The sequence below is a fragment of the Oncorhynchus kisutch genome, linkage group LG28 (genome assembly GCF_002021735.2).
Source record: "Oncorhynchus kisutch isolate 150728-3 linkage group LG28, Okis_V2, whole genome shotgun sequence".
Taxonomy (NCBI): Eukaryota; Metazoa; Chordata; class Actinopteri; order Salmoniformes; family Salmonidae; genus Oncorhynchus; species Oncorhynchus kisutch.
The window spans coordinates 9471537-9709170 of NC_034201.2; the positions used below are offsets into that span (position 1 = coordinate 9471537).

At 41.9% G+C, this 237634-nt stretch overlaps 7 protein-coding genes across 8 annotated transcripts; 6 read left to right on the plus strand and 1 right to left on the minus strand.

Moving 5' to 3' along the window:
- The first annotated feature begins 11892 nt into the window (after positions 1-11892).
- LOC109872694 (neuronal PAS domain-containing protein 4A) lies at positions 11893-16901 on the plus strand. Its single transcript, XM_031808597.1, has 8 exons — positions 11893-12667; positions 13087-13238; positions 13362-13470; positions 13572-13863; positions 13960-14069; positions 14401-14536; positions 14811-16402; positions 16602-16901. Exons 1-8 carry the CDS (start codon positions 12493-12495, stop codon positions 16628-16630), a joined length of 2595 nt encoding a protein of 864 aa, XP_031664457.1. The 5' UTR covers positions 11893-12492; the 3' UTR covers positions 16631-16901.
- A 2414-nt stretch (positions 16902-19315) lies between these two features.
- Positions 19316-20737, plus strand: LOC109872770 (28S ribosomal protein S12, mitochondrial-like). The gene is made up of 3 exons (XM_020464091.2): positions 19316-19453; positions 19570-19620; positions 20279-20737. The coding sequence occupies exons 2-3, from the start codon at positions 19572-19574 to the stop codon at positions 20662-20664; spliced, it is 435 nt and encodes a 144-aa protein (XP_020319680.1). The 5' UTR covers positions 19316-19453; positions 19570-19571; the 3' UTR covers positions 20665-20737.
- A 332-nt stretch (positions 20738-21069) lies between these two features.
- Positions 21070-36860, plus strand: LOC109872769 (chromosome-associated kinesin KIF4). 2 transcript variants are annotated; one of them, XM_020464089.2, is made up of 30 exons: positions 21070-21361; positions 22029-22152; positions 22770-22884; positions 23008-23198; positions 23442-23540; positions 25450-25616; positions 25823-25917; positions 26455-26574; positions 27280-27455; positions 27553-27614; positions 29354-29486; positions 29630-29688; positions 29790-29895; positions 30510-30632; positions 30870-31043; positions 31221-31324; positions 31555-31699; positions 31873-31983; positions 32099-32182; positions 32328-32441; positions 32671-32826; positions 32994-33091; positions 33803-33932; positions 34308-34592; positions 34805-34882; positions 35096-35194; positions 35344-35514; positions 35633-35758; positions 35871-35993; positions 36243-36860. In XM_020464089.2, the coding sequence occupies exons 2-30, from the start codon at positions 22030-22032 to the stop codon at positions 36411-36413; spliced, it is 3738 nt and encodes a 1245-aa protein (XP_020319678.1). In that variant the 5' UTR covers positions 21070-21361; position 22029; the 3' UTR covers positions 36414-36860. The 2 variants fall into 2 exon arrangements, with proteins under 2 accessions (XP_020319678.1, XP_020319679.1); XM_020464090.2 differs by having other exon boundaries at positions 21071-21361; positions 35874-35993.
- Positions 36861-42380: 5520 nt separating this feature from the next.
- LOC109873242 (AMME syndrome candidate gene 1 protein) lies at positions 42381-80446 on the plus strand. The gene is made up of 6 exons (XM_020464865.2): positions 42381-44024; positions 54827-54937; positions 72877-72991; positions 73799-73889; positions 74016-74112; positions 75790-80446. The coding sequence occupies exons 1-6, from the start codon at positions 43579-43581 to the stop codon at positions 75902-75904; spliced, it is 975 nt and encodes a 324-aa protein (XP_020320454.1). The 5' UTR covers positions 42381-43578; the 3' UTR covers positions 75905-80446.
- Positions 80447-80500: 54 nt separating this feature from the next.
- LOC109873403 (transmembrane protein 164) lies at positions 80501-134880 on the minus strand. Its single transcript, XM_020465059.2, has 6 exons — positions 133698-134880; positions 107004-107053; positions 103777-103843; positions 91715-91793; positions 88608-88708; positions 80501-84390 (listed from the first exon to the last, which is right to left on the minus strand). Exons 1-6 carry the CDS (start codon positions 134133-134135, stop codon positions 84187-84189), a joined length of 939 nt encoding a protein of 312 aa, XP_020320648.1. The 5' UTR covers positions 134136-134880; the 3' UTR covers positions 80501-84186.
- A 12503-nt stretch (positions 134881-147383) lies between these two features.
- Positions 147384-166258, plus strand: LOC109873274 (FUN14 domain-containing protein 1A). Its single transcript, XM_020464913.2, has 11 exons — positions 147384-147513; positions 150975-151125; positions 151247-151322; positions 157020-157148; positions 157353-160623; positions 163301-163682; positions 163793-163881; positions 163973-164028; positions 164221-164352; positions 165301-165344; positions 165478-166258. Exons 1-5 carry the CDS (start codon positions 147495-147497, stop codon positions 157428-157430), a joined length of 453 nt encoding a protein of 150 aa, XP_020320502.1. The 5' UTR covers positions 147384-147494; the 3' UTR covers positions 157431-160623; positions 163301-163682; positions 163793-163881; positions 163973-164028; positions 164221-164352; positions 165301-165344; positions 165478-166258.
- Positions 160492-166944, plus strand: LOC109873273 (lys-63-specific deubiquitinase BRCC36). The gene is made up of 8 exons (XM_020464912.2): positions 160492-160623; positions 163301-163420; positions 163595-163682; positions 163793-163881; positions 163973-164028; positions 164221-164352; positions 165301-165344; positions 165478-166944. Exons 1-8 carry the CDS (start codon positions 160519-160521, stop codon positions 165624-165626), a joined length of 783 nt encoding a protein of 260 aa, XP_020320501.1. The 5' UTR covers positions 160492-160518; the 3' UTR covers positions 165627-166944.
- The last annotated feature ends 70690 nt before the right edge of the window (positions 166945-237634 follow it).

Sequence of the window (237634 nt, forward strand, 5' to 3'; positions counted from 1 at the left end):
TCCACAGATTTGTGGAACACTAAGTCACCTACGAAATATATCCGTACTCGGTGTTGAGGTTATGCAAATATAATCGCAAACTATAGTCTACATAGGTCTATTGGTCTAGGCTATCTTATATCTCCCATGCAGCAAAAATACAAATGTTGCTGATTTCAGCACCGTGGTTAGCTCCAGAATTGTGCTATCTTCAGTACCACGGACGTTCCAGAATGATGTTCGTTATAGTACCAGGGACAGTGTCCTGCGTGCCCTTGCGCGCTTAAAAAAAACTCGCCCAGTGATACAGTATTTTGCTAGAAAACTAGAAATATTGTAACTTTTTTTTCGTTGTACAAATTAAAAATATGCGATTGTCTTGTAATTAAATGCTATGGAGGTACCGGTCATCTCATGGCTTGACCTGCTGACAACAAAAATCGGGTAAACACTTCGCCACTGCAGTAGAGGGCAGTAAGTGCTTAGTATCAAATGCACTATTCTCTAGAGATATCCATTGAAGGGAGACAAAGTTGCCTTTTCTGTTGATTTTGAGGAGACAAATTGACTTGTCAGCGACACCTTTGGACATAGGTCGATGTAATAACTTTATATTTTACAATAAGTGTTTCTATACATTTTTTTGTGTAATGTTGAATGCAGGTCTATGCAGATTTGATCATTTGTTTTCCCTAATTATAACTTCAGATGTTTACCCTAACTTACTGTGCCTGCTGTAATATTTTTGCTGGCTACCGTTTCCCCTCGACTTCACAGTTGCATAACTAATTAAAGGTAGTGTCATTATTGTTCATTCCTTATTTGGCTATGCTACTTAATAATCGTTGTGTGAATACCCTTTTAAATGCGTCATCAATCACTGACTTAATGCCAGCTTCACCAAGAAACATGACACTCAGTGGATCTTTGCAGTCTATCAGTAGTGAATGCCTCTGTAAGGCCTCATGTAAATAGGCTATCATTCTGATTGTGTATACACTCTTAGAAAAAAAGGTTCTGAATATAACCAGAAAGGGTTACCCCTAAAGGTTCTATATAGACCCCTTTTGTAGGGTTATTTGATAAGAATGCCAGGGGTTCTTCACTGAAACAAAATTGGTTCCATATAAAAAAACCTTAAAACCCATATAGGGTTCTATATGGAACACATTTCGGTTCTATATAGAACCTTAAAGAGTGCCATATATGAAGCAAGCACAGAACCCTTTTTGGTTCCATCCAGAACCTTTTCTTCTCAACTCCGCTGTCTTTTTTTGTTCCTCATTAGCTTACAAGATCTGTACGTGGGAAACCAACTATTATGGATATGGATGTCGAGCAGCTTTGGTTGGACCGTCAAATGATTTAGGTTACATCCTATTGTCTCTCTCCCATCTCTGCCTTGATTACTTTTTCTATCTCTACACACAATCTTTCTTGAGTGCTGAAAACCTTGCATCTAAACTCACACAAACCAAAGATGTCAGATGTATTCATTGACCTTGTGAAGGTAAAACCCTAATATCAATGTAACTTTTTTTGTGACATTTCTCTTTTCAACATGTTTCAAAAACGTGTCGTATTGAGTTCCACTTTTTGGCATTACTGACTGTATAAACAAATTAGACATGATCTTAGGCATGTATGTGAATAAACTGCTTAATCTCTATATTCTGGCACCAGATGATTTGAGACAGATACCACAAACAAGCAGATCCCTGCAGGCTGGTCTGGACCGCCACTTTATTGATCTTACTGTGAATCTGAGTCTTCCCTCAAGCATTTACGTAACTACCTCTCCCTGATATTACCTAGTTCTCTCGGTCTCTTTCTGGCTCTTCAATCCCCCCTGTAAATATATTGAATAATACTTTTCTGATGTGTAAATTGTGACCTAAGACAATGTTTCAACTGTTTGGTAAATGTTTTTGAAGATGTGAGGGTCTGTTTGGTGTGTGTTTTTAAGGGGGTGGTTAGCAGCAGGTAGCAACAGTTGGTCAGGGTTGTCTGGGAGGGGGTTTGGGCCTGAACTGAGACTTTACCAGTGTTGGGGAGAAGTGAACTACATGTAGTTCAACTAGTCATTTAACTACATTTTGCACTAACTTGGTGATAGTTAAATTAAATTCAAATCTAGGTCGTTTTCAGTCGTTTGTTTCTGCCATGTAGTGGTGTAGCTAACTACGGGAACTACACGTTTCTTGCAAAAATAAAATATGGCTGGTTGGAGTAATTGATTAATTGCTAAATATTTGGTTGGAGTAATTGATCAATTGCTAAATATCACCTCGTCTTAACCACTAAAATCCTCCTGAAAGATGAGGCATGTCTGTTAATCTTATCTGTCCGGCTTTAGGGCCAAGAATGGCCACAAGAGGTTTACATTTCCACATTTGATTGTAATATTATCCACAAGTCTGTTTTACATTATTGCACAATGAGACCTAAGGAATCCAGTTATGCATAGCTTCAAGTGTTGTCTGTATACCTGCACCTGTGCCCTCTGAGGCCTTTGAGGTCATATCTGTGGCACCATTAGACTGGGGTAGTGTGGAATTTTGGAAAGGAGGTCACAGCCCTCTTGGAGCCAGCCTAATTACTTTAATCTCTCAGAGAATGGTGATGTAGTTATTTGCCAATATCTGCAAGTTTCTCTCTGGATATATTTGTTCTGTCTCATTATACTGAAAACAGAGGACTTCATGCTATGTGGCAAGCTATAAAATACACATTCAAACTATTATAATGGTGTGACAAATTTGATTTGATACGCTTATTTGGCCAGCACATACTGTACAGAAATCACGCATGAGACCATGTGGCAGTCGACTCTTCCAGTGTGACCATTAGTTTAAGTATGGGCCTAAATCTATCTATTTTACATAATGCAGTTCTGTTCAGGTCACCTCATGGGAGAAATGGAACACGATAAGCAATTCACCCACAGTCTGAATTGGGATACATGCACATAGAACGAGTATTACTGTATGTGCCATTTATCAAGTCACATTTTATTGGTCACATACACGTGATTAGCAGATGTTATTGCGGGTGTAGCGAACTGCTTGTGCTTCTAGCTCCGACAGTGCGGTAATATCTAACAAATTACACAACATATACCCAATACACACACATCTAAGTAGGAATGAATTAAGACTATATCCATATATGGACGAGTGATGTCAGAGTGGAACGGACTAAGATACAGTGACTAGTCTTCCATTCCTTAAAGTGGCCAGTGATTTCTAGTCTATGCCTTTTGGCAGCAGCCTCTAATGTGCTAGTGATGGCTGTTTAACAGCCTGATGGCTTTGAGATAGAAGCTGTTTTTCAGCCTCTCGGGCCCAGCTTTGATGCACCAATACTGACTGGATGATAGCGGGGTGAAGAGGCAGTGGCTCGGGTGGTTGATGTCCTTGATGATCTTTTTGGCCTTCCTTTGACATTAGGTGCTGTAGGTGTCCTGGAGGGTGGGTAGTTTGCCCCCTGTAATGCGTTGGGCAGACCGCACCACCCTCTGGAGAGCCTTGCGGTTGAAGGTGGTGCAGTGTTGAGGATCAGCAGAGTGGAGGTGATGTTTCCTACCTTCACCACCTTGGGGCGGCCCGTCAGTAAGTCCAGGACCCAGTTGCACAGGGCAGGGTTCAGACCCTGGGCTCAAGCTTAATGATGAGCTTGGAGGGTACTATGGTGTTGAATGCTGAGCTATTGTTAATAAACAGCATTCTTACATAGGTATTCCTCTTGTCCAAATGGGATAGGGCAGTGTGCAGAGTGATGGCGATTGCATCGTCTGTGGATCTATTGGGGCGGTAAGCAAATTGAAGTGGGTCTAGGGTGGTAGGTAAGGTAGAGCTGATATGATCCTCTCAAAGCACTTCATGATGACAGAGGTGAGTGTTACAGGGCGATAGTCATTAAGTTCAGTTACCGTTGCCTTCTTGGGTACAGGAACAATGGGGGCCATCTTGAAGCATGTGGGGACAGCAGACTGGGACAGGGAGAGATTGAATGCCCGTAAACACACCAGACAGCTGGTCTGCGCATGCTCTGAGGACGCTGCTAGGGATGATGTCTGGGTCGGCAGCCTTGACTTCTCTCTCTCTTTTTGTCTCTCACAGATTCTAGAATAGCACTCCGCTTCCTCCGTGTTGTTGGGGTTTGCCTGTACATTTATGTATGACTGACAGAGGGGTTTGTGTGTTATTGTGATCGAGTGCAGCATTTGTTTGTGTGTCTGCTACCTGTTCTCTGCTTGTTTGCTTGTGTGTAGGAGTGAGTATGCAAGGAACATTTGTTATGTGTGTGAGTTTGTCTCCTCCACCATACAATGTCTGTCACCTCCAGAAGGCATCACGGTAAGACGGCCTCACGGTAAGAAACGTCAATCTTCACTTCTCTTCCTTCTCAGTACTTTTTCCTTGCTTCTTTTTTTCACTATCCCTTCTGAAAGCCAGCTCATGCCCCTCTCTCGATAACAATGCCCAGTCATTCCATATATACCGGAGTCCCTCTTGTATTCTTATGTGCATGCAGGCTATGGCACTTTAGCATTGACACACTTTACTTCAGAGAAAGCATACAGTCAACACTGCAACCTCTTTCTCTCTCTCTCTCTCTCTCTCTCTCTCTCTCTCTCTCTCAGGAGTGCACAGATGGTTATGAGTGGGCTGTTCAGAGTCAGCACTGTAAAGGTGGGTGGTTTATTTTTGTTGTAATGTTACAGCGAGAGGTGTGTATGAAAAAGTTCTGTCACTGTGCATATGATCTGATGGTGTCACACTGTACTGGCTTTTTCACTTGTCTTCTGTCTCATTTATCTTTCGCCTATCAATGTGTGAGACCAGAAGGCTGCCGGTGGGAGATGAAGTGTTTTAACCACTATAGCGGCTACCTGTCTCCCACGCTCTGCCTCTGTCATCACCGCTCCTGAACCCTCCAGCCGGTCAGTGGCCACCTTGCCTGTGGAGTCCTTCGAGGCCTTGAGATTGAGTCATCTGTGGATCTGTTGGGGCAGTATGCAAATTGGAGTGGGTCCAGGCTGTCTGAGATGATGGTGTTGATGTGAGCTATGATCATCCTTTCAAAGCATTTCATGGCAACAGATGTGTGTACTACGGGCCGATAGTAATTTAGACAGGTTACCTTGGCATTCTTGGGCATATGGTGGTCTGCTTGAAACATGTAGGTATTACAGACTGGGTCAGGGAGAGGTTGAAAATGTAATTGAAGACACTTGTCAGCTGGTCAGCGCATGCACTGAGTACATGCCCTATTAGTCTGTCTGTCCCTGCAGCCTTGTGAATGTTACAGAGAGCATGATCACACAGTCGCCTGGAACAGCTGGTGCTCTCACGCATGGTTCAGTGTTGCTTGCTTTGAAGCGAGTATAGATGGCATTTAGCTCATCTAGAAAGCTTGGAGTCACTGGGCAGCTCGCAGCTGGGTTTCCCTTTGTAATTTGTGATAGTTTGCAAGCCCTGCCATATCCGACGAGCGTCAAAGCCAGGATAGTAGTATTGACGGTTTCGGAAGGATAGAGTTATGGTTAGATTTGCCAAATAGAGGGTGAGGGAAAACTTTGAATGCGTCTGTGTGTGCAGTAAACACAATCTAGATTTTTGTCAGCATCTAGTTGCACAGGTGACATGCCGGTAGAAATGTGAATATCTAGATTGTCTAAATGTCTGCATGTTACACAAAAAGACCTATCAAGGCCTAACATCTAATACTGCCTACTACAGTAGTAGGGGAACAAATATGACTGCTTTTGAAGACAGAATACTGAGTTAAAATGATTCAGTCCTGCACATACAGTGCCTTGCGAAAGTATTCGGCCCCCTTGAACTTTGCGACCTTTTGCCACATTTCAGGCTTCAAACATAAAGATATAAAACTGTATTTTTTTGTGAAGAATCAACAACAAGTGGGACACAATCATGAAGTGGAACGACATTTATTGGATATTTCAAACTTTTTGAACAAATCAAAAACGGAAAAATGGGCGTGCAAAATTATTCAGCCCCTTTACTTTCAGTGCAGCAAACTCTCTCCAGAAGTTCAGTGAGGATCTCTGAATGATCCAATGTTGACCTAAATGACTAATGATGATAAATACAATCCACCTGTGAGTAATCAAGTCTCAGTATAAATGCACCTGCACTGTGATAGTCTCAGAGGTCCGTTAAAAGTGCAGAGAGCATCATGAAGAACAAGGAACACACCAGGCAGGTCCGAGATACTGTTGTGAAGAAGTTTAAAGCCGGATTTGGATACAAAAAGATTTCCCAAGCTTTAAACATCCCAAGGAGCACTGTGCAAGCGATAATATTGAAATGGAAGGAGTATCAGACCACTGCAAATCTACCAAGACCTGGCCGTCCCTCTAAACTTTCAGCTCATACAAGGAGAAGACTGATCAGAGATGCAGCCAAGAGGCCCATGATCACTCTGGATGAACTGCAGAGATCTACAGCTGAGGTGGGAGACTCTGTCCATAGGACAACAATCAGTAGTATATTGCACAAATCTGGCCTTTATGGAAGAGTGGCAAGAAGAAAGCCATTTCTTAAAGATATCCATAAAAAGTGTTGTTTAAAGTTTGCCACAAGCCACCTGGGAGACACACTAGACATGTGGAAGAAGGTGCTCTGGTCAGATGAAACCAAAATTGAACTTTTTGGCAACAATGCAAAACATTATGTTTGGCGTAAAAGCAACACAGCTCATCACCCTGAACACACAATCCCCACTGTCAAACATGGTGGTGTCAGTATCATGGTTTGGGCCTGCTTTTCTTCAGCACAGGGAAGATGGTTAAAATTGATGGGAAGATGGATGGAGCCAAATACAGGACCATTCTGGAAGAAAACCTGATGGAGTCTGCAAAAGACCTGAGTCTGGGACGGAGATTTGTCTTCCAACAAGACAATGATCCAAAACATAAAGCAAAATCTACAATGGAATGGTTCAAAAATAAACATATCCAGGTGTTAGAATGGCCAAGTCAAAGTCCAGACCTGAATCCAATCGAGAATCTGTGGAAAGAACTGAAAATTGCTGTTCACAAATGCTCTCCATCCAACCTCACTGAGCTCGAGCTGTTTTGCAAGGAGGAATGGGAAAAAATGTCAGTCTCTCGATGTGCAAAACTGATAGAGACATACCCCAAGCGACTTACAGCTGTAATCGCAGCAAAAGGTGGAAAAAAATTATTTTGCACGCCCAATTTTTCAGTTTTTGATTTGTTAAAAAAGTTTGAAATATCCAATAAATGTCGTTCCACTTCATGATTGTGTCCCACTTGTTGTTGATTCTTCACAAAAAAATACAGTTTTATATCTTTATGTTTGAAGCCTGAAATGTGGCAAAAGGTCGCAAAGTTCAAGGGGGCCGAATACTTTCGCAAGGCACTGTACATATACTACCACTACACCTCCCACTATCCTTTCACAGGAAACTAACAACATCAGTGTGATGATGGTCCAGGCCCATGCTGTGACTGGCCCCGAAGAGTACAACCTGGAGCTGGTGTCTGTCAACCCCCTCATGATGGCCTTCTATCAGACCAGCTCTGCCCTACGACTGTCTGTCTTTGTAGGACCATCTGAGGAGACAGATGGAGCAAAGAGAAGGAAACGGAAATGGAGAGTGGGAGACAGATGTGAGATGAGAATAACTGTTAAGGGGATGAGATGTGAACATTTCTCAGACACGTTACTACTAGACATGCATCTTAAAGAAATCTGCCCGGGGCAAAGCAAGTTGTAAAACCATTCTTCCATAATTCTGTGAGTCACCACAAACACACATGCTCATGCACACGCATGCAGACCGGTGGTGGCTGGTGACGCTTTAAATCGGAGGACGGGCTCATTTGTAATGGCTGGAATGGAATAAATGGAACATACCAAACACGTTTTAATACTGATCGATTTATTCCGTGCCAGACATTACTATATGTTGTCCTCGTTCGCCAGCCTCCTCTGACACACGCACGCATGGTACACTGGCCCACACTGGAATCTAGCCTCTGCAGTGTGCATCATATTTTCAATAGTTTCTTGCTGCACAAAAGACTAGCCAAGAGGGTCCATTATCTTGTTACCAAGGCAACTGATAAAAACATCCATTCAAAGCTACCATTTCAACCCATGTCACACTGTATGTTATTTTTCTCTCATTCAGGGTTGTTCTCCTGCTCTCCTCTCATCCTAACTGTTCTCAAGATAGTTCACTCTTAACTGTAAAGAATTAACATTGCTTGTTCCTATTCTGTAGTTTTTTTAAACATTTTTTTTTTTAACAACTTATGGTTGTTTTGTCATGTTACTAAAATTCAAAGAGATGAAACCAACATTTGGATGAATGATATTCCTTTTAGTTGCTGTTCCTCTTCCACCTCCCTGCTCATGCACACGCTTATCCTTTCTCTTACCTCTTCTGCTTAATTAAGGCCCAATAATGGGTTCTCTTGCTGACCATCTTCTCTCTTTCATTCACTCTGTCACGTTTGCTTATTTCCTTCTCAGTACAAACGCAGATAAATGCACTCTTTCAAATCAATTGACACTGCTAATTACACTACAGTATGTGCAGTTAACATAGATTAGCATCTTACTTTAAATTGCCAAATGACCCTAACAACAGGTTTAAACATCACCCTAGCTACATATTTAAACATCTTTTAAATGAATAGCCTAACTTAAAAGTTGGTAACAATTGGTTTAGTCAACAAAGTCCCCTTGTTATTTCAACTTTCTTTATCAATATAATTATGTTGCATCGATGTGGCTAGTTGGTTGAATTTGCATGAGGTCATCAACATGCACAGGCGTTTGTCTCATTTGAATCAAGATGTCAACCAAAAATGAACAATCGGGTTCAAATGAACAATTCAGTCACAAATCAACCAAATGGTTGATCTGACGTCTTGGTGAGTCATGTAGCTGTGTAAGGGTTCAAATGAATCTAAAAGTGGTTGACATTATAGCCCTGTTCATACCTGGTTCTAACATGCAGCCTTTTTCTTGATCTTATCCACATTCTGATAGTGCCCACATTTTTGGACAAATGTAGACGATTAAAAGATGCATCGTGATCTGATTGTGATCAGATCTTATAAGTGTAAACAGACAAGATCAGGTCAAGATCTGGACGATGGACACATGTTAACGGAAAGTATAAACAGGATTTATGTGAATCCTCCGCTATAGAATTGACTCTTACCTAAGACATGAATCACAGTTATCTGTAACCTAAAAAAATATTTGGAGAAATGTATGTTATTGTCGTGTCATCATATTCATGTTCAAAAGGTTGACATTTTGTAAATGTTCCACCTTAGAATGGACCCTTACCTAAGACATAATTCACAGTTCTCATCTGTTACCTAAATAATTATTTTGACAAATGGATGTTTTTCTCGCTTGATCAGGCTATTTTCCACACAAACAGTTTTTTTTTCAGCTTTTCCCCACACACACACGGCCATTGGACTGAAATAGCAGTATGTCGCCACATAAATGTACATTTAGCTGATAGCCTTATCCAGTGACAAGGGTTAAGTGCCTTGCTCAAGGGCAAAAATAGATTTTTCACTTAGTCTACTTACGGACCTTTTAGTTACTTGCCCAACACTCTTAAATGCTAGGCTACCTCCTGCCCACATAGTGGCAGAAACATAGAAAGCTGAATCTGATTCCCTTGAGTAAAAAAAGGAATAGTTAAAGTATTTCAGAAGAAATCCTAGTTCACTCAAACCTTACGTAAGAATGCGCAGCAAAAATTGTGTTTTTGTGTTTCAAGTTTCATTCGTTGTATGTATAGGATACATATGGCATACACCGTCCAACCAAAATGGTTACTTGCAGATTCTTTCTCGACAATGCAACAACAATAAGAAATGATAAAAGATAAGAATATGAGAATGCGCATATGAGATAATGTGTGAGTATGTTTTGGTATGTTTGTGCCAGAGTGTTGGGCATTCCTCTGTGGCATCGGCAGTGTAGGAGCTGAGAGACAGGGAGTCCAGGCACAGACGGTATGTAGGTGGGCAGGAGAAGCAGATGGGTGTGGGTGGTGAGTAGTACAGGGGGTCATGTTGTCAGGGCACACCTGGGATTGGTAGGATTTCATCACAGGGTGCCATGCCATGGGTGACAGGGGTCACACAGCAGACTCAGTCTGAGGTAGAGGGAGAGTCAATGTACATTAAGATTTAGTCTGAACGTGAATTAGCCTACCAGAAAGCACTTAAAAAGGTTATTATGAATCTTGTTGACCCTGAACAATGACTCATTTGTATATGGAGCATAATAATAACAACATATTTACAATAAATGGCTAAATCCTCACAACATATTCCAGTGATATACTGTAGATTCACCGCCAATGTCTTTTATTAACATATCCGACGTGACATAGTTTCTAGGCTTATTTATTCCTGTGAATAAATACAGGTTTTATATTCCCTGTCCAGAGAGGAGGAAATTGAGCTGGGTCAGGTGGAGAGTAATTTTCTCTCCACCCCTCATGAGTCCCTACTAATCATCATTCCATTAAGAGAAGGGCTTTGACATAACTTAACAAATGCATGAAAGCAAATATGAATAATCTTTCTATTCACATGTAAAAAGTGTAGGACAGTGTGTACGAGTGAAAAACTGATTGTATATTTATTTTCATTTAGCTTGTACATAAAACATGTAATATCATGAGAGAAAATGTAATCACATTAATACTAGAGACAAATGTGCCATCTTTACCTGACAAAACTCTACAGAGGAGTTTTATATCATTCCTCTGTACTGGAAAGATCATACTGTGCTCTTCCTAAACTGATCTTATGACGAAGAGATGACAGTGGTCCATGTAATCATATCGCTCTACATTCAATTGCGTTCGATTTTCAAAAATCGCATTTTACATCTCTGACAACATACTTTTTATCTGTGATCCGCCTCTAAATAATAAAGTCTGGTTATCATCTAACGGCTTAAATGGTGTCTGAGAATAATTAATTTCCTTACATCTCTATTTGTGGACCAATGTGGTTACTAAGTAACCGCAGTGTTGTTGCCATGGGCACATAGATGGAGACAAGCAAGTGACAAGTACCATGTGCTTGATGAATGAATTAATACAGAAAGAGTTGGAAATAAATGCTGAGTTAAAGAAATAAAAACTTGCCAAAACATCTACAGATGCAATAACATGTGGAAATGTCTCTATATACAAAATAGCAAAAAAATAGCAATTCAAGAGTTGGGTGAATCAAAAAGCCCCTCAGTGAGTAATATCTGTACCATATCTCAACACCAGTGTGGTTTCAACAGATGGCCACACCAACCATGATAAAAACATCAACTTCCACAGGGAACTCAGGGTGTCAAACAGTGGACCAAACGGAAGCCAAGAAAATCTCAATCTGTCTGACGTTATCTAATTATTCCTGTTTTTATCATTTCAGGAGAATCCAGTCGGTCAGACACACAGTACATGACTCAACACAGTACAGTACACTTCGGTGTTGAGTCGGCCGTGTCAGTAAAGAAAATGTGTGTGGCTGTAGTCTTATTGGTGGTTGTAGTTCAACAGTATACTGCATTTCTAAACAGAGCATACTGTTTGACTTCAACACTGATATATATTATCTTCACTCGAATGTGCTGTAAACTCCAACTCGATGAACAACTATCATCTTGACCCTTTGCAATTTAGCTGTAATTTGGGCTGACCTCGACCTCAGTATGAAAAGTGAGGGAGCTAAAAGAAACCGAGTATCATTATAATCAAAACATTCTATTCAAATCCATTTTCTAAAAATAAACTGAACAACCAAGGCAAGAATAAAGCAAGGAACATGTACAAGGCTGAAATCTCGCCAGAGAGAGAAGGGAGGAGTGTGTAGGCGTTTGCTTAGTTCACCTGGAAACAACAATGTGTTTTTGTCAACACTCACTCACTCACCCACAGTACACATACAGTACACATACAGTGCACGCAGGCTGTTAGGTTAAGTACATGCAGAAAAACATGATGAAACATACAGATGGATGCTTTCTATGACACCTGATAGAGCGAGCGAGAGAGAGAGAGAGAGACAAGAGAGCATGCGGTCCTCAATGCTAATCAAACCCTCCCCATCTCCTTTCAAATTATATTCATACTTATGGTTGCTCAACCACCTCTCCACCCCACCATCAGCCTATATAAAGAATATCCTCGTTCATGGACTTTATTATCACGACACAACTAGTCAACATAGACAGTAACCCTAACAGCCGTCTGCCCCCGGGGAGAGCAACCGGATAATAAAAACGGACAGAGGCTAATTACAATTAATTGACAATGCAAACGCAGCTATTAAACTAGTCATTCTCATTTTAACAATTCAGATGTCAAGTTATAACGTTCTAATGAAGATGAAGTGAAGAGGCAGAACAACTCCCCGTCTCTACAAACCTTCCAAACTCTGAGCAGACACCTGTTTCAGACAGGCACGCGACAATGTATCGGTCCACAAAAGGAGCATCGAAGGCTCGGAGGGACCAAATCAACGCAGAGATTCGGAACCTACAGGAACTGTTGCCAATCTCCGATACTGACAAAGCTCGACTCTCCTACCTACACGTCATGTCACTTGCCTGCATGTACACCAGAAAGTCTGTATTCTTCGTTCAAGGTAGGTTCAACCTTTTTGTTCTTTGAAATATGTTCACATGAAGTTTGATTGATTGGTTTTGCTCGTGTTTTTTTTGTCACCAGGTGCACTTCAGTTTAACGTGAATGGTCGACAACTACTGCCGCATATCATGCACTGTAAATCAGAAGTTGCTCTATTTAATGTATTATTTGGCTATAGTTCTATTTTTTACATAATGGCCTTACAAGTCTTTTGCTGTCCGAAGTGTTGAAAATGTTTGGCGCTGTCCGTTGTAGTCTTGTTGCTGTGAGTAGAGAGTGCGTGTGACTCCAACCAGTTTGAGGCATAATATTTGAGTATGAACACGATCCCAAGTGAATAAAATGTAAATACTAGAATGTGTTAGTGACGATATTCACAACTAACGTTAGACCTCTTCTTTTCGCTGCCAAAACCAGACGCTCTTCAAGACGAGACCATGGACTTCATGTCTTTTCACGAGCTCTCGGGGCTGATGCACGAATTGTCAGGTTTCATGCTACTCCTAACAAGCGACGGAAAACTTCTGTATCTATCAGACAACGTCGCAGACCACCTCGGGCATTGTATGGTGAGTAGCCTAAGCTACAAACTGGTGGCTGTTGTTACTTTGACAAACCATACACTGAAAGTATTTGTACATAGGCCTATGAAAGTCTCATTCAATATCACTCAACTTGTTTTTCTCATTCAGGTGGACCTGGTTGCCCAGAGTGACAGTGTGTATGATATCATCAATCCTATGGACCACTACGTCATGAGGAGCAACATTGCAGGTCTACCAATGACCACTACTGATACAGGTAGACATACCATTATTACTCAAATGTTTACCCATTCTTATAATTACAACAGATCACATCAATCTACATCAATTTACACCTCTATTTTTATCCTCCTCTAGACAGGTTATTTCGATGTCGCTTCAATACCACAAAGTTCATCCGGCGGCAAGGTGCAGGGAACAAGTTGATGCTGGTCAGAGCTCGCTGCCTCACCCCACCTTGCCCTGTCTCTAATTACTGGACCTCCAACCCAGTATGGGTGTGTTTCTGTACCCCTCTGAAGACAAAAACGTCGAACCTCACAATCGCCAAGAGTGCCCCCTTCACCCCACCCCCTGAGCACACCTTCCTGCTTGCTTGTTTTCACTCTCAACACAACAGGGACATGAGGCTTTGGGACGCGCAGGACAGGTAAGAATTAGCCTGGTTCATTCTAACACTTTGAATTGTGTATAGGCATGAGAACATGGGGTATGTAATCAACTCTGTCATCCCCTTTCCCTCCAGTGTGAGTGTGTACCTGGGCTATGATGTGGAATCTCTACGCTCTCGCTCCTGGTACAGCCTGGTTCATCCCAGGGACCTCTCCCATGCCTCTGAACAGCACCATATCATATGTGAGTACAGCCACAATAACACAACTACCCAACCAGACTATAGCACCACAGCCACTTAACATACACTCCAGCACAACCAATAATACAAACCACAGGAGGTCGTGGCACCTTAATTGCGGAGGACGGGCTCGTGGTAATGGCTGGAGCGTAATCAGTGGAATGGTATCAAATACATCAAACATATGGTTTCCCTGTGTTTGATGCCGTTCCATCCGCACCGTTCCGGACATTATCATGAGCCGTCCTCCGCTCAGCAGCCTCCACTGGTACACACATGAGGAAGACAGACAAGTAAGCAGATGTGAACATGGGAATGTTTCTGTCTCTGCAGTAAATGAAGGAGGGGAGCGGCAGGTGGAGATGGTGTTGCAGGTGGAAACAGCAGACCACTCCTGGGTCTGGCTCTATATGGTCCTCCAGCTGAACAATGGAGAACACCCCATCAGCTGCCACAACTACATCATCAGGTACCACAATTACACTTGTCATATGCCGTTTGTGTACTCTCCAACCTTTAACAATTATATTATACAATAGATACCATACAATAGATACAATACTATATATACCATACAATGGATACCATACAATATATACCATACAATAGATACAATACAATATATATTATACAATATATACCATACAATAGATACAATACAATATATATTATACAATATATACCATACAATACAATATCTGTGAGATCCAAATAATGATAGTCTCTTTTTCTCTCTCTCTCAGTGAGTCAGAGGCGTGGTCAATACGCCAGCAGCTGTGTTTGGAGCAGAACCAGTTCCCTGGGTATTTGGGTTCTGGCCAGAGCCTGTCTAGTCCAGACCAGGTCTTCAGCAGCAGTGGCCTGTCTGCACATTCTTTAGACTTCAGCCATGCCATGTCTGGTGTGAGCGCTTGTGAGGAGCCAATGCAGCCAGTTGGTTATGGTCCTCGGTCCAGCCTGTCATCTCTGGATGAGGAGAACTTCCTGCAGACACATAGAGGACAACACCAGTGGAAACCAAAGTCCAGCCATCTCTCTGTTGGGCCAACCACTGTGTACCCTCCTGCCTCACTGACTGATCCTGAGTCTGATATTCTGTCTCAGAGAATAACCTCTCAATCTCTAACCAATATTTCAGACTCTCTCCCCTCCTCCCTCACTGAGCCCCTTGCCCCTCTTACTATGCCCCACCCTCAACAGATTGGGGAGCTTGCATGCACTCCCCCGTATACCCCTCATCTTGAAAGTGGCAGTTTTCCTTTTGGGGAGCAACTGCCACTCAGTTTAGTTCACATCAATGCAGCTGTGTCATGCCCAATGGCCCATGAAATTATTACCTCAGCACTCAGAGCACCAGCCTTCTCCCAGGCCTTCTCCTCTGATCATCCTGAGCTGTTTTTCCCAGCAGAGCCTCATAGAAAGCTGCCCCCCACCACTGATAGTTTTGGGGGAGATGAATGCTCCATCATGAGCCTGCCACAGATTATGGGGCCTTTGTATGTGGATGTTTCCCACAAGCCCTTCTGTGGCCCTCTGAATGAGCTCCTCCTTACCCCAGCGGCATCACCCACACACCCGCCCTGCTCCTTCCTCTCCATAGACAGAGAGCAGGAGAGGGAAAATGAAGAAATTTCTCTCTTGGCTAAATATATTAGCTCTTTAGCTGAGGGATTTTGCTGTGACCCGCTTCTACCCGGAGTGACCCCATCCACCTTGACTTCACCCAGCCTTCATGCCACATCCCAGAGTTTCTCTCCTCCTTACGGAGGTGAGTGCCAGCCCTGGAGGGGGCTAGACCCGCCCCGTAGCCGAGAGGATATCTCTCTGTATGAGGAGAGTATGTTACTTGAGAGCCTAATTGAGGCGCTCTCATCGTTCCCTTGGTCCCGCTCTTCATGCTCCTCTTCCTCCTCTTTGAACTCCTCCCCCCCTTGCTCACCACTCACTCCAGTGAGCAGGTGTAACCCCAGCCTCATCGAGGGTGAGTCTTCAATCGGTGTCAACCATTTCTGTAGCGTCCAGTCAACGCAATGTAACTGCTTGGCAGTGGGTGGAGCTTTGATGGTCATCAGGGTGATGGATATGGAGGTGTCAGAGGAGCCTCCATCTTCACTACCATCATCAGCCATCGTTCTCACAACCTTCCAGGAGGGTGCCTCTGCCTTGGTCCATCCGGCCCCCACCATTGGTTTGCCCAATGCCCAGTCCTTTCTGGAGGAACTGGGTGACATGGGACCTCTGTTTGAAGCAGATGCCTCTTTCACCCCGTCTTGGGGTAACAACCTGAGTTGTATCAACTCCCACTCAACCATGCATTCACAAAGTTTTCACCAAGGTAAGGGGCCATATTTGTCATGCTCATATGTTTATATAAGATAGCAGGCTATATTACTGGCACATACATTTGTTTTCATTGTCTCATCAGATCTTTCAATGTTACAGTATAAGATGCATGAGACTACTAAGAATTCAGTGTGAATAATACTGGTTGCTGAACTAAATGAACTAACGCTTCTCTGTTGTTTTCATTTCAGATGGAAGCCTGCGTGACCCTGCGTTTTAAAATAAGTCTGTGACTTACTTCATTCTGTATGGCATATTGTCATATTTTAAGATGCAGCTTTTCCTGTGAAAGCTGAATGTGCAAAATGTATTTTAAAAAAATCTTCAGAAAGGTGAAATTGTAAAATCTCCTATCCATATTTCAGATACTTAAAATCCAATACTGTATAATAATGTTTTCTGATGATTCAGTTGTACATGCATTACTTTGAATTGTTTTATTGTTAAGTAACCTCATGAGAGGTAGTTTAAAGTGCCATATTTAAATTCACTCATGGTGAGGAAGAAGACATATTTGAGCACACAAGATCACATCGCACAAATGTATCATACCACAATTTTGTTTGGTTTTATCTATAAAGATGCAGTGCTTGTTTATACACTGATTTACATGTTGGTTGACTAGGGTCTTATTTTGTTGAAAGGATTCATTTAGGTTTGAAAATTATGATGGGTTGTCTTTCAGCATATGTGCTCTTCACATACTGTGTTTGTCTGATTATATTTAATATATATTTTTTATATGACAAAGTGGAGTGAAAAGTGTGTATTACCAGTGTACCGATAATATGTGCTGTACATTCATATATTATATCACTTTCTGATTTATTTATTTCATCAGAAAATGTACATCTAGTACATTAGCTAGTATATTTAATATAAGTGATGGACATTGTTTATAGTTGCCAATGCATTTGGATACCAATCAAAAGCAAATTAAAATCTCTATTTTTTAAAGTCTTTGTGTCTTACTGAGGAATTAGACACTGTATTTCTGTAAATAACCCATCTGCCAGACTTTCCTCTCTCCACCATTCTCTGGTCTCTATTGTGTGATGAGAGTCAGGGACACTTCTGAGGTACATTGTGACACCTGTCACACAATCTTGACTATGGGGAACAATCAGCATCCCATACTGTGCAACAGGCTTGAATGTGCATGCATTACACACAAACAGACAGAAATCAGTATGCTACCATGAACAGCCACATATTTAGCTTATGTTGATTGGACTAAATTGTTTTTGATATCTTTTAGATGACACTATTAGACTAAGCATAGGTAATTAGATGAAGTTGAAATGTTGCTGGTAGAGTGGAGACAGTGCCTGTTATCTTTGCAGCTTGCGGTAACTCTCTGTGGTTCTGAATCAATAGTGGTTTAGTGGTCTGAAAATGTAAACATTAACTTGCTTGACCATGCTGTAGGTCATATAACTGTTTGTTACATGCAATGTTTTGTGGACTTCACAGGACAGATGTTGCTCTCCGGTTTTGTGATGAAACAAAGGTGTGGTTGAATCTATTCTGCCACTGTGTATTCTTATTGTCTCAGCCTTAGGCCTATATATCACAGTGGCAAGGCATATGAACTAACAGGTTATAGAGCAAAATACAATTATCACAACACACACACTGACCAAAAGTACGTGGAAACCTGCTTGTTGAACATCTCATTCCAAAATCGTGGGCATCAACATGGAGAAGGGGCCCCCATTCCTGTTATAACAACTTCCACTCTTCTGGGAAGGCAGATGCACCCTTTAATATATTAAATTAACCTCATTCTCAAATACCATCCACCCTCCTGGCCCTTTGCACCCACTTGGTCTTGTAGCGCTGCTGAGTTCTATGAAAGAGGTTCATACTTCTAATGCTCTCTCATTCGCGGCAGGGTAGCCTAGTGGTTAGAGCGTTGGACTAGTAACCGGAAGGTTGCAAGTTCAAACCCCTGAGCTGACAAGGTACAAATCTGTCGTTCTGCCCCTGAACAGGCAGTTAACCCACTGTTCCTAGGCCGTCATTGAAAATAAGAATTTGTTCTTAACTGACTTGCCTAGTTAAATAAAGGTTAAATAAATAAATAAAAATTCTATCCTTCCTGCCCATCCATTCTTGTGAAAATTGAAGAGGGATGAAAATAGACTGAACCTAAATTAGAGAAAAACAGGAGAGTGATAAAAGGATAGGAAGAGATACAAGGACGGACTTGCATTTTTTTCCCTCCCACCCTCTCACTTATCTCTCTACCTCTCCCTTCCCTCCCACTCATCCATTCAAGCCATTCGCTTTTTCCTTTCATCTTCCCTCTTTCACACATCTGTGTTCTCTTGTTCATTCAGTCGTACCTCACTCATGGAAACCATCTCCTTATGAGTCATTTACCTCATACTCATCTATCCCCCTGTTCTCTTCTCTCTCGCTTTGCATCCGCTTGCTACTTCATCTGCTCTACACAGAACCACATACACAGACATTCACACACAAACAACGCCTCCCCTCTCTTTCTCGTAGATGGATGTGAAGAAATTATATCCACCTGGCAAAAAAACGTATACAATAGGCTACCTGTGGTGGTTCTCAACTGTTAGATTATTTTCTTCCTGTCAATTATAAACATGGACAAAGAATTATATCAAATATAAGGAACTAGTGAGATGCCTGATCTGTCATCGTTGGTTTACCCTCCAGCTCCAGCACACCCCTATTTCAGGGATTCTAAAATATAGGATACCTTGGGGCTTGTTTAGAAAATGTTCGACATCAGATCCAAAATCATAGTCTTATCCTCTGGCCAACTCATGTGCATGGTGTTTTTTTTGTTTTTTGTGTTTGTAATCGGCCAGTAGGTGGCAGTAGTGCTCTTACAAAAATCTGCAACGGAAGCCGTCGCACTCAATACGGAAGAAAATGTAAAATACTTCCTGCGGTCATACGCGTGAGAGCAGTTCCGCTTTCTTATTTTCCCTATTATAATTTTTTATATATATTTTAAAGACACACGTCGGTGGTTTGACCTTGGACAGGAACTGAAAATAAACAAGTACGGTTTGAAAATACTGTAGAGCATGGCTTTGGACTAAATGGTAGGGTTAGCTGCAAGGTTAACAATGTGACACAGACAGGTTCCCCTCAATCCTATATATGCCTATTTTGCAGGGATGGCGTCATTGGGGAGTCTGAGACCAATGTTGACATCACTAATGCAAGGTAACTTCACCATGCCTGCCTATTTTGCACACGCACTGAAAAATGTATGCACGCACGACTAAGTTGCTTTGGGTATATGCGTCAGTTTTATGGCACATAATACAATATAGTCATATTACACACGTTTGTTTTACTATCGTGGGGACCAGACGATTGATTCCCGTTCAAAGTCATATTTCCTTAACCTCAAACTCTAAACCATAAAATAACGTTTTTTTCTTGTGGGGACTGGTGAAATGCCCACACTTGTCTGAATCTGTCTTGTTTTACTATCCTTGTGAGGACTTCTGGTCGCCACAAGGATAGTGAAACCAAAAAGACACGCAAGCACAGAGGCTTGACATCCATGCTCTTGACTTCAGACCTGCAGAGGTAGGGAATCTTACCTTGTGAGGGCCAGTGTGTGGAAGCACAGCTGATTAGACTAAAACGTATTTTTTATTGAGGACCAGATTATAAACTTCTAAATTGAATTGTACTGCTTTGGATGCAGCAAAATTATGCACACTCACTGCTCCTTTGCAATGAAGATTGACTATCCCTACTTCAGAATATCCTCAGCATCTTGTTTAGGCCCACACGAGCTGTTATGTTTACAGTTTACTCTCAACATTAGAAGTTGGAGCAGATCTCTTACTCACTCTTTGTAACCTACTAGTGTCTCAGTCTGTCTCCCAATGGTCCGGACCTGTCCTCTCCAGAACTATGGCTACTCTGAATCAGATGCATCGCCGGGGGAAGCCGTCCCCCCCTCCCCCGAGCGTCAGCGCCATGTTCGGCCGCCCCCAGCTGAAGGCAGTGATCCTGAAGACAATGATCCGGAAACCCAAGAAGCCAAACTCGGCCAACCGTAAATGTGCCAGAGTCCGCCTGAGTAACGGCAAGGAGGCAGTGGTCTTCATCCCCGGGGAGGGACACAACCTCCAAGAGCACAATGTAGTGCTGGTGCAGGGGGGCAGGACACAGGACCTGCCAGGAGTCAAGCTGACTGTGGTCAGGGGAAAATATGACTGCGCTCATGTTGTGAAGAAGAAAAATAACTGAGAGGGATAGGGAATGTTTTTTGTTGTATATGTGTAATAAATGTCTTAGTTCAAACTTGGCTTGGACCCAGTGATTGATCTCTTGTGATTTATCCCATGTTTCATTAATTCCCTATTCACTTTTGCCTAGTTAAATAAAGGTTAAATAAATAATAAATTGCGGACTTCAGCAATGCTATATCCAGAGATGAGCACATTGAGCAGAATCACTGAGCAAATCTAATTTGAACCTTTATTTAACTAGATGGTCTACCCCCTGGCCAGACCAACCCCTAACCCGGATGACGCTGGTTCGATTTCTGAAATAAATACCTGCAGTTTTAACAGTTTAGATTCATAGCATATGTCAGACTTTTATTTTGAAACATGAAACAGGCACATGACAACAGCAGACGCGTGTTGGTGGAGGCGGAGCTGAATATTTGAAAGTGGCGGGCAAGACGAGATCCATGACAACCACCGACTGAAGTTCTTTTAACGGGAAAAAAAAAACGTTCAGTCAACTACATTTATTACGACAACTGATGCGTGGTTACATGTGGGTCTTATTCTAGCCTCTGAAAAAAATATATCGTTTTAAGAAACATTTATCTAACGTTCGTGGTGACTAGTTACCAAGCTAGAGGCAAACTCATTTTAGCGAACGTTAGCTAGTTCATTGCAGGGGTCAAGACAAACGTCTTGCCAGCCCAAAAAAGGTAAGTGACCGTCCTTAGATAAGTTACTAAACGTGTTTGGCATGGCAGTGTAGTGGTATGATCAACGATGGTTCAGCTATCGGCAAGATGGCTAGCTAGTTAGGTAACCAAATACAATCAAGCTAGCTAGCTACATGCTGGCTAGAATTCACCGTCCGCACTATCAGCAAAGATGGTGGTGGATAAATTAAAGAGTTCACTCACACGCCGTTTACCATTGAACACAAATAGTAAGTTCCGGTCTACCTAACGGGGTGGGTCGGTCTACCAGCGAGGGCGTGTCTCTCTTCCTGTTTTGTGTGATATCAGGTGTTTTTGAATTAATTACAATGAGGCAAAAGTAGCTTTCAGAAAATACAATTTTCTGATCTGCACCGTTTCAAGATTTCCTTTTGCTTCAAATGTTTTATTTAACTAGGCAAGTGCATTAAGAACAAATTATTATTTACAATTATGGCCTAGGAACTTGTTCGAGGGTAGAAAGACAGATTTCTTTTACCTTGTCAGGTATGGGATTTGATCTAGAAACCTTTTGGGTACTGATCCAATGCTCTAACCACTAGCCTACCTGACGCTCCTAATGACAACATTGCTTTGATATTTGATATTGGCCACACTGTCCGTTACATCATTTTATGCATCTGTCACCTATTACCTGATTTCGCAGCATGACAAAGGAAGATGATAAGTCCATCCCCGTGCGGGTTGCCCTGCGGTGTCGACCTTTGGTTACTAAAGAAATCAACGAGGGTTGCCAGACCTGTCTCACCTTCGTGCCAGGGGATCCACAGGTCAACAATCGATTCTACAAGACATAACACAGCACTTGGCATTGCTTCGTCCCGCAACGAGACATTGTTTACAGATTGCTTGTTGCGTAACTTCCATAGCCTGGCATTGTTAATCAACCAAACCTAAACTATTTGGTTTCACCAAAGTAATGTTTCCCGTTGAGACATTTTCCAATATCTCTAGAAACAATACTTACGATTTGTCTGGTTGAATGTGTCCTTCACTGTCAAATAAGTGTTTAAAACACGTTTTTATCCAGGGTCTTCCATTTTCAGCCTGTAGAAGTAGAGCTTATACGCGGTAGTTTACTCTCGCGTGACAATCGCAGCCCACAGGCAGAAAATGGAACACCCTGGATAAAAACGTGTTTTAAACACTTATTTGATAACAAAAGACACATACAACCCGAAAAAAGTAAGTATTGTTCCTACATATTTGCATATGCTTCTGTTTACGGGAAACGTATTTTGGTGAAACCAACTAGTTTAGGTGTGGTTGATTAACAACGCCAGGCTATGGAAGTTCCGCAACAGGCCATCTGCAACACTTAGCCTGATGACTTATGGATTCAATTCCATAAGGACAGTTGTTGTCTTCTAATTCTTCTCTCTTGCAGGTGATTGTTGGCATTGAAAAGGCGTTCACGTACGATTATGTTTTTGATCCTACAACTGAACAAGAGGAAGTCTTCAACAGTGCCGTTTCACCGTTGTTGTGTGGTCTTTTCAAAGGTACAGGGGGAAAAATATGTTTACTTTCACACAGGATTGCCTGTAGAACCAGTACTGGTTCTATGGGAAAAATGGAATAGAATCAATAAGCTGTATGTATAATGTTTCTACTCTTCTTTTCAGGCTATCATGCTACTGTGCTTGCATATGGTCAGACGGGTTCGGGGAAGACCTTTTCTATGGGAGGAACCTATACGTCGGCCCAAGAGAATGAGCCCACCGTCGGAGTCATCCCCAGGGTGGTCAGAATGATCTTCCAGGAAAGGGAGAAGCATACGGATTGTGAATTCTCTCTGGCAGTGTCTTACCTGGAGGTGTGTGGGAACCTCTGTGCATTATTCATCATGATTGTCACAACACAATGCATGTTTTTACTGTGATAATGGACAAAACAATCATTGTTACCGGTACATTCCTCTTCTCAGAAACTCAAAACAGGGAGTCATGATGCTTAAAAAGACAGGATTCAGATTATTGAAGAAATACATTTCTTTGTGTCTGGAAGTATCCTGGCCATGTTTTTCTGTAACGTTTTGTCTTCATTTTGTGTGCCACAGATATACAATGAAGACATCCTGGACTTGCTCTGTCCATCGGTATCCAAAGATAAACCATCAACCATCAACATTCGGGAGGACCCCAAGGAAGGCATAAAGGTGTGTGTCTTTTACAGTTGAAAATGTTGCTAAATATGTCTGAAACGAGTCAAATGTACTTGTTTAAAAGGACTGTTTGGGGGAATGTACTAGAGGTCGACCGATTGATTTTTCAACGGCGATTTCCACTGGTCTAATGTCCATTGCTCGTGTTTCTTGGCCCAAGCAAGCCTCTTCTTCTTATTGGTGTCCTTTAGTTGGGGTTTCTTTGCAGCAATTCGACCATGAATGCCTGATTCGCACAGCCTCCTCTGAACAGTTGATGTTGAGATGTGTCTGTTTCTTGAACTCTGTGAAGGCATTTATTTGTGCTGCAATCTGAGGTGCCGTTAACTCTGAACTTGCAGCAGAGGTAACTCTGGATCTTCCTTTCCTGTAGCAGTCGTCACGAGAGCCAGTTTCATTATAGCGCTTGATGGTTTTGCGACTGCACTTGAAGAAACTTTCGAAGTTCTTAATTTTACGAATTGACTGACCTTCATGACTTAGGGCTAGGCGTCCCACTAGCGGGACAACTTCTGGGTTCTGAATTCAAATAAATAATTATAAAAAATGATGGATATTAAACATTTAGGTACATATGTCTTTTATTGGTTGAAAGCTTAAGTTCTTGTTAATCTAACTGCACTGTCCGATTTACTGTAGCTATTACAGTGAAAACATACCATGTGATTGTTTGAATACGGTGCCCCACATTAAAATATTTTTCCACCGGCACATGTTTTATAAATTCACAAATGGCAATTAAATATTCACTTACTTTTTGAAAATCGTCCTCTGATTTGTCATCCAAAGGGTCCCAGCTATAACATGTAATGTTGTTTTGTTAGATAAAATCCTTCTTTATATCCCAAAAAGTCGGTTTAGTTGGCGCCATCGATTTGAGTAATCCACTCCTTCCAACATGCAGAGAAAGGAATCTGAAAATATACCCCTAAACTTTGTTTTAACAAGTCAAAATATGTTTCTATTTACTCCTCAGATACCCTAAAATATAATCAAACTATAATATTTCTTATGGAAAGAAGTATGTTCAATAGGAAACCGATTTTTAGCAGGTGCGTCCTGTCTTCATGGCACGGGCAAACACCAATTTCCCTTTACTAAAACTGATATTTCTTATTTGTTTTTGAAGTTACAATCCTGAAACCTTGAACATAGACTGCTGACACCCTGTGGAAACCATAGGAATTGCATCCAGGGAGCAAATTTTTAATATGACCTTATTACTTGCCATTCTAAGAGGATGGATTTTCTTTGTATTTTCTCCTACCATATCTATTGTGTTGTATTCTCCTACATTATTTTAACATTTCTACAAACTTAAGTGTTTTATTTCCAATGGTACCAATTATTTGCATATCCTGGCTTCAGGGCCTGAGCAACAGGCAGTTTTACTTTGGGCACGTCATTCAGGCGGATATAGAGAAAAAAGGGTTAAATGATAGGCTGTAATTTCTCTTTGATTATTTGAGCGGTTCTTACCATAATATGGACTTGGTCTTTTACCAAATAGGGCTATCTTCTGTATACCCCCTCCCCCTACCTTGTCACAACACAACTGATTGGTTCAAATGCATTAAGAAGGAAAGAAATTCCACAATTTAACTTTTAACAAGGCATGCCTGTTAATTGAAATGCATTCCAGGTGACTACCTCATGAAGCTGGTTGAGAGAATGCCAAGAGTGTGCAAATCTGTCATCAAAGGCAAAGGGTGGCTAAGGATCTCAAATATATTTTGATTTAACGCTATTGCTTACTACATGATCCCATAGGTGCTATAATCATAGTTTGATGTCTTCACTATTTTTCTACAATGTAGAAAGTAGTAAAAATAAAAACCCTTGAATGAGTAGGTTTGTCCAAACTTTTGACTACTGTATGTTTAACCCATTCTCCCTATCTTAGATCGTGGGCCTGACTGAGAGGGAGGTGTTCTCTGCCAATGAGATGGTGGGCTGCTTGGAGCTGGGGAACTCAGCCCGTACTGTAGGCTCCACTGCCATGAATGCTGCCTCGTCTCGCTCCCATGCCATCTTCACCATCACCCTGGAGCAGCGCAGAGGGGCAGACAAGTCAGTCTTCTCTCTAGCTTTCTCCCATAGATCTGTCTCACTTTCTAATTTTCATCCCAAAGAAATGTTGCAGTCCATGAATGTATTAACATTTTCTTATATGCAAATCTCTGTTGATATAGTTAATTCAACTAATTTGTTTTAAGTGTGTTGTAAGTTGATTTGTTCTCATTTCTTCTGTTCTGTTTCTAAATGTGTGTTTGTAGATCTGACAATGTGGTGTCAAAGCTACACCTGGTGGATCTGGCTGGCTCTGAGAGACAAAAGAAAACCAAAGCTGAGGGCGATCGTCTGAAGGAAGGTGAGTCAACTACCAGAAGCTAACACTTTGGAAAACAGCAGTAAGCTGTGTGCTTTGAAGCCAATTATTGCTTGATTGGAAAATGTGGTCAGAGGCTTCATATGGAGGGTGTGACACAATTGCGGAGCCTCCGGAGGCATGCAGAGACCAAATCAAGCTCTGAACTGCATCACCGTGGGCCTCAAATTTTGTAACAATGTGGATGGCTCCGTATAGCTCCACATTGACAAGATTGGTTGACAGTAGGTGTGGGGTGGTACATCCTGTATAAACACAAACTCACTTCCTTGACAACTTCCTTCACTATCTCTGCTCCGCTAAGCGCAAGAAGTATGAAAGCAGAGGCTGCATCACAGTAAATGCTGTACGGCCATTTCAGATGTTGGATTGACAAAGCTTTGCCTTTTCAGTATTGTTACGGCCCATTATTAGCACAATCTACATGTTTTAAATGACAGTCCCAGTTCTAATTCATTGTGTTGTTAGTTTGGTATCAGAACCTTATTTGACTCTCTGCTGTCTTCCTGTCTGCTCTAGGCATCAGCATCAACCGAGGCCTGCTCTCCCTTGGCAACGTGATCAGCGCTCTGGGTGACGAGAGCAAGAAAGGCACCTTTGTCCCCTACAGAGACTCCAAACTAACCCGCCTGCTGCAGGGTGAGAGTTCGATGGGTTCAGGGGGATGTGGTAGTTGAGCAGTCTAAATCCGGGCATTGTCGCCCATGTATGTTCTTCCTGGGTCTAGTGGTATCAATTCAGGATTAGCTTTTAAGCACAATGAACATAATAAAGATGTTACAAGGCCTTGTGGTAGTCGGATGACTGAGAACAGTCGAGATGCATACGTTGTATACCCTAAGGCAGAGGTAGGCAATTAGATTCAACCACAGGCTGATTTTTGTTGGAGCGGATGTTCGGGGGGCCGGAACATAATTTGTACAATGATAATTGACCCAAAAGGGGAATGTGTTTTCTAATACAATCATTTTATACCTTGATTAGATTGAGACACGATCACATGTTTTTTTGTTGTCGTGTGGGAATACTTGGGAACAGATTGTCGAAATTAAATTAATTTGAGCTGAATTCTGGTGATTTTTATTCTTTAAAAAAAATATATATATATATTTATATATATATATATATATATATATATATATATATATATATATATATATATATATATATATATACCCCTAAAACTCACTCGCTGGACGCCTGTTGCCGACTCCTGCCCTAAGGCATTCAACGCAACACAAAGACATTCATCAAAAACCTGAATGTTTCTTAGATTTAGAGACTGAATAGCACTCCATGTTTAAAAGTGTGCATTGAAGAATCAATTCCTGCTTTCTCCAACAGATTCTTTGGGAGGTAACAGCCACACCTTGATGATAGCGTGTGTCAGCCCTGCAGACTCCAACATTGAGGAGACCATCAACACGTTGCGTTACGCTGACAGAGCTCGCAAGATAAAAAACAAGCCTGTGGTCAACGTGGACCCTCGAGCTGCTGAAATGAAACGTCTGAAGCAGCAGGTAGGTAGTGACCACTGACCACCGTGCTAAGTGACCCTACATTTACACGATTAAAGTGTTCATTGTTTTGATGGAATATTTCCTCTTTTGGACACAGGTCCAGGAGCTACAGGTGATGCTTCTGCATGCACGTGGTGGTGTGGCACCAGTGCTTTCTGGGTAATTACTACTAAATCATTTCCCCAACTGACATACAGTTGAAGTCGGTAGTTTACATACACTTAGCTTAGAGTCATTAAAACTCGTTTTTAAACCACTCCACAAATGTCTTGTTAACAAACTATAGTCTTGATAAGTTGGTTTGGACATCTACTATGTGCATGACACAAGTAGTTTTTCCAACAATTGATTACAGACAGATTATTTCACTTATAATTCACTGTATCACAATTCCAGTGGGTCAGAAGTTTACATACACTAAGTTGACTGTGCCTTTAAACAGCTTGGAAAATTCCAGAAAATTATGTCATGGCTTTAGAAGCTTCTGATAGGCTAATTGACATCATTTGAGTCAATTGGAGGTGAACCTGTGGATGTATTTCAAGGCCTACCAAGTCTCTGGTTCATCCTTGGGAGCAATTTCCAAACACCTGAAGGTACCATGTTCATCTGTGCAAACAATAGTATGCAAGTATAAACACCATGGGTCCACGCAGCCGTCATACCGCTCAGAAAGGAGACGCGTTCTGTCTCCTAGAAAGGAACGTACTTTGGTGCGAAAAGTGCAAATCAATCCCAGAACAACAGCAAAGGACCATGTGAAGATGAGGGAGGAAACCGGTACATAAGTATCTATATCCACAGTAAAACAAGTCTTATATCGACATAGCCTGAAAGGACACTCAGCAAGGAAGAAGGTACTGCTCCAAAACAGCCATAAAAAAGCCAGACTACGGTTTGCAACTGCACATGGGGACAAAGATCGTACCTTTTGGAGAAATGTCCTCTGGTCTGATGAAACCAAAATAGAACTGTTTGGCCATGATGACCATTGTTATGTTTGGAGGAAAAAGGGGGAGGCTTGCAAGCCGAAAAACACCATCCCAACTGTGAAGCACGGGGGTGGCAGATCATGTTGTGGTGGTGCTTTGCTGTAGGAGGGACTGATGTACTTCACAAAATAGAAGGCATCATGAGGAGGGAAAATTATGTGGATATAATGACGCAACATCTCAGGACATCAGTCAGGAAGTTAAAGCTTGGTGCAAGCAAGGAGGCTGACAAACCTGACTCGGTTACACCAGCTCTTGTCAGGAGGAATGGGCCAAAATTCACTCAACTTATTGTGAGAAGCTTGTGGAAGGCTACCCGAAACGTTTGACCCAAGTTAAACCATTTAAAGGCAATGCTACCAAATACTAATTGAGTGTATGTAAACTTCTGACCCAATGGGAATGTGGTGAAAGAAATCAAAGCTGAAAGAAATCATTCTCTTCTATTATTCTGACATTTCACATTCTTAAAATAAAGTGGGAATCCTAACTGACCTAAGACATGGAATTTTTACTAGGATTAAATGTCAGGAATTGTGAAACTGAGTTTAAATGTATTTGGCTAAGGTGTATGTAAACTTCCGACTACAACTGTATGTCCTTAGTTCTCTATCCGTCTATTCAGCCAAAGACTCTTTAAACCTTAGATGACTGGCAGAATGAACATCCACTGGTCCTTGCTATCTGGGATCCTTGGGACATATCTACCCCATTTGATAGTGAATTTTAAAATGGTTAAGGTTAGATGAGGGGTATGTTTAGGGCAAGGATGTCTCAAGGGTCTCGGATAGCACTAAACGAACTTCAATTCTGGGAGCTTAAAAAAGGTAATTTCCTTGTTAAAGAAATATAAAAATACTACCAAAAAGTATCTCACTGACTCCTTCCATCCCTTCTTTGTAAAAGGACTGAGCCAGCAGAGAACGTGTCGAAGATCCTGGAGAGGACCCGTGCCCTGCAGGTTGAGAACAACAATCTGAGCCGTGCTCTGAGTGAGGCAGCAGGCCAGACTGCCCTGATGTTTGAGAGGATCATCATGGTAAGGATCTGCACTGGTCTTGCACTAGGTCTGTCTTGTCACAGGCCATACCAACATTACACAGCAACGCTGACTCACCGTTTAGAATAGTTGGAGATATTACCATGATCTTCACGTGCCATACTTTGTCACTCTACACACAGACCGAGCAAGCAAATGAAAAACTGCAAAGCAAACTGCAAGAGTTGAAACAGCATGCAGCGTAAGTCTGAACTCATATGTGTTTCGCCCATTGTCTTCATTGTCGTTATAAGTCATTGGCACCAGAATTATCTGTGTTAAAACGTAATGCTTTTCTTTTAGGTGTAAAGTGGACCTGCAGAAGGTGATGGAGACTCTGGAGGACCAGGAGCTGAAGGAGAATGTGGAAGTGATCCAGAATCTGCAGCACGTCATCCTGCAGCTCCAGGTACTACCGGACGAGGGAGCTCTCATAAACCACAAGGATCTACTGCTGCGTGACTGACTGCATTCAGTCCCCTTTTATATGTTTAGCGAGCACATGAGACAATTGTCTGCAGTCCATTGTAGCTAAGCTGTTGCTGTTCAATGCCGTGACTTTATATGCTATGAAAGTGATGCAGAATTTTCCAGGAAGTGGCCTGGTAGATTTTATTTTATTTTGTAATTCTTTTTGAATGGTCTTCAATAGGCAAAAATGTTGCGCAATTGTCTTCAGGGCAAAAATGGCATAAGACATCTGGCAGAAGTAAATTCCCCACAAACACGAATATTATTTTTCACAAATTTTTTGACTTAATCGTCAAGCTCATTCCAAATATCAGGAGACTGACCCCAGAAGTATGACATAAGGTAATGGCACTTTCACAGTGTATTGATCATGCTAATCATAAAGATAATGGACACTTGATTTATTTTCCATTCAATTACACACATTGCATGTGTAACACCGTCCATTTGATGGCTGGATATTTTAGTTCCCTACACCATATTTCAGTCCATTAATAAGAAGCTGCTTTGTATCGTGTCTGGGTAATAATGTCTGTGCTCTTGTCCCTCCAGGATGAGAGTGCTGGCCTTGCTGCCACCATTGAGGCGTTGGCTGCAGACTGTGGGGCTGAAGGAGATGACAGCCCTCATGTGTCTGGCAGCTGCAACGAAATCCCAACTGATGGTTCACCTTCTGTAAGTTTCTGGTCGTCTAATGCAGAATCCTGTCTGTGCTACAGATCTGCTTCTGCAAGGCTGTTGTTTCCTGAAGACATCCAGATGTGTTTTGGGGTCGTTGCATTTTCACATTTTCAGTCTTTTTTGAATTGTTGTACATGGTGTTTGTGGGTTTTGTACAACTGGTATGTTGTACAAAACGTGTGTGTTTTTGTTATCATAGAAGCATACATCCTCTTCCCCCACCCTACACAGGCTGCTGTTGACAAAGACTCTACAGAGGGCTTCACTACCCAGCATGCCTTGCGCCAGGCCCAAATGTCCAAGGAGCTGATTGAGCTCAACAACATTCTGGCTCTAAAGGAGGAGTTTGTCCGGAAGATGTGCCAGAACGACAGCCACCTGGAGCCTATGCAGACTGAACACCAGGTAGGGCTGGAGATGAGACTGGAGAAAAAATATGGGTTGGCTGTAATGGAGGTTGAGAGGGCTGCAACAGGTGAGGCAGCACCAGCACAGCAGTTTGATTCTTATCCACTGGGAATGTTTTTGACTGTCTGCTTCAAACTGAACTGATGGAGCTCCTCATTGACTGTTCCTCTTCAGAATAACATCAAGAGTCTGCAGACATCAGTGGGCTCTCTGCAGAAGGAGAAGGAGGACCTCATCCAGGTTCTCCACTCTGCCAAGAAGGACGTTAATCAGGCTAAGTAAGGCAGCTGGCCTCATTGGTGGGGTTCAAACGATGATTTTACAGCATCTTTATGTTCAGGCTGCATATTGAATTGATATGATAGTTATCTGTTGTGGGAGTCTCTTTCATAAGAGCCACGAGCTTGGTGTGTATTCACAACTGTATGTTTAGTATAAACATTCCTCTGCATTTACAATGGAGTCATCAGTAATTTCCCTGTCTCTATTCCCTCCATCTGTCCACCAGGCTGAGCGAGCAGCGTAGGAAGCGTCTGCAGGAGCTGGAGGGTCAGATCACAGACATGAAGAAGAAGCTCCAGGAGCAGTCCAAGCTCCTCAAGCTCAAAGAGTCCTCTGTCCGCAGCGTGGCCAAGCTCAACCATGAGATCCAGGTATGACCGGGTGCTTGCCAGTGGCTGACCTAATCAGCAGGATTTCAGGACAATGAGAGGTTTTCAGTCGACGGTCATCGGAATCTAAAAAACTTGAATTTGGGCCTTGCGATGGCAATCCAAGACGGGGTTGTTCATGGCGTCTCTTGTTTGTCTGCTCTCTTTCCCTGTAGGCTATGAAGAGTCAGCGTGTACAGCTGATGAGGCAGATGAAGGAGGACTCTGAGAAGTTCAGAGTGTGGAAGAATAAGAAGGACAAGGAGGTGCTTCAGCTCAAGGAGAAGGTGTGTGTCCATAATCCATACATAAGACACACTGTTCACCATATTCATTTCCATGTGGTTACGATTGATTGTTGTTTAAAAAAATAAAATACAAAAATTCTCACCTTTCTCTCAGGACCGTAAACGTCAGTTTCAGATGGTGAAGCTTGAGAGTGACTTCCAGAAGCAGGCTAATGTCCTGCGCCGTAAAACTGAGGAGGTGAGGCCTGGGTCTTGTGCACCTTTCTTCTGTTTTCGTCTGCAGACCTAATCGACCAGGAGAAAGTGTTTCGTGTCAATTCTTCAATGGTTGTTAGCTGGAAGTGCAGAGAGATATTTCAAATTGTGCCGGTGATCACCTTCAGGCTGCAGCAGCCAATAAGCGTCTGAAGGATGCCCTGCAGAAGAGGAGTGAGGTGGCCGAGAAACGAAAGGACGTCCATTACAGAGGGCTGGAGGGAGCAGCCGGGAGAGTGAAGGTCTAGTCACCTTTGTTTGATTCTGTGTGCGTCGGTGTAAACTGTTTTGTGTGAGGGGTCCTGGTTTTCAAGGAAGGAAACGATTACCATAATGTGTTAAATTAATCTGCGTTGTGTTGTCTGAGTGGTTGTGTGGTTTCAATGAGTGCTGTGACTGTATATGCATGTATCAATGACCGAGTGACTAATGTATGCTGTGACCTGTGTGTGTGTGTGTGTGTGAGAGCAGACCTGGCTCCTGAACGAAGTGGAGGTGCTGGTGAGCACAGGGGAGGCGCGGCGCCACCTGCAGGACCTGCTGGAGGACAGGAAGATCCTGGCAGAGGAGATCTCCCAGCTCAAACAGCAGATGGAGGCAGGGGAGCGGCCCGCTGCCAAAGTCAGGGTGAGTGAAGTTGCTCTACTAAAGAGATCAATGAGAATCTGAGCTTTTACTAAATCAGGATTCAGTGGAATTTCCACCGCTAGGCTACATGAGGAAATTATGCCTCTGTTTCTCTACAGAAGTTAAACTGTTGTTATTGTGCGTTCTCTCTCCTAACACTTTCACAGCGTCGGACCCTCATCATCTCCGAGCTGGAGAGCCAGGGAGAGCTGGAGGCATCTCTCAGTAAACAGGTGGACAACCTGGAGACGGAGATAAACCTCAGGTGAGTCTGACTAGTACCGCCCTTACCCATTACCTCCCACGGCTGATGGATTCCTTCAGTTCCACTCACATTGACCTCCCCTTACTGCTAATGCATTTGTGTTTTTCATAGACAAGGGTACCCAGATCATTTGTCTTTTTAGTTGCATTGCTAAGCATTTTTTGCACTCATTGGGTATTCCCGACCCTTTTCTCCTTTGCTTGCCTGGAGAAATGTTGTCATAGGAAGGCATTGCTCCAAAGCTTTTCACACCTTCCAAAGCCTACGCCTTCCCATCTGTTCATTGTTAGTTCCTGTTGATAGGATATTGTGACTGCTGCCAGAAGCAAGTCCTTAAGAACTCGGTTAATTTAATGAGGACAGGAGAGTAATGATATGTGATTGGCATAAAATGTGATTAAGTATTTACATTTGGTCAAGTGAATCACATCCATGTGCATTTATCGATACACATTCACATCAATCAAATGTATTTATAAAGCCCTTTTTTACATCAGCGGATGTCACAAAGTGCTGTACAGAAACCCAGCCTAAAACCCCAAACGGCAAGCAATGCAGATGTAGAAGCACGGTGGCTAGGAAAAACTCTCATAAAAGTCAGAAACCTAGAGAGGAACCAGGCTCTGAGGAGTGGCCAGTCCTCTTCTGGCTGTGCCGGATGGAGATTATAACAGTACATGGCCACGTGCTGTTCCATGGATTTCCTCCTAGGAGTGCCCAGATAGCTGACCTACAACAGAAGGTCCTGGACGCAGACAATGAGGGGCGCTTGAAGCAACGTTGGGACAACATCACTACTATAGTGGAGGCCAAGTGTGCCCTCAAGGTCCTCATGTCAGAGGTGAGACACATTCGCATATCGTTGAACTGCATGCTTTTTAGTCTCACAAATCAAATTCGAAATGTCTTGAAAAGCATGTTACTAGCCTACCTTGTAACCGGCAGGGTAGCCTAGTGGTTAGAGCGTTGTACTAGTAACCGGAAGGTTGCAAGTTCAAACCCCCGAGCTGACAAGGTACAAATCTGTCGTTCTGGCCCTGAACATGCAGTTAACCCATTGTTCCTAGGCCGTCATTGAAAATAAGAATTTGTTCTTAACTGACTTGCCTGGTTAAATAAAAGTGTAGATATAAAATAAAAAATTTGGAAATCAACGCCCAAAAATAATGTTTACTGACAAAATGCATGACCACCAAAAATGTTACCGCCTCCACAGTTGGTGTCTGCCAAAACGGCCAGTTCTAAGCTGGAGAGTGACCTGAAGCAGGAGAAGGGCAACATGCTGGACCTGCAGAAGACTATGTGTGATGAGAGGAAAGTGATGTCCACCATGGAAATGGAGAACCAGCACCACCTGGTGGAGCTGGAGCAGATGCACCAGGAGAAGGTCCTGTACCTCCTGGGTCAGCTGCAGAGCAAAGAGAGACCGTCTGTGGAGAAAAAGCAGGAGGAGGAGACTTCCAAACGGGAGAGGGAGCTTCTGCAGCGCCTCAAGTTCCAGGTCTGTCACACTGTCCTCTCAGCTACTGTGCTCACTGACATGTTATAGGAATGGTCATACAGTCAGTAAGGTCACATGCATGTGTTTCTACTATTAATCCTAATTGTCCATGTAGGTTGACTGCACTCAAAGATCAGCTCAGAGTGTTGAGGGTGAAGCCAAAACTGAATAAAGGTTCTAACCCCCTCCAAATATAATTCTCGTCTCTACAGGAGGATGAGATTGAAAAGATGCAGAAATTGAATGAGCAAAACCAGAGGCTGTTGGATGACAATGAACAATACAAAAAGGTAAATACACAGCTGGGCATATACAAGGACAATATAACACTCAAAGCTATATACAAGAACAATGGTCTATAGGTAACATTGTTATTATTTTAATTTGTAAATGGCTTTTCTCACACCCATTGCTCTAAAAGGACAGGTTATAACAATTTGAAACATTAAGGTCTACTATTTGTTGAAACTGTCCATGTTCTCAGAAACTGTCCATGTTCTCAGAAACTAACACTGCTCCAGTTGGCCAGTGGGAAAAAGATGAACGTCCTGTCAGCATCCACTCAGTCCCCAGATGACTCCTTTGAGTACATCCCGCCAAAGGTAGGCCACTGACATCCTTCCTTACCACTGTCTGTTTCATATCCAACTGTTAGAGGAAAGATTACCCCTATATGAGTCTAGGGGAAGCTGACCCAGGCAGTGCTGGGAGGTTGCACCATCTCACTGGTGGTGTTCTTTACCTCCTGCAGCCTAAAGGTCACCGTTTCACTACAACCAAGGCTCCCCTGAATATGGCTATCGACATTGAGGAGCTGGAGTCTGTCTCTGAGTCAGAGGAGGAGGATGAGTGGTGCCCTGAGAAGAATGAGAGAGGCCGTAACAGAAAGAACTCCAATGTCAAGAAACCCAAGTCAACAGGGGTGAGAACTTAGTCTTTATTCAATTATTTTGTGAGACAGGCAACACTGTCGGTTTAGAGATGGTCAGATCACTATTATCATTGCATTTGCAGTGTTAACAGTTTGCATTTTTGTTAAGTGTGCCTGTAAGGGTCGCTGTGGCAACAAGCTGTGCCGGTGCCGTAAGGGAAAGATGACCTGTGGGGAAAACTGCAAATGTGACCATGAGAAGTGTCGTAACATCGGCAACCAGAGGTCCAGTACAGTAAGTTCAAAAATTCCCTATGTTGTATTCTACATAGGCTCCCTACATTGAATAGAATGTATCATTGTTTGTGCATATATTATTCAGAATCATTTCCCTCTCTTCCTAAAAGCAGGACTCTAGCGAAGTCACAGATGATGGGTCCAAAGATTCGGTTTCTATTCTTCAAGACCCCACAGCCATTAGCTCTGGGGATACCACGTTCTTTAAACCACCCTGTGCCACTCCCACCAAGGTAGGCTGCTCTATACCATCAACAATGGGCTCAATAGTTGTATCATCATACCCTCAACAGACTCATCACACTCTCTCTACTGTTTAAGGGTCAAGGTGCCTTGGGTAGTGTTATGGTTGAGTTGGTAGTGAATCTGGTGTGGTGATATTATTTTACACTGAGCTGCACCTAAAGTGGGTATTGGGTATTTCAGATCATGTCCTTATTTAAAGTGCTAAAAATAGATTTTTCCTTGCTTTATTCTTATAGCTTGTGAGGAAGACTGTCTCTGTTTCTGCTGAAGAGGAGGAGGAAGAAGATGATGATGATGATGATGAAGAGAGGAACACAGCCAGCTTCTTGAAGAAGAAGAAACGAGGCCTTACTAGCTTCCAGAACAGCTTTTTCTCTGGATGTACGCCCATCAGGGAAGAGTCTTGAGGTGGGCAAAGGAAGCTAGTATAGACAAATCACGCAAGGACTTAGCCCCTGCTATAGGATAGTCCTTTCATCTGTTTTTGTCAGTGTTTTGTTATTCTTTTTTAATTTTTTATGTCTTAAATGTCCACTCCTACGTTCCTTGTAATAAAGTGTAGCAATTGATTCTAAATTAGACATCACTCTTTTATCTGTTTTGAATCTGAGGGCATTGGAAAATTCACTTACTCTGAACTGACTTAAATGTCTTAATTATGAGGGCTGAAATGCACTAACAAGCTGATTTATTTCGATGTTGATCATACAAGGGAATTATTTTGTCACTTGAAATGTAAATGTTTAATAGGTTGTATGTAATGGATTTTCTATCAATAGAAATTGATAATTTTTTAATACTCATTTTTATTGTTATCCATAATAAATGAATAATTCATGATTATTTGTCCTATAGTTAATAAATCTCATTCTTTAATCAGTTGTCTAACAAAAAAAACATCTGTCCAATCCAATTATCACCCTTTCAGTATGAAGAATTCTGGATCAGCGTTGTAATATTGTCGTTAGCGTTCCCATTTGAAGACTATTGCAGTGTTTTCACTCAGCTCCCAACCTTTTTAATGCTATAGTCAACATGACATCTACTCTGAACTGCTGCCATTTTAAGACTCAGTCAAAGCAATGTGGTTTTATAGAGGGGCAGCTTTGGTCCAAATTCAAAATGGTGTCTGAGAGCACTTTAAAACCAAATACCTTACGCTGAAATAGATAATGGCCCAGGGTGATTTGGATGATCGAGGTCTGGAAACATTTTAAAGCAACAACAAAAATAACTGTCCTGGTTATACACAGCCCAAATAGTCTTACATTTTATTTGGCTGTATTTTGCATTTAGTTTCTTTCTGGTCATCCAATATTGCAGTGTGTTATGACTGTTTATGCCTACCTAGCCTTATGTTCTATCTGATAGGTGACCGAAGGCAATTTATATTGAGGTTTGTGTTGCATCTGTACATGGCTCTTGGTTGAGCGAATGAGGGAGAGGTGATTTTATTATGCAGTCAGTGTTTGCAGAAAATTCAAACCAGTTCTAAGTTCAGGTGTGATTACTTCCCTGACCTGAATATATGAATGGCGATGAGGCTGTGCAGCCAGTCAACCATTGGATTTATCTGGAAATGGCAGGAAGGCATTCCTCTACTGAAGGTTGCCAACAGTGCGAACTGCTGAGGCACATAATTTAGCATCAGACGGTGTACTTGGAATACTATTGGTTGGTAGTGTCCATCTAACTGCCGAGCATGCTTGAATTGTGATCTAAATATTTTCATACATGCTATTTTATCCTGTTTTGTATACACATCAGTATTAATGGAGCTCAATTGAAATATGGAGATAGTTGTCACACTGATAAGTCTGAATTGGTTGACAGGGTGCCTCTGAGGCTGCGTTTACACAGGCAGCCCAAATTCTGATCTTTTTCCAATAATTGGTCTTTACACCAATCAGAACAGCTGTTTTGCCCATAATGGGGCAGCATGTGTAAATGCTGCCAGAGCTCGCCAGATATGGACATGTTGTAGCCTACATGTTGATGAGTAAAACGCTTTAATTTAGTCAGGTGTGTGGGGGGGGGGGGAATTAAAATCTAATGAACCCGACTGTCTGGGTCTCTATTGTTATTGAGGACCGTGCCCCTCTGCCTTTGAAGAGATTAGAAGTATGACTCATCTGTGGGGGCATATGCCTAATGGGGGAAATTTGTTGCAAATTAAGAGTACCTGGAGGCCTGTTGCTTACATTTCCTAGACAGAATCTAGTCAGCTAACATTTCTTGCTGCCTTGTCTTACCCTTTTAATTTTAGTAATGTTCACCATTACAACCATATTTGAGCCTGTTCCATAGATCACAAGTGCATATTGTAATGTTATTGGAAGTAATCAACAGCTTACTTTATCTACACTTCTACAAGTATAATGTATGACAAGTAATGTAGAACAAATAATTGTTTACTATCAGGTAATCATCTTTCCAATTTGAGGACAACGCATGAAATCTGAATGCTATCTGACACATTCACAATCTGGTGTTTGTCAAACTACCTCTGTGCAGCTGTCTAACTGTTAAAAGATGCCTCAGGCAGGCACCAGAGAATCACATGTACCTTCCTGGAATGTGGAGAATGCTGCCTTTTCAACTGCATGCAAGAGACCGACAATGCCTACAGGAGAATAATTTTAACTGTTTAAATACCTAAAAATGTTGAACCTATGTCTCCTGGGAAAATCATTGTTTTTCGTGATGACATGCGTCACATTAAATCAATATCTGAGAGATGGACCATTTTGGCCACCCTCTAAATCGGTGGTATTCAAAGTCTGGGTCACCAAATTAATTTATATATGGGGGAAATTTTGTTTTGAATGCAGCCTAGTACTGTTGCAAGTCACCTATCTTCCACATAGGGAAGAAATTCTAGGTGTAGTACAGATTATTTTATGGGACAATATAAGGTGCCTTTGGAAAATATTCAGACCCCTTGACTTTTTCCATATTTTGTTACGTTACAGCCTTATTCTAAAATGTATATATTTTTTAATCTTCAAATCGACAATACCCCATAATGACAAAGCAAAAACAGGTTATTAGAAAAGTTTGCAAATGTATTCAAAATAACATACTATATTTACTTAAGTACCTTTGACTCGAAATTGAGTTCAGGTGCATCCTGTTTCCATTGAACATCCTTGAGATGTTGCTGCAACTTGATTGGAGTCCACCTGTGGTAAATTAAATTGGACATGATTTGGAAAGGAGCACACCTGTCTATATAAGGACCCACAGTTGACAGTGCATGTTAGCAAAAACCAAGCCTTAAGGTCGAAGGAATTGTCCGTAGAGCTCCAAGACAGGACTTTGGGGAAGGGTACAAAAAAAATGTATGCAGCATTGAAGGTCCTCAAGAACAATGGCCTCTATCATTCTTAAATGGAAGAAGTTTGGAACCACCAAAATTTCCTAGAGCTGGCCGCGTCCAAACTGAGGAATCAGGGGAGAAGGACCTTAGTCAGGTTAGTGACCAAGATCCCGATGGTTACTCTGACAGAGCTCCAGAGTTCCTCTTTGGAGATGGTTGTCCTTCTGGAAGGTTCTCCCATCTCTGCAGCACTTCACCAATCAGGCCTTTATGGTAGAGTTACCAGACTGAAGCCACTCTTCATTAAAAGACCCATGTCAGCCCGCTTGGTGTTTGCCAAAAGGCACCTAAAGATTCTACCACCATGAGAAACAAGATTCTCTGGTCTGATGAAACCAAGATTAAACTATTTGGCCTGAATTCCAAGTGTCACATCTGGAGGAAACCTTGCACGGTAAAGCATGGTGGTGGCATCATGCTGTGGGGATGTTTTTCAGTGGCAGGATCGAGGGAAAGATGAACGAAGCAAAGTACTGAGAGATCCTTGATGAAAACATGCTCAGGACGTCAGAATGGGGCGAGGGTTAACCTTCCAAATGTGTATATACAGTTTAAGTTGGAAGTTTACATACACTTTAGAAATACATTTACATTGTTTTTCACAATTCCTGACATTTAATCCAAGTAAAAATCCCTTGTTTTAGGTCAGTTAGGCTCATCACTTTATTTTCAGAATGTGAAATGTCAGAATAATAGTAGAGAATTATTTCAGCTTTCATTTATTTCATCACATTCCCAGTGGGTCAGAAGTTTACATACACTCAACTAGTACTTGGTAGCATTGCCTTTTAAGTTGTTTAACTTGGGTCAAATGTTTCGGGTAGCCTTCCACTAGCCTCCCACAATAAGTTGGGTGAGTTTTGGCCCATCCTCCTGACAGCTAGTGTAACTGAGTCAGGTTTGTAGGCCTCCTTGCTCGCACACGCTTTTAGTTCTGCCCACAACTTTTCTATGGGATTGAGGTTTTGTAGGGCTTTGTGATGGCCACTGCAATACCTTGACTTTGTTGTCCTTAAGCCATTTTGCAACAACTTTAGAAGTATGCTTGGGGCCATTGTCCATCTGCGACTAAACTTTAACTTCCTGACTGATGTCTTGAGATGTTGCTTCAATATATCCATGTAATTTACCTCATGATGCCATTTATTTTGAAGTGCACCAGTCCCTCCTGCAGCAAAGCACCCCTCACAACATGACGCTACCACCCCGTGCTTCACGTTTGGGATGGTGTTCTTCGGCTTGCAAGCTTCCCCCTTTTAGGTGTTCTTTGGGTGGTGGACCATTCTTGATACAGACGGGAAACTGTCAGGTGTGAAACCCAGCAGCGTTGCAGTACTTGACACAAACCGGTGTGCCTAACCCGTTCAAAGGCACTTCAATATTTTGTCTTGCCCATTCACGCTCTAAATGAAACACACACAATCCATGTCTCAATTGTATCAAGGCTTAAATTCCTTCTTTAACCTGTCTCCTCCCCTTCATCGCCACTGATTGAAGTAGATTTAAAAAATTACATCAATAAGGGATCATAGCTTTCACATGGATTCACCTGGTCAGTCTGTCATGGAATGACATGTTTTGTAAACTCAGTGTATACTTCATTGAGTACAATTCTACACCAATCATCTTGCTAATTTAACACTTGTGTATGTAGAAACATTTCATTGGGCTATCTCCCTGTCATATCAGGATTCTAACCTGACTACAGATGAGACAAACTTCCAAAAATACCGTTAACTTCTCAATCAATGATTTGTTCTGGGACCAAGGGGTGGCCAGCTCATTGTAGCAAGTATAGTTTGCTGCTCTCGCAAATAACCATTTGCAATATACAGTAGTTCAAATGAAGATGAGCAGTACGGAGCAAAATAATTGGGGGCTTCAAGCTGATGTTAATTAATTCAGCCTAGCAGTTTAGAGGGCACTGCATGTGTTCTTTCCAAACCTGCTGCGTCTTTATCTGCTGAGCGCTGAGAAACCTCAGTCATCCTCCATTTTAAGGACTGACTCAAGCAGCTAGCCATCTGCAGTGATGTAACCTACACTTTTAGGGCAAGCATGTCTGACTTTGATATCACTCTCACTTACACTATGATAGAAGGGGTCTTGGGTGTTGTGATCTTACTGTTGTCATCTGTTGGGTAAATTATAAGGACACTTTCCCAATATAAAGCTGATCCGTCCCTGTCCCGCAAACTCTCGTTCGTAACAACAACACGACTGACGGGCTAGAACTCATTAGATAACTAGTTCACACCTGCTGCTGTGCTGCAACCCCAACAACTGGCAGAGCGAAAGTATGTTTTTCGGCACAACTGTAACGCTTTATAGCCTAAAACCAGGCAGGTATGTCTATGTACCACCTTACGTTACACTAAGTATCACACTGTACCTGCCTATAACACCAATGTAATAAAGAGGCACTGACATTTTGGTTGGTTACTTGAACAGCATGGAGCGGACCAAGCAATATTTGGAGTAGCCTACATTGGTATTTTGATATTGGTCATTTTTCACGCAACTTCGATACAAAGTGACTTTCGTAGCAGGTTGGGATATAATTTTCGCTAAACCTAACCTTTTCCTAACCTTAACCTCAGTCTACTATCCAACCTGCCACGTTAATTATTCTAACCTGCTGCGTAAATTCTCCGAACCCTCTACTAAAAAGACACTTCGATATCGAAGTGGCATGAAAAGAGTGTTTCCCATTTTGATATGGTATTGTGAGAGCAATCGAATCCATTTACCAAGTCTACTATTCCAAAATCCCTGGCGTGGCAAGTCGATTCTGGAGTAGCAGAGACATTAACTGCAGCTGATGTGACTTCATGGCAGGCAAGAAGGGCTGACAGCACATTATCCGACTACAACGAAATGTATTTAAAGGGATGCATGTTTTCTTTCTCTGAGAGAAGATGGATACAAATTGTCTAAAGAAGCATACATTGTAAAATATTTATCCTTACGCGGTTGAGGCCGAGCTGATTAGAAGCTGAGGTGGATAGCACACGCAGCAATTTTCTTTGCGTAATTCGCAGCAAGAATTCAGATGTGACAGACAGAAGATACTGTGAGACTATACGCATTATGCGTAGGACACCATTTCAAAACATTTCCTGGATCTTATTTCGGCGTTGAGAATACGAAAGATATTTATTACTAACCCGTGTTCTATCGCTGTGAATATCAGTGACGACAGATGATCACATCCCCCCCGAACATCACAGAGGCTATCAGGCTAATGGTAGCCGCTGTGAAGAGCTAGAGTAACCAAACCCCGAGGATTTCAGAGTTGGAATAGAATGCTGCTCTATCAAAATGTATTACATTCAACGGATGACAAGGTCCAAAACAAATCTACAGCTAACTTTCAGCGCTGATATGACGCTGGGGTTTAAATAAGATTTTTGAAACTGTCCGAGAACTGACACAAAATACAGGTGCAAACTGATCAGCTGGTTTGTTGAAATGACTTGGTCAGCGCTGACGCTGTCTGATGATGGATCAAACTGCATAGCCAAATGCCATTTTACTTTGCGTCGACTTGACGTTTGGAGCTGCAACACATTGGGTCAGTTGTCTAGCAAGAAGTTCGGATGAAAGTAAACATCTGGTGCAATGTTAAGCTACATGGTGCGAAGCGTAATGTACTATTCGTGCTAAAGCGTATGGGTCCTGCGTACTCAAGCTCCCGACTCCCACACAAAAAGGATTCTCTGTGCTGCTGGGGGTGCAGTGCAGTCAGTAGCTGTCACAGCTCCACATCTGGCTACTGGCTGTCTAGTTAACCAGCTAATTAGCTAGCTAACTGTATCAAAGTCTGTGGTCTCTCTGTTGGGTAGCTAGTGAATTAGTTCCTGTATCATTCGAGAGAAAGATTGCTTTGTGAAATCACTTCGGTGGTTATCGTGTTCCGAAGAAGAGGCCTGTATTTTGGACACTATCTGAGATCAATCGAAACATTTGAAGTGGTCCAGTGCTGTCTTCTAAAAGAAAACACTTAAGGATTTTGCGTAAGGCACGTATTTTTTTAAAGGCAGAGTTAGGGTGACATTGCGGTCTCTTTATATCGAATATAACGTCGCCCGACAAAAAAAGGGAAAGTGGGGCATTGTCCATCGTACGTATTAACGCAGTGGGATTTTTACGTCTGGTCCGCGTTTCCACCCACCCCTCCCGCGTTGACGGTGATGGGTCGGAAGCGGTGTGTCGGTGCAGATTGTTCCAAGATGGCGGCTGGGTGCTGCGGGGTGAAGAAGCAGAAGCTGTCGGGATCCCCCGGGTCGGGGGGTCCTGGCGGGGTGGGGGCGGGTAACGGGGTGGTAGGGACCGGACATTGTGGCTCGGACTTGGGGATTGGTTCCTCCTCGACTGTGGTGGCAGGGAACATGAATCGAGTGAACGGCCTGGGGGGTCCTGGGGGTAGTAGTAGTAGCACCAACGCATTGTCCCCAGCCCCAGGAGGCTACAACTCAACTGGCATCTCCCCGAATCTTAGCCCGGGATGTGGTTCGGGAAGTGGAGGCAGGAAGATGGTTGTTTCAGCGGAGATGTGCTGCTTCTGTTTCGACGTGCTTTATTGCCACCTGTATGGATACCAACCTCCCCGAACACCCAGGTTTACAAACGATCCCTAGTAAGTTCTATTATCATGTTGTTAGCCAGCTAGCTTGGTAGTTAACTACCGGTGTGCTATTATGAACATTATCATCGACTGTCTAAGTTAAGATAGCTAGTAGTGTATCTAATGTTCTTAGCTAGCCAGCCAGTTACATCCGATAACGAAACAATTACAATGTGGCAGTTTAATAACACAGTCTGTTTTTTGAATTATGCAACGTTGGGAAGTTAATATATTACTGCTGCTACTTGGATAAGTTATTTTCACTAGGTGGTGTGGTGCTCATGGATGCTAGCTAACGTCTGCTAGCTAGCTCAACAAAGAAAAAAAAGTAGCTAGTTAGCATTAATGGATAAGTTAGCTTGGTAGACAGGAAGGGCGAACGTTGCAACTTCCCAGTTGAGAAAGTTTGGAAAACCCCACGCAGCGCGTGGTGTGTTTGTCACTTTATCAATTATTTTGAAAATGAAGCTGCTAGATTCTATTCCGTCATTTAACATGGAGCTCTGGAACGCTGATAGCGAACTTGTTTGTTAGCTATATGGCTAGCGCGCTAGTTGCCGCTGTCTGAGTAGCCAGCATTCAGGTTAGCCAGCTAGCACACCTCAGCCAGGGAAACGTTAAAGGGGCCATCTGCAGTTGCTTTGTACATTTTTGGACTAATAAAATAATTATGTACCCACTGATTCCTGAAGAATATAACTTAGAAATGCCGTATGAGCTTAGTTCAACTGTCATACCTCACCAGAACCCAAAATATAAGTTGTTTTACGGCAATGTTTGTAAACAAAGTCAATCTAAACTAACACTGTATGGCCACAAAACATGGTTAAACCTATAAATGTGTTATCATTGATGGTCAGACCTTTTATCAATCGCTGTCTATGAATTTGAGTGGTTATATTCCTCCAGCCCCATCCCTCATCTTTTATTAACCCTATCAGTCCCGAGACCCCAGCAAATATTTGATTTTCATTTATCTCTATGTCCAGCCCATGTTTTACATTTTTCTTCCTTCAGGACAACAAGTATAACACACTAATTGTTGCATTCATGAGTTTTAGTGAGAAATGTCAATAAAAAAATATGTTCCCGAAAACCTGATAAAAATGTATTTATAAGAATGCTGTAAGTACATAAATTGTTTGTTCACAGGGACATGAATATAAAACTAGTCAGTGACAACTGTGTGGAGTTTGCGACAGCAACTATGTTGGTTTATAGAGCTCGCCAGCTTGCAGTTATAAAACCCGGAAATGAGTTACCTCTGGTTCGTACAGCCATCCCTAATGGCATAAATGAATAGGGTTTTGTAATAACCTCAAACCTTATTTTCGATATTTAACACAGGCTTAGGAGGTCTCATACGTATTGCTCTGAGACAATAGCACTTTTTCCTGTGATTTCCTTTGATCTTCTATGTAGAATAACCCCTAACCTTCTAACGACTGTTGTGTAGCTCGTAGAGCAAAACATTTGCGTGTTTGTGGCAGTCTCTGCTTTTCATAGATATCTTTTAATAGTTTATAGTTCAAATCATTTGAACTTTACAGCCGTTTTTGTAAAAAGACCCGGCACAGGGCCCCTTTCGGGATCTGCCCTTTTCTCACTAACACAGCTCTAGCTCAGCCCCTGTTAATCACACAGGCTAATGGTTGGTATCTATGGATGCAGACGAAATTGACTAATCCAATGTTACCCATAAGTCTTTAGCTTAAACACACAATGTTTAAAAGGGGTTAGAATTCCAACACTTTGCGGTGGGACTCATTGGGTTAAACGAAACGGGCGGGGAGTATGGTTGGTTTGTTATCGTTTAAACTGCAGATTTCCGCTTTAAGAAATTGGCTTGCTAGCTAGTTCAACTGGACACTAGCTGTGGTAGTTTGCTTAAAGCGAGTAACCAAGCCAGTAACTCATGCCAACAGATGTTTTATTTTGTTAGATTGGGCATACCGTTACTTTATTTGTGAAACTGCTGACACTGAACCCTGGAGCAAGCTGTTGTACTCTCACGCAAAACATAATTATTTTCTAAAAGGTCTTTTTCCACATATGTTTTAAGTTAAAACCTCAAAGTACAAATTGACTGTAGGTAGATTTGGGAACCCCAGAGATTTTATTCAAAACTCATAGAAAATGTGAACCACGTGCATGCACTAGGGCTGGGAATTGCCAGGGACCTCAAGATATCACAATACCTAGGTGCCGATAGGATGTGTATTGCAATTTGTTATTTTTTATTGTGTTGATAAAATGTGTTTTATAGTGATATTTTATCAATACTGTACATTGCTTGTTTACAAAGACATAACACAATCAATGGATTAATAGCCTACAACCTTTGTTTTGGGTTATGATAGTGCAATACAGTTGTCCTAAACTCAAGGCATAAGGTAGGCTAGCTATTTAAAAATACTGCCTAGTCAGAACATTATTACTGTTCCAGCTAGCCGATAAGCATTTTATTAGGTAGGTACTATTAACCGTAGCACAGAGAATTTTCAACCAAACTTTTTACTTGGTAATACTTTCTCAGCTTTCGAACAAAACCCCAAATGGCCCCCAAATCATTGATGCATTGCAGCATTGTTGCTACCATATACATTTCACGGTGATTCTGTCTAGACTCTGTTAACTAGAATATTAGCGCTGCTGTTCCGTCATTTGAAAGTATCCTATGCATTTCTAGATGTTTGAAACTTCATAAATGGGGAGGCCTGGAGACAAACTATCGATGCCATTTATTTCAACATTGTTTTCTTCTTTATAGAACATCCAGACATCAACATGCAGCTCAAAACATTGTTATGCGTCAAGTCTGTTTTACATATTTGTTTTATTATGGCAAATGCTGTGCACCTACACTGCCTTCAGAAAGTATTCAGACCCCTGGACTTTTCCCACATTTTGTTACGTTACAGCCTTATTCGAAAATGTATTACATTGTTTTTCCTTTCCTCTACACATAATACTTTCCAAATGCACTGTAGATACAGGTTTCTGCATCCCACCTTTTATCATCATACCTTTTGGAAATTGCCTGGCGTTTCTATAGATATGCAAGGAAAGAGTGCATAGAACATATTTATCTCTCCTCTCCCTCTCACACATGCATACACCGGATCACATGAAAGTATATGTCATTTTTGTCATGTTAGATCGAGGAGTAGAGTAATTGGTTGACAGTTGGACACGTGATCCCATTTCTCAGTTTACAAGCACAGGGATTTATTGAGAGGTCAAATGTGTGTGTGTGTGTGTATACATACATACATACATACATACATACATGCATATTAGTGAGAGTATCCAGGTTGCTATTGGTCTATTGAATTGAAGGGTATTTTCCCTTGATTCTGAAGTCCAGTTTTCAGCTCGTGTGTAACGCTATAACCAACATCTTGTGTATGTTGTCATACTCTGTATTCACCCAAGCACGATGAAGAATAGTCTGAATCAGTATGTTCTTTGAGTGTGACATGAAGCAGCTAATGCTCAGGGCCATGGGGATAATGCACTGTAATCCGTTGATCTGTCGGATGCCCACTGTCTCTGGATTTCGAGGTCAAAGGAAAGTTCTGCCTGATGTCAGGAAATGGGACTGAAAATCCAAGCATGGAGTGGTAGATGGTTGGGGTTGGAGGAGGTTGGAAACCCAGCTTTTTATTGTATTTTCCTTCAAAGGGAAATTCCCCCGTGAAATGATGATTTTATATCCAGTTCCACTGTTCTGGAAAGACTTAACAAAACCCGAACAAAAATCCACTTGAGTATATAGCATTAGGAACGGTTCTTTCCATGACAGACTGACCAGGTGAACGCTATGATCCTTTATTGATGTCACTTGTTAAATCCACATCGAATCAGTGTAGATGAAGCGGAGGAGACTGGTTAAAGAAGGATGTTCAAGCCTTGAGACAATTGAGACATGGATTGTGTATGTGTTCCATTCAGAGGGTAGTTGGGCAAGACAAAAGATTTAAATTAACTTTGAACGGGCTATGGTAGTAGGTGCAGGCATACCGGTTTGTGTCAAGAACGACAACGCAGCTGGGTTTTTCACGCGCAACAGTTTCCCGTTTGTATCAAAAATGGTCCACCACCCAAAGGACATCCAGCGAACTGTTGGAAGCATGGGAGTCGACATTGGCCAGCATCCCAGTGGAACGCTTTAAACAACTTGTAGAATCTGTGTCGCTGTACTGGGGGCAAAAGGGGGTGGAACTCAATATCAGGAAGGTGTTCCTAATGTTCCTTCCACTCGGTGCATGCTGGGCTGTTTTACTTCAGTAGAAGGCATCTCATACATTCATATTTTTTTAAGGTTATATATTCTTAAATGGGGAATTGATCACCCAGAGGTGGTTGTTTGCAGGAGGCAACAGAATACACACGGTTCCAGCCCCTCTACTCGGTTCTGACATTAGTATGGTACTAATATAGAGTGCTCTCTGCAATCTCTGTCCATCTATGAAGACAATGAACTGAAAGCCCCACTGTTTCTATCTATTTTAACGCAGTTGACATCTTTATGCTAATGTTTGTATTGAATAGCAAGGGATTTTGCTTTGTTGAGACTGCACTCAGGTCCTCTCCAAATTTACCCCCACTTGCGTTAGCCCATAAGTCCAGAACGGAGACGCGAGTAGTCTGATCCACCCAGGCGAGTGCGTTTACCACCAGGAGGATTCACATGATCAGGTGGGCGGGATCAACTCCAGGAGGAAGAGGGTTATTGCTGTCTTCTGGGCATGGCTCATAACCATGGTTGTATAATAAAGCTGCTCTACCGGGGCTTAAATGAACGTTAAACTTACCCTTGTACCTCAAGCCTCCAGCTTGATTTATTCTAGACAACTATAATGTGTTAGATGTACTGGGCCTGGTTGTTTCTGCTTGAGGAAGTGATGTGAGGAATATGACACCAGTCCCTCCCATCCCCCATCTGATCTCTGCACACACTCCTGCCCACAACACCAGCTCCACTTGTGACCCATACATTAGTAGCCAAGGGAGTGTAATAGTGTAATATGTCCATGCATGTGACTTACACCTATTTTCTCAACTTGGTAGATACTTAGCCAATACTACAATATTGAATCTCCTGAGTAGTCGCCTCCCCCCCACACAGTGTGAAAGCTGGCACTGGGCCCGGGGATTGTAATGTGCAATTGTGACGGGTGGGACTGACGTCATCATGACTGATTAGTAGTCGGTCTGCAGTGTGAAGGTGGCTGTGTGAACTGGGCTCCAGATGTAGCAATGCGCATGAAAACGCCCCTGCAGCTTTTTCTACTGTTTCTACTGTTTGGAATGGCACGGGCCTTCTTTTTATGGGCTGATTGGTATAGAGCAAATGTTTTGAAGCAACTCTTAAAACAGGATGTGATGACATAAATAGGTTTTATCTGAACTAATGTGTAGACTTTCCCTTTGTTTGACTTACTGCCTTAAATTAAGACCGAGTGACTAACTGGGCACAGTTAAGTATGCTTGACAAAGCTTTTTAAAAGCATCCTTTGTTTGATGTACTTCGCAGAGACATGGTGTGTCCTCAGAGTTTGACCTCTGCAGTGCAGAAAGTTGGTTCTCCGACTGGATTCCATCCCAATGTGTTTGTGTGCCCGAGTTGGCAATGGATGAATACCAAATGGGAAGTGATGGATCACCCTTTAACACATGTCATTTAATTGAAAACATTGAGGATGTCTGCTCTTCACTCTTCAGACATACAGAACAGTCGGGGTGGGGGTTGGTATGGTATGTGAGGATAGCGTTGGCTGTGGGTGGGGAATGGATGATGAGTGGAACCGTCAAGGTCACAGTATGGCACGTGATGCGATAGGACTACCCTTTAGCATGTGGCCGTCAGGCTGGGATTACTGTTCAGAATTGGCACACTGAACCGAGTGGGACATCTGGGAGAGTAGAGAGAGGAAAAGGAGCCTGAATAGCACGATGAGCACCTTTTTTATAGGTGCCCAGAGAATAGTGTTACAGCATCTGAATGTACATCTTCAATGGACAGAAAGACCGTCATGCTGCTCTGTTGATACCTGCCTGAACAGTGAAGACGATTTTCTGGTTTCTAGCTGATTAAACACAGGCCTACTTCGCAGTCTCCCTTTCATATTTGCCCTATTGTCCTTTTTAAAAACAATTTATCACTCCACCATGGGGTTTTGGACAGATTTTCATTTGCTTAGACCTCATGGTATGATTTGATTCATCAGCAGTTTATTAATAGAAATCAATGTTTACTTGCATGAGTCTGGCTTTTTTTTTTATCACACTGAACCCATCAACCCTGGCTGCATGTCAAAAATGTACTCTGTCGACCCATCCCTCCAGAACACACACCATAGAAGAAGGTTTACTTAGCAGGCCCAACTGACCGCTCACTCACGAGACCCGTCATGGATTCTTGTCAGGAAAATATCTGAGACAAATGTTGTAACTGAAAAAATTTCTGTTTTGAAATTAAACTCCTGCTTTTGTCAGACCAGTGGAAGACTATTGATGAATGTGTTCTTTCACCCCTCAGAGTGGTGCCTGGGGCAACAACTGAAGCTCTTGTTGGCTGTCCTTGCCTCTGCCTTTGTTTTCCCATTTGGCTCACACCATGGCCTCTCTCAGGCTGCTGCTCACCTTTTTTGCCAAGGGGTTCCTCGGCCAGATTAAAAGCGATTAATCTTGAGGGAGCTGCAGGCTGGCCTGACTGACTCACTGACTGGCTGTCTGGAGGAACTTGTCTCTCTGAACTCATCCCATTACATCAGAGCTAAAGTTGTCTGCCTCTCCAGAGATCACTTCTTATTAGGATCGACTGACATCAATCTGTCTTTCGTTTCCCCCTCTCTCAAGCATGTTTATGCGATGCATCCGTCTCTCACACACACTCACTCTGACAGATTTTTCTGTTGTGCAGTCTCTCTCTCCTACCTATCTCCAGTCTTCTTTCAGACTGAAGGTCACTGTGAAGTGGTTGTCCACCATTCTGTTCTTTTCAGACACTTATCGAGTGCCGCCTGTGTAGTCCAGAGAGGAGTGGATTTAAATGTAGATTGGCTGCTCCTCAGTTTTGATTATTCGGATCCCCGTTAGCTGACGCCAATGGCAACAGCTAGTCCTCTCTCTAAACAAATCTTGCTGATAAAAATGTTGATTAGCAAGCAACAGCTCCTTTCCTCACTCTGTATCATTTTCTCTCCCAAGACCATCTTTCCTCCCTCCCCCATGCATTGCCCTGGCTTTTAAATATACACTATATATACACAAGTATGTGGACACCCTTTCAAATTAGTGGATTCGGCTTTTTCAGACACACCTGTTGCTGACAGGTGTTTAAAATCGAGCACATAGCCATGCAATCTCCATAGACAATACATTGTCAGTAGAATGGCCTTACTGACTCTGACTTTCAACGTGGCAACCATCACAGGATGCCACCATTCCAACAAGTCAGTTTGTCAAATGTCTGCCCTGCTAGAGCTTCCCCGATCAACTGTAAGGGCTGTTATTGTGAAGTGGAAAAGTGTAGAAGCAACAACAGCTCAGCTGCGAAGTGGTAAGCCATACAAGCTCACAGAACAGGACCAACGAGAGCTGAAGCTTGTAGTGCGTAAAAATCATCTGTTCTTGTTCTCTGGAGTGATAAATCACGCTTCACCATTTGGCAGTCCAACGGACGAATCTGGGTATGGCAAATGCAAGGAAAACGCTACCTGCCCCAATGCATAGTGCCAACTGTAAAGTTTGGTGGAAGAGGAATAATGGTCTGGGGTTGTTTTTCATGGTTCGGGTAGGCCCCTTAGTTCAATTGAAGTGAAATCTTAACGCTACCGCATACATTTTAGACGATTCTGTGGTTCCAACGACAATGCCCCTGTGCACAAAGCAAGGTCCATACAGAAATGGTTTGTTGAGATCAGTGTGGAATAACTTGACTGGCCTGCTCTTGTGGCTAAATGAAAGCAAGTCCCTCAGCAATGTTCCAACATCTAGTAGAAAGCCTTCCCATAAGAGTGGAGGCTGTTATAGCAGTAAAGGGGGGGGGGGGGCAACTCCATTTTAATGCCCATGATTTTGGAATAAGATGTTTGACGAGCAGGTGTCAACATACTTCTGGTAATGTACATGAAGTCATGAACCTCAAAGGCGTTGATATTAAGAATAGTTCTATTTAATTTTTATGGCCCTCTCTTTACAATGGTCATCATAAAATGTATATCTACCGCTACGAGTTGCTCTGTTCAACAGCTGTATCTTCTGGAGAACTAAGTTGATACTGTAGACTGGAGATGTCTATGCTCAGAGCTGAGTATAAATAGGCATCTGCTTAGATGTGAATGAGGCTGAAACACTTTCATCGTCTTCCTTATCTGCCCACATTGTGACTTAGTGATGTCTGTACTAACAACGTGTATTAACCTAGGCAAGGATCTGCCTTTTGTGTTGTGCTATATATACAGTTTGATATGCTGTGTGTGTATATATACTTAGCTAGCGACAGTAATCCTGGGGGTTATTGAGAAAAGGTCTCGTGATTTTAGGGCAAAGGGGTGGAGTGACTGCCAGGCTTTTAGTGGATTAGTTGGACACCCTAAGCTGCAATATGTCCTGCATATGAGGATCTTGTGTCGGTGTTTTAAACATGTGTTTTGTTGGCAAGAGAGTAACCATGACAAGGCGATCAGTTTTACAGAGAAGGCAAAGTAGTATATCGGTTGGTTTAAGGAAATGTTACTGACTTCTGCCTTCGTCTGTCTGTCTGTCTCTCAAATGGATTTAGTCTCCCAATGGGCAGTCGAGCTCAAAATGTGGTGCTGACTACGTCCAAATGGGCGTAATTAGAGGACAGAGTAAACTGGACAGGTTTTCACAGCCACAGAGCTGCTTTGAAGGAAATTTGTATCTTTTATTTTATTCAGAGAACACCTGAATGTAAAACAGAGATGATCTCTCTAACAGCAAAATACACTGAAGAAAAATGAAATACAACACGTGTTGGTACCATGTTTCATGAGCTGAAATAAAAGATCCCAGAGCTGTTCCATACACACACAAAGTGTATTCCTCAAAAATGTGGTACACAAATGTGTTTATATCCCTGTTTGTGAGCATTTATCCTTTGCCAAGAGAATCCATCCACCTGAAAGGTGTGGCATATCAAGAAGCTGATGAAACAGCATGGTCATTAGACAGGTGCACCTTGCGCTGGGGACAATAAAAGTCCACTCTAAAATGTGCCGTTTTGTCACACAACACAATGCCACAGATGTCGCAAGTTGAGGGAGCACGCAATTGGCATGCGGACAGCAAAGGAATGTACACCAGAGCTGTTGCCCGAGAATTGAATGTTAATTTCTTTACCATAAGCCGCCTCCGTCATTTTAGAGAATTTGGCAGTACGTCCAACCGGCCTCAAACACAGACCACGTGTATGGCTAGTGGTTTGCTGATGTCAACGTTGTGAACACAGTGCTCCATGGTGGCGGTGGGGTTATGGTGTGGACAGGCATTAGCTACGGAAAAACGAACACAATTGCATTTCATCTTTTGCAATTTGAATGCACAGAGATATTGGCAAGAGATCCCAAGGCCCATTGTCCTGCCATTCATCCACCACCATGACCTCATGTTTAAGCAGGATAATGCACCGCCCCATGTCGCAAGGATCTGTATATAATTCCTGGAAGCTGAAAATATCCCAGTTCTTCCATGGCCTGCATACTCACCAGACATGTCACCCATTGTGCATTTTTAGGATGCTCTGGATCGACGTGTACAACAGCGTGTTCCAGTTCCTGCAAATATCCAGGAACTTCGCACAGCCATTGAAGAGGAGTGGGACAACATTAACATTCCACAGGCCGCAATCAACAGCCTGATCAACTCTATGTAGAGGAGATGTGTCACGCTGCATGAGGCAATTAGAAATAGGCCATAGAAACCCAGTTCATGAAGCTCCCGACGAACAGTTCTTGTGCAGACTTTGCTTCTAGAGGTAGTTTGGAACTTGGTAGTGAGTGTTGCAACCGAGGACAAATGATTTTTACACACTTCAGCACTCGGTGGTCCTGTTCTCTGAGCTTGTGTGGACTACCACTTTGCGGCTGAGCTGTTGTTGCTCCTAGACGTTTCCACTTTACAATAACAGCACATACAATTGACCAGGCAGCTCTAGCAGGGCAGACATTTGAACGGACTTGTAAAGGAGGTGGCATCCTATGACATTGCCACGTTGAAAGCCACTGAGCTCTTCAGTAAGGCCATTCTACTGCCAGTGTTTGTGTATGGAGATTGCATGGCGGTGTGCTCGGGTGTGGCTGAAAAAGCTGAATCCACTCATTTGAAGGGGTGTCCATATACTTTTGTATGTATAGTGTATCTGTGACCAACAGATGCATATTTGTATTGCCGGTCATGTGAAAGCCATAGATTTCGGCCTAATACATTTATTTCAATTGACCGATTTCCTAAAATGAATTGTAACTCAGTAAAATCTTTGGATTTGTTCCATGTTGCGTTTATTTTTGCTCAGTATATAACAGAATGTAGCCATCTTATTTTTAGTACTCGCTACACAGTGTCAGTGAAATGTTAGGTGAGAAAAACCCTTTGTCGGTGTCCAATATCACCCCTAGGAATGTGAGAAATCAATGTAAATATTGCCTCAATTGTTTTTCTCAACCCTAAGTGGGGTCCTGAATCTTCAAATAAACACACAAGAGGGTAGGCCTAGTTTTTACATGATGTTCTAATGTGTTAAACTCTAAAGGTCCCAACATTGTCTTCCCTTCTTTCTATTTCAGCCCGCTGTTCGTCACATGGAAAATAGGCAGAGACAAGCGGTTGAGGGGATGTATAGGTACATTTTCTGCCATGAACCTGCACTCAGGACTCAGGGAGTACACCCTTACCAGGTAAGCCTCTCTTAATTTGATCATCATGCCCAGAGGTCCGAGCATGTACTGCGCTTTCCTTTAGGCTAAACCACTGCAGTCAGGCTTTTTCTCCAAACAAAAGTCTCCCTCAGTGGAAGATAAAAGTACAGCGGCTGGTTCCGACCCGTCAAGCGCTATGAGGCGGAGGGTGGTGAGCAGTGATGGGGGAGACGAGTGTATGCGCTAGCAGACGCACCGTGTCTGTGTTATCTCCCTGTAGTCTGCTGGGATATCTCCGGAGGGACTGGCTGACTGTCACACTTTTGCCTCATAGGCATGAACAACACAATAGAGGAGGGAATGAGGGATGGTGACATCCTTTTTGTGGTATTGAAGTAAAAAAATATAATAATCTGGGTGTGAAGTGGATTTATCTTTTGTGTCTGTTCTTATTATTCAGTCACTGAAAGAGACCCCTGCCATCAGAGCAACAATTCTGCTTTGTTGGATTATGTAAGGAAAGGGCTCATTGAACGGGGACAAACTGCGTACCAGCTGGACAGGAAAAAATTACTGTGTTTGAATGGGCAGGGGGTGCACATTAGGCTGAGCTGTAGCTCTCTATTGCTTTCCCACACACATATCGTGACATACATACACACTCACTCACAGACACACTGACATATGGAACTGGGATCCTATTGGCTCCAAGTTAAGACTCCTGCCAGCCTCCTATTGGCCAGCGCTGTTGCTAGGATGATTCCACACTGAGGCCTACAGAGGAGGTGATGCACTGCAACAGAGAGATCAATCTTTCTGCTGTTACAGCAAATGTCAAGTTGGACTCGACTAAATCAATTCATTTATTTGATCTGATAACATAGAAGCCCTTACAATAGCATTTCAGCAAAAAATGTTTTATTTAATTGACATGCATATTTTTAAAGAGCCTCAAACAGAGTTTCCTGTAGCTTTTGTTTTTAAGTTCACCGTAGGTAGTCAAGGTTCAAGGATAATGCTTTTGAAAGTTTCTTCTGTGGACTGAACTCTACCACAAATTTCCTCCCCTTTTTTTAGAGGGGGAGAGCAGCGTGTTGTCAGGGGGAACCAAAAAACAGGGCGAAGCGTCCAGATGAGGATGCCAGTAAAGCTGAGGGTTTTCTTCACTCAATATGAATGCCTTTGTGAGCACGAATGTCATTAGTGAGGCCTGGGTTTCTTCTGGGGAAAAAGGGGACTTTTTGTATTCAACTCTAACAGTAATGTTATCAATATTACTGTCTTTGATCAAAAGAAGGATAATCCTTCATGTTTTACATGCAAAAGTAATTATGCTATGATTTTCTAGCTTGTTTGTCTGAAAATAGCTGTATCTGATCATGTATTTTGCTGAGCCGAACAGACAGGGCAGCTTTAGTTTTTGTCTCAGGGCTCGTGCTAACTTAACCCATGGTCGTCTTTTTGTTTTCAGACACTTTTTCCTCCAGCTGCATTCCAATCTCCCTGGTTCTAATTATTCAACTTTGAAGATCTCATAATGCCACAATCTCACCAGGCAGAACAGAATGCATGCTTAGGAAGATGTTATTGTGTCAAACACACAGTTAGTTTCTGACTGTGCCTGTTCAGTCCTCCCAACAAACAATTGTGGTTCGCCTCTGCTGCTGTTCCCTTTTTGAAACCAATGTTTTCAAAGAGCAGGATGTTCATGGCTGAGGGAGACGATGATTATTATACAGTTTCCTGGAAGCCGCTATTGTACCAAGTAAGCCATGTCCTATAATTATCCAGTTAATGTTATGGGAATTTAGGCTATACCTCAGCAATTCTACAGAACACCCCTCCCACTCTTACCAAATACAAAAATATAACAAGGAGCTTGTGCCTTGGAGCTTGTGTGTGTGTTTTCAGTTATGTGTACGTCAAAGGACATTTGGTGCTGAATAAATCATGCAACACATGCACATCCAGAGGAGGAACGGCCCCAGGGACTTACAGGAAGGTTTTTACCTCCCTGAGAGATGTTGCTCAGTGCTCAGCCTGGCTCTCAGACATGTATGTAACCAATTTACACTGTCATGGCCAGTTCAGATGCAGCTTTGTCTGTTTAAAGGGCCCCAACAGTCATTCTGATTCACATGTAAAATAGCCTTTTGTGTGACTAAAACATCACACACACAATTTGTCTGATTTTAAGATGTTAAAATGTTTAGAAAAAGTACTTATTCGCTCATGTCAAACTACCAGGAAGTCTGAAAAGACCGACTGGGCTAATAGGCCGAGTGATGGGGGAGATCACCTTGACTTGGTTATTTGAAAATGCCTATATCAAGTAGAGGTCGACCGATTCATCGGAATGGCCGATTAATTAGAGCCGATTTCATAACAATCGGAAATCTGTATTTTGGACACCGATTTGGGCGATATATAAAAATATATATATATTTTTTACACCTTTATTTAACTAGGCAAGTCCGTTAAGAACACATTCTTATTTTCAATGACGGGCTAGGAACGGTGGGTTAACTGCTCTGTTCAGGGGCAGAACGACAGATTTTTACCCTATCAGCTCCGGGATTCAATCTAGCAACCTTACAGTTAACTAGTCCAACGCTCTAAACCACCTGCCTCTCATTGCACTCCTCGAGGAGCCTGCCTGTTACGCGAATGCAGTAGAAGCCAAGGTAAGTTGCTAGCTAGCATTAAACTTATCTTATAAAAAACGATCAATCATAATCACTAGTTAACTACACATGGTTGATGATATTACTAGTTTATCTTGTGTGTCCTGCGTTGCATATAACTTATGCAAAGCAGGGGGATGATTTAACAAAAGCGCATTTGCAAAAAAAATCACAATCGTTGCACGACTGTACCTAACCATAAACACCAATGCCTTTCTTAAAATCAATACACAGAAGTATATATTTTTAAACCTGCATATTTAGCTAAAAGAAATCCAGGTTAGCAGGCAATATTAACCAGGGGAAATTGTGTCACTTCTCTTGCGTTCATTGCATGCAGAGTCAGGGTATATGCAACAGTTTGGGCAGCCTGGCTTGTTGCGAACTAATTTGCCAGAATTTTACGTAATTATGACATAACATTAAAGGTTGTGCAATGTAACAGCAATATTTAGACTTAGGGATGCCACCCGTTAGATAAAATACCAAACAACAGTTCCGTATTTCACTGAAAGAATAAACGTTTTGTTTTCGAAATGATCGTTTCCGGATTCGACCATATTAATGACCAAAGGCTCGTATTTCTGTGTGTTATTATGTTATAATTAAGTCTATGGTTTGATAGAGCAGTCTGACTGAGCTGTGGTAGGCACCAGCAGGCTCGTAAGCATTCATTCAAACAGCACTGTTGTGCGTTTTGCCAGCAGCTCTTCGCTGTGCTTCAAGCGTTGCGCTGTTTGACTTCAAGCCTATTAAGTCCCGAGATTAGGCTGGTGTAACCGATGTGAAATGGCTAGCTAGTTAGCGGGCTGCGCGCTAATAGCGTTTCAATCGGTGACGTCACTCGCTTTGAGACTTGGAGTAGTTGTTCCCCTTGCTCAGCAAGGGCCGCAGCTTTTGTGGAGCGATGGGTAACGATGCTTCGAGTGTAGCTGTTGTCGATGTGTTCCTGGTTCGAGCCCAGGTAGGGGCGAGAAGAGGGACAGAAGCTATACTGTTACACTGGCAATACTAAAGTGCCTATAAGAACATCCAATAGTCAAAGGTATATGAAATACAAATGGTATAGAAAGAAATAGTCCTATAAATTATTATTAACTACAACCTAAAACCTCTTACCTTGGAATATTGAAGACTCATGTTAAAAGGAACCACCAGCTTTCATATGTTCTCATGGTTCTGAGCAAGGAACTTAAACGTTAGCTTTTTTACATGGCACATATTGCACTTTTACTTTCTTCTCCAACACTTTGTTTTTGCGTTATTTAAACCAAATTGAACATGTTTCATTATTTATTTGAGGCTAAATTGATTTAATTGATGTATTATATTAAGTTAAAATAAGTGTTCATTCAGTACTGTTGTAATTGTCAATTTTACAAATAAATAAAAACAATCTGCCGATTTAATCGGTGTCTGCTTTTTTTGGCCCTCCAATAATCGGTATCGGTATCGACGTTGGAAAATCATAATCGGCCGACCTCTATCAAGCAACATGGACCCAGTGTTGTTGCGAGATTATCTCAAGGAAATCTGCTGATACACAAAGCAGCTCACATTGTTTTGCAAATTATTAGTTTATCGTGTTTGGTTATTGTAACAGCATCCATATAGACAATGGTGGCCATATAATTTAGCTAACTAGCCCAAATAGAATTGTCAGCAGTGTTTATCAAGCTAACTAGGTAGTTCATCTTGGACAATTTTACTTTAAAATAATTTGTCACATGCTTTGTGAAAGAAAGGTGTAGACTTAAAGTGAAATGCTTACTATTCAACAACGCAAAAAAGTTAATGTTAAAAAATAATAATAACACAAGGAATAAATACACAATAAGTAATGATATCTTGGCTATATACGCAGGGGTACGAGGTAGCGGTAGATATGTACATATAGGTAGGGATAAAGTGACTAGGCACCGGGATAGATAATAATCAGTAACAGCAGCTTATGTGATGAGTCAAAAGTCTTAGTGCAGATATTCCGGGTAGCTAATAGTTTGCTAAATAAATCTAAAACTAATAGTTTGTCTTATAGCTTGGGGATAGAAGCTGTTCAGGGTCCTGTTAGTTCCCGGAACAGCTTGCTGTACATGTGAGCGTCTGGGTACATTTCCAGGATGGAGCTCCCGACCAACAGTTATTGTGCTGACGTTGCTTCCAGAGGCAGTTTGGAACTCGGTAGTGAGTGTTGCAACCGAGGACAGATGACTTTACACGCTTCAGCACTTGTCAGTCCTATTCTGCGCGCTTGTGTGGGCCTACCACACAATCGGCAGAAATTTGACGAACTGACTTGTCATCCTATGACAGTGCCACGTTGAAAGCTACTGAGCTCTTCAGTAAGGCCATTCTACTGCCTGTGTTCATCTATGGACTTTTCATGGCGGTGTGCGCAATTTTTATTCAGCTCTCAGCAACGGGTGTGACTGAAATAGCCGAATCCACTCATTTGAAGGGGTGTCCACATACTTTCACATATACAGTACCAGTCAAAAGTTCAGACACACCTACTCATTTAAGGTTTTTTCTTTATTTTTACTAAACTCAGCAAAAAAAAGTAACTTCCCTTTTTCAGGACCCTGTCTTTCAAAGATAATTTGTAAAAATCCAAATAACTTCACAGATCTTCATTGTAAAGGGTTTAACACTGTTTCCATGCTTGTTCAATGAACCATAAACAATTAATGAACATGCACCTGTGGAACGGTCGTTAAGACACTAACAGCTTACAGACAGTAGGCAATTGAGGTCACAGTTATGAAAACAGGACACTGAAGAGGCCTTTCTAGTGACTTTGATAAACAACAAAAGAAAGATGCCCAGGGTCCCTACTCATCTGCGTGAATGTGCCTTAGTCATGCTACAAGGAGGCATGAGGACTGCAGATGTGGCCATGGCAATAAATTGCAATGTCCGTACTGTGAGACGCCTAAGATAGCGCTACAGGGAGACAGGACGGACAGCTGTTTATCCTCGCAGTGGGCAGACCACGTGTAACAACACATGCACAGGATCGGTACATCCGAACATCAGGATGGAAACAACTGCCTGAGTTACACACAATCCCTCCATCAGTGCACAGACTGTCCGCAATAGGCTGAGAGAAGCTGGACTGAGGACTGTAGGCCTGTTGTAAGGCAGGTCCTCACCAGACATCACCGGCAACAACGTCCCCTATGGGCACAAACCCACCGTCGCTGGACCAGACAGGACTGGCAAAAAGTGCTCTTCACTGACAAGTCGCGGTTTTGTCTCACCGGGGGAGATGATTGGATTCGCATTTATCGTCGAAGGAAAGAGCGTTACACCGAGGCCTGTACTCTGGAGTGGGATCGATTTGGAGGTGGAGGGTCCGTCATGGTCTTGGGCGGTGTGTCACAGTATCATTGGACTGAGCTTGTTGTCATTGCAGGCAATCTCATCATTGTGCGTTACAGGGAAGACATCCTCCTCCCTCATGTGGTACCCTTCCTGCAGGTTCATCCTGACATGACCCTCCAGCATGACAATGCCACCAGCCATACTGCTCCTTCTGTGTGTGATTTCTTGCAAGACAGGAATGTCAGTGCCCGGATCTCAATCCTATTGAGCACATCTGGGACCGGTTGGATCTGGGACCTGTTGGACTGGTAGGGCCATTCCCCCAAGAAATGTCTGGGAACTTGCAGGTGCCTTGGTGGAAGAGTGGGGTAACATCTCACAGCAAGAACGGGCAAATCTGGTGCAGTCCATGAGGAGATGCACTGCAGCACTTAATGCAGCTGGTGGCCACACCAGATACTGACTGACTTTTGATTTTGAACCCCCCCCCCATTATTCAATTTCTGTTAGTCACACGTCTGTGGAACCTGTCCAGTTTATGTCTCAGTTGATGAATCTTATGTTCATACAAATATTTACACAATATATTCAATATTTACGCAGTTGACAGTGCGAGGATTTTTTTTTGCTGAGTTTATTTTCTGCATTGTAAAATAATAGTGAAGACATCAAAACTATGAAACAACAGACATGGAATCATGTAGTAACCAAAAAAGTGTTAAACAAATCTAAATGCATTTGAGATTCTTAAAAGTAGTCATCCTTTGCCTTGATGATAGCTCTGCACACTCTTGGCATTCTTTCAACCAGCTTCTTGGGGTTGTTGAGAGAATTCCAAGAGTGTGCAAAGCTGTCATCAATGCAAAGAGTGGCTACTTTGAACAATCAAAAATAAACAAATCCAAATGTTTTTTTTCTAACACTTTTTGGTTACTACATGATTCCATGTGTTATTCCATAGTTTTGATGTCTTCACTATTATTCTACAATGTAGAAAATAGTACAAATAAAGAAAAACCCTTGAATGAGTAGGTTGGTCTGAACTTTTGACTTGTAGTGTGTGTGTGTGACAATCAATGATGTCAAGAAGTTTGTAGGATTCTCCCGTTTGGCATGTCTCTTGATGTAATGACACTACAACAGTGTCAGAGTTTCGGGCAACTTTCCCCCATGCTTTTGTTCCATGCTGGCTAAAGACCTAGCTACCCAATAACTAGCTTACAGCAGGGGGAGGGGAGAACCAGTAACTTTATGATCAAACTTTATCGTTGTAAAAGGAAAAGAGGTCGGTATCTAATTTCCTGGTGCTTATCGTAAGGAGCCAAGGATGGAACCAGAGCCGGTCAGGGTTATTGTTTTAGCCATATTATTTCTTAAACATCTTTCTCAGGGTTAGTGAGCGTTAACCAACCTGATAGCCTCGCTGGCTCACAGTGGGGGAGAGAGGATGCAGTTGATTACGGTGTTGTTTTTGTGTGTGTTTATACATCTGTGGCTGGGATGAGACAGAGGAGCAAACAATTCATTAAAGAATGCATTCATTTTATAGTGGCTGGATACAAGCGGTTTCAATGTTTCTCTGTCTATCTCTGTGTTCCTCACGTGATCTGCGCTCGTGTCAAAAGGCCCTTGCTGCAAACCTTCACCCGCCCAATAATCTGTCATTCACCGTAGGAATGTCATACATTAGTGTGTGTTCGCTGTACTGTTTTATATATATACTATGAGGTAACTGACCACGTTTGGGAGGTCAAGCTCATCACTTCCGCCATTTATCTTTGGGACCATAGATCCATTTATTGTAGCCCCTCTACAACTGGTATTAATAAATATATTAAAATATTTAGTTGATAGATGACAATCGGATCACTGTTTGGCGTCCATCTGGTATTATACTGCGTTTTATGGATAGGCCTACCTCGTCAGCGTTGGTCTGTAGAGAATAAACAGCTTAGCATCCTGCTCCACCTCTCACTCTTAGAGGATCTTACAAAGCATGCTGTGTCTCTGTAATGTGTTATGCGTGCTGTCCAGAGCAGCCATTTTGTAGAGGGTTAGATCATCGGTTTGTTTTAGTAGACGGCCCTCGTGCTCTGAAACTACCAGCCAGGCAGACTTGTCACGTCCCTGTTGTACTCCCCTCTGCTAGAACTGGAACTGATGATGACTGCACCAGCAAAGGAATGTGGACACATCAACTTAGTGGATGCAGTGTTTGTATTCAGCTATAGGCCTAAGTGGAGCTTATAAACGTGAACACGTGTGAAACACAGGCTTGGCTTAATAATATTTGGATGAAAGGGTCAGCTCAGGAAAACTACAGGTTTATTTGTATAATGACTCATCTGATACTGAGGGTAAGCCTCACTACTCTCCTGTATTTCCAGAGGTATGTGGGCAATGTTTGTGCATCCATATTGAGTCTACTGTCTGAGGAATATTTGCCAACCCTGCCCCTCTAATCAATCAGTTTGATCTGCTGCTCTGCCACCAGCAGCATGAAGCATTCCCCTCTCTCTCCCATGGAATCTTTTAAGGGAGCTGCAGAGAATGCAACACGGGCATTATAATAATTTCTCCAGCCATGGCTGTTGTTTAGCCACTGAGACTCTTAGAGCCGATGTCATAGCTGGTCAGGACATTATAGAATGTGGGCGGACTGTCTAATCCTGTTTATCGTGATGAAAATGATCATGTTTTCCACCCACCTCGCCATTGACCATGTTGTTAACACAGGAAATGGAGGGGCCAGTGAAACACGAGAAATGACAGACATTGGGAGGTCCTGACTCATAGGGGATGTGTAATTTGTTGCTAAGGGCGTCTGTGAAATGAAGGATGACCAGCTGAAAGCTCTTGAGTCTAGGTTGTAGCCTCAAGTGTTTTAGTTGAGGCTTAGCTGTTTGTTCTGTAGAAGGGTGCTGTGTTGTCTTACTCAATAGACGAAAAGATAGTCACATATACACAGAAATGGGTTCCCTGCACTCCGCCTTAGCTGACTCTGTAATCGAATCAAATTGTATTTGTCACACGCGCCGAATGCCACAGTTACTACCATGAAATGCTTACGAGCCCTTAACCAAGAATACAGAGTTTTTAAAAAGTAAGAATTTTCTGAATAACCTAAAGGAAAAATGGTAAAAAAACAGCGATAACAAGGCTATATTACAAGTCAATGTGCAAGGGTAAGGGTTTGTCGAGGTAATTGTTTTAATTAAATCAATTAATTTTAATTACATGTAGGTAGGGGTAAAGTGACTAGGCATAAATAGTAAACAGAGTAGCAGCAGTGGAGTGTCAGTGTGTGTGTGTGTGTGGTTAGAGTCCAGTGAGTGTACATCGCCTGTGCAAGAGTGTCAGTACAAAAACTAAGCTATGAATAAGAATAAAATAAGGGGGTCAATGCAAATAGTCCGTTTGGCCTTATGACTTGGGGGTAGAAGGGCTCCGGTGCGGCTTGTAGCAGAGCGAACAGTCTGACATTTTTAGGGCTTTCCTCTGACACCGCCTGGTATAGACGTCCTGGATGGCTGGAAGCTTGGCTGTGCGCACTACCCTCTGTATGCCGAGCAGTTGCCATACCAAGCGGGGACGCAACCAGTCACTATTCTCTCGATGGTGCAGCTGTACAACCTTTTGAGGAGCTGAGGTCCCTTGCGAAATCTTTTCAGCCTATAGGCGTTGTCATGCCCCCTTCATGACTGCTTGGGTGTGTTTGGACCATGATAGTTCCTTAGTGATGCGGACACCATGCGGACACCAAGGAACATGAAGCTCTCGACCTGCTCCATTACAGCCCTGTCGACGTAAATGGGGATGCACTCGGCCCTCCTTTTCCTGTAGTCCACAATCGGCTCCTTTGTCTTGCTCACGTTGTGGAAGAGGATGACCTGGCACCACATTGCCAGGTCTCTGACCTCCTCCCTTCTGGCTGTCTCTTTGAAGTTCATCAGGCCTACCACCGTTGTGTCATTGGCAAACTTAATGATGGTGTTGGAGTCGTGCATGGTCACGCAAGGAAGGGACTAAGTACGCACCCCTGAGGGGCCCCCGTGTTGAGAGTCAGCGTGGCGAATGTGTTGCCAATCCTCACCACCTGGGGGCGTCCCGCCAGGAAGTCCAGGATCCAGTTGTGGAGGGAGATGTTCAGTTCCAGGGTTCTTCGCTTAGTGATGAGCTTTGGAGGGCACTATGATGTTGAACGCTGAGCTGTAGTCAATGAACAGCATTCTCACGTAGGTGTTCCTTTTGTCCAGATGGGAAAAGGCAGTGTTGGAGTGCAATAGAGATTGCGTCAATCCTTGGATATGTTGGGGCGGTATGCAAATTGGAGTGGTTTCTGGGATGATGGTGTTGATGTGAGCCATGACCAGCCTTTCAAAGCATTTCATGGCTACAGATGTGAGTGCTACGGGCAATAGTCATTTAGGAAGTTTACCTTGGCGTTCTTGGGCACAGGGACTATGGTGTTCTCTTTGAAACGTGTAGGTATCTCAGACTGGGTCAGGGAGAGGTTAATATTGTGAAGTGAAGACACTTGCCAGCTGGCCAGCGCGTGTTCTGAATAAGTGTCCTGGTAATCCGTCGGACTCGGCGGCCTTGTGAATATTAACTTGTTAAAGTCTTACTGTCAGACAATGTGTGATCCTGCTACGGAGAGCACAGTGGCCCAGAACAGCTGGTGCTCTCATGCATAGTTCAGTGTTGCTTTCCTCGAAGTGAGCATAGAAGGCATTTAGCTTGTGTGGTAGGCTTGCGTCACTGGGCAGCTCGGTGCTGGGTTTCCCTTTTGTAATCCGTGATAATTTACAAGCCCTGCCACATCAGACTAGCGTCTAACGGTGTAGTAGGAGTCGATCTTACTCCTGCATTGACGCTTTGCATGTTTTATGGTTCGTCGGAGGGCGTAGCGGGATTTCTTAAAAGCATCCGGATTAGTGTTCCAGTCCTTAACTACCAGCTCTAGTCTTTAGCTCATTGCGGATGTTGCCTATAATCAATGGCTTCTGGTTGGGTCACTGTGTGGACCATGTCGTCGATGCACTTATTAATAAAGCCGGTGACGGATGTGGTACTCCTCAATGCCATCAGATGAATCCCGAAAAATATTCCAGTCTGTGCTAGTGAAACAGTCCTGTAGCTTAGCCAAATAAGGCCGGTACCGATTAATCGGCCAATTTGAATTTTTAGTGTTTGATTTTTTTTAAATGATTTTTATTTATTTGTAATAATGACAATTACAACAATACTGAATGAACACTTATTTTAACTTAACATAATACATCAATAAAATCTATTTAGCGTCAAATAAATAATGAAACATGTCCAATTTGGTTTAAATAATGCAAAAACAGTGTTGTAAAAGTGCAATATGTGCATGTAAGAAAGCTAACATTTCAGTTCCTTGCTCAGAACATGAGAACATATGAAAGCTGGTGGTTCCTTTTAACATGAGTCTTCAATATTCCCAGGTAAGAAGTTTTAGGTTGTAGTTATTATAGGAATTATAGGACAATTTTTTTCTATACCATTTGTATTTCATATACCTTTGACTATTGGATGTTCCTATCGGCACTTTAGTATTGCCAGTGTACCAGTATAGATTCCATCCCTCTCCTAGCCGAAACCTGGGCTCGAACCAGGAACACATCGACAACAGCCACCCTCGAAGCAGCGTTACCCATGCAGAGCAAGGGGAACAACTACTCCAAGTCTCAGAGCGAGTGACATTTGAAACGCTATTAGCGCTCACCCCGCTAACTAGCTAGCCATTTCACATCGTTACACCAGCCTAATCTCGGGAGTTGATAGGCTTGAAGTCATAAACAGCGCAAACGGAACTCCGTATTTCATTTAACGGATGGCATCCCCAAGTCTAAATATTGCTGTTACATTGCACAACCTTCAATGTTATGTCATCATTACATACAATTCAGGCAAATTAGTTCGCAATGAGCCAGGCGGCCCAAACTGTTGCATATACCCTGACTCTGCGTGCAATGAACGCAAGAGAAGTGACACAATTTCATCAGGTTAATATTGCCTGCTAACCTTTCTTTTAGCTAAATATGTAGGTTAAAAAATATATACTTCTGTGTATTGATTTTAAGAAAGGCATTGATGTTTATGGTTAGGTACACGTTGGAGCAACGACAGTCATTTTTCGCGAATGCGCACTGCACCGATTGTATGCAACGCAGGACACGCTAGATAAACTAGTAATATCATCAACCATGTGCAGTTATAACTAGTGATTATGATTGATTGATTGTTTTTTATAAGATAAGTTTAATGCTAGCTAGCAACTTACCTTGGCTTCTTACTGCATTCGCGTAACAGGCAGGCTCCTCGTGGGGCAGGTGGTTAGAGCGTTGGAGTAGTTAACCGTATGGTTGCAAGATTGAATCCCTGAGCTGACAAGGTAAAAATCTGTCGTTCTGCCCCTGAACAAGGCAGTTAACCCACCGTTCCTAGGCCATCATTGAAAATAAGAATGTGTTCTTAACGGACTTGCCTAGTTAAATAAAGGTGTACATTTTTTAAAACATTTTTATATATCGGCCAAATCGGTGTCCAAAATACAGATTTCCGATTGTTATGAAAACTTGAATCACTTATTGATGTCAGGAGACAGGTTAAAGAAATATTTTTAAGCCTTGAGACAATTGAGACATGGATTGTGTATGTGTGCCATTTGGGGGGTGAATGGGGGAAACAAAATATTTAAGTGCCTTTGAATGAGGTATAGTAGTAGGTGCCAGATGCACCGATTTGTGTCAAGAACTGCAACGCTGCTGGGTTTGTCACGCTCAAGTTTCAAGAATGGTCCACCACCAAAAGGACATCCAGCCAACTTGACACTGTGGGAAGCGTTGCAGCCAGCATCCCAGTGGAATGCGTTCAAGTTTCAAGAATGGTCCACCACCAAAAGGACATCCAGCCAACTTGACACTGTGGGAAGCGTTGGAGCCAGCATCCCAGTGGAATGCGTTCAAGTTTCAAGAATGGTCCACCACCAAAAGGACATCCAGCCAACTTGACACTGTGGGAAGCGTTGGAGCCAGCATCCCAGTGGAATGCGTTCAAGTTTCAAGAATGGTCCACCACCAAAAGGACATCCAGCCAACTTGACACTGTGGGAAGCGTTGGAGCCAGTAGAATGCGTTCAAAACCTTGCCCAACAAATCGAGGCTGTTCGAAGGGCAAAAGGGGGGTGCAACTCAATGTTAGGAAGGTGTTCTTAATGTTTTGTACATAGTGTGTTTATATACAGTACCAGTCAAATGTTTGGACACACCTACTCATTCAAGGGTTTGTTTAATATATCCTACATTGTAAAATAATAGTAAAGAAATCAAAACTATGAAATAACTCATATGGAATCATGTAGTAACCCAAAAAGTGTTTAACAAATCCACATTTTTTAAATATTTGAGGTTCTTCAAATAGCCACCCTTTGCCTTGATAACAGCTTTGCACACGCTTGGCATTCTCTCAACCATCTTTACCTGGTATGCTTTCGAACAGTTTTTGAAGGAGTTCCCACATATGCTGAGCACTTGTTGGCTGCTTTTCCTTCACTCTGCGGTCCAACTCATCCCAAACCATCTCAATTGGGTTGAGGTCGGGTGATTTTGGAGGCCAGGTCAGCTGTTGCAGCACTCCATAACTCTTCTTCTTGGTCAAATAGCCCTTACACAGCCTGCAGGTGTGTTGGGTCATTGTCCTTTTGAAAAACAAATGATAGTCCCACTAAGCGCAAACCAGATGGGATGGCGTATCGCTGCAGAATGCAGTGGTAGCCATGCTGGTTAGGTGTGCCTTGAATTCTAAATAACTCACCGACAGTGTCACCAGCAAAGCACCATCACACCACCACCTCCATGCTTCACGGTGGGAACCACACATGCGTAGTTCATCCGTTCACTTACTCTGTGTCTCACAATGACAAGGCGGAAGGAACCAAAAATCTCAAATATGGACTCATCAGACATATTTCCACCTGTCTCATGTCCATTGCTTGTGTTTCTTGGCCCAGGCAAGTCTCTTCTTATTGGTGTCCTTTAGTAGTGGTTTCTTTGCAGCAATTCGACCATGAATGCCTGATTCACGCAGTCTCCTCTGGACAGTTGATGTTGAGATGTTATTTGGGCTGCAATTTCTGAAGCTGGTAACTCTAATGAACTTAACCTCTGCAGCAGAGAACTCTGGATCTTCCTTTCCTGTGGCTGTCCTCATGAGAGCCAGTTTCATCATAGCGCTTGATGGTTTTTGCGACTGCACTTGAAGGAACTTTCAAAGTTCTTGAAATGTTCCTTATTGACTGACCTTTAGGTCCTAAAGTAATGGACTGTCATTTCTCTTTGCTTATTTGAGCTGTTCTTGCCATAGTATGGATTTGGTCTTTTACCAAATAGAGCTATTTTCTGTATACCACCAATACCTTGTCACAACACAACTGATTGGCTCAAACGCATTAAGACAGAAAGAAATTCTGTTAATTGAAATGCATTTCAGGTGACTACCTCATGCAACTGGTTGAGGGAATAGTAAGAGTTCAAAGCTGTCATCAAGGCAAAGGGTGGCTACTTTGAAGACTCTCATATAAAATATATTTTGATTTGTTTAAAAAAAAATGTGTGTGTTTTTTTTGTGGTTACTACATGATTCGTAGGGGCGGCAGGTAGCCTAGTGGTTAGAGCATTGGGCCAGTAACCAAAAGGTTGCTAGATCGAATCCCCGAGCTGACAAGGTCAAAATCTGTCGTTCTGCCCCTGATCATTGCAGTTAACCCACCGTTCCTAGGCTGTCATTGTAAATAAGAATTTGTTCTTAACTTATGGCTGGGGGGCAGTATTGAGTAGGTTGGATGAATAAGGTGCCCAGAGTAAACGACCTGCTCCTCAGTCTCAGTTGCTAATATATGCATGTTATTATTAGTATGGGATAGAAAACACTCTGAATTTGGATTTTTCTCAGGTTTTCGCCTGCCATATGAGTTCTGTTAAACTGTTTGAATGATGTCTGTGAGTATAACAGAAATCATATGGCAGGCGAAAACCTGAGAGAAATCCAAATTCAGAGTGTTTTCTATCCAATACTAATAATAACATGCATATATTACAATCTGGGACAGAGTAGGAGGCAGTTCACTCTGGGCACGCTATTCATCCAAAAGTGAAAATGCTGCCCCCTGCCCCCGGTTAATGCAACCGCTGTGTCAGATTTGTAAAAAACTTTATGGAAAAAGCAAACCATGCAATAATCTGAGTACGGCGCTCAGACACAAAAACAAGCCATGCAGATACCCGCCATGTTGTGGAGTCAACAGAAGTCAGAAATAGCATTATAAATATTCACTTAACTTTGATGATCTTCATCAGAATGCACTCCCAGGAATCCCAGTTCCACAATAAATGTTTGTTTTGTTCGATAAAGTCCATTTATGTCCAAATACCTCCTTTTTGTTCCCGTTTAGTACACAATCCAAACTCATGAGGCACAGGCAAGTCCAGTCGAAAGTCATATTACAGTTCGTTGAAACATGTCAAACGAAGTATAGAATCAATCTTTAGGATGTTTTTATCATAAATCTTCAATAATGTTTCAACCGGAGAATTCCTTTGTCTGTAGAAATGCAATGGAACGCAGCTAACTCTCACGGGAGTGCGCGAGACTGAGCTCATGACACACTGCCAGATCAGATCACTGAATCAGCTCTCATTCCCCCCTCCTTCACAGTACAAGCCTCCAACAAGGTTCTAAAGACCATTGACATCTAGTGGAAGCATTAGGAAGTGCAATATGACCCCATAGCACTGTGTATTCGTTAGGCAATGACGTGAAAAACTACACACCTCAGATTTCCCACTTCCTGGTTGGATTTTTTTCTCAGGTTTTTGCCTGCCATATGAGTTCTGTTATACTCACAGACATCAATGAAACAGTTTTAGAAACTTCAGTGTTTTCTATCCAAATCTACTAATTATATGCATATTCTAGCTTCTCGGCCTGAGTAGCAGGCAATTTACTCTGGGCACCTTATTCATCCAAGCCACTCAGTACTGCCCCCCAGTCCCAAAGAAGTTAACTGACTTGCCTAGTTAAATAAAAAAAGGAGGATACCTAGTCAACTACACAACTGAATGCCTTCAATTGAAATGTGTCTTCCGCATTTAACCCAACCCCTCTGAATCAGAGAGGAGCGGAGGGCTGCCTTATCAACATCCACGTCTTCGGCGCCCAGGGAACAGTGTGTTAACTGACTTGCACAGGGGCAGAATGACAGATTTTTACCTTGTCAGCTCGGGGATTCGATACAGCAACCTTATGTGTTATTTCATAGTTTTGTTGTCTTCACTATTATTTTACAACGTAGAAAATAGTAAAAAAATAAAGATCCTGGAATGAGGTGTTCAAACTGACTATTTATATTGTGTGTACTATGTGTACACTGTATGTATGTATGTATGTGTGGTTATGTATGTATGCACGTCTTCAAATGGCTAGATTCGGCAATTTCAGCAACCCCCGTTGCTGATGGATTTATAAAATGTAGCATACAGCGATGGAATCTCCATAGACAAACATTGGCAGTAGAATGGCCTTACTGAAGATCTCAGTGACTTTCAACCTAGCACCGTCAAATGATGCCACCTTTCCAACAAGTCACTTAGTCAAATATCTGTCCTGGTCAACTTTAAGTGCTGTTATTGTGAAGTGGAAACTTCTAGCAGCAACAACGGCTCAGCCACAAAGTGGTAGGCTGCACAAGCTCACAGAATCAGACTGCCAAGTGTTGAAACGCGTAGCGTGTAAAAATCGTCGGCCCTTGATTGCAACACCCACTCCCGAGTTCCAAACGGACTCTGGAAGCAACGTCAGCACAATAACTATTCGTTGGGAGCTTCGTGAAATGGGTTTCCATGGCCGAGCAGCCGCACACAAGCCTTAGATCGCCATGCCAAGCGCCGGCTGGAGTGGTGTGAAGATCGCCACCATTGGACTATGGAGCAGGGGAAACACCTTCTCTGGAGTGATGAATCTTGCTTCACCATCTGGCAGTTTTGACAGACGAATCTGGATTTGGCGGGTGCCAGGAGAACGCTACCTGTGACTGAATGGAAGCAAGTCCCCGCAGCAATGTTCCAACATCTAGTGGAAATCCTTCCCAGAAGAGTGGAGGCTGTTATAGCAGCAAAGGGAGAACCAACTCCATATTAATGCCCATGATTTTGGAATGAGATGTTCGACAAGCAGGTGTCCATATACTTTTGGTGGTGTGTGTGTGTGTGTGTGTGTAACCTATGTGGTTCGAGCCCTGAATGCTGATTGGCTGAAAGCTGTTGTATATCAGACTGTACTACGGGTATGACAAAACATTTTTTACATTTTTAATGCTCTAATTATGTTGGTAAACAGTTTATAATAGCAATAAGGAACCTCGGGTTTGTGGTATATGGCTGCATTGCGTCGTGACAAATAACAGCCCTTAGCTGTGGTTTATTGGCCAAATACCACACCCCCTCTGGCCTTATTGCTTAAATATATTCCGGACTCTGACATTGCTCGTTGTGATATTATTATAATTTTTTTTGGATTATGTGCGTATTATTACTGCACTGTTGGCGCTACAAACACAAGCGTTTCGCTGCATCTGTGACCAATAAACATACAGTTTATTTGATTTGAATCATGGAAGATGTCACTTAAAGGCTATTGCCATCTGTCTTCTGAAAGGATAAAGAAATATGCTTTCAGGGCTTCCTTTATTTAAATGTTCTCTTACCAAAGAGATTTGATCTTTATTTTCATTATAACCATAATGCCCTCAGCTTAGTGTGAGATGAAATGCAAATATAACTTTGGGTAGACATTGTCCTTGATAATCTGTTGGTCTTCCAGTTGGAACTGGTTCAAAGTAATGATGCTTATTTTCGCCCTAAACGTCCCGTGCCTTTGTCTCCACAGTGCCCTTAAAGACAGCCGTTTTCCTCCCATGACGAGGGACGAGCTGCCACGCCTCTTCTGCTCAGTGTCTCTGCTCACCAACTTCGAGGACGTCGGTGATTACCTTGACTGGGAGGTAAGAGACTGAAACAAGACAGGTAGCTATTAATTCATCTTATGCAATACTCTTCAGTCATTGATTTTGAATTGAAATGAAATGGCCTTCACATATGTGAATCCAGCAGTTTAGATTGCCTGTGCCCCGGAGAGCAGTACACTTCCCACACAGAGCACACTGTAAAATACAATCTCCAGTGTGAAGTAGAGATGAGAATTGGATACGGGAAGGGCTCTGCTGCAGTGGCACCTTCATGTCCTGAATGAACTGGACCCCATTGCAGCCTTGAGATTCATACTGCAAGGATGATTTAGGCAGACAATCAGCACACACACACACAGGCAATATGTCTTCGTGGTGAGGACATAAGCAGTCACCTTGTTGACCCAGATGGGCTATACTGCAGGGAGTGGGCCCCAGGGGGGTAGGGTGCAACAAGGGTTGTGACGTGGGTTGGTGAATTGTGTATCACCTACCGGTTTGGATTATAATGGGAACAATCCGCTGAGCTACCTTGACTGGATCGTGGCCCTGCGCCGAGTGTGCTGGTTTACAGGGACACATCCTGTCTCCTCTATCCATTCACTCTCTTATTACCGTGGCCCTCCATTCCTCACCCTAAACCTCCAATTCCCTCGCAGTCTCTCACCCCCCCTTCACACAACGGAATCCAGTAGGTTAGGCTTAGTGCAGCAAGACATATTTAGGCATTCTAGTCGGTTGGACAGTGGCCGAAGACATGTAGTTCGTATAGATATTTCTCTCTGTTGGTCCTGTCATTAAAGTGATGTCTCTTCTTCTCTCTCTCCTTTCTCTGGCCTGTAGGTGGGTGTTCATGGCATTAGGATAGAGTTTTTCAATGAAAAAGGATCAAAGCGCACCGCCACCTACCTACCAGAGGTCGCAAAAGAGCAAGGTAAGTGGAATCCTGTGTCCACCTTTATGATCTCTGAATGACTGGAGGTCTTTGTTGTAGAGAGAAGTGGTATTCAAGGGGGACATAAAGGGGGATATTCAAGAGGAATCAACCTTCTCTGTGCAGGATGGGACCACATTCAGACCATAGATTCCTTACTACGAAAGGGAGGCTACAAAGCTCCCATCACAAATGACTTCAGGAAGACCATTAAGTTGACCAGGTAAGAGGCTGCTCTCCTTTCACACCGGATGCTGTCTGACTTCCACTGCTGGCTTTGGTTTTGCCTTAACCTCTCTAGGGCAGAGGTTCCGCTAGTGGAACCCCCCGACAACATTCTGCTGAAAAGGCAGCGCGCGAAATTCAAAAATATATTTTAGAAATATGTAACTTTCACACATTAACAAGTCCAATACAGCAAATGAAAGATAAACATCTTTTTAATCTACCCATCGTGTCCGATTTCAAAAATGCTTTACAGCGAACACACAACATATGATTGTTAGGTCATAGCCAAGTCAAAAAAACACAGCCATTTTTCCAGCCAAAGTTAGGAGTCACAAAAAGCAGGAATATAGATCAAAATGCTCGCTAACCTTTGATCTTCATCAGATGACACTCATAGGACATCATGTTACACAATACATGTATGTATTGTTCGATAATGTGTATATTTATATCCAAAAATCTCAGTTTACATTGGCGCGTTACGTGCAGTAATGTTTTGATTCCAAAACATCCGGTGATTTTGCAGAAATATTCATAATAAACATTGATAAAAGATACAACTGTTATTCACAGAATTAAAGATAGACTTCTCCTTAATGCAACCGCTAAAATAAATAAACTTTACGGAAAAAGCATAATCTGAGAACGGCGCTCAGAGCCCAAAACAGCCAGAGGAATATCTGCCATTTTGGAGTCAACAAAGTTAGAAACAATACCATAAATATTCACTTACCTTTGATCTTCATCAGAAGGCACTCCCAGGAATCCCAGTTTGACAATAAATGACTGATTTATTCCATAAAGTCCATCATTTATGTCCAAATAGCCACTTGTTGTTAGCGTGTTCAGCCCAGTAATCCATCTTCATGAGGCGCAGGCACTTCGTCCAGACAGAAACTCAAAAGATTCCGTTACAGTCCTTTAGAAACATGTCAAACGATATATGGAATCAATCTTTAGGATGTTTTTAACATAAAACATCAATAATGTTCCAACCGGAGAATGAAGAAAAGCACTGGAACGAGAGGTAACGCTGTCGGGAGCGCGCGTCATGAGACCAAGGCACTCTGCCAGACCACTGACTCAAAGAGGTCTCATGAGCCCCTCCTTTATAGTAGAATCCTCATTCAAGTTTCTAAAGACGGTTGACATCTTGTGGAAGCCATTGGAAGTGCAACTTTATCCATATCTCAATGTGTATTCGGTAGGCCAAGCTTTGAAAAACTACAAACCTCAGATGTCCCACTTCCTGGTTGGATTTTTCTCAGGTTTTCCCCTGTCATATGAGTTCTGTTATACTCACAGACATCATTTCTAACCGATACTAATAATAATATGCATATATTAGCATCTGGGACAGAGTAGGAGGCAGTTCACTCTGGGCACGCTATTCATCCAAAAGTGAAAATGCTGCCCCCTATCCCAAAAAGGTTAAGTGTAAATTCTGGAAGTGGAAGTGCTGCTCACTACTGGGAATATGTGACTGGTGCATAATTACTGTAGGTGACCCTCCCAACGCCCACCATGGTCCTGTTTGCCACTGTACCTCCAGGGAGATCAGTGAACGATTACTGCTAGATCATAGCAGCATTAGGAGGTAGAGATTGAGGTGCCGCTGCCAGGTAAGTTGGGGTAACTGTGCCTTCTCTAACTTCTCTCTCCTCCTGCTCAGGTACCGTAGCGAGAAGATGACGATGAGCTATGCGGAGTACATCGCCCACCGCCAGCACCATCACTATCAGAACGGCATCGGGCATCCTCTACCACCATACAACCATTATTCCTGACAGCGAGCCGCATGACCAATCACTGAACCTCTCTGCGGACCTTTTCCCAGGAGAGCCCGCCCCCTCCTGGTCTAGCTATCTCTACTACTGTACCATTTTATGATGATAGTTTCCGTTGCCATGCTGACGCTCTCCCAGACGTTGACGTGGCAACGGGTGGCAAAATAAGCATAAATTGATAATGACGAGAAAAAACAAACCTTTTTTCCCTTTTTATCCTCCTATTGATTTAGTTTTTGCAGCATATATATTGATATCTATAACCCCTTTCGTTCATATTTTTGACAAGTAAACGAATACTAGATTTTCTTGAACTTTGATTATTTTCAAAGAATCCTAATCAGGTTTTTGATTCTGTGGATGGAAGCAAGTCATATATGGTGGACTAGTCTTGCATAATGGTATATGCTCATATTTTGTGTAGGCTTTTCTACAGTGTTCCCTTCTATTAGGAAAATGTGTTTTTCTGTTGAATCCTTTCTTAGTAGCCTGATTGACATTGTGCGTATCATGTAGCAAGCCATCAGCAGTTCTGGAAGGTTGCATCATTTCCTCAATTTTGCGATTCCTCTCAAAGTATTGACTGTTAAGGTTGGTTTGGCCTTTGTAAACCGTTGTAGTGATGTAATTGAGTAGATGTTGGGACGTGTATACCCAAGATTTTACATTGTGGGGTTGTGATGCCACAAACAATATTAGCTGGTCTTTATTGCGTTACCCTTCAAACCTGTTTGCTCTTCTGTGTGTGGTTAGCCGTTAAGTGCACATCTGACAGGACATTGAAACTGCCACATTAAATTAGGAATAGGATCATGTCAAAATATTTCCCTCGATGCTTGACAGAGCCTTTCATTTCCACCGGAGTGTTCATGGTGTTTTTGAGAAACACTTCTAGACTTCATTTTTTAATTTATTTTTTAAATTGAACCTTTATTTAACTTGGCAAGTTCTTATTTACAATGACGGCCTACACGGGACAATTGTGCGCTGCCCTATGGGGACTCCCAATCATGGCCGGTTGTGATACAGCCTGGATTTGAACCAGGGCGTATAATGATGCCTCAAGCACTGAGATGCAGTGGCTTAGACCGCTGCGCCACTCTGAAACTTGAATTGAATTTGTCCGGCTACAGTTGTTATTTTCCCCTCTCATTAAAACTTGGGAAATGTATGGAGGAAGCTTCAAATTAGGTTCTGTTCTTTGTCATTTTGAATCGGGCGAGGAATGAATGTGATGTACAGGGCTGGAGGATGTGGTTGGGTGGGAGAGTTGACTGCAGAGTACAGATAAATAATGATCCAAGTCATTGACCTCTGAGAAAAAGGCCTTCGTCCTGTTATTCCATGCCAGTTGGTTTGAGAGGAAAAACCAATGAATGAGACTGGAGTCTAGTGACGGGCACATGCTAAAACTACTACAAGCCATATTCTCTTTTTAATGCGTGCTTTGTAAGAGTGGTCGTCTTTTGCTGTTTGCTTTTCTCCCCTCTAATAAGTAACTTCTCCGTGTTTACTTCCTCTACGAGTCAACTTTATTCTGGTGGCTTTGGTCCCAAAAGTTGTGTTTCACCTCCGATTGTGCTCTGTGCTTGGTCCTGGTTAGGAATCTGGGCCTGTGAGACATTCTCTGGCCTTCCTCTAGTTACTCTGTGGACATGGGTTAGCATCAAGGTTTGAACTCCTTTGTCCTGTTTGTGGCCTCCTCACCTCCAATGTTTACATCCACATATGTTACATGCTTGATGACTGCCCGGTTGCCATAGATGTGCACTTTCATGTGCTCTCGTCAAACGTTAGGAGCTGCTGTGGAGGCTACTGGACTGAGTAGCAAGCTATAGTTAAACCCCTGACTCTGATCGTCGTCGGTTAAGTTGTTCAAATCACCCCTCCGTTATTTCCTCTTCATGACATGCTGCTGTTGAGGTGCTTGCTGGTTTCAGGACAAGTTACTCCCCATCTCTGTGCCACTAGAAACCATGCATAGGTTGTTGGTCTGTCTTGTCAGCTGGTTTGCAGCAGCTTCTGGCTGAGTTGGTGGGAACTGACGCAGAGGGAACTAGTAAAGGGTGGATCAAGCTGCATTTAATCAAACTCTACATAAAGAGCCAGGGCTTTTAAAGGAGCAGGGAAGACATTTCCCCTCCCCCTCTTAGTATTCTTCATTGTCAGTCACATCCACGTCCAGTAGTTGGTATGTTTTAACAAGTGTCGTTGAGGGTTATCTCGTGACCTCTGTGTAGTGTACAGGATTTGATTTGTGTTTTTTTTGTGGTGACTGACAGTTTTGAAGGGTGCTTGTAAAAAAATAACAAAATAAACTTATTTTCGTAACAGCCTTTACCAACTGACAGTAGGGTAACTCATTTAATTTAATTTTTATATGCAAAATGTTAAGGGCTTTTGGCACTCCATCCACAGTAACCTGAAATGACCCAGATTTCAGTTGTGTTGCCTTAAGGAATGATTAAATAAATATGGACCGGTAAAATGGTGCCCTGAGTGTTCCTCTGTCCCGTACTGTTGTCTAACCCTGACCTCAACCTACAGGGCAGTGAAGGTGAACCGGATTCACCCATTCACCCTCGGATAGACACATTATCGAGGTGGGAGGCAGATGGGAACCTTTTGTGGTCAGACAGGCTACTTCATTAATATAGCCTAGTGTAGAAGTGGTTCAGGTGAGCTCATCTCACCTGTTTACTGTGGTTCCCTGCTCAGAGATTGGATGGCCTTTCCATCATATCCTCTTGGGGTCAGGGAACTGATGCCTCAGACCATGCTGCTTAGTAATATTGACAGGACAAATTGGCCTACTTAAAGAGATATTTTGCCCTTGTAGTTTGTCACAAAAACAGTTTTCAGAGAACTGTGGGAAAAGCTATCCTTGCTGCTGAACAGTCAGGTACCCATTTTCTGGTCCATTAAATACAGCACAACCTGAACTTTTTCTGGTCATGCTGCAAAACCAAGTCCACCGCTGTCTTTTACATGCTTGCTGATTTATATGTATACACAAATGCAATCCATTCTGTTGCATGTGTGCATGTGTATAAAACATGCAGAATGGTTAAATCCATGACATGCTTGATCTACGCTGTAGAGACTCATAACTCGTTAAAAAGAGAAAATAAATAAAATGGTGCTATTGGACCTCGTGTTGGGGCGGTCGCGGGTTTCGTGACTGGTCATGCGGACTCATCGATCATATCCAACGTATTATCCTTGATATATGCAGATCTGTTCAACAGGTGTTTTTTCCCTACCAGTGTAAGTCAACACCCTGCAGGTTTGAAAGGACAAGAAGTCCCAACTAACCCCCCTTCTCTACTCCCAACTCCCCGGCCCTGCCTCATGGCTTTGGGGTTGAAGGTGATATCTGGTTCAGTAGATGGTGTCATCAGAAGGGAACATTCTCTCCTGCGCTGGGACAGTAAAGAGTGGGAGTGAACAGGGCTGTCACCCCTGACACTCCATCGTAGGCCCTTTCCTTGCCCAGCCCACGACTGGATGTTCCAACAACACTTCATGTTTTACCTCTGTGTTAAATCGTTGTTACAGCTGTCCTGTACCCTATACTCATCCATGGGGTTAATTAAGAGCTTAAAGGAAAGGTTCTGACTGAAGGCTCTCTCAACTCTGGCTCAAAGGAAGTCCAGCATTTTTAGCCTTCTTGAATATTGTCATGCATGTACAGTAAGTCTCTGTAACAGTGGTTTCTTTAAGCCAAAGGCCATGTTGCGACTTGGCTGGACATGAGGGTGGGTTTAACTGGCAGGTTTAGTGACAGCCGGACGAGTGCTGACGTCATCAGGATGCTCACATAATTATTGCATAATGTTTGAGACCATTTGTTATCATTAATGTATATCAGAGGAGCCTGGTGGGAGGAGCTATTGGAAGATGGGCTCATTGCAATAAATGTAATGCTATCAAACATATAGAAAACACGTTTGACAATGTGCCTGTCCTCCTATAGCTCCTCCCACCAGCCTCCTCTGAAGTATGTTCACATGGAAATGACTGGAAGTTTTCTTTTTTTTAACCTCAAGTCAAGATTCATGAATACCAGTCAGATGTGATTCTGACTGCTCATTTGCAGCACACCTCTGCCCATTGTTCATACTGACACAACTAGGATAATGTTAAAGACATAATGTCATTTGGTTCCATACCAGGGTTATGGTTTAGTCCCAGCATTCCTTGTATGTGTATGCATATATCTTTGTTGAATGCTTAAGCTCATATAACCTTTTGTATGTTCGACCGAACCAAAGATGCCTCTGGCCACGTCCACATGCTGCTCTTCAGGCCTGGCTTCCTGTCCTTCCAAAAAACACCCCTGCAAGAGACAAAATGACTTCTTTTTCCCCCGTCTTTTTCTTTTTTTGTACGATTTCTAACTTTCTTTCTTTAGCAACTGCTTATTCAATGACTTTTTTTTATTCTGTTTGAAGCCTTACCAGGCATCAAGGATAGTGAAATTACCTGGTTGCACAGTTTATTTTGTCAGATTATTTTCATTATAATTTGTGCAACAAAAAATAAAACCCCATAGCGTGCCTCCTAGATTTATGGGTTTCTATGTGTTTTTTCCTAAAGACCAGCAGTTATACTTCATATATAAAAGATGAGTTTCTCTTTTTTATGCCATTAAAGATGAAAAAGCCTCTTTTCTTTACTCTGGACCCAGTAGCTGCACTGGAATACAATCGCACTGATCTACAAATGAATAAAACTTTTATAAGAAAATGTACTTTAAGAAAAAAAACTTTTTTGTACATTAATTATTTTCAAAAAAATATTTTGGATCTAGTTTCTAAATTAATTGTGGTTTTCTATGTTCAGAAAATTTCAGACACCAAGTTGAGACATGTTGCTGTGCAGAGTGACAGTCTCTGCTGTGGTGGCATGACAGGATGTGGGGTTGCCTGGCGTAACCCCTCACAACCACCTTTTATTTGTTCGACTTTGAATTTTTGGTTCACTTTCTCAACTTTAGTAACTTTAAAATGTTGATGGAATAATATGAACTGGGAAATAAACGACTTCCCTTTAGAGCTAGATCCTCCTTCCCCATTGAATTGCTGTTAGTGTGATGAGACTTAATGGGCATTTATGATAGTATGGCATATTAAAAAAAAGACCCACCCCAAAAAATTGTGGGGGAAAAAATCATATATATTGATGGGTTATCAGTGGGTATGTGAGCAATGGCTGTGGAGATAATGTAGTTAAACATTTATTACCTTTAAATCATTTATCCAATAAAAAATGTAAAACCAAGTGAAAATATACAAAATTGTGTGCGTATGTTTTGTGTCATGGGTGTTTTATTACAATCCAACATGGAGTTGGAGCTTGATTGAATGTTATACAATACACAATACACAAGGTTATATTTACAGCTTGGATAATATTGTTGGTGGTACACATTGGTAGAGGTGTTCCCCCTTACTCTTTTGAGCACTATATAAATCCAATGAATTATTTATTAGTTCCTGAGCTATTCACTGAGAAGACCATTTAAGGGCAGAAATCACATTTATTGTCAATACAACACATTGCACATCCACCCAGAAAAGTGTACAAAAGTATACCATATCCCTTGTTTTTCTAATGTGTAAGGGAACACAATCCCTCATTACAAAATGGGATCGATCGAAGTGATAGGGAATAGGAAATTGTATTGAAAACAGATACTTCCCTTAAAACAGGGGTCCCCAATGACTGTCCCGAAGTAGAGCTATGCAGGTAATCAATAAACAGATACATTAAACAAAGTATGTGATCGATTATGTAGATATATGGACTGAAATTGGGCTGCCCCTTAAAAATAACACTCAGAATGTAGATTGAAGTGTAATGTATAGAATAGGCATTTGATTGAGAACTGACGTTACACATACATTTCATCCGCAACCTTGATAGCAAACCACTGAATATGCCCCATGATCAAAAGGCTCTTCAATCTGTATTACTGAAGTCAACATATGAAGTGTTTACCGCTAACTCAGGAACAATGCTTTTACATTTCTATCACGCTGTAATGCCGAACTTCCGCAATACGGATTTAATAGAGCCCTAAATCCCTTTAATGAATCATCTCTGAAGGCCATCTCTACCTTTCAGATCCCCTCTCTCAACAGGCACAGGACATCGCTCCTCTCACCCTTTTGACAACTGTGCTGTATCCAAAACCTAGTGCATTCAGAAAGTATCCAGACCCCTTGGCTTTTTCCACATTTTGTTACATTACAGCCTTATTTTAAAATGGGTTAAATAATACAAATCCTCAGCAATCTATACAAAATACCCCATAACGACAAAGCAAAAATTTTGCACATAAAAAAAAAACAGGAATACCTTATTTACATAAGTATTCAGACCCTTTGCTATGAGACTCTAAATTGAGCTCAGGTGCATCCTGTTTCCATTGATCATCCTTGAGATGTTTCTACAACTTGGAGTCCACCTGTGATAAATTCAATTCATTGGACATGATTTGGAAAGGCACACACTTGTCTATATAAAAAAGGTCCCACATTAACTGCATGCCAGAGCAAAAACCAAGCCGTGAGCTCCAGAGTTCCTCTGTGGAGATGGGAGAACCTTCCAGAAGGACAACCATCTCTGCAGCACTCCACCAAATCAGGCTTTAATGGTAGAGTGGCCAGGCGGAAGCCACTCCTTAGTAAAAGGCACATGACAGCCCGCTTGGAGTTTGCAAAAAGACACCTAAAGGACATTCAGACCAAGAGAAACCAGATTCTCTGGTCTGATGAAAACAAGATTGAACTCTTTGGCCTGAATGCCAAGCGTCACATCTGGAAGAAACCTGGCACCCTCCCTACAGTGAAGCATGGTGGTGGCAGCATCATGCTGTGGGGATGTTTTTCAGCAGTAGGGTCTGGGAGACTAGTCAGGATCGAGGGAAAGATGAACAGAGCAAAGTACAGATGACAACCTGCTCCAGAGCGCTCAGGACCTTAGACTGGGGCGAAGGTTCACCTTCCAACAGGACAACAACCTTAAGCACACCGCCAAGACAACACAGGAGTAGGTTCAGGGCAAGTCTCAGAATGTCCTTGAGTGGCCCAGCCAGAGCACAGATTTTTACCCGATCAAACAACTGCAGAGAAGAATGGGGAAAAACTCCCCAAATACGGGTGTGCCTAGCTTGTGGCAATATACCCTTTAAGGCTTGAGGCTGTAATTACTGCTTAAGGTGCTTCAACAAAGTACTGAGTAAATGGTTTGAATGTAAGGGCTCTGAATACTTTCAGAAGGCACTGTAGGTATTTGTTTATTTCATAACTTTGCAAGAATTTCTAAAAACGTGTTTTTGCTTGGTCATTGTGGGGTATTGTGTGTAGATGTATTACATGTTTTTTTTCCCATCAATTTTAGAATAAGGCTGTAAGCTAACATTTGGAAAAAGTCAAGGGGTCTGAATACTTTAAAGGCACTGTACATCAAGATACCTTCCTATAATTTCCCCTCGTCCATAATGATCCAACAGGACAAACACTTGTCTGTAAAAAGGCCCCTTACATTCTCTTTCACCTCTGCAGTTTAGTAAAATCAGTGATGGAGAGATGGCTCCTGCATCTTTGTCCCCTCTCATTTATACCACTCGATCCAGCAAAGATGTGAGGAACAGGTTTCTCCTTGTCAGCAGAGGCTGTGACCACAGATATGACAGAGACAAATGCATCACAACCGTTACTCTTCTAACAAACAAAATATCACAAAGTGATGGCTTTTACAATGGATTAAACATGTCAAAGATAACGTTATCTTAAATACAAACACAAAATGGCAACTTGACCCATACCGGGGCCAACTGTCATAGAAAGCACAAATTAAGAGTTTAAGGTGTACAGTAACAATGACAATTCAGTGATATGTAGGCTAGCCCCATTTTCCTGAACATAACTACAAAAGGCAACTTTAGAAATAAAGAGTAACTTTTAGAAACATGAGTAACTCAGGTTCAGGAAATCTGACCAAGACAAAAGAAAAAGCTAATTTCCCATGGCCAGCCACACACCAATTACTACCAACTCCAGCAGTCTTCCCATCATGTGTGCATGCAAACAATGTAAGCCATCCCTAACACAAACATAATAACTTTGTTTAATTTACCCTGAAATGCCTAATTCTTTACAGTAAAAAAAGGTAAGTCGTACAAGATGCATTAAAAATGTTGATAGAAAATCCCAACGTAAGAACAGGCATTGGATTTAAAAAGGCTACGTCCGTGTGAGTCTGTGTCGGTCTGTTCAGTCGACCTTGCTGCGAAGTCTTGCGGTGTCCAGCAGGTACCTGCAGGTGGGGCCGGTGTGGTAAGAGAAGAGGGTCAGGGCCTTCCCATGGACCAGGGTCAGCAGGGTCTGGTGACCCGCAGCCCAAACCCGGTACCAAGGCCCGTAAAATGGGTCAGACACCGCTGGACACAACATGTTATTCAGGTTGACCTCGGTCATCTGGGAAGAGGGAGAGAAAAAGAGAAGTGAGAGACTATCTAGCAGAAACACAGAGCCCTTGCTTGGTGTTTGTTTCATTTGTAACTTCAGTTATAAGAGAGAAGAGCAGTCAGCTGTGTCACGCAGCTCATTAGACATGCTAGTGTGTCATGTACAAGGCCTTCAGAAATATTTACACCCCTCGACTTACTCCACTTTGTTGTGTGACAGACGTAATTCAAAATAGCTTAAATAGATTTAACCCATCTACACACAATACCCCATAATGACAAAAATGTTTTAGAAATGTACACAAGTATTCACACCCCTGAGTCAATACATGTTAGAATCACCTTTGACAGCAATTACAGCTGTGAGTCTTCTGGGTAAGTCTAAGAGCTTTGCACACATTTAAAAATTCTTCAAGCTCTTTGAAGTTAGTTGTTGATCATTGCTCAAAAGCCATTTTCAAGCCTTGCCATATATTTTCAAGACGATTTAAATCAAAACTAACTAGGGCACTCAGGAACATTCAATACCGTCTTGGTAAGTAACTCCAGTGTATATTTGGCCTTGTGTTTTAGGTTATTGTCCTGCTGAAAGCTGAATTTGTCTCCCAGTGTCTGTTTGAAAGCAGACCGAACAAAGTTTTCCTCTAGGATTTTGTGTGCTTAGCTCTATTCAGTTTATTTTTATCATAAAAAACTCCCTAGTTCTTGCCGATGACATGCATACCCATAACATGATGCAGCCACCACCATGCCTGAAAATATGAAGAGTGGTACTTAGTGACGTGTCTCCTGTCACAGCCATTAAACTGTAACTGTTTTAAAGTCGCCGTTGGCCTCATGTTGAAATCCCTGAGTAGTTTCCTTCCTCTCTGGCAACGGAGTTAGGAAGGACACCTGTATCTTTGGAGTGACTGGGTGTATTGATACACCATCCAAAGTGTAATTAATAACTTCACCATGCTCAAATGGATATCCAATGTCTGTTTTGTTTTTGTACCCATCTTCAATAGGTGCCCTTCTTTGCGGTTGAATCTGTGCTTGAAATGCACTGCTCAACTGAAGGACCTTACAGATAATTGTATGTGTGGGGTAAAGAGATGAGGTAGTCATTCAAAAATCATGTTAAACACTATTATTCCACGTCCATGCAACTTGTGACTTGTTAAGCACATTTCTACTCCTGAACTTATTTAGACTTGCCATAAAAGGGCTGAATACTTATTGACTCAAGACATTTCAGCTTTTCATTCTTTATTAATTTGTAAAAATGTCTAAACATAATTTCACTTTGACATTACGGGGTATTGTGTTTAGGCCAGTGACACAAAAATCTCAATTGAATCAATTTTAAATTCAGGCTGTGTAACATTTTTGGGAGGAAAAAGTCTGTAAATACTTTCTGAAGACACTATCTTTACTCAAACTCTCTATCCAGATCCTGTATCCATCCAGCATCATGTTTATGTTGAATCCTATTAAAATAACTGTCATGCACATTCTATGTTTTTATCTTACTTCACTTCCTGTGTCCTGTACAATGCTGTATCAATTCGGGATGCACAATTTGGTCGATTCTGCTGCCGACTAACCGACCCTAGTTAACTTGTCAACAAACGGTATAAAAATGTCCAAAGAGTAAAATGACATGACCAACAAAAAAAAGACTATGGATGTATACAAGGAATATACATTTTTTCCATTAAGAGCTTTAAGCTTTGTTTTGCCTTCAATAGACTGAACTGCTGTTTGTGGTGCACCAGCTGTTTGTGGATCTTGCATGTTTAATGGCCTGTTATTGAACATGCAACGGCTGTAACGAAGCATCTAATAAAACGTCATTTTCAAACATTTACCAAAATGCAATTTGCGGGAAACACAGTTCTAAACAGCGCATCTAATTATTATTTTTGTTTTTTTAATTTAACCTTTATTTAACTAATGCGAGCGGTTCCATGTGACAGATCGAAAATAAATAACTTGGATTGTGCCTTTCGCTTCTGGACAACTGAAGAAAGTTGATATGAAAACCAATAGCACAGGGAGAGAAAAGCTGGTTAGACTACTGCAATGCTCTACTTTCCGGCTACCCGGATAAAGCACTAAATAAACTTCAGTTAGTGCTAAATACGGCTGCTAGAATCCTGACTAGAACCAAAAAATGTGATTATATTACTCCAGTGCTAGCCTCCCTACACTGGCTTCCTGTCAAGGCAAGGGCTGATTTTCACTTTTTTACTGCTAACCTACAAAGCATTACATGGGCTTGCTCCTACCTATCTCTCCGATTTGGTCCTGCCGTACATACCTACACGTACGCTACGATCACAAGACGCAGGCCTCCTAATTGTCCCTAGAATTTCTAACCATTTTTATGGAACGGTCTGCCTACCCATGTAAGAGACGCAAACTCGGTCTCAACCTTTAAGTCTTTACTAAAGACTCATCTCTTCAGTGAGTCATATGATTGAGTGTAGTCTTGCCCAGGGAAGGTGAACGGAAAGGAAAGGCTCTGGAGCAACGAACCGCCCTTGCTGTCTCTGCCTGGCCGGTTCCCTTCTTTCCACTGGGATTCTCTGCCTCCAACCCTATTACAGGAGTCACTGGCTTACTAGGGCTCTTTCATACCGTCCCTAGGAGGGGTGCGTCACTTGAGTGGGTTGAGTCACTGATGTGATCTTCCTGTCTGGGTTGGCGCCCCCCCCTTGGGTTGTGCCGTGGCGGAGATCTTTGTGGGCTATACTCGGCCTAGTCTCAGGATGGTAAGTTGGTGGTTGAAGGTATCCCTCTAGTGGTGTGGGGGCTGTGCTTTGGCAAAGTGGGTGGAGTTATATCCTTCCTGTTTGGCCCTATCCGGGGGTGTCCTCCAGTATTTATGCTGCAGTAGTTTATGTGTCGGGGGGCTAGGGTCAGTTTGTTATATCTGGAGTACTTCTCCTGTCCTATGTGAAGTTAAGTATGCCCTCTCTAATTCTCTCTTTCTCCCTCTCGGAGGACCTGAGCCCTAGGACCATGCCTCAGGACTACCTGACATGACTCCTTGCTGTCCCCAGTCCACCTGGCCGTGCTGCTGCTCCAGTTTCAACTGTTCTGCCTGTGATTATTATTATTTGACCATGCTGGTCATTTATGAACATTTGAACAGCTTGGCCATGTTCTGTTATAATCTCCACCCGGCACAGCCAGAAGAGGACTGGCCACCCCACATAGCCTGGTTCCTCTCTCTAGGTTTCTTCCTAGGTTTTGGCCTTTCTAGGGAGTTTTTCCTAGCCACCGTGCTTCTACACCTGCATTGCTTGCGGTTTGGGGTTTTAGGCTGGGTTTCTGTACAGCACTTTGAGATATCAGCTGATGTACGAAGGGCTATATAAATACATTTGATTTGATTAAATGGCATAAGGAAGTCTTTATAAAATAATAGCTTCCAAATTTCTATGGTTGGATTTTGGCTACGTTACTTTGAAGCAAGGTAAGACATTCCTCATTATTTGAAGTAAATTAAAACGTTCAGGTTCCAAACAATTAGACTGCCTGAAGCTCCCATGGTAAAGTGGTGGGTGACACGCCGCTGACTATAGCCTACCGCTGACTATAGCCTACCGCTGACTATAGCCTACCGCTGACTATAGCCTACCGCTGACTATAGCCTACCGCTGACTATAGCCTACCGCTGACTATAGCCTACCGCTGACTATAGCCTACCGCTGACTATAGCCTACCGCTGACTATAGCCTATGCACTCGAATGGAGAATGGGAGGCGCGCTTTAAATACGAGTTGAGATTGAGAAATAGTAGCTCTTAAAATCGTGACCATCAAAATAGTTAACATGCGATTGCATTTAGAATTGTTATGTCTTGTGCAGAAGAGGTCTATGGTACCTCAGACAAGTGATGGGCCAATCCAATCCTCAAACTAAACTCTATGCTGTGTGCATGTGATAAAATACATGACGACTAAAGACAATACACACGCGTTAATTTAATTCCACTAAATTATATACATTTCCCTATAAAGGTAAACACGACCAGTCAAATGTACTTTCGGCGGATAAACATTTAATGGTTAACCTCCCTAGCATCAATATATGATCTATGTCTATAGGGTACAAATCTTGTCAACATCCTGTACTTCTGTGTCATGTGCCTCATGTTACTGGCCTCTCCTTTAAGAGCGAGGGGAGTCGTTTTACCAAGTGTCCAGTAGAGGGCTCCCTCAATTAGTCTCTTACCAGGCCCAGGCCCTGCAGGAACAGGAAGTGATAGAGGAACAAGATGCCAGTGGAGAGGATAGCCCACCACATGTCCCCTAAGGGCTCCGGCTTGTACACACCTGCAGTGGGAGAGAATAGACAATGTATGAACATTATACAAAAAACAGAGCTGAAGATCCTGTTATGGATTGCTTTCAGTTTATTGGCAGGGAGATGAATCACTATTGGTATTCTTACTCCCCCCCTTCAAAGAATACAGCTGGCAGTGGATATTTTTCTTCAAGAGACCATGCTTTCCCACTTCGTTCAAAACCAGTGCTGACTAGGGATGGTGGTGTCGAGCTTGTTTGCTGTTTCGCAAGCATAATCACATGGAGCCTTTGCATTCATGAGGCCCTTCCTACCCCTAGATCCCCATGTAACCCTCCTCCTCTCTCTGAGCCTGTGGGTGTCTCCAACAGAGGATTGATTGAAAACAGGTCCATGTGTTGAGGCATTTTTCCACCCCTGTGCTCTAGTGGAGACAGAGTCAATTAAGTCCGGGCCAGAGAGAGACAGCAGCACAGAGGCAGGAACAGAGTGGAAGGGTGGAGAGGGGAGCTGAGGGAACAAGCCCTCCATTCATTGTTCCCTCGCTTGCTCTCAACCCAAAGCCCAGTGGACTAGATAGCACTCTACCATCACAATGCACAGAGAGCCAGTACAGACACCCAGATACACAGAGATTCCTTATCACCGAGTCATCATGAGCTTGGCTAGGACTCTGAGCTCTCTCTTTGTCTCACTGCCATTTCACATCAGCCATTGGAGCAGAATGCATAGACATGGAGTTCCCCTCCCCGCTTTTGGGACTCGGGGCAGAGTGACTCACAAATTCCACTGTATAATTGACAGAGCAGTATCCTATCAAATACAGATGTTGCCACTAGGCAACATGAAGTCATAACGTACTGTGAACTCCTCTACAGTACAGCTATGGGCTTGGTTGCACTGTAGTTGTGTTGTTTAGCTCACCTCCACCCAGCTCTTTGGAAAGCAATTTTTCATTTATACATCTACAACACATTCAAACTGCTATGACAGCCCACCCCTATTGTTTAGGGATATGAATCCTTCCTTATGTTCAAAGATATGTTACACATACGTGTATGATACGGACTCGGTTGTTCCAAATTGGTGTGAATTTGTTAGGAGCCAGGGTGTTTGTGATCTTGTCGATTTTCTTTAAAGTGGTCACATTTTAAGCAGTTTAGCTTAACTCTATTGGAGAGAAATAGTAAATCACAGATCGAGAGCTCTTTCAATTCTCTTCGTTCAAATTGTAGTCCAGACTTTTGTTGTCAGTTGGGGAACTAATTTGAACAACACAGGCCACCATAGTGTTTTCTTCTGAATTGTTGTCAGGTAAATGATTACCTCTTATTCGTAACCATATTATATGTTCTGCTTTGGATGTTAAACATCTTTTTTTTTTAAATGATGGAATGTCAACAAGGGTGTTGAGGCCATGCACAGAACAGCAAGCTGGCAGGCATATTCACTGTCATTTCAACCTCTCCTTGTTCCAGTCTAATCTCCACACGTTTTAAGCTTACCACCATCGTTCCTGTTCCCAAGAACTTGAAGGCTTCGTGCCACAATGACTACCGGCCTGTAGCACTCACATTTGTAATCATGAGGTGCTTTGAGAGGCTGGTTATGGCACACAACTCCATCATCCCAGACACCCTAGACCCACTCCAGGGAGTAGTGCATACACCCCAGTACATCACTGGGGCCAAGCTTCCTGCCATCCAGGATCTCTATACCAGGCGGTGTCAGAGGAAGGCCCTAAAAATGGTCCAAAAAAAAAGACTCCAGCCACCCTAGTCATAGACTGTTCTCTCTCCTACCGCACAGCAAGCGTTACCGGAGCGCTACGTCTAGGTCCAAAAGGCTTCTTAACAGCTTCTACCCCCAAGCCATAAGACTCCTAAACAGTTAATCAAATGGCTACCCAGACTATTTGCAAATCCTCAAAAAGGTTCTACAGCAGTACCATTGAGAGCATCTTGACTGGCTGCATCCCTGCTTGGTGTGGCAATATCACCACCCTCGATTACATGGCGCTACAGAGGGTGGTGCGGCCAGTCCAGTACATCACTGGGACCAAGCTCCCTGCCATCCAGGACCTCTATATCAGGCGGTGTGAAAGGAATGTCGGGAAAATCTCCAGCCACTCAAGCCATAGACTGTTCTCTCTGCTTCAGCACAGCAAACGATACCAGTATATCAAATCTGACACTAACAGGCTCAACAGTTTCTATCCCCAAGCCATAAGACTGCAAAATGGCTAACTAAATAGCTACACAGACTGGAGTTGACCCTTGTATTTAATTTTTGCACTGCACACTCACATGGCCCTACACACGTACGCAAAGGACACACAGTCACTTCATCATTGGTCACACACACACACACACACACACACACACACACACACCATATCTATCATTCCAGTATCCCTGCACATCGTACCTATGGTACCGGAACTGACCGTGTATAAAGTATGCTTAATTGGGGCGGCAGGGTAACCTAGTGGTTAGAGCGTTGGACTAGTAACTGGAAGGTTGCAAGTTCAAATCCCCAAGCTGACAAGGTACAATTCTGTCGTTCTGCCCCTGAACAGGCAGTTAACCCACTGTTCCTAGGCAGTCATTGAAAATAAGAATTTGTTCTTAACTGACTTGCCTGGTTAAATAAAGAAAAAATAAACTCTCGTGTTCTATTTTTATTGGTGTGTTTTTGTTCCACCTTAACTTACAGTACTACATTGTTATTGATTACTGCATTGTTGGGTTTATAGGTTGCAAGAAAGGCATTTCAATGTACTTATGCATGTGACCATGAAACTTGAAACTGGTTGCAAGAATGGCATCTCTACACTAGATGGCAGTCTGTCAGTTTTCCCCAGGTCTCCGCCTCTGTCAGTGCAACAATCTCACAACTGGGAGAAGGGTTTCGATTGGTTGAATTAAGGTAGCAGTGATGAATAACTCGAGATGGTTTAATTTCTAGTGAAGCACCCATGGAATGGCGACATCAGAGCACAGAATTTCATAAGTGCAAAATAAGGTGGAACGTACCTCCTTTCCTGAAGAGGTATACCGGCACCAGGTAGAGCATGGAATGCTGAATGTAGTAGACCTCCTTCTCAAACGGAAGCTGAACACAGACAAACAGAACAGATAAGTGTTCAGCATCTACATCAGCTTCATTTCAGCATATACACACATACATGAGTGTTTGCCTTACTACATTGAATGTTAAACAATGTCCTGCTCTTGCAATTGACATTGTTTGGCTACGGAAAAGTTTGACAGCCCAATTGTAATCAAAACATGGCTGGCGATTAGTCTGAATAAAAGTGGTTTCAGTTAGGCTAACAAGAGAACCATTCCCATAGGCATCAGACTAACAGCTCTGTAAAATGGCCAGCTAGCCTTAACAGTAAAAATGTGTGAGTGAGATTGTGGCTGGAGAGGAAAGGTGTTGTATGTAAAGGAAACCCACAGGGTACACACTCTCTAGACCAGCAGTAATAATCCATGCTGCTGCAGGGCTGCATGGTCTTAAGAGTTCATCACATAACGAAGCTATTCTTTACACTGAATGCAATCAATTCCTGTCCATATGGTGACTTCTCTTTAATGCATTTACATCTAGGAGGAAAGAACGATAGAAAACACTATGACCATAGATCAGCGGTATTTAAAGTCAGGGAAACTTTAGATTTTTTTGTTGTTGAAACAAATAAATTAAAAAGCACAGATTGTATGGGACAATATACAAAGGTTTTTGAGAAAGATAAGAAAAAAATTACTGAGTACACATTTATTGGTCTCTTCATTTTGATAAGAGATTAAAATGTAATGAATTGAAGGTCATTTGTTGATGTAAAAATCTAGATTTGTCATTAGATTTGGGGTGGGGTCGGGAGAAATTCTTGTGGGGACAAGAAAATGGGGTCCCTGCTAAAAAAAGTTAGAATACCACTGCCTTAGGTGATCGGTTATGACCTTAGATGACTGTCTGTAGCGTAGACACAGAACTCTCCTCCAGCCTGCACAGACAGACGGGTGTGTGTGTGTGTGTGTGGAGCCTCAGTGTTGGTCAGGGGTTCCTGAGAGTTGCCGGTCACGTGCTGCTGTGGTTACTGGGCCAACACAAACCCTGCCTGCCTGCCAGACCACAATAAAAGGAGGTAGGAATTGGTGGCCACAGACCAAGAACAGGTTAAAGGAACTCAAGTGTACTGAACAAGGCCAAAGTCACATTATGAGGCCTTAGTTACGTAAGTAGCCTTGGTCTTTACTGTTCAATTCCCCCTCCTACACATGAATTACAGTTGACAGCATGGCTGGAATCCTTGAGACATTCAAAGGGTGCATTTACTTCCTAATAAGGCAAATCTTCTGAATGAACTAAAACAATTCTAAATGCTTATTGCGTATCAGAATGACTAAAATTGATTGTAAAAAATTAAAAATAGAAATATATATATATATATTTTTTAAATCGGTCCAAACTGGACGCCACAGATTAACAACCTTCAACAAATAAAACTACATTTAATTTGTGTATTGTGAACTGAACTAGCAGAATGTGTTATACGGTCTGGTTATTTATTACCATGTTTGCTTTGTTTAACTATTAATAACTTAATTAGAAATAAAGTATACAGTGCCTTCAGAAAGTATTTACACCACTTTACTTTTTGTGTAACAGAATTAACTTAAAACGTACTAAATTGAGATTGTCACTGGCCTACACACACACACACACACACACACACACACACACACATACAACCCCATAATATAAAAAGTGGAATCATGTTTAGAAACTTTTTTTAAATGTATTAAAAATGAAATGCCTCGAGTCAGTAAGTATTCAACCCTGTCGTTGTGGCATGTTCAGGAGTACAAATTTACTTAGCAAGTCACTTAATAAGTAGTGTGATGACCCTCCCACTGTCTGCCGAATTCTCTTTGCTCTTGTTTTCCTTATTAGGAGGTCGGTGGGCGTAGCCGGGAGGGTCATCAGCAAAATGGGCCACACCTGGGCTCGGGTGTGTCCTGGGGATAAATACACCTTTCCCTCATTCATTGAGGAGACTCACTGTTGGAATTTGGTTATGGCCTTTTTGTAGCTGTTTTGTGTGTTTGCTTTGGCACCTCTCAACACATCTATGCACGCAACCACTGACTACACACCCCATTGTTACTTGTTTATAGTTAACTTTAGTTAATAAATACATTTCTCCTTTTTGTTACAGGCTACAAGCCGGTTTGTGACAGTAGCATGGACTCACTGTGTGCAATAGTATTTAACACATTTTTATTGACTACCTATTCTCTGTACCCCACACATACAGAAAATTGTAAGGTCCCTTAGTCAAGCAGTGAATTTCAACCACAAAGACCAGACAGGTTTTCAATGCCTCGCAAAGAAGGGTACCTGTTGGAAGATGGGTATAAAAAAAAAGCAGATATTGAATATCCCTTTCATCATAGTGAAGTTAAATATTTTGGATTGTGTATCAGTACATCCAGTCACTACAAAGATACAGGCATCCTTCCTAACTCAGTAGCCGGAGAGGAAGGAAACTGCTCAGGGATTTCACCAAGAGGCCAATGGTGACTTTAAAACAGTTACAGTTTAATGGCTGTGACAGGAAGAAACAGGATGGATCAACATTGTAGTTACTCCACAATACTAACCTAAACAACCGAGTAAATAGGAAGCCTGTACAGACAAAAAAAATATTCCTAAACATTCATCCTGTTTGCAATAAGGCACTCTACGGCTCCTGAGTGACGCAGTGGTCTAAGGCACAGTGCTAGAGGCATCACCAGACTCTATCACAACAGGCCGTGATTGGGAGTCCCATAGGGTGGCGCACAATTGGCCCAATGTCATTAGAGTTTGGCCGTGGTAGGCCGTCATTGTAAATAAGAATTTGTTCTTAACTGACTTGCCTAGTTACATTTTAAAAAATGTAAGTAAAATTGCTAAACATTTGGCAAAGAAATGAACTTTATGTCATGAATACAAAGTGTTATGTTTGGGGCAAATCCAACACATCACTGAGTACCACACTTCATATTTTCAAGCATGGTGGAGGCTGCATCATGTTGTTGGTATGCGCGTCATCGGCAAGGACTAGGGAATTTTTAAAATAAAAATAAACGGAATGGAGCTAAGCACATAAAAAAAATCCTAAAGGAAAACCTGGTTCAGTCTGCTTTCCAACAGACACTGGGAGACAAATCAACTTTCAGCAGGTCAATAACCTAAAACACAAGCCCAAATATACACTGGAGTTACTTACCAAGAAGACATTGAATGTTCCAGAGTGGCCTAGATACAGTTTTGACTCAAAAAAAAATGGCAAGACTTGAAAATGGTTTTCTAGCAAAGCTCAACAACCAACTTGACAGAGCTTGAAGAATTTTCAAAAGAATGTGCAAATATAGTACAATTCAGGTGTTCAAAGCTCTTTAGAGACTTACCCAGAAAGACTCACAGCTGTAATCAAATGTATTTATAAAGCCCTTCTTATATCAGCTGATATCTCAAAGTGCTGTCCAGAAACCCAGCCTAAAACCCCAAACAGCAAGCAATGCAGGCATAGAAGCACAGTGACTAGGAAAAACTCCCTAGAAAGGCTGGAACCTAGGAAGAAACCAAGAGGGGAACAACCATATGAGGGGTGGCCAGTCCTCTTCTGGCTGTGCCGGGTGGAAATTATAACAGAACATGGCCAAGATGTTCAAATGTTCATATATGACAAGCAGGGTCAAATAATAATAATAATCACTGCCAAGGTGATTCTAATTCTAACATGTATTGACTCAGGAGTGTGAACAGTGGTGTAAAGTACTTAAGTAAAAATACTTTTTTGGGGGGGTATCTGTACTTTACTATTTGACTTCACTACATTCCTAAAGAAAATGTACTTTTTGCTCCAGACATTTTCCTTGACACCCAAAAGTATTCGCTACATTTTGAATGCTTAGCAGGACAGGAAAATGTGGTCTAATTCACACACTTATAAGGAGAACATCCCTGGTCATCTCTACTGCCTCTGATCTGGCAGACTCACTAAACACATGCTTATTTGTAAATTATGTCTGAATGTTGGAGTGTGCCCCTGGCTATCTGTAAATAAAAACAAACCTAGAAAATGGTTGTCTGCTTTGCTTAATACAAGGAATTTGAAATGATTTATACTTGTACTTTTAATACTTAACTATATTTTGGCGATTACATTTACTTTTGATACTTAAGTATATTTTAAACCAAATACATTTACACAAGTAGTATTTTACTGGGTGACACTAACTTGAGTCATTTTCTATTAAGGTATCTTTACTTTTACTCAAGTATGAAAATTGGGCACTTTTTCCACCACTGAGTGTGAATATCTAAGTAGATAGTGTTTCATTTTCAATAAATGTGAGGAAGGGTACAAAAACATTCCTGCAGCAAATAAGGTCCTCAAGAAAACAGTTTGGAACCACCAAGACTCTTCCTAGAGCTGGCCGCCCAGCCAAACTGAGCAGTCCTAGGAAGAGCCTTGGTCAGGGAAGTGACCAAGAACCCAATCGAACCTGATAGAGCTCCAGAGCTCCTCTGTGGAGATGGGAGAACCTTCCAGATGGACAACCATCTCTGCAGCACACCTCCAAATCAGGCCTTTATGGTAGAGTGGCCATATGGAAGCCACTCCTCAGTAAGAGTCACATGACAGGCCGCTTGGAGTTTGTCAAAAGGCATCTAAAGGCCACTCAGACCATGAGAAACAAGATTCTCTGGTCTGAAGAAACCAAGATTGAACTCTTTGTCCTGATTGCCAAGCGTCAGATCTGCAGGAAACCTGGCACTTGAACACCTCTGAAGAGACCTGAAAATAGCTGTCCAGCGACGCTCCCCATCCAACCTGACAGAGCTTGAGAGCATCTCTGAGAATAATGGGAGAAACTCCCCAAATACAGATGTGCCAAGTTTGTAGCATCATACCAAAGAAGACACAAGGCTGTAATCACTACCAAAGGTGCTTCAACAAAGCACTGAGTAAAGGGTTGGAATACTTATGTAAATGTAATATTTCCGTTTTTTGCTTTGTCATTATGGGGTATTGCGTGTAGATTGTTTTTTTCTCTCATCAATTTTGTCCATTTTAGAATAAGGCTGTAACGTCACAAAATGTGGCAAAAGTAAAAGGGGTCTGAATACTTTCTGAAGGCACTAGAAATACTTATGGATACGATGACTGATGACACTAAAACAAACCCCAGAAATGATGTGAGAGTGAGAACATGCCCCATATAGTCCATGGGGAGGAGATATAGACCGTGGGTGTTTCTCAATATGCATACTACAGTGCTCCACACTCATGCGCCGAGCGCATTCTCCTAGGCCGAGAGTGTGGAGAACACATCAAACATTTCATTTGAGAAGCATGCCCACTCGTCCTACTGTATTACCTCACGCTGCACCTCCAATTCACTGAACCTTCTTCCAGCCAGGACAATGGCAATAGAGACAAACCAAGATATAACACAAAGCAAAAGTTTTCATAATTCTCAGCTAGCATTTGCCTTGATGACAGCTTTGCACACTTTTCGCATTCTCTCAACCATCTTCACCTGGAATGCTTTCCAACAGTCTTTGAGTTCCCACATAAGCTGAGCACTTGTTGGCTGCTTTTCCTTCCCTCTGCGGTCCAACTCATCCATCTCAATTGGGTTGAGGTCGGGTGATTGTGGAGGCCAAGTCATCTGATGCAGCACTCCATCACTCTCCTTCTTGGTCAAATAGCCCTTACACAGCCTGGAGGTGTGTTATTTCATTGTCCTGTTGAAAAACAAATGATAGTGGGACTAAGCACAAACCAGATGGGATGGCGTATCACTGCAGAATGCTGTGGTAGCCATGCTGGTTAAGTGTGCCTTGAATTCTAAATAAATCACTGAGTGTCACCAGCAAAGCACCCCCACACCACCTCCTCCATGCTTCGCGGTGGGAACCACACGTGGAGATTGTTCGTTCACCTACACTGCGTCTCACAAAGACACGGCGGTTTTAACGAAAAATCACAAATTTCGATTCATCAGACCAAAGGACATATGTCCACCTGTCTAATTTTCATTGCTTGTGTTCCTTGGCCCAAGCAAGTCTCTTCTTATTGGTGTCCTTTAGTAGTAGTTTCTTTTCAGCAATTCGACCATGAACATCTTATTCAAGCAGTCTCCTCTGAACAGTTGATGTTGAGATGTGTCTGTTACTTGAACTCTGTGAAGCATTCATTTGGACTGCAATCTGAGGTGCTGTTAACGCTAATGAACTGGGTCTTCCATTCCGGTGGCGGTCCTCATGAGAGCCAGTTTCATCATGGTTTTTGCGACTGCACTTGAAACTTTCAAAGTTCTTGAAATATTCTGGATTGACTGACCATGTCTTAAAGTAATGATGGACTGTCATTTCTCTTTACTTATTTGAGCTGCTAAAGGAAAGAAATTCAATAAATGTAATTTAACAAGACACACATGTTAATTGAAATGCATTCCAGGTGACTACCTCATTCAGCTGGATGAGGGAATGCCAAGAGTGTGGAAAGCTGTCATCAAGGCAAAGGTAGGCTACTTTGAAGAACCTCAAATATAAAATATATTGTGATTTTTTTTTAACACTTTTTTGGTTACTACATGATTCCATATGTGTTATTTCATAGTTTTGATGTCTTCACTATTATTCTACAATGTAAAAAATAGTAAAAATAAAGAAACCCTGGAATGAGTAGGTGTCCAAACTTTTGACTGGTACTGTATTTCTCTGCACACTTTCCGTTGAAGCTTGCAGAAATGCATGCTTCAACATATGTACAAACGGAGTACGCATTTGAAAAGAGACCTCCGTGCTCCGTTTTGTATGGTAGTATGTATTTTGAGAAACACCCAGTGTGTACCTCACTGTGACGACCCTCCCACTCTGTCTGCCGTATTCTGTACCTTTGCTCATTTTCCTTAATAGGATGTCGGTGGGCGGAGCCGGGAGGGTCGTCAGCAAAATGGTCCCGGGATAAATACACCTCTTCCCCATTCATTGGGGGGGGGGGGGGGGGGGGACGACTCTCTCCATGCAGACACTGATAGATTTTGGTTGTGTCATTTTTGTGCCCGTTTTGTTTGTTTGCTTTGGCACCTTTCAAAACCCCTCATTATCACATTTATGCACGAAACAACTCACTTACACTACTGGTTACTGACTACACACACCATTGTTAACTGTATTTAGTTTACTTCAGTTAATAAATATATTATTCCTTATCTCCACGTTGTCTCCCTTTTTGTTACGAACTTTGAGCCGGTTCGTGACACTCACCAAAATAGGACAGGAACCAAGCGACTGAGTAATGAATCTGAGACACTTTCATAACCATCTGACCTGATGGTATTCTAAATCAATAGCATCAGGTACAAGTTCACTTCCAATCAAACCTACAGGAACTGATCACAACACCTCTAAAAACAAATGGTAATAATACAGATAAGGCAGAATTCTTGAGGAAGACAAAATAATCCTTGCATACTGTGTTGCCAGAGCCTGTTCCGGGCCAACACCATTGAATTTAGTCTTGTGCAAGAGAAACCAAAGCCTTTTTGAGTCGTCAATGGATGAATGTAACAAAATGGGTCTATTAAGGGAACTAGAACAGGCCTAATAAAATTTGGGCTTGGTTTCCATTGATGATATGTGAGTAGTAGCAAGAGACACTATTCCAGAGCAGGGAACAGAGCACCTCTGAAGGGAAAGTGAACTGCAGCAATGAGAAAAGCCTGAAGACAGAGCGAAGAGGAAGTGGGGGTTGAGGCAGTTTTACAGCTATTCAGTCAGCAGTAGCCAAGTACAGATACTGTAGGGCTCTGCTTTCACTTTGTCGCATTCAATCACAGAGTCCGGAAGGCTCATAAAAAACGATCTTCTACGTCACCATGGTTACATTGGGTTGAGACAAGTTGATATTTGCTGAGATGCTTTACAGGGTCTGCAATTGTCAACTAGACAGCTACTTTAGGTTGTCCTCTGGACAAAAGGACATTATAATTCCTATACCACAAGTCAAGAAGATCCAGCATATTCTTTGTCCTTAAAATGCTTCTTTCAAATAAATATGGCACTTTAACCATAAGCAATGCTAGATGTGTTTTTCAGTGTATTACAAAGTACAAAAAGAAACGCAACATTTCAAAGTTTTTACTGAGTTACAGTTCAGATAAGGAATTCAGTCAATTTAAATAAATGAATTAGGCCGAAATCTGAATTTCACGAGTGGGAATACAGATATGCATCTGTTGGTCACAGATCTCGTCATGGTATCTCTGTGCATTCAAATTGCAATTGTGTTCGTTGTCAGTAGCTTATGCCTGCCCATACCATAACCCCACCGCAGTCGTGTAAAGTACTTAAGTAAAAATACTTGAAAGTAGTAAACTAGTGAGGGCCCAAAGGGGACACTGTTTTTTTGCACTGAAACATGCAAAACAAATGCCCGCTAGGGGGGAAATTCAGGTTTTAGCTAATTAAACAAAGAATATGATCAGTCTCTGTGTATAAAATAAGTGATTCATGTGAACCTAACTCACAGCAACAAAAAAAAATGCAAAGAAAGCAATCAAATTTTATTTGTTGCCTAGACTTTACTGCAAATGACAAGTCTTGAGAAAAAAACAAAACACTAATATTGCTGTTAGCCATGACAGCCTTTATAATAGAACGCTTGTGACCACACACACACATCTACATATTGCACTCGGGAAAAAAAACATTCTAAAGTACAAATAGAATGAAACAAACAGGCATTGTATTTTTGCTCTATTATAGTGGCCACTATAGTAGACATCAATCAAGTGCACAAGGCTACATGTGCGCAAAAATAAAGGTCACAGATATACAAAATTATAATCCCCCCCCTCACTCACACATGTTAAGGTCAAGTTCAACACAACAACTATGTCTTTGGGCTACAGTGTACATTATACACTTTCTGCCTGTGGACATCTGTTCCCCTGTACAATGTGCCAGCAGAGCATGATACCCTTTGCCAGCATAATAGATCTCTTTCAGGCAGAGAGTACACCTGGCATACCCCTTTTATCCACTGTATTGAAGAAGAGGGAAAGATGGAAGTGTGTGGTGTTCCTTTAAACTCTTTAGTGGCATCCAGCTTAAGCCAGGCCCAGCTCCAGCTACACTTCATTCCTGAATCCATTTGTTTAACAAGCAACACCTCAATTTCACCTAATTCTCTCATTCCGAAAATTAACCACTTACTGTAGAGGGAAAACATTAGTTCACAGATAGTAGTTCGTTAGCTAGTTAACGAGTTAACATTTCACACAGATTGCCAGGGTCCAGTAAGCATCTAACACGTTATAACTTGAGGAATGGCAAGGAGTTGCATACCAGTTAATACTATAGAGAATTGGTTAGGTTACTAAATGTTAACTCATCTGATGTAACATTAGCTAGCTAACTTTAGCTGTCTGACTTTATTAGCCAACTAATTTTCACACCATAAACTCAATTATTTGATCAGTTAAGTTGGCTAATGTTGCTCAACATTTATCTGGCTAGCTAACGGATAATTCGAACCAGCTAGCAAGATACTGAACAATGCTAACAATGTTGTTGTTCCACCACACTTTCTCCCTCACCTCAAACTTTCCAAATGGCAGTTTTTTTTCGGTTACAGTTCATGAAGTACGCTTCATCACCTTCTCACCCCTGTCTACGTGGTCAGGCTTCTCACCTACCTCTTCGTTATCGTTCAGGTGAATTCTGTTTGTAAGTTAATTGGCAAACTGCCTTTCCACTCTCCACTGTCTTTCCAGAGCAAGCGCTGATGCTGTAAATAGCAAATTGGTTCTTTTCAGTCATGTGCTGCATTCTGTTGTAGATTGTACATACTAGATGTCTACCGATTAATCGGAATGGCCGATTAATTAGGGCAGATTAAGTTTTCCAACCAATTTGGCCGTTGCTTTTTTTACACCTTTATTTAACTAGGCAAGTCAGTTAAGAACACATTCTTATTTTCAATGACGGCCTAGGAACTGTGCGTTAACTGCCTCGTCCGGAGGCAGAACGACAGAATTGTACCTTGTCAGCTCGGGGGATTCAATCTTGCAACCTTACAGTTAACTTGTCCAACGCTCTAACCACCTGATTACATTGCACTCCACGAAGAGACTGCCTGTTACGCGAATGCAGTAAGCCAAGGTAAGTTACTAGCTAACATTAAACTTATCTTATAAAAAACAATCAATCATAATCACTAGTGAACTACACATGGTTGATATTACTAGTTTATCTAGCGTTGCATATAATCGATGCGGTGCGTATCGTTGCTCCAATGTGTACCTAACCATAAACATCAATGCCTTTCTTAAAATCAATACACAGAAGTATATATTTTTAAACCTGCATATTTAGCTAAAAGAAATCCAGGTTAGCAGGCAATATTAACCAGGTGAAATTGTGTCACTCCTCTTTCATTCATTGCACGCAGAGTCAGTGTATATGCAACAGTTTGGGCCGCCTAATTTGCCAGAGTTTTACGTAATTATGACATAACATTGAAGGTTGTGCAATGTAACAGGAATATTTAGACTTATGGATGCCACCCGTTAGATAAAATACGGAACTGTTCCGTATTTCACCGAAAGAATAAACGTCTTGTTTTTGAGATGGTTTCCGACCATATTAAATGACCTAAGGCTTGTATTTCTGTGTTATCATGTTATAACTAAGTCTATGATTTGATAGAGTAGTCTGACTGAGCGATGGTAGGCAGCAGCAGGCTCGTAAGCATTCATTCAAACAGCACTTTCGGGCGTTTGCCAGCAGCTGTTTATGACTTCAAGCCTATCAACTCCCGAGATCAAGCTGGCGTAACCGATGTGAAATGGCTAGCTAGTTAGCGGGGTGCGTGCTAATAGCGTTTCAAACGTCACTCGCTCTGAGACTTGGAGTGGTTGTTCCCCTTGCTCTGCACGGGTAACGCTGCTTCGAGGGTGGCTGTTGTCGTTGTGTTCCTGGTTCGAGCCCAGGTAGGAGCGAGGAGAGGGAAGGAAGCTATACTGTCACACTGGCAATTCTAAAGTGCCTATAAGAACATCCAATAGTCAAATGTTAATGAAAATACAATTGGTATCGAGAGAAATAGTCCTATAATAACTACAACCTAAAACTTTTTACCTGGGAATATTGACTCAAGTTAAAAGGAACCACCAGCTTTCATATGTTCTCATGTTCTGAGCAAGGAACTGAAATTTTAGCTTTCTTACATGGCACACATTGCACTTTTACTTTTTTCCAACACTTTTTTTGCATTATTTAAACCAAATTGAACATGTTTCATTATTTATTTGAGGCTAAATTGATTTTATTGATGTATTATATTAAGTTAAAATAAGTGGTCATTCAGTATTGTTGTAATTGTCATTATTACAAATATTATTTTTTTATTTTTTTTAAATCAGCCGATTAATCGGTGTTGGCTTTTTTTGGTCCTCCAATAATTGGTATCGGCGTTGAAAAATCACAGTCAGTCGACCTCTATTCTGTTGTAGTGTGAACGATTGGGTTTGAGCCTTGGATACAGAGCCTTGGATTGCTCCAAACACATATCACTTGTTCGCATACAGCCAGTAGTCATTCATCGGAGCGGGCCCCTGGCTATCCGTAAAACATTTTTTAAAGGTGCCATTTGGTTTGCTGAATATAAGGAACTTGAAATTATTATTAATTTATCTTTTGATACTTAAATACATTTTAGCAATTACATTTACTTTTGATACCTAAGTATATTTAAAACCCAAATACCTTTACTCAAGTAGTATTTTACTGGGTGACTATCACTTTTACTTGAAAACGATGTTGGAGGCAGCTTATGGTAGAGAAATGAACATTAAATTATCTTCCAACAGCTTTGGTGGACATTCCTGCAGTTTTATATGTTTGTTCATTGTGATATGCATCATGAAATCTTTGAAACTATGAAGGAGTGAAAGTCTAACTGAGTGACTGCAAAGAACGCTATTACAGTGAATTTAACTGATGCTAGATGATGGTTACTTACCAGTCTAGTGTTGACCACAGGGAAGACAAGGGCCAGTAAAGCACCGTTCAGCATATGGACCTGAAGCCTGTTGACAGAAAGAGCACACATCAGAAAATGTTTTGCATGTCAGCAAAAGTCTAAGATGCATGACGTTCAAAATACAGAAATACAGCATGACGTTCAAAATACAGAAATACAGCATGGCGTTCAAAATACAGAAATACAGCATGGCGTTCAAAATACAGAAATACAGCATGGCGTTCAAAATACAGAAATACAGCATGGCGTTCAAAATACAGAAATACAGCATGACGTTCAAAATACAGAAATACAGCATGACGTTCAAAATACAGAAATACAGCATGACGTTCAAAATACAGAAATACAGCATGACGTTCAAAATACAGAAATACAGCATGGCGTTCAAAATACAGAAATACAGCATGGCGTTCAAAATACAGAAATACAGCATGGCGTTCAAAATACAGAAATACAGCATGGCGTTCAAAATACAGAAATACAGCATGATGTTCAAAATACAGAAATACAGCATGGCGTTCAAAATACAGAAATACAGCATGGCGTTCAAAATACAGAAATACAGCATGGCGTTCAAAATACAGAAATACAGCATGGCGTTCAAAATACAGAAATACAGCATGATGTTCAAAATACAGAAATACAGCATGGCGTTCAAAATACAGCATGGCGTTCAAAATACAGAAATACAGCATGGCGTTCAAAATACAGAAATACAGCATGGCGTTCAAAATACAGAAATACAGCATGGCGTTCAAAATACAGAAATACAGCATGACGTTCAAAATACAGAAATACAGCTGGCCTGATGCAAAAAGCAGCATATGATGCTAAATGCATTATACTGGCTGTATTTCTGTATTTTTAAAGTTAGATATTTAGAAAAATTAATTGCTGACATCAAAACATTTTGGGACTAAATCAACAATGGACTAAAGAAACAAATACCAAAAGATGGTTTGAAAAACTCCACCCAAAAACTAAGTTTGCTTAAGTTTGGTGAAGATAGTATCATATGGTATGGCTGCAAGCCATATGAAACAATCTGCACTTGTCAGCGTCACTGTGCTAGGCCATAGAAACATGCGCTACACCGGTTTAATACCGGACTGGCGGTTTTAATGCAATGAACTTACATTTAATTGCTGACCATCTTCAGCATGACATGTGACATGCCATATTCCTGAAGCTTGTGTGTTACATCACATTCCCTTTCCTCATGGAACTGTAATTAGCCTACATAAAAAAAATCTAACTGTATTTATTTATTTTTCTTCACCTTTATTTAACCAGGTAGGCCAGTTGAGAACAAGTTCTCATTTACAACTGCGATTTGTCACATTTGCAGAATACCACAGGTTTAGACCTTAACGTGAAATGCTTACTTACAAGCCCCTAACCAACAACGCAATTTTAAGAAAGCAGAGTTAAGAAAATATTAACTAAATAAACTAAAGTAAAAAACGAACACAATAAAACAAAAATAACTTGGGTGACTGGAGTCGTACAATTTTTTGGGCCTTCCTTTGACACCGCCTAGTATATAGGTTCTGAATGTCAGGAAGCTTGGCCCCAGTGATGTACTGGGCAATACTCACTACTCTCTGTAGCGCCTTACGGTCAGATGCCTAGCAGTTGCCATACCAGGTGGTGATGCAACCGGTCAGGATGCTCGATGGTGCAGCAGTATAACTGAGGATCTGGAGACCCATGCCAAATCTTTTCAGTCTCCTGAGGGGGAAAAGGCATTGTCGTGCCCTCTTCATGACTTTGATGCGTTTGGACCATGATAGTTCGTTGGTGATGTGATCGCCAAGGAACTTGAATCTCTTAACACGCTCCACTACAGCTCCATCGATGTGAATGGGGGCCATGTTTGGCCCTTTTCCTATAGTCCACGATCATCTTTTGTTTCTATGCAGACTCGTTCAGCTACATTTCAATTATCTTCTGACTGCCTAGCAGAAGGACAAAGCAGGGCCCTGATTGAAACAGGGAGGGTTGTGGAGGTCACCATGGCTGAGCTCCTGCCCCAGTTTTCCTAATGAGAGTAGAGGCCAGAACAGGGCTCAGGTGTCCTGCAGTAATCCCCCACCTTGGGTTTCCTCCCCCTGCTATAAGACTAACCTGACGTAACAGAGCACAACATTTGAAACCAGTGCCATGCAAATGTAGTTTCATCATCTGTGGCGGTCAGGCTGAGGTTCCTTCTCAGGACATTTGATAATCACAGCCGAGGTGTGTAATGCTGCAAATAAGTGTTTTATTTTGCACAGCAACTTAAAAACATAAGTGGACTCTCATTATTGAAGCTCATGTTGAAAAAAAGCTGCCATCATAGGAATCTCATGTTACAGTATCTTGGCTTCCCCCTGTATGTTAGCTAGGCTAGGGGTTAGGTTTTTTGGGTTCAAGGAAGAGTTAGCTGACATGAAATTAATGAATTACATACTATGCTGTTACTTAAATAATTGTCCTTTGTTATATGCTAGTATGTTTTACTGACACAAACTTGTCTTGTGTGACTTAGTAAAATATCCGAGCGTACAGATTAATGAGTCGTTTGGGTGCCACCTCAGTATGTGACCTGTGTTTACAATTGCCAGGAATTTGGCTACAGTATGTGGGAATTGCAGGGAGGAACAGAGAATGGTGGCGATATCAGCTACCTTGAACTACACAGATTATCTAAATTACATTCTACAACTCTGTTCCCCGGCCCTGTTTCTGCACATCTGCTAACTGTCAGATAAGAGGATGTACTTTCTATAAAAGGAGAGAGACAACTCTGTTCGTTGGCCTCCAAACTATGAGTGATTGTTGAATTGCAAACTTTTTGCAAATCTTATAATAAAGTTGCTGTTCCAACAATCTACAGTCTCTCCCCTTTTGGTTAGAATTTCCACCACACATGCTATGTAGTTGCAAAGTAGCTAAAAAGTACTAAGTAGGTGCAAAATAGAAAGTAGTTGAAAAGTTGCTAATTAGCTAAAATTTTCTTTGATGAGATTCGAACACGCAACCTTTTAGTTGCTAGACGTTCACGTTATACACACACCCATCCTGAAGTAATCTTCACTCGTATGTAACCATACCAAACATATCATACTAATTTAGGTGTCTCGGATTAACGTTTACTGTGTTACTTATAGTCTATAAGACAATGCTGACAGTTAAATGGGAGTGTGTAGAATGGAGGTACTCACCTAAAGATGACCATGGCTGTTTTACATGGCGGACAGGCCAGCAGGAATATCTGTGGAAAAATAACGCTCGTCAACAAATGTTTTACTGATCTTGTGTTAAACTCCAAACCTTGTCATCTACATGTTGCTGTAGAACATACTGGATATGCTGTCGTGCTACATGAGAGTTATAAAAGCTGCTTCCAAAATGGTCATAGAATGTGCATGGAATGATTTCAGTGACACCCAACATCTACAGGGGAAATATATATCTGAGCTGTTCTTGCCATAATATGTACTTGGTCTTTCACCAAATAGGGCTGTGTTCTGTATACCACCCTTACCTTGTCACAACACAACTGATTGGCTCAAACGCATTAAGAAGGAAAGAAATTCCACAAATTAATGTTTAACAAGGCACACCTGTTAATTGATATGCATTCCAGGTGACTACCTCATGAAGCTGGTTGAGAGAATGTCAAGAGTGTGCAAAGCTGTCAAGAAGGCAAAGGGTGGCTACTTTGAAGAACCTCAAATATAAAAATACATTTAGATTTGTTTAACACTTTTTGGTTACTGCATGATTCCATGTGTGCAATATCATAGTTGACATCATCACTATTGTTCTACAATGTAGAAAATAGTTAAAGAAAAAAAAGAAAAACCCTGGAATGAGTAGGTGTCCAAATATTAGCTAGCTAGCTAGCGTTCCAATTCATCCCAAATGTTTTGGATGGGGTTGAGCTAGCTAGCTAATATTTGGACACACCTACACATTCCAATTTTATTTTTTATTTTTTTTACTATTTAAGACAGACCGTATATATAAACAATATAAGCGCACAGAACGGAACCGCTGAGTGCTGAAGCACGCAGCACGTAAAACTCATATGTCCTCGGTTGCAACTCTCACTACCGAGTTCGAAACTGCCTCTGGAAACAACTTCAGCACAATAACTGTTAGTCCGAAGCTTAATGAAATGGGTTTCCATGGCCGAGCAGCCGCACACAAGCTTAAGACCACCATGTGCAATGTGAAGCGTCGGCTGGAGTGGTGTGAAGCTCGCCGCCATTGTGATAAATCACGTTTCACCATCTGGCAGTCCCGACGGATGAATCTGGGTTTGGCGGATGCCAGGAGAATGCTACCTGCCTCAATGTATAGTGCCAACTGTAATGTTTGATGGAGGAGGAATAATTGACTGGGGCTGTTTTTCATGGTTCGGGCTGGACCCGAACCATGAAAAACCATACTTCCTTTCTAGGGAGTTTTTCCTAGCCACCGTGCATCTACACCTGCATTGCTTGCTGTTTGGGGTTTTAGGCTGGGTTTCTGTACAGCACTTTGAGATATCAGCTGATGTTGAAGGGATATATAAATACATTTGATTTGATTAACACAACAGCATAAAATTACATTCTAGACGATTCTGTGCTTCCAACTGCCCCCATGCACAAAGCGAGGTCCATACAGAAATGGTTTGTCGAGATCCGTATGGAAGAACATGACTGGCCTGCACAGAGCCCTGACCTCAACCCCATCCAACACCTTTGGAATGAATTGGAACGCCAACTGCGAGCCAGGCCTAATCGCCCAACATTAGTGCCCGACCTCTAATGCATGTGGCTGAATAGAAGCAAGTCCCCGCAGCAATGTTCCAACATCTAGAGGAAAGCCTTCCCAGAAGAGTGGAGGCTGTTATAGCAGCAAAGGGGGGACCAACTCCATATTAATGCCCATGCTTTTGAAATTAGATGTTTGATGAGCAGGTGTCCACATACTTTTGGTCTAGTAGTGTGTATACTGGCATCCTTCATGAGATGCTTTTTGTCCAACTCTAAACTACTTATTACAATATCAATTAAGTCAGGGAATGACTTATAGTCAAAAGAACAAGAACACAGACTTCCAAGAAAAAGATACTTATTAACCATTTACGTCACAATAACTCTGCAGTAAGATTGTTATTGCACCCACTCAAACATGAGTCGTTTAACCTGTAACCCGAGGTAGCTGAGACGATAGAATTACACGTAGAACTGACTTATACACCCTCTGTCTGAGATCTGCAGTACTGTCCTGTCTCAATCTGTTGATCGCAGGTTGACTGAGGAAGACGAGGAGGCTATTGAAGGCCAGGCTGCCACTAGTGAACCAGTCCTACATGGAGAGGAAAGACGCTGCGTATTGTGTAGCCTAGTTTTTGTTTGATTTTCCTCCAGTGAAACAAAGTGTGCAGATGAGGACCATCTGTCCTTCCACACATTTCCTGACAGAGCCAGCGAAGGAACAGGCTAATGACAGCCTGTGGGCTGAGGAGGAGCCAGTTTGTCAGCAGGAGTAAGATCCCACGTGACGTGAGACACAAAAGTGGAACAGGATCTGATTTGGAATGTTAAGTAATGGGATGACATCAGCACCTCCTTCCACTCAGCTCCATTCTAATGTGTTGTAAGTAGGCTGAGAACCACAAGAAAAACAGCATCTATCCACCAGCTCCCATTAGGGCTGGGCAGTATGCTGTATTTTACAATATACTGGTTTTTACATTACATTCTATAACCTTATTTTGATTAATAATACCAGTGATGGTGTAGACCTAAATCATTAGGTAGTTTGTGCAACAGTATCTTCTAAATCAGAGAGGAAAACGTGAAGCATGAATATATTAGCTACATCAAGTAGCGAAGACATTCAATGTAGGCAAAGATTATAGGGTCCCCTAAAAAACACTGGTTCCTACCCTGTCACAACAAAAACGATTACCATTTTCATGCATAGTCATGTCAAATAACACCTTATTCAAAGTGCCCAAAACTATATCCTAACTATAGAATTAGAATAATCATTATATTTACATGATTCCAACAGTTCACCCAAGTGTTTAGCTCTAAATCACAAGTCAAATCCAAATGACAAAATGTTGTTAAAAAAATAAGGCCTAGATTGCTGGCCGATATCGTGCAGCCCCACGTGGCATAAAATACCAACAAATACCGTCAAAATGTTTTAAAATACCGTGATATGATATTTGCGCCATATCGCCCAGCCCTAGCTCCCATGTGCAGTAGACCAACACTCTGCATGTATAATGGTTGCAGAACTGATTTTAATTGCTTCCCCTCAGAGTGAGAATGATAGATAAAGTGAACACTTAAACCCTTTTAACTGCAATTCACTGCATAGGCTACTAACCCAAAGTAGATGCCCTCTAAAATATTTTTCACTCCCTGAAGCATTTCAAAAACACATCCAGACAAACACTTCCTGTGGCAGAGAGGTGGACACTGGGCAGGCAACTCTGTGGCCGGAGCAGGATGAGTGTGTAAAGCGGCCTATCCTTCCTGAGGGACAGAACTTCTTCCTGTCTGACTGTGAAGCAGTGAGGAGCATGGGAGCACAGGGTTCAGGGGTTGAGCTCTGGCCTTGACAGAACAAGATAACCATGAGAATGACACATCTGCCTGAATGACACAATGTCCACTGAGCATTACAAAACAGAAACACTACTAGCAGTCTAGCACAATACTCACTAATATGAAGTAGGGTTTCATATTTTCCCAGTATTTTACAAATGTTCCATGCCAATAATAAATCATTTTTCTCCTAGATAACCCTGTATTTCAGGCAAAAACCGGAAGTGTCATTCAAAAGCATATAAATAGGCCTGTCTGGATTTGATTAGACCTTTGATCGAAAATTCAAGCCAATGTTACAAGTATAGGCTAACGAATTTGAATTTTGAAATCTAAAATGGGGCCTATTTGTGTAATTAGTAGGCTGATGCATAGACACACACCTTTCATAATATTTTCCCCCAATGTTATTAGCGTACCTCTTGCTCGCTCTATAGTTTCTTCATTCATTCCTACCTTTCAACAGTTACTTTAAATAAGTTTAGTTGTCCTCGTCTTAAATCATTTTCATGACATCGTTGAATAATATAGGACTAGAATTATATGCAGAAGGCTTTCACTTCTCTTCACGAAGATTGAATGGTTACGGGTCTGAATAAATAACCGCTATAGCCTACCACCACCGCACGTTTCCTCTTTCAAACTACCTGTGAGTTCTATTGGCTGCTGGATTTAACATTCAGACAAAAGAGAAGAGTTTCTCTTTGAATAGTCTATAAGTAATGCAAAAAAAATTAAAAATGTCCAGCAAGCTATTCTAGCTTTTCCGGCATGGGACTCCAAGAGCTAAGGAGCGGTTTGTAAGGAGAGGCCAGCAGAGCAAAGGCGAGTGTGTATTGTGCAAGAGAAAAAGGCTTTAAGTTAGAAGCTTATTATGCATAACCAATCATTAATTAGCTAAATATAACACTAAAACTGCATTGAATGTATTACCTGAAAGAGGTATGCTAGGAAGTACTACTGTTCAAAAAGGTTGGGGTCACTTAGAAATTCTTGTTTTTGAAAGAAAAATTGTTTGTCTATTAAAATAACATGAAATCAATCAGAAAAACAGTGTAGACATGGTTAATATTGTAAATGACTATTGTAGCTGGAAATGGCAGATTTTTCATGGAATATCTACGTAGGCGTACAGAGGCCCATTATCAGCAACCATTACTCCGGAGTTCCAATGTCACCTTGTGTTAGCTAATCCAAGTTAACTTTAAAAGGCTAATTGATCATTAGAAAACCCTTTTGCAAATATGTTAGGACAGCTGAAAACTGTTGTCTGATTAAAGCAATAAAACTGGCCTTTAGACTAGTTGAGTATCTGGAGCGTCAGCATTTGTGGGTTCGATTACAGGCTCAAAATGGCCTGAAACAAAGATCTTTCTTCTGAAACTTTTCAGTCTATTCTTGTTCTGAGAAATTAAGGCTATTCCAGGCGAGAAATTGCCAAGAAACTGAAGATCTTGAACAACGCTGTATACTACTCCCTTCACAGAAGTGCAAACTGGCTCTAACCAGAATAGAAAGAGGAGTGGGAGGCCCCGGTGCACAACTGTGCAAGAGGACAAGTACATGTGTCTAGCTTGAGAAACAGACGCCTCACAAGTCCTCAACTAGGAGCTTCATTAAATAGTACCCGCAAAACCCCAGTCTCAAAGTCAAACATTGAAGAGGCGGCTCCGGGATGCGGGCCTTCTAGGCAGTTTCAAAGAAAAAGCCATCTCTCAGACTGGCCAATAAATATAAAAAATTAAGATGGGAAAAAGAACAGACATTGGACAGAGGACGATTGGGAAAAAAGTGTTATGGACAGAAATTAAGTTTGAGGTGCTCGGATCACGAAGAAAAAGATGCTGAAGGAGTGCTTTATGCCATCTGTCAAGCATGGTGGAGGGAATGTGATGGTCTGGGGGTGCTTTGGTGGTGGTAAAGTGGAATACTTGTACAGGGTAAAAGGGATCTTGAAGAAGGAAGGCTATCATTCCAGTTTGCAACGCCATGCCATACCCTGTTGATGGCGCTTAATTGGAGCCAATTTCCTCCTACAACAGGACAATGACCCAGAGCACAGCTCCAAATTATGCAATAACTATTTAGGGAAGAAGCAGTCAGCTGGTATTCTGTCTATAACGGAGTGGCCAACACAGTCACCGGATCTCAACCCCATTGAGCTGTTGTGGGAGCAGCTTGACTGTATGGTACGTAAGAAGTGCCCATCAAGCAAATTCAATTTGTGGGATGTGCTTCAGGAAGCATGGGGTGAAATCTCTTCAGATTACCTCAACAAATTGATAACTAGAATGCCAAAGTTCTGCAAGGCTGTAATTGCTGCAAATGGAGGATTCTTTGACAAAAGCAAAGTTTGAAGGACATTATTTACAACCTTGTCAACATCTTGACTATATTTCCTACGAGAGAGCGAGATAGATATATAACAGCCATGCTGTTCATATAAATAAAAAAGAATACATAATGTATTCTAATTTACCGGTTTCTTAGTCATTTATCACGGGAAAAGGGAGAAGTTTTGGGCGGTAAATTGCCATTCAACCCTAATATGAAGGCACGCTCACACAAGTGCAATGAACAAATGTTTGCAAACTGGTAATACACCATTCATATTACCTTTTTTTAGGCTCCATCATTGAGTTTTTTTTCTAATTTAAAGTAGAGAACGACCGATAATTGGCCGAGCCGATATTGGCCTTTTCTAGTCTATAGGCCCTTCTCTAACGGCTTCGCAAATAGTCCCTCTACATAACAAAACTGATGCCAGCCGCTGCTCACCGCCTGAGCCACGAGCACTGCACATTGTCGAGGAATGTTTAGCTGGGAAAAATCCTACGCTAGCTCATTCTCCAACAGAAAGGTACAGTATTGAGAAATGGATGAATTTACAGTGACCAAAAATCAATCTCCTGTTGCAAATATTCGTTTAATTCACTAATATTAAGGCTTGTGTTGACGTGCCCGACATGCATGCAATAAGTAAGCTAGCTAAGCAGATAGCTATGTGACCTGTTAGCAAAGATTCTGATAACCAACCCGTTCATCTGTGGTGTTAGCTAGCTAGCTGTATTAGCTACTATGCTAGCTGGCAGGCTTCATAAACATGGTGCTAAGATATCAGATAGGAGCTAACAGCCAATGTAGAAAGCTAACATTAGCAGGTTATCATTTTGAAAATGCACAATTTTCAGCAATGAGCCATCTGATTTGCAGTGTAACCACAGAGTTTATAAAACTCTTTGGTGTAAAGTAAGCTATGTACTGGTGTGCTGATCTGATCAGCTCCAACCCTGTCCATTCCACAATGCATATAAGGCCCTCCCCCGCCCTCCTTTCGGAAAAGCTGACCACGACTCCATTTTGTTGCTCCCAGCCTACAGACAGAAACTAAAACAAGAAGCTCCCGCGCTCAGGTCTGTTCAACGCTGGTCCGACCAATCTGATTCCACGCTTCAAGACTGCTTCGATCACGTGGCTTGGGATATGTTCTGCATTGCGTCCAACAACATTGACGAATACGCTGATTCGGTGAGCGAGTTCATTAGAAAGTGCATTGACGAGGTCGTAGCCATAGCAACAATTAAAACATTCCCAAACCAGAAACAGTGGATTGATGGCAGCATTCATGTGAAACTGAAAGCGCTAACCACTGCTTTTAACCAGGGCAAGGTGACCGGAAACATGACCGAATACAAACAGTGTAGCTATTCCCTCCGGAAGGCAATCAAACAAGCTAAGCGTCAGTATAGAGACAAAGTAGAGTCGCAATTCAACGGCTCAGACACGAGAGGTATGTGGCAGCGTCTAGTCAATCACAGATTACAAAAAGAAAACCAGCCCCGTCGCGGACCAGGATGTCTTGCTCCCAGTCAGACTAAATAACTTTTTTACCCGCTTTGAGGACAATACAGAGCCACTAACACGGCCCGCAACCAAAACCTGCGGACTCTCCTTCACTGCAGCCGATGTGAGTAAAACATTTAAACGTGTTAACCCTCGCAAGGCTGCAGGCCCAGACGCCATCCCCAGCCACGTCCTCAGAGCATGCGCAGACCAGCTGGCTGGTGTGTTTATGGACATATTCAATCCATCCTTATCCCAGTCTGCTGTTCCCACATGTTTCAAGAAGGCCACCATTGTCCCTGTTCCCAAGAAAGCTAAGGTAACTGAGCTAAACGACTACCGCCCCCGTAGTACTCACTTCTGTCATCATGAAGTGCTTTGAGAGACTAGTCAAGGACCATATCACCTCCACCCTACCGGACACCCTAGACCCACTCCAATTTGCTTACTGCCCAAATAGGTCCACAGACAACGCAATCGCAACCACACTGCCCTAACCCATCTGGAGAGGAATACCTATGTGAGAATGCTGTTCATCGACTACAGCTCAGCATTTAACACCATAGTACCCTCCAAACTCGTCATCAAGCTTGAGACCCTGGGTCTCGACCCCGCCCTGTGCAACTGGGTACTGGACTTCCTGATGGGCCGCCACCAGGTGGTGAGGGTAGGTAACAACATCTCCACCCCGCTGATCCTCAACACTGGGACCCCACAAGAGTGCGTTCTGAGCCCTCTCCTGTACTCCCTGTTCACCCACAACTGCGTGGCCATGCATGTCTCCAACTCAATCATCAAGTTTGTGGACGACACTACACTGGTAGGCCTACAGGGAGGAGGTGAGGGCCCTCGGAGTGTGGTGTCAGGAAAATAACCTCACATTCAACGTCAACAAAAAGGAGATGATTGTGGACTTCAGGAAACAGCAGAGGGAGCACCCCCCTATCCATATCGACGGGACAGTAGTGGAGAGGGTAGTAACTTTTAAGTTCCTTGGCGTACACATCACAGACAAACTGAATTGGTCCACCCACACAGACAGCGTCGTGAAGAAGGCGCAGCAGCAACTCTTCAACCACAGGAGGCTGAAGAAATTCAGCTTGTCACCAAAAGCACTCACAAACTTCTACAGATGCACAATCGAGAGCATCCTGTCGGGCTGCATCACCACCTGGTACGGCAACTGCTCTGCCCATAACCGTAAGGCTCTCTAGAGTGTAGTGAGGTCTGCACAACTCATCACCGGGGGCAAACTACCTGCCCTACAGGACACCTACGCCACCCGATGTCACAGGAAAGCCATAAAGATCAAGGACAACAACCACCCGAGCCACTGCCTGGTCACCCCGCTATCATCCAGAAGGCGAGGTCAGTACAGGTGCATCAAAGCTGGAACCGAGAGACTGAAAAACAGCTTCTATCTCAAGGCCATCAGACTGTTAAACAGCCACCACTAACATTGAGTGGCTGCTGCCAACACACTGACACTGACTCAACTCCAGCCACTTTAATAATGGGAATTGATGGGAAATGTAAATATATCACTAGCCACTTTAAACAATGCTACCTTATATAATGTTACTTACCCTACATTATTCATCTCATATGCATACGTATATACTGTACTCTATATCATCGACTGCATCCTTATGTAATACATGTATCACTAGCCACTAACTATGCCACTTGGTTTACATACTCATCTCATATGTATATACTGTACTCTATACCATCTACTGTATCTTGCCTATGCTGCTCTGTACCATCACTCATTCATATATCCTTATGTACATATTCTTTATCCCCTTACACTGTGTATAAGACAGTAGTTTTGGAATTGTTAGTTAGATTACTTGTTGGTAATTACTGCATTGTCGGAACTAGAAGCACAAGCATTTCACTACACTCGCATTAACATCTGCTAACCATGTGTATGTGACAAATACAATTTGATTTGATTTGATGGGCCGGGCGCAGTGCGCGCTAACCAAGGTTGCCAGGTGCACAGTGTTCCCTCCGACACATTGGTGCGGCTGGCTTCCGGGTTGGATGCGCGCTGTGCTAAGAAGCAGTGCGGCTTGGTTGGGTTGTGTATCGGAGGACACATGACTTTCAACCTTTGTCTCTCCCGAGGCCGTAAGGGAGTTGTAGCGATGAGACAAGATAGTAGCTACGAAAACAATTGGATAACACGAAATTGGGGTAAACATTTTTTTTATAAATATATATATTAAAAAAAAAAAAAAAAAAAAAAAAACTGAGTTTAAATGTTGTATGAAAACTTCCGACTTCAACGGTATGTTATTTTGTATTCTCAAACTAACAGCCTAAATGATGTCCTTCTATACAGGTATGGCTCCTATGCAAATGTTGTTGCTCAGCAGGCTAATATCAAACCAAATGTTATTCGTCACATGCGCCAAATACAACAGGTCCTTAGCTGAGTGATGAGCTTTAGAGGGCAATATGGCATTGAAAGCTGAGCTGTAGTCAATGAATAGCATTCTCAGGTAGGTGTTCCTTTTGTCCAGGTGGGAAAGGGCAGTGTAGAGTGCAACAGCGTTTGCATCATCTGTGGATCTGTTGAGGCGGTATGCAAATTGGAGTGAGTCTAGGGTTTCTGGGATAATGGTGTTGATGTGAGCCATGACCAGCCTTGCAAAGCACTTCATGGCTACAGACATTAGTGCTACGGGGTGGTAGTTATTTAGGCAGGTTACCTTAGTGTTCTTGAGCACAGGGACTATGGTGGTCTGCTTGAAACATGTTGGTTTTACAGACTTGGTCAGGGACAGGTTGAAAATGTCAGTGAAGACACTTGCCAATTGCTCAGTGCATGCTCGGAGTACAGGTCCTTGTAATTCATCTGGCCCTGCGGCCTTGTGAATGTTGACCTGTTTAAAAGGTCTTACTCACGTCGGCTACGGAGAGCGTGATCACACAGTTGTTTTATTTTTTTTTATTTTTTATTTTTTATTTTTTCACCTTTATTTAACCAGGTAGGCTAGTTGAGAACAAGTTCTCATTTGCAACTGCGACCTGGCCAAGATAAAGCATAGCAGTGTGAGCATACAACAAAGAGTTACACATGGAGTAAACAATTAACAAGTCAATAACACAGTAGAAAACAAAGGGGGGGTCTATATACAATGTGTGCAAAACGCATGAGGTAGGCAAATAATTACAATTTTGCAGATTAACACTGGAGTGATAAATGATCAGATGGTCATGTACAGGTAGAGATATTGGTGTGCAGAAGAGCAGAAAAGTAAATAAATAAAAACAGTATGGGGATGAGGTAGGTGAAAAGGGTGGGCTATTTACCAATAGACTATGTACAGCTGCAGCGATCGGTTAGCTGCTCAGATAGCTGATGTTTGAAGTTGGTGAGGGAGATAAAAGTCTCCAACTTCAGCGATTTTTGCAATTCGTTCCAGTCACAGGCAGCAGAGTACTGGAACGAAAGGCGGCCAAATGAGGTGTTGGCTTTAGGGATGATCAGTGAGATACACCTGCTGGAGCGCGTGCTACGGATGGGTGTTGCCATCGTGACCAGTGAGCTGAGATAAGGCGGAGCTTTACCTAGCATAGACTTGTAGATGACCTGGAGCCAGTGGGTCTGGCGACGAATATGTAGCGAGGGCCAGCCGACTAGAGCATACAAGTCGCAGTGGTGGGTAGTATAAGGTGCTTTAGTGACAAAACGGATGGCACTGTGATAGACTGCATCCAGTTTGCTGAGTAGAGTGTTGGAAGCCATTTTGTAGATGACATCGCCGAAGTCGAGGATCGGTAGGATAGTCAGTTTTACTAGGGTAAGCTTGGCGGCTTGAGTGAAGGAGGCTTTGTTGCGGAATAGAAAGCCGACTCTTGATTTGATTTTCGATTGGAGATGTTTGATATGAGTCTGGAAGGAGAGTTTGCAGTCTAGCCAGACACCTAGGTACTTATAGACGTCCACATATTCTAGGTCGGAACCATCCAGGGTGGTGATGCTAGTCGGGCATGCAGGTGCAGGCAGCGACCGGTTGAAAAGCTGTCTGGAACAGCTGGTGCATGCTTCAGTGTTGCTTGCCTCAAAGTGCTCATAGAAGTAATTTAGCTCGACTGGTAGGCTTGTGTCACTGGGTAGCTCGCGGCTGTGCTTCCCTTTGTAGTCCGTAATAGTTTGCAAGCCCTTCCACATTTGACGAGCGTTGGAGCCGGTGTAGTAGGATTCAATCATAGTCCTGTATTGACGCTTTGCCTGTTTAATGGTTAATCTGAGGGCATAGCGGGATTTCCAATAAACTTCCGGGTTAGAGTCCCTCTCCTTGAAAGCGGCAGCTCTAACCCTTAGCTCAGTGAGGATGTTGCCTGTAATCCATGGCTTCTGGTTGGGGTATGCACGTATGGTCACTGTGGGGACGCCGTCGTCGATGCAATTATTGATGAAGCCAGTGACTGTTGTGGTGTACTTCGCAATGCCATTGGAAGAATCCCAGAACATATTCAAGTCTCTGCTAGAAAAACAATCCTGTAGCTGAGCATCTGCGTCCTGACCACATCCGTATTGAGCGAGATACTGGCAGGAAATCAGCAGGATAGAGTTATAGTTAGATTTGCCAAAAGGAGGACGAGGGAGAGCTTTGTACGTCTATGTGTGTGGAGTAAAGGTGGTATAGAGTTGTTTTCCCTCTGGTTGCACATGTGACATGCTGGTAGAAATGAGGTAAAAACGGATTTAAGATTCCCAGCATTAATGTCCCCGGCCACTAGGAGCGGCATCTCTGGATGACAATTTCTTTGCTTATGACCTTACACAGCTTGTTGAGTGCGGTCTTAGTACCAGCATTGGTTTGTGGTGGTAAATAGACAGCTACGGAAAATCTGAAAACTATCTTGGTAAATAGTGTGGTCGACAGCTTATCATGAGATACTCTACCTCAGGCAAGCAAAACCTCGAGACTTAATATTAGATTTCTTGCACCAGCTGTTATTGAGAAATAGACACAGACCGCCACCCCTTGTCTAATTGGAGGCAGCTGTTCTATCTTGCCGATGCACGGAAAACCCAGCTAGCTGTATGTTATCCATGTTGTCGTTCAGCCACAACTCAGTGAAACATAAGATATTAGTTTTGAACGTCCCATTGGTAGGAGTCTTGATCGGAGCTCATCAGTTTTGTTATCCAATGATTGCACGTTGGCTAATAGGACTGATGGTAGAAGCAGATTACCCACTCGCCGTCGGATCCTTACAAGGCACCTCGACATCAGTCTCTCCTTCATGCGAATGACGGAGATTTGGGCCTTTTCGGGTGTCTAAAGTAAATCCTTTGCGTCCGACCCGTTACAGAAAAATCTTCATCCAGTACGAGGTGAGTAATGGCTGTCCTGATATCCAGAAGCTCTTTTCGGTCATAAGAGACGCTGGCAGAAACATTATGTACAAAATAAGTTACAAATAACTCAGGTGCCATATAAATACCTCAGGTGCCATATAAAGTCTCACATGGAAAGGCAAACAGATTGTCCTCTGTAGCACCATTGACCAGCCAAAATAAACTTAATACATCAATGCTATGCACATTCCTATTGAATAAGCATTCACTTGTATTGTGAGTAGGCCTATGCCATCTTAATTTACCCAGATCTACATTTGCATAGAAGCATATCACGCATGTATGGAAGAACAAGAGGTCGACCGATTTAGATTTTTCATTGTTGGAGGACCAAATAAAGCCGATACCGATTATTGGAGGACCAAATAAAGCCGATACCGATTAAAATCGGCCAATTTTTTTTTACATGTATTTGTAATAATGACAATTACAACAATACTGAATGAACTTATTTTAACATAATATAGTACATCAATAAAATCAATTTAGCCTCAAATAAATAATGAAACATGTTCAATTTGGTTTAAATAATGCAAAAACAAAGTGTTGGAAAAGAAAGTAAAAGTGCAATACGTGCTATGTAAGAAAGCTAACGTTTAAGTTCCTTGCTCAGAACATGATAACATATCAAAGCTGGTGGCTACTTTTAACATGAGTCGTCAATATTCCCAGGTAAGAAGTTTTAGGTTTTTAGTTATTATAGGACTATTTCTCTCTATAACATTTATATTTCTTTAACCTTTGACTATTGGATGTTCTTATAGGCACTTTAGTATTGCCAGTGTAACAGTATAGCTTCCGTCCCTCTGCTCGCTCCTACCTGGGCACGAACCAGGAACACAACGACAACAGCCACCCTCGAAGCGTTACCCATCGCTCCACAAAAGCCGCGGCCCTTGCAGAGCAAGGGAAACAACCACTCCAAGTCTCAGAGCGAGTGACGTTTGAAACGCTATTAGCACGCACCCCGCTAACTAGCTAGATATTTCACATCGGTTACATGAGCCTAATCTTGGGAGTTGATAGGCTTGAAGTCATAAACAGCTGCTTGCAAACGCTCGAAAGTGCTGTTTGAATAAATGCTTACGAGCCTGCTGGTGCCTACCATCGCTCAGTCAGACTGCTCTATCAAATCATAGACTTAGTTATAACATGATAACACACAGAAATACGAGCCTTAGTTCATTAAAATATGGTCGAATCTGTGAACTATCATCTTGAAAACATGCGGTGCGTATCGTTGCTCCAATGTGTACCTAACCATAAACATCAATGCCTTTCTTAAAATCAATACACAGAAGTATATATTTTTAAATCCAGGCTAGCAGGCAATATTAACCAAGTGAAATTGTGTCACTTCTCTTGCATTCATTGCATGCAGAGTCAGTGTATATGCAACAGTTTGGGCCGCCTAATTTGCCAGAATTGTACATAGTTATGACATAACATTGAAGGCTGTGCAATGTAACAGCAATATTTAGACTTAGGGATGCCACCCGTTAGATAAAACACGGAACGGTTCAGTATTTCACTGAAAGAATAAACGTCTCGTTTCCGAGATGATAATTTCCGGATTCGACCATATTAATGACCTAAGGCTCGTATTTGTGTGTTATTTTATAATTAAGTCATTTGCCAGCAGCTCTTCACTGTGCTTCAAGCATTGCGCTTCCTGACATGCCGCCCCCAGATGGTGAGGGTAGGTAGCAACAGATCTGCCACGCTGATCCTCAACTCTAGAGCTCCCCCAGGGGTGTGTGCTCATTCCCCTCCTGTACTCCCTGTTCACCCACAGCTGCATGGCCAGGCACAACTCCAACACCATCATTAAGTTTGCAGACAACACAACAGTGGTAGGCCTGATCACCGACAACGAGACAGCCTATAGGGAGGTCAGAGACCTGGCTGGGTGGTGCCAGAATAACAACCTATCCCTCAATGTAACCAAGACTAAGGAGATGATTGCCTGCCATCCAGGACCTCTTACACCAGGCGGTGTCAGAGGAAGGTCCTAAAAATTGTCAAAGACTCCAGACACGGACTGTTCTCTCTACTACCGCATGGCAAGCAGTACCGGAGTGCCAAGTCTAGGACAAAAAGGCTTCTCAACAGTTTTTACCCCAAAGCCATAAGGCTCCTGAAGGAAATCACACACAGAATGAGCTGTATGGCTGGTGGCATTGTCATGCTGGAGGGTCATGTCAGGATGAGCCTGCAGGAAGTGTACCAAAAGGGAGGATGTCTTCCCTGTAACGCACAGCGCTGAGATTGCCTGCAATGACAACAAGCTCAGTCCGATGATGCTGTGACACACCGCCACAGACCATGACGGACCCTCCACCTCCAAATTGATTCCGCTCCAGAGTACAGGCCTCGGTGTAACGCTCATTCCTTCGATGATAAACGTGAATCCGACCATCACCCCTGGTGAGAAAAAAAAGGTGGGTTTGTGCCCATAGGCAACATTGTTGCCAGTGATGTAAGGCAGGTCCTCACCAGACAACAGGCCTACAAGCCCTCAGTCCAGCCTCTCTCAGCCTATTGCGGACAGTCTGAGCACTGATGGAGGGATTGTGCATTCCTGGTGTAACTCGGGCAGTTGTTGTTGCCATCCTGTACCTGTCCCGCAGGTGTGATGTTCGGATGTACCGATCCTGTGCAGTTGTTGTTACACGTGGTCTGCCACTGCGAGGGCGATCAGCTGTCCGTCCTGTCTCCCTGTAGCGCTGTCTTAGGCGTCGCACAGTATGGACATTGCAATTCATTGCCCTGGCCACATTTGCAGTCCTCAAGCCTCCTTGCAGCATGCCGAAGGCACGTTCACGCATATGAGCAGGAACTCTGTGCATCTTTCTTTTGGTGTTTTTCAAAGTCAGTAGAAAGGCCTCTTTAGTGTCCTGTTTTCATAACTGTGACCTTAATTGCCTACTGTCTGTAAGCTGTTAGTGTCTTAACGACCGTTCCACAGGTGCATGTTCATTAACTGTTTATGGTTCATTGAACAAGCATGGGAAACATTGTTTAAACCCTTTACAATGAAGATCTGTGAAGTTACTTGGATTTTTACAAATTATCTTTGAAAGACAGGGTCCTGAAAAAGGGACATTTCTTTTTTTGCTGAGTTTATATCCAGTCCCCCCCATTTGAAGATAGTGCCCGCTCTTGCCGTAACCAGGATTTGCTGCAAAACATTTGAATGACCCCCTTTCTTGATGTCGGAGAGAAAAATAAAATACACCTTTTTAAGTAAATTTCCTGCGATTCTACACATTTTGCCACTGGGCAGAGAGAAAATGTAGCAGTTTAAAAGCTAATTTCCAGCCATTTTAATGAGGTTTAACTACGGGGTATGCCAAGTTAATATGACATCCAAGTGAGAATAACTAACAAAATCAATGGCGACCCCCTGGGGGTCAGGGCCCTGGGCATGTGCACTACGAGCCCAGTCAGCATTCGGCCATGATTACTACAAGTTTAGATTGAGTGACTATCAGCTAACAATTTGTAGATTGGTAGTTAGCTGGCTAGGCTATCAGTCACTAGACAAAAACTAGAATGTATGAATACATTCAGCCTTTTGCAAATTGAAGGAAATGTATGTAAACAAAGAGACGAAAGATACAATTTAATGTATAATTATTTTCATAAATTTTTTGGGGAAGTCTGGCTTCCCTTGACATCCATGAACACACACCACTGGGTATCTAACAACAAAAACATGTTTTGGCCAAGGCATGGAAGGCTTGGCGCATTCTTATTTGCATGTCCAGGCAGGTAACGGAATGTGCAGCACCAAGCGAAGGAACCATTCCGGAATCCAAAGGCCCCATGCTCATATATTTCCTGTTCTCTGCTGGGTGCTATGGCATGGTGAGCCATGTTGTCATCTGCTTAGCTGTGTTGTTCAGTACAATAGCCCCTTATGAATACCACAGCTGGCCCATTCTCCCCCAACACCAATTAAAGAAGCATACATTCTTCTAACCCAGGATAATCAATCTCCAGAGACTGGATAAGCTCATATTCAATCCAACATCCTGGGACATACACATGATGGGACAATTCTCTTTCCAGGGATATCCTTTTGGGTGCTATTTAATGTGATAATGACAGGACAAAGCATTAGTTATTTGAGTGCACGGCTGCACGCTGTGCTTTGGTTCCAGTGAGATGGCGGTGTGTAACAATGGGAAGCCTGAGATGAAAATGCAGAATGCAATCCAAACAGATCAATGTCCAGGTGGCACACTTAGAAGATCTAGAAGCCTCTAGGTTACAAGGGACGCTTAAGCTACATACAAGGTTCAGTTGTTTGAGCCGGCCAGAAAAGTGATCAACTGACCAAGGTATTCCTGTTTGATATTACCACCAGCTTTTACATTGTAGGTTGATTCGCTCAGTGATTTAGCAATCATTTGACACAAACGCAAATTGATAGAAGAACCATTGCCTAAATTAGTTTGTCATCGGTCTTCTTGACTGGCACTGTCCCACTCTCATACTGACAACACTGGAACTCAGTTGCCCTGGGTGTAGGTACCTAACCCCATAGACCTCTCTGGCACTCACCTCTGCATAGCTCATGTGATTACAGTATATACAGTTCAACCATGGAGCCCACCTCCCCACCCTTAATGAAAACATACATTTTGTTGTTGCTGCATTTATTCTACAGCATACTACACCGCAGAAGTATCCATTGTTCCTTTGCATGTAAAACCCCCAACTAACTCCAAAATAATGGTCACAGCAGCAGCTCATCTTTGTCCACAGACTGACCAGATGCCAGACGGATGCTGATGAGGGGCCACAGAACAGACCTGTAATTCTAAACCTCTGGGCCCGGTTTCTCAAAATCATCAAAATCAAGTTTGTCGTTAGAACCTTTGTAGGATCATCGTCTAGTCTCCAAGAGGTTCCCAAAAACATAGTTAGCTGTTCTAGATGAGGTTTTCAAGGTAAGATGCTTTGCCCTTCTGCGTTACTTTATAGATCACCTCGAAACATAGATAAACCATGTGATTCTGTCTCTGTTACCGCCGATAACTTCCGACTACAAATACAAAAGTTTCCAATGTCTTCGCAATTGATAAACAAGCAACGTATAGCCTAAAAAGATGCTTAAATGAAAAAAATATATAAAATAGTAGGCTATAGGCCTATTTCAATCATATTGAAATACATTTCATGTTCAATCAATCGAGTTCTATTTTGCTACTTGTAGGCTCAATATATTTACCGAATGTGTAACCCTAACATGTGCGCAATGATGTGCCAAATCAGTGATTTAGCAGGCGATCTGTAGGTATCCAGATAGTCATACCGGGATATTCGGTAATACCGGCACTGAACACAAAGGGCACTGTTTTCAAACACCACTGATACTCTAATTCAAAGGTTAGCAATGCTAACAAGTACATGTAAAACCACAGAAAATGCTAACTAAATGCTAACAAGCACATTGCAAACATTAGTGTCTGACCTAAACTATACAAGTAATAAAAAAATGCTACTCACAGTTTGCTGTATGCACAAAACAAATATTAGACAGCAAGGCTTTTGATCCAGGAGAGGATTGTCTAAGCCAATGCTGTATTTTATAAGAAGCCAACTGGGTAGCTAGACAGCCAACTGGGTAGCTAGACAGCCAACTGGGTAGCTAGACAGCCAACTGGGTAGCTAGACAGCCAACTGGGTAGCTAGACAGCCAACTGGGTAGCTAGACAGCCAACTGGGTAGCTAGACAGCCAACTGGGTAGCTAGACAGCCAACTGGGTAGCTAGACAGCCAACTAGCTACTAAACTAGAAAACCAAATGCACAACTCCAGAGCATTTAGCACATTTTAGACAGTTAACTTAATAGTTCAAAGATATCTAGCTGGCAAACATTTAGTTGTGAATTCCATATTTTAATCAGATCACAGTGAGTGACTCACAAGGCTCCGGTCTCGTTGTTGTGTGCTTGTAAACAAAAACCACTTGACTGGGGATTACCGGTAAATTTCATAATGAAAAATGTTACAGGTTAAATGAAGAACAATCTTCCTCATCTCCTAATGTATTGAAAAAAAAGTGCTACTAATGTTCACATTTATTTAAAAAATTTATAAATAGTTGACTGTATTGAAAAATAATCCCGTGGCTTTTTCCAAATACCCAGGTATACACGGTATACTTTCCAAATCTATGATTTAGTGCATTTTTATTGGGTAAGCATTAGAATAAACCACAATATTTTCAGCCATAGGTTGTAATGGGTATAGAAGCCCGTTCCCGCCACCAATACAATTATATCTGACTATGAGTTATGAGATAGTTAAATAAATAAAATTACTTACTAAAAGCAAGTCAGTTAAGAACAAATTCTCATTTACAACGACGGCCTACCAAAAGGCAAAAGATCTCCTGCGGAGACGGGGGCCGAGATTTAAAAAATAACTAATGTAGGACAACGCACACATCACGACAAGAGAGACAACATAACATAAGACCACATAGCAAGGCAGCAACACAACATGGGAGCAGGACAAAACATGGTACAAACATTATTGGGCACAGACAACAGCACAAAGGGCAAGAAGGTATAATTAGGGTTGCAACATTCCAGGAACTTTCAATAAATGCACTGGTTTTACAAAAATCCTGGTTTGACGTTTACAGATTTCCTGCTTATTCCATCCTGAATCCTCCCTACCTCTAACCGGGATTTCCGGACACCGGGGGAATTTATTGAAAGTGCCAGTAATTTTGCAGCCCTAGTCATGAGACAGTTTTAGGCAATCAGTATCACATGAATTCAATGTGCACTTTGCATCAGGCCCTCAACTTTCAAGGATAACCTTATGTATATCCTAAAGTCACTCACCCATTGTATATGTGTGCGTGAGAGTGAGCGAGCGAGAAAGCGTGTGTGGTGATTGTTTCATATTAATGGATTGGAGAGTTTTGTTAAAGTGAGATGACATCTGGTTGACATCAGATTGAATGAATTCAATTAAATCCATTAAAAAAAAAGGGGCAACCTGGGATTGGTACATCCTTTTTGGGAGTTTAAAATTATTAATATATAGCCATAAGGCACGCACGTACACAGTTTGGGCTCTGTCTGTGCAGAGCACATGCCTCTTTTCCCTTCCCGTCTCCAAAGTGCCCTTTTGGGTGGTGGTATAATGTCCCCCAAAATAACATTTTTTTGTCATTGTTGTCACTAGTTCGGAACCCACTGCCCGCAAGTCATCATGACGTTGTTAAAAACTCACACCCCTGTCCGTTGGTTGCGCCTGTTGATCTGCCCTGTACGGAGATAGCATGCTCCTGTTTTGTGCCTGTTTCCCAGTCTGCCCTGGTCGAAGATTGTGCACGCCCGGTCACCAGTCAAGTGTGTGTCTAGCTACCTAGTTTAAATATTAACAATACTGCCACAGCAGTATAAGATTTGATTAACACTTGATTGAGCCTTCATCGTCAATATTCGGTCTGGTTGGCTGATACCCGCAGCAGAGAGGCAGAAAGACAGTGAGGAGCGGCTACATCAACAACCCTCCGACCCAACTCTATCCCATCTTCAGTCTGAAGTTGCACATGTGTCAGGGAAGCAGCAACACAGGTAGTCTAGCTAACCACCTTATTAGAGCTGGGCAGTATACTCTATTTTACTATACACCAGTATTGATGCATGGACCGGTTTGGGTTTTTACTTCCCCGTCTATAACGTTTTTTCAATGTTTGGTTTGTTAAGTGTGATACGCAACTCAGGCGTAACTCAGGCTGCATACCACACCAAGCCCTGCCCCTCAAGGAGAGAGCAGTTGGTTAACCATGGAGTTACACATTTTCTTGCCATTCACTCTGAAGTCTGCATGGTCAAACGGATGCAAAAAGATGTTGGTGAAAACGATACTGCTTTCCACAAGCCTTCTACAATTACACTATTAGTTTGTGTTCCTTACTCTCTGCTAGTTTGCCTTAGCCACTAATGCTAATCACTAGTTAGCTAGCTTGCTAAATGTACCAACTTAGATCGTACTACTGTAGGCCTAGATAATCATATTGTTTGTGCAATGGTATCTTAAATCAGAGAGGAATAGGTGAAACATGAATAGTTTAGCTAGCTGGCTAGCTACATGAGGTAAGAAAACATGGAACGTAACATCTAATTAGGTTTCCCTGGAAACATTGACCAACCCTTTGGTTCTTAACCTGTCAATAATTCCTCCCTGGCTTATTGATTTGTTATGTCAAACAACAATGCATTCAAGGTGCTGCCCACTATATATGTGACTTGTTTCAGGAAACTAGGCGTATGTCGCGTGTCACTATTTCACAGGAAAGCAATTTGAAAGTAAATCTTTTTTGACAGAAATGCCTTCTGGAACATGTGAACTTTCATGTGCCTAAATAACAAATGTGTATGCCATCTGTAAATATGAATAGAATTGTGAGCCTAGTTGGTTTAGCCACAGAAAAAGCGAGCAACCTTCCCACTAGCCATGATTGGCTGAAATAATAAGTGGGCTGGACATGCCATGAGATGAGTTCAGATTGGTCTGCCATGTAGCACGCTTCTCTCCATTTAGCTGGTCAGGTAGGTAATCCTGTCTAATGTATTTATTTTAAAATATATATATATATAAAATCGTAGAACTGCTTAAGTGTTGCTCTCCACTTCCTGGGGGACCGAGTTTTGAAATCAGTAAAATTAGAATATGATAGCTAAGGTGATGGAGAAAACACCTGTCTCTGGATTACATCTTCAAACTAAGGGCAACCATGGCAACCATGGCATGGTGACGAAGAGGGAGAAGCATACAGTCATGTATACAGGTAAGAGTTCAGCCAGCTAAAGTATCAGATATTACACATTTCTAATTTTGTCAGAAAGTCATTTTCACTGTACGTTTGTTTATGTGTAACTCTGTTGTTGTTTTAGTCGCACTGCTTTGCTTTATCTTGGCCAGGCCACAGTTGTAAATGAGAACGTGTTCTCAACTGGCCTACCTGGTTAAATAAAGGTGAAATAAAAATGAAAAAATAAATCTGAGCCATTTGCTTTGCTAGTTAAAGCCTAATGTTAGCTAGCTAACATTGAACCGGGTTGGTTAGCTCAAGCAGGGTAGTAATGTCATGAGTTGGGATTATGGTTCATTAGCTAGCTAGCTACATGTCTTAACAAAAGACTACACTATGCAAGTAACCATTTCAATAGAATGTTAATGATGTCACTGCGAAAACTGTTGATAGATGTAGCTGGTAAATTCACTCTGGCTATCTACTCGATTTCAGAGCACTTACCTGAGTGTGCCAGAGCACAGAATAACTCGTGAATTTACAAAACGCTCAACACCCGTTGATTACGGACGGTGTCAGTAAACTTGGCAAAAAAAGAAATTGTTGCCAGCAGCACAGTTGCAGACACCAACACTGCGGATAGCATAAAAACAGTCTAACCAGCTCTGCTAGGGCAGGTATAAATGGTCAGAGTGAGTTCTCTCATTTGTGTCTGGAAGTAGCTTGTAAGCTAGTCAATGTTAGCTTGGGTGCTTGACAGCTGTTGTTAGGAAAGAAAGCTGGAATCAAACCTTTTCTCAAGTGAGGTTACAAGTTTATCAACTTTCAAAGCAGAATTACTTTCCCATTGTTCCTCAACTGTCTAGCTCTACTAGAAGTCTCTACTTCTATCCAATGTAAAAAACACAATTTCCAATTTTGCTCCTAAGATCAAAACGAGCCGGTCGGTCACATTCTGCTATAGAATAATTATATTTCCCCGATTCAAACAGTTCACTAATTAACAAGGCCTTTTTTTCAGCATTGAGCAAATTTCTAGTCTGCCGAGTGCAAACTAAGACATTGTGAAAACTCTGCAACTTCCAGCGTGTTTACTCTGAACACAGGCTTTACCCACTTTAAGTTCCAGTTAACAGTGACCAAGTAGGGTACTTTGGCTATTTGATCTTACAAGAGTAGCCTACCATCAAAAACAATGGAGAAAATGCAGCCCGTAGCATTTTAACATGGAAATAGCTGTTATCATTCAGCCTACAGAAGCAGCCAATGTGTGGTGTTCAATGTAGGCCTACATTCCATGACACTTTGAAAAGAAAACATGCAGGGCTTGACATTAACCTGTTTATCCACTTGTCCTTCAGACAAGCAGGTGACTGAAGATGTTGTGTTGTTTGATGCAAGAAACCACTTTTCAAAATAAACTGCATTATTATTCCCATACCATTATTACAGAGAATCAGACAAATTATGCTACAATTTGCCTATTGGCTACTTAGCTTATTCAAGCCTGTCTCAAAATATAACACTGCCCCTTTAAGACAAAAAAAAGCATGACTTTCTAAGATGTCTAGAAATGTATACGTTAGTGCTTTTGCAGGAAGCAATCACTCCCCTATTGCGGACTACAAATGATCTATAACTGAGCTAACAACTCACTTACTAGCAACGAATATGAACAAATGTACACGTGGCTACATGCAGCTCTCTTTGATCTCATAACAAGCGCACCTACTCACGACTACTAATGCTGTAAACACAGTCCAGTTCAACGTAAAATGGCACAGATCCATATACGGCAATGGTCTATTTGCATATAGGCAATACAATCCTAATCGGAAGCGTTTTATCTACAACAAAATCTCTTGCATAGTTAGTTTTGTTTCGGTATGCTGCATTGAAAGTGGCTAATATGGCATTGATTCAATCACAATTGCCACAGTAAAGAGAAACATTGATAGTGTTAACAGGGAAAAGTCTAGAAAGTTTAGCGAAGTTTAACCTCGTGCTTCTCTCCGTGGGCTGATATTTCTTATGCACGGCAGTCTTGGGGCTACTGCACGGCAGTCTTGGGGCTACTGCACGGCAGTCTTGGGGCTACTGCACGGCAGTCTTGGGGCTACTGCACGGCAGTCTTGGGGCTACTGCACGGCAGTCTTGGGGCTACTGCACGGCAGTCTTGGGGCTACTGCACACGCACGCATGCAGCTTAGAGGAAACATTGGTTGCCACCCTAGGGTCATGACCTACTCGTAAAGGATATTTAGAACTTTTATTTATCTAAAATATTGTGATATGATATTTTGGCCATATCACCCAGCCTTACACCAAATACAAAAGCCAGCCATATATCATGAGTTAGATGATGAATATTATTAAGTTACTATTGATAAAATCATCAAAGATAAAGAAATCGAGCAAGCAGATTTAATGGAGCTGGGGAGAACTGTGTCTTAACCAATATTTGTCTGGTAAAGGAGTAAGTGCAAACAAGCTAGATAAACGGTCAAACACTTGGCAGCCTGTGAAAAGGTGTTTGTATATACAGCAGTCAACAGAGTGACTGATTGCAGAGATATGACTGTTGGTGATGGCATTTAATCAGATGTGTTAATGTAAAAGATTAGACTGCACGGACTTCATTTGATGTAACAACTTTTTTCTTCTTCTTTAAACACTGGAGGAGGTACAACGCCTATTAAAAAAACATATGAAAGAAATGTGTACATGCAACAAGTAAGTTCGTACCACACTTTCCGTCAACCTGGACTCAGGGGTAGACGTAACATAGTAAAATGTAAATCTGTCCTCCATTTAGTATGATATGTTACATTTCGCATGGTATGTATTTATTTGTGGATATCCATCATCCATTTCATATGATATGTACAAATTACAATTCGTACAATATGTTATGAATTTGTAAAACGTATAAAAAGGTTGCAAATTCCAATTTGTTGTGGCTAACGTTAGCTAGGTGGATAACGTTAGCTAGGGTTAGAGGCAATGTTCCCTTCACTCTAAGGGCCTGCCACGCAGAAGAAATAGCAGCCTGTGCAGAGAAGCACGAGATTGAACTTCACTGAACTTTCTAGTGCGAATTGTGATCGAATCAATGCAATATTAGCCACTTTAAATGCAGCATACCGAATCAAAATGAACTATGCAACAGATTTTCTTGTAGGCTGAGCGCATTGGAGTAGGATTCTAATGCATTGATAGGCAAAACTAAGGCCCATACTTTTCACATATCGGTGCGCCATAACCAATCCGAGCTGCAGTATCCCTACATGCAAATAGACCATTGCCATATATGGATCTGTGTCGTTTACTTCGAACTGGACTGCGTTTACAGCATGTCGCAAGTAGACGTACTTGTTGAGCTCAAAGCAAGAGCTGCATATAGTCACGTGTGTACATTTGTTCATATTCGTTGCTAGTAAGTGAGTTATTAGCCTAGTAATAGCTCATTTCTAGTCAGCAATGGGAGAGTGGTTGCTTCCTACAAGAGCACAAAATGTGTACATTTCTAGCCATCTTTGAAAAGCAAGTCAGGTAAAGAGCTTTTTTTCCTGTCTTAAAGGGGAAGTGTTATATTGGAGACATGCTTGAATAAGCTAAGAAGCCAATAGGCAGACGGTAGCATAGTTTGTCTGATTCTCTGTGACAAGTGGATAAACAGTCTAATGCCAATCCCGACATGTTTTTTTCTCCAAAAGTCTCATAGAAGGTAGGCCTACATTGTACACCAGACATTGGCTGCTACTGTAGGATGAATGATAGAACAGCCGTGTAAAAATGTTATGGGATGCTTTTTCCCCATTGTTTTTTATGGAAGGCAACTCAGATAGGCTACATTTTGATCAAATAGCCACAGTAGCCTACTTGGTCACTCTAACTAACTTAAAGCAGGTGCAGCCTCAGTGTTCACAGTATACGTGCACCAGAAGTTGCACAGAACTTTCACAATGTTCCAGTTTGCACACACCAGACCTGACATTTGCGCAGTGATGCATTTTTTTTGAAGGAACATCAGTAAGCGATTATGGTTAGAGTTAGGGGAAGGGTTAGCTAACATGCTAAGTAGTTGCAAAGTAGCAAAATTGCTAAAGTTGTCCATTATGAGATTCAAACACGCAACCGTTGGGTTGCTAGATGTTCGCATTATACACCCACCCATCTATCCTCCTTTCATTTTTTACTTTAAGTAACCATACCAAACAAAATATCATACTAATTTGGGTATCTTGGATTTACATTTACTATGTTACATCTAGTCTATGAGACAAGGGTGTTTACGTTTAGACTTGGGCTTCAGTGCCCAATAAACAGACTTTCTTTATGACTGCAGTATTGTCCTAACATGCCCTTTTTCTGATCAATGATCTGAAACTGGTAACATTGCATATTACATGATTCAACATGATAATTTCAGTGGGATTAAATCAGACAATTACAGTGCAGTGCACCCCTTTGGGAAGAGGGATACTCATGCAAGACGCGCCCTGCCTCAACACCCTCTGTGTTGAGTGCTCTCCAAATGTTGTTGGCTGTGGTTCAATATACACACACCTTATAGTCAGACTGAGGCTGACTGAACAAACCACTAGTCATGATATCCTCAAATAATTTCTCTTTCTATTACTTTCCTTCACCATGTGTCTCTAGTTGTCCCCTCTTTGCCATCAAGACTCCCTTCAAGTTTATGCAACATCAATATAACTCAAGAAATAGGGAGTGAGGCTAGTGAATCGGTTTACCATGTCAGATTGTGCTTGAAGTTTTCATCGGTTAAGGAATATTTAATCCTAGTAAGGCAATTCCTTTGATTTTACAATTTCCTCCATCACTAATGCTGATTACGCAAGTAAAACACAGGGTCAGTTGTAATTAAACTACATAGTGTATTGCCATATCCACATGAAAGATATTCATAAATCTGCATACAATTAGCTAGTGGGTGAGTGTTCTCCTGTCCAGATTGTGAGCCAAGTATGCTAAACCTAGAAGTTGAGTGAAAACATGGTAGAACATTTCTACTTAATGTTAGACACGATGGAAAGGCAAAACTGTTTTACCCGAGAGGCAGATAAAATGCTTACTTAGTGGATCATGTGCTGAAACGGACACAATGGGCATAATCTTTGTACATAGCATTGGTCTCTACACAGAAATGCACAATGCACATTCAACACTAAAAAAGTAGTGCTGGTAGGCCAATCTTAAATTCAACGTCTGCCAAATGACTTAAATGAAAGTTACAATTTAAACCTGAGCGATATCTTACCTGCACCATGGTCATAACATGACATGGATTCAGTAGGTAGATTACTGTCTTGGTGGCGAATTTGAATCCGACCTCTACTCCAAACGTCATACACAGAGCAACCAGCAACAGGTTCTTGCCGAAACTGTCCTGTTTCGTCCTTGGCCCATCTTTCGCAATCTCTTTGAGTTCTTTACAAATGTTGATTTTTCTCAATGCGACGACAACTTCCACGATGGAAATCAGAACCATGACAAAACTCTCGCTGATACGTTGTTGCGGTGCAAGAAAGGCGGCACATTCTGGGCCCCCGTTGCCTTCAAACTTTGGGTCCACGCCGCCATACAACCAGTCTAAAAGACTGTAAATGTTATATCTAGACATATTCCTCTTCTCGTGTTGGAAAAGGTAGGAACAAGACGGAATAAAAGACAGTACACTGACTTCTTGTCGAAACATGAACTGCAGTATTTCACCTCGGCAGTGATCTCTATAAAGCTGAGGCAGAAATGTATCCACCAAAGCTGCCACCGCCTCCTATTCTTGACAAGTAGTAATAGTAGCAACAAATCAGCTAGCTTGCGTGGACGGGAACTCGGTGGCGAACAGTGCCAGACCAAATTCCAGAGTGGGGGGTCTCTAGCAAACTATAGCTACTTCACATTGACATGGAAACGTGGACATTCAAATGACAGCTGTGATTACAGTAGCTAACAGCATGTCATGGCCATGTCACCAATTTGCAGTGGAAAATAGCTAACTGCAAGCAATTGCTAACGTTAGCTAGCAGGTGGCAGCCACATCCGTTTGCCAAATATATTGGCTAACTGGTAGGAAAAAAAATAGTCCAACAATTTCTAAAACGTCCAGCTGTAGTTCTTCCGATGCTATATCTCACCAAGAGAGGTAATTTTCAGCACCCAGTTGCACGATGTGTCACAAACCAGCAGAACTATTTTACATCGATCCAGCACAAGTGTGAAAGTAGCTACTGTATCTAACTAAATGGTTATATTACAACTATATGTGATAACGTACATCACAAGATACAGTTCTTTCTGCAGCGATATTTTATATTAAATAATGTTATAGCTTTGGTCACAAAACCAGTATAGCTCTTTACATCCAGTTAGTCGTGAACCATTTCAATTTGTCTCTACACTAAATTACTTCCTGGATTGGATAGCTGCATTTAACCCCGCCTTCTTTCCAAGTAAAGTTCAGTTAACCCCTTGATGCTAGACCCTAATGTGTACACATACTGTATGCCTATAAACGTACAATATTCTTTATCTAATGCGTAAAAAATATACAAATACATTCAATAAGAATTTACAACAGTGTTCCAGATTTATGGAACAGTTTCCCCTGTCAGGTAAGAGAGAGGCAAACACCATTGAGGTCTTAAAAATGTAATTTGAGATAGAAGCCAATGTATTAAGCTGTTCAAATAAAGTTTAGAATTATTATTTCAGTTGACAATTACAGACACTTTAATTTAGTGGACCTATGTTGGGTGTAGCCATAGGGTGTGTATTTCGCAGTATCCTCCTCAATCGGCGTATTCGATTATGCTGAGCCGCGGGGCATCGGGCGAAAGAGGGGTGAGAGGAGCGTCATGCTTAAATTGAACGGTAATCTGTACCGTTTAGTCTTGTTGCGGATAAGGCAGCATAGTGCATTGTCCAGAAACATACAACATATCTTTTCCATATTTTTTTTAAATCAAAATCAATCACTTTTGCATGGGGAAGACAGAATCCTAGTAATTACTTCACGTGCTTAAAAACGTCACTTTTGTTTTGAGCCGATTTCGCCATAGGCTTTGAATGGGGCAGCTGGCTCACGCCCGGGAAGGCAACCCGGTTCCAAATCGAAAGCATTCAACTTTCAGCCGATTCTGAACAAGGCTATGCATGTGCCCGGGCGAGATGATTATGATTATTCTTCAATGTACAATGTCCTAGGAGCAATCTTGCAAACAAGATAAGAGAGGAAGTAAGAGGTGGTGTTTGCAAGATTGCTCCTAGGACATTGTACATTGAAGAATAATCATAATCATCTCGCCCGGGCACATGCATAGCCTTGTTCAGAATCGGCTGAAAGTTGAATGCTTTCGATTTGGAACCGGGTTGCCTTCCCGGGCGTGAGCCAGCTGCCCCATTCAAAGCCTATGGCGAAATCGGCTCAAAACAAAAGTGACGGAGCAATCTTGCAAACAAGATAAGAGAGGAAGTAAGAGGTGGTGTTTGCAAGATTGCTCCTAGGACATTGTACATTGAAGAATAATCATAACCATCCCGGGAAAATCCGAATTTTGAATCTTGGTCCACCAATATTTGGAGGGCCCTTGGGCTCAGAGTCCCATCACTTTTTATTATTATTATAATTGATTTGTATTTTATTTAAACTTTATTTAACTAGGCAAGTCAGTTAAGAACAAATTCTTATTTACAATGACGGCCGTCATTGTAAATAAGAATTAGGCCGGGCATACCTGGACCAACCAAAACCTGGGCCAATTGTGCACACCTTATGGGACTCCCAATAATGGCCGGGTGTGAAACGGCCTGCCACACATCTATCAAAATGGCCATGATCTTACATTTGTCCTCACCTCTATGCAGTGGAACATTAATATCAATTGTATCTTGTTTAAAGCTCTTTTGGCCATCTGGTCTACAATTTAATTAACTTCCACACACAAATGGACTGGGACCCAGTAGAATCTTACTACTACACCCATTCTCTCAATTCTCCATAATAACATGAATTCCTCCAATAGTAGGTCACTCCTATTAGATTTGCCAACTGATAGACTATTCAATACAGAGAGGGGATCTGAGCATGTTATAATTCAGACAGGTTGAACATCCTCAATCTAGTCACTTTACCTCTACCTACATGTACATATTACCTCAATTACCTCGACTAACCTGTTCCCACACACATTGACTCTACCGGTACCCCCAGTAGCCCCACTACTGTTATTTTATTGTTGCTCCTTAATTATTTGATTTTGATTTGAGAGCAACTACTATCTCCAACAGTTCAACTGAGTATACTGACAGTAAATTTGTTAGTCTTCTATATATCTCCACATCAAATTCAGTAATGTAAATCCTTGCTCTGGTGTGAAAACTTCTTCCAATGTAATTGTAAACCAGTTTCCCTATATCACTGACTTCTGACAAATCTTTTATTTTCTTTATCAAGGTTAGATAAACAACAGGATCTGGGACTAACCATGGAGGAACATCCCTTATCACCACAGAAGGGCCAACCTCCAATTCCCTCAAACTACTCTCATCAGCAAGCTTTCCAACTGTCCAACCAAAACCATTGCCTAGTCTAATAGTATATTCCCTACAGTCATCTAGAACAATATCAGTGGGATGATCAACCTCACAGCCTTTCAGCCTAACCCAATAAGCTAATGACAATTTATTACGCTGTATATCCAAAGGAATCTCACCTACCTCTACTAATAAGGCAACTGCTCGGCATCCGACCGTAAGGCGCTACAGAGGGTAGTGCGTACGGCCCAGTACATCACTGTGGCCAAGCTTCCTGCCATCTAGGACCTCTATACTAGACGATGTCAGAGGAAGGCCCCAAAAAATTGTCAAAGACTCCAGTCACCTAAGTCATAGACTGTTCTCTCTGCTACCGCATGGCAAGCGGTACCGGAGTGCCAAGTCTAGGTCCAAAAGGCTCCTTAACAGCTTCTACCTCCAAACCATAAGTCTGCTGTACAATTAATCAAATGGCCACCCAGACTATTTGCATAGACCCCCCCCCCCTTGTTTTTATACTGCTGCTACTTGCTGTTTATTATCTATGCAGTCACTTTACCCATACCTACATGTACAAATTATCTCGACTAACCTGTACCCCCGCACATTGACTCGGTACCGGTACCCCCTGTATATAGCCTCGATATTGTTATTTTACTGTGTTACTTTTGACAATTTTTTACTTCAGTATTTGCTCAATCTTTCTTGAAATGCACTGTTGGTTAAGGGCTTATAAGTAGTCATTTCACGGTAAGGTCTACACCTGTTGTATTTGGCGTATGTGACAAATACAATTTGATTTGATACAGATGTTGATTTAAGTGAACCAATACATATCCTTAAAGCTATATACTCGATTCTGTCCAGCCTCTGAAGCCAAGTCTTCGTCGCTGTTCCAAAAACTATACACCCATCGTCAATTGGCGTCCTGATCAGAGCTCTATAAATATGCATCAACGATTGTCTGTCAGCACCAGAGAGTGCATAAGATTCACCACCTTCTTACACTTTGTTTCAACATTTATGGCACGATCTTTCCATGTATATCGCTCATTGAACCAAAGACTCAAATATTTGTACTTAAAAACCCTCCTCATAGACTGTCCATAATGAAACAACTGTATATTTTCAGCAACTTTCTTCTTTGAGAAGAACATACAGCAAGACCTGACAATTTAAAACCCCAGTCAATCGACCATCTTTCAACATCCTCTATAGCTTGTTGAATAAATTTGGTCACGAGAGACTTTCCTTCCCCTCTTCCAAATAGATACTTCTTCAGCATCTACATACATTCCTTCCCCTCTTCCAAATAGATACTTCTTCAGCATCTACATACATTCGAAAATACATTGTCAATCATAATATTGAAGAAAATAGGTCTGATAGCACTGCCTTGAGGAATACCATTGTCAACTTCGTAGGCATCAGATAAAATGGATCCCATTTTAACTTGAAAAGATTGATTAAATAAGAAGTCCAAAATCCAGTTATATAATCTCCCACCAATACCAAGTCTTTTTATCTTAATCAGTAGGCTCTCTCCATATAGTGTCATATGCCTTTTCAATGTCAAAAAATACATTAACCATTACTTCTTTCATGACCAGAGTTTTTTCAACTTCATTGCTCACCTTTACTAATGCATCCAAAGTAGATCTATCTACCTTTACAGAATCCACTTCGACATTGACTCAATAAACCTCTATGTTCCAGGAAATAGGACAATCTGTTAACTATCATCTTTTCCATCAGTTTACACAAGTTAGAGGTCAGTGCTTTTGGTCTGTAACTATTAGCACATGAAGGGTCCTTACCAGGCTTTTCAAATGGTAATATTACTGCACGTTTCCAACCAGAAGGTAATTTTAATTTGATTTTTTGTTGAACCTTTATTTAACTAGGTAAGTCAGTTATGAACAAATTCTTATTTACGATGCTGGGCCAATTGTGCGCCGCCCTATGGGACTCCCAATCACGTTTGGTTGTGATACAGCCTGGATAGGTATAACCCCCTCACTTCAAATCGTATTAAATAATCCCAGGAGAACATACATAACCTCATCAGGTATATGGTTAAACATTACATAACACAACTGATTATGATCTTGGGCTGTATATCGACAGTATCCATTTTCTTCAAATCAAATCAAATGTTATTGGTCACATGCGCCGAATACAACAGGTGTAGAACTTACCGTGAAATGCTTACTTACAAGCCCTTAACCAACAATGCAGTTCAAGAAATAGAGTTGATAAAATATTTACTAAATAAACTAAAGTTTTAAAAAATCTAATCAATCATAAAGTAACAAGAAAATGTACATAACAATAATGAGGCTATATACAGAGGGTACCGGTACCGAGTCACTGTGCGGGGGTACAGGTTAGTCATGTTAATTTGTAAAGGGACTATGCATAGATAATAAGCAGCAAGTAGCAGCAGTGTAAAAACTAAGGGGGGGGTTGGACCTAGACTTGGCGCTCCGGTAACGCTTGCCGTGCGGTAGCAGAGAGAACAGTCTATGACTTGGGTGACCGGAGTCTGACAATTTTTTGTTTATAGGTCCTGGATGTCAGGAAGCTTGGCCCCAGTGATGTATTGGGCCGTACTCACTACCCTCTGTAGCGCCTTGCGGTTAGATGCCGAGCAGTTACCATACCAGGTGGTAATGCAACCGGTCAGGATGCTCTCGATGGTGGAGCTGTAGAACTTTTTGAGGATCTGAGGACCTATGCCAAATCTTTTCAGTATCCTGTGGGAGAAAAGGTGTTGTAGTGCCCTCTTGACAACTGTCTTGGTGTGTTTGGACCATGATAGATTGTTGGTGATGTGGACACCAATGAACTTGATGTACACATTAACATGAGCATGTAAAATCTCACTTGCATTGCCTTATATACTTTGTCCAAATAACCCCACTTTGTACCCTAGCAAAAGTCTTCCCCAACAAGTCTGCTTTTTAAAAATCAATTACGGCCATTATTTTACCCACAAACCCAGGCGAGATTAATCAAACCCCCTCATTATTAGTGCGTGCACGCCCTCTAGTGGTTTTCATTTTTCTTCACAGCTGAAGTGACCCAGGAAATTTCATAGAAGGACATATCATCTGATATCACTCCATGTCTGCACTCCCCTCCCTGAAGCTTGTGCTTTCCCACCTGTCCATGGAGAGAACCTACAGGAGGTGGATAATCCATACAATGGACTTGTAGGGTTCATGCAGAAATTGCTTCTTTTTTTAATTTTTATAAGAATATACTTTTTGGCTCAGAACTTGCATATCATTTGCACTGAACATTAAGTAGCTAGGATAGAGAATGCAACCATTATGTAAAGGTAAATGTGCCACCCTGTCTTGACTTAATCTGTGCTTTGGTTTTACCAACAAAAGCCTGATGTTTCAGTCTGATCTAATACTGGCTCCCTCCCAGTGAACATCAAAGACAATGTATATACAGACAGAAAAAAGCCCCACCCACACTCTGGGGTGGGCGGTAGTGATGAGCAGTTACTTGCTGTACTTTGGGCTTCAAAACACTGAAAAGTTTCCCCTCTATGGATGCTGGTGTCAGTATGATTCACCAAAATGTTTATGCAAATGAAAAACTTCTTATGGAGTGCACAGCGAAAATAATGAAATTCTGATTTCTTGAAAAGATTATGAGATCACAGGAGGTCAACTTCGCCCCCACCCATCACACTCTCGCTGTTGTAAAAAGTTTTTTCATGTCAACACATACAATCCATACTTGGAAATGTCCAGTAATATCAAAGGCATAAACATTTGTAAAAAGTGTCTTTAATTTAATTTTGTATTATTAAACTTTATCTACTTACTACTTTGTAGCTACTTTGCAACTACTTAGCATGTTAGCTAACCCTTTCCCTAACCCTTAGCACTAGGGTTCTGAAACTTTTTGGGCCACGGACCTCTTTTGTGATAGCAAATTCATCAGTGACCCCCTCATAATCAGAACACAGCGCGAGTGAGATAATAAATTGCATACAAGGAGTTTTACCATGACTTCGTGTACAAGGCCGGAAGTAACAAATCTCGGTTTCTTGGAAGGAACATTTTAAAGGTTCAGCTCTTGGCATCGGAGAGAAAAAAACCCAGTTTAAGCTCATTTCCTGCTATTCTAACTTTGGTAAAAAGTTTATATTAAGATATCCTTCCCATCAATACTGTCCCAGCATCAACCGTTAGGGCCAGTTCTATGACTGTCTGGCAAATGTGTTACGAGCCTGTCATCTTGTGGTCATCACACAACACCTGTACTGAACTTTCAAGAATAAAGTCGTAACAAGTCTGATAATTCTCTGAACTTTTCAGAAAAAGTTGTGATCTTAATAACCTTAATTGTTTAGTTTTTTTTAACAGATTCTTCTGAAAGTCTGTAAAAATGTAAATGTGAATATGAAATGTATTCATGAAATAAAAATGCTCCTTTACTGTCTTTTGTTCTTAAAGGAATGTACATCACCCTGGTCATATGGCCTAATCCTTGTTTATTATTTTCATGGCCAGTAGCAAGAGAGAGGACAAAGAACAACACAACTAAAACTTTCACTAACATGATCTATTGTCTGTAACAAAGAACATAGTAACTACTGTTGTATTCTGTTCTTATGGGAAAAAAAGACAACAGAACATTTGCAAAAAGCACAAAAATCTGAAGTCATAATACACAATCCAATGACAATGTCAAATGAAACACTGTTCTCTCTTATCTTGACACTAAATATTAACCCAGTAAGTATTATGAAGCAATATTATGAAGTACTAATCCAACTGCTAATGTTTAAAAGAAAATGTGGTTATTAAACTCCCTGCTAATAAAGTTCATAATGACACACAAGTTATGTAAATATTGAGCGTAAGTGCGTCAAAGAGCTACAAGAATTGGCTGTGGGGACATTCCCTAAAAGCTGACTAATTCATAATTCCCATCCAGGTGCCGGGAGAGACCCAGGGGAAATTTGATCGAGTGTGACATTACTAAACCATAGTCACTGTCCCCTCCACTGTCACACAAACTTTTCAAGGCAACCCAGAGGAACCTGTCCTCTCAGACAACACAAACATAGGGCAACTCAATGTTTAAACGACTCTCTTCTGCAACCGAGGAAGTAACCTTTTTCTTCTTAGAATTCGGGGTCTACTGAAGCAGGAAGGATGTGGAGCAATAGGCAGTGCTGCAGAGAGGCACCAAACGAGAGATTCAGGTGGAGACAGGTCCACACAAACCAGCGGGTAGGTCTATGAGGAAATTGTTTCATCTTGAATGTTCATACAGTTTTAATGGTGAAATAATATTTATAAAATAACAAGCTGCAGGAGAATAAATGTATTGCAGCCTCTTGTATAGTTTAAGTCTTTAAAAAGCAACTATTGGCTGTTTCACATATCTAGTGGTTGAAAAGGAATCATCATGAAAGTAGATTTTAGATTCTATATAGTTGGAATAAAATGTAGCTAATTTGTATAAAGATGAAAAGATTATATTCTGACCCTACATTCATTAAATATGGAAGTAAAGGTTGTGCCATTAACATTAAAAGTCAGATTTGGTAAATGTGACATGTTAACATTAACCATCCAATGAACATAGACATCACCCATCCTTAATGAACATAGACATCACCCATCCTTAATGAACAGGACATTACCTTGTGAGAAATTAATGTGTGAATGAATGTTGTAAAGGTAGTGTGGACACTCTTTGGAAATAAATATGTCAACTCTGTGAATGATAACTGGGGCATGGCGCTCCTTTCTCCATCCTACAAAGATATAGACACTTTCACTTTAAAACAGCATGTAAAACACAACATGTGAGATTGGGCTTCTGACAAACCTTGCTGCAATGATATGTACTGTAACTCAAAGTTAATGGAGATGTAAAACTGGATTCAATTTTAATAAAGAATATATTATTGTATCTTTTCCAAGTGTTTCTTGGGCTCAAGAAGTGGTTGTTTGTAATCAATAAGGCAAACATTTGCCTGTAAATTGCCAGGTTAGCATGGTTCAAATATATGCATTGCCATCTATTTTTATTAAAGAGAATGGTTAGATTTTCACAGCTCAAAGATTGGAAATATTTCAATTGCCATTGAGCTGCAGGCGCCTTCAAGACGGATCTGAACTCACAACATGGATCACTAACACCAAGATGTCCATGGCTCACCCAGTACTCAGTGTAAGGTCTGTGTGATCAAAGTACAGCTACATCTGATTACTGGGTCAGTAATGACATTATAAGCTGCATGTGCCCAAACTGAGCACATCAATAGGTATGGGGACCATTATGCCAACTGTATTCTTGTTTAATAAAACACACCTTTGACTAAGTACAGTGTTGGTTATTATTTTTGGGGTCTGCTAGACTTGTGTGATGAAGGGACAGAGATGAGAAGAAGAAGCCACTTTAGGATATTGAGATGCAGCCTTTCTTAGCCAAAAAAACACTGTCTCCTCTGCTCTACTTTCACTTGGAACATTTCCATTCTTTCTCACTTGGATACATTCAAAATAACAAAAACACAAAAGTATATTAGTTGTCTTACCACTTTAATCAAGTTTTCATACCAGGGTGTCCAACTTGGAAGAAAGCTTGGAGTGAGATTTTACCCAGATGGCATCTGGGGGTCCTTCACCAGGAAAGTTGTAGTGTTTAAAATTTGAATTGAATTTTATGTATTTTGACATGGCTTAGGCCTATGACCAGGAGGGGGTTACCTGACACTTTACTCAGACAGTAATGAAATTCGATGGGGAGACAGGCAAATGGGAGAAACAGTGGGATGGTCAGTGGGAATGCTCTGCACAGGAAATACTCATTAATGGTTGATGGCAGGGGTTAACCAATCATAGATATTTCTGAAACTATCTGCCACCATTGTCGCAACCCCTATTACCAGCCTGTTCAACCTCTCTTTCATATCGTCTGAGATCCCCAAGGATTGGAAAGCTGCCGCAGTCATCCCCCTCTTCAAAGGGGGAGACACCCTGGACCCAAACTGTTACAGACCTATATCCATCCTGCCCTGCCTATCTAAGGTCTTCGAAAGCCAAGTCAACAAACAGGTCACTGACCATCTCGAATCCCACCGTACCTTCTCCGCTGTGCAATCTGGTTTCCGAGCCGGTCATGGGTGCACCTCAGCCACACTCAAGGTACTCAACGTTATCATAACCGCCATCGATAAAAGACAGTACTGTGCAGCCGTCTTCATCGACCTTGCCAAGGCTTTCGACTCTGTCAATCACCATATTCTTATCGGCAGACTCAGGAGCCTCGGTTTTTCGGATGACTGCCTTGCCTGGTTCACCAATTACTTTGCAGACAGAGTTCAGTGCGTCAAATTGGAGGGCATGCTGTCTGGTCCTCTGGCAGTCTCTATGGGGGTGCCACAGGGTTCAATTCTCGGGCCGACTCTTTTCTCTGTGTATATCAATGATGTTGCTCTTGCTGCGGGCGATTCCCTGATCCACCTCTACGCAGACGACACCATTCTATATACTTTCGGCCCGTCTTTGGACACTGTGCTATCTAACCTCCAAACAAGCTTCAATGCCATACAACACTCCTTCCGTGGCCTCCAACTGCTCTTAAACGCTAGTAAAACCAAATGCATGCTTTTCAACCGGTCGCTGCCTGCACCCGCATGCCCGACTAGCATCACCACCCTGGATGGTTCCGACCTAGAATATGTGGACGTCTATAAGTACCTAGGTGTCTGGCTAGACTGCAAACTCTCCTTCCAGACTCATATCAAACATCTCCAATCGAAAATCAAATCAAGAGTCGGCTTTCTATTCCGCAACAAAGCCTCCTTCACTCACGCCGCCAAGCTTACCCTAGTAAAACTGACTATCCTACCGATCCTCGACTTCGGCGATGTCATCTACAAAATGGCTTCCAACACTCTACTCAGCAAACTGGATGCAGTTTATCACAGTGCCATCCGTTTTGTCACTAAAGCACCTTATACCACCCACCACTGCGACTTGTATGCTCTAGTCGGCTGGCCCTCGCTACATATTCGTCGCCAGACCACTGGCTCCAGGTCATCTACAAGTCCATGCTAGGTAAAGCTCCGCCTTATCTCAGCTCACTGGTCACGATGGCAACACCCATCCGTAGCACGCGCTCCAGCAGGTGTATCTCACTGATCATCCCTAAAGCCAACACCTCATTCGGCCGCCTTTCGTTCCAGTACTATGCTGCCTGTGACTGGAACGAATTGCAAAAATCGCTGAAGTTGGAGACTTTTATCTCCCTCACCAACTTCAAACATCAGCTATCTGAGCAGCTAACCGATCGCTGCAGCTGTACATAGTCTATTGGTAAATAGCCCACCCTTCTTCACCTACCTCATCCCCATACTGTTTTTATTTATTTACTTTTCTGCTCTTTTGCACACCAATATCTCTACCTGTACATGACCATCTGATCATTCATCACTCCAGTGTTAATCTGCAAAATTGTAATTATTTGCCTACCTCCTCATGCCTTTTGCACACATTGTATATAGACTCCCCCTTTGTTTTCTACTGTGTTATTGACTTGTTAATTGTTTACTCCATGTGTAACTCTTTGTTGTCTGCTCACACTGCTATGCTTTATCTTGGCCAGGTCGCAGTTGCAAATGAGAACTTGTTCTCAACTAGCCTACCTGGTTAAATAAAGGTTAAATAAAAATAAAAATAAATAGAAAATTGCAGTCTCCTTGTCCATAGACTGCTTTCAAGGTAATGACACAAACATTTTGTCTTTTGTAATTCTGGTGAACTATCTTTTTAAGAATATGCCTGGAAGAAAATCCCGCTGGCTCTCCAGGAGGGTTGGCCACCCCTGAGCTATTTCTCAAGTGATGGGTATTTGAAAATGTTCTTGTAATAACAATACATTTCTCAAAAACAAATCACTCAACCTTCTATCACTCAGTCTAATCAATATTCTAGTGGTTTATGCCTACAAGTTGAAGATCCTTGCCATCATCTTACTTTACATAGAAAAAATATGACGCGTTGTGAGTCACCCTACCATCTCTGCCTAGCATGTGCACAGAGCTAAAATGTAAAAAATATATATATTCTAGGCCTGGATCCTTTAATATCCCATGCTTATTTTTAGGAATGATTCAAAACTGCAAAAATACATAGCCTCAAATAATTCATTTTCAAATATCAGATTCCAAATCTATGATAACACTGCCAAAATTGGGAAGAAGAGGGATAATAAAATACTGTTCGTGTGGGGAATAACAGTAGTGTTCTTGCTGACAAGCACACTAACTACCCTTTATTTTAGCCCAATGTTAAGAACGAGAATTGTTCAACTGATCAGACTAAATAAAGTAAATTGATAATAAAATGTCCTGAAGACAAGATTACATCAATCTTCCACTACAATAAACCAAATGCAACCTTAAAGGTCCTCAATGATGTCACCATTGCCCTTGATTCTAAGTAAGATTGTGCTGCTATTTTTATTGACTTGGCCAAAGCATTTGATACGGTAGACCATCCCATTCTTGTGGGCCGGCTAAGGAGTATTGGTGCCTATTCGAGGTCTTTGGCCTGGTTTGCTAACTACCTTTCTCAAAGAGTGCAGTGTATAAAGTCAGAAAATCTGCTGTCTCAGCCACTGCCTGTCACCAAGGGAGTATCCCAAGGCTCAATCCTTGGCCCCACGCTCTTCTCAATTTACATCAACAACATAGCTCAGGCAGTAGGAAGCTCTCTCATCCATTTATATCCAGACGACACAGTCTTATACTCAGCTGGCCCCTCCCGGATTGTGTTAAATGCTCTACAACAAAGCTTTCTTAGTGTCCAACAAGCTTTCTCTACCCTTAACCTTGTTCTGAACACCTCCAAAACAAAGGTAATGTGGTTTGGTAAGAATAATGCCCCTCTTCCCACAGGTGATATTACTACCTCTGAGGGTTTAGAGCTTGAGGTAGTCACCTCATACAAGTACTTGGGAGTATGGCTAGACGGTGCACTGTCCTCTCAGCACATAAACTCAGCAGAGAACCTTGCTCTCCATTCAGCTCCACTCTAATCTTGAGGGGCGTTACTTTAAAATGCAAATCCTTACATTGCTAGACCGCAAGATAGGACAATGATAGAGATTCCGTGCTTGATGTTAAATTGCGGTCTCAGTTGCTCCTATTTCAAAATTATTTGGAGCACAGTTGAAAAGTTAACATACTATATACAATGAATTGATTTGAAAAATAAAATCAGTACTTTCCAATGCGTGAGATATAAGAGGTGGGCGTGTGAAGAAAGTCAATATGTGTAGTGCTAGGTCAAAAAACAAAACGTACACCCAGGGTCTCACGACCGAGTTTGGGAAACCCTCAATTGAGCTATGGTCTAACACCAGAAAGGTAGGATGTGTGTAAAGGCCCTATTCATCGAAATGGTACGGGCCAATTTTGTGATGTAACACGTGACATGTCGGATGGGCTGGGTTACAACCAAATGTATTGAGAAACATGGCAGAGAAGAATAAAGGTGAGACACAAGTTAGCAATATCAATATTTTAAATATATTGCCATCGCTACCTATATCACAAGATGTAGTCTTTAATCTGAGTAAAGAGGTCAAATACCATCAAACAAATGCAGTTACGCTAATGCACATGAACACGGTTGTCCTTCGGAAGGTTAGCTAGCTACGGTAGAATGTGTAACGTTTTAGCAAACGGATAGTCGAAATGCGGACCAGCGTCCTTCGTTTGCTAGTCCCCACGCCTGCTATTCAGGGTGGGAGTGCTACGTATTTTGTCAAATTAGATGCTTACTAACTCCATGTTGCTAGCTAGGTTCCAGTGGCCTGGGTGTGCTGGTTAGTAGCTAGCTTTGGTAGGCTAACTACTGAACTAGCTAGCTACAACATTTGACATACTACGACAAACATTGGGCTAGTTCAATCACTTCGAAAATGTATTACTCCTTAGCTGTTATGACATTACAGTATGTCTGACTGTTTACTGACAACTGCGGAGGTCTCATATGGGGGGCTAGTGTGAAGGAAGGCCATGTTATAGGACCCCGCCTACACTGAACCAAAATATTAACGAAACATGCAACAATTTCAAAGATTTGACTGAGTTACAGTTAATAAGAAATCAGTCAATTGAAATAATTTTGAAATAAATAAATTAGGCCCTGATCTATGGATTTCATATGACTGGGAATACAGATATGCAAATGTTGGTCACAGATACTTAAAAAAACAAAAAAACAATTAAGGTAGGGGCATCGATCAGAAAACCAGTCAGTATCTGGTGTGACTACAATTTGCCTCATGCAGGGTGACATCTCCTTCGCTTAGAGATGATCAGGCTGTTAATTGTGGCCTGTGGAATGGTGTCCCACTCCCCTTCAATGGCTGAGCGAGGTTGCTGGATATTGGGGGGAACTGGAACATGCTGTGGTATGCGTCTAACCAGAGCATCTCAAACATGCTCAATGGGTGACATGTATGCAGTCCATTAAAACCTGTTATTTCCAGCTTCCAGGAATTGTGTACAGATCCTTGCGACATGAGGTTGTGCATTATCACGCTGAAACATGAGGTGATGGTGGTGGATGAATGGCACGACAATAGGCCTCAGGATCTCGTCACTGTATTTCTGCATTCAAATTGCCATTGGTTTAAAATGCAATTTGTGTTCGTTGTCAGTAATTTATGCCTGCCAATACCATGACCCCACTGCTACCATTGGGCACTCCGTTCACAATGTTGACATCAGCAAACCACTCACCCACACAACACCAAACATCTGCCCGGTATAGTTGAAACTGGGATTAATTTGTGAAGAGCACACTTCTCCAGCGTGATAGTGGCCATCGAAGGTGAGAATATGTGCTTCACTGAGATGGTTTGTGCAGAAGTTCTTTGGTTGTGCAAACCCAGTTTCATCAGCTGTCCGGGTGGCTGGTCTCAGACCATCCCGTAGGTGAAGAAGCCTGATGTTTAGGCCCTGGGCTGGTGTGGTTGCAAGTGGTCTGCAGTTGTGAGGCTGGTTGGACGTACTGCAAAATGTTTACAATTATGTTGGAGGTGGCTTATGGTATAGAAATGAATGTTACATTCTCTGGCAACAGCTCTGGTGGACATTCCTGCTGTCAGCATGCCAATTGCATGCTCCATCAAAACTTGAGACATCTGTGGTGTTCTGATGACACCTGCACATTTTAGTGCCTTTTTATTGTCCCCAGCACAAGGTAATCATGTTTAATCAGCTTCTTGACATGCCACACCTGTCAGGGGGATGGATTATCTGGGCAAAGGAGACATGCTCACTAACAGGGATGTAAACAAATTTTGTGCACAAAATTTGAAAGAAATAAGCTTTCTGTGCGTATGGAACAGCTTGTGGGTCTTTTATTTCAGCTCATGAAACATGGGACCAACACTTTACATGTTGCATTTTTAAATATTTTTTGTTCAGTGTATTTGTAGAATCTTCTATCACTGATAATGCCAAGGAGGGGGGGAAAGGGATTCTATTTGAAACTATTAACAGGACAATTCCATAAAACTGAATGAAAGGGTTACACTGTTTTGCAGGATATGTCAAAGATTTGATGTCTGCCAGGCCAGTGTGTGTGTTCTTGACCCAGACAAAGCTGGGTAAAGCATTAGCTCTACTGAGCTAATCATAAGTCTGTCTGACTGAATGAGAAATCGATACCCATTAGATGTCTTTGGGCTGGTCTATTTTAGGCTTGTACTTAATGCAGCTTTTCCCATTTTTGGTCCTCTAGGCCCCAAGAGGTGCATGTATAATTTTTAAAAACTTTTTTAAAATGTATTTTATTTTATTTGACCCCTTTTTCTCAATTGTTTTCGTAGCTACTATCTTGTCTCAACGCTACAACTCCCGTACGTGCTCGGGAGAGACGAAGGTTGAAAGTCATGCGTCCTCTGATACCCAACCAAGCCGCACTGCTTCTTAGCACAGCGCCAAGGAAACACCGTGCACCTGGCAACCTTGGTTAGCGCGCCCGGCCCGCCACAGGAGTCGCTGGTGCGCGATGAGACAAGGATTTCCCTACCGGCCAAACCCTCTCTAGCCCGGACGACGCTAGGCCAATTGTGCGTCGCCCCACGGACCTCCCGGTCGCGGCCTGGGCGCGAACCCAGGCCAGCTGGCGCTGCAGTACAGCGCCCTTAACCACTGCGCCACCCGGGAGCCCCCAAATGATCAAAGTTTGACGAGTAGTTGATCATTTGAATCAGCTAGGTCAAAAACCAAAACCAAAAATATACCAATTCCATGGCACATGGTTCATGAACTGATACACAAAACAACGCTGGATTCAAAACTTTGTTTTTCATTTAAAATTATTATACAAAATTCTTGCAACCAATAGAATGCTCAGCAGATTTTGCTGCAACAAGACAGAATCATTACATCACTTGTTTTGGTACTGCTCGTATGTAGCTTGTTTTTGAATAATTGCAACATTTACCTGGAGCTAACTCTGTAAATAGCACTGCTGGGTGATTTTGAAAAGTCAGTAAATCGAAAACTAATATAATACTCTTAGCAAACATTTGCTTCTTTAATTTGCAATCTGTAGACTATGTCAAAAGAAAGGTTCAGAACTTTGGTGAAATAGCACAGTTAAATGTATATAGCAAATGGAAATCGAAACTGGATGGTGGGACTAAAAATAACAAAAGATAACTAATATAAAATATAATGTCTGTAAAATATAATGTCTGTGAAATGTATGTATAAGCTGGGAGTATATGTGGGGATTGGAAATTATGCAGATCTACCCCCTAAAACAACCACCTAACTTAACTGTCTGGCATCCGACGTGGCGTAAGATACACAATGCACACATTATTTCTACTGTTGAGGCCATCCAACATGCATTTCAGTGTCTTGCAAGGTCATGTGAGCCAAGGACGATTAAGCGTATGACACATTTTTTATTATGACTTGTTCTTCTAGATAAGAGTGAGGAGACCTTTGAAGTCATGGACGTAGTGGAGTATGCCAAGAAACAGAGATGGTGGAACAAAATATTTGGCGAGAACTCTGGGCCCGTAGCAGAGAAGTATAATGTTGCCACCCAGCTTGCCATTGGTGGAGTGTCTGGCTGGTGAGTCGATCAGTCCTGAATGTGTTAATATTAAACAGAACTAAGCCATGAGAATCTGGTGGTGCAATTTAACCAGTTAAATTACTTGGCAGTTCTGTTTGACTGCTGTGTTTCCTCTTAGGTGTGCAGGGTATTTGTTCCAGAAAGTTGGGAAGCTGGCAGCTTCGGCAGTGGGTGGAGGCTTCTTTTTCCTTCAGGTAGGGTTCGACTTCTTTACGTCAGTTTATTTTCTTGTTTTGATAATCCTTAGTTCTAAATGACACCTGACCAATTTATTGAGCCACATTTAACACAGATTCTGACACTGTGTTATGACCATAGACTATGGCCGTGTCCGAAATCTGGCTTGCCTACTACTTATTTAAACTGCATACTGTGTACTAATCATACTACATACCATTTAGAATGTACTGTTTAGAAAAATAAAAAGCAGTAAGTAGCTAATATTAGCACACTAGGCTCAACCTACTGAGAATGCAACATCTAATGCACAGTTGCGGTGATTCCTACCATTCATTAATTTTGGTACAGCGCGTCCCCTTAGCTGTTTATCAGCTGTTGTCAAATTCACACACAGGTTTGACAACACACTCAAAGATGAATCTCTGGCCTCCTGAGGGGCACAGCATTCTAAAGCACTGCATCGCAGTGCTTGAGGCATCGCTATAGACCTGGTTCAATCCCAGGCTGTGTAACAGCCGGCCATGACCGGGATACCCATGAGCTGGCGCACAATTGGCCCAGCGTCGTCCGGGTTAGGGGAGGATTTGACCGGCTGGGATTTCCTTGTCCCATCGTGCTCTAGCGACTCCTTGTGTCGGCCGGGCGCCTGCAAGCACCCTTCGGTCGCCAGCTGTACAGTGTTCACTCCGACACATTGGTGCGGCTGGCTTCTGGGTTAAGCGAGCAGTGTGTCAAGAAGCAGTGCGGCTTGGCAGGATCATGTTTCGGAGGACACATGGCTCTCGACCTTTGCCTCTCCCGAGTCCGTAGGGGAGTTGCAGCGATGGGACAAGCCTGTAACTACCAATTTGGATATCACGGAAAAGGGGTAAAAGTACAAGAAACGGAATAGCAAAAATACTATTCTCTTCCTCAAGTGTACAGTGAATTCTACTAGATGAAAATACAAAATGAGTATGACATCCTGGCATTTAAAGCATCCAACATTTTAGAATGTCAAACTACTATGGACAATTATGGAATGTAATACATGGAGGATATCAATAGCCCTTTGTATGGAACATATGGGATGACAAATACACTGATAGATATTAGTTTGCTCTAATTATTTCTCAATGTTTGTTATTCTCAATGCAACCCTTGCCTAAGTACTTAGCATTAGGAAAGTGTAAAATGTGCTGTCAAAAGCTTTAATAGTATTTTTCACTGTTAAAATGCAGTATTTTGTTACAAGCTAAATGTATCATTCTGGGAGAAGTAATCAAGTGAATTGTCTTTTAGAATGATTTTGTTTGAGGGCTTTGTGTGCGTGAGCATTGCAAAATAAATCTACACATGCCAATAATTTCATCCAAACTGCTTGCGCGCGTCAACGAGCATCTGCGTAGCCAGAACTTTGTTCTATTTTTGATGCTTGAAGCGCTGCAAGTCCCGCCTCTCCAATCTCCTCATTGGTTTTTAGGACCATATACTAGAGGTCAACCGATTATGATTTTTCAAGGCCGATACTGATTATTGGAGGGCCAACAAAAGCCAATGCCGATTAATCGGCCGATAAAAAAAAAAAAGAAAAATAATAATAAATATATATATATATATTTGTAATAATAACAATTACAACAATACTGAATGAACACTTATTTTAACTTAATATAATACATCAATTAAATCAATTTAGCCTCAAATAAATAATGGGAACATGTTCAATTTTGGTTTAATAATGCAAAAACACTGTTGGAGAAGAAAGTAAAAGTGCCATGTAAAAAAGCTAATGTTTAAGTTCCTTGCTCAGAACATGAGAACATATGAAAGCTGGTGGTACCTTTTAACATGAGTCTTCAATATTCCCAGAAATTTTAGGTTGTAGTTATTAGAGGAATTATAGGACTATTTCTCGCTCTATATACAGTGCCTTGCGAAAGTATTCGGCCCCCTTGAACTTTGCGACCTTTTGCCACATTTCAGGCTTTAAACATAAAGATATAAAACTGTATTTTTTTGCGAAGAATCAACAACAAGTGGGACACAATCATGAAGTGGAACGACATTTATTGGATATTTCAAACTTTTTTAACAAATCAAAAACTGAAAAATTGGGCGTGCAAAATTATTCAGCCCCTTTACTTTCAGTGCAGCAAACTCTCTCCAGAAGTTCAGTGAGGATCTCTGAATGATCCAATGTTGACCTAAATGACTAATGATGATAAATACAATCCACCTGTGTGTAATCAAGTCTCCGTATAAATGCACCTGCACTGTGATAGTCTCAGAGGTCCGTTAAAAGCGCAGAGAGCATTATGAAGAACAAGGAACACACCAGGCAGGTCCGAGATACTGTTGTGAAGAAGTTTAAAGCCGGATTTGGATACAAAAAGATTTCCCAAGCTTTAAACATCCCAAGGGGCACTGTGCAAGCGATAATATTGAAATGGAAGGAGTATCAGACCACTGCAAATCTACCAAGACCTGGCCGTCCCTCTAAACTTTCAGCTCATACAAGGAGAAGACTGATCAGAGATGCAGCCAAGAGGCCCATGATCACTCTGGATGAACTGCAGAGATCTACAGCTGAGGTGGGAGAATCTGTCCATAGGACAACAATCAGTTGTATATTGCACAAATCTGGCCTTTATGGAAGAGTGGCAAGAAGAAAGCCATTTCTTAAAGATATCCATAAAAAGTGTTGTTTAAAGTTTGCCACAAGCCACCTGGGAGACACACCAAACATGTGGAAGAAGGTGCTCTGGTCAGATGAAACCAAAATTGAACTTTTTGGCAACAATGCAAAACGTTATGTTTGGCGTAAAAGCAACACAGCTCATCACCCTGAACACACAATCCCCACTGTCAAACATGGTGGTGGCAGCATCATGGTTTGGGCCTGCTTTTCTTCAGCAGGGACAGGGAAGATGGTTAAAATTGATGGGAAGATGGATGGAGCCAAATACAGGACCATTCTGGAAGAAAACCTGATGGAGTCTGCAAAAGACCTGAGACTGGGACGGAGATGTGTCTTCCAACAAGACAATGATCCAAAACATAAAGCAAAATCTACAATGGAATGGTTCAAAAATAAACATATCCAGGTGTCCAGGTGAATCCTATCGAGAATCTGTGGAAAGAACTGAAAACTGCTGTTCACAAATGCTCTCCATCCAACTTCACTGAGCTCGAGCTGTTTTGCAAGGAGGAATGGGAAAAAAATTCAGTCTCTCGATGTGCAAAACTGATAGAGACATACCCCAAGCAACTTACAGCTGTAATCGCAGCAAAAGGTGGCGCTACAAAGTATTAACTTAAGGGGGCTGAATAATTTTACACGCCCAATTTCAGTTTTTTATTTGTTAAAGTTTGAAATATCCAATAAATGTCGTTCCACTTCATGATTGTGTCCCACTTGTTGTTGATTCTTCACAAAAAAATACAGTTTTATATCTTTGTTTGAAGCCTGAAATGTGGCAAAAGGTCGCAAAGTTCAAGGGGGCCGAATACTTTCGCAAGGCACTGTACCTTTGACTATTGGATGTTTTTATAGGCACTATAGTATTGCCAGCCTAATCTCGGGAGTTGATAGGCTTGAAGTCATAAACAGCGCTGTGCTTCAAGCATTGCTAAGAGCTGCTGGCAAACACAGGAAAGTGCTGTTTGAATGAATGCTTACGAGCTGCCTACTACCGCTCGGACTGCTCTATCAAATATCAAATCATAGACTTAAATATAATATAATAAACACACAGAAATACGAGTCTTAGGTCATTATGGTCAAATCCGGAAACTATCATTTCGAAAACAAAAAGTTTATTCTTTCAGTGAAATATGGAACCGTTCCGTATTTTATCAAACGGATGGCATACATAAGTCTAAATACTGCTGTTACATTGCACAACCTTCAATTTTGTCATCATTACGTAAAATTCTGGCAAATTAATTACGGTCTTTGTTAGGAAGAAATGGTTTTCACACAGTTCGCAACGAGCCAGGCGGCCCAAACTGCTGCATATACCCTGACTCTGCTTGCACAGAACGCAAGAGAAGTGACACAATTTCCCTAGTTAATATTACCTGCTAACATGAATTTCTTTTAACTAAATATGCAGGTTTTAAAAAATATACTTGTGTATTGATTTTAAGAAAGGCATTGTTTATGGTTAGGTTCATTGGTGCAACGACAGTGCTTTTTTCACAAATGTGCTTGTTAAATCATCACCCGTTTGGCGAAGTAGGCTGTGATTTGATGATAAATTAACAGGCACCGCATTGATTATTTGCATCGCTGGACAAGCTAGTTAAACTAGTAATATCATCAACCATGTGTAGTTAACTAGTGATTATGTTAGGATTGATTGTTTTTTATAAGTTTTAATGCTAGCTAGCAACTTACCTTGGCTCATTGCTGCACTCGCGTAACAGGTGGTCAGCCTGCCACGCAGTCTCCTTGTGGAGTGCAATGTAATCGGCCATAATCGGTTACCGATTGTTATGAAAACTTGAAACGGCCCTAATTAATCGGCCATGCCGATTAATCGTCGACCTCTAGCATATACCCAGGTGGGTGATTGAACGCTGAACTGAGGTCCACACTCCAGTCCAGTTGGTGATGGTAATGCACCTTAAAGTTGGTTTTCAACCGACATATAAAGTTCAAAGAAGATGAAGACAAAAGAAGACTGAAGGAGGAAAGATTACAAGAATCTGTGGCTTAATTGCCGGAGTAGAGGACCTTGTGCATTTCAGATAAAATAACAGCCCAATGTTTATATCCCTGAACAAATGATCTAGCTAGCTAGCTAAATGGCCATGAATGTTTCATGTGTTTCGACCTGTCTCCAAATTAATATATGAGGTTGAGTTTGTTTTGATAGTTCAAACTGCGTGTCCTCATCGCGTCTGGTGTGGAAGGACAAAATGAACATGCACGCGGACACACCTGGTCTAGTCAACATTGCATTTATGCCTTGTATCATATACATGTTTTGGAATATTTGTTATCTGTATATTTTTTTTCTTGTTATTTTCATTGTCATTTAGGTCATTATTGTGGAGTCACTACAATGTTGTTGATCCATCCTCAGTTTTCTCCCATCATAACCATTTAAAATTGTTAATCAGTTTCCTTACTGTCCTGCAGCTCAGTTCAGAAGGACGACTGCATCTTTGTGTCTGGGTGGTTTTAATACATCATCCACATCATAATGATTAACTTGACCATGCTTAAAGATATAGTAAATGTTTGATTTAATATTGTAACCGATATACCAATCACTGAGGCTGTTGAAAGCTCCCTGGTCTTTGTAGTTGAATCTGTGCTTGAAATTCAATACTTGACTGAGGGACCTCACAGATGTATTTATGTATGTATTGGGGACAGAGGAAGGGGTAGTCCATATAACTTTTGTGATTAGTTAAGCCAAATGTGACTTCTGAACTCATTTAGGCTTGCCTAAAAAAAGGGGTGAATAATTATGGAACAAATTCATTTTTTAATTTGTAAACATTTGTAGAATTTTCCTTTCACTTTGACATTATGGCATATTTTGTGTAGATCAATGACAAAAAAAAATACAATGAAATCTTTCAATCCCACTTTGTAATGCAACAAAATTGGAAAAAAGTTCACGGGGGTGCCTACTTTATATAGGCACTGTATCTCTATGGTTATGATGACCAAGTCACATTGCCATTATTGGTGGGTGTGATTCATTTCCTTCTAGATTGCCAATCACACAGGATACATCAAAGTGGATTGGAAGAGGGTGGAGCGTGATGTAAACAATGCCAAGAAGCAGCTGAAGTTGAATGCAGAAAAGCCCACTAAGGAAGTCAGGACAAAAGTGGATGAGGTAAGGGGTTATCATGGTCTATTACAAAATGGTGGATGTTTCTTCTCTGATTCATGTTTTAGTATGCTCAGGACTAAAATGATTTTGAAGTCATCCACACCTTTTTTTTTACTCCAGAGTATAAAAGAGAACAATGTTAAAGAACAATACTCTGCAAAATTTTACCATCGATTTAAAGGTGCTTTTTCTTTTTTGTCTTACCAGGTGCAGACATTTGTGAAGAAGAATATTATCCTCACAGGAGGTTTTGCTGGGGGATTTCTGCTGGGCTTGGCCTCTTAAGAGCCTCTCATTTCGGTCTTTACTTAATATTTTTTGTCTCATACAAGGCTGAAAACAGCTTAAACCTAAGCAGCTATCTAGATATGTAAGTAGACTCCATTGATATCATATGTCAAGCAAATTCATAGGCTTGGTGGGTTTTGGGGCATGTGTCAATTTGAAAACAGCCTTTTAGATACTATGTCTGTGGTTAACGTTTATGCATGGTCTATGCACATATGGCAGGAGCATTGGCTTTAATTTTTCTATGGGTTGTTTTGGTATGGTACTTATTTGAGAGATTGTTCGGATCCACTTCAATAGTTTTATCTGTATGCATTCAGATGGAACTCAGGGTTCTCCCCAGGATTTTTTTTAAACAATGTGTTTCTGCTGAGTATGGCGGGGGGTGGCCCGGAGGGGTGTAGTGCCCCCCTTTGGACTCAGTTTATTTATTTATGACGCACCTCTAACTGCCATTTCCTGCAATCTAGAGAAAAAAATGGCCTATGATACATAGTGGATCAGCGCCTCTTACATTCTTTGGGGAGAACCCTAGAACTGGAGCAAAGCCCTTTAACATGTTTTGTAACATCCTTCATTTTCTAAGTTAAGATCAACAAGGTTGTTATGTGTTTAAATGTTACTTCAAACCGAAGGGTTTGAGTTAAAAGCATGTACATGTATGAGTAAATATTGTATGACAGGACTAGGCCACAATAACGCAAGTTTGAATGGTATTTGAAGTTATATTCTTACCTGAAAATCAGTGACATTTCAAAGTATAACTCAAAGAAAATCATGGGTGCATATTAACCGTCCCCAATAGTATTGACTTATGCAGTGCAGGAGGTTGCGTGTGATGTATTTATTTGAGACCAAGGAGTGAGACGGCAAGACTGGACATATGATTTGGCTTTCTAATTCCCTGCTTAAGAGTGAGGCGTGTCATGTGTGTAAGTACAGGCTGTGCGCATTATCAAAGCTAGGGGGTATTCATTATTTGGATTCTGTTGTAAAATGTAGTGCAACGGAACCTGTTTACTCCAAACAGAAAATGTTTTGCAGTGAAAACAAGTTTGTTCTTTCTGAAAAATTCAGGTAGGTTCTGTTTGCTTCCTCGTAAATGTTTTTTGTTGCAGAGCTTTTTGCAACAATCAGGCTAATGAATACACCCTTGCCTAACAGCATACAAGGCTTCTGTTTCACAAACAACTATGGACAATTATGAATGTAATACATGGAAGATATCAATAGCCATTTGTATGGAACATATGGGATGACAAATACACTGATAGATATTAGTTTGCTCTAATTATTTCTCCAATGTTTGTTATTCTCAATGCAACCCTTGCCTAAGTACTTAGCATTAGGAAAGTGTAAAATGTGCTGTCAAAAGCTTTAATAGTATTTTTCACTGTTAAAATGCTACATTTTGTTACAAGCTAAATGTATCATTCTGGGAGAAGTAATCAAGTGAATTGTCTTTTAGAATGATTTTGTTTGAGTTTTACTGACTGCGTCCTCCTAGGATAATTGACTGTCAATATAAACAACTCTATTACATTACAACACGGATGGGCAACTCCAGTCCTCGGGGCCTGAGTGGTGTCACACATTTACCCCGGCTAACACAACTGTGACACCAATCAACTAATCATGATCTTCAGTTAAAAATGTAATTAGTTTAATCAGCTGTGTTTGCTAGGAATGGGTTAAGTGTGTCAGCACTCTGGCCTCCAAAGACGGGTGTTGCCAATCCCTACATTAGAAGCATTGTCATTATATTCTACAGTTTCAAGTGTCCGCAATCATGTCAGGATGCAGTAGGGCTTTTAGGCTCTGTTGACTTCTGTTCCCTCACAAACCCTAAACTATCAAAATAGAGTGGCACACTCCATATATAAACTCCCAGTAAATTATTGGGTATTTACCAACATTTTGGCATCACTGTGCCTTTGTCAGGCTAATGTCATGAATACTTGAACCAGGTTATGTAGACAGTGCAATTAGTGTAACCAATGACAATAGTGAGGGGTGTGTCATAATGATTAAGTTAATTAGTGAAACTACTCAACAGTTTATGGCATATTAAATATTAGGCTATTATCATATAGACACATAATTTAATATTGTGCATAATATTAGCATCAACATACATTGTTTTGTATTTGATATGTTACATGTAGTCTTTTGGTTCAACCTTAATGCATAATAAGCATCATCAACAGTGGGAACATATTAGGTGTACGCTAATAAGCTGTAGAAAGAATATACATTTGAGACTTGTTCATATGCAAACCCTGAGCAGCAGACTTCTCACCTGCATGCTCACAGCACATCTGCATAGCTCTTATCACATCACCGCACCTGCTCTCTCTGTACTTGTTTGCCTGGAAGAAAAACACAGTGGGCCAAGTTAATGTAATACATGAAACCCAATCAGATATCAAAACATTTATTCACATCATATAAATAGGTAGATAATGCTGTGGAGGGGGGGCCTACGAGGGTTTTATAAATAAGCATCAACCAGAGGGTCTTGCGACGGGTACACAGAGATGACCAGTTTACAGAGGAGAATAGAGTGCAGTGTCCGATAAGGGCCATTTTTGGACATAATTCATTACGTGGACAAATATTATGACCCATTAACCACCAGTAGATATTACAATTATAGATGTTAAACTCATGATTTTATACCTGTTCTTCAAGACTTACACAATATTTGCTGCAAACGTCTCCGGAATCCCGGGTGTTTACTCAAATGTCGTCCGACTGGATTGGCTGCGCTACGGACTTTGCTGATTAAATTGCAGAATAATAATTATATTATTTTGTTTGTCTATAAATGTATTGTTTTTGTGGATAACGCACGACTATAAAAAAGTGTACGCTTTTGAGCGCTAAGTGGTAATAGTTTGTTACACTAATGTAGGTAGGACCACAGACTTTACCAGCCTCTTGGCAACAACGGAATATTGTTTCTGTAACAAGTTTTGATAGAAAAGTCGCTGACAAGCTACCTTTAGCTTGTGAAGTTTGAGGGATAGCTTGTAGTAATTGATCCTATTTTTTTTTGAGAACAAGACCGTTATAGTACTATAACATGGCAGTGAGCGCAGTTCACCTCGAATCAGATGCTTTTTTGGTTTGCATGAATCATGCATTAAGTACCGAGAAGGAGGAAGTAATGGGACTCTGCATCGGGGAGGTAACGTTTGCAAGCTAGCTATTTAGCTAAATCATTTGATAGCAAGCAATAACTAGCTAGCTACCAGTGTTGTGTCCAGAACATTTGAAATGGGGTGGCCAAAGTGGGGCATAGACCCAGTTTAGGAGGGCAGGGCATCATATTTTAATGCAAGGTGTATTTTTTTCTATGCAATTATGATGGTTCGACATTACAGGTATAATATGCCCATATACTCGGGCTAACGCAAGTTAGCATTGGCCCGCGAAACTACCTCTTAACTTCCTTCATACTGGACACATACAAATGGTATCCACGCGTTCACCTGACTCTGGGGAAGTGGATGAAGCTTTTTCCGAAAAACTAGCATTTGGAAAGTTCGATGTGGGGGAGAAGGTGTGGTGGAACAAGTATTGTTAGCATTGTTATGTATCTTGCTAGTTGGATCGAATTCTCTTTTTTTTTATATATATTTTTTTACCTTTATTTAACCAGGCAAGTCAGTTAAGAACATATTCTTATTTTAAATGACGGCCTAGGAACAGTGGGTCAAGGGGGGAACGACAGATTTGTACCTTGTCAGCTCGGGGGTTTGAACTTCCGGTTACTAGTCCAACGCTCTAACCACTAGGCTACGCTGCCGCCCCAGTTAGCTGGCCAGAGAAAGGTTGAGTAACATAAGCCAATTTAACTGATCAAATCATTGAATTCATGGTGTGAAAATGAGCTGGCTAATAAAGTCAGACAGCTAACTTGGATGAGATTACGTTAGTAACCTAACCAATTCGCTATAGTATTAACTGGAATGCGACTCCTTGCTGTTCCTCAAGTTATAACGTGTTAGTTGCTTACTGGTGCCTGGCAATCTGTGTGAAATGTTAACTAGCTAACGAACTAACTACTATCTGTGAACTAATGTTTTCCCTCTAACGTATCTGGTACATTTTCAGAATGAGAGAATTATGTGAAAATTAGGCGTTGCTTGTTAAACAAGTGGATTCAGGGATGAAGTGGAGCTGGAGCTGGGCCTGGTTTAAGCTGGATGCCTCTATAGAGTTGAAAGGAACACCACACACTTTCCCTCTCTCACTTTTTAAATATAGTGTGGATAAAAAGGGGTATGGCAGGTGTACTCTCTGCCTGAAAGAGAGCCTTTGTTGGAATGCTCTGCTGGCACATTGTAGAACAGATGTCCACAGGCAGAAAGTGTATAATGTAATAATGTGCAGTGTAGCCCAAATATATTGCCTTTGTTGTGTTGAACGTGATAGTAACACGTGTGTGAGTGGGGGGGCTTATTTAATGTTTTACTCAGTGAATGTTATTTTTGCATACATGTAGCCTTGTTCACTTGATCGATGTCTACTATAATGGTGACTATAATAGAGCAAAAATAGACTGCCTGTTTGTATCATTCTATTTCTACTTTAAGTAGTTTTTTTGCCCAGGTGCAATATTTAGATGTGTGTGGTCACAAACATTCTATCATAAAGGCTGTCTTGGCTAACTGCAATATTAGTGTGTTGTTTTTTTCTCAAGACTTGAGTGTCATTTGCTGTAAAGTCTAGGCATCAAATAAATTGCTTTCTTTACATTTTTTAGCTGTGAGTTAGGTTCACATTAACCACTTTTTTTACACACAGACTGATCATGTAGATATTCTTTTGTTGTTTAATTAGTTAAACCTGCATTTCCCCCTAGCACAGATTCTTTTTTTGCATGTTTCGGGGCAGAAAAGTGTCATCTTTTTGGATCCCCACCTGACACTATTAGAAATCCATTACTAAAGTCTTTACGGTGTTCGCATTCAAAGTCAGGATTGTATATAAGGGTATTAGCATACAGCAGTAAATTCACTTGAAAGTGCCATCCAGTGTGAATTATACTGTGAGATTCTGGAGGTTTCTATTTTTTTTTTAAATGGGACATCCTACGTGTGCCTGCACACATGGGCTTTATAGTAAAGATGTAATTTAACAAAAAATTGATTACCTTTTTTAATGTGTCAAAAACATAATGACTGGTTGTGTTCATATCTGATTGTCATACGAATCACTCTTTAAAAAAGTAGGTTTACCTGTGCATGTTTTTCTACTCCAAAATAAATCTAGCATTTGAACACTGCACTGTGCACCCGCCATTTGAATGGAAAGGGACATCTATTACAAACACCATACGTGTAATGACGCTAAGCCTACAAAGTGGCGTGTATTCAAGGATGCCAAGTGAAGCCAGGCTTTTTACAATAAGGAAACAAACGTATACAATTATTACACATTCTTGTCTCTCTGTGTTTCATAATTTTCCCTCAATTCACAAGAGGCTGAATCTTACTTCACTAGAGAAAGCATCTGAGCGAGGCAAACGGCGCCCCTCTGTCTTAGTATCTGGAGCCCAGATGCTTTCTCTGTTGAGATTGACGGGTCTTTCTGTCAAAATTGTCAATATGTTCAGCGACGATCAATCAGAACTCAGAATTTCTGGGGGTGGCCAATCAGATTTCAGGGGGGACCCTGGACACGCCTCTGCTATCTACATGCATGCATATTATCTACCTTTAATGTACCCTTTGTTGTTACATTCATATTCTCAATTGGCCTATACCTCCAACTTGGTATTAGGGGCACCTGATATTGATTCTAGCTGGCTACCCTGTTAATTCTTCTGCTTTCTAAAGTCACCTGGTTTGTTTACATAGGTGGACACCAACCGCATCGTCCACATTCATTCTGTTATTATTCTCCGACGCTCGGACAAGAGGAAGGATCGCGTGGAAATTTCGCCTGAGCAGCTGTCTTCAGCGGCAACCGAAGCGGAGATATCCTTTGTGCGATGTCTCATTCAATAACTTAAATCTCTGTCTTCTGGTGGTGCCTTGCAGGTCAGTGTGACATACTCCGTGACAGAGATGTCAGTGTGACAGATAGCGGTATCATAGAATTCCTGAGGCCATTGTCTCATTTTGATCATCAATTTCCTTAGTAAGAGCTACAGGTTGGCTGAAATGACTGGACGGCCGATGCGTGTAGTTGGTTGGTACCACTCTCACCCCCACATCACTGTGTGGCCATCACATGTGGGTAAGAACCAGAGCACCCCTCCACCACATCAATGCCACACTGTTAGTTCTCAATGTCGTGGCAAACTTTTTCAGTCAGAGTGTCTGAAAATCATTCATTTTCTACAACAGATGTGAGGACACAGGCTATGTATCAAATGATGGACCAGGGCTTTGTTGGGCTGATATTCTCCTGCTTCATTGAGGATAAGAACACAAAAGTAAGGATTAATGACAGCTATTTTAAAATATATAATGTCATTTTGATTTACAAAGGGGCTTCGAACAAATTCAATAATTATTTTATCTTAGACCGGTCGAGTTCTCTACACCTGCTTCCAGTCTGTCCAAGCCCAGAAAGGCTCTGAGTAAGTATGCCCCTGTTTGGACACCACTGTTTGCGGTGAAATGAATATCCTATCCAGATGTTAGTTAAACAAAATTAAGTGTTATTAGATGATTTAATTATTTCTCCCTCATGACTATTAATCAGACAAAGATTTAAATTATTGTCTTTTGACACAAATACTGAATTACATCCCTGATCTGTGTTGATAAAGGTACGAGAGAATCGAGATCCCAATTCATGTGATTCCACACGAGGCCATTGGGAAAGTGTGCCTTGAATCAGCAGTGGAGCTTCCCAGAATCCTCTGCCAGGAAGAGCAGGACACCTACAGAAAGATTCACAGGTAGGTTTCCTCAGAAGCCCAGAGGTGCATTCAGTTTGGTTCAGAGTTGGCTACGTTGCGTGACTGTTTTTACTGAACGACATGTTTCCCCAAAACAATGTGCACTGCTCTTCAACAGCCTTTGATGATGTGTGATTGCTCTTATTTGGTGGGTGTGTGGCGAGCTGTGGCCCGATCAATATGGGTGTGACCATTTGAAATTGCAAAACTTGTGCAGCCCACCATACACAATCGCCCTCTGGGCCACCATAATGACACCGTTATTCAACTGGTCATTCAGTACAATTCCATTTTCCGTTGAATTAACCAATAACAATACCATTCTGTCGTACTGAATGCACCCCAGGGATCTGACGTTTTGTTCGAAAGCCTGGGGAAGTGTTCCTCAGGGAGACTGTAAAAAGAGGGGGAGTCGAGATGAAAGCTAGTGACGCATTGGCACTTTTCAAACCAGTGTGATATTTCGTGTGGGTGGAGCTCTGAACGAAGGTTGTATTTCTGATCATTTGTCTGACTTGCAACACTAATGTCGCATAGGCTACTAAAACTTTGTCGAACACGGTAGTAAAAAGAGAGACAAAACAAGGAAAAGCCTCTCATGGGGGAAAATGTAATTCTACTCAGTCATTTAAATGGGAGCGTTAACAGCCAGCGCCGTCCATTCAAATGCAAAATCCGGTAATACACTTCCAATAGTCAAGTCAACGAGATGAGATTTGGATGGATGGCCCCGCAAGACTAACTGGTAGGTACCTCTGATTTGGAGTGTGTTGAGCCCCCTCTGCAATTGCCTTTGCCATGCAGAAGATATTTCCCCTTTGTCTACCATAATAAACAAAATTGTCTTGCAGCAAAGACTGGTTTCAGAAGAAAATACTATGAACTCAAGGCAGCTCATTGTGTATTGCTCATTGTTAAGAGTAATTTCAGGATTTCATTTCTTTGCAGCTTAACTCAACTGGATCCGATCACGAAGATACACAATGGCTCAGGTTGGTCTCTATGTATTTGTTGATAACTGATATTTAATTGTGTCAGTATGCATATTAATATCCCCAATGATGCATCCATGTCTTGACTGCTTTCTTACTCCACTTGACGTGTGTGTGTGTGTGTGCGTTTCAGTCTTCACTAAGAACCTGTGCAGCCAGATGTCTGCTGTGAGTGGTCCCCTGCTGCAGTGGCTGGAGGATCGTCTGGAGCAGAACAAACAGAACATAATTGAGCTGCAGCTGGAGAAAGAGAGACTAACTCAGGAGTTGGCAACCATGTGAGAGGGAGAGAGTTAAGAAATAGACACGTGGGCCTACCGAGTGGCGCAGCAGTCTAAAGCACTGCATTGCAGTGCTTGAGGCGTCACTACAGACCCGGGTTCAATCCCGGGCTGTGTCGCAGCCGGCCGCGACCGGGAGACCCATGAGGCGGCACACAATTGGCCCAGCGTCGTCCGGGTTAGGGGAGGGTTTGGCCGGCCGGTATGTCCCATTGCGTTCTAGCGACTCCTTGTGGTGGCCTGGGCGCAGTGCACGCTGACTTCGGTCGCCAGCTGTTCTGTGTTTCTTCCGACACATTGGTGCTTCTGGGTTAGGCGAGCAGTGTGTCAAGAAGCAGTGCGGCTTGGCAGAGTCATGTTTCGGAGGACGCATGGCTCTCGACCTTTGCCTCTCCCTAGTCCTTACGGGAGTTGCAGCGATGGGACAAGACTATAACTACCAATTTGGATATCACGAAATTGGGGAGAAAAAGGGGTAATGTTGACATGTTCCTCATAGTACCATAGACCTTCTAACACGAGAGCAAGTGACTAAGTGAATCTCCTCATTGCTAACTGAATGCCACCACACACACCTTAGGGAGTGTTTTCCTGTCATCCTCTGTGTACTATTAAACACTACTGTATTTACGAGAACATGTCACTATTTCTCTTTATTTTAGTTCTTTGGCTCTGATTATTGGATGTGTTTTTATATTTTGAATGGATGGTGCAATGTACTGTGAGCATGAAAGGATGTCCCGTGTGAATGGATGGTGCAATGTACTGTGAGCATGAAAGGATGTCCCGTGTGAATTGCCAATTCAAAATGTTACAACATAGTATATCCAGGTATTTGCTTATTATAAAGTTAAAAAAAAAAATAGTTTTTCAATTTCTATGTTGCAATATGTCATGCTTTATTTGTGCTCCAAGTTAAATCAAAGCCATCTCCTTTGACAGCTATTGGATTTCTTGTACTTATAAATGTTTTCATAAGGTATTTCATGGAAATGTTCCAAACCATTAACTTTGTCCTCTCCTGCAGAGTTTTGAGTCCTGAGTGAGGCATTTTGTCTGAAAACCTCAAATGTTGATTCTCATATAGAAGGGCAGAGGGACAATTTTTGTAATTAACTATTTCATACGAGATGGGGGAGATGGGATATTACTTTATATCCGTTTGGAAAATACAGCGTTGTTAGCTAAACGATGTCTACATGTGAATGTATGGTGTAACCATCGTAGCTTATTTAGCAGCCATTGCTTAGTCATTGTGTGCCTTGTCATGCTTGTACAGGTTCTGTTGTTTTGAGGGATTAAACAGATTTTTCTCTTTATGACTCACCGTCTTAAATATTTGTGTCAGTTGACTGAAGCCATACCAGTTCCAAATCTAAAAAATTGGGCGAGCAGTTTAATGACTGGCTTCATCTATCATTACACCAAACACAATCAAAAGTAATGTTGTTTTTAGTACAGGGATAGGTCAGCATGGCACCAACAGCACATTTTGACGTTGATTGGTTAAAATAATAATAAACATTTTCAGGTGGCCTGGTTCTGTGTGTGTACTATAGAAATGGAAACAAATAATGTAGACAAGGTTTGAAAATATCATCTTCTGATCATCTCTGTGTGTCAGAGTTGCTATAGGAACAGCTTTGCCCATCAGCTGGAGTGGTTCAGTATTCTGGCTGAGTCATTCCGCAGCGCTCACGTCAGGGAGATGGAACGAGCAATTTCCTGAGCCATCTTCATTATGGTCTTATTGAGTGATGCCTCACAATGCTGAAATAGCTTTCCGTGAGGTGAAAAAGTTGCTTTGTGAGAGGAACTATAGAAGGCCCTTTTAACAGTAATGCCAACCAGAAATCAGTGGCAACTGCAAGGCATCATGTACACCAGGCGATGTACACGGTATTAAGGCGTTTTGATAACATTAGATTTAATGTCTCTAAAGCTCACTTGAAATTTGGCAATCTGAGTGCTTTGGCTGCCATTCTAATCACAATAATAATTACCCTCATTACATCCTCAACCATCCACAAACCTTATTTGGTATTCCACTAGGTAGAGGATTTGTTCTCCAGAGATACAAGGCTTTTTGCATCTCAAAAATGAAAGACAACAGATGCTGAAATGGCCAGATTACCGGAGTAAATATGTGCTGGATTCTTACTTGGTTTTGTGTAATCACATTTTCATCAACAACCCAACACAGATGCTCTCATCAGTGATTCTCTGTGGATGGTGTTTGCCTACGCAGCATAGCATTGCTAATGTGAGATGGCATTGCTTGCATCATTCACTGTGGATCCGAGACTCTCCAATATAGGGGTGGAGGGAAGGGAACCCATGATTCTCGGGAAACGGTGGTTGGGTGACAGGTTGATTACGATAAACTGCTGACCGGGAACTGTCTGCGCCATTGCTGCCTGCTGTAATTCATGGTGACTTCTGCCTCAGCCCGACCTAGGTTATAGAACTGTAATATATTGCTTCAGAATAGATAAATGGCTAAAGTCATCCCCTGTTAAACCTTTCAGATGACTTTAACATGCTACATTATAAGGGCATTATGTTTCAGGTGTCATTCGTTACCAATGCTACAAATGAAGTATTTAGAAGAAAAAGTGCATCAGACTAATTTGTTGTAGATTTATCGAAGTACTTCCATTGCAATCTAATCCAGAGGGGAACATCTATTGTCGGTGGACCCATTCCAAGCAATAATTACAATTAAAATAGAGACAAGATAAAATATTTAAGCAAATTCTACCCCATCCTTCACTATTCTGCAGTAGAGGCCTCACGTTGACGACTGAATGTTTCTCAGATTGGATGTTTGGACTGATGACTCCAGTTTTCCAAGTCTTGTTTGGCTTTCCCTTTTCTCTCTCTCACAATCTGCTGTTGCTATGGAATCCTTGTGTGAGACCAGTGGCCATGACATCATCCCGTTTACAGTAGACAGCCTCTTTCCATCCCCCAAGGACTCGAGCAAGGGACAGTGGTGTGATGGACACGCATCAGCTGTAATTCACTCTATGGATGGAAATAGCCACATTGTCGTATCCCATTGTTTGTGCTGGAAAGAACGGTTCTGGTCTTTCTCCGTTAGCACTACAAACTAGGACTATTAATCTGTAAATATGCTGCAAATGTTTATATGAAATAGAGGCATTCGAAACAAAACTTCCCTCGCTATTACTGGAGCTGAAACACACATGCAGGTGCAGTAGGTTCCTCATTAAGTCTTAGACCGTTTTGGAGGTGACACTGGACAGGAGGGAGAAGTAGAGGAGAGCATTATCGCGTAATTTTAATTTGACACAAAAATGTGTAATTTGCATAAATGTAGTTTGTTTTTAGATAACTAATATGGCCCCTACTATGGAATCGATGTTGATGGAGTTGACGTCATGTCATCATAATTCTCAATCATCGTCAAACAATGGTATGACAAACATGTATTTACACAAGGGGGCAGTGCAAGCCTACTTTTACACATCAAGGGGCCGCCGCTGCTGCTTGCACGACATGTAGGGATACAGCCCTACATCTTCAGCACATATCTAACACAACAGTTTAAAAAAACGTTGGTTACTTTATCGTACCAGATCCTGTATATTTACCTATATTCACATGCAGGTTGCAATCTGGTTAGTCTTATGGGTAATTGGTCCTATTACTGTGAAGCCCCTCTGGTTGTGGAGGATGTGAGGCAAACACACAGAGATATAGAGAAGGTGACGCTCCACCGCAATCACAGCAGTTCCCCTCCCATCATTTCGGTGTTTATTAGTTCTGGAAGAAGTGCACCTTTTATTGAGTGAGAGGAGTGAAAAACTGCAAGCCCCTATAAATCAGAGTGTGTATGGAGGTCAGGGTGGGGGAATGGGAGCGGGGGTGTAAGGCCAGCCCTTGATGGGACACAACAGGGAGTTGGCTGAGGCGGACACAGAGTACGGCACACAAGTGCATTTCTAGCTTCAGGGTGAGGTCTTGATGAACAGTCACATCCCAGATAGTGACAGTGCTTAATGACTATCTCTGAAATAGTCAGGGGCCCATCGGACACTGTCCTCTGCAAACACACACACACACTGCTCTTAAAGTGCCTCAGTGAAAACCAGATGCCATTTTACTTGGCCCCTGGGAGAAAAACTGTAAATGTTAATTTTACAGGATGTGCTTTTCTTAATTCCCCAAAGTGTATTTTGTTAATTCCCGGTTGGGAGTTGAGCGTCTAGACAATGATGCTATTTTAAGCTTGGAGTCAGGCAGTAAATGCCCCTCCTCTCTCATTTCATACTCTCTCTCTCTGTTGTTCTCTCTTGTTCTCTCGCTCGCTCTCTCTCTCTCTCCTCCCCTTATTTATACAGGTCAGTCAACCATTTCCATCCCCCCTGTCCCCAGAGATATCACCTGATATGTGGGTCTATGTTGTCATCTTCCCCTCTAGGCTGTGTTGAAGGACATCCCTCACTAACATCACTCCAGAGGCTTCACACTGGGCTCCCTGTTCTTGTCCCAAAGACTAAAATACACTTACTAAAAATGGCTGAATATAACAAGAGAAAAAAATATGATTCCCCCTCAGATTAATTCCAGATATTGCATACATAGATAATATGTTACTGTTAACCCATATTCTTTTTGCAATTTTTGGGATACGTTTTGGATCCTGATATTTTTGGAGCCTGTGTTCATTTACCATTTCCAGCTCATGGCCTGAAGAATGTTTAAATCACCACCTCTCCCACCAAGAGGACCTTCATCTTTCAAAGCCCTCGCTGTCTTTTGGTTCCCAACCTATAAACTCTAAAAGTATTTACGTCTTTGATTTAGTCTAAGATGTATTAATCCATTAGAGAAATGGTTTCCCGTTCGGCGTTAAGTCCTGATGCAGTTTTTTGCTCACCGTGGGCAGTCAGTAGCAGTGGCTTCCCCTGTTTTGTTGAGTTATTTCAATTGAATAAACATTCTGTGCTGTCGTAAATCACAGCACACATGAACAAAAAAAAGAAAAGAAAGATGAATGCGGCAGTTACAGGTGAGGCAGGAGTTGAAGTGAATACTAAAATGTGATTGCATTTCCCAGGCCTGAACCATGGCGACATGTTATTCACTCCCAGAGATCTAACCCTATTGCATTTACTGTCTATGTTGCGTTTCCCGAGTTTAAAAAAAATCATATTTAAAAACAATGCTTTGGATGGACATATTCTGAGCCTATCTGCTCATTTCCTCTATGCTAGTTTTATTAGCCATCATTCATAGCCTTGGCGATGTAGAGGTACATTGACCACATGACGGCAGAGTGCCAGTAAACCATTTGATGACTTCCATTTTCTAGAAGTATATAAAATGAGATATGAGAGGGTAGATGAACAGGTGCACACTTCAGATACACCAGCAGCAGCTCCCCTAATGGGACACGACAGTGAGAGGATGAGTGAGCTGTGACACTTCCCCCTGTCTGTGTTCAGGAGCATGACTCTCTGGTCCCAGCCCTAAAACTCTGGCCCACACTCCTCCAGACAACCGTCTCAGCTTGACAAACCTCCCCAGTTTAGTGAGTTGTGTTTGGATTTTTTTTTTTATGCAGGAAACATGACTATGTGGTTCAGTCAGATGAGTCAAGATGTGGCTGCTTGGTTCACTTGTCATCGTCTGGAGGGAAGATAACACTGGTGCCCAGTCAGCCTCTTGTTCCTTCAGTTGGGCTGCAGAAAGTAGCCTTTTGTTGCAGTGAGATGAGCTAAGCTGAAATGAATGCAGTCCACCTACCCTTTTGAAGAATTAGCATTTTCCATGTCCTGTTAAACATTAGTCAAGTGCAACAAATGTGCCACTGTTTGGAGTGATTTCACGTAAGTGGCTCCATGTATGAAGGGAAGGCCTTTTTGTCACACTGTCACTGGAGAGCACCAAGCATAGAGGGAGTTACGGTCGGTTTACCCTGCTGAAAAGGATCCAAATGTGCCTCCCAGGTACCATGGTGCATCAACATTTGAAACCATGGTTGGTTGGAGTGTGTGTGCAGAGGAGTCATGTCCATAGGGGGCACAAGGGCACGTGCCCCCTCAGATAAAAAAAAAAGTCATACATTTTCTTTTTAAATATATATGGTTATTCAGCATTCAGCAATTTTTAAGCCAACGTTTTATCATAATTATTTATAAATAGATCTGCCAGTTTTATTTTGCGGAGCGGGTACACTGACTGGACCAGACCATTCTCCTTCCAAGATATAAAAATATATGCTAGGCAGGATGCTAGATACTCTAGTGCGTGCAAACAGTATAGTCAGTAGCGGAGGACAGAGTGTCGACTGTCAAGTGCCACACAGTGTTTTTATTTGATTTTAGCTGGCGGTGATGAGTAGGAAATTCATTTGATCAATCTATATAACCTATTGATTCCTTCTTGATTAATAAAAAATACAAATATCTCCGTAAAACTAGCCACCTAGCAATTTTATTAAGTTGGCTTTAGCTAGCCAGCTAGATAGTGTAGGTTCCCAATCCCCCAACCTCATAACTAGCTACCAAGCCTTTTCAGGCTATCAATCAAGCTAGAGTAGCTTGTCTAACTATCTTAGCTGGTATGCCTGCTGGCAAGCTTGCTAGACTTTAGAAAATACTAAAATTGCTTTGACCGCTCACACCAGTAGAAATCCTTTTTCGAGCTGAAAGACGATGGCCAGAGCTTACCCGTGATGTTGCACAACGATGTTTGTCAATAAGTCATTGTTTTACTCAAAGTAGGATATATTTGGGCTTGAGGTGCCAAATCCGAATTGTGTGACTTCGGATGTTTCTGAGTCTTACTGGTCTTTTCCAATGAGATGACATGCAAATTATTTTCAGCCTACATTTAGTTTCAGGACTGGGTTTTATTTCAATGTTACCACCCACCAGCATGGCAATGTTTATTAAATCAGAAGCACCTGCTACAAAGTTATTCCTATTCTCTTCTGAGAGCCTAACAGCTTTTCTCTGTAGCCTACACTTGGGTTTCAACTAGATAAAACAGCCACAATGTCAAAATTGGCTATATCGTACAAATTCATGAAAACAAACATGAGCTTTTTGGTCTTAATTTAAGGTTAGGGTTTATGAGTGTGGGTTTATGGCTGTGTTAACTAGTGACAAACCTACACTTGGTCAAATGGAGCAAATTCAAATAGGGGGTTCAAGCCTTTGTTTTTGCACCTCCCATTTTTTTACCAGCAAATGATCGTAGTCCATCCAATAATGCTCCAAACTGTTCACTAGTTAGGCTATCCATATTACCAAACCGTTCACTAGTTAGGCTATCCATATTACCAAACCGTTCACTAGTTAGGCTATCCATAGGCTCCCTAGAAAGTCAGAAACCTAGGAAAAAACCTAGAGAGGAACAAGGCCCTGAGGCGTTCAAGATATTAAAATGTTCATAGAAATAATCACAATGGACATAGAGGGTGCAACAGGTCAGCACCTCAGGAGTAAATGTCAGTTGGCTTTTCATAGCCCAGCATTCAAAGGTCGAGACAGCAGGCACGGGACAGGGTAGAAACAGCAGGTCTGGGACAAGGTAACATGACCGGTGAACAGGTCAGGGTTCCATAGCCGCAGGCAGAACAGCAGAAACCCCCAGACAGGGCTAACCAAGGATAATATAACATCACCTACTTTGCGAAAGCACAGCCCCCACACCACCAAAGGGATATCAACAGACCACTAACTTACTACCCTGAGACAAGGCTGAGTATAGCCCACGAAGATCTCCCCCACCGCACAAGCCAGAGGATAGGAAGGATGGCAGAGTGCAAGCAAGCCAGTGACTCAGCTCCCGTAATAGGGTCAGAGGCGGAGAATCACAGTGGAGAGAGGGGAGCCGGCCAGGCAGAGACAGCAAGGATGTGGGCCAGCATCCCTGTGGAACACTTTATACACCTTGTAGTCAATGCCCCGATGAACTTAGGCTGTTCTGAGGGCAAAAGGAGGTGCATCTCAATATTAGGAAGGTGTTCCTAATGTTTTGAACAGGGTGTGTATAGCTGCACAATTTAAATAATGCATTGATATATAGCTTGCTAGCTTGCTGAAATGATAACAGAGAGAACGAAGAATAGAGCTATTTGATAATGTCAGTGTGCATGTCCAAATATTAATGATCCGACACGGTTTCACTGGAATTAACGGCAAGAGTCAGACAAACGTCAACCCTCAACATGTCAACAGCTTGTATATGCATGGTTTAGCTGAGACTCATCTCTTGACAGGTAGGCTGGCAGTCTTTGTCTGAAAGAATCATTTTTGTAGGGCATACCCCGAAGTGTCTCTTTACTCTGTATGCAAAAATGTCTTCTGTGTTTTCTTAGGAACTCAGCACTCTCTGTGTTGTCTTAGGAACTCAGCACTCTTTGTGTTGTCTTAGGAACTCAGCACTCTCTGTGTTGTCTTAGGAACTCAGCACTCTCTGTGTTGTCTTAGGAACTCAGCACTCTCTGTGTTGTCTTAGGAATGCCTCGGTATTTTACCAACCCCCATTGTCACACCTCTGGGTAGCAGAGGATCTGTTGTCTAAAGGTTTTGTAGGTCTGATGTCTGATTGGAAGTTAACTTTACAGTAATGCTATTCGTCAACAACTCAGATTTGGAGTCCAAACAACTCAGATATGATAAAAGGGTCTTATCTTCATTGTCTCGTTCTCTTTTTTGTTCCTGGTCTGCGGTGGTGAGATTCCTACACCCTTTATTTCTCTCTCCCTCTCCCATGAGCTATGGGCCATGGCTCAAGCCCCAGTTTCTTTGTCTCTCTCTGATCATGCTTAAAATAATGCCTTGTAAATGCATGGTAATGCTTTGTAACTTAGACTTTATGACTTGTATGTGAATCCATTCATTTGACAATTAAATACATTTTTATTTAGAATGAATTCTGAGGCATTTCAAGTCCAGCAACTCAACTATAGTCTTGCATATTGCAATTTATCTTTATGGAGTCAGATAATTAATGTAACGGGCTAATTGCTTAATCTTATTTCGAGGTGCATGTGAAGACAGGAATTATTCGAAATAAGTGCGGCAACTTCCTCTGAGGTGGGCCTTTAATTATTGTGTTATGGTATACTATATACCTTTGTGGCAGTTGTACTCAAGGCATAACACTTCTTAAAGAATCAATATCATTCAATAAAATGACAATTGAACAGGTGAAGAGTTATGCTTAGATAACCTATGCAGAAAAATATACATATATATATTTTTTACATACAATTAGGCGTAATGATTATGGCTCTAGATTGCAGGACAAAGTGTGTTTCCGGTGTAAAAAAAAGAAGCTAAATTCTCTGAATTCCAGAACTCCCTCCTCATGATCCTCATGTACTTAATGCCTCCTCTAAAATAATGGATGCATGACGCCCCTGTGTGTGTTTGTCTGTGTGTCTGTCTCAAGTATAGAGAGGGAGATCTATTTATTCTCTGGTGGCAGTAAACATTTGAATAGCAGCTCAATCTATATGTTGACCTCTTTTGCTCTCTCTATGGCGGCTGCCAATCTGGAAAATCTTAACTTTAGTAACTCTCTCCCCGCGTGTGTTTAAGATGTCCTGTCACATCCCAGTCAACCCACTTCATCATGATGAAGGAGAAATGACATTATAACTGCAGATGCCATTACTGTGATTGTGACTAAACAACACCATGCAAACATTTTGGCAACAAATGAAGCAGAAGTGCCTTTCAGCCCTCTTACACAGATCAAATTGTCCCGAATAACAGAGAGAGGTAGAAGAGCCTTTTGTGAACTCTGCAAGGCAACCACTGAGCCCCAAGCGTGCCACTGTAACTGCACTTCCTGTGTCACGAAGACGGGGTGTCGCTTTGAATTAGGTCCCCATCACCCCACACAAAAAAAACAAATGGCCCGGAAGTGGGTTAGAACATATAGGCCACTGTAACAAGAGGTCTTTAGTTTAAATCAAAGTCATTTCTTGATGTGAGACCAGTATGACTGTGTGCGTGATAAGACAAGTTGATTTATATTTCCGTTTGTGAGAGGGATGGGACGTGTGCCCTCCCATGGGCGGATGGGTAGTGTACTGTCTCTTGGATGCCCTGGAATTAGAGAGGCTTTTTGACTTGAACTGATATGATGTAAAGAGATTTCTAACCCTGAAGATGGACAGGACGTATGACATCACCAGCCAGTAGCCACAGACTCCATTTCTCCTCTGGGAAGAACAACTCAAAGCCTATCGTTGGCATGGTTATCTACAGCGAATATTGAATATGTCATTTGATCGGCAACACAATGTGAAATGCACTCCACATAATGGCACTGTGCAATATCGATTCTTTCAATTATCGCTCCTTCTATTTCTGTCCTGTGCCACTATACTCATCGTGTAGCAGCTAAACTAGATCTGGTGGCAATCCCCTATTAGTCTACTACAGGCCGCAAGGGAAGCACATCATGCATGGTCAATCCATTGAGTGATGTAAGCTGGAACAGGAAATGAGAGGCCGTCACAGACTCCTCTTCATCTGGAGAGACAGGATATGAGATACTTGACCTCTGACCCATATCACTGTAGATCACAATCTCTGCTCCTTAGAATCTTTTGTTCCTAATTGTTCCTTGCATGACCAATGTGTTTGTTTGCAATGGACAAGTTAAGCGACATCACTGTTCTACTGAGAGATCTCGGATTTGTGAGTTTCAGAATGAACTGTGCAGTGCTACAGTGCCATCGGTACGAGTCGACAGGGCACTCGCTCCCGACCTCACTTACATGCCTCAGTCAGCCTTGTGTTTGTATTGACAGCCAGGTAGTGTTTGGCCTTGTTCGATATGGTGGTCGCTTCACCGAGCCGCAGCTAAAGAGATCATACCAAAGATGTAGGAGAAACAGTCGTCTCCCCCACTCTGGCAGGATCTTTGTCTGCCTCTGTTGGGTCAATACCAAACACAATCAATTGAGGTTCCAGGGTCGGAAGAGCATTGTGGCGATGCCATTTCTCTGTTTGGGCCACGAAAGAGTGTGGGTCAAAAATACCATTGGTACATGCTATGGTATGCAAAGTTGGATGTAATTGTCTAGGAGGTAATGTTTTAGTTCACCTAAAACATGTCATTGTGGAATCTATCCAAATGAAGACACCTACTGGTTGCAGTCTAATAACAAAGAGAATGCTGTATCACCAATGATGCATGTAAAATAAGGAATTAGAAGCTGCTTATCATGTTCTATTTCCTGTTCTCCAAAAGCCTCTCCTTGAAGACAAAAGAGAAGAGAAGGCGACTCGTGGAAATAAAAAACGGAACGGGAGAGATTTAAGGAGCGTCTTCCAGGCTATTCTCAGGTTCAGTGGTTCATTTGATGGGGGGGGGGGGGGGGGGGGCTTTACCAAGCAAATAAATAAAATATGTTTTGCTGTATCAGGCACTTTCAACAAATTAAAGTCAATACAGCGGAACGGCCTGTTCCTGGTTCCCTCTGTCTGCTCCTCAGGAGGCAGCAGTGATGAGACAGAGAGAGACCTGGGCTCTATGAGCTGCTGCAGCATGATGCTCCACTTCCACACTCCATCGTTCCCAGCCTCTCCCCTCTCTGCCACCCGCCACGTATCATTAGAACTATTAATAACACCTGTCCAATAAGACAAACCACTGAACCACCCTGACCTAAACATGTCAAAATCCATACACTCTTTCTATGATATAGCGTACCTCCACCCCCTCTTAAATGTTTGATGTTGAGGTTTTACTTGTGAAACATTTCCCTCCATACCAGTAGGAAATGTGTTTTACAGAGCAGTAAGTAGTAACATATTATACAAGGCTTCCAACTGGAAATCCCAATTGCAACAGTTCTACCAGAAAAAATAGGAAGATAACAGGAATAGAACAAGTATGGTGGGATTTTCCCCCTGCAATGCTTACGCATCTCCTCAAACTGGCTTTTTGCCCACAATCACATTAAAGTACACACTGTTCATCTTTGTGTCTCATATCTCTTCTGACGGCTGTTCCGGACCCTCTCTGCAATCAGAGGGAGAAGTTAGAGGCAGTCGCTGGGAAACCAGATTGTACCTTTTCTCCCTCACTGCTCCCTGGAGTCTCTCTGCTATCTGTGGAACCATTTCTGTACTTTCTCCACACGTTCCCCCCACCTCTCTGCTATCTGTGGAACCATTTCTGTACTTTCTCCACACGTTCCACCCCAACTCTCTGCTGTCTGTGGAACCATTTCTGTACTTTCTCCACACGTTCCCCCCACCTCTCTGCTATCTGTGGAACCATTTCTGTACTTTCTCCACACGTTCCACCCCACCTCTCTGCTGTCTGTGGAACCATTTCTGTACTTTCTCCACACGTTCCCCCCACCTCTCTGCTATCTGTGGAACCATTTCTGTACTTTCTCCACACGTTCCCCCCAACTCTCTGCTATCTGTGGAACCATTTCTGTACTTTCTCCACACGTTCCCCCCCACCTCTCTGCTATCTGTGGAACCATTTCTGTACTTTCTCCACACGTTCCCCCCCACCTCTCTGCTATCTGTGGAACCATTTCTGTACTTTCTCCACACGTTCCACCCCAACTCTCTGCTGTCTGTGGAACCATTTCTGTACTTTCTCCACACGTTCCCCCCACCTCTCTGCTATCTGTGGAACCATTTCTGTACTTTCTCCACACGTTCCCCCCACCTCTCTGCTATCTGTGGAACCATTTCTGTACTTTCTCCACACGTTCCCCCCCACCTCTCTGCTATCTGTGGAACCATTTCTGTACTTTCTCCACACTTTCCCCCCCCACCTCTCTGCTATCTGTGGAATCATTTCTGTACTTTCTCCACACGTTCCCCCCACCTCTCTGCTATCTGTGGAACCATTTCTGTACTTTCTCCACATTTCCCCCCACCTCTCTGCTATCTGTGGAACCATTTATGTACTTTCTCCACATTTCCCCCCCCATCCCTCTGCTCTGTGTCCTGCTCTTTAGTTTGCTAGCTGTTAGTTAAGTTCCCCAGTTTATGTGGAATCCCCCACATGCACACCTACAGTATGTTATTTCTCACATGAAAACATGCACACCTTCACATTTTCTCTGATTCCAAACGTTGTTCTGCTAACAAGACACTATTATGCATGAAATTATAGCAGTTACTTGTTTGTTGGCATTCATGGACAGCAGTGGTATAACGTAATTATACAAATATTAAAGGTGGAAAAATGTCAGTGTACATGTCAGGACCTTTGCATACCAAGTAAGGATTTTGACAATGGAATAGTGAATGTCCTTTAAACCATTTCAATGCATTCTCTTCTGTTGTGTTCCATTGGTGTAATCTGTGAGGGACAGTCACTTGGTGGGAGACTGGGCCACGAGTCTTTATTTGTCTACTCATGACGAGAGCTACGGCCATTGTAGAGATTAAAATCATGTGAGCGGGAAGCATCAATCTAAGAGGAGGGCCTTCGCGAAGGCTAGCCCCCTTACACCTCCATAGGTACCCTGTGCAGGACGTGGCTCAGATACACTCCATTGAGCTCCTCATCTTCTTGATTTAAAGGTCTCTCAAGTGAGGAAGACAGAATGGGAGGGGGAGCGAGGCAAAAAGGAGTTGGTGAACTGGTGAATTTCTTTCTATCCTCTATTCTCTCAAATCAAATCAAATTTTATTGGTCACATACATGTGGTTAGTAGATGTTAATGCGAGGGTAGCGAAATGCTTGTGCTTCTAGTTCTGACCGTGCAGTAATATCTAACAAGTAATCTAACAATTTCCCAACTACCTAATACACACAAATCTAAAGGGGTGAATGAGAATATGTACATATAAATATAGTCTGATGGCCTTGAGATAAAATATGTTTTTTGGTCTCTCGGTTTCAGCTTTGATGCACCTGTACGGACCTCGCCTTCTGGATGGTAACGGTGTGAACAGGCAGTGGCTCGGGTGGTTGTTGTCCTTGATGATCTTTATGGCCTTCCTGTGACATCGGGTGGTGTAGGTGTCCTGTAGGGCAGGTAGTTTGCCCCCGGTGATGTGTTGTGCAGACCGCACCACCCCCTGGAGAGCCCTGTGGTTGAGGGCGGGTCATTTGCCGTACCAGGCTGTGATACAGGATGCTCTCGATTGTGCATCTGTAAAAGTTTGTCAGGGTTTTATTTTTTTATTTTTTTTATTTTACCTTTATTTAACCAGGTAGGCAAGTTGAGAACAAGTTCTCATTTACAATTGCGACCTGGCCAAGATAAAGCAAAGCAGTTCGACAGATAAAACGACACAGAGTTACACATGGAGTAAAAACAAACATACAGTCAATATTGCAGTATAAACAAGTCTATATACAATGTGAGCAAATGAGGTGAGAAGGGAGGTAAAGGCAAAAAAGGCCATGATGGCAAAGTAAATACAATATAGCAAGTAAAATACTGGAATGGTAGTTTTGCAATGGACGAATGTGCAAAGTAGAAATAAAAAGATAATGGGGTGCAAAGGAGCAAAATAAATAAATAAATAAAAATTAAATACAGTTGGGAAAGAGGTAGTTGTTTGGGCTAAATTATAGGTGGGCTATGTACAGGTGCAGTAATCTGTGAGCTGCTCTGACAGTTGGTGCTTAAAGCTAGTGAGGGAGATAAGTGTTTCCAGTTTCAGAGATTTTTGTAGTTCGTTCCAGTCATTGGCAGCAGAGAACTGGAAGGAGAGGCGGCCAAAGAAAGAATTGGTTTTGGGGGTGACTAGAGAGATATACCTGCTGGAGCGTGTGCTACAGGTGGGAGATGCTATGGTGACCAGCGAGCTGAGATAAGGGGGGACTTTACCTAGCAGGGTCTTGTAGATGACATGGAGCCAGTGGGTTTGGCGACGAGTATGAAGCGAGGGCCAGCCAACGAGAGCGTACAGGTCGCAATGGTGGGTAGTATATGGGGCTTTGGTGATAAAACGGATTGCACTGTGATAGACTGCATCCAATTTGTTGAGTAGGGTATTGGAGGCTATTTTGTAAATGACATCGCCAAAGTCGAGGATTGGTAGGATGGTCAGTTTTACAAGGGTATGTTTGGCAGCATGAGTGAAGGATGCTTTGTTGCGAAATAGGAAGCCAATTCTAGATTTAACTTTGGATTGGAGATGTTTGATATGGGTCTGGAAGGAGAGTTTACAGTCTAACCAGACACCTAAGTATTTGTAGTTGTCCACGTATTCTAAGTCAGAGCCGTCCAGAGTAGTGATGTTGGACAGGCGGGTAGGTGCAGGTAGCGATCGGTTGAAGAGCATGCATTTAGTTTTACTTGTATTTAAGAGCAATTGGAGGCCACGGAAGGAGAGTTGTATGGCATTGAAGCTTGCCTGGAGGGTTGTTAACACAGTGTCCAAAGAAGGGCCGGAAGTATACAGAATGGTGTCGTCTGCGTAGAGGTGGATCAGGGACTCACCAGCAGCAAGAGCGACCTCATTGATGTATACAGAGAAGAGAGTCGGTCCAAGAATTGAACCCTGTGGCACCCCCATAGAGACTGCCAGAGGTCCGGACAGCAGACCCTCCGATTTGACACACTGAACTCTATCAGAGAAGTAGTTGGTGAACCAGGCGAGGCAATCATTTGAGAAACCAAGGCTGTCGAGTCTGCCGATGAGGATATGGTGATTGACAGAGTCGAAAGCCTTGGCCAGATCAATGAATACGGCTGCACAGTAATGTTTCTTATCGATGGCGGTTAAGATATCGTTTAGGACCTTGAGCGTGGCTGAGGTGCACCCATGACCAGCTCTGAAACCAGATTGCATAGCAGAGAAGGTATGGTGAGATTCGAAATGGTCGGTAATCTGTTTGTTGACTTGGCTTTCGAAGACCTTAGAAAGGCACGGTAGGATAGATATAGGTCTGTAGCAGTTTGGGTCAAGAGTGTCCCCCCCTTTGAAGAGGGGGATGACCGCAGCTGCTTTCCAATCTTTGGGAATCTCAGACGACACGAAAGAGAGGTTGAACAGGCTAGTAATAGGGGTGGCAACAATTTCGGCAGATAATTTTAGAAAGAAAGGGTCCAGATTGTCTAGCCCGGCTGATTTGTAGGGGTCCAGATTTTGCAGCTCTTTCAGAACATCAGCTGAATGGATTTGGGAGAAGGAGAAATGGGGAAGGCTTGGGCGAGTTGCTGTTGGGGGTGCAGTGCTGTTGTCCGGGGTAGGAGTAGCCAGGTGGAAAGCATGGCCAGCCGTAGAAAAATGCTTATTGAAATTCTCAATTATGGTGGATTTATCAGTGGTGACAGTGTTTCCTATCTTCAGTGCAGTGGGCAGCTGGGAGGAGGTGTTCTTATTATGTGACAAGACAAATTTCTTCAGCCTCCTGAGGTTGAAGAGGCGCTGTTGCGCCTTCTTCACCACACCGTCTGTGTGGGTGGATCATTTCAGTTTGTCTGTGATGTGTACGCCGAGGAACTTAAAACTTTCCACCTTCTCCACTGCTGTCCCTTCGGTGTGGATAGGGGCGTGCTTCCTCTGCTGTTTCCTGAAGTCCACAATCATCTCCTTTGTTTTGTTGACGTTGAGTGAGAGGTTGTTTTCCTGACACCACACTCAGAGGGCCCTCACCTCCTCCCTGTAGGCCGTCTCGTCATTGTTGGTAATCGTCATTGTTGGTAGTCTCTTGATCTCTTGTCAATGAGGCTTGAAAGTATGTAAGGAGGAACAACGTGGCTCTGTCGTGCTGAAGTGCATTCATGGTTTACCAATGGCGGAGAGAAGTTTTACAGACGGGTGGATCTTTCCATCCCCAGAATCTACTGCCGACCGGGTGAGAATGGCTTTCCATTCGGCTGTATTGAACTGGTAATGAGGACAGACCAGCTTGCAACATGGAGCTCCTACCTCCGGCTGACACATTTTCAGACAGTGTCTGGTACTCTGAGCTTATTGCCGTGACACACAACATGTGATTCATTATGCTTATTTCAGGAAGTTAAATTCCTCAAAACAGAAAGTAGGCTCAGTAGCTGAGAGTTGCTGAGCTCATGGTTTAGAGAGCGTGAGTGATTGGTGATGTGTGAATTGATTTGGTATTTGAGAGAGTCATGTGGAAGCTTTTAGCGCTGTGCAGTGTGGGACTGGGAGTCCTTGTGAGAGTGACCCCAGGAGGGATGCCACATTAGCAGTGCGACCCCCAAGGCACTACCTCGCTAAGAGGTTGCGACCTCTTGGCTATGTGCTTGCGCTGCAGCTTGTTCAGCAGGATAGAGGGCCTTGACTCTTGTTGATGCCATGACGAACCTGCTACCCCCGGGGGTGCCACAGATGTTACAGGCTTGCAGGTCAAGGCTCCCCTGGAAAGGAGCTATTGTAGGGAACTAAGTGAAACACAATCATACAGCACCTGCAATGCATTATTTAAGCGTGATGTGTGGTATGCAGTGGTGTATAGCTGATGGTACTGCATGTATGACAGCAGGTATTCATTGACAAACGGTGCAGTGATTATGGTTGCCAACAGAGAATGTCAGGATGTGAGAGTAATTGCATATTGGTTGATAAATAACATATCTTTAAGGTCAGTGGATCACATCCAGTGATTCTGATCACATTAGAAGCTCCACTTCACGGTGACTGGGCATTTGAGGCAGAGCTAGTTGTGTGACCCAACTGACAAGTTTTGATGAAAAAGCATTGCTCTTTTTGTTGGCCATAGCTCATACCATGGTTATTATTTCCATGTTGTATTTTAAAGAAGAAACAACACTTATTTTTCAAGGAACAACACTTACTTGTTTTTTTTTGTGTGCTGAGTGGTGTAAAACACATGGACATTATTTTCGAGTGGGAATTTGAAAATAAGGGCAGGTATGTGCAGAGCAGAATGGTATCATCTGTCAGTATTCTGTTATCAGTGCTCACTACTATTATATCTCACCAGAAGATGTTGCTGTTGCTCTCGGTCCAAACATACAACCAACCTGCTCCTCTTTTTCTTGTGTCGCTTTGTCATGTAAATAGGAGTGAAGAACATGACAATCTGGCAGGACCACAGCATCCAGACATTCCCCTCTTCTTCTTCTGGTCCATCCATTGATCTTTTGATTTCTGTGGTTCATTGGCCTGTGGTTGTTTTGATGCTCTGGGTCAGAGGAGTGCTCAGAGAAATTAATGGCATCCTCACAGGGTTACCAGTCAACTGTCTGTTTTTCGTCAGTGTTAATTTAGTTTTAATAAATAGGGATGAAAATATTAATTTGTCACCTAGTTTTCTGTGGAAATTGACGAGACTATAATTGAGTATATAGACCCCTCCAAAAAATATTACTAAACGAAAAAGATTTTTCATTTCAGTTGACTAAAACGAGAATAAAATGAGAAAAGACTAAATGATCTCTGTGACTAAAATCGGACTACTAAGTGGACTGAACAACAGCGTTTGAGAGATTGAGAGGTTTTTAGAATTAGCATTGCAGATGCACAGTGCAGTTCAGTTCAGCAGTGGGAAGGACACGCCACACCTGGCACACACAGCCTACATCAGCTGGTGAGCTGCGGGGGAGCAAGCGATGAGTGTGGGCAGACAGGCAGACATGCTCTGCCCCGGCTCCGGCTCCAATTATACACTTCACACAGGCGACTGTCTTACTTAGCTACCCTTTGCCTGGTTAAGAAACACAAGCTGTTTTACGAAATTAAAAACAATAGCAGCATTGAGTTTAATAGTAAAATGAATGTAGCAGGCGTAAAAATAAACTCCTGAAACTAGATCCCCTTGATGAGAAGATTAAAAAACTGTCGGGGGAGGTTCTCTTCTACAGTGTTTCAACCAATCCAGTAAATGTGGAGGAGGAGTTAAGATAGAGTGTCACCTTTGTTAATGCCCAAAAGCGGAAGTCACATCACATTCTCTCTTTCCATTTCTCCTGAAAACCGGAACATCCGGTTGTTGGGGAGTCGGCAGAGACCAATAGTAAAACAACAGTCTATGTTTTTTGCTCCTTGGGGATAGGAATGTAAACTGTCTTTGAATTTGTAGTGTTACTCAACCCTCCGTCTTTCCCCACTGCATTTCATTTCCCCACTGCATTTTTTTACTTTGCCAAAGCAAGTGAAGTAGATAATACAGTTTTTCTCAATTGCTAAAACACTAAAACCCATTGGCTGAACAAAGTTCTCAGTTGCCTGGACTCATTTAGCTAATTATGCAGTTTGTTGTCAATACCTTAAACCATTTCACATGGTAAAACACAGTTTGCAGATCTCACCTAGACTTTTCAGCAAAACTCTAAACACATTCTCATTCTCAAAACACATTCTGCAGTCTAATGCACATGTCATCCGTACTGGTAAACACAAGTGGCAACAATCAAATACAAATAGAGAACACATGTCATTGATTGAACACAACCACTCAAAATTGATTTAACCTGTTTCAAATGATGCGACACAACCAATATAAGCCAGTTCAGAGAGCAAACAGGTTGTTGAAGGTGAGAAGGAGAAAGTCTGAGAATGGATACTTTAGTACAGTGCATTGTAGGCTGTATACTGTACAATGGATGAATTGTATGGCCCTGAACATTGTGCTTTCCATTTATTAACAGTATTGACTGCTCAATAGATTTTGACTGGTTGCAGGTTCATATCAACAAAGAACAAGAATTACAGTATCACAGAGACAAAGGACAAGTTTGTGAGATTCAGGGTACAGTACTGTAAAAATAGGGGTACAAGGAGGAGGAAGAACAGAAAACAAAATTGCAAAGAGCGAAGCAGAGTAGTAATTTCTGATCAATTTTGAGCTACTATGATAAAACATTTTTATGTTCATCAAAAGACAATGACGGAAAAATAGGAATCTTTTTTTAGATAAAAAATGTACTTCTCCCTGAAAATTTGATGTTTTGAACAATGTGTTTTCTATTTTTCGGTGTATTGTTCACTGACTGCTTGAGAGTGTGTATCATTTTGATCACTTTGTTTATGATTTGAGAGCCGTGTTTGATTTTGAACACAGGTAAAACTGTTTTGAGGCGAATGTTTCATTTTGCAAGAGGAGTCAGAGGTTATGTAAATAGTGCTTGAAGATTAGGTTTTGTGTTGAGTGTTTTCAGGAAATGGAGGTTTCAGAAATTGTTACACTCACAGAAGTTCCAAAAGAATAAAGTCATTACAAATGTCGTATTATGTATATGTACTGTACAGTGTTGTAACGGTGTGCAAGTGGTTAAAGTACAAAAGGGAAACTAAATAAGCATAAATGTATTTACAATGGTGTTTGTTCTTCACTGGTTGCCCTTGTTTTTTTTTACCAGATCCTAATTGGTATGTCGAATTTTATCTTCCTTTTGATGGCATAGTCGGACCTTCTTGCCTTTTCTCTCATATTGTACACAGCTTTGTCATGTTTAGGCCGAGGTAGGTATAGTTTTTTGTGTGCAACGGTGTCAAGATGGAATTTGTATTTGTGGTCCTGGCAACTGGACCTTTTTTGGAACACCATAATTTTTTGTCTTACTGAGATTTACTGTCAGGGCCCAGGTCTGACAGAATCTGTGCAGAAGATCTACAGTTGAAGGTGGAAGTTTACATACACTTAGGTTGGAGTCAATGAAACTCGTTTTGCAACCACTCCACAAATGTCTTGTTAACAAACTATAGTTTTGGCAAGTCGGTTAGGACATCTACTTTGTGCATGACAAGTAATTTTTCCAACAATTGTTTACAAACAGATTATTTCACTATATCACAATTCCAGTGGGTCAGAAGTTTACATACACTAAGTTGACTGTGCCTTTAAACAGCTTGGAAAATTCCAGAAAATTATGTCATAGCTGGTGAAGTTTCTGATAGGCTAATTGACATCATTTAAGTCAATTGGAGGTGTACTTGTGGATGTATTTCAAGGCCTACCTTCAAACTCAGTGCCTCTTTGCTTGACATCATGGGAAAATCAAAAGAAATCAGCCAAGACCTCAGAAAGAAAATTGTAGACCTCCACAAGTCTGATTCGTCCAGTTTCCAAACGCCTGAAGGTATCACGTTTATCTGTACAAACAATAGTACGCAAGTATAAATACCATGAGACCACACAGCCGTCATACCGCTCAGGAAGGAGACATGTTCTGTCTCCTAGAGATGAACTTACTTTGGTGCAAAAAGTGCAAATCAATCCCAGAACAACAGCAAAGGACCCGTGTGAAGATGCTGGAGTAAACAGGTACAAAAGTATCTATATCCACAGTAAAACGAGTCCTATATCAACATAACCTGAAAGGCCACTCAGCAAGGAAGAAGCCACTGCTCCAAAACCACCATAACAAAGCCAGACTACGGATTGCAACTCCACTTGGCAACAAAGAGTGTACTTTTTGGAGAAATGTCCTCTGGTCTGATGAAACAAAAATAGAACTGTTTGGCCATAATGACCATGTTTGGAGGAAATGGGGGAGGCTTGCAAGCCAAAGAACACCATCCCAACCGTGAATCACAGGGGTGGCAGCATCATGTTGTAGGGGTGCTATGCTGCAGGAGGGACTGGTGCACTTCACAAAATAGATGGCATCGTGAGGAAGGACAATTATGTGGATATATATATCTTTTTTAATATATTATTTTATTTAACCTTTATTTAACCAGGTAGGCTAGATGAGAACAAGTTCTCATTTGCAACTGCGACCTGGCCAAGATAAAGCGTAGCAATTCGACACATACAACAACACAGAGTTACACATGGAATAAACAAAACATACAGTCAATAATACAGTAGAAAAAAAGAAAACATAAAGTCTATATACAGTGAGTGCAAATGACACTGGAATGGTAGATCGGCAGAAGATGAATGTGCAGGTAGAGATACTGGGGTGCAAAGGAGCAAAATAAAATTGTTGTTTGTACACACAGTTGTTGTTTGTACACATGGATTTGATTATGTTATATGTTTTTCCCCCAACACCACTTTCCATCCATTTGTATAGCAGACCCTCATGCCAAATTGAGTCAAAAGCTTTTTTGAAATCAGAAAAAGCATGAGAAGACTTTGCCTTTCTTTTGTTTGTTTGTCAATTAGGGTGTGCAGGGTGAATAGGTGGTCTGTCGTACGGTAATTTGGTCAAAAGCCAATTTGACATTTGGTCAGTACATTGTTTTCACTGAGGAATTGTACGAATCTGCTGTTAATGATAATACAGAGGATTTCCCCAAGGTTGCTGTTGACGCATTGTCTCCACCTTTGTGTATTGGGGTGATCAGTCCTTGGTTCCAAATATTGGGGAAGATGCCAGAGCTAAGGATGATGTTAAAGAGTTTAAAGGAACCATCAGCTTTCATATGTTCTGAGCAAGGAACTGAAACGTTAGCTTTATCACATAGCACATATTGCACTTTTACTTTCTTCTCTAACACATTTGTTTTTGTATTATTTAAACCAAATTGAACATGTTTCATTATTTACTTGAGGCTAAATTGATTTTATTGATGTATTATATGAAGTTAAAATAAGTGTTCATTCAGTATTGCTGTAATTGTCATTAAAAATAAAATAAAATAAAATTGGCCAATTAATCGGTATCGGCTTTTTTGGTCCTCCAATAACCGGTATCGGTATCGGCGTTGAAAAATCATAATCGGTCAACCTCTAGTTTGGACACCAGAGTTTAGACACTGTATTTTCTGTTTGAGTCTATAAGGAGTACAATCTGTTTACTTTCCGCTTGGGGTTGCTCATCTGTGGGGTTGTATAATGAAGAGGTCTGGTCTGACAATCTCTGGGTGGGGGTATCTTTCTCCAGAGAGAGCTTATCCTGCTGAGCTATCTCTTTGATGATGTGAAAGTCCAGCTGAAACTGTTTGGGCTTGCCCTGTACCATTACTGTTCCAGACCTGTACAGGTTGACATTGGCCGACTCCTTGTCTATTATCCTGAGTTTCTACCCATCGCTAACACCCCCCCCCCTGTGGGGTGTTAATATAGCACTGCGCCATGCCAGGGGATGGCCTGTGTGGATGATTACGTTTCTTATGTTCCCATTTTTATAATTGTCAGCAAAAAGTGTCTCTTGATTTTCCATAAGGAGTTGTTTTTGTACTTTTTTCGTGACTTATCATTTTTTTACATCCAGAGGGTACTGTATAGTAATGACCTCTGAAAAGTGGGAGGGGGCTTCAAAGGCTTCTGCATTTGGGTGGGGTAGGCTTTGAAACTCTCCTGCGATTATTGGGCTGAAGGGCATTGACACCTCTCACTTCACACATCATGTCTAATTGAAGTTGCAGTCAGATATGTTCTGTCCTAGCAAGCTTGGTAGCCTTAACTTGGCATTAATTTCTTATAAAGTAAAATCTATCATTGTAATGTATTTTTCTTCTTGGCTTTAAAAGTAGCTTCATACTATACATTACTCACTCAGTTCCAGGTTGGATGGTGTTTTCAGGTTTCTGTTGTTTGTTTGCCAGAGCATTTGTTGTATAGCTTGGAAATAAGAATCTTTGGTAGTAGGAATGCTTCCAGGTTGCCTGTCCAAAATCAGGTTGTAGGTTTGGAGTTTTGATTTGGAGTGGAGGTTATTTTGTGGAGGTTAGTATCCTGTATATGTCCTTGCCGAAAAATCCAAGTTGATCAAATTCTAACTTTTTGAAAAAACATGCAAAAAAATGCAAAGTCTCTCTCTCTCTCTCTCTCTCTCTCTCTCTCGACAATAACCAAGAGTGTGCAAATCTGTCATCAAGGCAAAGGGTGTCTACTTTGAAGAATCTCATATAAAACATATTTGGATTTGTTTAACACTTTTTTGGTTACTACATGATAGTTACTAAGTGATAGTTTTGATGTCTCCACTATTATTCTAAAAATAAAGAAAAACTCTTGAATGAGTAGCTGTGTCCAAAATATACATACTGGTACATACATCACATTCCTCCTTGGCATTGGAATTTCCCATGAAGAGGCCAGAGGAGGACGGAGACACCTTAGTTTTAGCAGGGCAAGTGTCTACTGCTAGGCCCAAGTGGACAGCCCTCCCCCTGGTATCTGGTGGTCATGATTGTGCTTACATCTATGGGGTGCTGGGGGGATGGCTGTGCTCTGACACACTTCCTCACTGCAGAACAGGACTCAGTCAAGGATATCCAACCGAACATCAGTCATGCATGGGGAACAGCCAGCGAGGAGAATGAGCTCGATCATCCGTGCAGATCCCGAGGGGGGTAGGTGGTCTTGGGGGAGATGGAGGATGTGAGAAGGAGGGGGTACTGGACAGACTCCAAGTACACAGACAATGCAACACACACCCAGGAGACTGTCATTATTAGAAGTTAATTTTATGCCAATTTCCCTGAGCCTTGCTATAATCTGTATCACCAAAGCTTTAGTCAGATCTGACAACAAGATTATGGTCCAATAAGAAATGAGTGATCAGCAAAGCAGCAAAAATACCTTTGTTTTGACTGCAGTTAACCGTTGGAATGTTTTTCTACCATAAATCCCACCCTCTTGCTCTCTTTTTATCTCTTTCTCTGCCCCTCTGTTCATCTCTTTGTCCCGATCTCTGTCTCTCTCTCTCTACTCCCCTCTCTGTCCCTCTCGCTCTGTCTCTCTCTCTCTCTACTCCCCTCTCTGTCCCTCTCTCTCTCTCTCTCTCTCTCTCTCTCTCTCTCTCTCTCTCTCTCTACACCCCTCTCTGTCCCTCTCGCTCTGTCTCTCTCTCTCTACACCCCTCTCTGTCCCTCTCGCTCTGTCTCTCTCTAGGTTGGTGGCGAGGAGGAGCTCATGGTAAGACTTCCGCCCCACAGCTAATCCAAGATAGAGGTACTATCATGGACGCCAGCCGCAACAGCTTGCTTACAAACATACATATCATAGCAGCTCATAACAGAATTTACAACGGATTTCATAGACACTGTACAGTATGTAGTCAAAAGAGGTCTTTACCAATCTTTACAGAATGTATTATGACTCATGAAAGAACATATGCTTCAAGGAGGCTACTTGTTTACATTTCATTTCATTACTACATCCGGATGGTTATACTGCATAGGCACTCCCTCTCTCCCTTTATAAAAACATCATGATACAGTCGTTCTCTGACCCAACAGGGAGCAGAGTTTATTGAGAAAGAGAAGAGGAGCTTTTAGGGGGAAATTCAGAAGTGATTGAGACGGGGTGTGAACACAGATGCACCCTGATGAGGAGGAGAGACGGAGAGCAGTTATAGCCTCAATCCAGACAGATAATGAATCAACACTGATTGTGGCCTAAGTCTTAGGCTGAAAAAGAATTGGGGGAAATGTTGTATAGCAAAAAAGCAAACAAACCACAAACTTAGCGCTGTTTGTCAATTTCTGTTTCAGTCGGCTTTCAAAATAAATGCAGTGGGCGCTGAGGGACCATTAAAGACTGCACAGAGAGAACCACTTTGTTGAGAAACCCAAGCACATTAACCGTGTGAATGGAGAGAGAGAGAGAAGCACTTTTAACTCCTAAACTTTAAAAAGTGATTTAACATTAGCTCATCTGATTGAGCTCAGCTTCTTGCCCTTCTGGCCAGTGGAGGTCCATGGACTGGGCTTAATCTTCCATGCTCAGTGTGGAAGAATAGGTTTGGCTTTAAGTGCTTGAGGGGTAAAGATTAAATGTGCTAGTTATCCAATCAGCAGAGCTTCCTCTCCTCTCCTGGCCCTTCAATACCAAATTCACATCTCACTGAGCACAGACATCAATTCAACATCTATTCCATGTTGGTTCAACGTCATTTCATTGAAATACCCCCCCCCCCCCCCCACACACCACCTCTTAAAAGATGACATGATTGCTGTTAAGTGATTCCACTCAATAAATCAGAAATGACAAATCTGGGTCAGTGCAAATATCCTTGCACACTTCCAGTGGGGTCGAGAGGAGACGCTCCAAGTCTGCAGGCCCACGGAGCGCTGCTGAACGAAGACGTCTTCTTAGGAGTACAGTTGCGGAGGATTAGTGAAGGGAATAAGTTCTCTCTAAGTTCCTGCAAGTTCAAAAGGAAACATGAGAAGAAATAATGAAATGAGTGATTAAGCCAACTGTTGTCTAGCACCTAAATACCCAAGTTCAACAGGCATGCATTTTCTCACCCTTTTGGGCAATTACTAAAGTGTGAGGTGTTGCTGTAGCACAGCAAGACAGAACCCAGCAACAAGGAGGGAGGGGTGCCAACATATCTACTTACTTGCAGACTTGCTTCATTGCACACCCAGCTGTGTGTTTTGACGGATTGTGACACTGTATGTAGTCCAGGTAGTATCTCAAGGTAAAAGTAATTACCAAGACGCAAAAATTGCAATTTAATGTGATCACAGCCAGGAAAATGTATATTTGGACAGTCCCTCTGTAGTTGCTCTACAGACTATAATTTCAACTAACTATCTAGTAACCCTAGCCCTAACCTTAAACCTTATTCTAATCCTAAACCTAATCCTAACCTTAACCTTTACCTGTATTCTAAACCTAACCCTGACCTTAAGCAAGCAGTTGCTTATCAGTTTGTTGATAGTATGACCATCGTCAGAGCATCTACAGATGTAAAATAAGGACTATCCAAATAAAGTGTGAGCGGAAAAGGTTGTGCAGGGCTTCTTCTGATGCACTATTGTGCCTCATATCAAAATTAGCCTTGTTTATGTTCCGTATTCAAATTGAGACAAAACAGAGGAAGGCGGAAGGGATATTTTCCATGAATGACTCAAATCTGCCTCAAAGCATGTTCAAGCTCTATAAAAAATGTCATTTAAATCAGTATGAAAGTCAAACACAAATGTTTGCTTGTGTGTTTGACACCGAAATTGGATGTAATTTCACTCACATAGACAATATTTTTTTCAGCTGTACCAGGAATACAATATAAGTGTCTTAATATAAAGACTCATTTTAGATGCTTCAAATGAATTATTCAGTTCAGGAAGGTAAGTCGTCAGAGTGAGAGCTACTACATTCCAGAACTAATTAGCCATTATTACACTTTGGATATGAAATACCCCTTCAATTGGTCTGTAGACAGGCTTAATATTATCTGGACATGAAAAATATATCGGCGAGTCCATCAATTACACATTCATTACATCTTTTTTTCATCAGAATCGCGAGCTTTGAAGCTGCAAGGCTGTATTGACAAGCAGGCTGAATCTTCCTGACAAATGACAAAATTAGCTCCTCTAAGGAATAACTCATTTGCTTTTGGTAGAACATTGGCGTGCTGCTGGGAAGACTGTCAATATGAGGATTTACAGATACATCTGACAGATTTTCTGTTACACAAGTTCATATGGATTTTCAGTTATCTATACTATTGTGCCTTAGTGTCTGCCATGACATGATATAGATCGCTGACCGACAAATTATCATAATTCATTTATATTAACACCTTTGGTGTGGTGTGGCTTGACAAGCTAATCTATTTGCTGTGACTAAACAGGCTTAACCAATGATTGTGTAACATATGGTTTGAGATGAATACTCAAAATGACATTAGACCAAATGACTGTATAATGAAACACTCAAATAAACACACAATGACAGATGACTCTATATTCAGTAAAGTATGTTGTTACAAGTGATAAAGAGTTTGATGAATAAAGAAAACATGTGCCATTGACTTTTGTTATGAAAAGCTGCATTGGTGGTACTGTCCATGGTGCTGAAATCACTTCCATGGAAAGTGACATATGTGGAGACGTCCATTGTGCTGAAACTCACAAAACGATCCCAAATGAGAAAAAAGGTTAGGGTTAGGGAAGGGTTAGTTAGCACGCTAAGTAGTTACAAAGTGTCTAAAAAGTAGTAAGTAGTTGCAAAGTTGTTAATTTGCTAAAATGCTTAAGTTGTCCGTGATGAGATCCGAACACGCAATTTTTAGGTTGCTAGAAGTTCGTGTTATACACACACCCATCCACCCAAAATCAACCACCCCCCTTTCATTTCTCCCTTAAGTAACCTTCTGTAACAATACCAAACGTAACGTATCATACTAATTTGAGTGTTCTGTGTTTATGTTAACTATGTTTTATCTAGTCTATGAGACCAGGCTGTGGAATCTTTTCCTAACGTTCACTAAAATGTTGTTCACACAACATCTGTAACAACTCCCACAGAACATTCCCTTAAGGTTCTCATGGGGGAATGTAATAACACATTGTTATGGTTATTAGAACATACTCCAACATTGATAGAGACATGTTGGGCTGGGGGAATGGGATGGGATGAGGAGTTTGTCTTTACCAATTTTGTTATTACAAAATCATGTGTGATCAATATGATCATCTCTCTGTATTTATTATATATTTTTCTTTGGAGTGGTTTTCTCCACATGTGATATAATACTTTTTAAAATATTGTCCCATGTACATTGTGTAAATTGCTGATGGTCCCTAACTAGCCCCATAGGGATATCCAAAGTTAAACCAAATTGACCACGGGCATTACGATCAGGTCGCGTGCAGCTGTGCTCAGAATTTATGATTACTAAGGTGCTGCCAGCTGTGGGCATGTGGACAGGATTCAAATAAATCCAACCCATGGAAAACGGTTACAGTACACATTCTGGGCCATCATTTTCCCCCTATCATCTTGCAGATCTCTGTTTTGGACGAGACTAACTTCATAACCAAAATTATCCTATTTACACTTCGTTGTCAATTTTGACACTAGAATAAATGTTTCTAACTCATATCGATGCCACATAGGCCATCTTCAAGCAGATTTAAGTCCCTGCCGGGGACAAGAATTCCCATAACATGATGCTGCCACCACAAAACTTGAAAATACAGAGGATCAACAACATTCACTCCACATTACTGGCCTGTATGACAAAGTGAAAAGAAGGAAGCCTGTGTAAAATAAAATCATCCATTCTGTTTGCACCAAGGCCGCTAAGTAAGACTGCAAATAAATTAACTTAAAAACTACATGCTTGGATCAAATCTAATACAACACAACACAGAGTGAAACCCTCTGTATTTTCAAGTGTTGTGGTGGCACTGGCAGCATCATGTTATGGGTATGTTCAGTCTCAGTTCTGACTTAAATGCGCTTGAAAATGATCGACAATGTTTGAATATTGCTGTCCATTAATGAGCTTGAGCAATTTTGACCAAAAATATTTATAAATGTTGCCCTACGATTTGTGCAAAGTTGGTCAAATCTTATTCAAAATGATTCACAGCTGTAATGGCTGCCAAATGTGCTTGCACCAAGTATTACCTCTGGGGTGTGAAGACTTACGCAATCAAGACATCTTCATTTTTCTTTTTATTGATTCGATTCCATAATCTGTCTTTCACTTTGAAAATGTGGAGTAGGTTGTATAGATTGGTAGATTTCTTTTTGAATGTATTCTCTTTTTATATATATATTATGGGCAGCAAAATATGAGGACTGTGCAAGGGGTGTGTAGACTTTCATTAGCGACTGTAGATATAGCTTTTTTTTTTTAAAGAAAGGTCATCAAGTAGATTTGAACCTGCGATCTTCCCAATCCTATGGGCTACTTAGTCTGCTGCGCCACCTAGATCCTTATGTTTCCAATGGATTTCCCTTTGCACTGAAATCTTTCAATTATTATTCAAGTGATGGCTATAATATAGCTACTCTACATTTATTAGTAGATATGCACATAAATGTACTCTTCACCGCAATCTGTCAGGTAATACTTTTACATAATTTCTGAAATCAAATGTGTAGACTAAGAAATGATAGAGGATATTTGTTTTTATGGATTTATTTATTCTATCTCTGCAAAGACAAAGACAACAACCTGGAAGTCACAGTAAAAGTGTGAACAGCTTTATGTTTGGGTAAGTGGTGTAGTTGTTTCATTCCAGGGGTAACCCTCCAAATCTCCCAGGTTCAATCCACGCTTATGACTATCATACAAAATACATTAAAACTATGTTTGTACAATCAATGTCTAATAAACTGTCATGAATTGTTGTTACAAACAACAAACAACAACAATAACACTCTAAAAACATCGAGGGAAGGTTTTGTGCCCCCTCTTACAAACATTGTAAGAATGTAATCACAACTAGACATATTTTGTGTTTTGGAAACCTATATGTTGTTATGGCCCTACACTGTTCTCACAACATAATGAAATGTTTTGGGAACTGTTAATGTTCCGTTAACATTCTTGCAACATCAGAGGAGTGTTTTTTCCACCCTAATACCAACATCGTACAATCATCAACACAACTGGACAGGCTGTGTTACTAGATCTTTTAGGGGGAATGTTCTTACACCTTTCCAACAACTGAATTAAATGTTCTGGGAACACTCACAGAATCAGTTTTGGTTTTCTGGGTAAACTGTCTACATTTGCAATCTAACTTATCACCGTAATCATTACATTCTATTCATGTAGGTCACACAGTTTCTGTAACGTGATTCAAGTCATTCTTAAGAGTGAGTCACAATTCATGGAACCACACAGTAAATGCAGCAAGAAACTACAATCCTCTGTATGAACAAAGCAATGTGTAATTCAGATCATTTGTAGACCATACCTCACAGCATAAGGACATTGTTAAAGAGGTTCATGTTTCCATGTGATCTTGAGCCGGAGGAAATATAAACAGGAAATAGTGGGGAGAAGTCTGGAGAGAAAATAGAGCATAGGAGAATAGACGACATAGAGGACTAGATTGAGTCTTTTACCAGCAGCTAGCGATATTAATTCCACTGACATTAGGCGCCATAAATTCTATTCACCACGGGTTTTCATGAAGGGTTATCTACCTCAAAAAGCACAAAGAGGATCAAAATGATACCCACAATCTCACATTGTTCTGAAATCGTTTCCGTTGTTAGAAACCGATAAGGTTAGCATTCCTGCAACATTATTTTTTGTTCTCTGAGAAATTAAGCTAACTTATGGGGTGTCCATGGGTGGCTTTTGACTATTGCTTTGAATTCCTCATGTCTTACTCACTGTTAGAAAAATGTTTGGTCCAAATCGGTTGTTAAGTACTATATTTATTGAATATTCTATGAATCATTAAAAAGGCCAATTTGGGTGCAATCAATTAGCTTAATTTCTCAGAGATCAAATTATACTTCAACAAAATAATGTTGCAGGAATGCTACTCTTATCTGTTTCTAACGACAGAAATGATTTCAGAACAATCTGAGATAGTGGGTGTAATGGGTTGATGAAATGACATGGAACGACCCTTAACGCAGAACACACATTGAGTAGCGAGCACATAGTCATATCCAAAAGCATGCTGGGAAACAAATCATATCTGTCTTGAGTGAAATGTTGCCATGGCAAACAAGGAGTGCGAGGGTGGGGGCTGGATAACATCATTGCTCTGAGGTTTCAGCAAACATCACTGCTACTAATATATTAATGGAACCAATTAGACGTTGACTGGTGCTTTACCAGAAAGGCTGCGGGAGGAAGCGTTGGGTCTGCAGGACAACTCAGAGCAGGGTTTCCATTGGCTGTATGCCTGGCCCAGTCAAAGCACCAGAATGACTTCAGATCGCTTCATGTTGTTTACTGTTTATTAAAGTACTGTGATAATACTGAGTGTCCAATCTAAAATATGTAGATAACATAGTACATGTTGTTCTGAATCTAGGCTAAGGAGGAGTATTCTGAGGAGTCTATTGCAAACAGCATCAGGATGCAGGCGATGTGCATCAGGGCAGTTAACGTCAGCCCCCACACTCCCCTTTAGAACAGATGCCAAATTTGATTGGAAGCTTGTTAGCAAAATACATTCCCCCACCCTGGTTCTTCTCCCAATCTTGTCATTGGGAATTCTGACTGGCAGTTCTATTTTGAGGGTCCTCCCAGTTTTGACACAGTGAAGACTGGTCCAGATGGCTCAACAGTCTGCCACCCAATCAAATGAGAGGATTTCATCATTGGGAGAAGAGACAGACACATTGTCTCATTAGTCTCATAAATAAGATGCCACCATCCTGTGTACAACGACCATCTGACCTAGTTGTCCCGCTTTAAATTACGTGCATCTTATAAAGAATTCATGATGCCTTCATAAAGCCTTCATAAACACTACATAAATGTGTTACAAATCATCTATAACCGTATGTTATGCTTTATAAAGAGTTAATAAATGTGGCAAAACTGTGTGACATAACCACCATTATACAACAGGTGGGTCTAATCCTGAATGTTGATGGGTTAAAACTGTATTCCAATCGGTGTCTATTCTACAAATGACCCCTGGCTAAATCTATGATGTTAAAATGCCTATTTACTCTGTTCCATCTAACTGCGCAATCCACTGTCTCATCATTCCAGACAGGCAGCTTATAAACTTCATCTCCACTATAAAATATCTAGACATTATCTTACATTTCTTTTAGACTGACATTTAGTCACTAGAAAAAGTCACTAGAAAAACAGCCTAAACAAATGCAAATGCAGCTATTGTTGTTATTCTGTCTGCACTGTTTGACGTGACTGTAAATTCGCCGTAGTTGGCTAGCTAGCAAGCAAGGGATAAATAAGAACGTTGACAGCCAGTATGGCAATGGAACATTTAGAACGAACGACGGGGTTGCGTCTATAGATACAGAACAAAAAGACTGAGCGACTGGGTCGCGTCTCTTGCAATCGAACCAATAGAACGAATGACCAGCTGGTTTGGATCGGGACAATATCTTGTGGAAGGATAAAATAATATGAATAAATTCATCAATATATATATATATTTTTTAATCCATTTTTCTCCCCAATTTTGTGATATCCAATTGGTAGTTACAGTCTTGTCCCATCGCTGCAGCTCCCTTATGGACTTGGGAGAGGCGAAGGTCAAGAGCCATGTGTCCTCTGAAACATGACCCTGCCAAGCCGCACTGCTTCTTGACACACTGCTTGCTTAACCCGGCCGCACCAATGTGTCTGAGGAAACACCGTACAACTGGCGACCGTGTCCAAAATAATGCTTTTAATGAAAATATGTCAATCATTATTTGAATATGTTGCTAACCCTTTGTATAAAAGTGATAATGCCAGAGAAGCCCTTGTTTGGAGGATATATTGGCACGGTTTGCCAGCCCTCGACTTCATCTCGGGCCTAACACCACCCGTGCCAATATATCCTCCAAACACTGGCTTCTCAGGCATTTTCACTTAAATGTCAAATGTGACATAACTCACTTTGTCAAATATGACATAAATCTGTGCTTTTTTTCAAGGGTGGCATAAGCACTTAATAAAGGCCTTATAAATCATATCAAATTGAGGCTTCACAAAGCATTTATAACCATGTTATGTATCTTGGTAGAGCATTGCAATGCCAGGATAGTGGGTTCGATTCCGAGGGACACCGATATGTAAAAATGTACTGTATTCACACATTACTTTGTCACTTTCGATAAAAGTGTCTGCTAAATTATATATATTATACTACTCAAAAAAAATTATAGGATGGCCCAACTACTTTCCCTCTTGGGTACATAGTCAATATTGGACCTGACCTCAACTCCCCCAGAATGCTGTACTGCAGGATGACACACCCTCTAAAGCGCAGTCATGCACAGCAAAAAAACTTTGGTAGGGCCTTTTAAAATCTGTTTTTATTTTTTGCCTACTTCTGTTTTTTTCACCCCCAAATTCCATTTCGTTTTTCCTGGTTTTGGATTTCAGAATTTTTTTCAGGTTTCAACCCATTTCTTCCACACTTTTCTAAAATAGAAAACCAACATTTGATGTTCTGTGTTCACAGGAAAGCTTCAACCACATCAGGAGATTACTTTTGAGGTGTGTGAAACTTAGAGTTGTAGTTGCCCTTAAATTGAGTGCACATGCCCAGCACTGTTGTTCGGTTAGAGTTTTTTTTGTGCAGTAATCTCACGTGATGATTATGTATTTCATAGTGATTCGCATTGTGGCCACCAATGGAATGGATGGAGAAAAAGGCCAGCAACACTCCGTATCATTCACAGCCCCTTGAAATTACACCATACTGTATATACTTTTACTGTGGTGCCCAGATCAGTTTTTGCTCTGTAAGCCATATACAGTGATTTGCATTGTGGTCATTTATATGACATTGGATCAATGTAATGCAAATGTCACTTAAATATTAACAAATATGAATCATTGTTAATGTTTGGACATATACTATTACGTGGGGTACTTTTATTTAGAACATTTCAGAAATTCTGTGACCCGGAAGTACTTTTTTAGTGTTGTGAGAGGACACTGATTATGTGATGAGTTTGCAAATCAAATGCCCAATCGTGGTGCCTACCTGACAGTGAGAAACATGTAAATGAACCTTTTATTTATTGTATTTTAAATGAGTTTGTAGTAGTTAAGTGTTGAGTTAGATTACATACTGTAGCTAACTCAGTCATAAAAATTTTTTTTTTTGACTTTACAGCAATTGCTAGCTAGACAAAATGTAGATAGCTAGCTAGCAGGCTCAGCTGAAATAACATCCACATCTTCGAAACATCACATCATGAGATTTGTAAATTAAAGATGAATATAATAATAAGAATCAAATGGAGTTTCCCATCTCCCATTTAGAGTTTCTGGCGCAGCACAGACATACCTTATCCAGATGGTGTGACAAAGGCATTTCCTAACAGACCTGTTAACATTCTTTGTTGTTACTTTTAAGGTTGGATCCAACATGCAGTACCTCCAGCAGGCAGAGAGGCAAGAACCATTTGTTTGCCAGCTTAGGGACAAGCTACTCTATTCATAGTCGTGTGTAATGTCTAATGGATTGCATTGCTGGACTTTTTGAAACCTAATGTATTTGTATTGTTTAAAAAAAATACAAATAAAATGACATTCATGTTTAAACATTTCTTTAATGTTTATTTGTTTTAGCTGTTAGTGATAATTCCCCAAGTGTTAATACATTTGTGTTTATATCGTGAATCCTTTAGGCATGTGTTATGAATTACAGTACCAAATGGGTCTGACTTTAAGTGAAGTACAGCGTCATGCAATATGGTGTCTTTATGGATGTGTTATGAATGAAGTATTACAGGACACTACATAAAGTGTCAATAAATAGGTTCATAACATTCTGCTGATTTATGAAGGTTCTCTCATGATCCACAGGTTATTGTAGGGTGTGAGAGGTATTTAAATGGGTTGATGGACCCATTTGTGTGTGTGTGTGTGTCAGAACCAAGATGATTTGAAGTAGCCCAACCTGTGACTACCGCACCAGGTATTCCTCTTCTCTTCCCATGCTGGAGACCAGGGCTTGATAACAACCTGTTACAATGGTGCCAACATTTTGTGGCTGATCTTTCAGCGGGAGAGTGGGTGAATGTGTCAAATAACTGATGGTCCCAACGACACATGGTATGGCTAGTTTTTGTTGTGTTTGTGTCCTGAGGAACATGTAACTTGGTTTCAGCTGGCCACTTTCAATTTCCTTATGTTGGGGGCTTTCATCAAGGTGTAAGTGCTTCTTGGTGTAACGTCATTCCCAGGCTATTGAACGCACAGCACATAGAAGCCTGGGATATCAACCATTCAAAGTTGGCCTTAATCGGACTGACCATAGAATTATACAGGAATGACCTAGCTGAGTAAAGTATTTGTCATCGTCGCTAGTTAACGCAGTAAAAAGGTCATAATTATGGTAAATGTGATTTTAAGCCTAACACTAACTAATGAAGGCCAAGTTGAATGCGTTGGTCCACCAGACCTTCCGCACATTTGGGTGGATGTGTCTAGGAAGAACATTATATGATTATGTAACTAACATGACTTCCCTTTAGAGCGTATTCCAATACTTCGACCCAACATGTCACCATTTATAAAGTACCCTTTATAAAGCACATTATATCATATTCGACAAAGTGGGTTATGTCACGCATTTACAATCCTTTTATAAAGGATGACATACGGTTATAGATATGTTGTGACACATATATGTAGTGCTTATGAAGGCATTATGAAGCTTTTATAAGCTGAACATAATTTTAAGCGGGACCAAATCGTCTTCCTGGGATGTCGTTTGGTTGTCATAGCAACGGTGCAAAAATATTGCCTTTAAACACTTAATATAGTAAACAGAAAATAGTTACAATGCATTAAAAATGACAATTCACTTTCAGTTTCAGTTTTTGCCAGATGGCAGGTTATTTTTAAAATGTGCTGAATCATAATAAACGGTCAGGTCTCTAAGTCCTCTAAATTTTGACCTCGGCTGATGTCGAGCGAGAGAGAGAGAGAGGCTAAATGGATTCAAGAAAGTCTTGCACACTGAATTAAAATCATGGCAGCTCCAAAGACATCTAAAAAAATGACCACACTTACTAAAATCTATTGTTAATGATGATATCATCTACCCGCTGTGCTGCCTCTCATTCCATTCCCCCTGAGGCCCCCATTCAGCTAAATGTCTCATTGCCTCTGCCTTGCTGCACAGATGCTCCACCTCACTCCTCTACCCCAGGAGCTTGCAATATCAGTCATCTTTTGCCAGTTCAGCACAAAAAAAACAATATATAACTTGTGTTTAATCAATATGTTTATCAACTATTTATTGATATTAATGACATGTAATCTTGCTGTTGCAAGAAGTCATTTCAGAATTCAATTGTTTTATTGGGAGCTTCAGCGAAAAAATATCACCCCCCCTATCACCAAACAATTAATAGATCAATCAAAAATAATGAACACATAGTGAGGGCCATCTGGTATTCCCTGCTCTAGCCCAACATGAATAAAGAATCCATAAGAACTCTTTCACATATAGCAGTGATCATTTCTGACTTGATTGATTTAACATGTTACCATTGGTGTCATAGTGACCATTGCATTCTGTTGTTCTGGCCCATGTTTGGACATTGCAGAACATCATGAGGTTAGCATGGGGTGGCTGGGCAGAGTGAAGGTGACTCAATGAGTGAATGAACTTGATGAAAGCTACATATCAGTTCTGTTCAAGGTAGCTCTGATGAGCAGTGTGGAAGCTCTGAAGCTGTTCAGGTGTCAAAAACATTCTAACAATGTGGCTTGATAAGGCAACTGATGAAGTCCAAACCTTCAGTTCGGTAGGGCAGAAGTGGACGGTTAGATTAGGAGGACCAGAAAATAAGTCTGTTCTACCTTATCGGCTGGTAATGAGTCCCTGTAGCAGCAGCTTTTTACACAGCCCTATAGCAGATCTGCAGCTAAAACAGAGCCAATGTTCTGCTTCGACATTTTTATTTCCTTTCCGGCAAATAACTGTATACATTTTACCATAGCCCCTTTCAAATATCTTGTTAATATGCTAATAGATGAATAGTTAATACATGGATGTGATCTTTCAAATAGAGCAGAGTAATTCTGGTGTGGTTGTGAGTGCCGTGTAATCTCAATTCTGGCCTTTAATTAGGAATCCATCATTGAAGAGTCTCCAAGAATAATCACATTCTGGCTGTGAAAATTCATCCAAAACATGCTGAATCTCCACACATTTAAGTCACTGCATTAAAAAGTACACATTATGCAGGATCACTGGCTTTCCAAGGAAATGCATCTTTTTTTATTTGAAATATGGCATATGATAATTCTAACAAATTCATTCCCATTAACCAGAGACATTTTCCAAATGTTAAACAATATTCACAAGAACATGATAATGAAGTTCTAAGTGAGATGGATTTAAGGGGAATAACTACAGTGTATGATTTTTCAGAAGTCCCTGTTAACTGATGCTGCATGTTTAAATGTCATTGCTGCTTATCTTGTAGATAGGACACATACACATCCGAGGATATTAGCCCACACAATGTCCTCAGTGTAGAGTTCAGGTTATGAATGTACCTTCCTTCAAAGAGAGTTGTCTGCAATGCATAGCATGTCTCTGGGTCATAGCCATTATTTATGGGCCCTCTACACTGCCAAACAACAGGAATGTCTGGCACTATGGTCTGACACAATGGTTGGCGTACTATAAAACAAGTTTATAAGATTGGAAAGGCTGAAATTGGAAAACAAATCAAAGATGGTGGACTTTGACTACAGTCATGGTTTGGTTACCACACAGAGGACTTGTGGCATAATCTTCTAATATACTAACAATTACCTTACAGTACTCTGATTACATTTGCATACAAACATCTTGATCTTTTAATAAACACTATTAACCAGAAGAGATTCCTGCTCAACATGCATAGCTGAGAATGGGAGTAAACATGCAGCATGGTTCAACCCAGCTGTGGATATCTAACTTTACATTACATTTTTTCATGGTGTCAGCTCTGGAGGGGGCCTTTAAAATGTTCTCGGATCAGTTCACCGGTCACCCTCCAGAATCTCTGAGGCATTCACACTGATCTGTTTGCTCCCCTGCTCACCTGTTACCCCAATGCATTTCTTAAAAGGACCAGCCTCTGCCAATGGGTCAGTATTCCCTAGCTGTATTCCCTAGTGCAGCAGTGCAGTCTGGGAAAACTGCTCAGGATTCAGATAAGGTAACCTATATCCTTTAGGCGTGATAGACTTTCCCATCATTCTGCTTGGTGCATCTCCTACCGTCACTTATCACCTGAGATGTTTCACGAGCATGTACTTCGAGAAAGTACAGAACAAATCAATTAGGTAGTTAGGGAGAACACCTGTGAAAGGTCTCTGTAGATGAGATCTCTGATTAAGCTATAGTTCTACAGCACCTCGCCTGTGAGTCTGCTCATTGAGACTTCTCTATACCTCTAACCCCAAGAACAACCCAAACAAAGTATATAAGACTAGTTTAATAAACAGTGCTGTGACTATTCAGCCTTGGTGATTGTTTAGTGGCACTTGGAAGGCAAGCAGGCGAACAATACACTTCCACTCCTCTCCTTGGCCTCTCAAAGAGAGCTGTCACTCAGCGACAATTTACTGCCACCTCAGCCGCCCAATTCCACAGTCAAGGCCCAGAGTTTCCAGACAGCAGTAGGGAGAGCTAAGCCCTTTTCTTGGGCACGGAGAATATACTGACAAAACAACATTGACTTTTTCTCTCTCTCCTCAATTTGTGTTTCAAAAGTTGGTGCAAAACACAGAAAATAATACATTTGTCCTTGGACTTTGGATTCCATGGCTGTCACTCAACACACAGATATGCACGTGTGTATGCACTGTTTCCCCTGCATTTAGAAACATGGGAAACAAAATGTTGCATAGTAGTCTTAACATGGACTGTAAACAAAATACAAAGTAGGATGTTGTAAAGTAGGATGTTGTGATCGCACATTAACATCGGAACTTGTGAGAGTGATGAGAATTACAACACCATCCCCATCTTGAATGTAGATTGGTTTGCAGCATGTTTACCCTATTAACCATGATGATCAATCTCCTATCCTTGGTCATTTAAAAGGGGAGTCACAAGGTAATGATCTGAGGGAGGCAACGTAAAAGACGCTGGGGAGAGAGAACCTGTTTTACACATGCTCTGTACATAATTCCAGTACAGTGCAGAGCGCAGAGAAGAGCATCAATATATTCATTTGTTTAAACAGTAGCAGTCTCCCCAATCAATAAAGGTACTCTGTAGGCTCAAACTGGGAGAACATGGGAATGCTTTCCCAAAGGATCCTAATCCATAAAATGCATTGTAAGTATGGTCCATTTATCACAACAGTCACTGGGGCCTTAAAGAAGTATCATGCCAGCAGCATACCACCCTGCATCCCACTGCTGGCTTGCCTCTGAAGCCAAGCAGGATTGGTGCTGGTTGGTCACTGGATGGAAGACCAGATGGAAGTAGTGTTGGAGGGCCAGTAGGGGGCTCTCTTCCCTCTGGTCGAAGGAGATCACAAGGGCAGTGAAGGAGACATTGCCTTGTGTGGGATGCTGTCTTTCAGATGGGATGTTAAATGGGTGCCCTGACTCTCTGTGGTCATTAAAAAAATCCCATGGCCCTTATCGTAAGAGTAGGGATGTCAACCCTGGTGTCATTGCTAAATTCTCAACCTGGCCCCATTCCATCTTGGCCACCTAATCATCCCCCTAATTGGCAGATATTGCTCCACCTGATTGTGGATGTGTGGTGAGTGTTCTGGGACAAAATGGCTACCGTGCATCACCCAGGTGGGTGCTGCACATTGGCAGTGGATGAGGTGAGTTTCCTCCTACTATATAAAGTGCTTTAAGTTGGTAGAAAAGTGCTAACTATATACTGTAAATCCAATCAATGAATCATTAATTGAGCAATTCATGCCTGATTATATTGACATTCTTTTACAGAATGAAAAGTTTAATGCTCTCTCTAAGATTACAAATACTTTGCAATGTAGAATAGAGTTGCATGGCTGGACACAAAATGAGGTGACCAGGAGTCATGCTTGTGTCCAACACTAGTGACCAACAACAACATGGAAAGGATCAGAGGCTTCTCACCCACAAAAGTAATCAATCAAATTCATTGAAACATATAGGATTGTGACAAACCTTGAAACCACAAAAGCCGACAGTTATTGGATAAAACAGAACTGCACTCCACCCCTCTGTAAAAATGCATTTTCTCACACTCACAATCCACTTTTGATTCAATAATCATGGACTCCCTGGACACAGTGCTTGGCACGGTGTTTTGTTTTCAACTCAACATTTACATTTACATGAAGCAATGCTTTAACTACACAGTAACAGTAGAAAAAAGAAGAAAATCTATTTCATGAAAAGCTGATCAACAACAACAATTGCATCTCAAGGCAATCTCCAATAGCCTTTAATCCAAATCATTGGATTTTTTAAAAACTTATATACATACATACAACTAGTAGAAAGAGGAGAGTAAGAGTCAAGAGGAGAGTAAAAAGAGTAAAAGAGGAGAGTCAATTGAAACCTGAGAGTTGTGTTGAATCAATGAAAAGTGTCCCAAATTCACAGAGGGGGACACCAGATGGATTTCATGATTAATCTTTTAACGGGACCGAAAAAATTGAATTGGGCATTTTCCCCTAGATCTTATAACATTAAATGAAATAGTTCCTCTTTCCTCAGCCCAGTGACGAGGGAAGTGGATCTACTCAGACCCAGCAGTTCGAAGTCAGTTCAATTTGTGGTAGAACTGATGAATAGATAACGACGCAATGATAGGATCAAACAGAAAGCATCTCTTTTGGTTTTCATTCACAATCAAACTGCTGTAAACAAGCATTCCAAAAACAGAAAGACACAGCCACCAACTTGTCCCTGTCACAATTCCATTTCAGGGAGCATTATCAACCAACACCCACTATGACAGGAGAAATGTTTCACTGACCACAAGTTCATATTATTATTGGATTAGGTCTATTTCACTGCAAAAATGATTGACCTAAAATATTATGATTGCACCTTAATCACTCTTTCTTCAGTCTATGGACATTTCTCACGTTCCCCCAAATAAACGTATTCTCTGCTGTTTTTGTCATTAAATCAAATAAAGCACATTTAGCAGATGTTCCTAGCAATACAAAACAATACACGCAAAAACAAAAATAAAGGAATTAAGAAATATAGAAATATTAGAACGAGCCATGTCTGAGTTCAGAATATAAATATGTATATGATGGTGTGAATAGACATTATGGACAGTATATAATAGATTAGGTCAGGGTACTGGGCAGAGGTCGGTTAGTGGTGACTATTTAACAGTCTGATGGCCTGGAGATAGATGCTGTTGTTTCAGTCTCTCGGTCCCAGCTTTGATGCACCTGTTCTGTCTCCACCTTCTAGATGGTAGTGGGGAGAACAGTCCGTGGCTTGGGAGGCTGAGGTCCTTGATGATCTTCTTGGCCTTTCTGTGAGGGCAGGCAGTGTTCCCCCAGTTATGCGTAGGGCTGACCACACCACCCTCTGGAGAGCCCTGCAGTTGCAGAAAGTGAAGTTGCCGTACCAGGCGGTGATACAGCCCGACAGGATGCTCTGAATGGTGCTTCTGTAGAAGTTTGTGGGGTCTTCAGCCTCCTGAGGTTGAAGAGGCTTGTCACGACTCCTACCGAACGTGGCTCCCCCTCCTGTTCGGGTGGCGCTCGGCGGTCGTCGTCACCGGCCTACTAGCTGCCACTGATCCCTTTTCCCCATTTTCTGTTTATTAGTTGCACCTGTGTTTAGTTTTGGATAATTGGTTGGTCTTTATTTACCAGTCGGCCCGCCTGCTGGATGTGCGGGATTGTTTTCAGTGTACATGTTGTACACCGCTGTAGGTCACGGTTGTCCGTGTATTTTGTTTTTTGCTGGACTGTTTAAGTTCCCCATGTTTGGGGCATCCCCGTGTTTGGGGTATCCTCCACCATACCACCGTCCTCCATCGGATATGATCCGCGATGGACCAGATGATGGAGAGAATGGACCAATGGGAGAGGAGTGGTCTCCTCTCTCCACCTTCGGTTCCTCCAGCTCTGGATCCCCCTTCTCCTCCCTCCCCCTCCGGCTCCATCGCTCTCCGTCTTGTGCTCCCGAGGGACTATGATGGAGCGGTGGCAGGGTGTCAGGGGTTCCTGCTTCAACTGGAACTGTACCTGGCGACCGTGAGGCCCACTCCCTCGGGAGCGGAGAGGGTGAGTGTCCTCGTCTCCTGCCTGACGGGTCGTGCTCTGGAGTGGGTGAACGCGGTCTGGAATGGCCCAGATTCACCAGCCGCTTTCGTGCCGTGTTTGATCGGGTGAGCGACTGTTCCACCTTAGGCAGGAGAAGAGGAGCGCACAGGATTACGTGTTGGAGTTCCGGACCTTGGCCGCTTGATGAACTCATCGACATGTCTATCCAGCTGGACAATCTGCTGGCTGCCCGCGGGCATTCGGAGAGGGTCCTGTTCGTTCCACCACCCAGCTCCCCCGCTCCCATTCCTATGGAGTTAGGGGGGGCCGTGCCGAGGGGTACCGGAGGAGGAGGCTCCCCCTGCACCAGCTGTGGTCGGAGAGGACACACGGCCGATCGGTGCTGGGGGGGCGTCGAGAGGGCAGGCGGAATGCTTCTCGGTCACCCCAGGTGAGTCAGCACCAAACTCACCCAGAACCCCCTGTTGGTCACATGTTTGTCTTGATATTTTTCCTTCATTTTTTCCCCTCTTCCCAGCATAAGGCGCTAGTCGATTCAGGTGCAGCTGGGAACTTTATAGATCGCGGACTCGCCATCAAGCTGGGTGTTCTGCTCGTGCCGATAGATTCTCCCTTCCCCGTGCACTCCCTAGAGGTCAGGGTTGGTGTACCTATGATGAAAATTACAGGCCTCTCTCACCTTTTTAAGTGGGAGAACATGCACAATTGGTGGCTGACTAAGTACTTTTTTGCCCCACTGTAAGATAAACAGAGAGTAGCAGCAGCGTAAAAGAGGGGTTGGGGGGGCCGGTAATCCGCTTGGCCCCGCAGCCTTGTGTATGTTGACCTGTTTAAAGGTCTTACTCACGCCGGCTACGGAGAGCGTGATCACACACTCATCCGGAACAGCTGATGCTCTAATGCATGCCTCAGTGTTGCTTGCCTTGAAGCGAGCATAGAAGTGATTTAGCTTGTCTGGTAGGCTCGTGTCACTGGGCAGCTCGCGGCTGTGCTTCCCTTTGTATTCTGTAATAGTTTGCAAGTCCTGCCACGTCCTCGAGCGTCGGAGCCGGTGTAGTATGATTCAATCTTATCCCTGTATTGACGTTTTGCCTGTTTGATGGTTCGTCGCAGGGCATAGCAGGATTTCTTGTAATCTTCTGGGTTAGAGTCCCACAGCAAAAAAAAACACATAATAGCACAATTGGTTAGGAGACTGTAAATCGGCGGCCATCTCCTCCGGCGACATTTTCATTTTTTGAAAATCAGACCCAGGGCCCGGAGCTTAGTGATGAGCTTGGAGGGCACTATGGTGTTGAAGGTTGAGCTGTAGTCGATGAACAGCATTCTTAAGGTATAGCTCTTGTCCACATGGGACAGGGCAGTGTACAGGGCGATGGCGATTGTGTCAACGTGGATCTGTTGGGGGAGGGGGAGAAGGGGTGTATGCACATTGTAGTGGGTCTAGGTTGTCGGGTAAGATGATAGGATCCTTAACTAGCCTATCAAAGCACTTCATGATTACAGAATTGAGTGCAACGGGGCGATAGTAATTTAGTTCAGCTACCTTTGCTTTCTTGGGTACAGGAACACTGGCAGACATCTTGAAGTCGGGACAACAGACTGGGATAGGGAGCGATTGGACACCAGCCAGCTGGTCTGCACATGCTCTGAAGACGCGGCTACTGTCTGGTTACCCATGGCTGCTCATGGCTGCTGGGCAACGTGTGGTGGCATTGCCTGGTCACTGGACTGTCATTCAGCCAGGTTAGTTAAACTCTGACCAGCTGTTCAGCCTCTTTAACCTTGAAGATAGGATTCCCTGAAGCACTACACTGCTATCTGCTCCCTCCTCTCTTTTCCCTGCTCCTCTCCCACCTCCCATCTTTTCCCCTCAGGAACTCTGTGGAGATGCCAACTTAAATAAAGGGGCATCCAGCTCCCCCACAACATCTGTTTGGGCTGAGAAGCGGCTGGTTTCAGACGCGTTTCTGATGCGTTTCATTATTAATCATGCCTTGACAGATACATGCCACCCAAAGCATGTAGGGGCAGAAAGAGCAGCACATTTGAATTAGTCTTCCATGACTTCCTTTACCTCTCTCTTTCCACCCAAAGACATTTGTACACATACTGTGGTGTGCACTCCAGATAACCATGGGAGTGTGAGTTATGCAGACCCCAACATCCCCTTTAGAAATAAAGGTCTTACATTAACACACAAGGCTTTTGGAAGGAACACTGCACTGTTCATTCTGCCCCCATCTAGAAATCTATGTGTTCCTACATACTGTAGTGCTAAATACATAAGTGCTATCTGGATATGCTACACTGCATCCAGTGCCAACAAAATGACATACGCTGTTCATGGTTTAATGGAACTGACATGTTTTAGGACACTATGTAAAAGGCTGTGGGAATTACAATGGAAAGTAGATGGATGTGCTTTGGAATTGAATTGTTCCAATTATTATACTTCAAGCAAATCTATCCATTGCAGAGCAAATCTACTAGCTCTCAGCCTTACCTACACTTCTATTTTCAGGTCTTTATTGGGACATTCTTCAATAATTTAGTCTAGAGGGCTACATTTTGAAGAGCAGTAAGGGATTGTGCAAAAACAGGAGAACTACGGGTTTTAGTCAACTGGAGTTCCTAGCTTTTACCTACGTGGCAGTGATAAACATGTTCTGTATCTCTTAAGATGTCAGAGGTTTGACTCAGACAACTTTTAACACAGACCAGGGCTAAACGTTTCTTTGCTATGAACTGTGCATTCACGCATTCAGTGCTTTGTGAAACTGTCCATTGGATAAGTGTTACTTACTCTGGAAGCTCTTAAGGTTTAAATATTTTTTTTTTTTTTAAGGAACAGGGTTCCCATTTACTCTCCATCACCCACCCGGTGGTGGGGCAAGAGCACTATGTGTTCCACAAAAGATAGATCCCATCAAGTGAGGAGAAATGTAATTGGAGGACATTAATGTCAGGGTGGAGCTGTTTTATCAGTGCCATGGTGCCATCAATAACCCTTTTCTTATCGTCTCTCAGGTACTTCAGAAACTGGCGGCACAATAACTATTGTAAAGTTTTTCACCCTCTGGGGAGGCGACATTATTGGAAAATTGTGATTTGTGACTTCGACGGCTGTGTTTTTGTTTAGTCACACTCAGGCTGTCACCCAAAAGCCACATCTACATGATTTTTCACTTTTCTAATAATCTACAATATGGCCATTAGAGACAATATTGCAGCAGATAAATCCGCTATTCCTCTGTGAAACCTTAGAGAAATTAAAGGATGAGGTGTACATTGGAGAGGCTTGGATCGGCTAACATCATAACTGCGGCTAATGGCAATTTATTGGCCTATGTACTTGAGAACATGTGTATGCACACACACACATACACGCACACACGCACACACACACACGCACACACATACACGTGCAGGCACGCACGCACGCACACACACACACACACACACACACACACACACACACACACACACACACACACACACACACACACACACACACACACACACACACACACACACACACACACACACACACACACACACACTTTTTATGCCTTAACCAGAAAATAGAGAAAGATGTGTGACAAGTAAAATAAGAACAATTTAGTCTACCACTTCTTGCCTCTGAGACAGGAGTATCCTCCTGGAGTCTGCCCTGTATATTACAGTTGTTTGCAAAAGTTACAGTACAATACAGAAATAGCCCAGTCATATGTTGGAATGAAGGCATCTGTACATAAATGGAGCGCAAGAGAGAACCGCATTGATTTTCACCACCTCTGTCTGTTTTTATGTACAGCTCTGTCTGTTTTTATGTACAGCTCTGTCTGTGTTTATGTACAGCTCTGTCTGTTTTTATGTACAGCTCTGTCTGTTTTTATGTACAGCTCTGTCTGTTTTATGTACAGCTCTGTCTGTTTTTATGTACAGCTCTGTCTGTTTTCATGTATAGCTCTGTCTGTTTTATGTACATCTCTGTCTGTGTTTATGTACAGCTCTGTCTTTTTTTATGTACAGCTCTGTCTGTGTTTATGTACAGCTCTGTCTGTTTTTATGTACAGCTCTGTCTGTTTTTATGTACAGCTCTGTCTGTTTTTATGTACATCTCTCTGTTTTTATGTACAGCTCTGACTGTTTTTATGTACAGCTCTCTTTTTTATGTACAGATCTGTCTGTTTTTATGTACAGCTCTGTCTGTTTTTATGTACAGCTCTGTCTGTTTTCATGTACAGCTCTGTCTGTTTTTATGTACAGCTCTGTCTGTTTTTATGTACAGCTCTGTCTGTTTTTATGTACAGCTCTGTCTGTTTTTATGTACAGCTCTGTCTGTGTTTATGTACAGCTCTGTCTGTTTTTATGTACAGCTCTGTCTGTTTTTATGTACAGCTCTGTCTGTTTTATGTACAGCTCTGTCTGTGTTTATGTACAGCTCTGTCTGTTTTTATGTACAGCTCTGTCTGTGTTTATGTACATCTCTCTGTTTTTATGTACAGCTCTGTCTGTTTTTATGTACAGCTCTATCTGTTTTTATGTACAGCTCTGTCTGTTTTTATGTACATCTCTCTGTTTTTATGTACAGCTCTGTCTGTTTTTATGTACAGCTCTGTCTGTTTTTATGTACAGCTCTCTTTTTTATGTACAGATCTGTCTGTTTTTATGTACAGCTCTGTCTGTTTTTATGTACAGCTCTGTCTGTTTTTATGTACAGATCTGTCTGTGTTTATGTACAGCTCTGTCTGTTTTTATGTACAGCTCTGTCTGTTTAAATGTACAGCTCTGTCTGTTTAAATGTACAGCTCTGTCTGTTTAAATGTACAGCTCTGTCTGTTTTTATGTACAGCTCTGTCTGTTTTTATGTACAGCTCTGTCTGTTTAAATGTACAGCTCTGTCTGTTTAAATGTACAGCTCTGTCTGTTTAAATGTACAGCTCTGTCTGTTTTTATGTACAGCTCTGTCTGTTTTTATGTACAGCTCTGTCTGTTTTTATGTACAGCTCTGTCTGTTTAAATGTACAGCTCTGTCTGTTTTTATGTACAGCTCTGTCTGTTTTTATGTACAGCTCTATCTATTTTTATGTACAGCTCTGTCTGTTTTTATGTACAGCTCTGTCTGTTTTTATGTACAGCTCTGTCTGTTTTTATGTACAGCTCTGTCTGTTTTTATGTACAGCTCTGTCTGTTTTTATGTACAGCTCTGTCTGTTTTTATGTACAGCTCTGTCTGTTTTTATGTACAGCTCTGTCTGTTTTTATGTACAGCTCTGTCTGTTTTTATGTACAGCTCTGTCTGTTTAAATGTACAGCTCTGTCTGTTTTTATGTACAGCTCTGTCTGTTTTTATGTACAGCTCTATCTATTTTTATGTACAGCTCTGTCTGTTTTTATGTACAGCTCTGTCTGTTTTATGTACAGCTCTGTCTGTTTTTATGTACAGCTCTGTCTGTTTTTATGTACAGCTCTGTCTGTTTTTATGTACAGCTCTGTCTGTTTTTATGTACAGCTCTGTCTGTTTTTATGTACAGCTCTGTCTGTTTTTATGTACAGCTCTGTCTGTTTAAATGTACAGCTCTGTCTGTTTTTATGTACAGCTCTGTCTGTTTTTATGTACAGCTCTGTCTGTTTTTATGTACAGCTCTGTCTGTTTTTATGTACAGCTCTGTCTGTTTTTATGTACAGCTCTGTCTGTTTTTATGTACAGCTCTGTCTGTTTAAATGTACAGCTCTGTCTGTTTTTATGTACAGCTCTGTCTGTTTTTATGTACAGCTCTGTCTGTTTTTATGTACAGCTCTGTCTGTTTTTATGTACAGCTCTGTCTGTTTTTATGTACAGCTCTGTCTGTTTTTATGTACAGCTCTGTCTGTTTTTATGTACAGCTCTGTCTGTTTAAATGTACAGCTCTGTCTGTTTAAATGTACAGCTCTGTCTGTTTTTATGTACAGCTCTGTCTGTTTAAATGTACAGCTCTGTCTGTTTTTATGTACAGCTTTTAAACAAATGTACAGCTTTTGAACGTTTGAATTCAACAATATTTTGCATCGACTTTCCCCCCCAACCTAAATAATGATGGGCTGCCTCTGAATTATGAAACAATGTCTAGGGCAGGCAACAAAAAAATGCAATTACAGTACTTACAGTAGCAAACAGAACTACTTCAATGTAAAATATGAACAGTTCACCTGTTAAATTCAACTGTAAATTCTATGTGTATGGTATAGGAAAATTTGAAACATTTAGCTTACCTATTTACTAGACTACTAAGTACAATTAAATGAGAAATGTGCATGGTAAATTTTTGTATGGCTACTTTAGCTATACGAACCCATCATGGACAGAAAAGGAGCGTCATTTATTCTCCAATGGTTATGAAAATAATATAAATGGGAAAAAGATTCCTATATCTAATGATTTAACATTCCAAAAATAAAACATACCTTTTCGCTCTTCTCACTAATGGAAAATGGCTACATTCTTGTTCAAAATACAGAAATACAGCCGGTATGATCATATGATGCAGAATGTATTTCTGTATTTTGAAAGTTAGATATATTAAAAAACTTGATTGCTGACATGAAAAACCTTTTGGGACCACAGTATATCAACAATGGACTAATTAAACAAATAGCAAAAGATCGTTTTTTGGCAGGAGTTTTCCTTTAATATGTTTTCTTGGTTTTTTTTGTCTTTGATGATGAAACTTTTCATCATAGCCCCCATTTGCACAAAACACTTCCTTGCCAGCTTGCAATACAATATTTCAACCACTAGCAGATGTGCATTTGCATGGTCTAAAGTTTGCGGGGAGATGAGCACATTCTCACGTCATGTCACGTTCTGACCTTTATGTCACGTTCTGACCTTTATGTCACGTTCTGACCTTTATGTCACGTTCTGACCTTTTCCCGCCTGTCCGGCGCCGCCGGAATCTCCCGTCCATTCGGGACCCATTTCTAGGGTAGGAAAGACTGTGGTGAAGTGGGGTCCACGTCCCGCGCCAGAGCCGCCACCGCGGACAGACGCCCACCCAGACCCTCCCCTATAGGTTCAGGTTTTGCGGCCGGAGTCCGGGGGGGGGGGGGGGGGGGGGGGGGGGGGGGTACTGTCACGTTCTGACCTTTATTTCCTTTGTTTTGTCGTTATTTAGTATGGTCAGGGCGTGAGTTGGGGTGGGCAGTCTATGTTTGTTTTTCTATGATTTGGGAATTTCTATGTTTCAGCCTAGTATGGTTCAATCAATCAGAGGCAGGTGTTGTTAGTTGTCTCTGATTGAGAATCATACTTAGGTAGCCTGGGTTTCACTGTTTGTTTGTGGGTGTTTGTTTCCGTGTCTGTGTTTTTCCCCACACGGTACTGTCGGTACTGAAAACTGTCACACACAGTTTGGGCTATACGGTATTTTGTAAGTATGCACACTTTATAAATGAGGCCCCTGGTGATGCAGGTCTTTGTTGACTTTTGTCCCAAAAACTTGTCAAGTCAGCAATGAGCATTGCACAATAAAGTGATGAAAAGTAGAAAATGGAAAATGTATTGTTTTATTTATGAAGATTGAACGTGGGAGTATAAATGCGTTTGTCCTATTGCAGTGACAGAGGCTGAAACACTCCTAGGTTTGGTACATGAAATGGCAAGTCAACCAATGAGTAGTAGTCATGTCTTATCTGTGCCAAACAGACTTTAGAGATATCTGCGGCATCTTCTGATTTCCTCTGACACACAGAGAGAGAAGCAGCTGACTCAGCAGAGAGAACACAGAGAGAGAAAGGAGAGGAATACTATGGCACTTCAACTTTGATACCACCGGGCCTCATACATCACACATAGAGATATACATTCATTCATTTGTGTGAAAGACTGAACACTCTCATGGGAACTAGAATTGATCCTCCATGTACACTTCTTTATCTATAATACAATCAGTGTGTATATGAGGTATATGTAGCAATATACTGCAGTTATTGCAGTTATTGATATTTCTGATATTATTCATGGAAGGAGTCTGTATCTGGCATGTCCTGCCAACTAGTCATGAACCCTCTCACAGAATTCACTAGTCTTATTTAAGAGGGAGAGCAAATTCAATGCAAGTCATTCTGGAACTCTCCAAGGTGGCATAGCAGTTCAGACGTCTTTTGTCCTCGTCTTGTCGTGTCCTGTATATATATATATTTACAACTTTTTCACATACATTTTATTTTTATTTTCCATCAACTCATCTTCAAAACACTCTCCTGCAACCCGCCTCACCAATGTATATTTATAAAAAAGTATTATTTACCTCAGATCTGTAATCCTCCAAGAAGCTAGCCAGAAACTCCAAGAAGCTAGCCTGAAACTAGCCAGAAGCTAATCCAGAAGCTAGTTCAGAAGCTAGTTAGCTCCTTTACTGGCAAATCGTTAGTATCCAGCTAACCACGGTTTGTGGTCATCAGCTATCCTTTAGCTCGAAAATCTATCGCCAGTTCTGTACGGCGCAGCGCGGCTCGGAACGGAACATACCGGACCAATTTTTCTCTCCATGTCCCTGGATTTCGACTGCTCTCTGGACATTCATACCCGGATCTCACAGCTAGCTAGCTGCTATCCGTGTGACTATCGGCCTTCGTCGATTCCGGAGCAAACATCAATTATTCCGGAGCTAGCAAGCTCCGTCAATCACTCCTGAGTTCCATCAATCACACCTGGGCTGCAGTCACCTATCCGGACCCGTTTTACTGCTTTCGCGGAGCCCCACCGGGCCTTCACAACTGGACTGCCGACGTTATCTACCCGAAGGAGTTATTTGGCTGGCTCCTCCGTCGCGACGTTACCTGAACGCCCATCTGCGGCCTGCTAACCGTTAGCTGTCTTACCGGCTGCTATCTGAATAGACAATCGGACATTTTTTTTTAAATATATTTATATTTATTTTTTTATTTTTTTATTATTATTATTATTATGTTTTCTTCTTGGGCCTCTATAACTATATCTATTGTTTTTATTTTTGTTGTTGTTGTGTGATTTGGATTAATCCCCTCTACCACACGGAACCCCACTAATCTACTGACGCAAGAGGTAGCTAACAACAGACCTCCATCCTATGCTAGCCTGCTACCGATGCCCTGGCTAGCTGTCTAAATCACCAACCAACATCTCCACTCACCGGACCCTTTTGATCACTCGACTAAGCATGCCTCTCCTCAATGTCAATATGTCTTGTCCATTTCTGTTCTGGTTAGTGTTTATTGGCTTATTTCACTGTAGAGCCTCTAGTCCTGCTCACTATACCTTATCCAACCTATTAGTTCCACCACCCACACATGCAATGACATCTCCTGGTTTCAACGATGTTTCTAGAGACAATATCTCTCTCTTCATCACTCAATACCTAGGTTTACCTCCACTGTATTCACATCCTACCATACATTTGTCTGTACATTATACCTTGATGCTATTTTATCGCCCCCAGAAACCTCCTTTTACTCTATGTTCCAGACGTTCTAGACGACCAATTCTCATAGCTTTTAGCCGTACCCTTATTCTACTCCTCCTATGTTCCTCTGGCGATGTAGAGGTGAATCCAGGCCCTGCAGTGCCTAGCTCCACTCCTATTCCCCAGGCGCTCTCTTTTGACGACTTCTGTAACCGTAATAGCCTTGGTTTCATGCATGTTAACATTAGAAGCCTCCTCCCTAAGTTTGTTCTATTCACTGCTTTAGCACACTCTGCCAACCCGGATGTTCTAGCTGTGTCTGAATCCTGGCTTAGGAAGACCACCAAAAACTCAGACATTTTAATTCCAAACTACAACATTTTCAGACAAGATAGAACTGCCAAAGGGGGCGGTGTTGCAATCTACTGCAAAGATAGCCTGCAGAGTTCTGTCCTACTATCCAGGTCTGTACCCAAACAATTTGAACTTCTACTTTTAAAAATCCACCTCTCTAAAAACAAGTCTCTCACTGTTGCCGCCTGCTATAGACCACCCTCTGCCCCCAGCTGTGCTCTGGACACCATATGTGAACTGATTGCCCCCCATCTATCTTCAGAGTTCGTGCTGCTAGGCGACCTAAACTGGAACATGCTTAACACCCCAGCCATCCTACAATCTAAACTTGATGCCCTCAATCTCACACAAATTATCAATGAACCTACCAGGTACCTCCCCAAAACCTTAAACACGGGCACCCTCATAGATATCATCCTAACCAACTTCCCCTCTAAATACACCTCTGCTGTCTTCAACCAAGATCTCAGCGATCACTGCCTCATTGCCTGCATCCGTAATGGGTCAGCGGTCAAACGACCGCCACTCATCACTGTAAAACGCTCCCTGAAACACTTCTGCGAGCAGGCCTTTCTAATCGACCTGGCCGGGGTATCCTGGAAGGATATTGATCTCATCCCGTCAGTAGAGGATGCCTGGATATTTTTTTAAAATGCCTTCCAAACCATCCTAAATAAACATGCCCCATTCAAGAAATTTAGAACCAGGAACAGATATAGCCCTTGGTTCTCCCCAGACCTGACTGCCCTTAACCAACACAAAAACATCCTATGGCGTTCTGCATTAGCATCGAACAGCCCCCGTGATATGCAGCTGTTCAGGGAAGCTAGAAATCATTATACACAGGCAGTTAGAAAAGCCAAGGCTAGCTTTTTCAAGCAGAAATTTGCTTCCTGCAACACTAACTCAAAAAAGTTCTGGGACACTGTAAAGTCCATGGAGAATAAGAACACCTCCTCCCAGCTGCCCACTGCACTGAAGATAGGAAACACTGTCACCACTGATAAATCCACCATAATTGAGAATTTCAATAAGCATTTTTCTACGGCTGGCCATGCTTTCCACCTGGCTACTCCTACCCCGGACAACAGCACTGCACCCCCAACAGCAACTCGCCCAAGCCTTCCCCATTTCTCCTTCTCCCAAATCCATTCAGCTGATGTTCTGAAAGAGCTGCAAAATCTGGACCCCTACAAATCAGCCGGGCTAGACAATCTGGACCCTTTCTTTCTAAAATTATCTGCCGAAATTGTTGCCACCCCTATTACTAGCCTGTTCAACCTCTCTTTCGTGTCGTCTGAGATTCCCAAAGATTGGAAAGCAGCTGCGGTCATCCCCCTCTTCAAAGGGGGGGACACTCTTGACCCAAACTGCTACAGACCTATATCTATCCTACCGTGCCTTTCTAAGGTCTTCGAAAGCCAAGTCAACAAACAGATTACCGACCATTTCGAATCTCACCATACCTTCTCTGCTATGCAATCTGGTTTCAGAGCTGGTCATGGGTGCACCTCAGCCACGCTCAAGGTCCTAAACGATATCTTAACCGCCATCGATAAGAAACATTACTGTGCAGCCGTATTCATTGATCTGGCCAAGGCTTTCGACTCTGTCAATCACCATATCCTCATCGGCAGACTCGACAGCCTTGGTTTCTCAAATGATTGCCTCGCCTGGTTCACCAACTACTTCTCTGATAGAGTTCAGTGTGTCAAATCGGAGGGTCTGCTGTCCGGACCTCTGGCAGTCTCTATGGGGGTGCCACAGGGTTCAATTCTTGGACCGACTCTCTTCTCTGTATACATCAATGAGGTCGCTCTTGCTGCTGGTGAGTCCCTGATCCACCTCTACGCAGACGACACCATTCTGTATACTTCCGGCCCTTCTCTGGACACTGTGTTAACAACCCTCCAGGCAAGCTTCAATGCCATACAACTCTCCTTCCGTGGCCTCCAATTGCTCTTGAATGCAAGTAAAACTAAATGCATGCTCTTCAACCGATCGCTGCCTGCACCTACCCGCCTGTCCAACATCACTACTCTGGACGGCTCTGACTTAGAATACGTGGACAACTACAAATACTTAGGTGTCTGGTTAGATTGTAAACTCTCCTTCCAGACCCATATCAAACATCTCCAATCCAAAGTTAAATCTAGAATTGGCTTCCTATTTCGCAACAAAGCATCCTTCACTCATGCTGCCAAACATACCCTTGTAAAACTGACCATCCTACCAATCCTCGACTTTGGCGATGTCATTTACAAAATAGCCTCCAATACCCTACTCAACAAATTGGATGCAGTCTATCACAGTGCAATCCGTTTTATCACCAAAGCCCCATATACTACCCACCATTGCGACCTGTATGCTCTCGTTGGCTGGCCCTCGCTTCATACTCGTCGCCAAACCCACTGGCTCCATGTCATCTACAAGACACTGCTAGGTAAAGTCCCCCCTTATCTCAGCTCGCTGGTCACCATAGCATCTCCCACCTGTAGCACACGCTCCAGCAGGTATATCTCTCTAGTCACCCCCAAAACCAATTCTTTCTTTGGCCGCCTCTCCTTCCAGTTCTCTGCTGCCAATGACTGGAACGAACTACAAAAATCTCTGAAACTGGAAACACTTATCTCCCTCACTAGCTTTAAGCACCAACTGTCAGAGCAGCTCACAGATTACTGCACCTGTACATAGCCCACCTATAATTTAGCCCAAACAACTACCTCTTTCCCAACTGTATTTAATTTTAATTTATTTATTTATTTTGCTCCTTTGCACCCCATTATTTTTTTATTTCTACTTTGCACATTCTTCCATTGCAAAACTACCATTCCAGTATTTTACTTGCTATATTGTATTTACTTTGCCATCTTGGCCTTTTTTGCCTTTACCTCCCTTCTCACCTCATTTGCTCACATTGTATATAGACTTGTTTATACTGCATTATTGACTGTATGTTTGTTTTTACTCCATGTGTAACTCTGTGTCGTTTTATCTGTCGAACTGCTTTGCTTTATCTTGGCCAGGTCGCAATTGTAAATGAGAACTTGTTCTCAACTTGCCTACCTGGTTAAATAAAGGTAAAATAAAAAAATAAATAAATAAAAAACTCTAAAACACAAATTAATTTCATGAGCTTTTTTTTTATGCTGCTATGCTTTATAATTAAGTGTATATCTGTATCAGACTATTCATGTGGTAATTAACATAACTATACAAATGACCTAATATTGCCAACCACCCCTGTGGTTCTGGGGCTCGTTACTGTGTCTTGTCTGTTGCTCCTACGTTGTCTTGGAGTCTGGCAAGACAGAACAACAACAACATTATTTTCCTTTACGCAACCTTATCAAAGGCCGTATCCTGTATTCCCACTGCATATCCAGCTGCCTCATTGCTGAGCAGCTCATGCTGGGGTGCTGAGGAGCAGATTGACTGCTGAGCTGTTTTTCACTTGTCAACATCAATCCAGCCAGTCTGGACAGAGACATCTGTCACTCGCACAGCTCCTGTATCTGCCAAGAAGAATGCAACATGTTAAGTGAATAAGAATCAGATTGGGGGATAGCATCTCAATCATTTTCTTCTAAGGGAAATTGGAGAGGGGTGGGGATTTGTGAGTTTGGGTTGGGGTGTTACATCTTGACCTTCTCTTACCAATTTCCTAGAATCTTCTTTGACACTCACTTCAATAGAAATGAGACTGCCATCTTTTCCAGTGCGGTAGAATCAATCACTGGTGACAGGGACTATTAGCTGGCAGCTGGCGACACAACATGACGTTAGCTTCCTGGGAGGGTGAGTGTACCATTTCACCTCCACCATTCAGACTCCTCCCTCTTCGCCCACTGGAACTAATGAACAGGAAGTTGAAGGTGAGCGTGTGGGAGGGGACCATCCTGCAGTGTAATGAGGAAGGAGTTGCAGCTGGTTGGAAGAAGTATGCACAAGAGGGTGGTGAAATGGACTCCGGTGAGAGTGTTAGTCACACTCTGACCATACAGATTTCATACTGATACAGCTATGGCAAATATACAGTTACAGGTGAACTCTGTAACCTCGAACGTCACGTTGGATACGTTTCTGTCCATGCTACAGTATTGATGAAAATACAGACATCTATGTTTTCCTACTCTATAATCCTTTTACCTATTTAGGAAGTCATTGACTATGTCTCGGGGGACCACCAACAACATGCAAACCAGCAAGATTTCTAGAGCCTCGGCATGCAACAACCTCTATTTACCACACTTTTAATTTACTTTAATATGGGTCCGCTTTAATATTGCAGATAGATTGTGGCTTCTATCAATGTAATTGTCTGTATCATTTCCAAACTCACATATATACAGTACCAGTCAAAAGTTTGGACACACCTACTCATTCCAGTTTTTAAAAAACGATTTTCTACACTGTATAATAGTGAAGACATCAAAACTATGAAATAACACATATGGAATCATGTAGTAACCAAAAAAATATCATTCAAAGTAGCCATCCTTTGCCTTGATAACAGCTTTGTACACTGCTTGGCATTCTCTCAACCAGCTTCACCTGGAATGCTTTTCCAACTGTCTTGAAGGAGTTCCCACATATGCGGTGATCAAAAATGCATATCCTGCATTTATCCTCTGAATCAGAGAGGTGCAGAGGGCTGCCTCAATCAACATCCACAGCACCCGGGAACAGTGGGTTAATTGCCTTGCTTAGGGGGAGAACGACAGATTTTTACCAGCTTGGGGGTTTGATCCATCATCCTTTCAGTTACTGGCCCAATGCTCTAACGACTAGGCTACCTGTCACCCTTAGATGAGAGCATGGAGGTATGTTATGAAAAATGGCCCAATGGCCAAATAGTGACTGAACCATTTACACTAACACAGGGAGACTCTCCTTCTCACAGGGCCCCCAGTCCCACGGGGCCCCCAGAGAGAAACTCCTCTCTGAGCACTAGTCTCAGCCACCAGCAACAGGATACTATAATCTCTACTGGCAATACTAGCAGCTGGCAGTCATTTGTAACTCCATTTTAGCAGAGGTTTGTGTGTCACTGAGGGGGAATCAGTTTGCAGGGATTCCATTACAGACACAAGTGGACTTCTGGCTATAGTGGTATGTTGAAATGCAATTTGAACCTCCCTGTATAGATTTCTCCCGGAGAGGCAAAGAAGAGAGATGGAACAGTGTTTTACAGATATGAGAGAAGTCCCCCTGAAGCTAGGACAGCAGAGTCCCTGGCCATCTTCTGAAAATATCTGAAACCCTACCTATTCAAAGAGTATATTAAGTAATCCCACAGCTCCCCCCTACCCCTCACCCTCCACCAAAAAAACAACAACAACCTTGCCTTTCGTGAACTAACACTCGCACTTTGCTGATAGCTACTTTATTGAGGAAAAATATACTTACTATGACAAAGATATGTGGTTGTCCCAACTAGCTATCTTAAGATGAACGCACTAACTGTAAGTTGCTCTGGATAAGAGCATCTCCTAAATCAGGGTTTCCCGAACTCTGTCCTGGGGACTCCAAGGGGTGCACGTTCACTTTTTCCCCCTACGGATTCAAATAATTAAAACTCGATGATGAGTTGGTTATTTGAATCAGCTGTGTGGTACTAGGGGGAAAAAACTAAATGTGCACCCCTTTTTGGGAAACTGTGCTAAATGACTCAAATGTAAATACCTCTACTATGATAAGGTATCACAATTCAACGGATAAATCCATGCACAGACAGATGTTAAAAAATTGCGGATATCAATCAATCAAATGTATTTATAAAGCCCTTCTTACATCAGCTGATGTCACAAAGTGCTGTACAGAAACCCAGCCTAAAACCCCAAACAGCAAGCAATGCAGGTGTAAAAGCACGGTGGCTAGGAAAAACTCCCTAGAATGCATAGATAGAATGGAGAGAGGAAAGGAGGGAGAGAGAGAGAGAGAGAACAGACATAAATATGCACCAATCTCTGGCAATGATGTGGATCTTAACATATGCCTGAGCTTCCCCTAGAGGAGCTCTCGTACTATCCAGCAGCCTACTGGCTCGTGTGCAGTGTTAAGGTGGGATGCTGTTGTTGCTAAGATACTGCATGGAGACAGTGGCCTCCTCAGTGTTTTATGTCCCTCTGCTGCTCGTCACCCACAATGCAAGTACCCCCCCCCCAACCCCCATGCTCCTGTCTATTTCTACATCCCCAAACCAAACAATGTGTGTCTGTTTGAGTTCCTCTTGTCGTGACACTTTGGATTGCTGGGTACATGGTGTGTGAATCACATACAATTATACAGCACATGCACAACAAAGCAGCTTTTGTATTTCCTCAGTAGCCCCATATTCATGTTTTTGCAAATGAAAAAACCCATGTTTAATTTTCTGCATGACTCTAAATCTATTTATTTGTTGTGACTAGAACAGGTTCTTCTCCACACTCGCCTTACTCCTAACATCTGTGTAAAAACAATGTTTATTTGTCTACCCAAGGGGGAAATTTGATGTGCAAGGCCACTTGGTGCACTCTGTCAGATGAGCCAGACAAAGTGAACAGATTCTCTGAAGTACAGACAGTGGCGGGCTTCTCTAATGTGGCATGATGAATGGTTAGTGAATAGTGATAGTCTACAAGTCCACACAAATCAATGGTTATGGGCATACTGTTGAGCTAGTAAGTGTTATTAACTAAGCCCAACCAGTATCAAGTTACATTGTCTACGGTCACGTATAGCTAATCATTTAAAACAACAGTTGTCAATTCTATGTGTTATATTTCTATAGGTGTAATGACTCACACTTTCGATGAAGGACTTTTTTGAGTTTCTCCTCCTGACAAACATCTGACGTTAACAGACACTGAACTTTAACACTCGTCTCACATTACGTTGAAGCCAATACAATCCTCCCCTGACTTGATGTTTCTGGGCCATCATCTTTTACCGGAGTCGAGACATCACTTCAAGTCATTTGTACCTTAAATCCAGGAGGCTACTCAGCCGGCCGGAACTAATTTGGGCAGAATCACTTTTACCTTCCCAGCGTAATATAGCCTTGCCAAGAGAGGTGAGTGAGCGATGTTCTTATCATTAGAAATGGCACGATTAAACTAAACCATGTGGAAACGGAGCCTTGAGGGATACAGGAACCTGCTTGATGGAGAAGAATGGGCGGGTGTAATGTGTCAGGTTATGCCAGGTTGGTATTTTTCCTTACCTCTGTCTTATCGACCTATATTGAATGCTGTGTCTCCAATGCCCTCTGTTAAGCGTTTGTGGGCATCCACCTTCTCAACCATTGTCACCAACAAAATGATTATGATTGCATTGTATCTCTCATTTAGAACTAAGGCCATCTAACCCGATGATGCTGGAAAAACATGGAACACACACACGGAAGTGAAAAAAGTATTATATTTTCTGTTCCAGGTCATGTTCTCATGACGTAGCAGACACATTACTTTACCAGAGTAGAGTATTCGAGCATTGCTCACTGCTTATTGGCGGCCTCTTTGCTCATCTCCAGCACCTGAGGCGAACCCTGGGGGTGTCAGGTTCTCTCTGTCTCATGCGTCTTCTCTGCTTTAAAGAGGTCGGCAGGAGTCTGCACTGTCATGAACTGACAGGGTAATTGGGCCATCTCTGCCTATAAACAGTATAGAAGTTTGCCCTGGGGGGCAGAGAAGTACTGAACCTACTAGGAACCTGGATCGGCCAGCCTACATTATTATGACTTTGTTTCTCTGTGGAGGTTACAGTGTCAGGAGACATTGATATTTTCATTCTAAGTGAATGTATGTAGTCTAATGGCAGCCTAGGCTTGGGCAGTGTAGAGTACTGTACTCAGGTGCCCACTGCAGAGGGCAGGAGGCTGTGTACTGTCGGCATTCAGCAAGGTTTTGGTCTCTGTCACTTTAAAACTGGAGCTGGCGAGGTGACAGCACATGCAGTCAAACGGAAAGCTGATGACAAGCGGGAGCATCTCCTCCGCAGCATAGTGGGAGGAGTGTTTTCAGAGGGCGGAACAGGGGTACAGAATGTTAATCAAGGAATGTCTCTCTGCTCTGACAAAGAGTCTTGATTAGACATCCTGGCAAGGGTCAAGTCTTAATTGGGTTACATCCTCTCCCTGTGCGGGGATAGATGAACAGCAGTTTGAAGTTTGACACCATGGCAGGGCACTGGGGAGATGTGGAACATTTTGGCAGCAGTGATTTGTTGACCTCCTGCATGGTCCCTGAGGGATTGAGAGTTGTCCAAGAAGAGAAGAAAATTATGTAATATTACTAAACAAGTACTTCTCCAGGCCGTGGCAGGGATGTTCACGTTAAGTATGAATTATTCAGCTCGTCTCAATGTATTTTTTTGTTCTGACTGGGAAGAGTGCTCCTTGGAGGTCAAACCCAGGTGACCAAGGCTGGCTGGCAAAGTGGCACATAGACTGACAGCTGCTCAACTGGCCCTGTCACTCTCTGGAGCACTGGGTGGAAGGTCAAATGGGAGGATGGACCCAAAATTACCCATGCCAACTCTCTCTTCGCACTGTGTACCAGAGTACACCTAGGAGCTCTCTGCATATCTCTCCTATCTCATGTCCTTATGACAACCAGGCCTGCTGTAATAAGATTCTGAACCTCTCTAGTTCTTACAGTGTTACAGAGCTGGGGTGGGGTGTGATGCCAGAGAAAAGGAGAGTGATGTGTTTTGAGGGAGAGTTTATTCTCCTCCTTCTGTGTGTGTGTGTGTGTGCGCGCGCGCGTGTGTGTGTGTGTGTGTGTGTGTGTGTGTGTGTGTGTGTGTGTGTGTGTGTGTGTGTGTGTGTGTGTGTGTGTGTGTGTGTGTGTGTGTGTGTGTGTGCTATGTTGAAGGCTGGTTAGAGCATTGGACTAGTAACCGAAAGGTTGCAAGTTCAAATCCCCGAGCTGGCAAGGTACAAAATCTATCGTTCTGTCCCTGAACAGGCAGTTAACCCACTGTTCCTAGGCCCTCATTGAAAATAAGAATTTGTTCTTAACTGACTTGCCTAGTTAAATAAAGGTAAAAAAACTAGGCATATTTTTTTTTTAACTAGGCATATGTCGCGCGTCACTACCTCAAAGGAGAGCCATTTGAACATAGACTTAAAAAATATATATATATATATATATATGTGTTTTTTGGTAGAAATGCCTTCTGAAACATGTGAACGTTCATGTGCCTTAATAAAAAACTTGTATGCCGTCTATAAATACGAATACAATTGTTCAATTACGTGCCTAGTTGGTTTAGACATGGAAAAATACAGGAACCTTCCTGCTAGCCATGATTGGCTGAGATAATGAATAGGCTAGACATGCCGAGAGATGAGTTCGGATAGGTCTGCCATGTAGCACGCTTCTGTCTATAATATGAGCTGGTCAGTATGTTTAGGTAATCCTTTCTAACGCAGCTTTTTTGAAAGATATCAAGTAGTACAACTGCAAAAGTGTTGCTCTCCACTTTTTTCTAGTTTTGAAATCAGTGGAATGACCGGTGGAATTAGAGTATGATAGCTAAGGAGATGGAGAAAATGCTGACGTTTAATTGCAAATATGCAGAGGGAGTCGAAAAGAGAGCGTACAGAAGGCTGTTGTATAAAACACCTGTCTTCAGATTACATCTTCAAACTAAGGGCAACTATGGCATCTGTGACAGAGAGGGAGAAGTGTCCATTCATGTTTACGGGTAAGATAGTCTAGCTAGCTAAATGTTCAAGATATTATACGTCTCCAATTTTGTCAGAAAGTCGTTTTCATTTCAAGTTAAAGTGTACTGCTAGCTAGCTAGCTAATATTAGCTGGTTGGCTCGCTAGCTAACGTTACGTGTATGATCTGTGTAGCAATATTATTCGTATCTCAGAGCCATTTGCATTGCTAGTTATAGCCTACTATTAGCTAGCTAGCTAACATTGAACCTGGTTGGTTAGCTTTAGCTACCTGTAGATTCATGCAGGGTAGTAACGTTATGAGTTTGGATTATGGTTCATTGTTTAGATAGCGAGCTACATGTCTAATCAAAAGACTCCACTATGCAAGGTACCATTTCACTACACCTTCTGTATCCTGTGCATGTGACAAATAAACTTTGATTTTATTTGATATAGTATGCGTTTACTAGAGACAATAATATGAAGAACATGACCTGCACCAAAGTCAAATTAGGATGTAACGTTAGACAAAGAAGAGCTCTCCAGTAGGTTTACCAAAACATTTAAGGGCTATTTTCTCAAAAGTGAGGTTACAAGTTTATCGACTTTCAAAGCAGAATTACTTTCCCTTTGTTCCTCAACTGTAGTGTATGATATACCATTTTCTAGCTCTGAGTCTCTACTTATATCCAAAGTAAAAAACACAATTTAGAATTTTGCTACATAAGACCGAACCAAGCCGGTCGGTCACATATACCATATGTGACATCAGCATGTCATGCCATCATGATCAGTGACCATGTTGAGATGACCATGTAATGAGCAGTGTGGGACGGCCACATTAGAAAAATAGCCATGGGGAACATGAAGAAATACTGGCCATATAACCAGTGGCACGTGGCTTCATCATGTTATGGACACGACCTGTTTCCATTCCTCGCTGGATCCGACAAATAGAACCAACACTACAGGGTTCCATAAGGATTTAACTGTCCAACAAATGCAAGAATGTCACCGTACTGAACTGTATCATAAAAGTACTGTGGTCTTCCATAGCGGAGGAATGCGTGAAAGCAGACCAATAAAGAATATTTAATGGTTCCAGTGATTAAAATATGTCCGGATATCACTAAACTAGACAACCGCTCAAGGTTATGGTATCAATATCCCCTGCTGTGAAAAATGATTTATAAGAAACATTGGTGGCCACATTCCCTGAGTCAGAGTGCATATGCAGAGAATACCGTTTTATGAAGTGTACATGTTTGTGTGTATGTAAACACATTGCATATTGCATTTTGTAATCCTCTCTAGCCTTTCCTGATTTCACTGAGGAGGCAGATCCCATTATAATAAAGACTATCAAGCTCCATACACTTTAATCTTCATTCATCTGACAGGCTTCCTTCCTTCCTGGGGTTGAGGTGATAGTAATGTGGGGGTCGAAGAGAGCCTTTAAGCGGATACATAGACATGTTGTGCTCAGAGCTCCACAGCAGTGAGGACTGTACTTGTCAGGTGTAGCAGCGGCAACACATTCATCTCCACCCCCTCCATTACCTGGCACCCCCTGTTTCAGGGCCCTGCTTGGAGGCTCGGAGCGCAGGGCCCTTCCCTCTGATCCAGTGGAGGGATTAAGATAACTAGGGATTTCACCTTAGCCTTCACGTCATCAGGTGTCTCATTAATCCCCTGGTTAATGTAAAAATGGCCATTATTCTCGCATACACTCTCACGGTAAGAAAGACAGAGTTTGCTGGCAATAAGAGAACAACTAAACACCGATCCAATCCCTTCTTTGCTGTATTTCCGTTGTTCTTCATGGTGTGCCACAGGCTCATAAACCACTCGTATATATATGGGATCCTGCCCACAGGGCTGTATTAGTCTGTAAATCTCAGAAGGCAGAGGGGAGAAAAGAGAGAGTAGGATGTGGATGGAGTTTTAAACATGGCTGATGTCCATAAAGCTAAAAGTCCTGTACCTCCTGACCCCCCATTGACCTTTAGAGTTATTGGAACAGTAAGCCAGCCGACTAAGATTTGATCCGTAACAAACGGCTCCATATTGACCCTTCTGCAGTACGTCCATAGCCCAGGCCTCCCCACAGCAGAGGAGAGGAGAAGCTGTGAGATTCCTAGTGTGTTGACCACTGATCTCGTGATGATGTAACCGTCCGTCCCAGAGGACAAAGCCTGCAGATGAACAGTCCTACCCACAAAAAGTGTACAAAGACACACACATGCTCCCATAGAGACATGAATGAAGACACAGACACTCAGGAACCTGGTGCTTCCCCATCCCTAGATATACTGGGTATAGCTTCTAATGGTTTTTCATAAAAAAATACTGAAACACAATCTCACATGCTTTTGAAGAAGAGAATATTTCATCAATAAGGCCAGAGAGGGGTGTGGTATATGGCCAATACCACAAACACCTCAGGTGCCTCATTGCTTGGTTATCAACGTAATTAGATCAGTAAAAATAAATGTTTTGTCATACCCGTGGTATACGGTCTGATATACCTCGGCCGTCAGCCAATCAGCGTTCAGGGCTCGAACCCCCCAATTTATAAAGAGGACTATGAATGCTTATTGGCTGTATTGGCTGACAGACGTGGTATATCAGACCGTATACAGGGTTGGGAGGTAATGGATTACATATAAGGAGCCGTTACATGTAAGGGATTGCAAAAAAACGTTAACTGTAATCGGTTACGTTACCAGCTAAAATATTGTAATCAGATTACAGATACTTCTGAAAAACTAGATGACTACTTCAAGGATTACTTTTCAATTCAGAAAGGATGTTTGCGAAAATGAATCCTTGACACTTCTCTGTTTTCTCAATGACATTCAAATCAGCATTGAAAAAGTGCCAGTTGAAGTTTGTTCCACGTGAGCGAGTCTGACCATAAATCAGAGACCACTATGATGACACGTCAGATGTGTTTGATAAATTGTGGGAAAAGAGCAGGAACAGGCTTTTGTAGGCTACAGTCCAAGCTATGTCTTCCAATGGTGCGACTGCTGTCGGCATCCAAAGATGATCCAACTTGACTAAATGCTTGGAGGTAACGATGACAGGAGTGTAGTCTACGATGATATGGATATCCCTTATTATTGATATCTACATAGTGCATTGATGTGAATCACACTGCTGCTCTCTCATTACACTATTTGCGCTTTACGGATTATGGTTGTTGTGGATGACTGTTCACAAATCTAAATGTGTATTTGAACCCAATAATGGTTGAATTCAAGAAGTTTAAACTGCCTATCAGTCTTTGTTTTTGAAACCAGTAGACAGACAGTGAAAAATGAGCTCTTGCAACAGCTGTATAGTGTGGATCCCAGCCTGTGGAACAACAGCTGTATAGTGCGGATCCCAGCCTGTGGAACAACAGCTGTATAGTGTGGATCCCAGCCTATGGAACAACAGCTGTATAGTGTGGATCCCAGCCTGTGGAACAACAGCTGTATAGTGCGGATCCCAGCCTGTGGAACAACAGCTGTATAGTGCAGATCCCAGCCTGTGGAACAACAGCTGTATAGTGCGGATCCCAGCCTGTGGAACAACAGCTGTATAGTGCGGATCCCAGCCTGTGGAACAACAGCTGTATAGTGCGGATCCCAGCCTGTGGAACAACAGCTGTATAGTGCGGATCCCAGCCTGTGGAACAACAGCTGTATAGTGCAGATCCCAGCCTGTGGAACAACAGCTGTATAGTGCGGATCCCAGCCTGTGGAACAACAGCTGTATAGTGCGGATCCCAGCCTGTGGAACAACAGCTGTATAGTGCGGATCCCAGCCTGTGGAACAACAGCTGTATAGTGCGGATCCCAGCCTGTGGAACAACAGCTGTATAGTGCAGATCCCAGCCTGTGGAACAACAGCTGTATAGTGCGAATCCCAGCCTGTGGAACAACAGCTGTATAGTGCAGATCCCAGCCTGTGGAACAACAGCTGTATAGTGCGAATCCCAGCCTGTGGAACAACAGCTGTATAGTGCGGATCCCAGCCTGTGGAACAACAGCTGTATAGTGCGGATCCCAGCCTGTGGAACAACAGCTGTATAGTGCGAATCCCAGCCTGTGGAACAACAGCTGTATAGTGCGGATCCCAGCCTGTGGAACAACAGCTGTATTGTGCGAATCCCAGCCTGTGGAACAACAGCTGTATAGTGCAGATCCCAGCCTGTGGAACAACAGCTGTATAGTGCAGATCCCAGCCTGTGGAACAACAGCTGTATAGTGCGGATCCCAGCCTGTGGAACAACAGCTGTATAGTGAGGATCCCAGCCTGTGGAATAAAAGTGGGGCTTTTCTTGCTCAGTCTAATTCATGATGATAAAAAATAAATCCATAGGCTTAATGGACACATGCTCAAATTTGCACACTTTTGATAGACATAAAGGGGCAATCTGTAGTTGCTACATCAATTTTTTTACTTGTAAATTATGTATATATCCATTGATTCTTGAAGAATATAATTTCTAAATGTCTCAGGCCCATCCCTCAGCTTTTTACCAAATGTCACACCCTGACCATAGTTTACTTTGTATATTTCTATGTTTTGGTTGGTCAGGGTGTGAGCTGAGTGGGCATTCTGTTTCATGTCTAGTTTGTCTATTTCTATGTCTGGCCTGATATGGTTCTCAATCAGAGGCAGGTGTTAGTCATTGTCTCTGATTGGGAACCATATTTAGGTAGCCTGGGTTTCACTGTGTCTCTGTGTTTGTACCACATAGGACTGTTTTGGTTTTCTTTACGTTCTTTGTTTTTGTAGTGTTTGTATTGATTCGTGTTTTTACGTTTGTTTATTAAACATGGATCGCAATCTACACGCCGCATTTTGGTCCGACTCTCCTTCACAACAAGAGAACCGTTACACCAAAACAGAATGTGGGGCACCGATTTTGTTATTGTTTCATCTGTGGATTTGCCTCATGAGTGCAGCATTTATTTTTCAACTCAAATCAATGAGCCCAATCAGTCCTCCATGACAACATCATAAACAACAGAGTAGAGCTGTATAATAAATCCTTCGTTTTGGTGTTATTCTCAGGTAAAATAATTTGTCTAATCTATACTTCCATATTTCCAAGTACTATTCTTGAAGATCAAGGGTTATAACATGTATTGGAATGACTGGAATTCTGATAGACTTTGGCTTTTAATGTAAATATATAATTTAATCATATTATTATATGTAGCAGAAAGTGATGGGTTAGAAGAAGCCTACATAACCAACCCATAAAGTAAAATGGAATGTCCATAAATGGCCAGCTATGTAAACTTCAACATAAATTTATCCTGCAGTAAATCAATTGGTAACATACATTTTTGTCTTCTTCTAATGCCTCTTAAGGGGAAAGTAATCTAAAAGTAACTTAATGTAATCAGATTACATTGCTGAGTTGGGTAATCCAACAGTTACGGTACTGATTACAATTTTGGACAGGTAACTAGTAACTGTAACGGATTACATTTAGAAAGTAACCTACCCAACCCTGAAAGTATACCACGGGTACGACAAAACATTTATTTTTACTGCTCTAATTACATTGGTAACCAGTTCATAATAGCAATAAGGCACCTTGTGGTATATGGCAAATATACCATGGCTAAGGACTGAGTCGTGCCTAAGAACAGCCCTTAGCCGTAGTATATTGGCCATACACCACACCCCCTCATGCTTATTGCTTAAATATAGTATCTCACAATAATTCTGTACATCACACAGTCTATGTTAGGAAATATAAACACTATACAGGTATAGTTTTTTCCCCAACTAAAACTCATGTATGAGCATTTGTGTTTCTCTTTTAATTATGAAAATTCAGACTGGGCATCATCTGGTTGAGAAGGAAGCACAAAGTTAATATCTAAATTGGTATTGAACGTGCCTTACAAAAACAGTCAGACATTGCTACTGCTTTTTATGTTTAGTAGAATTTATTTGAGGTGAGTGATGGGCAGAGAGGCTTCAGAAGGTCCACACCTTTTTAAAGATGGATGCGGTCCATATACACCCAAGCACACAGATCCTCAATGCTGCTCATTGTGAAGGCAGTGCACACACTGGGCTCAAAAAGAATAGGACATCGCAATAATACATATTTCATCAGTCTAGACACTCAAACACTTCTTCCCAACAGAAAACATGGAGAATCCCTCAGTTAAGGGCCCATTGTGAGGATTGCATAGACACTTCATAACCAATGCATTATGCCTATATCAAGTACATAGTCACCAATTAATACTAATGTCAACAGCTGAAAAGGAGAATGGGGTTGCAGCATTCAATCGTTTATTCAATCACTTTCACAAAGACAACTGAAAAGCAAGCAGCAAATGAAAGTACTGTACCTTTATTTAACGTAAAGAACAGCAAAACCTAGACAAAGGGAGGTTTAAAACAACATTTCTGTATTGTCATCAGCCCCACAAACAAACTTTCACAACAGAGAGAAAAATGAACACTTTCAAAGTCAGGTTTCTACAACAACAAAAAAACATCTCTGACAGATTGACGTCATCATTACACCATAGTCTTTAAAACAGCGAAAGGTGAAATAAACCTCCTCGCAGACACGCTGCCTTCAAAATGAACAATATGATCAGATCACATCAGATATGCTGGGTGCTGACCATTTTTATAATTCTATATTTGATAAGTGTATCGTTAAGTACCGCAGGACAGAGCACAGTGCAACAAAAGCTTCCACAGAAGCCGCAGGTTTCCACACAGGTTAAATATGCAAAGCGCACTGATTCCTGAAACTAGGCTACTGTGATGAAAGTTGTCAAATGTGTTTGGCTTTATTAACTTTGGATTCACAGAGCTAGTGCAGCATCCACAGTGCAGCACACCAATTTAAAACTTCGTACACTCAGAGAACAGTGGTTATGAATAAAACTCGTATACTAAATGTATAAATATTATAAATATTTTAACGTAGCAGGCACAAGCAACCTAACCAATTTAAAGTCAAAACTATTCTAGGCTATAACCTCAAATATTCATGGGACCATTTTTCACACATTCTAATTTTCTCTAATGCGGGCAGAGAGAAAAAAAAGAGATGTTATTTGGCTCTAAATATAATGGACTACACAGTCCACCTCTTTATACTATTCAATACTAAACAGGAAGTGAACCACCATAGAATGACATTGATGTTCTGTTTGTCTTGACTGACAAACTACTGTTTGTGCCCAGTTCCAAACTGTGGTATACCGCTCCTACAGAAGGATGCATGGTAGAGTCACTTGAATATCCTAAGCAATTTTCTGATACAGCAAGTGGTCTAGCTGAGCATCTCAAGTGATGCAATATTGAATAGTGTTTTGGTCCTGACATTAAATCATTTACTGAGGCGAATGGGTCAGCTGTTGCAGCATCATATGGAAAATGTCCATCATCACCACCTCGATGCATGTTAAACGGGTCAGGGTCTGTCTATACAAAATGTAATCTCCCACACAACACGCCTGCTTCAACAAATTGTGTCTTAATCAACGCCCTTCAGACATTTTCAATGCCAAACTCAATCTCTCTGAGAGCAAAACATGAAACCATGCAATATCCTTGGGCACATGATTTCTTTACTCTTTTTTCGAAAAGGTCATTTGGCACAGCAAATCATCTGAAAATAATGGAGACATACTGTATGGCAGAGGCAAAAAATGGTTAAACGGTACATATTTAGGCAGACATCTACATTCTGGTCCTATTGCCCACCAACTGGTCAAACACTGGTTGAATCAACATTGTTTCAATGTCATTTGTCAACGTATTGTGATGTGTGACCAACGTAAAAAAAAAAATACATTGGTTTTGAAAAAAGTAATCAACCAGTACTGTTTTCATCTCATTTCAACCAGCATAGTAAACATTGAAATTAGGGCCAAACTTCAACTTAAATACATTGACTTAACCTGACTAACTGGTTGTTACATCAATCTAATTTCAACATAATCATCAGAACTATGTAGCATATAAATTGAAATTGCATTGAACATTTCACATAGAAATGTTAAAGATATTTTTCATACTATATATTGTGGTTAAAATGATGTTGAATTTCATATTTGATTAGCCAGATTCGATTAGACCTTGTTTCAATGTTGATAGTAAAATCGTATGTTTGAATCAACGTCATTGTTTCAATGTCATGCCATCAACCTAAATAATGAGGTATATTGAAATTAAATGTGAAGCCACAGCCTAACAATTCCTGCCTGAACAGTGACTCCTACTGGTACACAGGCACATATACAGTTTGAGCTCTACCTGTGCAAAGCACATGCCCCCTTTTTCCCTTCCAGTCTCCAAAGTGCCCTATTCGGTGGTGGTATAATTTCTCCGCCATTTTATCATTTTTTAAGTCATTGTTGTTTGGAATCCACTACCCGCAAGTCGTCGTCAAGTTCGCCCCCTTCCACCCCGTCTGTTGTTTGCACCTGTGGATCTGCCCTGTACGCAGCTTGCACGCATCCGGATGAGCCTTTTTCCTAGTCTGCCCTGCACAGAGATTGGTACACTTGGTATCCAAACATGCATGGCTTGAGAGATGCGGTCACCGGTCGAGTGTGTGTAGCTAGCTACCTAGTTGTCAACGTGAAGCTACGTATACCATTATTCGTCCATGGTTGATTGGATCTTTGGAAGTTTAGAATGTAGTTACCATTAGCCCTTTAAATAGGATGCTAAATTCATGACATTAATCATAAACTTTTACCTTTGGATATGGTCTTGTATTTGTGTTTTTAATAATATATACTAATATATCCAAGTAGAAGATACTGTATATCTCCTTCAAATGTTGATATTTGGTTGTGTGGACAATTCAACATCCAGTTTGTCTTCAAATTAACGACTGATATGTTGGTTTCACTTCTTCATCTCAACCATGAAATCTAAGATAAAGATTAGCACTGGAATGAAATCAATCTTTAAATGCACTTTAAATACATCTTTAAATGTCCTTCAAATGCATCTTTAAATGTCCTTTGGGCACCTCACTCCGAATTTACTTTCACATACATCTAGTGTAATAAAAGCTAAAGGACTACCTTTCAACTAGTCAATATCATTTAGATAGTCTACACAAATGAGTATAGAAGTTGATCGAGGTCTGAATGTGTTGACATGATAGCTCAGCTGAACAGAGCATAGCTTGTTTCCAAAGCTAAGCAGCATACACAGAGATGGGCATCTGGATGGTAGACTTGTTCCCTCTGAACTGTATTACCTCTCGTACACCACTAGGAGGCACTGTTCAGGCAGACTGTGGTTTCACCTTTTATTTCAATATAGAGGTAGTTCTTTATTTCGGTTAATTATGTTTATTCAAACATACCATTTTACTATTGAAACAAGGTCCAATTAAATATGTCTAATCAAATATGTAATTCAACCACTCAATATATTTAATATAGGATGAAAAATATTTTTCAATGCAATTTCAATCTATACATAGTTCTGATGATTAGGTTGAAATTACATTGATGTGACAACCTGTTAGTCAGATAAGTCAAAGTATTTAAGTTGAAGTTTTACCCTAATTTCAATGTTTACCTAAGCTGGTTGAAATGAGATGAAAACTGTACTTTTTTTAAATCCAATGTATTTTCCACGTCACAATACGTTGACAAATTACTTTGAAACAACGTTGATTCACCCAGTTTTTGCCCAGTGGATCATGACTATATTTAATCTGTGAGGTGATTCACAATGACCCACTACATTCTCCACTAAATAAAAAGTGTGGACACTGCTGAATCATGTCTATAAGCTGCATCTGCTGTCCTTGCATTTGTATACAGTACCTCACAGAAATGACACTCCAAGTTTCAGTTGACTGTTCCTTGGTGCTATCAAGCATTGCAACACAGATTGTGCAGGCCGTGCCCTGTCCCCTATAGGATTTCCTCGTTCCGTCGTGCAACCTTTTTGCATTGAATCGCAGTGTCAACACTGCAAACAAAATTACTAGCATGCGCTAGAGCACTTCCCACGTGACAGAGGTAACTACCAAGAGGCACAAGATTGATGTTTCAATGATCCACATGTCAAAACAAACCAAATTACTTGGGT

Coding starts and splice junctions, on each gene's coding strand:
- LOC109873274 (XM_020464913.2), top strand. Junction 151,126..151,246: donor ATTGGTGGAGTGTCTGGCTG/GTGAGTCGATCA, acceptor GTTTCCTCTTAG/GTGTGCAGGGTATTTGTTCC. Junction 157,149..157,352: donor TCAGGACAAAAGTGGATGAG/GTAAGGGGTTAT, acceptor TTGTCTTACCAG/GTGCAGACATTTGTGAAGAA.
- LOC109873242 (XM_020464865.2), top strand. CDS start 43,579: ATGGGTCGGAAGCGGTGTGTCGGTGCAGATTGTTCCAAGATGGCGGCT. Junction 72,992..73,798: donor GTGATTACCTTGACTGGGAG/GTAAGAGACTGA, acceptor TCTGGCCTGTAG/GTGGGTGTTCATGGCATTAG. Junction 73,890..74,015: donor AGAGGTCGCAAAAGAGCAAG/GTAAGTGGAATC, acceptor TTCTCTGTGCAG/GATGGGACCACATTCAGACC.
- LOC109873273 (XM_020464912.2), top strand. CDS start 160,519: ATGGCAGTGAGCGCAGTTCACCTCGAATCAGATGCTTTTTTGGTTTGC. Junction 163,683..163,792: donor TGTGTGGCCATCACATGTGG/GTAAGAACCAGA, acceptor TTTCTACAACAG/ATGTGAGGACACAGGCTATG. Junction 165,345..165,477: donor GAAGATACACAATGGCTCAG/GTTGGTCTCTAT, acceptor TGTGCGTTTCAG/TCTTCACTAAGAACCTGTGC.
- LOC109872694 (XM_031808597.1), top strand. CDS start 12,493: ATGTATCGGTCCACAAAAGGAGCATCGAAGGCTCGGAGGGACCAAATC. Junction 14,537..14,810: donor TGCCACAACTACATCATCAG/GTACCACAATTA, acceptor TCTCTCTCTCAG/TGAGTCAGAGGCGTGGTCAA. Junction 16,403..16,601: donor TTCACAAAGTTTTCACCAAG/GTAAGGGGCCAT, acceptor TTTTCATTTCAG/ATGGAAGCCTGCGTGACCCT.
- LOC109872770 (XM_020464091.2), top strand. CDS start 19,572: ATGGCGTCATTGGGGAGTCTGAGACCAATGTTGACATCACTAATGCAA. Junction 19,621..20,278: donor GTTGACATCACTAATGCAAG/GTAACTTCACCA, acceptor GTAACCTACTAG/TGTCTCAGTCTGTCTCCCAA.
- LOC109872769 (XM_020464089.2), top strand. CDS start 22,030: ATGACAAAGGAAGATGATAAGTCCATCCCCGTGCGGGTTGCCCTGCGG. Junction 22,885..23,007: donor GTTGTGTGGTCTTTTCAAAG/GTACAGGGGGAA, acceptor TCTTCTTTTCAG/GCTATCATGCTACTGTGCTT. Junction 23,541..25,449: donor ACCCCAAGGAAGGCATAAAG/GTGTGTGTCTTT, acceptor TCCCTATCTTAG/ATCGTGGGCCTGACTGAGAG.
- LOC109873403 (XM_020465059.2), bottom strand. CDS start 134,135: ATGTTTCGACAAGAAGTCAGTGTACTGTCTTTTATTCCGTCTTGTTCC. Junction 107,054..133,697: donor ATGTTATGACCATGGTGCAG/GTAAGATATCGC, acceptor ATTTTTCCACAG/ATATTCCTGCTGGCCTGTCC. Junction 84,391..88,607: donor TCCTGCAGGGCCTGGGCCTG/GTAAGAGACTAA, acceptor CCCTCTTCCCAG/ATGACCGAGGTCAACCTGAA.